General features: G+C 39.3%; 1 protein-coding gene, 1 long non-coding RNA gene and 1 other non-coding gene across 3 annotated transcripts; all 3 read right to left on the bottom strand.

Moving 5' to 3' along the window:
• Positions 1-14,208: 14,208 nt before the first annotated feature.
• LOC146003933 (histidine decarboxylase-like) lies at positions 14,209-142,849 on the bottom strand. Its single transcript, XM_083142439.1, has 14 exons — positions 142,682-142,849; positions 105,200-105,313; positions 96,168-96,290; positions 92,198-92,332; positions 85,651-85,794; positions 44,276-44,342; positions 40,129-40,291; positions 39,583-39,653; positions 37,396-37,415; positions 35,687-35,785; positions 32,799-33,132; positions 26,249-26,416; positions 19,074-19,253; positions 14,209-15,447 (listed from the first exon to the last, which is right to left on the bottom strand). The coding sequence occupies exons 1-14, from the start codon at positions 142,844-142,846 to the stop codon at positions 15,239-15,241; spliced, it is 1,992 nt and encodes a 663-aa protein (XP_082998565.1). The 5' UTR covers positions 142,847-142,849; the 3' UTR covers positions 14,209-15,238.
• Positions 142,850-177,798: 34,949 nt separating this feature from the next.
• Positions 177,799-177,869, bottom strand: TRNAS-GGA (transfer RNA serine (anticodon GGA)). Its single transcript has one exon. It is a non-coding gene; the product is annotated as a tRNA-Ser (tRNA).
• A 4,406-nt stretch (positions 177,870-182,275) lies between these two features.
• LOC146004223 (uncharacterized) lies at positions 182,276-190,876 on the bottom strand. The gene is made up of 5 exons (XR_014443901.1): positions 190,412-190,876; positions 187,339-187,511; positions 187,007-187,179; positions 184,755-184,870; positions 182,276-183,537 (listed from the first exon to the last, which is right to left on the bottom strand). It is a non-coding gene; the product is annotated as an uncharacterized LOC146004223 (long non-coding RNA).
• Positions 190,877-209,318: the final 18,442 nt, after the last annotated feature.

Here is a 209,318-nt window from a genome sequence, read left to right as displayed (position 1 = left end):
GGTTGACTCATGGGTAGGGGAAGGGGGGAGGGTTTCAGAGGGGGATGAACCAGCACTGTGGAGGGGTGAATGGTCCGTGGTGGATGTAACCCAGGCTGAGAGGGACTTAGGCACTAGCGGGTTGCTGAAAAAGCAGTCGTTGGTGAAAACTCCATACTTCCACCCTTTAACGAGCCCTGTCTGAATGGGCTCCTTAGGGCTCCTGGTCTCGGTATCGGGGTGGTGTGATGGCGTAGGGGGCGTGGGTGAATGCTCGCCTCTGTCGGTGTTCGTGAGAGGCAGGGGAAGCCGTCCCTTTTCCCTCCTTAGTTGTGTAGGGGAAGGGTTGCAGGGGATGTAGTGGTTGCATGGAAACTCACACGACTCGCTCCTCTACACTCCACACAGCTCGGTCCTCTGTCGCCTGGAAGCAGTTCGATCTCCTTTCCATTTTTCCTGATTTTTTCCAGTATTCTTCCAGTGACTCATGGTCCACAAGCAGAACAGCCAGCTAAAGTTGGCAACATGATTTCGCTACATTGCATTTTGGTTATTTAGCATCCTCTTTTTACTTCCTGAGGCTAATTGCTACATCAAAAATGAATGATAATATAGAGGGGACAAACACAATGACACATTCATGCCTTATCCAGAATTCGAACCTAGGACCAATAACTTCAAAGTGCTTTAGGCTGACCACTCCATCATCACAGTCACTGACACACAGAACATATGTGATAGTGCAGGAATTCACTCAATCTCTGACACATTATATCTCTCATGTATACAAATGTGTACACAACAGTTTTTATTAAGATACAGATCATTTTCAAAATAAGGCCTCCCCGATTGCGCAGTGGTAGCATCGTCGCCTTGTAATGAAGCGACCCGGTGGAGACACAAGTAGTTCGGATCCCACTTTAAACTGTAGGTTCATTCCCGATTAGCCTTACATAAAGTGGACTTAAAACACCAACTCAAATCATTGTCAAAATTTAAAATAATCTGCAGACATGAATAATCTTTCCTTGCCAGCACCTGTTTTCAAAGTGATGACCGTTCTGATTCACTGCTCCTTATTTGGGCACATTCTCGTTCAATCGCTGCCTTCAGTTCATCCACTCTTCTTGTCTGGTTTGTACCATAAACTTTATCTTTTATATATTCCCAAACATAAAGTCTAGTGGCATGATGTCTGGTGAATGCGGAGGGCATTCTCCTCAACCTCTTCGTCCAGTCCATCTCTTTGGTGCATCTTGTAAAGTACCACTCACAAAACTACTCTCTCCGGTCAGGATCATCTGCACTGAGAGCATGGCCTCTTCTTGTAATGCAAACTCTTCCAATAACAGTGCTTTAAAATCGCTCAATTTTGAAGTTCCTATCTTACGACCACTGTGCACACATATTCAACTCACATCTTGAACTTGGGCAATATGTTACCATCAAGTTTTCTTCCTTTCTGCAGCTTGTCGATGTTCACTGTCTTAGAACATTTCTTGTCGAAATTCTGAACAGTTCCACCTGTTTCAAATCAAGTGATGGAAAGTCAAGTCTTAGGGTTAGAGAAATAGGACATACTGTCCCCAAATGTAGAACACAAATCATTCGCACCACATTTCTAAAACATGTTAGCAAGTAATGTAAAATTAACACATTTTCTTCAGTACTAAACAGTAAACTTCTTACTACACGTGTTTTCAATCACACTTCTAAGAGGAGACACTGCTTATCAAAATTTGAGTTTTAGTCAAGATATTCTTATGCAATCCAAACAGTCAAACTATTTGAAATTATACTGAACCAGTAACAAACCTTTTACAGACTCTATGAGAAATTTATTTCTCTCATCAGTTAATTGTGCTGACATTATTGAAAATACTCTCTCAACATTTGCCTTATGACCTGGAATGGCAAACAAATATTCAGCAATTACCATAACTTGAAATAGTTTCAGAAGTCCCATTTGGGATGGTTTTGAGCTCAATAAAATCAAAATATTGAATAAGAATGGGAAACACCTCATAGGATCCATTAGTACTTCCATTGGTACAGAAACACTGCTCAGGCATTGAACAGTGACGTCAACAAAATGTGATCCCAAACTATGTCATTAATATATTCAGTCTTTGTTCTAGCAATACCACACTATTTTTTGCAATGTCCGAATCAAAATAGTACATTTCACTATTGAGTTTGGGAGTGCAATCCACAGACTTCTAAGTCGCATGATTTCTCTTTGATCAACTGAAGCACGTATTTTCATAATTCAAATTATGTGATGTTCAAAATGTAGGACATTTATGATTTCTTTCCAAAATTCCTACCGGATGCCGTACATAAGGTTAAAATGTAGATGTCCTGGAAAAGGAGGACTCCTGGCAACCCAACCCTTTCTGCCTATTAAGCCACCCACTCCCTCACTCTTTCTGTTTCTTTCCACATTGCCATACATTGACGTCTTCAGTATTCCTTCCCCCTTTCACACGACAGTGCTCCCTGTCACAGCTTATTGATCCACTTAACATTCCATTCTCCGCCAAAGCCACATCTTGAAAGCTTCTAGTCTATCCCATTTCTCTTCATCATTGTCCACATTTCAACCACGCAAGGCACTATATGTAAGGCACTTCATAAGCCTCTTTCTTAATTCCTGGTCCACTTTAACACATAACAGACTCCTATTACTTTTGCAGTATATGTGACAACGTTTCACATCAGTAAAAATTCTGATAGCTTCCTTGCATAATGTATCTCTACAAAGCTTATAAATTTATATTAAGCCAATACTTCTTCTTCTCAACCTCCTCTTCTTCTCTTGCACTACAGCCCTTGGTTGGCTCTGGCATCCCAAACAATCTTCCTCCACCTCGTTCTGTCTTCAACTACATTCTTCAATTACTTACATTCATCCGTTTCAAATCATCCTCAACTCCATCGATCCATCTGCCCTTTGTCTTCCTTTAGGCCTTGTTCCCCAGAGTTTCTGGTTTAATACCAAGCGTGGTAACCTGTCTTGCTCCATTCTCATAAGATGTCCTGCCATCTTAAATGATGTGATTTGATGTATCTCACCACGTGTTCATGTCGGATCAACTCTCTTCTTCTCAGCAACATTTAGAAAAAACACAAGCACACACATTTAGGGTCAGATAACATGATTAGGTAAGGTGAACTACTGACATATATACTGAAGGTTACTTCCTAAGTACACACATTTAGGGTCAGATAACATGATTAGGTAAGGTGAACTACTGACATATATACTGAAGGCTACTTCCTAATAAGGATATTGCATCATATCATTCATAGTTACAGACAGGGATAAATGGGGATTCTATACTAGCTTTGATGTAGAACAAACTACATAGTTTCATTCTTATCTCGCTTTTTACTTCCCTAAGGTAATTGCGACGATGAGGATGAAGAGTTAATTTATGAAATAGATAGGAACACAAACTCAACATGCATGCCTTATTCGGGATTCACACTTAGAGTAGGCAAATGATGTAGGCATCCAAAAGCAATTGAATCCTGGATATGATCATGAGTCACTGGACCACCAACACTAATTTAGTCCTATTTCTTTTCTTTCATTTTGTCCATTTGCTTTACCTCGTTCATTTTAATATAAGTTGCTATTTATCAAATGTATATGTATGTGTGTATAATGTTATGTTCAGTCAGGCTTTGCTCATAATCTTATTTTGTGGTTATTTTACGTCACATGTTTATCTCTCTCTATACTAATCGAGACAATGAGTGATGAAATATATTATCAGGACAAACATAACGACATATCCATACCTTCAGTAAGATTCGAGCCAAGGAGTCCTGATTTGGTAGTGCATCATGCTTGCCACTTTTCACAAAGACCAATTTCGAAGTTCTAAGTTTTTTCATGTGTGTGTGTGTGTGTTCCATTAACCATATTGCATTGGTAAATTTGTCCACTAGGAGTTCTCCTCTAGCTTTATATATTAGCATATCATTTATTACATCCATAGCCCTCTTGCCTATAGTTCTTGTTTGGCATCTTACCAGTAGCAGCATTTCGGAGCCAATACTTTGGACAAGGGCAGTTTACTTTTTCTTGGTTAGTATTAAGCATTAAGATTAGTATTAAGAGGCTATAGTGTAGGGGTAAACAGTGGGACCAACTGCTCCCCCCCCCCTCTGATCACCGTCATTGTATCACACCCTCATCTATTTGAATTCCTACCATCCTGGTGTTTTTCTGTCTTTTTCATAGGCCCTACATGCTACCCTTTTTTAATATTTATTTCGATTACTTTCCGTTGCTTTTGATCTTTTCTAGCGTAATTGCAATTAATAGGATGGATCATGAATAGGGACTTTGATTTTTTTGCATTTAAAATATGGAAAAATCGGTGTTGTTTTTATTGCTTTTCATTTTATTTTCCTCAGAATTCGCGTTTTCAACAATCAAACTGCACTCAGTATTAAAATGACAAATAAAACATTTAACGTTATTAATGCTTAATCTTACCCCAAAATTAATCGAATATGAACTACTTTTGATACTAAACAAATTTCTTTCAACACAAAAGATTGTCAAAAGAGCGTCGGTTCTACTGAAGAACCTGATGTATGGTTGTATATTACATATGTACTTATGTAACGAGAAACGTGACATTCCTTTCCTCCATTCATGTCTATACATCTTCTACATAAGATTTACAATAACCTATTTTTCTTTTAATGTGAACCAGCGTGGGGCATCATGGGATTTCCTAAATGTTGCTGTTCACCCAGCATCATAAAGATAATACGTAGGGACTTCGAAGTTCCAGTCTTATATTTTTCCTTTTTTTTAAATTTTTTTTTTTTTTTTTAACTTTCTCGCCCTACATTTTCTAAAATTCGTGTTTTTATTTTATCACACTTCTCTGCCAAACATTACCTAAAAGTACACCTTCATTGTGCTTTTAAACAAGTATATCTCCGTCAGAACCACGCCATTGTGGTCGGTGAAATAAAAAGTTTCTCACGCGATAAATGACGATGTTACGGCTCCCGTGTGACGGTAGGTGATCACTTGAGCTCCTGCCAGAACCCAGCAACTTTGCTCGGTGATTCACAACTTTCGCACAAAATCGTGGAAAACTTCGCCTTACACATTGTTTCGTGCAGCTCTCGGAATTAATCCATGTATAACATGCACCATAATTTCTTGGGAGTGTACTAAAATTTTGGAAAGCATGCACGATATACGCTCATAATTCATAAATATCGTAGGTATATTTTATTTTTTTTGCCTAAAACACAAGAATGTTCTTATTTTGCGATATTTTTCGTTTTTAAGCCCACAATATGTTGAAATTCGAGAAAAGACCACAATTCGCATTTTGTCCCAAATTCGCGTTATTTCGCTGTATTGAATGTATGAAAAATGTGTTTAGAACATGTCACTGTACATACACAAACACATTTGGGCAACAATTAACATTTTTTGGTAATATCGCGTTTGCGAAAAATCAAGGTCCCTAATCATGAATTGATGAAACATCCATGTTTTATCCAAGATTTCAACCTACAGCCTCTGACTTCGTAGCGCTAACCACTCTGCAAGGAGACAGGCGTTACCATCAGTTTTAAACCCGTTCAAGAGGAGATCGGACTGCTTCTACGTTCCTTTCTTTCTTTCTTTTGTCTTCTTCTTCGTTATCCATATTTGGGTCGTTCATGTTTCTTCTATTTGCACACAAGTCATGTTTAACTGTGGAAATATCCTTACCATAATAAATTTCCACTATTCCTATTCTTCGTTGATTGATTATTTCTTGACTATGTCCAAATTGACTCTTCAGTTACCTCTTCCGAAAAGCCTTTAGGTCATATACTTAATAACTTCATTGCTTGTGAATGCTAGATACGAAAATGTACATGAACTTGTTGATAATGTTAAGTGGATGGATTTATTGAGAATGTTAGGTTTAGAATTTAGTTTTAGGTATTATACGAAACCCATTAGAAAGATGGACAGCGAAAAGTATTCCAGAATTTACATGGATTTATTGAGAACGTCAGGTTTAGAATTTAGTTTTAAGCTTTATAGAAACCAATTAGAAAAACGGACAGCGAAAATTATTCCTGAATTTACATGGATTTATTAATAATATTAGGTTTAGAATTTAGTTTTAGGTTCTATAGAAACCTGATTAGAATGATAGGCAGCGAAAACTATTCCATAGTCTACATGGATTTATTGAGAATGTTAGGTTTAGAATCTAGTTTTAGGTTTTATAGAAACCCGGTTAGAAAGACAAAAAGTGAAAATTATTGAAGAATTTACATGAATTTATTGGGAATGTTAGGTTTAGAATTTAGTTTAAGGTTTTATAGAAACCTGATTAGAAAGATGGACAGTGAAAACTATTCCAAAATTTACATGGATTTATTGAGAATGTTGGGTTTAGAATTTAGTTTTAGGTTTTATGGGAAACCTATTAGAAAGACGGACAGCGAAAATTATTCCAGAATTTACATGGATTTATTGAGAATGTTAGGTTTAGAATTTAGTTTTAGGTTCTATAGAAATTCGATTAGAAAGATGGACAGCGAAAACTATTTCATAATTTACATGGATTTATTGAGAATGTTGGGTTTAGATTTCAGTTTTAGGTTTTATAGGAAACCGATTAGAAAAACAGACAGCAAAAATTATTCCTGAATTTACATGGATTTATTGAGAATATTAGGTTTAGAATTTAGTTTAAGGTTTTATAGAAACCTGATTAGAAAGATGGACAGTGAAAACTATTCCAAAATTTACATGGATTTATTGAGAATGTTAGGTTTAGAATTTAATTTTAGGTTCTATAGAAATTCGATTAGAAAGATGGACAGCGAAAACTATTTCATAATTTACATGGATTTATTGAGAATGTTAGGTTTAGAATTTAGTTTTAGCCTTCATGGGAAACCTTTTAAAAAGACAGCGAAAATTATTCCTGAATTTACATGGATTAATTGGTATTGTTAGGTTTAAAATTTAGTTTTAGGTTTTATAGGAAACTCCTTAGAAAGACGGACAGCAAAAATTATTCCAGAATTTACATGGATTTATTGAGAAAATTAGGTTTAGAATTTAGTTTTATAAGTGAGGTTCCAGACTGGAATCGTAGTAACATTTGATAGAGTGAAATAAGGGGAAAAGTATAGTTAGGTTCAGCTTAGGTAAATTTTAAGTTACTTTAGGTGAAGGTTTAAGATAAAAACAATGATAGTTTAAAGTATTTGTGATATCACTCAAGTAACATGTAACATGACATCCATTCTGTCGACACTACAATCACCCATCTTCACCATTATCTGAGTTTCAAGAGGCAACAAGAGACAAAGGGTAACGGCGACGAGGCTGTGCTTAAACACGCTGTTACAGAAAAACTATTTCCGCATAAAACAGGGTTTCTGTGTTACCACTATTTTCGAGGTAGTGTATGGGATTTTAAGGGTGGTCTCCGGCCGTTCGAGCGGCTAGACCACAATAGGGATTAAGAGTGATCTTTGGCTGCTGTATGGCGGCTGGGATCACTGTAGTGATTAAGTGTGGTTTCCGGCCATTCGAGCGGCTAGAGACCACAATAGTGATTAAGGGTGATCTCCGGCTGCTGTATGTCAACTGGAGTCACCATAACTAGTAGATTAGGGCCATTATAGTTAACCCCCGATTCCTTTTTTAGTTTAGCTCATAGCTTTTGGATTTATTTTTCTGTGTGTGTGTGTGTTTGTATGTATGTGAGTGTGTGTGTGCATGCGTGTGTGCGTGGGCCTCTCTCGTCCCTTTCGGCACTCACTACGGAGGGTTGATCCCTAGATCTTCTTCTGCTGCACCATCACTACGGCGTCCGGGAATGCTGGGGGGCTCATTCCCATGGGGAGGGGGGATTTGGAGGGAAGGAGGGCGGAAGGCATGGAGGTACCCCACGTTCCCCTCTGACCTGGACTCCCTCATTGTTCAGGATCTCCTCCAAAGTGTTGGCTTCCCCCCTAGGGGAAAATTGGAGGGCTCAAGGGGGTTCCGCAGGTCTATAAAGAGGCCCTAGGGAGCCCTGAAAGTCCCAAGGGGACCAGAGGGCCAAGTTGGACCTTAAAGGGTCCACAAAGCCCTCTGTGCTTAGGGTGGGAGAAAGGGTCTGTCTACCTCTTAGAGAATGGTACTCCAATCCGCGGAAGCAGTGAAAAAAAAAGAAAAAAAGCTTAGGCAGCGATCTGCTTCAAATTTGGAGCCAGCCAAGATCAAGGAAAGCATTATGTACAGGTAAGTATTGTTGTTTTGTGTAATATTTATATAAAACGAGTGTCAATTCAATAGAAGTGAATCACGTAGGAATAGAGTCTTCTCAATGATAATAATGTTAGCTAAATTTTCAAATACACGATTCATTTATGTTTTACAGTAGCATTGGCTTTCACTACAACAATCTATTAGATCATAAATAAACATTATACTTTGGAGTATTCCACTTACCGAGTACTACTTTTCTAACCTTCACTTGGCACAATTAGATGCGTATACACAAAAACCCATCCACACAAGTATGTGCATATACATATAACCAGTTGCAGCCTGTGGTCTGGCTCTATCTGTGTGCACTTCAGTTTCGTGTCCAGAAGAAATGTACCACCCCTCTCAAATACTCCCACCCATTTTTGCATACATAATGATGCTAAATGTATTGGCAACCCAAGTTTTGATCACCTTTCACTGAAAATGAGGCTATGACAGTAATATTCCATGATTTTTTTAACATGGATTTTTTACAAATTTCAAATATTACAGAAATTTTCCAGCCAATCGCGAGAAGAGCGATGTTATTGTGCAATATATAATTCAGCGTTCGATAACCTGACAAAATCACTCAAAACATAGAAATCCCGATCTACAATATCAATGCTATTGTCAATTTGCAAAATATTTTGTAAAAACTTCCTCCCCTGCTCTGCTTATAAACAAGGAGAATAACAACATTGGCGTACACCAAAGAAGCCGATCCAACTACCACATGGAGGAAATCAGTTGTAATCTATCTAGCTGTTATTTCTAATGACAGATTGATTGAACCAAGCAAATCAAGAGAATAAAAAATCTTATAAGAAAATTACAGTACTCACTCCACAATGCCCTGCTTCGTACTTCAGAATTTTTTATTCCCTTCCACTGTATCCATGTATTACTGCAGTTACTACAGGCTTTGTAGCTAACTTCCGTCAAAAAATTCAACAACATTAAGTCTCTGCGTTCGCTATGTACAGTTTCCCTATTCATCCTGAAATCAAACACTTTGCACTGAAACAGGAAGAACCGTTTGACGCCGCTAAACAATTTTGCAACGCAGTAACAGGCACACAATGCAAAACAGCTGACTGATTGATGTACGCTCCCTCTGCGCGGGTTGATAATTCGGCTACTGCACCAATGGGACCATTTATTTTGGGCAAAATGCAATAAGCATTTATTTTGGGCAAAATGCAATAAGCAAAGGCAATACAAAACATGTATAAAACACCAATTTCGCTTTCAGTCGCCCTCCTCCCCTTCCCCTTCTTTCTTGCCCCTACCATGCTTGGAACAGGATGAGAGGGACAATATACTATCGAAATTTCCCTCTTCTAAAAAAAAAATCCCTCAATTTGCAAATATGTATGGGTTCCCTCGACTCAGTCACACAATCTCCAATGGAATGGGCTTGCAACACTACATTTTCTGTTATATATTATTGTTTGGAGACAAGCCAAGTATCATATTGACACTTGGCTTGATCCCAGCTGCAAAGGGTATTGAGAGAATGGGGTCAAAAAGTAGGTGTACAGTTACATTTCTTGATATAACTCCATGAATAGAACATTTTGAAATGAGCCAATCTGGCTAGATAGAGAGAGAGAGAGAGATTCTTGTAATAGAGCTTTTAATTGGTCGCTCCTAGTATTGTAAATAATCACTGGAAATTTCTTAGAAATTAACCTTTCTTATCGGTTAATTCGTTTTTTATTTTTATAACACTATGATTGTTACAAATAATCAAAATAATTTGTATGGGTATGAGAACTTGCAGGCTTTCTCAATGTGTGCATTTCCCACAAACACATCATTAAGCATTCATTTTTCATTAAGTTCATTCAATGCACGAGTAGGTGCAGTACCTGTTGCCTTTTCAGGAAATCGCCAAGATGAGGACAAATGATGCAGTGCTAACTTTGTCCAGCTTCAAACTCTTATCCAGAACCTTCGGTAGCACAATCATGTGTTCATCACTATAAATATAGCAGATAGAGCAAAGTAACATACAAAGGTAAAAAAAAAAGGTAAAGTGCTCCCCTGTGCTTAGCACCATGCCATGAAGGCGTATAGGGGGTGTGGGTGTAACATACAGCAATGTACAACTATACCTATTTTTGCATCCCCTGTATATTAGCATAGATTATTCTATGATATTAGTTTCTGACCATAGAGGGACATGATTGTAATACCTCTGGACATTGTTCACTCTATAACCATTTTTTGTGATTAGAAGGTACTGAAAATAATTTAATGTGTATTATTGTCATTCTTTCAGTGCCAAGACAGAACACACAAAACAAAAAAAAATATGAAACTCTGGACTTTCAACTCACCAGGTGCAGAAGGTGTACACTTTGGAATATCACATCAATAAATATGTTAAAGAATATGAAAGTGTATGCTTTAGTTTCGACATTTATTGCTTTAGACCACTTGACTCTATAACACGGCGATAGCTTCTCTTAATGTTAATTGGCTTTAAAAATGTGCCATGAGTTCTCTATCATATCCAGAGAAAAGTGAAGATCGACGAGCAGAACTAAACTGCAGCTACTGTAGGACCTAGAGAAGTTTACTCACGTGTCTATTTGCTTAAAAGGCATAAATAATGTTAATTTAGCCATTAAATGCAAGCAGATCTTAAATAGTGTTTATTGGTTACCAACGATTATATCTCAGGTAACATTTGCAGAAATTTAATATATGCAAATTCCAATTCGCTGTATGGATGTATCAATCAGTAGAATAGAAATTGTTTAAATATTCAATTTTATGCATATTTAAGAAAGTATATTATTAATGTTTCCAAGTGTTAATCTTAAATTAATTAACTAAAATTTTACAATCACGCCAAACAGTAGCAGCTTATGACTTTTCAAAGATTCGTGCAATGACCTTCCCCCCCCCACAAAAAAAAACACTCACACTTGGAACCACTATTAAATACAGGACATTTTTTTCGGACTGCTTTGGAATTGTGAAAGTAGATATCACATGGTAGAGAAGGGATATACTTAAAAATATATATTTGGCAATTGCAATTTCTATCCTAAATAGAGTTTGCATTTAGCACTTTCTTTTTCCCAGAGTTCTTTATTGCTTTCATTTGCAAATTTTGATTTTCTCACAATTGCGGGAAAGAGCTGTAGCTCCATCAGCCCCTCCTCACCCCTGCATATGTCAGTGCTTGGAACAAAAAAACACAACAGGCAACGATAACTGCTTCACACATGACACGGCTAACCTAAACTCCGTACCAGCTAACTGTAGACCAGGCAAACGAGAACAAGTCTCTGCGCAGGTAGTGACGCAAGATGGCTCCACCAATGAACAGTGAGAGGAACGGAATTGTGCAATGGGCGATGGGCGTTACCCGATGTCCTATGCAGCATTGCAAACTTCTGAATTGGATAATACCGAATGCACATGGCAAACGGATCGTATTCTTGTCTCCAGATCCGTACGATTGGTTTAAGATTTTCTTAGGGAAATATTAGGGATAAAACTGCAAGAGCAAATTTTGACAAGCCGTGCATTTAACGTACGGACTAAGGTCTGGACCGTACGTCCGTACATGTAGGGTGAGAACCATATGGTTGGCAACGCTGTGCTTTCACCACTCGATTTTCCTCCTCCTCGTCTGCCGATATGCGCAGCCCTGGTCTACAGTTAGCTGGGGCAGGGTATAATGAACTGAGCAAAAAAAATCGGGTCTGAAGAAAACATGTCAGGACCAGTAATAAATGTGTGAAGACATTATCATTCACTACATATTTTTAAAGAGCACAGTAATAATTTGGTAATGCTTCACAAACTTCATGTTTGTGTCATCAGAATCAATGAAGTTGGAAAAAACGATTGTATTGTGCAGTACATAGGTTGTTGGAGTTGAGAAATGTTACCTGTTACAAAAAAAATCAATGAGTTGTTCATAAATACGTATATAGTGACTTGTATTTTCTGACACAAGGCATAAGACAGTTTCTTGTGTCAAAAAACATGTGAACACCTTGAGTCAGTAATAAACAAATGTGTGACGTAGAACATCTTTTTATTGTATCATTGTAGTGGTACATTTTCAAATATGTATTTTCATCAAATAGTTTCTTAAGGGAAGAAATACATTGTTTCTCACAATATTTAGAAACAAAAAAATATTTAAATACAGTAATATCGATGTGAGGCTGTCAGCTATCACAGAACAAAGAGTATATACAACCATTACATTCACAGGTGTGTGCATTTCACACACTAGATTTATTTCATTGTTTTTGGGAAAGAAATTAGCTATTTTTAAACATTCTTTCTTTATATGGCGAAAATTTTAACTAACTTAATCTTTCACGCTCTCATATTCACAATGCAGTATATTCTTATCATTTAAAAATTGGATTTTACATGTAAATTTTTAAAAAGTCAATTTTATGTTATTGTTACATTGAATCAGAAACCACTTTATAGCATCCAATTAAATATTGTTGTGTAAGTTCAGCATTATCTGATGGTTTTAATATTACATTATGTTAAAATACTTATTTTTTATTACAATCCCATCTGGATTATTTCCTGTGTTAACTAGTTTCCGAAGGGCCAAAATATCACGAAAGTTTCTTTCAAATTACATTTATAGAAATATAAAACTTGTAATGTGTTGATTTCACTTTGTACACATTTTGTTTGCAATTTGTATTAAGTGCCAACATCAGGTGATTTCTAATGGAAAGTTTTATTCACTGCATTTTTTTACTGAACTGATATTTTTATTATTCACAAGTTAATTTTATTTGGTATTTTTTTAATTGATAAAAAGTTTGAATTTAAGCATTACTTAATCGAGTGGTTCCCAAAGTGTGCACCATGGCACCCTGGCTCGCTTACAGGGGCACCGCGAAATGTTCCAATATTTTCACTGAAACGACACTTACTTTAGTCTACACATGGTTTTAGAATCAGACCAATGATTATTCCAAATATGTGCTTATTTAGTATTTTTACATATAAAATGTTTCCAGGAATTATGCATGAATTATTGGCTCTGGGAATTTTTCACGAATTCTGTGTGAATTTTTGTCCATAGACGTGAAAAATTGCAACTCTTATTAATCCAAATCCCATTGAATTTATACATATTTATGAATGCCCTAATGAAAGTTTTTCACGAAAAGAAAGCTGCGTGAAAAATAGAACAGAATTCTCTCAATCCGTTTACTTTGTTAGTGTCCTTTACAGAAAAATCTTTCTGACAGACAGAAGATTATTGCAAGAAAGATATCTTGAAGTTGATTAGGTAAATGTGAGTTTGAATTTCTCATACAATTAATAATTTTTCATAGAATAATATATCCCTGTAACATTTGTGACTTGTGTTTGTAGATGTATTTCAAGTCTGAGTATGTGAAATGGCAAATGTAAACTCCGCATCTTAAATTAAATATTTTAAATATATAAATAGTGTTTAATTGAATTTAATTAGAATTTTGGATACTCAGGCCTTTTATCTTGTTAATATATTTGCGTTTGTATGTGTGTGGGTAGTGAGAGGCTGTAATACGTAAGGTTGAATAAGAGAAAACATCTGCTTGTATCTTTGAGTTTTAAGAAAGTTTGCTTTGAAAACTGGGAATTATACTTGAATTTTATCGTGGTCCTAGACTGGTCACTCTGTGAACATTGCAAGTGCAGCAGAAATATCTTGAATCACTAAGGGCGCCATGAAACGAAAAAGTTTTGGAACCCATGGCTTAATCTATTGAGTATTTGATAAATAAAAGGCAGTGAATAAAACAGTAAAATGGCTTAGAAGTATTATTAACATATTATTATTACATATACACAGTGCTTTTTTCTGGAATGAAAGGTTTCAGTACCCTTCAAGTTGATTTCTAACTATTGAAAATATTGTGGCATGTTCATAAAGTTTTATCCTCACCTATAAAAAGGAACTAGGCCAGTATGGTAGAGTATTGAGTACTGTCAGAAAAAAAGGCATTGCATATACATATAATTTGAATTATCTTGACAAAGTATAAATTGTGCATTGTGCATTATATTTGTGAATTTTCTTGAATCGTTTGTCCAATATAAAAGCTGTAGTGAAACTAATTCATTAGTTGCCAATTACATAATAGATGATTTATAAGAAAGATTTGCAAATTTTCTCATACGAGCAAACTTTCATGCACTTGACATAGTAAAAATGTAATTCCATTTTTGAACTAAATATATGAAATGTTCAATGCACCAACATTAATTTTAGCTTGTGTTTTTGACTTTAATGGTACTGAGAAACTCTTTCATATTTCTAAGTTATAGCTTGATTTGACGTTTATACTGAAATTAATTAACCAAGACAATACCAATCCAAAGATGCAGTTATGAAATACATAGAGCCGAATACTCTTTCTGAAAATATTTCAAGGTTTTATGTTTCAAAAATATTAATGCACTTACATTATCCTTATGTATTTATGGGTATTCTATTCATTTAAGTAGCCATTACTACTAATTCCATTGTAAATAGCAATGGAACCAATACATGGGTATGGTAATTATGTGTTTAACATGCATTTAAAATATGTTAGAAAGTTTTTCTTGTTTGTGTTTGTGAATGTTTTATAGCTGTATCCTTCTGACAGGCACAATTATGATATATCTAGCGATTACATGGTATTTAAGAGACCATAATATGTAGGTCAATTGTTATGGGAAAACTGTAACATTTTCACAACCCACACTCATACCTGCACTCATGGCAGACCCATCAAATTTTCAAGAATGTATTGTTTTCTGTCACAGCAGGATAAATTTGAACCAAAGAATCCAGTTCACAAACAACAGTTAATATTTTTAACAGCTCTTGAAACAGAAGGAAGTAAAACACAGATGAACTACTTCATGCATATTTTTTTTCTCTTTTTGCAATGCATATCTTGGTAATAACAAACATGAGAATTTTTATTTAATCATAATGGCATGTCCACATTTCAAACATGTTACTGCAGACGTTTTCCCTTCAAATGCTTCAGGTGAAGCCTCACCATCTTCTTCTATTGGATTTTCGTCATCAAATTTCAAGGTCATCTTAAAGTTGGGGTCAGGTGTTGGAGGGTCATCCACAGATCTTGATCGATGTCTGCTCGATGTTCCATTCTCTGTTTGAACAGCTAATGAGCAGAAAACAAACAAATATTTGTATGCAACATTTGATGTACAAACAATAACCGTTGTTTTCCTGAACAACGTAAAAAATCGAACTTATCTCTCAAGATTATATTATTAAAATTTACATCCACTAATAAATGCCATAAAGTATGCCAAGAAATGTGAATGATGGATATTTGGTATATTTTACTTGATTGATTTGCTTTATGTTACTTCGCTTTTGTGTCACTTTTGGTTAATTGCGAAGATGGGGATGAGTGATGATATGATGAAATTGATGAATGGACACTCACAAACATCCATGCCCAGGCCAGGATTCAAATCAGGCACCCCTGGCTTCGTAACGCCATGCGTTAACCACTCTGCCATGGGTAGGGTTACCAGACGTCCGTTTCTTCCCGGACATGTCTTACTTTTTAGCCTTATGTTCGGCATCCAGGAGGAATTTGAAAAATATCATAAATGTCATATATTTTGAATGTAACATAATATTGATTAGGAAAAAAAGTACGTGTTTCATTGAACAAAGGGAAACCATTCGTGTTACAAATCCATTGCCCAAAATGAAAATAAAAGTTTGTCCTGTTAGAAAACAAACAGGAAAACGGAAGCAACTAATGAACAAAGTTTTGGGTTCACATTCTGATGTCACTGTTCAGTGCCTGAGCGGAATTTCTTGCCTTGGGGTTTATACTAATGGAACAAGGTGTTTCCCATTCTTATTCAATATTTTTGATTGTAAAGCAGGAGGTATAGAGAACAGAGTTACTCAGGGTAGACACCAGTCAAGAAAGTCATGAAAGTCAAGAAGAAGTAAATAAATCAACAAGCAGGTCAAGAAGTCAATAAAAATCAGGAAATTATACTTGTGGTCAAGAATTTTTGCTTTCACAATTACTGATTGGTTTATTTAGTTTATTTTACTTAACTTTTCTGCTCCTTTGGCTAATTGTGAAGATGAGGATGAATGGTGGTAAGATAAGATAGATGAAGAAACAATCACATACGTATAGGGACGACAACACAATCCCCACATAAGATTATACTGGCTGTGAATCCAGACCCTAGAACCTTGCTAGTCTGCCAAATGCAGTCCAGGATGCATTAATAGATGAAGCAAGTCTAATTCTCTTTTAAAATACAGATTCAGTTTTCATCTTAACTGCCCATTTGGTCTTTCATTAAATATCATAGATATGTATTTTCTTATTTGCTATTTTCTAACTTTAGCTAAGTAGAGATCTAATAAATAAAGGTTAACAAAAACGAAAAAAAAAGGTCAAGAAAGGTCTTGAAAAAGCCAAGAATTTTAGATTTGATATTTTGGTAGAAATCCTGTAATTATACTAAAAATACCCAAGATTTAAACTTCTGTAACTATTTCAAACTACAGTAATTGCTGAATATTTGTTAGTCATTACAGGTCATAATGCAAATGTTGATAGACTATTTTCACTACCATCAGCACAATGGATTTAACGAGAGAATTTTTTTTCATGAAGTTTGTAAAAAGTTTGACGCTGATTCCTATAATTTCGAAGATTGACTGTCCAGTCTCTCATCAATATATTTTGACTAAACCTGCAATTTTGAGAAAATTCTCTCTTCTGAGAAGTACCAGTTAAAATGTGTAGAAGTGCATTGTTTAGTATATTACAGTACATTTAAGAATTCGTTAAGAATTCATTTTTTAAAACTGAAAGAGTGTCATTTTTAAATTACTTTTTAACGTGTTCTGTAGAAATATGTATTATTTATTGCGAATGTTTTGTGTCCTACATTTTGGGACAACATGTCCTACAGTTCCCTTATAGCGATCTGGTAACCCTACCCATGGGAACCGACATATATTTGATTTGAAACCAATGGATAATCTATATATTTTGTGACAGATAAATACTTATCTGATTAGGGATGCGATAAATAAATTGGCAAAAGTACATAGGCATATTGGTTTATTGGTAAGATTACCAACCGATCAGATATACCTAAAAGTACCCTGAAATTTTGTTCATAATTCTGCCATTGTGTTAATATTTTTATGGATATAAACATATAATTTATATGCTCTGGTTTTGTATATTAAAAGTCTACACATGCAGTTAATTTTTATAGGTAAAAACCCCCTTTGCAGACACCCATTACAAACATTCATTAAGAAGGTGAATACACAATTCATGTTTTCCATGGAACATTTGCAATTTTGTATCACATCAGTAAAATAGCAATATGTTAAATTTTACATGAGCACATCATGGTTATTGGCAAAATTTTATATCGGTACATCCCATTATCTGATAGTGAAATACAATAAAAATTATTAAAAATCACTTGAGAGACAGTTTTGGTACATAGAGTGGTCATAGATTTGGTTTTTCTTCACTTGATTTTCTTTTCCCTTCATTTCATATTATTTTGTATTATATTTGAACATCTTGAGTTGTAATCATGCCTATTATATTTACTTTCTCAACTGTGATTTTCGCTAACTATAATTGTGATCCTTGACGTAATGGTGCTGCGTGTTTGTTTTTGATTTACTTTTGTTAATGAAATGTTGAAAGATTTTTTTACATTCTATTATGTATTTCCTTTTGCACTTTTTATGGAACTTAGTTTTCTCTATTATATGTTGTGAGAGTCCTAGCTCCCCTCTCCACAAATATATCACAATTATGCTATTTTATATCTAGAATATACACAGAGGGAAGAATATATTCACGAGTTGCTTGTTTTTTTATAAATTATATTTAATTAGTAACTTTCTTAATTTATATGTTGTTTTATTTCAGTTGTAGAGTGTTTTGTTAATTTCTTCTTTACTGTGATAGGTCTTAAAGGTACTTTTTATATGTATTTTTAATTGTCGTAGATAAATGATATCTGAGAATTACATGGATTATTAGTTACTCTTTTATTTGCTTAGATTACAGTCAACTATCATGAGGCCAATCTTTCACTTTATTTTTAATATAATTTAATATATTTTCTTTTGTTAGTAATTTTATCATTTTGGTTTGATACCTATTTTCCTTTATAAAATTCCTCTAAATTATAATTTCACATTATTTCCTTTGTCACATTGAATGAAAAAAGTTTTTATTCAACCAATTGTACTTTTTGTCTTTTCTATGCTGTTCTTATTATCGATTTTATTTGATTTAACTTAATTTCTGAGATGCAAGTAAAAAATCCAATATTTAGATACAGTTTTATTCTGCTTTGGTTGTCTTCTGTATGTCTTGATACATTTTTAATAACTTCCTAATTTTTTATATTTATGAACCAAGAAATTGTTCATATTTTTTTAATTTCATAATTTTCTAAACCCCGTCCTTCCTTGAATCATCAGTGAGAATGAAACAGCCTGCCTCTGTAACAGAGTACCAGGCATTTGATTAATTGTGTTTGTGTCATCATTCATTTAATCTATTATTTGTCCTCATTGTTGAAATTAGCCCAAGACGTAGAAAAACACTAAAAAAAATAGCAGTAGAAAGTAGAGAATATACCATATCAAAACTCGATTGAAGAAAATGGCTGTAAGTAAGGAGACTCCTTTATTTCGAGATAAAGAAAAATCATCAATGCTATGAACTGTTGGGAAATTTCTTCAGTCAACACTTACCTGCCTCAAGCACCCTCTGCTCTGTTTCTCCTTCTAAGGATACTTCTCGCATGAGTGGGAGGTTGGAACAAGCTGAATGGGGCCGTGCACTTGAGACAATAGTTTGTACAAGGTCCATTCTAGAGTCCAGTGAATATTGTTTGCCAGACATGAGCATTTCACGTATTCTACGCCTTATTGCTGAGGGAGAAATTAATCAAAACTATATTAGGGTGGCCACTTTAGGACCATCAAAAAAATTCAAGTATACAGTAAAACCTCGTTAATCCGGACTAATTGGGAGGTAAGTTGACGGGTTTTACGAAAGTCCGGATTAACTGAAATAACCTAAAATATCAGTAGAAAGTGCATTAAAACTCCATTTATAGCAACAAAACACATTTATTATGGTGTATTTAAAAGGCATATGCCTAAATACACTATACAATACAGTAAAATGTAAAGCAATACTGTACATACAATGCAGTACGTACATAAGCGATTCCCATATTATGATGAAAACCTTGCATTCTGCTTTTTTCTCCACCTTTGCCTGTCCGGATTAAGCAAAATCCGGCTTATTGGGGTCTGGATTAATGAGGTTTTACTCTAATTCCCGGTTTTCAATGCGAACTTTCCAAAAAATCAAGGGTACAAGCAGATTTTCTCCATTTCAACCTTACATATTACAGCCTCTCACCACAGGCACATACAAATACAGTATATTACCAGAACATTATTACAGTTTATATGAAGGGTCTGCGCGATTCCAACGTATCCAAAATTTCTAATTCAATTCAATTGAACAGTATATATATATTAAAGATTTAATTTAATGTGCAGAGTTCACATTTGGCATTTCACATATTCAGTCTGGAAATACTTCTTCAAGCACAAGTCATAAATGTTAAGGGATATACTGATCTAAGAAAAATTGTTAATTGTATAAGAATTTCAGACTCAAATATACCTAATCTACTTCAAGATATTTTATCATACACTAATCTTCCGCTTGTCAGGAAAGATTGTTCTGCAAAGGACAGTACCAAAGTAAATGGATTGAGCGAATTCTGTCTTATTTTCCACGCAGCTTTCTTTTCTTTGATAAAAATAAAGCTAAACTGTGAAACACTTACCTCAGGAATTTATAAATATGTGTAAATTGAATAAGATTTGGATTAATAAAAGTTGTAATTTTTCACGTCTATGAAGAAAAATTCACGCTGAGTAGCCACTCAGTATAGTATTTTGACATTGAAATAGTAGAAATTAATTCTGACAATATTCTATGAATAGAATATCCAATTCGGAAAGATTGAAAAGAAATAACATTGCAGATATGTAGGTGTAGCAAGGAGCTTGGTTAATATATTCATTAAGCATCATCATTAAGTAGTTAATTAATTTTTCTATAACAGATTAGTAAATGTAGTATATCAGGATGCTCACAGTGTGTCTACTAAGTTCTTAGACTGGCAACATTGTTAAAAGATAAATGCTGCAATGTGGCATTTTGTACATGTATTACGTAGTGTCACATGTAGAGAAATTGGTGTCTGATTCAGTGCTATATTGAGTGAGTTACAGCTTTTAAACTAGTGCAGTGTTCTGTACCCTCGTCATGCATTTGAAAACATAACAAAGAATGGTGATTACGTTTTGTGTAAAACTCAGTAAAACCCCTTCAGAAATCGTTGAGATGCTGAAAACTGCTTACAGCAATGAAGCCTTTTGTCATTCCAATGTTTTAATTTGACATCGTCTATTTCCTGATGGTCAGGAAGATCCCAGTGAGGGTCGTCCCTCCATCAGTCGAACTGGCGGTAATGTTGAAAACGTTTGACAGAAACTGAATGAAAACCGGGCACAGTCACTGAGGATGATTGATGCAGCTGTGTGTAGATTCATTTTAGGGTGCTGCACTTGCAACATGCAGTGAATATGTATGGGGGAGAGGATATAGAGGATTGGAGCCCTGCCCTCCCCTGCCTAGGTACCATTTATTAGAACCTTTGTGGAACTTCAGAGCCACCCTATGCAAAGAGACTGCTGGAAAATTTCACCCTGAAACAACCTGGGAATTGATATTGGTCTCCAGCATGGCAGTCAGATGCCCCACCAACTGCCCACCATGGCCTATGAACAGTAGCGGCGATTGGGTTCGAAAACTGGGGGGGACAAGGACAATTTACTTTTGCTTGGTAGATAAGGTTTAGCATAGTGAAGAAGCAAAAGTGGCAAAAATTAGGGGGGGCAACATTATACTGAAGAACTTATCTGAATTGCATTTGCATATTGTCTCTAAGTAGTCCAGATTAGCCTTCCTGTGCATAATGAGAACTTGAAGCAAAAACTCAACAACAAACTCAAGGTCTATGCAGAGAACATATAAAACAATGATAATGTTTGCAAGTAGAGCAGGGCATATATAAATTGCGTTCACTTACCGACCTGCCGAAAATTACACTATTAGAAGAATTCAAACTTTCGTTGCACCAGTGGTGCAGCCACAGAAGGGAGAAAGGGGAGCATTGCCCCCCCCCAGCTTGGGCAGAAACCAATTCTAGGGGGGGGACATTGGAGTAAAGAAAAGCAAGGGTAGCAGAAAGTTTTCTTTAGTCCACCTCAATGCTTGAAATACGAATCAGATTGCTGGGAACGATTCGAAATTCCCAACAGAAATGTTTTCAGCTTCAAACTTTGTACAGTGTCCATTCATAAGTTTCATCTAATTATAATTTATCCTCAGCGTTGTTGTTAGCTAAAAATTGTCAGAAAAGTATCATCAAATAAGAAAAAGGTAAAATACAAAAAGTGCTTCAAGCATGTAATGTTCTTTTGGATGCTGGTAGAAAGATGATAGAAGCTGCCACAGAAATATTAAGGAGCATCGTCAGGATGATGTGTATGAAGATAATGCTCCAGTTTTTGGTAAAGCTATTTTCAAACGTACGTTTGAATTTACTGATTCTCACTTGATCTTCTATTTTATATTTATGCTCCTTGGCCATGAGTCGATACTTGGGACAGTAAACAGTGGAGATCAAACGTTGCTCGCTGCCACCTCGGAGTGCCTTTTACTCTCATCTGCCTCAGAGGGTGACTATGAGCATGCTTGCTGTGTCTGGCCTGCTTTCTAATGTCGGAGCATGGCTGACTTCTTTAGGTACCATAATAAGCACATACCCTTGGAAGTATGCGGGTGGAGGTGGGAATCTTCTGGGGGTTCCTCCCCCTCTTTAAAATACTGGTTGTAAGCTGAAATGCACTTTCTGTTAAGTCTGAAGACATTCTGGGCAAAGTGAGTCATCCACTCAACACTACTTGGCCATCAATCTATATGCTTCTACATGTGTGATTGTAATTCTCAAGACCATATGGAATACTGAAAATGTGTCGAATGCTACTTACAGAATCGTGCCTTAGGCGTCTGTGGATTTTTTTTTTTCACTTGGCTCGCTCTCTCCTGCATTGTTAACAGCACAAATACGGAATTGATACTGGTTTCCTTCTTCAAGTTTATTTACAACTAGAGTGGTTAGCACAGTGTGCTACGATGGCAGGGGGTCTTAGGTTTGATTTCCAATGGAGGTACATTGTGTGATAATTCATAGCTCATTTTAAACCATATGTCCAGCCACGATTAGCCTAATCAAAACATAAAACAAACTACTTCTGATCTATTCAGATTTAAAAGTCATTGTGTTCTCTGAAAATTCTATGCAAAAAGGACACAATAAAGAATGGTATGTTAGATAATCCCATCTTGTCGAAATTATTGCATGTTATAATTTTTTTTTCAATTTCTCTGTTTCCTGTTTTTCTCTGTCTAAGGCAATATATTCATTGTTTTTTTTTATTGAGGGGCTGGGATAAACAACCAGATTAGGTTAACTATGATATAAAATATAACATAATTTAATAACATATATATTAATTATAGTGTTACGAAGTAATGTTAATAGTATTATGGTATTCACAGGTATTAACCCATAACCACGTTATATATGCACCTTATTGGTGGTGAGCACGTGATCCACGCTTTGGATTCTTTTCTCCGCTCACAGTGTTGAGACACCATGTGTTGAGACACTCGATGTAATTCTGCAACTTGAGCTTGTTCTCCATTGTTCTTCTATCCATACCCTTGGCCTTCTTGATAATGCTACCCTCTGCACGAATCGCATATATGTTCGATCGTAATCCAGCAAATTCGACAATAATGTTGCCATTTTTCTCATCTTTCAATTTGCCAGACCCTTTTTGTTGCAGGTCAGGATGTCACCCCCCTTGCCCCCCTTAATCGCCTCCACTGCCTATGAATATTAATAACAACTTATGGTGTAACAGCCCCTCAGGGCTGCCAACCGACTGCCGGCCTCATTCCCACCAGAGAGGTAGGAGATCATGCAACAAGTTACAGGATGATGTGAGATCAGCAGGACGAACCCCCAGTCATTGTTGTAGATTATCTATATAACCAGCTTACACTACTCTTTCATAGCTTCCCAATTTTCTCATGATGGTCCCATACACAGGTCGAAGTCTCAGGAAAAGTTGTTTCACTTCCACCAGGATACTTGAAGCTGTACAAGTCCTGTAGCCAGAACCCAAAGTCTGCACCTTAGACTACATGACGATAGTGCGAGACATGAATATTAATAGTAGTACATAAAAAATGTGTAAAGTTATTGCCTGTGGACGGCATCATACAATGAAGGCACATAATGGGTATGAAGGTACCGACTTGGAAATATTAATGGGTTGGGGGCAAGAATGTAGCCATGCATGTTGCAAGTTCTTGGCTTGGCACAGAAGGTGCAATAAGTTGTTAAAGTTGCTGTTTCGTTAGTATGCCCTCGTATTACAAGCCCCTACACTGCTAAGTAATGGATGGAGGATATGATTTTTAGTAAGCAAGCATGGCTTTCTTTCATTTGTTTCAGTTTTTTTCCCTCAGTATTTTAACATTAGAATTAATAATTGAGGACTAAAAGTGGTAAACGTTGTAAGTGCCCAAAGCGAAAGTGTTGGGAAATCGCATCGTTCATCACATCAGCCCGTACGAACGTTCACACTAGTGCCTTTTTACAAGCCCTTTGAACTACTTAGGAGACTACCAGCCACTCTTCACGTTTACAACATTATCAAGCATGGCACATTTCACAGTTTAACGTGAAAACGGGGTTTGAATTCTTGTTGCACTTACAGCGTTTACCAATTTTAGTCTTCAATTTATGTTTCATTTCAGTACAGCTTCCTTGTGGCAGCCTGAACTTTCATTCACTTTGAACTTTACTCCCCCCTTTTTCCAGTTCAGAAAACCTGTTTCAATAAAAGCCATTTCCATTTTGTGCGATTTTCTTCACATATTTGTTCGCAAATTGTGCAAAAAAAATTGCATCTTTTACCTTATTGTAATTGACCCATGGAGATTGTTGGCTCCAAGAGGGGTGATAACTTCGACCTTTCTTTCCCTGCAACAGTTTGCTGATTCTGCCACAACATCCTGTGGGTTCACTTTCACGAATGACACCACTAAGACTAGGTACAGGTTCACCATCACTAGGACTTGGTGCCTTAACACTTTTCTTCCTAATTACAAACTTATCCATTTTTTTAATCTGGCCAGTAAGGAACTAGCAATTTAGCAAGCATGAAGTTTGCAATGCTATCATCCCACTCTGTGTGTTACCTTTTCAGATCATTGTAAGACTAAAGCCTCCTAGCTCCTATTGCAATTAAATTTAAAATGGAAACCTATTGTTGTAAGAATACAAGCTGAGTAAACATGCAGTATTGTTTACTGTTTTACATTACCCATCAGAATGGCTTTTATTGTTGATAGAAAAGGGTTAATGCTCCTTTATTGTTGCCGCACCAAAAATAGGAGAATATTTTATAACAGCTTCAACACAGTATTCCAATATCTTGTATTGTTTTAATATTAATACATGTGCTCAAGTGGGGTGAAATAAAAATATTTGCAACATGTTAACCAAGTGGTTCCCAAGTGTGCACTGCGGCACCCTACTTCGCTGTGACTGGCTTACAGGGGCACCACGAAATGTTCCAATATTTTCATTGAAATGATATGATTGTTCCAAATATGAGTTTATTTTGTACTTTTTACAAATAAAATGTTTCTGAATTTGAAATATACATTTATTTCTCAACTTAAGGCAAGCAACCTGACCACACTAACTGAGCATTGCAAGTTTTAGATAGGCCTACATTTTGACTTGGGTGCCATGGAAAAATCTTGAAACACTAAGGGTGCCTTGAAACAAAAAAGTTTGGGAACCCCTGTGTGAACCTATTCATTGTATGTGTGATTTGGAAGGGGGGAGTATAGTATGGGTAGATTGGATGTTAGTGGCAGTAAACACATTCAGAACAAATGAGACAAGAGGGTAGAACAGTGACTGGTTGTTGTTATTTATCCAAGGGGGTAGACTATACTACTGTGCTGATAAAGCCTGCAAGTTTTTAGCAGAGGACTCATGACATAGATGCAATTCTACATTATCTTATCTATCAACAACCAGAAACAAAGGGAGAGTCAAATCAAAACTTTAATTTGTCTTTATTTGGGTTATATATATATATATTTAGATATATTAATATTAATATAAATTATTTTATTTGATATATTAGAATGGTGTTTGCTTTTTTATCTACGTAGTATATTTCTTTATGTATGGTTGCACAATTTTGCTGCATTTTAACATAGACCAATTGCTCATCTAGACACAATTTTTCGTGATACTTAGTGCTCATATACCTCATGAAGAAGAACCTTTTGAGATGGACGTGCAGTCTCAGATGAGCCACCTTGAAGGTCTTTCCACCCATCTGGCTTGCAAACTGAAGCCATTGTCGAATTTCTTCCCACCATCCCTAAACTTGATGGTGTGGTAAGCATGCATAGATATGTTGAATTTTCATTTCCCATAGAATTTCTATTCGTTCTATCCTTCCAGAGGGCAACAAACCACTACCCTTCAATGGTGTGAAGGAGGTGCAATCTTTAAAATGACAAAAATGGCTTTATGAAGTTCAGTTGATCGGTGTTGCAACCTGAGGTTGTTCCGTTAATTATAGTTGATACCTTGTATAAATTTGAACTATGCACAGTCTATCATAATATCACCATTTTATAAGTAAAGCTGAAAGAAAAATGTACTAAAACTTACCAGGGCTGTCCTTGGCATCATGGAGCTGTGAAAATTTCCGAGCAAACTCGAAGAGGACATCATTATTTTCAAATATGGCAGCAAAACTACCATTCACAATCTTTGGCGACGTGGGTGAATTTGCAAGGAGCTGACTTGTGCCAAAGTTTTCACTTCTCTCACGAGTTTCTGAAAAAGAAGGAAGAAAATTTGTAAGAGTATGTATTACTTTTCATGCATTTGATTTCACAGAGACCATCTGTTCTTTAAAAAGAACTGTAATTTTCACTATTTTCATATGGAAAGAAAATTAACCCTGAAAAGAAGTGCTGTTTTGGGCAACGTGATGAAAGTACCATAGGAAGTGTTCACACAAAATAGTCGGACCGCAAACAAAAGAACCTGAATCTTGAGTCCTGTGCATTGCACTCAGTTGGAGGAGTAGTGAGTAGTCCGTGAGCTGGATGGATGGAGGGGAATATGCATGAATGCTTTTTGCTGAATGTTCTTTTATTTGTGATCCCTTTATACCAGAGAGAGAATGTAGTGCTTGTTTGAGTGTAATCTGAGATTATTATTATTATTATTAATAATAATCAGTGTTTCACATATCTGTGGTTTAGATGTAGAAGGGTTAGTTTCAAATGTTGATAAAAATGCATTCATACAGAGAGGGCCAGAAGGTCTAACCTGGTTTGGCTCCGGCAAGAACTTCCCTCTTGACAACAGAGAAGTATTGGCGGGACCTTCTGGCTTGGGCATATTTGCCACCTGTCCCCCTCCAATTTGCCAAATTACGCTATTCTGCAGTGAAATTTGTAAAGAAACAAAAGTGGCCATTTTGTACACACATTTTTAAGGAGCTGAATTCATAAAATGATATTAACTATTCTTGATTATATTTTGCTTGCTTTCATGAGGTGCGCCCTCCCTCAATGATTTTTTGTCTTCCTATATGTTGGAAGCTTATTTTTCAGGATAATGAGAACACTAAAAATGTTGATTGAATGAATGAATGAAACTAGATGTAAGTGCATAAATTAGCATACTAAACACATTTTTCATTCACACTAAGTTGAAAAATAATGCAAAATTAACACTTTACACGGCTTTGGTGTTTTGCATGAATTTTACATTTTCCTTGTATTTTGTGATGAACGTCACATGAGTTCCATCTGTTTGCTAATATTTGGTCGAAAGTAATATTTTATGAATCGAGAAGCCACAATAGTAATGGATATATTGCAGGTTGTTATTTATGTACTATTTTCACTCTAACAAACTTCCAAAACACTTTATCGAAGATTGAGCCTCTCTCAAAAACGTTTCCTGGCTATGCCCCTGTGAAAGTAAGATTTCAGTTGAATTCAACCCATCAGGTGCTAATTTTGTTATTTAAGACCAAATTCTAGGAATTGACGATATGAAATTTTGCTGATACTGATAAAGTACCAATATGAAATTTACTGATACTTATAAAACAATATTTCACCGATCTGATCCTATTAACCTGCTTAATAAATGCATGTTACAAGATGACTGCAATGCAAAAGAAGCTGCAAATTTAGAATGTCTATACAGTATTTCTATATGTCTATTTACTTTCTCATCCTTCGGAAAATCTTAAATTTTAATACTCCTCATGAGTGGCAAACTGGCAGACCATCTATTCCTGCATAAAATAGCCAATGGCATCATCAGAAGTGATCACATCCTTCAAGAAATTCGCTTTAGAGTGCCATCTCACACAACAAGCTCTCAACTTTTCGCTCGTCAGAAGAAATATTTTACAAGGCTGTTGTGTAAAAATGTGTAAGTCACTTTATTGCATGCAGTTTTAGTTTATATTGCTATTTTTTGTTGCTATTTTCTGTTGTTAGTGCATTCCAATGTAAAATGGTTAATGTTGTATTTGTAATGTTGTCCTTTGTTAAATAAAGAAAATAAATTACAAGGAAATACCAGATTGCAGCTCTAAATTATAAGATATTTATAGATATATCACACCCATAAAATTATCAGTAATGTTACCGATACACCATGCATGTAGTGGCCAACGCTTTATTGACAAGTCTTTTTTTTGTAAGTATCGGGCAGTGATGTGCGTCTACGCGTAAACAACGATAGTCTACATTCTACACGTAGACTATTTTATACACGTAGATTACGTAATCTATGTAAACAACATGGCGAAAGGTGATAACTTAGCAAAGGGCAACGTGGAATTAAAAGGAAATTATACTGCGTATCAGTTGCTGATGTGTGAAGAGAACCTTTCATACTCTTTCTTCCAAATTCGAACAATTTCTCATCTAGAAAGAAACCTAATATAGGAAATATTCTAGTGTTTATGGGGAAAAGACCACTCTTGCCTCACGACTGACATCTGTTGTCTTTTTTGTATACTATTTATCTTCTTCCATAGTTGGTAATAGAAGAGAAGATACATTTTGTTGTAAATAGGGTTCTTTTCATTTCGTTAGCAACCAATATAGTTCAAAATGTCACTTTCCTTTCATGAAACCGTTGAAAATTAATTTTAATGGACTTTTAATTGTCTACGTAGTCTATGTAAACTACAACCCAATGTAATCTACGCGTAGATTACGTGTAGACAACGCATGTAGACGTAAACTTATAGTCTACGGCACATCACTGGTATCGGGACTATTGGGCCCTGGCTTACTATCATGTTCTTACAGAGTAATGTATGTGCAGCACTGCTCTTGCTATAACCTGGGTCGACTGTGAGCTGGAATTTGGACAATAGTTTCAAATTATTTAGTTCCTTGTTATCGTTTTACATTGACGGAGGTGGAAAATATCACTATTTTTCAAGGCAATATTAGTTTGGTGCACTGATGAAATGTTCTATTCACAATAGGTATTACTTTGCACATCACTTTAAAGACATCTTAAACACAAAGTAACCACAAAGAATAATAATAATAACAATAATATGTAAAGTACGTACAAAATTGCAACTTGTGCTTACATAGCTGCACTATTAATTCACACTAATCTGCCCATTCAAAACGGTACCTTGGAATTGGGAGTATAAGTCACACATAGCGTAACAATACAGTAAGATTTTCTTGAATTTAGTTTTGCTCAAAATTTCTGGACATGGAGTGGGGCATCCAGGCCTGTGGTCGAGTCGCAATCAGGCACGGCTCGTGCATTATTTACCTAGGGGTTCACTGAAGTCATGTGACACATATTCAGTTTCCGCAAATAGACTTCCTTAGCCAAACAAAAGAATGGGGGCAGAGCTTAAAAGGTTTGTCCAGAATTTTTTTCATCTGCGATTATAAGGTTTCGTAGTAGGGGTGCGCGAATAAATTTAGGGCTGAAACTACAATAAATTGTGCATTTATGACAAATGGAAAATCATGGACGTTAGATATTGGCAAGGAAGATTTTTTTTCCAGGAGGGGCAAAAAACACTCCTTCAGTCTGAAGTTACTACAACGCTTTTTTAATAATTACCAAAAATTACTGTGACTGAATTTAAATTATATGCATGTATATTTAATGGAAGGGGGTGCTATGGTTCCCCTTTTCCCCTTCCAGACGTCCATGCTGACAAATCAGAACTGGTAGCACATTTATTAAAGGGAAATGGCAACTAATAGCATGTGCATAATAGACATAGAATCTGAGACCCTTTCATTTATACGCGACAGCTATGTTCAAATTTGGGGCTGGTCGACCAGCACAGCGCAAGGTCAGCGGACAAGGAAGTTTGTTTACAATAATTATGTGCATTTCTAGCGGTCATTTATTACCTGCGCTGACAGCAATGCATATACTGCATCAAATGACGTAACCTACTGTAGGTGAAGTCCATCCCTCGCCTCACTCACAGCATCATTTAATACTTTCCAACAAGTATCCAAGCACTTCAAAAACTAACACACTTGAGACATTGACACTGAGCGACAGTGAGTCACATCTTCACGCCATTCTTTCTCTTTCGTGAACCCGAAGTGTTTCCACCTTTAAGGAAAAGCCTCTGAATGCATGCACGAGCTATTTTGGTACTGTATCTCTTTTATTTTAATTCATCGCATCTAATTCCAGCTTTTATTTGTTTCTACTCATCCATCTCTGCCACAATCTTGCATTTATTCCAAGAAGTTCAGTGCAATAATGATAGAAAGAGAAAACTGAATAGGAAATGTGTGAGCTTCAAACTTGAACCCCACAGGGCAACACTGGAAGGTAGGATGCGGCGAGAACGGAGCCTTGTGCTGTGGCTTCTGCGAGAGAATGAACTGCGCATGACCATTTGTTAGAGATAAGTGTTCGGCATTATCCTCTTCCGTGTATTTTGCCCTATTTCCTCCTCGAGCTTCTATTCCCACACGAAGCTTTCACAATGGCATGAGCTGTCTTGTGGAGGTTCAACTGAGGGTCTGCACTAGGGCAGCTGACTCGCGGTTTCTCCTTCTCACCAAAAGAGTTCGCCGTGTTACGGATACATTACATGACTTATTGTGTAAAAAAAACATTAGCGAAATAATGTGTTTATTGTTCATTCTCGAGGTGATTATCGTATATTATTGGGGGTTCACTGATCCTGTGGGCTATATGGTCAACTGCGCCTGGTTGCAATGCCCCAAACCCCTGGATTTGGATGGTGTATCTGAGCCCAGAAGTTGTAACACATGGCATATATAGCAGGTGGAACAAAATCCAGTTCAAGGTTCTTATGTATTTATGTGAGACAAGTATCTTGGCTATATCCAGTGATAAGCCGGGTGACAATATTCTTTATAATCTGTAATATACATATGATCAAAGGTCGGGTTTAACCCTAGCTGATGCCACATGTAGGAGTGTGGGACGTACCATCACCTCTTACACATGCAAGTGAGTCTTCAGTCCCACGGTGGGATATCAGGAAACTGGATTTAGATGTCCAACCCAGCCTTGTGATTTTGATGTCACAGTTGCTGGGTGTTGGTGAAAATTTAGTCTTCAGTCCGAAACTACTTCTAGATATGTTGTAGAAGACTTATCAGGAATAGAAGATCCCTGTACTCATAGACTCTTTGGTGGTTATCTGTGCCGACGTGTGAACAAAACCACCACACTCTTTAGTGAATTATATATACTTCATGTGCCAGCGAGTAGACCAATCTTCCATCTCTAATAGTTGTTGTCTCATCCTTCTGTAGCATAAATCTTGTAAAGGGATATTTGTAAAGAGGGCAATGTCATCTGCATATGTGGCTAACATGCATTTATGAGTGACAGGTATATTACTGGTATAAAAAGCAAATTGAAGTGGAGATGGAACTGCTCCCTGAGGAACACCAACACTTATGAGCTTAACATTAGATCGATCTGTTAAGAATTGCACCTGAAATTGTCTATTTTGGAGATACCGATCTAATAATTGCACCAAGTGAATGGGAACTCCCAATTCAGCTAGTTTTGCAAATAATCCAGAGTTGAAATTCAATCAAAAGCTTTGTCGGAGTCCATAAATACTTCTAGTGTATGCTGACTAAGATTAAAGTTGCGTGTAACACATTTCACTACTTAAACCAGTTGCATAGTACTATGCTGTTTGCAAAATCCGAAGTGGTGAGGCAGTAACAAACCTTTTTCATCCACCACAGCTTGTAATCATCTAAGTAGTAAATGTTCAAAGATTTTACTAACAAGACTCAGGAGGCTTATAAGGTGATAATTCTGTAGTAGAAGAGCATTCTTTCCTTGTTTTGGCAAAAGGATTATTTTTACCAGTTTCCAACTTGATGGATAATAACCAGTAAGGAATATAGCATGGTAGACTTTTGCTAGGAAAGCTAGCAATTTTCGAGGGCCATTCTTCAGTTGTAACATGGTAATAGCATCAAAGTCAGGTGCCTTACTGGGTTGGAGAAGATTGACCTTTGATCCTGGGGAGTTGTGAGTAGCGGATATGCTGAGTGTGCTTCAAGGCATAGTTGTTCTAGTCCATGTTGAACACTTTGGATATATGTAATTGTCGTCATGAAGCTGATCTGGTGTGTGCAATTGCTCCTCTAAATGTGTGGAGAATGCTTCAGCCTTCTCCTCTGGTGTGTCGACCATGCCATTTGGATCTTGTAGAGAGTAGACAGCAGATTGTGGATTCTTTCACAGACAATGTCTTAATAGTTGCCAGAATCTACTATCCTGCATGGATATCTCGGAGAACTCAGTATCCCAGTCTGCCTGTTGCTGTCGGATAAGGTATCTGTGAAAACGTTCATAAAATTGATCTATAGCAGCCGATACCAACAGAATAAAAATTAATCTGTCTCATCCCTATAAAATTCAGTGTTGAAACTAGTATTATCCACCCAATTTTACCTTTTTATGCCAGAAAATTGGTGTCTGAGGAGTTGAATTGCAATGTAATCTTATTTTCATCAAAATGAGACATTGACCCTTTCAGATCCAAGCCACTGATTACATTAATTTTGAATGCTGACACAGCATACAGACTACTACTTACCACATTCGCTTTCTCTCCTACAAGATTTCTCTAAACTGCAAAATGTAAAAATTTTAATAACAATGGGATTGTACAAACCTGCCAAGGGTACTCTAGCCCTGGTAGTATGATCAATCCCAAGTTCTTGAAGCAACTGGGCTGCTGTGCTCTGAACAATTGCCCAATCACGCGTGATGTCTGCTCCGGTGGTATGGGTTGATGTTACTGCAAAGCGGATCACATACTGGCCTTTTAATGAAGCCGGGACACAGTGCAGCTTTCCAGAAGCATTGAGCTTTTTGTGGAGTTTCTCGGTGAGCTCGTTCTCCCCCCTCAGCCGGAACACAACCAATCCTAAATACCTCGGGGCAGGGATTTCGAATCTGGAGTCAGCCAACACAAGAGCTTCAAACTTCTGTGCTAACCTTACACCCTGAAAGGAGATAAGTTGAATAAGAGCTACACGATTTATGAAAGAAAATACAGTTTTACAGAGCAAGAATTGCACATTGCTTGCCAAAATATTCACTCATCCTCTCTCAACATTTACCGTCCGTTGCTTGCAGGGCGATCAACCATCCTGCATTGTCTGGGACACTTTTAATTCACATCATGATTCTTCAGATTGAAAAATATATTATGAAGACAGATGTTCTTTCATTAACAGAGTTCTTATGTAAGAAATTATAACTCTTAAGGATTGCAATGATGACTAAAAAATGATTTACTTGGGGCATGTAACACCAAAAATTTTCAGTTGAAATTCAGAGTTTCTGAGAAAGACATGGGGTTTGGTGAGGTTATTGTGAGTTATACATTACACTGTATACCTTGAAAGTTGTATCATTAAGTTCAGCAAATCAAACAGTTTCGAAGGTAATGAAACAAATAATTTAGTGACTGAAACCAATTTTGCATGAGCTGAATCACATCACACAGTTGAGAAAGCCCCCAATTGTTGACTACAGCATGGCACCAATTTATGTGCACTCTGAACGCAGGACTTCATGATTCTTTCCACTGTTTTACCGGGTGTTTCATAAATAATTGAGGGGTTACAAAAATTATTGCAAGTATTGAACTTGAGAGAGAGAGAGAGAGAAAGAGAGAGAGAGAAATGAAACTTTAAGTTCAGGCCCGTAGCCTGGCAGGGGTGACACCCCCCCCCCTGGGACTACCATCAGCCCCCCCTGGCACTGAGGTCAGCCCCCTTGACATTAGGTAAAACTATTTTGTGTAATTTGTTTGCAGTGAAGAGTGAAAATGTAGACAGCAGATATCATTTTGCTCACAACTCTGGTGAAGGATAAATTTAGGGCGCATGAACAGAAGCTATTACATTCGTTCATCCTATTTATAAGAAGTCTAAGTAGCGGCAAGAATTTAGGAGATTCTCTTCTCTAGACTTTAAAAAGTTTATTCACAGGGGAGCTTCTTTATCTGTACCTTCGTTGCCCCTGTTACGATTTCCATTTATATTGTAATCTGTGACTTTGATGTCATTATGCAAATTTCCTCTGCATCTGCATCAAAGGTGAACAGCTCCCAAGTTTTGCGAATGACGGGGAGATTTATTGTTTCGGGCAGGGAGTGGAATGGAAGCTAGGCATTATGATTGAATATTGTCCATCTTTTCTTGTGTGGTATAAATCTCTGTATCATCAAACGTAGTATGGAGTGTATAGTAATGGGTGATTTTAGTACCAACCAATTAACACTTCAAGCGCTATTTTAAAAAATGTAGAAATAATGTAGTATTTGTGATATTTCTAAACTTATTGTAACTTAATGACCCCCTCACACATAATTTACGTTCATATAACACTGTTAAACTTTTAAAAAATGGACTTGATAACCCGTGAGCTCGTCCTGGAGCTCAATTCTGGCTACGGGCCTGATTAAGTTAAGAACTTAATGAAACCTCTCATGAAACATTGTTAATTAAACCAGTCTAGAATGAACAACGAACTCATACAGTTTTTTTCTACACCTACAAATGTTCAATGTGTGTACCACAGGTGACACGGCATGCATTGATATGATAATCTACTTCTTGCAACAACTGCATCAACATGGGCCTATCGATAGTATCTATCGCTGCAATGATATGCTCCCTTAGGGCTACGATATCACGTGGCATTCGGTGAGATGAATACCCTGTCTTTGATGAAACCCCACAAAAAGAAGTCACATAGTTTAAGGTCCGTTGATCTTGGAAACCAAAACATTGCACAAAACACTGTGAATGATTTGAGTGTCACCTAGTGACAGGGATATGAACTCTTAGCTTAACAAAACATACACGCACAAAGTGTTAGCATTCCTCGATCGTTCTGGACTAGTTTCATTAACGTAAGTTCAATAGTTTACTTGTAATACAATTTTGTAACCCCTCAATTATTTATGAAACATCCAGTATTTGATATCCTCAGTCTATTTGATGATTTTCTTTTCTCCATAGGACCTGACCCTCAGAAATGAGTTTTCTATTGTGTGATTGATCTTTTTGATGCTGGTGTCTAAATTGCTTTTGCACCAGAATCATAGATTTGTGTTCAGTCAAGCATAGGACACAAGCATATTTCTCTTGTATGGTGTGCATTACACTAATTCACACTCCAACTTCCATATGCAGTTTATCATACATGTAACATTACATTGACAAGGGTTAGGTGGTAAAGCAGCCTATAGGCTGAACCTCACCCCCTTAATAAAGAAGTATTATTATTATTATTATTATTATTATTACGTGATAGTGAACAATGAATGCTGAAAACAGTTCTTCTTCTTTGTTCTTCATTCCCTACCATATGTCGGTGACTTCAAACTGTGCAGAAACTGTTTGAATTGCTGAATCTTAAAAACAACTTTCAGTGTGTACCTTTCACTATAACCTCACCAAATCCTACCATTCACTCTTGGAAACCCTGTATTTAATTTAGTTTTACATCTTACATATTGTACGGAGATATTTTTCAAGAACTTACCTCCCTAATATGCTTTTGCAGACCTTTGATTCCAAAGTTTCTGATGACAAACCACAGCTTCAATGCTCTGAATCTCTTGCATAATGGAATTTGCCAGTGCTAGAATCAAGATGGTGGTCAATTTAGTGATAATAAAGCATACAAATTGATATAAAATGATACAAACTTTAAAAACAGGCAACCAATATTCAGTTTGAAGAAGAAATTAGTTTTGAATTATGTTACTTTCCTAGCACACAAGTGTGATATGGGATGGGTATTCAAAATAGAAGAAAAATGAAACAACAAGTAGGTTTCTAGTGCTACATTTAATTAAACTTTTCTTTATAGCTCACATAAACTGTTGTTACTCACTCGTAAATACTGTAGAGTGAAGTGGCAATGTACAAGTTTGATTGTCACAATTAGTTAACCTAAGGAGGTATAAAAGCAACAGTAAATAACCAAGTGCAAAAGCAAATAAGTTGAATAAACAAATAATCAATCTGTAGAGGAATTTCCAGTTATTGTAATTTATTATTATTTTGATATGTAAAGAAAGAGGTTATCTGTGTGTACATTGCATTGTGTCATAAAGACAAATAGGAGTTGTGGAGGTAAACCCCACATATTCTCATTCTTTTCCACGGTGAAGATAATGTAACCAACACCAAGGTCCAACTGTCTTAACCCTGGATTATCTCAGATACCCATTATTTAGAGTCTGGGTGAGCCCCACAGTTACTCTATGCAGTAGCATCGTTGGAAATTTACACTGGAGATTTCTTACCCTGGGAATGAAATCTGAGTCTCATGCACATCAGAAACATATCCTTCTGAGCGTGGCTCTTATTGATTTGTTATATATTTCATCTCACTGCCATTTCACATCAAAAACTACCAAAATATTGTGTAAGACATAATCTTGTAAATAATCTTTTTAAATTAATACCTAACACAACCTCAATGATAATTAAATAGTATTGAATAAGCTTCTAAAAATATTGCCTGATTACAGATGAGATTAAAGGATGAATCGACACCTGACAGGAAAATAACACTATAAGTTTCAGATCAGTATTCCGTTTGTCTTGTTTATTATTCTTTGTTTTGTTGCGTTTGCAATGGCTGTTACAAAAAGCTATGTCCTCTTAATCTATTTTGCCGGCTATGTGTGAAACTTCTATGTTCTTTCAGCAGCAGATTATTTTCATGGACAGACATACTGAAACACACCCAAGGAAACAACCAAAAAATTAGTATCATATTAACAAACTTTACAAACTGGGCTTGTTCTAGACTACCAGATCCTGCAGATTACATTGCAACTTGCAGGATTAGATCTATATGTATTTTTTTAACCAAATAAAGTTATAAGGAAAAGAAAACTGAGGATCTGATATTTCGTGGAAAAGACATTCTGGTCTTTTTAGGCACCAGAACGTAAGTGCATACCCTCGAATGTATGTGGGTGGAGGTGGGCATCTTCAGGATGTCCCCCACCTTTTTATTATTTTCATGGACCCTGTCTCTGTTTCCCTTATCCATTCCACCCCTATTTTGCCACTGAACTCCCCCAATCAGAACATGTGCATTTGCATCAATGGTTGTCACTAATGCAGATGGATATTCATATGTATGTATATATGTCTCTGTACTGTACTGAAACAGCAAATTGATGTTGGATATGTGATCATATATTGTTTATTCATTTATAGGAGCTCACTTACCATGTAATCAATGGCCAGACCTATAAGCAGAAAACGAGATAGTGAAAGGTATATTAACATACAATCTCGAATGTTTCTTTCTTACTTTATGCGAAGAGCATTAGAAAAGTTTAATATTTTGAGACATGTTTTGTTTGATGACTAGGGGTGACATGAAAGTCCATAAAAATTACTTTACCATTTAAAAAAAAATACCTAACAATTTGTAAGATTCAATTTTTCATAAATGAGAAAAGAGTCACATTCTTGTGACAAATTAGACAAATTCAGATTTCTGCTGGTTAAAACTACTGAAACTAAAGGGGAAAATAATTAAGTGGTACTGTTGTAGTTTTTATTTACAAATTCCTTGCAATCTTAAGTATTCAATTCCTTCTTATGTCTCCAAGATACCTGATATTGCTACTAACTCTACTTGCATTTGGACTGAAGTAAAAATCTTATTAATAGTAGTAGAATTTTAGGGCAAGCAAATAGGAGTAGAACACAAGAAATGACCATGCAGGAGCAACACACATTAAGACAGAGTATTATACTGGCAGAGTATTGAGAAATTACCAATAACCCCACCTCCGCCAAAAGGTCAAAAATTGTAAAATAGAGACGTTGTGTTCTGGTTCTAACTGAACCACTATTATGACTGTCACTTCCTCATAGGACAATTTGAGAGAATCTGCATGAGTCTTTTTTTAATGTGACAATGCCAGGTGTACACACACACACACACACACACAATGGAAAAATGGGTCAAGAGATAATGATGATTATATTATTATTATTATTATTATTATTATTATTATTATTATTGTACTACACTAATTACACTAGAGTACATTAGAGTATCATTCCATCAATTTCTTTTGATTAATGAGTGCACAGAAAAAATTAAAAAGCTGGTAAACTGATGGCATTTGAGCATTATTTTCTTGACACCAAATAAGACATTTTTGTGGATTTTTTACACCCAAAACATCTGAAAGTTGAGGATAGTTTTCTTAAAGTTTTGTGTTCTCCCAGAACAAGATTTTCTACTAAAAACTTCTACAAACAGCTGAACTATGTAGGAAACTGGAAGTCTTTGATTTCAAACTACTGCTCAAGTAGAATTGTGTTCTATAACATGCTAGTCTAGTTTTGGAGCAGCCAGTCAGAACTATCTTTCATTCGTGAGAGTATGATTTACCCAGGCCTGGATTTAGGGGTGTCTGCAGCCCTGGACCACCTCTGCATCCCTGGGGAAGAATACTTTGAAAAGGACCAAAAAGAAAAAAAGATGTGGTATTTGAAATATGGTAAAATATGAAATGTCTACAAGTTTACAAATGTTCTCTTCAGTATTACATATAATATTGTATGTAGTGTGTCTAGCTCAACATGTTGACTGTAAATGTAGCTTTTCATTCCTTCTGACTTACAATTTGTTTTTATATCTATTTAAAAATCTAAACACAGTAGATGTTTCAAAACACCTATTGATATACTGAAAACAGTACAGTAAAGCAACTACAAGTGAAAATAACTTATTCAGGATTATATTTAATATACATGGTGTGTGTTTAGCTGTAAATATAACTTTTCATTCGTCCTTATTAACAAATTTTATTTATATCTGAACACAGTAGATATTTCAAAACAGCTATAGATTTACTGAAAACAGTAGACAAAATTTTCAGCAGGGAATTGATGTAACTTGCTCTAAAAGTTATAACTGAAATTATAGGGCTGCCTTACAATGTTCTTATCTTTTAAGTCTCACATATATATAGATCTGGGCCTGGTTTATCCTGTGGGAGCATATCGATTCTAATCTCTAGTTTGACCAGGCCTAGATTTACATATGTGGAAACTCAGAGCTAACAACATCATAGTAACACTATATATAATTTTAGTTGTAACTTTCAGACCAGGTTATGACAAATAGGTAGCTAAATGTTTCATATTTTTACCATATAACTTTGAGGACAAGTTATGTCAGAGGATTATATTTTTCCATTTAAAGTATGCCATTTTCAATTTTGTACCCCTTTTCACAGCAGTTTCCAATAGAGGCTCAAGTTTGTAACCTCCCTCCTTTCCCTTTTATCTGTATCTGGGTTTCACTATAATCACTGTTTCAGTATTTGGAGCAGGTCTTTTATGATACCGCAGTTATTTAAACACAATATATATTAACATGAACATACATACCTGAATTTTCATGTTGCAGGTAGAGTGGTTCAACATTAAATGTTCTATGTAAAGACCCTCTGTTTCTAACCCTGCAAAGAAATTAAAAGTTGCATTAAAACATTGCAATTATTTCCCTATATTCTCACAGTAAATAAGTAATTAAAAGTATAAAAGTTAATAATAAATTAAGCTTCTTTCAATGATTTCTCTCAAATTCCCTTTGATGAGAAATAATATTAAATACAATTTAACGAATGCCTCTGAAACTGAAAATTAATTACTGAGGAAACAGTTGTATTAAATTTTGATTTTATCATGGAAATTCAATGTTGCACAGAGTATGTACAGTTTAGAAACAATACAAAGCATACTTAATTCAGGATTTATAAAACTGTTCTGACAAGAACTATAACGATTTTTGATGGAAAGTTAATGAAAAGGTTTGCTTCAACAAAGATTGAACGTGCATCTCTGTACAAGTGCATCAACTATCAGAAGTGTCAAGTTTACATACAGCAAAAACAGTCCAGCTTTATATATAAACAAACATTAATAGGAACTTACCACAAGGCAATGCACTCGAAATGCACCATCATCCATTTTGATGGACTGAATGTAATAGAGTCCACATATTCAATTCCTGCCAACCATTTTCTAAACTCAGGACAGATGAAGGCTGTTCCTGCATAAGCAGCATCCACGTGGAGCCACAGAAGCTCACTTTTACCTTGGATAAAATATACATATCTTAAAATCTTGAAACTAATAATACTAATAGTCATTAAAATACTAATATTAGTGCCAGAAAAATTTACTGAGGAAATATTTTCTTGGGACAGTCACAATTATTTTATCACTAAAAACATACAAAAATGCATATTTCACATGAAGGAGCATTTATTTATCAACTTTTACTTGCTTTCTAGCTAAGCCTCATACATGGTTTTTCTCTTGTACTTGATTACCACATGAGAAAAATTTTAAATTTCATCCAGGGCTTGGAATGGTTACTTTCATGAAATGGAACACTTTACATTCGTTAACATTGTGTCTTTGTCTCCGACTACAGGAATGAGATTAACGACTAGTGAAATGACAAGCTATATTACAGTTAATAATAGAAAATATCAAAAGATTTACATAAACATCAAATAATGCAAAATATATTGGAAGAGACTTCAGGGATTTTAATTATTTTTAAAAATTTAAACAGACGAAATGCTGAATGGTAGTCAGCTCACCCAGAGTTTTTCTTAATTAAATGTGTGGCGGAGTGTTTAGCACATGATGCCAGGGGTCCCGGGTTCAAATCCTCGCCTGGGCATGGATGTTTGTGAGTGTCCACTCATACCCATCTTCGCAAGTTAGCCAAAGGTGGCACAAAAAGCGAAATAAAATAAAGCAAATCAATAACAATAACAAGTGGAAGATAGTTCAATATTGTTATTTTTGCATGTAATAAAAGATTGAATATATTGTTTGACTGACTTGGACTTTTACTATTGGTACAGCGCCTTGAATAACGTAGTGTGGAAAACGACCCAAGAAACTGGTTCCCCAAGACGATGACAAGTAGATGGCAGTGCGATCGACCCAGGTGCTAATTTTGTTATGAAAATTAATGCGGCTTAGTTAGTTTTTGGAATATATTGTGTAGATTTGTTTCTCTAGAAAGGCGGTAAGTGAATTGATGGAAACAGTTATATTTGTGGAGTGATTTGCAGTCACGAAATGGCATTAATTTACACAGAAAAGTAACATAAATACGTTTTATGTGCAACGCAACACGAGCATCAACATATCGCATGTGAGGCTGGACGTCAAATGTTGGATTGTGTACATAAGTTTATTTTTGTATACTAATATAATTGAAATAGTGTCATGAAGGAGAAAAAATGTTTCGTGGCGTACATATTATGAAGTCATTTTCCCGAAATGCAGATATTCTAAATAATTTAATTTCATATTCCAAGGATGTACCTTGCCATCTCTATCAACAAATTGCTTTACATTCGTGTCGATTGGTAAGTAGAGCATTGTTGTTAAGGACTGTGAATAATCTCTGATAATGTATTGTTCATCGAAATGCAATTCACAAACACCAGCTGTGTCATAGTGTTCCTTGTCAGCTCTGAGAATTGCACGATTCCACTCGGCTAATTTATCTTTTTGTTTGGGAACATTAAATATACAAATACCCTTTTCTTTACTTGAACGATATCCACTAAAACAACCAGGCACAAAACAGTGGCGACAGTTTCCAGACATGGTGTGTCATAGAGTTCCTTGTCAGCTCTGGGAATTGCACGATTCCACTCGGCTAATTTATATTTTTGTTTGGGAACACTTAATATACAAATACCCTTTTCTTTACTTGAACGATATCCACTAAAACAACCAGGCACAAAACAGTGGCGACAGTTTCCAGACATGGTGCGTCATAGAGTTCCTTGTCAGCTCTGGGAATTGCACGATTCCACTCGGCTAATTTATATTTTTGTTTGGGAACACTAAATATACGAATACCCTTTTCTTTACTTGAACGATATCCACTAAAACAACCAGGCACAAAACAGTGGCGACAGTTTCCAGACATGGTGTGTCATAGAGTTCCTTGTCAGCTCTGGGAATTGCACGATTCCACTCGGCTAATTTATATTTTTGTTTGGGAACACTAAATATACAAATACCCTTTTCTTTACTTGAACGATATCCACTAAAACAACCAGGCACAAAACAGTGGCGACAGTTTCCAGACATGGTGTGTCATAGAGTTCCTTGTCAGCTCTGGGAATTGCACGATTCCACTCGGCTAATTTATATTTTTGTTTGGGAACACTAAATATACGAATACCCTTTTCTTTACTTGAACGATATCCACTAAAACAACCAGGCACAAAACAGTGGCGACAGTTTCCAGACATGGTGTGTCATAGAGTTCCTTGTCAGCTCTGGGAATTGCACGATTCCACTCGGCTAATTTATATTTTTGTTTGGGAACACTAAATATACAAATACCCTTTTCTTTACTTGAACGATATCCACTAAAACAACCAGGCACAAAACAGTGGCGACAGTTTCCAGACATGGTGTGTCATAGAGTTCCTTGTCAGCTCTGGGAATTGCACGATTCCACTCGGCTAATTTATATTTTTGTTTGGGAACACTAAATATACAAATACCCTTTTCTTTACTTGAACGATATCCACTAAAACAACCAGGCACAAAACAGTGGCGACAGTTTCCAGACATGGTGTGTCATAGAGTTCCTTGTCAGCTCTGGGAATTGCACGATTCCACTCGGCTAATTTATATTTTTGTTTGGGAACACTAAATATACAAATACCCTTTTCTTTACTTGAACGATATCCACTAAAACAACCAGGCACAAAACAGTGGCGACAGTTTCCAGACATGGTGCGTCATAGAGTTCCTTGTCAGCTCTGGGAATTGCACGATTCCACTCGGCTAATTTATATTTTTGTTTGGGAACACTAAATATACAAATACCCTTTTCTTTACTTGAACGATATCCACTAAAACAACCAGGCACAAAACAGTGGCGACAGTTTCCAGACATGGTGAAAATATAACTCAACCAACGCGTTGTTTACATTTTTCCAGTAAGCGAGAAACGAAAAGTGTCATATTTCACGCTTGCGAGTTTTTTGGCGGTAAGTTGGACAACACGCGAGTGGATGTAAAACAATCTTTGAAAAATAAACGAGTATTGTCTGTGTGAATTTCCATAAAAATAATATTTGTGACAATGACAATATTAATGAACCTTTCAGGATAATGCATACACAATACTAATTCTCGCAGTAATTGTCATGTTACGTGTTACAATCCATACCTATGTTTTCTTCCGTATTGTTAATAAAAAACTCAAGGACAGGTCATGATCGACGGTTCAGAATGTTCTTTAATATTTTCGCGACTACTGTACCAAATATCATAAAATTTTCTGATACAAAGAAATGTTACAAGGAAAAGAATCAGACGTTGCAGCAAAAACCCCATTTACTTCCATTATAAGAAGTCGAACACCAAGCACCGGGGTCAACACCAGCGCCTCTAGCGGATCATTTTCGAGTGGAACCAGCCAGAGTGCGCAGAACCATGCCGTTTTCCACACTACGTTATTCTAGGCGCTGTACTATTGGGTAAATCTGGGAAGAGAAGAAAGGACGACAGAAAAGCATTGAAAAGGGGAAATTTTAAAAAAAGGAAATACTGCAGATAAGGATATTTTATCGTCAATTTCCAATGAAAAATTGAGTATTATCATTGTTTCTATAAATAAATAAATGTTTTCAGATCTTTAGCAAATGAATTCACAAGACTGATATAAAGAATGATAGATTAAAAATGCTTTGGAATTAATATATGCAACAAAACACTTAAGTGCAAAAAGAAAATACAGTAAAGTTTAATTCAAGTACAAAAAATATTCTTGATACAGTTTAACGAATCGTTTGTAGCTGATACATTAAAGGATTAATTGTATCAGACGTCTATAGCCTACAGTTGTATAAGTTGATATCTTTGAAGTGAAAAAAGAAATGATAATTTTAATTTCTGTGCATATTTGTATTTGCTTGTTGGTACACTTGGAACAAAGTAGAAATATAATCATGCGTCGCTCTCAAATATTTATTGCATGGATTGATAATAAAATTTACGTAAAGTTAAGCAAAATTGTACTTACATATAGGTCCTAGTTCTTCTAAATTATCAAAAGCACAAGCTCCAGTCGTGCCAAGAGTTGCACATAGCTGTGAAAAGGAACAATTATAATATTTGTTATAATTTTAGTATTGTTTCCAATGATGAGAGTCAGTGATTTATCCACACACATAAATAACACTCCCCATAATTGTCTTTACAAAGGTTCAATTTGTGGTTATTTTGGCTCTAAAGTTAACCGTAACCCCTCCCCGAAAAAAGTACAAGTTACACACCTCCAGATGGAAAATTTTGGATAAACCCTTGCTGTTCTGAAGTTCGAGAAGTTCTTGTTTGCTGGCGAATATTTTTTAAAAGGAGAGTAAACAAAAAAATATAGCTATTAAACTTTGCCCCAAGCAGGGCAAAGGCAAGGCGGGGGGGGGGGGGGGTGGAGTAAAATTCTATTCTCTCCCTGGAAGTAAAAACCTGTAGCTGTGACACCGGATTCCGTTCTGTATCATTGAAAACCCGAATGTACAGACAAGTCGAGTTGCGTCGGTCATAGTTGGTAGTCTTTTCTATCCACCAAATTTTACCTTTGTAGGTCTAGCAGATGCTAAGTTATTGATTGTTGAACAATGTACACATTTTGCATGGCTAAAATAGACCATTACCGTTACTCAAATTATTCTAATGAACTTTTTACCTAAAGTCGGACCTGGATTCCCCTACAGCAAGGGACATTTCCCTTCATGTAGCAACATTACCTCTGCCAAGGGAAAGCAGAAAGGATCGAGCAGATTTCTCCCGCCAACGGTAGAACTGAATAAATAGCCAGTCGCCCACTTTCTCTTCGGCTCCCTCTCCCTCCACACGTACAATCTGGGAGAAGGGTGCATTGGACACGATCAGTGGTGTCTAATAATTTACTTACATTCTGGTTTAGAAGCTTGTTTTAAATTTTTCTATTTGATTTTTGGTTTTAAATCCACTTTATGCACAGGAAGGATAATCGGGACTGGACCTACAGTTTAAAGTGGGATCCGAACAACTTTTGCCTCCACCGGGTATCGAACCCGGGACACCTTGATTACAAAGCGACGACGTTACCACTACGCCATCGGGGAGGCCATATTTTTTATTAGAATTGATTTACTTTACTTCGCTTTTATGCCACTTTTTGGCTAATTGCGAAGATGAGGATGAGTGATGATATGATGAAATTAATGAGACAATCACAAATAACACCTATGTCCAGGCTGGGACCTCTGGCGTCGTCAGGGTTAGCAAAATTTGTGTTTTTATAAAAGAAACAAAACAAACCGAGCATTTTTGTTTTAAACATCTTTTAAATGTTTTAAACAGTGTTTTAAACAGGAACCGAAAAAACATGTTTTAAACCAATAAAACGTTTAAAACATAATGCCAAGAAGACTTATTTTCTAAGAACAAGGATTAAAAGGAATCTCTTAATCATCCAAGGATGGACTGTGTTCTTATTATAAAGTAAACGCTTGCCTAACTTCCTAAAATACATGTTTATATTAGTCTTAAATCTCGCATGTTAGTTGTTCGAGAACTCGTCAATTAATCCACAGTTGCCAGACCCCACTCAGACCACGTGGTAGCTACTCTGCTTTTTAAATATGTTTTATCGTGAATGCAACTAAATATTGACATTAACAACTATGTGCAGTGTGTTAAGTGAGGAACAAAACTGTTTCATCCACTATTCAATTTTAAAATGTTTTAAACACTTGTAAAAAAAACATAGTCAGGTGTTTTAAACGTGGCCCACGAGTACCTATTCATCATGATATGTTTATTTGTTAATCGATGTACATTTTCAGTCACTGAACAAATTTCTATTCACAATAAACAAAATGACACGGATTGAATGAAAAGGCAAAGTTACAAAACTCGCTAATAACCACAAACAATCAAACATCAAGTGTCAAAATGTGTTTTAAACAAGGCTGAGAAAAACATGTTTAAAACATTTTGTTTTAAACTTTTTAAACATTTGTGAAAAAACAAAGCCGTGTTTAAAACGTTTAGAACAAGTTGTTTAAAAACTTTTGTTGCCCATATATTAAAGCTCTATATAAACATTTGAAAAAAAGCTGGTTTACTTGCAGTAAACGCGATCTCACGGAGAATTTGCCACTGGTGGACATCGGACACCAATATAACGATATGTTCCAAAAACTCCCCACTATAATTCCCGAAACCAGGGAATTCTTTTTTAATGACCCTGTGTGTTGGTGCTACAGTACGTTGCTTATTTCCCACCACTACTGGAAACGGGAGGTGGGGAATGAAGACGAGGAAAACAATATACGAATTTATACTGTCATCGCAATTCGAAGCTATATTCGAGAAAGCACTCCTTTCTGCAAGCAGTTGCCTGTTAAGAATTCTCCAGAGGAACTCCAAACACGGCAGTAAATCATTTCGCAGCTCCACCAACCACCTGATCTCTATCGTTTTGTCTGCGTCTTTCGACGAGCTACGACGCACGGCATTAGATTGCTCTGGTACTCGAGAGAATTCCGTACGGAAAGAAGAAAATCGTTTGCGCTTAATTGAACATTTCGCTTAGTCTCATTTCGATGCGGATTTTCGTCGAAGGTTTCTCCACGCAGGTGAGTCGATTCGGACATTGTCGGCAATACTCGTTTTCAGCGTAAATTGGCGTTACCTTTCGTTTCTGGGAAACAATGTCCTTGTAGTTTTCCAAAGCATTATTTAAAGTAAGCTAACGCATGTGTGGAACGTTCTGGTCTTGTAATTACAGGATGGCCAGGAATCAATGAACGAACATGTGGATGAATGGTGAATGCAACGCGAGCCCCAGGGAGGATTATGCTGGCTGTGGGTCCTGGTGCTAGAGCCTAGTTAACCTGCAAAAAATGCCACTCAGGCTGCGTGGCAGGGGTGGTCCCCCCCAAAAGGAAGAACATTCTCCCCCCCCTTTATGCCGAATTAATTTACTCAAATTATTTTGGTCAGACAAAATTTGCGGAACAATATAATACAGAGATGCCAACAATCTAAAGGCACATGTCTTTCCAAACCTTTCACTGCAGTTGAAATTAAAACACTAAAAAAGGAAAACATGGCTCACTTTCATGTTTGCTAACATAAAACGTACAATACTGCCATTGTTAGTGTACTGGAACTAATTCTTAACAGTTTATCTACTTGACTAACCTTGTATTAATGCGAACAGCACGACCCCCCCTCTTTCCAAACAGATTCTAAAGTCATAAGAGGTGGTGTTTCATTTCAAACCCACCGCCGCGATCATCCACAGGTATGTAGAAAAACTGTACATAATACCTGTAACTAAAAATCAATAGTAAGTCAAAACGAAATGGTCCCGCCCATTTTTGTGTGAAGATATAAAGAATTGGTAGCTAAACTATAAATTTCCCCCCACCCCAAAAGAATTCCCATGACGCAGGCACGTCATGAATCCAACCTGTGGGCACCCCTACTGCGTGGAAGAGATATTTACATTTGAGTGTCACCCCTTACACCACTGAACATATTGTTTTCTTGCTTTTGGGGGGAATGTCCACCCACTGGCGTATTTCTGGTTTCATTTTGGGAGGTAGGGTTTTGAGTATGTAAATTAATTTGTAGTTACCAATCAGCAAACTAAACTTTGCCTTGCGGTTCTATGTGCCTTAGAATATTGGTTCTAATCCAGGTCAATAAATTCTTATGATAACCCACAACATTTAGAAACACTTGCAAGACAGCCAAAACGCACAATTACACCGAAAACTTGACTAAATGTCTATTTCCAAGTTCAAACTTCCCGTCCATCTAATCCACCTACAAGTTTCTTGTGGACACTTTAATACATGTAAAATATCACTATATCAGTACTATCCAATGAAAACTTAGGTGGAAAACAGCCTTTTGTTGTGTCGGCTCGGTGAGGTTGGCCAGTTGCAGAATGGTGTCCTCTTGGCTGGTATAGTATATGCTTTACATTCCATTTTCTTTGAGGGGGATAAAAAATCCCTGAAAGGGATAAAAAAAATCCCATTAATTCGCACAGTGCCTTTACAGCCGTCAGATTACATGTGTGCTAGTAGTTATGGGACCGCGTTTGGACCGATAAATCAATTGATTGGAAAAGATCGATCAAAGATCAATTGATGATGTAGGTGTGTGGGCAAGCAAGGGTGGGGATTTTGAGCGTTTTGATTGGTTGTTGTGGAAAAAGTGGGCGGGGCTTAATGATATGGATTTCCTGTTGTGAATGAGAAGATTGTGGGGGGCGTTTTCGGGACTTTGATAAGATTGCGGGTTTCCTGTTGTTATTGAGGACTTGATAAGGGTTTCCGGTTGTTGATGAGATGGGTGTCTATTTTTGGGGGGCGTTTCCCGTTTGAGACCGTTGATGAGTCTGATATTCCTGGAAATGTGTGTAACGTTTTTTCTGTCTGAATAGAACATGCCCGAACATGTTTTGGGCGTAGGTTTGGATGAATTTGCAATTTCTGAGAGTCACGTGACTGTGACGTCACAAATGGAAGTCACGTGACCATAATTGGAGTACGTGTTTCCTGTGTCTGAGGAAAGATGGCGTTGATGAATTTGAAATTCTGGGAATCGTGATACGTGTTTCTGTTGTTTGATGAGAGATGGCGTCTAAAACTGTACTAGGAGTTGAAGTAATAAAACCGTTTGTACATACAAGTAAATGTTATTATTGTATCGAAATAAATAGATGTAATATACGTACAAAATTCTCTCCCTCCACCAATGCAACACTGTACCAGTCGAGGCGTTACGGCAGAATGAAAAATCTGCAGTGATGGTCACAACACATGCATATCAGTTCTGTGTAGGGTTTGGTCATTAGCGGAACGGATGCAACGTTTTTGCTGATTATGCATGCCAGAGATAACCAACCACAACTTCCGCGTTGAGTCTGCGGCGGGGCTTGATGATATGGGTTTGCTGTTGTTAATGAGGAGAGTGATAAGTGTTTCCGGGGGGCGTTTTCGGGACTTTGATAAGATTGCGGGTTTCTGTCGGTTGGGGAATTGATAAGATGGTTTGCTGTTGTTAATGATGAGGTGACGGTTTTCTGGGAATGTTGATATGGGTTGAGGTTTCCTGTTGTTAATCAGGAGGTGACTACGGTTAGTTTTCTGGGAATGGTGATATGGGTTTCCGTTGGGGGGCGTAAATGACTGTTGAAGTTGATAAGAGTCGACGGTTGAGAAGATAAAGGAGTTGGAAAGGAAATGTGTTGGGATGTTGAAGCGATATGGAGAGATTGTGGAACACGTGTTGGAACATGTCGGGTGTTTCTTGGAATGAGTATGTAGAAGTTCGTGGGAACGTTGATAAGGTATGACTGTGTGCAGGATACGTTAGTAGGCGGTGGAATGGAGAGCGGGCAAAAAGGAAAAAAAGTTTCCGAGAGGCAGCATGTGAATAGAATAAAAAAAAGTTGTGTTCTCGGAGGAGGTGGAGATTCATAGTATACCAGGAAAAGAGGAGGACCGACGAGGCACGTGGGCGTTGGATGCCTTGCGCGAGAGAATGCGCAGAGAATATCAGGGAATTTGAGGAGGGGTAGGTAGGTATATAAAAGGTTTTGCCGTGTTTCACTTACACAGTTCGGCAGACTGTACGCTATCAGGTAGTAATCATCTGCGATTTTGCTGACACTTGTTCCTGGACACCCTTGCTGACATTTGTTCCTGGACGAGCTAGGTATAAAATCAGTATTCCGAGGTGAGTACTATAGGTTTCGTACGCCTATATGTGAGTAAAATGTAAATAGAACCAATGTTCGGAAATCCAAAATGGCGACCGGAAGTGGGGTTATCTTGGAAACGGTAAGACTTAGGAAAAATCTGTTTGCGGATTCATCACGTACGCCTATATATGAGTAAAATGTAAATAGAACCTATGCTCGGAAATCCAAAATGGCGACCGGAAGTGGGGTTATCTTGGAAACGGTAAGACTTAGCAAAAATCTGTTTGCGGATTCATCACGTACGCCTATATGTGAGTAAAATGTAAATAGAACCTATGTTCGGAAATCCAAAATGGCAACCGGAAGTGGGGTTATCTTGGAAACGGTAAGATTTATGAAAAATCTGTTTGCGGATTCATCATGTACACCTATACGTGAGTAAAATGTAAATAGAACCTATGCTCGGAAATCCAAAATGGCGACCGGAAGTGGGGTTATTTTGGAAACGGTAAGACTTAGGAAAAATCTGTTTGCGGATTCATCACGTACGCCTATATGTGAGTAAAATGTAAATAGAACCTATGCTCGGAAATCCAAAATGGCGACCGGAAGTGGGGTTATCTTGGAAACGGTAAGACTTAGCAAAAATCTGTTTGCGGATTCATCACGTACGCCTATATGTGAGTAAAATGTAAATAGAACCTATGTTCGGAAATCCAAAATGGCAACCGGAAGTGGGGTTATCTTGGAAACGGCAAGATTTATGAAAAATCTGTTTGCGGATTCATCATGTACACCTATACGTGAGTAAAATGTAAATAGAACCTATGCTCGGAAATCCAAAATGGCGACCGGAAGTGGGGTTATTTTGGAAACGGTAAGACTTAGGAAAAATCTGTTTGCGGATTCATCATGTACGCTTATATGTGAGTAAAATGTAAATAGAACCTATGTTCGGAAATCCAAAATGGCAACCGGAAGTGGGGTTATATTGGAAACGGTAAGACTTATGAAAAATCTGTTTGCGGATTCATCATGTACGCCTATACGTGAGTAAAATGTAAATAGAACCTATGCTCGGAAATCCAAAATGGCGACCGGAAGTGGGGTTATTTTGGAAACGGTAAGACTTAGGAAAAATCTGTTTGCGGATTCATCATGTACGCCTATATGTGAGTAAAATGTAAATAGAACCTATGCTCGGAAATCCAAAATGGCGACCGGAAGTGGGGTTATCTTGGAAACGGTAAGACTTAGGAAAAATCTGTTTGCGGATTCATCACGTATGCCTATATGTGAGTAAAATGTAAATAGAACCTATGCTCGGAAATCCAAAATGGCGACCGGAAGTGGGGTTATCTTGGAAACGGTAAGACTTAGGAAAAATCTGTTTGCGGATTCATCACGTACGCCTATATGTGAGTAAAATGTAAATAGAACCTATGTTCGGAAATCCAAAATGGCAACCGGAAGTGGGGTTATCTTGGAAACGGTAAAACTTAGAAAAACTCTGTTTGCGGATTCATCACGTACGCCTATATGTGAGTAAAATGTAAATAGAACCTATGTTCGGAAATCCAAAATGGCAACCGGAAGTGGGGTTATCTTGGAAACGGTAAAACTTAGAAAAAATCTGTTTGCGGATTCATCACGTACGCCTATATGTGAGTAAAATGTGAATAGAACCTATGCTTATAATACTGACGTGTGCATAAATAACAGTTTTTCTTTTATTTTCAGATGGCATTGTTACCTTTTGATTTCGACCTTTTGTATGCTGACCTTAAGAACGAGAATCAGAAGGGAGAAAGAAGAAACCTATGGAATAAGAACCAGGCTAAACATGCGGAGAAACATATTGCGTGTTACGTCGACTTTTGCGAAGAAAACAACTTAGCGGAAGATCTGTTAAAAAATCTGGAAGAAGTGTGCAAAGATATGGAAGTGAGAATCGACAATCTGATAAAAATGTTTTCATGTATAATCGGGAAAAAAGAAAAATCTGCGGTATTCGGGGATTTCGTCGAAAATATAAAACGTGGGCAGTATGTACCTTCCCATCTATCTCTTCGAGTGTGCTTTGAATTGATGGAGTTATTTAAAGGTGTCAGACAGCAGAAAGAAGAGGAGAAAATGGGGGACGAGGAGAAAGGAATGGAGAAGAGAATGGTGGAGCTTTTGAAAAAGAGAAAATTGAACAGCTAGAACTAACATTACTAATACACTAACACACTGTTCAATTTTCTGCGGTTGCATTCGAAGAGATAGATGGGAAGTTTATTGATTTGTTGCAATACAATTATTCACCTGTAGAGTTTCATTATGTGTAACAATTTCTGTGTATATATTTTGTAAACTGATGATCGGCACTATTGATTTGTTACAACACTGATATTATATAATTACTCACCTGTAGAGTTTCATTACGTGTAAAAATTTCTGTGTATATATTTTGTAAACTGATGATCGACACCAATAAAGATTGCGATGTGTAAATATGAACTTATTATTTGACAAAATGAAATTAATATAAGGTACTTACATCGTCCCCGTTCTCCATTCTGATCCTTCGTTAACAATTTCAAAGTGTGAAATGATCGTAGAGAAACATATGCAGCTGCCGCAAACACAGATTCCAGTATCATATCGTCTTTCAAGATAGTAAGTTGATTGCTGAATCTGGCTAATTGGTATATCCGGTAAACTCTGATTGCAGTATCATATCAAATCCGGTCTAGCTCAATTAGGAGCCGAGCTATTTTCTTATCTACGTCCTTCTTCCTTTGTCGATAGATAAACATTTCGGACGTTCCTTCGTTAAGAATTTATCTACATCCTGTGTTTACAGATAAACATGAAAACCCTTACATAGCGATATCTACGAGGAAAACATGTGATGAAGACGGTTAACCATTTCCGGAAAATTACATAGGCTTCATATTAGTTATAGATAAACATCAGAAGACTGTTACAAATTTCCGGGAAGTTTACAGATTAGATGGTAGAACCGTTAGGAACGGAAATAACTGCTTCGGCATGCTTGCGTATATAAAGAAAGGAGTTGTCTCCACAAGACAGTCTTCGTGAAATAGTCATCCTACTATCATGGACGTACAGTTATCCGCTGACGATCTGTTAGTGCTATATCGTGATGGATATTACACAACACCTAGACAGTTGCGGGAAGTGTTGGTGAACATTGCACAGAAAATCATCGCGGGAGAAATTATCTCCTTGGTCGAGGAGTATGACCACTTACTACGGACAGTGACAACATCCGTACCCGATCTTTCCGGAGAAGGATGGGCAGGTATTTCCGAGCAGTCCCCAGGCACGTCGTCGGCACCCGATCCTGCGTCACCAGTCACCAAGGAGAAGCAGATAGCTGTCGCATCCGACTACGTTACATCATCAGGAACTTCTACGAACGCTGCATCAGGATCACACCCGGAGCCTTTGCCAGGACCGTCATGGAGACCGGACCTCTTACCACCAGCAGAACAGCCATCCCAGAATGTTTCTGTATCAGATGGGAAAGGTAAGAAAAGAAAACGTGCTTCAGTGTCTCGTGAACAGATAGGGAATATAACATTACACAACATTCAAGAACGTGAATATCCTAAATTCCGTTCCAAGGGAAAACGTGTTGAATTCAGTTTCTCACACCCTCCAGAGAATGTCGATCCTCACACTTGGATCCGTGAAGGTGTTGAAAATCTTCTCACCTATGTTAAAAAAGACATCAAGAATGAAGACAAAATAGGTTTAACTCTGTCTAACATATCTGATCCAACTGTGAAAGATATTTATATTGGATGGCATAGATGTGATCAGTTACACAGTGATATGGTGTGGAACATTATGTATAAAATATTGCAGAGTGCGAAAACATTCACAGCTACAGATAATTTAATTTTGCGAGCAGACCATGTCAATATACCTCTTGGAGGTGGTGGGGGTAGTCGAGCATATTGTTTACCTAATTATATGTTAAGCACGCAGAAAAAAAGTATCGTGGGTGTGCCAAATAGAAAAAAACCCTCTGTTTAGCTGAAGCTTTGGTCATAGGGAAAGCCAATGCTGATAACGACCCGTCCTATACTCAATATAGAAAAAATAGAAACCTTCTTTAATCAGTTTTCGAACTGATGCGAAAAGCAGATGTAGATCTGACAGACAATACGTGTGCCGGAAGTGGAATTCCGGAACTCAGAAAATTTCAGCAAGTTCTCCCAGAATATAAAATTATTGTATACAACAATCTTCGTGATGTTAAAGATGTTTTGTTTGAAGGACAGGTTGAAAATGCTTCAAAATTTATATACCTTCTCTATGATAATACCAGACAGCATTATGATGTGATAGTGAACCGTGTTGGAGCATTTGCGGCAAAACAAGAATGTCGTGGATGTAACAAACTCATATTTCGTAGACCTCATAACCATCTGTGTAAACAATTGTGTTCTATGTGCCGTTCAATTCCCCCGTGTGTACCTGAACAGGGGGTTCGCAGAATATGCCAGACATGTCACAGAATTTTCAAAAATGAAAACTGCTTCACGAATCACGTTTCTACACCATTCCGAAACGGTACAGTCTGTAGTGAAATACAACAGTGTCCCCGATGTTTCAGAATTATTCTAACTCACAATACATATGAAAAAGTGCATAAATGTAACATGAAGTACTGTACTGTATGTAACTGTGTGAAGCCTATCAATCATTTCTGTCACATGGCTATACCGAAACCTAAACTGAATTCAAAATTTCTATATATATTTTACGATTTTGAATGTTATACAGATATTCCTTACTTTGAGAAAGAAAAAACTTTTCTGCATGTTCCGAATCTTATTGTAGTGCAGACAGCCTGTCACACATGTTACAAAAAAGAGGATTTAACGGTTCCATGTTCTGTCTGTGGAACAAGAGAGTTTGTATTCTGGGATGATCCTGTAGACACATTTCTGTCCTATCTCGAATTGCAACATAAGTTTACCAACATAACAATCTGTGCACACAATGCACGAGGTTATGATTGCACATTTCTATTAAGGAGAATGTTGGAAAGAGAAATGAAACCTCGTGTCATCTTAGATGGAACCAAAATTATTAGTATGACATACCAAAATCTTCATTTTGTGGATAGTCTCAACTACGTTCAGACAAATCTTGCAGGATTTTCAAAACTTTTTGGTTTGCCCGTGCAGAAAGGATATTATCCACATTTGTGGAACACCTACAAGAACAGAAATTACATAGGGCCCATGCCTCCTCCTTCTGCATACGGATATGAATATATGAAAACAGTTGAAGATCAACACCGTTTTATGTCTTGGTATGACATTGAATGCAATAAGAATATACCTTTCAACAACAAAAACCAACTTCTCCAATACTGCATCAAGGATGTTGTCTTGTTGAGACAAGGATGTTTGAAGTTAAGACAGAATTTTCTAGACATATGCAAAATAGATATTTTCAAGGAATGCATCACAATAGCATCTGCCTGTTCCCTGATTTACAGAGGGAAATTTATGCCTGCTAATACTATAGGGATAATTCCTAAAGGAGGTTACCATCATGGAGATCAGATGTCCAAGTTTGCATTGAAATGGTTAACCTATGTTGAAGAACAGAATCATGTAATACTTCTTCACGGTGGACGTACTCGTGAAAAATATGTCATAGGAGGACGTTACAGAGTGGACGGATATTATGAGGAGACGCAGACAGTGTATGAGGCGCTTGGATGCTACTGGCATGGTTGTCAACGCTGCATATCAATTAACAGGGATATGTATCCGAAAAATGACGATGAAGATGAAACCGATCAGGATAGTAGCAGTCAGAAACATAGTGACATGTTGAACACTGCAGCCTTCAGATACGAAACAACATGCCGTAAACTTGCTGCTTTACGTTCGGAAGGATACCATGTCGTCACAATGTGGGAATGCGATTTCAACAAAATATTGAAAGCAGATCCTGAACTCGATAGATATCTATCGACACATCCTATTGTTTGCTGCATTCCTTTAAATCCACGAGACGCCTTATATGGAGGAAGAGTTGAAAGTGTCAGGACTTACTACAAGATCAAAGAGAATGAGAAATTGCAGTACAATGATTTCACAAGTTTGTACCCTTATGTGAACAAATATTGTGCTTATCCTGTCGGACATCCTACCATATTTCTAGGAAATTCTATTCCGTCGGTAAATGAGGTTCTGAACATGGAGGGCCTCATCAAATGTACTATTCTGCCGCCAAAAACTCTTTTACATCCTGTCTTGCCTACAAAAATGCATGGAAAACTCATGTTTGTATTGTGTAAGGAGTGTGCTATCAAATTGAAATGTGAAGGTACATGCCAGCATTCCGATGAACAACGCGCACTTTCGGGAACTTGGGTCATTGCCGAGGTACGTAAAGCCTGCAGTTTAGGTTACGAAGTGTTGTCGATGTCGGAAGTGTGGAAATATGAAACATCCATGTACAACCCTGTCACAAAAACTGGAGGACTTTTTGCAGGATATGTCAACACCTTCTTGAAAATAAAACAGGAAGCGAGCGGTTGGCCTTCATGGTGTCAGAACGATGAGGATAAGAAGAAGTACATACAGGAATATTTTGATAGGGAGGGTATTCTATTGGAAGAAAACAGTATAGAAGTTAATCCTGGAAAACGTACTCTGGCTAAACTCTGCCTTAATTCTTTATGGGGCAAATTCTGTCAACGGGACAATCTTTCCCAAACAACCATCATCAAGGAATCGAAAGATTTTCTCGATAAAATGACTGACCCAAATATAATAATCGGAGGAGTTGTGTTCATCAATCAGGATACTGTTTTAGTGAACTGGAAGTATGTTGAAGAGGCTGTCAGTCTGAACAGGAAAGTAAATGTTCCTATTGCAGCCTTCACAACATGCCATGCTCGCCTCAAATTGTATGAACTTCTCGAAAAGTTGGGTGACAGAATATGTTATTGTGATACAGATTCTGTCATTTACATAGATAGCCCTGAAATGGAATATCACCCCCAGACAGGTGACGCATTAGGAGAACTCACCAATGAATTGGCCGATTTCGGCCCCGATGCAGTTTGTGAATAGTTTGTTTCAACGGGACCGAAAAGTTACAGCATGAAAATAACTAAACCATTCTCCGAATCACGGTATATCTGTAAAGTGAAAGGGATTACATTGAATACCACCACATCGGAATTGGTTAATTTTGATACTATGTGCGACATGATAAATAATGAGAAATCTGAAGTTATAGTGGAAAATATTTTCAGAATTAGAAGAACAAAACAGTTCCAGGTTATCAGTACAAATGAACGAAAGCTGTTTCAACCAGTATTGCTGAAACGACGATTCGACCATGAACATTTATCGTTTCCTTTCGGATACTGCACAGACTAAAATATGTATGTAGTGGTCCAGAGTTCGAACCCTTCTTCGGACGGTCAATATATAAAATGTGTTTACAGACTGGCAGATCTTCATTTTTCTTCAGAACCTGTAAGACGTTTCTTCAGCATAAAACATGTTTCCTAAACTTTCCCATCCTTTCACCATGATGGTTTGCGGAGCATCAGGAAGTGGAAAAACTACTTTTGTGACAAACATAGTCGACTCCATTGTTCATCTTGTCGAAGGATCTGTGAAGAAAATCATATGGTGTTACGATCAGGAAAACAGTCTTCCGCAAAATCTTCGAGATGTGCAATATCATAAAGGTATCGTCGATTGGCAGTCGTGGAACGGAAAAAAACCCACTCTCATAATCCTGGACGATCTTATGATGGCTGCTCAGGGAGAAAAAGTCGCCGACCTTTTCACAAAAGGTAGCCATCACAAAAACATTTCGGTGGTGTTCATAACACAGAATCTTTTTCATCAAGGAAAAAATTGCAGGGATATTTCGTTGAACGTGAAGCATTTTGTTATTTTTAAAAATCCACGAGATATGAACCAATTTACTGTTTTTGCACGACAACTTCATCCTCACCGCATGAAGGAACTCGAAAAAGTATATATAGATGCTACGACGCAACCTTACAGTTATTTGTATATTGATCTCTCACAGTCAACACCGGATCCTTTACGTTATCAGACAGACGTTTTTAACCAGAATTACTCAACTGTATATCTTCCCCAGGAATGTTTAAAACATCGAGATGAGGAAAACGAGGAAGATACGTACCAACTCACGTTCTAACAGGAATAGGCATTCGACTTCTTTCAAGAAACATTCACCTTTTTTGCACGTGTTGAAAAATTCACCTACCAAAATCCGTAAATCATTATTGAAAAGTGCTCCGAAAAAGACAATACGTTTCATCAGCGAATGCTGCTTGAACGTTTTAAAAGGAAACGTGAAAATTAAACCATCTGCAAAACGCCGTCTGACACCTTACAAGTCGGTCATACGCAATCTTGTGAAACCGAAAGTGAACATCGAGAAACGCAGAAAACTTCTTGTTCAGAAAGGAGGATTTCTACCATTACTTCTAGGCTCCTTGTTATCGGGTCTTCTCGGTACTCTCATTCCTCATTGAGAAATGACATCTTCTTACAAAAAAATGATCGTCCTTTCACCGGAACAGTTAGCACGTATTCGTGGTTCCGAATTGTCTGTAACTCAAAAATTATCCGTTCTAGATAAGAAGATGAATGATATTCTAAAAATGAAAAATATATCAGACGATCAAAAATGGCGTCTTTACAGAAAAGAACTGGACGAGTATTTATGGCTGAGTCGAAAATCCAAAGAACCATTACAGATTCCCATTGTTCAAGATAACGACGGTTCTTCTACTATTTCACCAGAATCGACGTATTTTCCTCAGAACCTGGCAGAGACGTTACCCCGTAATACACGTCATCAGTTACAGAATATCATAGATGAGTACCAATCTACGGCACAACATTTGATAGACGAACGTCAGGAAAAAACACTTCCGGATCCGAAAACGTTGAACTTCTCATCGTCGCCAACGGAAAGCCCTGGACCGTCTCATCGACAGAAGAAGAAGAAGAAGAAAGTGACCGTCCGTGTTTCCAGGAAAACTACACCTTTTCTGAGAACGCCTGACGCTTACAAACTGGTTCCTCTGAGAAAAAGCCGTAGACAGAGAGATCGGTCATGGGAGTCCCTAAGTTGAAACACGATAAAATTCTCACCAAAATATATTACGATCCCCGACACCATGCTTCATTCTCATCTGTAGATCGTCTGTGGAAAGCGGTACGGGATAAAAATATATCCCGCGATACGGTGAAAAAATGGTTGATGCATCAGGAAACCTACACTCTCCACAAACCTGCGAGAAAAAGGTTTCCTCGAAATCATTACAATGTATGGAACATAGACATGCTTTGGGAAGCCGATCTCAACGACATGACATCGATACAAAAACATAACGACGGATACAAATATCTTCTGACAGTGATCGATGTATTTTCAAAATATGCCTTTGCATTACCGCTAAAAAATAAAACAAGCAATTCTGTAACCGAAGCTTTCAAAACTATTTTCGAACAAAACAAACGGAAACCTGTTACACTACAGACCGACCAAGGAACGGAATTTACAAATTCTACATTCCAGAAATTTTTAAAAAATGAACATGTACAGTTCTCGACAGCAACAAATTATCCTGTGAAAGCGAGTGTAGTGGAACGTTTCAACAGAACATTAAAAGAACGGATGTGGAAATATTTCACCTCAAAACAGACAAGACGTTATGTAGATATTTTACCGCAACTTCTCGAAGGTTACAATACAGCGATCCACAGTTCCATAGGAATGGCCCCTCGAGATGTCAACGAAACAAACGTTTACATTGTGTGGAAACGTCTCAACAAACCTGACAAACATGTTTCACAACCGTCTTCAGATCTTAATGTAGGTGATATTGTACGAATTTCTGTCGTCAAAGGACATTTTGAGAAAGGATACGAACAAACGTGGTCACGAGAACTTTTCAAAATCCATTCCCTTGTTCAGCGAACACCTGTACCTGTATACATATTAGACGACTTAAATGAAGAACCTGTAAAAGGTACATTTTACAAACATGAACTGCAGAAAGTTTATTCTGATCCTGAAGAAGAGTATAAAATTGATAAAATTTTGAACACCCGGGGAAAAGGAAAAAAATTGGAATACCTGGTTCGTTGGCTCGGATATCCGCCTAGTTTCGATTCATGGATCAAGGCATCTTCCGTAAAACAGTTATCGGGAAAATAATTTCCAAAACATATTTATATCAAAATATGACGTTACTGCGATCCAGTGAGTCTTCTGTGTTCGGCGAGAATGGATGATAATTTCTACGTTTACCTCCTATCATCTGCATCGGAGGAATATTTTCCAAACAACACACTCACCCATTTCACCGTAAAACTTGCTAAACGGATCGATCTGTCTCCGGAATTGTGGGAAGTCGGATTGGCAGAACTACATTATTCAACTCTATACGACAATGTTTTGGAAACTGATTCTGGAATGTTAACTCTTCCTGTTCGGACATATGCAAGTGCTGAGGACCTAGTCTCTACCATCATCGAATCTCTCCCCGACGACCTGGAAATAAGGAGATCCGTTCTCGAGAAATTCTGGCATTTTTTGACGGAACCGCAATGGGGAACATTTGGATCTACTAGCTGTACGGATAACACACTCTATATTAACGAACAACCATTTTATTTTCCTGCAGCAACATATACGATAGAGGATCTGGTTTATTTCCTGAAAACAGACCCTGCTAATGTAGCTGTTCCTACTCATCTCAGGTTTTTCTTCAAGCAGGCCGTGTACAAACATCTATCCGTGATAGGGGTTCCGAAGCCTGAACCTGACGATGCTCCAACAAATAGCGTTACACCCATAGACGAAACTGATGACTATGCTAAATTTCGATATGACATATTGAAATCTATTTATTCTACGCACGCAATGTCCAATAGTGTTGTGGATAAAAACCCATATATATTTATTTACTCTGATCTGGTGAAACAACAATTGGTCGGGGGAGAAATGGTACGTCTCTTGCGTCTTACCCGAAAACAGTGTTCGGACACAAATACGTCTTGCACAGTACCCGTAGCCCATCAAACATTCGACCCGATTCATTACGTTCCTCTGGATAAAGCCTCTTTCGAAACAATAGAAATTGCGTTGTACGATAGAAAAGGAGATTTCTTACCTTTGAGAACTGGATCCGTACCCACAATCGCTGTTTTACATTTTCGTAGAAAAGCAAAGTCCTTTTAAAAAACAGTAGACCGCTATTTCTCTCAGTCTTTGTCGAAAAGCGAATGAATCACCATGAATTCGCAGACCGAATATTACAGTAACCAAATCCGTGGAGGAATTGGGCCCATCTACCGTTCAACTAGAAATCAAAAAGGGAGAGGATTGGGGTCACTTTTCGCAGGACTGTTTAGAATAGTGAAACCCCTACTCTGGAGCGCTGCAAAGACGATCGGAAGAGAAGCTTTAAAAACAGGAGCTAACATTATCACCGACATTGCAACAAGCCAACAAACTCCGAAAACTATTGTTCGTCAACGGGTACGTGAAGCAGGTCAAAATCTTCAAAGTAAAGCACAACGGAAAATCGACTCTCTGGTAGGTTCCGGTATAAGAACGAAACCTGCAACAAAAATTGCTCAGTTGATGTTAAAACGTTCAGCCACCCGTATTGGAACATCTACGATCCGTAAAAAACAAGCATCCAAAAAACGAAGGAAAACATCTGCAAAATCTAGGAGAACACGTAAAAGAAAAATCAAACAGAAGGTCTCAAGGAAAGATATTTTTGGATAATGATGGCGGATAACATGTGCATGATCTCGCAGTTCGACCTCTTCCGGAAAAAACCTATTCAGCAAAATGTGGAAAAAACGTACACAGCCACCTACAAACCTATCGCTTCCATCGATAATCAGAATATAATTCAGTTTGTCATACCGGCGGCAGGAACTGATTTTCTCGATCTTTCATCTGCCTATCTCCGTCTGCAAACGCAAATGGTTAAACAGGATGGAAGTCCCATGAGTGCTTCCGAAACAGAAAATGCCCTCACAAAAAACTGCGAGGTCGTGAATTATCTTCTCCATTCACTCTTTTCCCAATGTACAGTGACTCTCAACGGCATTGCTGTAACAACCGCCGATAACAATTACGCATATAAAGCGATCTTCGAAGCAGCTATCAATTACGGAAGCGATGCCGCAAACACGCATCTCACGAATGCCCTATGGTATTTGGACACACCTGAACATCAAGATGAAATCACTGCCGACAACACAGGTTTCACCACAAGGAAAAAATTTTTCCAGTATGTTCCGACGACCGGAAATCCTACGGAAGTGACAGCCGTGGTCGACCTTATGGGAAAACTTCACATAGATTTCTTCCACCAGTCTAAATACCTGCTCAACGGTGTTGAAGTACGCATCGATCTAGCTAGATCACGTGACGCTTTTTACATCTGGGGAGACCAGACATCACCTACAGTCAGAATAAAAATTTTAAAGGCTGTTCTCGAAATAAATCACATCATTCCTACTCCTACCACCAGTTTGGCCATAGACAGAGCACTCACTTACGCTCCTGCTCATTATCCGTTCACCAGAAGCGTCATCAAAGCTTATTCTTACGTCGCCGGAACGCAACAGATTTCGATCGATAATGCTTTTCAAGGTCCTTTTCCGAATGTTGTTCTTTTTGCTATGGTATCCACCGCCAGCTTTCTCGGAGACAGTAAGAAAAATCCGTTCGACTTTAGAAGTTTTAACCTATCTTCTTTCCATCTTGTGAAAAATGGAGAACTCGTACCTTCCGAACCTTTACAAATCACCACAGGAGGAAACAGCGGATTGATAACACGTGCCTATCAAACTCTATTTTCCGGTACAGGCATTCACCACGCCAATTACGGACACCAGATCACACGGAAAATGTTCGAGAACGGATTATTTTTCCTGATTTACGACATAACGCCAGACTCTTCAGGAAACGACACGCACACCAGTCTCCAGGAACAAGGCATCATCGGAGCCGAGATGCAGTTTTCTCCTCAGCTGTCGGAAAATATAACATGCCTTTTGTATGCTGAATTTGAATCTGCAGTAGATATACCTAAAGATAGAAGTGTCATCCTCCATCAGTGAGACCGAATTTTCCATAAATATGTGTGCCTGTGTTTCTGACTCCCAGTGTTACCGAAATAGCTCTTACGTAAACATTATACTGCTTGTGATGGAAAAACCCACCAAAGTGATAACCCGTACTATTAAGCATAGTAGTGTTTCTTCGAAAGTGACAACTTCAAAACCTGTGAACATACAAGTGTTTCCCGAACTACTTGACAACAGCCCTGGAAACATAGAAATGACCAAAGACAGACACATTATTATACATTATTGAAAACATAAGCAGCATGAACACATCGCAGATCAGACAGATTCTATCTCGTAACTGTTCCACCAGAAACATTTTTTACGGTGTTTACCCGAGAGATCTTTTACCTCGGACGTTTCCTAAGCCAGCCTTGATCATCGCAAACACTGACAAGTCCGACTCCCGGGGTACACACTGGGTGGCCTTCTATTTCGACAAAAACAATGTGGCGGAGTATTTCGATTCATACGGATTTCATCCTTTCTATCAAGAATTCGTAACTTTCCTGAACAGTCATTCCTCGGTCTGGACTTACAACAGCATTCCCTTACAGGGAGTATTGGCCACAACATGCGGTTATTACTGTTGCGTGTATGCTTATTACAAAGCACGTCACGTTACAACCAAGGATTTCATCCAGACATTTCCACCAGGTATCAGTAAAGATGGATATATCCTGCACCGTTTTCGTCAGATCTTCAAATGTTTACCACATTCCAAGTGTCCCAGAGGGGAACAAACGTGTTGTTCTATCCACACGATCCAGGCTCGCGTCATGAAAAAATCTATTTAAAATGTCTGCTGCCGTATCTTTCTCTCAGTGCCATCGAGACCGTTCTAGTGAACACACCATGGAACCTACTGCGGCTTCTATAATGGAGAAACACGACAAACTTGTGACGCGTATGACCCTTAAGGATGATGTTTCCAAACGTAAACCTCGCAAACGTGTGCAACCTATTAAATTAGAAACCGTTACTATCAAGAACGAGACGGCTGACGAGGGAATGGATGTGACTACGGACTGTGATTTCATAAAGAGACGTAGGGAAATTGGTTTTTCCACAGACAAAATCGAGTGTCCTAAACTACATGACGTAGATGCATGTTTAGATCTCTATCTTGCAAACACATATTTTCTGAACAAGGAAAAAAACAAGTACGTAGCCATAGGATTCGAAAAGGAATCCCCTTTCAATTTGGTGTGGGAGTTTTCGCAACAGGGGAGATCACCCGTACGCATCGATTCTAAACAGATTAGAGAACTGTGTGCTTTAAAATCTGACTTAGTGAATTACGTCGACACTGGTCGACGATTCAATTATTTGGTTACTGGAAATATCACCGTTAGTGGTGTAAATTTTTTCGGGAAACGTTGCATCTCAATGTATCAACATCATTCACCGGATGCTTTCATTTTCACAGCCTCTGAACTACATTTATTTATGTGTAATCTTTTCAGACCTCTGCAAAAATTAATGAACGAACGTTATCATAAATTACAACCCGAAATGGAGGCTTTTGTATATTGTATAAAAAAGAATATGGTTTCAGAAAAAAAAGAAGTACCCGATGTATTGAACTATTTTTATGTACTTTGGTACAACGAACTGATGATTGAAATATATCTTCAGAACAATCTTGGACACACATTGATATTGTAAATAACTTACGTTATGTATCTGATGCTGTAAAGTATCCATTGTAAATCTATTCCATATTGTAAATGAACCATTGTTATTTTTATGTATTGTAATTCAGTCTTTGTTATTTTATGTATTGTAATATAACCCTTCAGGTATTGTAAACCTTCTATACCATCAATTGTAAATAAAACATGTGTGTTATTCTATATCCATACTATCAATTATAAATAAAACATTTGTATATTTTGAACATTTCTTTTATTTATTACAATAAAAAATGTACATTTTCCAGACATTTTCAACTGCACAGGTTTTTTCACCTTTACCATGTTCTTTACATTTTAAACTTTCTGAACTGTTTTTGACACTGCTTAACTTTGGACATTCAATTTCTTCGATATTGCATACAGTCATCTTACCCTCACCTTTTTTCCCCACTAATGTTTTCACCCATTCCATTTTCTCCGTACCTTTAACATAAACTTGCTGATTCATAAGCACTAAATACAGAAGATCTTCTAATTTCTCGTACGGTAGCCATCCATCATTCCAATCGAGACCATGTTTGTTGGTACGGAGCCAGTAATTCACTCGGCGATACTTTTCACTCAACAAGTGTAAACCATATGGAGGTTTCACTAAACAGTCAAATGCACTGTCGAAAGGAAATTTTAAAATTCCTACTTCTTTACACACAAATTTTCCTTCGACTCCTCGAAAACCTTGAATGTCCAAAAAACAGGCATCCATTTTGTTCAACAGGTGAACACTGTCAATGTATCATCAATACTGCCCCGACATATCGCACACTTGTCCAATTGAGAGGCACAGAGACCACAGGCTACAAAATGTCGACACGGAAGAATTACCACACTGCAAGAGTTTTCAAAACATATTTTACAGAGTAGCACAGAATCCACACTCTGATTATCGGATGTTTTTTCAGTAGTTTCCACACTGTCGCAATATTTGCAACTTTTCGAATCACTGTGTAACGCTGCAACACTCTGTATGTAACTACAGGCTGGTATTGCCTGGTAATGTTCTAGAATCGGGCAATCTTCGGATGTCCAATCACACACTCCGTACCCACAATGGAAACATATTACCCTATCACTGAATCCTGAATAATAAAAAGTGACTAATTCTTCAGCAGTCTGACGTAATCCTATTGGCCACTTTCTGTAAGTCTTGTATCTCGCATTCACTGACATATAATCGGTGGTAAAAGGACCGCCTGCTATCAGACGAGTATGGTAAGTATACACTCTCATATGTCGAACAAAGAAAACTCGTATGATACTGTAGGTATCGGGTATGAAGGTTCAGCCAGAATATTCTCAAAATCAGATACTATAGGTGACGGGGTCCTCGGCATCGGCGATAAAGGTTCAGCCAGAATATCCTCAGGATCGTCGGGGAACAGCCGTCTGCGAAAATCGAAACCTTCGGGAGGAACCACAGGGAAACAAGGATGACCTTCTAAGTTAAGTAACAATGGACGATCACAGCCAGAACACCACACGGAATTTCTGTCTGCCAACAAAGAAAGCCACTCTTTCACTCTCTTCTTCAAAGCTTCGCCCAACTCTTCCTTCCTGCGACGTAGTTCGCAGATACACCCGTGACTCGGAAATCCTGTTATCTCGTCACCTCTTCTTTTCCTCTCTTCTATCTCCTTCAAAGTCTCGCAGCGACGGTGAATTCTTTTTCCTGAGCCGTTGACCACGTGACATCCACACCAGGGAGATTCAGGTATCGCTACATACATAAACGGGAAATAACTCAGCAACCGATCCAGGGCCGTTCGATCGCTGTCCAGATCGCCGCAAGACCGAACAAGTTCCCAGAACTCTTCGTAGCTGATCTCGTAGAAATTCACACCATTATCAGACAAACGTGTACCACTTACATCCATCCTCACATGATACTAAGATCCTCCATCCTTTCTATTTATACCCTTTTCCCTCCTACGTCACCATTTCCGTTAAACAAACTTAAAACTACAAGGCTACGCCCAAAACATGTTCGGGCATGTTCACACAGAACCGTTACACCACCCTGAAATTGCAAATTCATCCAAACCTACGCCCAAAACATGTTCGGGCATGTTCTATTCAGACAGAAAACCGTTACACCCGTTTCCAGGAATATCAGACTCATCAACGGTCTCAAACGGGAAACGCCCCCCAAAAATAGCCACCCATCTCATCAACAACCGGAAACTCACATCAATCACTCATTAACAACACATCAACGCCATCTGTTTTCAAACACCGGAAACACGTACTCCAATTTATATATGACGTCACACGCCAAAATAGCGTAACAAAAACAAAATGGCGTCACAGAAATTAAAACAATTCATAATAATAATATAATAATATTTAAATTAATAATAATTTAATAATATAATCTGGTCACGTGACTTCCATTTGTGACGTCACAGTCACGTGACTCCCTGAAATTGCAAATTCATCCAAACCTACGCCCAAAACATGTTCGGGCATGTTCTATTCAGACAGAAAACCGTTACACACATTTCCAGGAATATCAGACTCATCAACGGTCTCAAACGGGAAACGCCCCCCAAAAATAGCCACCTATCTCATCAACACCGGAAACCCTTATCAAGTCCTCATTAACAACAGAAAACACTTCCCGCAATCTCAAACTTATCAAACCCTCCAAACCGAAAACGCCCCCTTTATCAACTCCTGACCGGAAACACTTATCAAGCTCCTCATTAACAACAGGAAACCCATATCATCAAGCCCCGCCCACTTTTTCCCAACAACCAATCAAAACGCTCAAAATCCCCACCCTTGCTTGCCCACACACCTACATCATCAATTGATCTTTGATCGATCTTTTCCAATCAATTGATTTATCGGTCCAAACGCGGTCCCATAACTACTGTGCTCGATCAGGCACTGTATTGGAACAGATGAACAATTAACTAACGCTGTGGTTTCCAAATATTTCGTTTCACGGGTCCCTTAGTGTTTCGAGATTTCACCCAAGTCTGAATGTAGGCCTAAGGCCCGGTTTAGACGAAAGCATTTTTCTTAATATTTATGTCATGACCAAAATGCTACCGTGTAAAATGAAAATCGTATGGCATTTCAGCTGCCATGGCATATTCCATGGCATTTCTCCAGGATAGGATCCGTCCTATTTGCGTAAAATTTTTCATAGCATAACCAATCAGTAGCGACCTTTATGCAGTGATGTGCGTCTACGCGTAAACAACGATTGTCTACATTCTACGTGTAGACAATGTAAACTATGTAAACTATGTAATCTACGTAATCAACGTTGACAACATGGCGTTCGGCGTTCTCCGTGCAAGGCACGCGCATCGTTCTAGAAGCAGCATCAGCAGGTGGACATAGAGAGCGTGAAGTTCCACTGTCCAGAAATAAGTGTTTTTAGTAGTTATTTACGTTCAACCAATTCACTAGGTATTAATTGAACACAGAATAAACTTGTCGCGACATACCAAAATAAATAAATGCAATGTTTGTAGAATGACGAGATTTTGTTTAACTTCTATTTCCACCATTTCATAAGTGGAAAAATCTGCTTTAAAGACACATGAACTTTCCTATGCAGTAATAAGACCAAAAAAATAGCCTTTCCTTTTTTCAATGTAAAAAATAATGTCAGTTTTCAATATGGCTGTGATTTGTTTCTCTTTCGGTAGTACCTTCCCCCTCATTACGTCAGATGGTCTAAGTTGGCTATAGACCCAGATTATACAACATGTTGAAGAAAAAAATACTTTCTCTTTCATAGACCACTGGGATTTATTTCTTCACTGATGTTTGCATTGTCTACAGTAGACTATGTAAACTATAAGTCAATGTAATCTTCGTGTAGATTACGCGTAGACAACGCACGTAGACGTAAACTTATAGTCTACGGCACATTACTGCCTCTAGGTCACGAGTGCAGGTATAATGGCGCCCGCGTGAGATGCAAACAATGTATCACTTCACATTTTTAAAAGCCAATAACTATTCAAGCGAGAGGAATAACGTTTCCAACAAAACGGTATTATGTACAAATCAATGGCGCTGCTTAAATACATACTTTATAATGTTTACAGTAGCTATATGCATGGAAGAATACTTGAGTTGTTTCAATTGTGAACACCGTGCACTCATCACAGATGGTGTAACTCGACGTGCCTTTCGTGCTGTATATATTATACATTGTAATTGCTAAAGCTAACCGAAAAGTTACATGAAATGCTTCCGTGTAAAGAACTATCTGCTATAAGTTTTTTGAAAGCATTTACATAGCATTTATGCTAGAAAAATGTTAAAGAAAATGCTTCCGTCTAAAGTGGGCCTAAACCTTTCATCGGTCAGGCACTGTATTGGAAGAGAAGAACAATTGACTAACGTAATGAAAACGGGCGAGTTTACTCTCTTACTTACTTCTTCTTTCCCTTCGTGCTGTTAGGCGTCGGGGTCCTTCAGCCATCTGCTAAAACTCTTCCTATCTTGTGCCATTCTCTTAACTTCCATTAGTGCCTTTCCTCTTTTAGTAACCATCTCCGACAGGTATTGTTCCCATTCTATGCGAGGTCTTCCTCTAATTCCTTCTGGTCTCTCTTCCATTACTTGTTTCGGTTTTCTTTCTTCTCCCATTCTCATGACATGGCCATACCAGCCCAGTGTTCTTCTCTCTATTATCTCTTCAATTGATTCTACTTGTAGCTGTTCCCTGATTTTAGTGTTCCTGATTCTATCTCCTCTGGTTTTTCCTACGACTCTTCTGAGGTATTTCATCTCTGTTGCTCTTAATCTACTTTTATGCTTATTCTGGAGCTTTAAGCTTTCTATGCCATATAGCATTGTTGGTATAATTATGGTTTTGTAAATCCTTAATTTAGTATTTTCTTGTATCTCCTATTTCCCTACTATTGTATTACTTATTTGGTAATATACAAGGTGTTCAACTTTGCTTCCGCCGTTATCCGACAGGTGGCAACAACAGGAAGTAGCGGTCGAAAGAAGCAGATCGCAGACGTCACGCAGTTAGCTTGGACCTCTTTCAAGATAACCCCATTCAAACATTAGTCGAGTGGTGTGTGCATCGTGAAGTTGTTCGCGATTGAAAATGTCAGTGTACGAGCCAAATTCTCGCCATTTGCGGGAGGTTCTACTTTTTTGTTTCAATATGAAGAAAACTGCGGCTGAGGCTCATCGAATGCTCTCCACTACGTATGGTGAGGACGCTATAAGTGAGAGAACCTGTCGTGAGTGGTTTCAACGCTTCAAGAACGGTGACTTTAACGTTGAAGACCGGCATAGTAGTGGAAGACAGAAAGTTTTCGAAGATGCAGAATTGGAGACATTGCTGAGTGAAGACTCGCGTCAAACTCAAGAAGAATTGGCACGATCATTGGGAGTGACACAGCAAGCCATTTCAAAACGTCCGAAAGCCATGGGTATGATTCAGCATGACAACGCACGACCCCACGTTGCCAAAGTGGTGAAAACGTACTTGGAAACATTAAGATGGGACGTCCTACCCCACCCACCTTATTCTCCAGACATCGCGCCCTCTGATTATCACCTGTTTAGATCAATGGCTCATGAACTGGCTGACCAACACTTCCGATCTTATGAAGAAGTCAAAAAGTGGATCGATTCGTGGATCGCCTCCAAAGATGAACAATTTTTTAGACACGGCATTCGTACGCTGCCCGAAAGATGGGAGAAAGTAGTGGCCAGCGATGGCAATACTTTGAATAATGCCTGGGTAAGCAATGTTTTTTTTTCATTCCAGCGTCATATTTTTGGGGAAAAACGGCGGAAGCAAAGTTGTACACCTTGTATTTTATTTGTTTTTTTGAACCCTGTTATTTATTTCTTCTTCTACTTTTCCGTCGGCTGATATTATTGTTCCCAAATATTCATATCTATTCACTTGTTCTAGCTGTTCTCCTTGCCATTTTATTTCCAATCTCTCTTCATTTCCATGCTTTGATATATGCATTACTTTACTCTTCTTTGGGTTCACTATCATTTCTCTATCTTGTATTGAGCTGGCCCATTCTATTACTGTATTTTGTAGTTCCAGTTTTGTGGATGTTATTAATGCTATGTCATCAGCATACAGAAGTGATTGTACATAAACTGGTTTCAGTTTCCTATTTCCAATCTTACATTTTCGTGTTCTTCTTCTACTTTGTTTATGTATTTGATCCATCAGTATTATAAATAGTAAGGGGCTGAGGCTATCTCCTTGTTTAACGCCTTTGTTCATGTTAAATTCTTTTGAATTCTCCCCTCCTATTCTCACTATTCCTTTAACTGTCTTGTAGACACTTTGTATTCTTCTTACTAATTTTTCCCCCTCCATGTAGGACTGCCTTGACGGGGCGAGGGGGCTTAGTAGGGAGGTCAATTTCATCTCATCATTTCACCCATTCTTCATATCCATATCTCACGTTTTTCACCATTCCATCACGTCATTCATCTCCATATCTTTGACCTCCCTCTAAGAAACTTATGTAGGGAGGTCATTTTCATCTCATCATTTCACTCATTCTTCACATCCATATCTCACGTTTTCACCATTCCATCACGTCATTCATCTCCATATCTTTGACCTCCCTATAACTAAGGGTCCTGCTAGAGGAGACAGCCTCGATAAAAAAAAACTATCCCAAGGTGTGAGTTTCACGTGCCGATGGGACAGTGTTGGCTGCAGGGGTAGGTGCAGTCGCGAACGTGGCCTCGGGGATTTCGGTTTGGTCCTCGAGTAGCCTCCATTTTTGGGGGTAGGCCTTCCTCGGCATAGAGGGCATGTCGAGGCGACAATTTATGGACCCTCCACAATAAATCTTTTTGTATATGGGTACAAAAAACAAATCAAACGGGGGGGAAACCCCCAAAACGAGCGCGGCCTTCGAGCCCGCTTCAAATATTGGAAAATACAAGTAACGTGCCACGTTATCTTGTGATTAGTATTGTGCAGAAGACCGAGAGTAACGATGAATCTGCAACAACAAAGAAACATGGAGCTGCTACATTAAAGGACTTGTCACCGTTTCTGATCAAGAAACAGCTAGACTACGCCGCTGGTTCAGACGTACCAGAAATAAAGAAGCTGCGAAACGGGAGTCTACTTATCCAGACCAGCACAGATCGCCAGACAAACAACCTTTTAAAGTTAAGATCTTTGGGCGACTTCCCTGTTAATGTTGAACCTCACCGTCAACTTAACAGTAGTAGAGGTGTGATTCGCCACTGGGATCTGTTAAATGCTGAGGAGGAAGAGATTCTTGAAGCACTCTCAGACCAACATGTCACCGCAGTGCAGCGAATAAAGACGCGGAAGTCCGGAGAACTAGTACCAACTGCTTCACTTATACTGACTTTTCAAACGACCACTCTCCCAGACAGGGTACGGGCTGGATATTTGAGACTCAAAGTCCGTCCGTACATCCCTAACCCGATGCGTTGTTTCAAATGCCAGCACTTTGGGCACACTCAGCCTTCCTGCAAGGCCACTACCGCCCTTTGTGGTAAGTGTAGTCTGCCTGAGCATGGGACCGAACCTTGTTCTTCTGGTCCCAAATGCATTAACTGCCAAGGCGAGCACCCAGTGACTGCCCTTCTTTCCAACAAGAGAAGAGAATCAGAGAGTTTGTCGTCACAGAGAAAATCTCAGCTGGTGAAGCAAAACAACGTCTCCGTGAAAGTATACGCACCACTTTACCTGTGCCATTCGCTACAGTTGCTGCAGCTGCTCTGACCCGTCGCAGTGTGGGTGTACAAACCAGCGACGTTGCAACTCAAACAACAACGCTTCCCGTAGTAGCTCGTCCTGCTTCGAGGAAACCAGCAACCACTCCTCGCTCCACAGAGAAGAAGTTCAAGCAGGTGCACACTAAAGAATATTTTCTAAAGTCCAGTAGCTCTCCAGTCAGGGCGGCATCGACCACCCTGAAACTTAAAGCGCAGCTGAAAGCTGCCCGGCGGGCGCTGAAAGCACCCGCCCCCACTGCCCCTTCTTCATCCCCTTCGCCCTCTGTGTCCTTACCCGAGGACATGATACAGGACGAAGCCGCGGATGAAGAATTTATCAAGGTGACAGGGCCTAGAAACAGAGTACGCCTTAAAAGGTAACTACAATACCTCCAGCTATGGCTTATTGTCTCCAATGGAACCTTAACGGTTTCCGTACACATCTCGAGGAACTGCAAATCTTAATATCTGAATTTGACCCTGCCATCATATGTCTCCAAGAGACACATTTTCGTCCAAATGAATCATTGATTCTAAACGGATACACGCTTTACCGCACCGACAAGCTTCCTGAGGGTCGTCGTGCACACGGTGGTGTTGCAATCGGTGTTCGAGATACCATCCACTTGTAACGGTATATTTTGTGCTTTTAAGCTGATTCTCAGGAACATACACAATATACACTACCATACATTTTTGAATCCTTGTCCCGAGGTTCAAAACTTGCAGTACCTGAAGTTCTGTGGATGCTAGTTTAGGCAATAGACACGTACCTCTTCAAATTACAACTTAACGCCCATTTCCTTTTAGATATATATAGGTTTATTCATATTATATTTACAGAAGTTAATTCTTGGCCGTTATTCACAAAATTACATTCCGGCGTACCCTGTCCCCCCTTCCCGAAGAGAGTGTGTAGACTCGCGTAGCCACTGGCTCCACGAGTAAAAAAAAATATAATCCTCAGTACCAAAAAAGGTGGCTGAAGGTATGTGTGTTGTGTACCCGGTTTCCCACATGAAATAAACTATTGGAATAATGTGAAAAGAGCAAGTGTGTGTATTAAAAGAAAGAAGGTTAACATCCCCGCCGTCGGTTCACATAATAAGGAAAGAAAGCTCGCCCAGCCGCTCCCCTCAGAGAAAAAGATACCTCTTACATTGCTGTACTCCGCCAAACATCTGAGGCCGACTGCTGCCTTCCCTTCCTTTTATAGGCCCCGCTAATGACCTAAACCGTTACTGGAAACTTACCGCTCCCCAACGGCCAAGAACTCAAACGTACAGGACATAGACATAGGCATACACAATTTATAACATAAAAAAGGATCCAGTAATGATCGCTTCATTACACACTCTACACCAATCTTTCTCACCACCCCCCTCCAAGCTGTCGCCGTCCGGGTCCATCTACCACAGCCAATATCTGTGTGCTGTGTCTACATCACAAGGGAGGAGCGATTCTCTCTTGAGGACCTCCTTTGTATATTCGAACAACTTCCGTCTCCTGTAGTTCTTTTGGGCGATTTTAATTCCTACCATCGTTTGTGGGGCTCCGTTCGTACAGAGCCCCGGGGTCAAATTGTAGATCAATTCCGTGAGGCATCAGGTTTAACGTTGCTGAATGATGGAACTCCCACATATTTCAGTCCTTCCTCTGGCACATATTCTGCGTTGGACTTGTCCTTCTGCAGTCCCAGCCTTGCTCCTACCACATCTTGGAGCGTTCATCCTGATCTCTGTGGGAGTGATCACTTCCCTCTCATTCTTACCTTCGAACATCTTCAGCAATCACGTGAACACCACCCTCACTGGAATCTCAGTCGGGCCGACTGGGAAGCCTTCGAGCGTGCAGTGGACCTTGAAATCGATCTTGCGTGGACTTTACCACAATCGACGCCTTAGATGTCTTTGTGTCAGGAGTGCATGATGCTGCACGCACCTCCATTCCACATCCCAGTGGACCTGCGAGGCGACGCCCAGTCCCCTGGTGGACTGCGGAGATCGGTGCAGCCATCAAGGACCGCAATCATGCTCTCGATCGATTTAATAGGAACCACACTGCCGCAAACCTCGAGCAGTTCCGCATTAAACGTGCCCGTGCCCGTCAGCTCATTCGAGCCAGTAACAAGGCGTGCTGGGTCCAATACGTGTCTTCCCTGACGAAGCAGGATTCGTCGAAAGCCGTTTGGACCAAAGTACGTCGCATCCAGGGGGGTGCATCTACTCCTCTGAGCGCTCTGGAGCTCGATGGGACGTTGTACACAGATTCCGGAGACATAGCTAATATCTTGGCCACGCAGTTTTCTGGTGCGTCTAGCTCTGTAATTTATGAACCACGTTTCCGCCGTGAGAAGGACCGTGAGGAACGACGACCTCTCGTTTTTCGAAGTCATAACACCGAGCCATACAACTCTCCATTCACTGAACGGGAGTTCGATCAGGCACTTCGAGATTCTAAGAACACAGCTCCTGGAGTGGACAAGATCCACTATGAGATGCTTCGTCATCTGCCCATTGGAGCAAGAAATTTCCTTTTGGCGGTATTCAACAGGCTTTGGTTGGAGGACTCTTTCCCCACTTCCTGGAAAGAAGCTATTATTGTTCCCATCCTGAAACCAGGTAAACAACGCACCGCAGCCTCGAGTTACAGGCCTATTGCCTTAACTAGCTGTGTGTGCAAGTTGATGGAACGCATGATCAACAAGCGTCTCACCTGGTTTTTGGAGGAAAACTGCTTGATAAGTAATTTTCAATGTGGTTTTCGCTCCAACCGTTCCACACTGGACCATCTGGTTCAGCTGGAAACACACATTCAGGATGCATTCCTCAACAAGAAACATTTAGTTGCAGTTTTCTTTGACCTCCAAAAAGCATATGACACAACGTGGCGTTTTGGCATCCTAAAGCAGCTCCATTCTTGGGGCGTGCGTGGCCATATGGCGTACTTTATTAAAAACTTTTTATCTGATCGTTTTTTCCACGTACGTGTTGGGAACTCCTTTTCGGATCTTCACGAACAAGAGAACGGTGTCCCGCAGGGCAGCGTATTAAGTGTGACTCTGTTTGCCATAGCAGTGAACAGTGTTATGGCAAGCATTGTTGCCCCTGTACATGGTCTTCTGTATGTAGACGACCTCACGATCTTTTGTCGCTCACGGAATCTCGCGTCAGCTTCTCGTCAACTCCAACTGACGATAAACCGTTTGGTTGAGTGGTCCTCCCAAACAGGTTTCACCTTCTCATCCGAGAAATCCGTGTGTGTTCACTTTTGTCGCCAACGTACATGTCATTTCGATCCTGACCTGTACATGGGGAAATCTCCCCTGTGCTTCGTGAATGAGGTCCGTTTCCTGGGCCTCATTTTCGATAAGAAATTAACATGGCTACCTCACCTTCGCCAGTTAAAGTTCTCTTGTCTTCGAGTTCTCAACCTTCTATGTGTTTTATCGCATACTTCTTGGGGTGCTGACAGGACGGTACTGCTTCGCCTGTACCGTGCACTCATCAGGTCGAAGCTTGATTATGGATGTGTTGTGTATTCTTCTGCCCGCCCATCTAGACTTCGCATCCTAGACACCGTCCACCATGCTGGTATACGTTTGTGCTCTGGTGCGTTTCGTACGAGTCCAGTCGCTAGTTTGTACGTAGAGGCATCTGAGCCGTCGCTGTCTCTGCGAAGACAGCGGCTGGTAGTGAACTACTTCCTCCATCTTCGCTCGATGCCTTCACATCCTTCATTTGACACCATCTCCGACGAGAGTAGGCTGGCAAGGTATCGGCTCCACCCTAGTGCCACTAGACCATTTGGTGTTCGTGCAGACGAGATCCTGTCAGCACTTGGTGTTGACAGTGATCTTCCTGGCGTCTCTCCACTCATTCCGCCTCTCCCTACCTGGGAGTTTCTTGCACCTTCTATCGATTTTTCCCTGACTGCCCTTCCAAAGGCAGAAACACCAATGGTTGTATACCAGCAACGGTTTTCAGAACTTCGTGCGAAGCACCCCAATTTTAATGTGTTTTACACGGATGGGTCCAAGACAGTCGAATCAGTTGGTTGCGCCTTCGTTCTACACTCTCAAAGTTCCAGTTTCGCGCTACATCCTGCCTGTTCCATCTTTACGGCAGAGTTGTACGCCATTCTAAAGGCACTGGACTTTGCAGACGTGAATGGGCTGAATAAAGTCCTTGTGTGCTGCGATTCGACCAGCGTTTTGCAATCTCTGGATTCGCCGTATTCCCGGCATCCGGTAGCGCAACGCATATTCAGACGGCTTGTGTCCTTATCTGCCAGCACAGATGTACACTTCTGTTGGGTCCCTAGCCACGTGGGCATCCAGGGGAACGAAGCAGCTGATGCTGCCGCCAAGTCTGCTGATGCAGATGGCGACGTTCTCGTCCACCTTTTGCCAGCTAGCGACCTGCAAAATGTGTTCCGTTGTCGCCTTCTTGACACTTGGCAGACCGAGTGGGATATGGAAACGGGGAACAAGCTTCACTCTGTTAAGACCACCATAGGTGCTTGGCGTTCCTCGTCTCGTCCCTCTCGGCGAGAAGACGTTATTCTTACCCGCATGCGTATAGGACACAGCCGTCTCACGCATGGTCACCTACTGCAAGGGCTGGACCCTCCGTTGTGTCGTGCTTGTAATGTTATTTTAAGCATCCGACACATTCTCGTTGAATGTGTCGATCTTGCTTACCTCCGGCAGACTTTTAACCTTTCCGGCTGTTTGTCATCCCTCTTGGGTGATGACAGCAGTATTTTATCACGTGTTTTTAGTTTTTTGCGAAGAGCTGGACTCTTCCACCGTCTGTAAGGAGGTTTTTAGTTTGTTCTGACTTTTTAATGTGTCGTGTTTGTCTCGTGCAGGTCTCTTTACAACCTTGCACTTTTAGTTTTTCCCAAGGGGCTATCTACACCCCCTTTTTTTAATCTCAGTCAGAATTTTAGATAAGGGGACATTTCCCCGTATACACAGAAGGGTGCGAAATGGCCTTAAGTGCCGACGCACCCATAAATTTTAACTCAATCAATCAATCAATCTTACTAATTTTTCTGAGGCTCCTATTTTCTGTAACGCTGACCATAGTTGCTGTCGTGGTACTGTATCAAAGGCTGCCTTTAAATCCAGAAAGGCTACAAACAGTTCTTTTTCTCTGCTAAGAAATTTATCTATGGCTTGTCGTATCGTAAAAATGGGATCTTGCGTTTGTCTTCCTCTTCTGAAAGCTGTTTGTCCTTCTTCTAACTCCTCCTCTACTTCATCTCTTAGCCTTCTTTCTAAGATTCTTGTGTATATTTTTAGAGCTACTGAAGATAGACAGATTGCTCTATAGTTTTCACATTTTACAGTGCTACCCTTTTTGTGGATTGGTATGATCATGTTTCTTTCCCAATCTTTGGGTATTTTAATTCTCTTCCATGCTTCATTACAAATCTTCCACAACCATTGTACAACTTTCTTTCCTCCCATCTTTATTAGTAGTTCTGGGTATAGTCAGTCTACTCCCGCAGCTTTTCCTAATTTCACTCTCTTTATTGGTCGAGGGGCGACCCAGGGGAAGGTGAAGTGAACATATAACCTCTCCCTTGCCAAGACCGCAGTGCGTGTTCGATGAACACATCCTTCTCGAGGTGACCCTGATTTCGCTTAACACTGTGGATCTAGGCTGGGAAGTCGATAAAAATCCCTGAAGAGGGGCAGCAGCCTCTTCAGTACTGGCCTAGAGTCGATGAGGACATTAGTCCAAAAGAGCCTAGAACCAGACAGTCACAGGCGGAGTTGGGGCAAAGGGGGAGTTTTTGCTGTCATTTTCGATAAGCTCTGTCTAAACAGCCGTATTGGAATGTTCTCGCCTTTAAAACAGGCGGAGGGAACAAAAAATATCTTCTTTGAAGGAGAAGAAGTACGAAGGGGAGGAAAAGAAGAACACGGATTTTGTGAAATGGATTTTAAAGGCGACGAAGTTTCGTTCCAGAAATCGCCGTCGGATGTATAAGCTTGCGAAGGTATTCGAATCTTAATTAAATCCCATGAGAGTGCAGATCCGCTTGCCCAATTTATCTTTGCTTCCAGTCCTTCCACCCCTTCCGTCTTCCTCCCTTCGTCCAATCTCCGTCTTCGATTGTTTCTTTTATAGTTGTCGCTGATGATGTTTCGTCTTCCGGCAAATCCCGTTGGCGGTCAACTCTGTCTGCAGCCTGAAAATCTTTCCCACATTTTCAATGTGCATGTTGCTGTTTGTTGACGTCCCACGTCTACTTCTAATAGGTCATTTTGAGCACGAAATATGTTACTATGTTCCATAATCTATATCGGTGTTCAAAGGTTTCATTAGAAAGGGTCCGATCCCCCTCCTCCAAAAGAGTTGACAAGAACAATAATGAATAAGAAAAATATTTGTATGCCGTTTACTGTGCAATATGAACTTTATTCATTTTCGTAGAGCTTGCAGGAAGATAATAATTTCTCGAATAAATGAGTGCAAGTCGCTGTGGCGGAGTGGTTAGCACATCGAGCTACGACGCCAGGGGTCCCAGGTTCGAATCCCGGCCTCGGAATTGACGTTTGTGAGTGTCCATTCTTCATGTCATCAATCATCCCAGTCTTCGTAAATTAGCCAAAAGTCGCACGAAAAGGGAAGTAAAATAAAGCAAATCAATCAATCGAATGATTGAGTTTTGTGTTGACAGTGCCTACGGAATGAATGCTTAATAATAGCAGTAATAAAAATAATAACAACAATAGTTTATTTTAAGTGCTGAACACAGTATATAACCTAATACAGCACTAAGTGTAATAAAATGTTACAGCGATAAAATAGGTACGATGTAGAATAATGCATTGATAGTAACATTAAATTTCAAATTTTTTGGAACAATTTATTCTACGATACCTCTAAAAATTAATAATTCAATAATGCAATGGCCAGATACATCATCACGTCCAATTTCTACAATTTATAACATATTATTATTTAAATTATCTATTAGTGTTTTTATTAATTCACTACCATTCTTACTATTTACTGAAATAAAGGAATATTTTTCTAGTGCTGTATTTCGGAACTTTGTAAACTATAGCTCTTATGAAATGGACACTGTCGATCTTTGATGATAGCATATTATGCACAAATACACTAATTTTGTTACTTATTGCAATTTAAGTGATTCCAACCACTCCTTATATTTAAATGTTACACAGGATGTTTTTGTTTTCACGTACAATAATCTGATACATAATTTCTTAACTGATTATATTTCAATTTCACGTGTGACGTGCCGTAGTCCTACTTAGTAAAAATACCAGAATTAATTGATTCATTTCGCCAGACATTACTGTTGCTTTTATTGGCAATGAATATTGTACTGTACTGTATGTTACATGTTCGGCAGTATTCAGTTTAATAAAAAGCAACCCATGTTTACTGAGACCTTTTTGCTTCTACTATCGTGTACTTTTCACCGTTTAAGTTTGCGCTATCACTTATGATACACCCTGTATACATGACATTGTCTATATTGTAGCGTGACGTCGGGTAAGGTACGGGATCGAGTCACGCCGGGACGTAGCTCAGATAAATACGATAGGTCTTAAGTTTGACTTGGCTAACCACCTCTACCCTTAAGGGAGCTGATGAAGGATTGTTGGGAGCCTGTGTTGTTGAACGCTACTCACCCCTTGCTGTAGGTCTGGCCCTCGGCTTCTGGCATCGGCGACGGTGACAGGTGCCCGCTGGAGAGATCGAAGATGACGATAAGAGACGGCAGGCAATTCGGCGACTTGTTTTATGGCTTGCAGATTCTTCGGCTGGCTTAATCCGGACTGCTTATGGACTTCTCGCTTGTTGCCGCCTCGCAGTGTCGCGATCTTTCAGCAGGCCGTCGTCCTCTTCTCGTCGATCAGTTTGGTGGTGATATTGGAGCGAAGTGAGAGATCGATTTACCGTCTCCAGCGGTTTTATACATTGGATTTGAGTCATAAGTTGGTGGACTTTGCACCTCCACTGTGCACCTGGGGTATCCCTGGATGCAGATGGAAATTTACAGTGGAGGTGCACTCACCGCTGGCGAGGGCCGTTGCCTTGCTGACTGTGCAGAGCCAAGTGGAAAGTTCTTGTTGCTCGGCTCTGCATTCGGTGGAATGTGGGGTGAATGAGCGTTCAACTTGCGAGCTTCTGAGCGATGTTTGAGGCAAATTAGTGTTTCTACCTTTATGCTCCCAATTCCTTCATCAATATATACCCTGTTCCAGCTCACTGTAGACCAAGCGAACGACAACAAGTCTCTGCGCAAGTAGTGACGCGAGACGGCTCCACCAATGAACAGGAACGGGATTGCGTAATGGACGACTGGAGTTACCCGCTTTTACTGGCTTTCACCACTCTATTTCCCTCCTCCTTCTCTGCCGCTATGCGAGGCCCTGCTCCACAGTTAGCTGGGACAGAGTATAGATCGTACCATCTGGCAAGAGGTGGTGGCACTACGATTCCGTGGCAGAGCTGCAGCAAATAAGCCAATGAATATTACCCGGAATGCGGCACTTCGATTACAGTGGGTGCAAAGAATGTCGCCATTGGTCCCTAGAACAATGGAAAGACATCGTGTGGACTGACGAATTACGCTACACATTGTGTCGATCTGATCGACGTTTGCGGACTTGGCGAATGCCCGGGAAACGGTTCTTACTGGAATGTATTGTCCCCATTTATTTATTGCATTATTTATTTATTTATTTTAGAAATTTCCAGTACAGCAGAAGCCATTTTAAACCAGAAAGAAACATGGTAAAAAAACCGGTAAAACTAGTGCTCAAAATGACATCAACAAGAGAACAAGACAAAACAAAACATAGCATTCCAGAAATCAGTTTCCCAAATTTCTAAAATAAATAAATAATGCAATAAATAAATGGGGGACAATACATTCCAGTAAGAACCGTTTCCCGGGCATTCGCCAAGTACGCAAACGTCGATCAGATCGACACAACGTGTAGCGCAATTCGTCAGTCCACACGATGTTTTTCCATTGTTCTAAGGACCATTGGCGACATTCTTTGCACCCACTGTAATCGAAGTGCCGCATTCCGGGTAGTAATCATTGACTTACACAATTTTTGTGTAAGTTGATGATAAAAGACGAATAACTGCTGAAAATATCTGTTTGGTTTGAGATGTGAAACTGGTTAGGAAGCCTATGGAATAATTAACGTTGTATGTGTGAGAGTTTGGGAGTTGTAGTGTGGAAAGTTTCCTTGCTCCGTGTTTTATGTCCACACATTCTGAGGGAGAGTTCGTGGAGTGGGATGCTACATCTCATGTTTCCATTTATGACCTAATCTAGAAATTTCATATCTGCAATGTATCTACGTGATTCTGGGGTATTAATATGCAAATTTTTGAGCTTATCTCTCTTGGATAGTGTCTTGGTGCCACTACTCTAAATCGAATAATGGAGAGGAGAAAGCTGAGAACATTGTCGATCTTGGACATATGAGAATGAACATCTACGTATATTCCAGATGGTGGACAGTATTCTAAAATGGGGGACACAAATGTTTTGAAGCTTATGGACAGTGCTCTTGGGTTATTGATTTTGGTGAATCTGTGCAGTGGGCCTAGCATACGTGTTGCTTTCTTTGTGATGGTTGAGATGTGATCTTCAAAAGTGAGTTTTCAATCTATAAGGATACAAAGATCTCGGTGTTCTGCTTCCGTCGGTAGAGGGAGCTCATTAAGTGTATAATTACTTTCAAGAATGTTGTTTCAGAGAAATTGTTCTGTGGGAGCATTTAGATGTGTTTATGGACAGTTTCCATCGTTGGAACCATTCAATTAATCTATTTATGTCATTTTGGAGAAGGTGCGTGTCTGATGTCTGTTTTACTTCCATAATAATCTTGAAATCGTCAGCGAACATTAGAATAGTGCTTGAGATGGGGGTATTGAAGAGGTCTGTGAGATCATCCAGATATAATGCAAATAAAGGCCAAGAACGCTTCCTTGCGGCACATCAGACATAACAGGAAGCCAGTTAGAATGAGTACGAGGAAGTATAACGCGTTGTTGTCTGTATCATAGATCGTCTTTCACTATTATTAACGTGTTTCCAGTGATGTTAAATCTGTCAGCTAATTTATGCAGTAAATAATGGTGATCCACTGAATCAAAAGCTTGGACAGATCAAAGTACACGACATCCAACTGATTACGATTAGTGATGACGCTTATGGCATAAGATTGTATAGAAGATAAATTGGTAAGGCATGAAGAATTTGGAAGAATGCCGTATTGTGCTGGGTTAATGTAAGTGGATGTGAATTTAAGAAGTCTATTTTATACAATTCTTCACAGACAATAGCAAGGTACGAGAGAAATGGACCTTTAACATGTAGTATCTTTCGCAACGCCAGATTTAAAAATAGGAATGATGTTTGATTTCTTCCATTGAGTGAGAAAGCAGCCTTCAGAAAAGCACCTATTGTAAAACATTTCAAGAGGAGTAGCTAGTGAGTGAAGGAATGTAGTAGGAATATTGTCTGGTCCAGATGCTTGGTTAGAAGAAAAGAAGGCAAGGAAGTGTAAGACTTCGCCTAGTTCTGTGAAGATGGTACAAAGAGAGTGAGAGCAGTCATATTTGATAGGTGGATGATCTAAAACATCATTCGAAACGTTTTTTTAAAAAGGTTTGATTGAACAGTTCAGCTCTATCATTACCAACAGCTGAAATGCCATTGTGTCTTAATTCCAAAGGGATGCGTTTGGATTGTTTCCGTGAATTTATCAATGTCCAAAACCTCTTTGGATTAGTAAAGAGTTCATTTCAAACTGTTTACACATGCGATGTATTTCTGATTCAATTTTTTTGTTGTGAAATTCGGCGGAGGTATGATGATAGTATGGGGCTGTTTTTCGAGGTGCGGTGTTGGTTCCCTGGTCTTGTTGCGTGGATCCCTGAATGCCGATGCCTATAGCGCATACGTATTCGACAACTCCGTGCACCCCACCTTGTGGCAACAGTTGGGAAGTGGCCCTTTTCATTTCCAGCATGACAACGCGCTCGTCCAAAAAGCGAGGGCCAGAAGAGAGTGGTTTGACGACATGGCAGTGAATGTACTCGACTGGCCACCTCAGAGCCCTGATCTGAACCCCATGATCATGTGGGATGAGTTGGAGCGTCAGTTCCGATCCAGGTCAAACCGCCCAACACCACCACCGTGCTGATCGCCATTTTGCAGGGGGAATGGAAGCGACCAGCTCCAGGTAAGCACATTCTTGCGGGTGCCCGTTCACATTATCGACAATATAGGTATGTTCTATGTCTACGTTTCGAGAGAGGACCTCTCCTCTCCTCTCGTAATTGGACGAGGAAATTTATTTTTGCTGGTGGTGGGAATCCAACTTACGATTGACCTGCGAGTTTACTAGTAACCTGGTGCATTAACCCACGCGGGAACCAGATGTAAGACAGCTACGTTAAACCGAAAGTTCCCTTAATACTGTTACACCTTGTGTGCTTGCCAATTGTTCGTTAGTGGTTATTTCATCAACAAAACTTCAATCAATAGAATGGCATCATCCACTTTCTGTCAACAAACCGAAGAAAGGCAAGCAAACTTTCTCCATCCACAAGACATTGACCACTGTGTTCTGGGACATACATGGTTCATTCTTTACTGAGTTCATGCGGCATGGTCAAACCTTCATTGCGATTATACACATATTGTGCGGCAATGAAGAGACTGAGAAGAGTCATTCAAAATCGCAGGAGAGGCCTCTTGATCATTATCCATGACAACGTGCGATCGCATATCGCCACAGATGTTTCGGTAGAAAATTTGGGAACACCGAGCCTACAGCTCTGATCCCGTCCCTAGCGAATATCATATTTTTACAAAATTTAAGGAGTTTTGGGGAGTAAAGCTTTGATGACTACAAAGAGGTCCTGCGAACGATATCTACATTACTCAATGGTTTGGCGGCAGAAGTTTATGACGATGGTGTACGAAAACTTGTACTGTCACTGTCATGAGTGCCTGTGTAGAAAAATAGCTAACGTTATGTACACTCACCGGCAATAAAAATGGGACACCTAGATCCTGAAATATTAGGTTTCCTGCATGGCGTTAGGGGTGTTGTCTAACTCAACGGCGATAATTTGATTTTAGTAGCAAATTTTCAATGGCAACTTCTACCAACGCCGTAGAGATAGGCAACAAACATAACGAATTGCAAGGAAACTAGTATTTCAGGATCTAGATGTCTCATTTTTATTGCTGGTGACTGTACATTCAGAGTAATTGGGTTTAGTTAAACTAACTTCTTTCGTTCTTTTTCTATTACCGAAACGGTAATACAGTAAACCTCGTTAATACGGACTAATTGGGGGGATAAGTTGACCGCTTTAACGAAAGTCAGGATTAACTTAAATAACCTAAAAGAATAGTAGAAAGTGTATTACAACTCCGTTTATAGCAACAAAACACGTTTATTATGGTGTATTTAAAGGGCATAGGTTTATACGGCCACGTATTATAATGACCAGAAGTTTACGAGAATATGCCGACGGTATTCCTGTGTCAATAAATCTGTGGGAAACACAATTTCGTCAGTGGTTGACTGCCTTTTCTTTCGGAAGTTCTCCCATGGACGTTGGATGTACTTATTCTTTGCCGTTACGGAGCAATATGACGAATGCGATTGTTGACTTCTAGAGACATTTAACACCTTGCATTCTGCTTTTTTTTCTGTCCGGATTAAGCGAAGTCCGGCTGATCGGGGTCCGGATTTACGAGGTTTTACTGTACCACTTTCTGGACGAGCCTCGTAGTATGAAGAAACTGATGATGCAATACACTGTCATAGACATATCCTTACATCTCAATAGACACCTGGAGATCAAAAATGTAAATAGAATACTAGAAGCATACCACATATCGTGCAATCCTCAGCCCGAATTCCATTCTCCATAAATTTTTTCCTAATTGCAGTAATCTTTCTGGCTTAAATCTCCTTAATTATTAAATTTCACATATGTATTTATTAAAGAGCTTAAATTATACTTACGAAGAATGGAACGAGTCCCTTCTCCCTGTCTTTGTGGATGGCTTCGATGAGCTTGTCTCCTCGAAGACTCAAGGAATCGTCGCTTTCGATGTATCGCATCTTCACCAAGCTTATCAGCCCGGCCTTTTCCAGAGAGGAATGAGCCTGTGAGAAAAAATAAATTGGATTATTTCCTGAACTCAAGGGAATCTACTGCTCTACCAAGAAGAGAAAACCCTCTTGCGCTGTCATCGAATTTTCAATCCTATGCGAGGGAACGGAGGCATGCTTGCCATGTATGTCATCTAGTTCTGCCCCTGCGTTGCCAAAATGTGTGGCGTTTTTCAACGCATCGTCGTCGCCTTTACTCGGAGCCAAGTGTTTGAGTATGCCCAAATGAAAAGGAGACCTTTGCTGTAGCGGCATTGTATCTAATCGAAGAAGGTAAATATGTTTGCCGATAGATGGTGCGGTGTTTGTCCCAGATTGCTGGTGTAGCGAAGGGCTTTGCCTGTTGTTTCCTCAGTTGGCGAGAGTTGTTTTGTGCAGACGGGTACATTATGGATTCCTCCAGATCAGCGCAGAGGTGATAGTGCTGCTCCAGGACAACGTTAGGCCACATGTGGCCAAGACGATCCTCGACCTGCTGAGATCATTTCAATGGGAAGTCCTCACACATCCACCATACAGCCTCGATATTTCCTCATGTGACTTCCATATCTTCGGTCCCTTAAAACAATCACTGAAAGGTCAACGATTCACCTGTAACAAGGAAGTGCAGAACATCGTGGAAAACTGGATCCGTAAGCAACCCAGGAGTTTCTACACTGAAGCCATCCACTCCCTTCCTACGCGCTGGGATCAGTGCATCAATATCAATGGCAATTATGTGTAGGTATCATGTTACACGCTATGTATTGAAAATATTCTGTAATATAATATTCTTTAGATAAAACCGTTGTCTCCTTTTCATTTGGGCATATCTTATATTATCACGAAGGAGAGACCGTCCATAGGGAAAGCAGAGACGTAATATTTAACGCTGTTGATTTTTTTTACAAAGAAAAGTTATACATATATATGGCAATACGGGGACACTAGTGTAACTGTTGACTGCAGGAGCAGTTAACAAATGACTGTCCATTTTAGTTCACGAGTTGGCCGCAGTGTTTCTCTTATTTGTAAGACTGTAGTTTTATGCTATTATTCGTTGCCCAGAACAATTTTGACTCGATGCTGAATACATACACGAGTAAGCCTAATTCTTTAGTCCCACGTAATTATAAAAAAGGGTCATTTGCAGACAGTCTTCTCATTTGGAACCGATTTCTGATGAAACCCTTGAATGTAATCTGGTTGAAGAGGAATATGACGTTTTCCTGACGTCAGATTTATTAAGCACTCGTGTTCGAGCTTTCTTGGATTGCGTTTGATACTTAATTCAAGTAATGGACCTCACCGATGGTATACTGGCTAACGTTGTCGCCTCCTTGTAGTCGAAAGGTCATGAGTTCGGTTTCTGGTAGATGCAGGATGCAAAATGCTTTCGATCATTCTTTAAACTTTTACGCCCAGTTGTTATTAGACAGACTGAGCATAAAACTGAGAAATCAGTCAATTATTCATGGACAGCCGATGGCGTGGAGGTAACGTCGTCGCCTTGTAATCAAGAGGTCCTGGGTTCGATACTGGCTAACGTTGTCGCCTCCTTGTAGTCGAAAGTTCATGAGTTCGGTTTCTGGTAGATGCAGGATGCAAAATGCTTTCGATCATTCTTTAAACTTTTACGCCCAGTTGTTATTAGACAGACTGAGCATAAAACTGAGAAATCAGTCAATTATTCATGGACAGCCGATGGCGTGGAGGTAACGTCGTCGCCTTGTAATCAAGAGGTCCTGGGTGCGATACCCGGCAGAGGCACATAGTGGTTCGTATCCCACTTTAAACTGTAGGCCCAGTCACGATTAGCTTATCTGTGCATTAAGTTGGGTTCAAACAAAAACTCAAAAGAAACCCTCAGTCACTTATTCTCATAGACATGATTAGGGCTAGGATGTTCATTACTAAGCATGTTTTTTTTTTTTGTAACGGTGATGTGGTCCTCAATATATAGAAATTCATATTATGAAGAAATTAATTAATTAAGGTGCATTTTAATGGCATATTTGGCCATTTCTACGTGATATAGCATATTTTGATTGATTATCGGCATATTCAGCATATTTTCGCTTTTTCAAGTAATATACAACCATTTTTGACGTGGGTTCGTTCTTACTCATATGTTCACTCAAGTTTTTCAATTTTTTACAATTATACATCCCAGTTTATTTTCTCAAATATGGTGAAAAAAATTTGAATATCTTCCTGCTGCTATGGACGAATCAGGAGTACCACTAGTGCACCAAATAGAAGTCGTGAATGAAATTGTCAATAACTTACATGGTGCTTATGGTGAAGTGGGACAACAAGTGTCAACGAAGATAAAGAAAGTTTTGGAAAAAAAAGAAAAAACAAATTGTACCATACATTGTGCTCTATTGAAAAAATTTCATTGGAAGAGAAATGTTCTTTCGATATTACAGAACTTGAACCGAATGCCATTGTTCACTTTAAATATGCTCGTCTTGTGTCAGCCGAAGTAGAAAGAAGCTTTCCTCAGTACATAAGGCTTTGTTGGTTGACAATAGGCAATCATTTTTATTTGAAAATTCACAGCAAGTATTCATTGTACATACATTGCAACTCAGGGCTCATAAAGTGAACTAAAAATAGTATGTGAAAATATCTCAGCATATGTTAAATATTGATGTTTGAGCAGGACCACGTAGAGGAGTGGTTAGCACATCGTGCTACGTGAGAGTGGCCACGAATTTCATCACATCATTACCCATCCCCATCTTCGCAAATTAGCCAAAAGTGGTATAAAAATCGAAAGCAATTCAATCAATCAATATTGATGTTTGAAACAGTTGAGTTTTCTTATTTTAGTGTTCTTCTTTTAAATAAATTAGGTCATAAGAGCATTTTTTTCATATTTTGATGATTTTTAGGTCATGAAAATTCTAGCCCTAGACATGATTAACAAAACGAAATTCACACGACGTTAAACAGCCTAACAACGAAGCCGCTCCTGTGACTGGAGCCACAATCTCTACCCGAAGCGTGTCAGTTCAAGCCCTGATCAGAGCACGAGCGTTTTATTGTGCTTTTTCTTTCACCTGCTTAATGCAAAAACCATTCTCATCGTGGCGATTATCCTACAGCAGCCATTCATAAACTGTGGTCCGCGCATAGGCGTCTCCTGAACGCATGCGGTGCATGCTGCGCATGCGTCAATTCTGGGAAAAAGGACAGCTTGCTCTGCTACGACATTAATGAGCATTTCTACATTCTAATTTCTTCATATAGGTAGGAGAAGTATTTATTTTACACGAGAGCGCTGAACTAAGCTTAGGGTAAGGACGGGGCAAACGGACATTCTAAGGATATATTGCAAGATAACTATCTAACTGTTTATTGAAATATTACAATTATGGTCGATATAGAAAGTGTGAACATTGAGCTAACAAATAGTACAATGTATAATTCAAAATAATGAACGTTGTCCTCTAAATTGTTAAATGAATCAGTGTGTGTAGCAGTGTCCGTTTGCCCCACCATGGCGGGGCAAACGGACATGTGAGAAGGGCAAATGGACACTAGCTCATTTATGGACTGTCATGTCTCTCACAAGAAGAACACACAAAGTATGGGTAATTTCCATTTGCAACGCACTTTACGTGGAACCAGACAGAACACACTAAGCACTGCACCCAGTGTTGACCCTGCTTGTACACAACGTTGCATACACGGCACACATCTTTTGCGGTGCGTTTAACATGCTTTCCCAGTCTTGTTGTTTGATTAGCTGCAGTCAGTTTTTCTCTTTGAAGCGAGCGACGAAAGAAGGATCCGTTAATAGGTGCGATTCCCCCGTTTTTCGTTTCCTGCTCGAGGTCCCAGAAGTTGATGGCAAGGGGTTGAGTTCTTGAAATCTTCCTTGGGATGAGGCATCGTCTGTCGCTAAAGGTTCTGGTGATCGCTGATCTTGACCATTCACTTCATGGACAGTTCCAGGAATAAATGCGTGCTCAGGCAGGCGTTTTGGATTAAATGGATGAATCCCACACGCATGAAACCCATTTAGTGCATTCCCCACTGTGACCGCACGATTCCAAGCCTCTGCAAAAATGCCACCAAAGGCACTTTATTGATACCTTTCCCCGGATTTCTTCGAACGTAAACTCTACAGCCGTCGTTGTAAAATGTTTTAAGTGGCCCAAAGAACGAAACGTCGAGCGGCTGAAGTTTGTGTGTGCTGTGTGGAGGTAAACACAGAAGGTACACGTTATTGGCTAATGCCTTCTCCAGAGTTGGTGGATCTGAACAATGCGATCCGTGTCCATCAAGAATGAGCACTACAGGAGCAGGGGGTTTGATACTAATAAAATGAGCAAACTATTCCCATTGCATGTAGCCACTATTCGAAAGAACTATTTTCGTCCCAGGAGGCATGCCAATTTCATAGTTCTCATTATATCTTTAACCCTTCATGCTAACAAAAGGAGGCACATAGTGGCCAGTTGCAGATACACATGCCACAACACTGATTGTTTCTCTCCTTTCACAATTCGTTTGGCTCACGACTTCTCTTGCCCCGCATTGATATGAATCGTTTTGGTTTGTAGATCAGTTACATGCCTGTCACGTCACAGTTGTATATGTTGGCAGGTTTGTCCCACATATTGTGTTCGTCTAGCAACTTTGATAAATTATTGTAAAAGATGTTAACACTTGCCTTAGATAATCCTTTAGCGCGAGCATATGACAGAGCCTCTGCAACATGCAAGCTGAGTTACTTGTGACGAGCTAAAAATCATTGTATCCAGTCCTTCCCTGCCATTTGTAGATCATTAAAGGAATGTGGCACACCATTTGTAAATGCATACCGATATATCAAACTGCGGAGTTCCTTATAGGTCAGACCATATCCTATAGAATCAAGTTTCAGAAGGTGCCCCACCAGTTGTACCTCCACTGCATTTGAAAGCGTAGTGTGCTGGCCAAATTTCGGAATTTGCACGTTGCTACTCACCCGTCTCTGTAAAGTGATCCGCGGAACAGACAATGTTCTTTCGGCTGTAGCTAGAGGCATGCCATCTTGTACTGCATTAACAGCCCTCTGCATATTGTCATCTGTCCAGGAACAGCGGTCTGTGGATCGTTCACGATGTCGCACTATCCTGTAACAAGGACACATTATTTTAGAAAGACATACATCTGAAGGGTAAAACATGCATTACATACAATTCACACATGCCCTTTCGACTTTGAGTTAAATGTAGATTAGTTGCTGAATTACATAATAACTTATAGTATTCAAATGATATGCACTTTAGGCATGTCCGTTTGCCCCAACACAAGCCTGTCCGTTCGTCCCGCCTGTAGCCTTGGGCTTTACATTTTCGAAAAAGCTCACCAGATGGCAGCAGCATGTTGCCACAGGCTGTGTATGTCGAGGAGGCAATGACATATCGACACTACAAAGCGCAACTTTGGCGGGACCATCATAATCCAAGCAATCCTTATGTTCCGCACACAGATTTTTGCTGTTTAGGTTTTTGCTAGTACAAATATCCTTACCTGGTCAGGTTTTACGCTGGATTGGCGTTCTTCTTCAAGATTTCAACCGATGTTCAACACACCTTCTCGCCAACGTTCTGCTTCAAATCACAACGCCAACCGATGGACTGTTGCAAACTTCAAAGCCAAATTATTCGTATTTTTCTTAGGGACTGTCCGTTTGCCCCGGTGTCCGTTTGCCCCGTCCTTACCCTATATTACATTTCTTGGATCTGAAGTGACGCATGCGTCAATTCTGGGAAAAGAAGTATTACTTTCTTTCACTTCAGATCCAAGAAATGAAATATAAACTTAGTTGAGCGCTCTCGTGTAAAATAAATTCTTCTCCTACCTATATGAAGAAATTAGAATGTAGAAATGTTCATTAATGTCGTCGCAGAGCAAGCTGTCATTTTTCCCACAATTGACGCAGGCACAGCATGCACCGCATGCGTTCAGCAGACGCCTCTGGGTCCGCGGTTTCCAGATCCAGACTGTTGTAATTTTTAGCCAAGTGTCAAATTGTTTTATAATTTTTAGGCGTTACCCCCACACCCCCTATAGGCCTTCATGGCGTGGTGATAAGCACAGGGGAGCACTTTATTATTTTTTTATGCATTAGGGAAGTATGTTTATGTAAATGAAGTTTAATTAAACTTTGAAAAGTTTAAAGGAAAGTAAATATTAGGCCTATATTATACCAATAAAATCATGGTAACATTACAAACTTCTGTAATTTGTTTACTGAATTAAGTATTATGTTGTGTGGCTAGTGCGTCCTTCAACATGCATGCGATATGCTGAGGGAGCCTCAGACACAAAAAAAGTTTGGGAAACCCTGTTCTACAGAGATTTTTAAAAAGAGGCGTTAACGTATCAGAAATAGTGAATGAAGGAAGTGTCTTACCTGGTCAGAGCAGTAGGCCACCAATCGACTGTTGATCTCTGCATCTTCAAGGTCAGGATCCTGCTGCTTGTAGCGCCGAATGGCTTCTGTTCGGCCAGCCAGCAGACTCACGAACGTTGCTTCGCTTGCAGTCGTCTGCAAGATAGAGAAGAATAGTCATCTTACAAACTAAAATGAACCAACCTTCGTGGTGGAGTAGTTAGCATAGCGCGCTATCATATCATGACTCATGCTCATCGTCGCGATGAGCCGAATTGGCAGAAAAGCAAACTAAATACCTGGACATCGGTCCCAGATATCTGGATATATGTATCCTAATTCGGATTCGGATATCCGAATTATCCCAATATCAGGGTGGTTTGCAAGATTCACACTGCCCATATATCCAGTGTGCGAAATCCCGGGGGGACAGTGGGGAATTCCCCCCACCAACGATCTTGTCCGGAAATTTCCTTTCAACCAAACTTTTCCGGAGGGAGTTTTTTTTCTTTCTAAGAACGAACATAAACAATTAGTTTGAGAGTCGAATATACTTTGCTGGAATAATATCGAAAACATACACAAAAAACGGACAATAAAGAGCCTCTTCTCTAAGGACACTGAATTGAACCCAGCAATCCGCAGAACACAGAAATTAGACCGACTTGTTATTTCTTTTCCATTTCTCATCGCCTTTCGCCAGCTTCCGCAAAGTATACAAATATTTATGAAACACCCAATAGAATTTAGTTGTGGATTTTATATAGGAAGCTATTATCTTCTTAATGCCTCTTAACTTTTGCCCCTCCTCCATAGTGACCCAAATTACTGTTCATATCATTGGTAGTACATTAAAATCTTCAATTAGCAATCGAATTTTAAATGAAGGACAGTCGATATAATATATTGTATACTTTATAATATAATTTTATTATTAAATAATTGACACATATTTAATTAAATATATATACCGCATTGTTGTGTGTGTGTGTCTTCTCCTCCCCCCCCCCAGCAATCTGCGGTGATTTCGCACCCTGCATATATCCAAGGTACGGATTACTCATCCTCATCTTTGCGATTATCCACAAGTGGCAGAAAAGCGAAGTAAAATAAACCAAATCAATCAATCAAGATACGGATTATCAACAAGTCATCGAAACTGTCCCTTTTATTATATCTATATTTACTTTATTTGAGTGTTTTTTTTTTTAAAGGATTTGTTTAAAATTGCTTAGAACATCTGCATCCTTGATGTCCATGTCTCTGGGTTACAAACATCTCCACACAACGTCTGTGGAATGTGTGGAGCAAGGCCGCACGTAACGGTGGAGAAGGGGAGAAAGCGAATGGGTGAAGCAAAGCAGGGCTAAAGCTGGTAGCTACAGCCACATTTCCGCTCCAAGCACTCACTTCCCCCCGCACAAAACATTGGTGGATCCCTCTCGAGTCACTACTTGCGCAGAGACTTGTTTTCGTTCGTTTGCTCCAGACATTCCCTGTCCACAGTGTAGAATAACCTTAAGAGAGGGTTGCATAACATTAAGGGTGGGTGATCCATTGTTTTGTGGCTGTACTAACGACTAGAACTGAGAAAAGGACAATTACGTGATTACACCTCCTTTGGCATGTTATGTCAGCTGTAGATATCTCGGGAACTTGCAGAGCTAGAGACACTGTAGACCGAAAGACTGACAAAATGCATGCTTTATCCAGGATTTCAACCAGTGTCCAACCAAAGCTTAAAGGTTAAATAAAGGTTTGATAAACATTTTGCATTAATTTAATAATTACATCAACATTTCATCAAATCACTATAATATTTGAAATCATGTTAAAAGTATAACTTATAATTTGGAGGTGGTCCACAGACATAATTAATGTTTTATATTCTTTCACATACAATAATCTTATTCCCATCTTCAGAATAACTGTAGGTCTATCAGAATTCATTACGTTAAAAGTAATTGGCAATAACTCGCATAAATTTTCAAAACATGAAAGCGAACAGATATATTTGATACATGATTTGAAAATTCTGAAAGTTAAAATCTAAATATACTTAGTGAAATATAATATTGTAATCGTTAACATAAATAGTGCACGCCGAATAAATGGTTAGATAATTAGGTAATTTAGGAAGTACCATTATTTGGGAATTTTTATAAAGACAATAATGTAATTATTTACCAGTTTACCAATAGTTACTATTAATATTAAAGGTAATACAATTTTACAATCCTTGGTCTACTAAAAGTTGAACCTCTCTTATAATTTCCCTATAACTACGGCTGTGATCTTCAGACTTTGTCCGCTTTCTCTCTGTCGAAAAATACATATAATTATGAATTTGAGAATCACACCGCCCTCTTGTGTCCACCTTCAATGCAAAGTAATTATAAAAGATTGGAACAGTTGTACGTGCTCATTAAAAAAATATTTGTGATAGAAGTAGTACTAAAACCATAGTCATCCTAAAAATGTATACAATTGGGCAAAGTTTAACCTTGGATCAAGATTTCATTTACAGTATTATGTCCAATTAGCTACAATCCGGTTGCAGCTTCTCTCGATAAAATAGTGCACTAGAGTCATTATTCATTGATGTGGTTGTTGCACAACGAAATGGAATGGAAATTAAAAATAAGCGACTGATTGATAGGTTTTCCTCGTGAAACAATATCAGGCGTTTGGGTGTTGAAATACTCTAAAGCCATTTCTCACTTTCAATAATATAATTCGCTCTTGGGGTTATTTGTCGTGAAATAATCGAGCGGTGGTAAACTCACCTGTTCATGTCGGTACCCATTAATACTAGACGTATTGGTATCAGATAGTAAGTTACTTTTCTGGACTTTGTGTACTTCGCGGTTCTGAGAAAAATCCGCGCGTTACTTTCGTGGTCTAATTATCTTGAAGAATTTGCAAAATTTGACATTTTCATTAATTTTGCACCAGTATTGTGCAAAAAAATTGATTTTGCGATTAAGTAATTTTAAAATATTTGGGTGTAATTCTTGAATATTTGAAATCAAAGCTATGGTAAATGTTGCATATAATTACAAAGGAATACATATTACAATGAAAAACACTGGTATTAAAGGGACATAGATAGTGGTTCCCAGTAGGTCCACACAACATATTGGCCAACGTTTAATCTCGTGTTAAAATGGTGTTGATTACAATTTGTCTGTGTTATTTAAATTCACATAGCTAGATAATTTGTAGCCACAGGCAAAATTGTGGTTTGGCACCCGCCTCACATACGCAGAGAGGGCAATATAGAAATTTTTTCATTGAAGTCCACTTTATCCTTACGATAGGCCGATCGGAATTTAACCTTGAGTTTTAATTTGTATCCGTTCCACGGTGCAATATGCCACAAAAGGCAGAGAACCTGCGAGCTACGACCCTTTGAGAGAATATGTTTTTGGTTGCTTTGTTTACTTAATTTACTTCTGATCTGATCGTTCGGTTACTATGGAAATGGGAAGAATTATGACACACAATAATCAATAATTACCATCTATTGCCACTTTATCACTATTTTTTTAAAATAATAATCTCTAGAACATTGAAGTAAGCTTAGTTCCTGTTTGCTGTTTATAATAGCCTATCCCTCGCTACGGGTCTGTTATTTTAATACCACTGAGGTTAAATGTTGACCAAATTGTCTTGTTTATTAACTGCTACCACAGCCTGTGTCGTTTTAACAGCAATGTAATATTAATAAGTATTCTGAACAACTTTTAATTGTTACTACAGTTTTCAAGCATGGGTATTGGTGAAAATTGGAAAGAGTACTGGCAATCTTATTGGCATCAGTTCTAAAAAATACATATTTAATTTTGACTAAGATAAATAGTCATTCTCTCTCAGAGGCACTTGTGTCAGATTAACATCCGACTTAAACAGATTCATGTTTTACTTGGAAGTGCAAGCATTTACTTGTAACTACACCATGATCACACACATTCGATCGAACGAAACTTACCTGAATGACACCTCCTCCTTGACTATCTTTAGTTGTATGAAGGAATTCGTCCGGTAAACCGATCATCTTTCCTAGCCAATTCATAACAATGGTTTCGAGTTCGGTGCAAGCTGGACTTGATGCCTAAAATATAAATCACGCACGACATAACCAAATGAAGTAATTAATATTGATTTCAATTGAATCTATTGTTAGATGAGATTAGGTTAGCTGTTGAACTTTACCTTCAAAGTAAAAAAAAATGAAACAAACGCCATTGCAAATATTTGATCCACAAGGAAGAGGCAGTGACATAATGCAAGAAAAACTACAACATTTGTAAGATAGCAAGACACGAACTACCTGATTTTGTCGTATATAGAATTTATCTTGTCTCTTATCACTAATTTCTGATTCATATTATGAAAAATGGTACGTTTTTACATTCTTGGATTGCCAGCTGTAGAATAGATAGATGAGATTAAATATCTAACGCAATTTGAGACCTGTAAATGTTCGAATATAATTTACATGTGCTCTGTTCCTATGGGACACATTTTCGAGCAGATAGTTAACTATATTTATAATATAATAAATTTATGTGGCATAAGCTAACCTCCGTATTTCCATACTAAGTACAGTGGGATCTATAAATATTACCAAGCAAATTGTCCATCACCACGTTTACGCCCTTTGTTTTATGCAACGGGAGCTTCAAGTGACACAAAACACCAAACAATCTACTTACAACCTCTGAACCAGCATACCTAGAAATACGGTCCTTACAAATATATAGCAAGAAGATGAAAACCAACGAAAATAGTCATCGATAATTTGCTGAGCAATACTTATGATTCCCACTGTACAAGTTTCATAGCTATCACTAAGCCATGGTTGAAAGTTTCAAATTTTGGTACATAGAATCAGGCATCTCGTGACAAGATGTAAAGTGTTAATGATGAACGTTAATGGATGATATTCAGCGAATAACTTCCCCCACAATTCATTGCGCGAAATCACGCTCCCGGCGCCATATTTCGGGCAAACAGATCAGATCCCGCGTTTAAACTATGTCGGGTAAGCATTGTGCTTAAAGTCTTTGCCGAATTGATTCAAGGTGATTATCACGTTGATATGAGGAATGTATATACAGGGTGTTGCAAAAAACCTGTAACAACGCTTGGGAGGTGATTTGACAAGTAAAAACAAGGAAAAAATGCCATGTGAAAAAATGTCGAAATCGGCACCATTTGTGAGTGACAGGCGTGCGAAAATCGCCTCACACCATGTGTAAAGTGCAATAACTCAAGAAGGAAGAAAGATATCAATGTCGGATTAAAAGAATACAAAGAAAGTCGTGTCTGACGAATACAATGGTGCAGCAATTGAGGCCCAGTGTAAATTGCGCAAGGGGACTCTCAAAGAAAGTCGGCAATCACCTGATGGAAAATATGGGAAATTTACTACAATTTTCTACATAATGTTGAGATCGGAATATAGGCATTAAAAAATGACGACGTATGCCCACATGTCCCACCACTGCTGGGACACCGTCCCACACTCGAGAAATAGGAAAATAACTGCAAATCTCCTGTTGTACACGGTTCACATTGCGGTATGAAGAAGAAAAGAAACAAATTCGTCGCATGTCCCACTACTGCTGGGACACCATCCTAAATGGAAAAGAGTACGGGAAAACCATAAAAAAACGTTTTCAATCCCTTAATGGTGACACACAACTTTGCAGTACGAAAAACAAAAGTTAAACAATGGCCACATGTCGTCAGGCTGTACATATTACAAGATAGCTCCCCAAAGAAAGTGGGTAATCCTCGAAGGAATAAAGACGGAGAATGGCGAGAAAACGCACACAATGGCATGTAACATTTCCAGCCACAGCACATCTTGAAGGGATTCCACTGAGAAGCAAACAACCTCCGCACATGCAGATCGACGGTATGAACTACAGCGATCTCCACAATCTTCACTCGCACCTTTCGCTAAAGGACACTATGCTGTGCTTATAGGGGCTCACAAGCACGGATATACTCAGAGAGGTTGTTGAAAATGTCCGCCATTGACTTCAAGACAAAGATGGTATCGGCGAAGCACTGATAGTCTGGTACGCGCAAATACCTCTGGCATGTCACAAATTGTCCCAGCAGCGGCACTAACACGAGCAACGAGGTCCTCAGCACTTTCCACAGGAGTTTCATACACGAGCCTTTTCATTTCTCCCCACACAAGGAAATCCAATGGTGTGAGGTCGGGGGAACAAGGTGCCCACGGTAAAGGTCCACCCCTGCCAATGCAACGATCGCCGAAAATATCGTTGAGTAAGGCCCTGGCTCCCCGGTCGAAATGTGCGTGGGCACCGTCATGTTGAAACCAGATACGTTGTCTACCTGCCAGTGGCACGTTTTCCAAAAGTTCAGGTAATACGTCATGTGGAAACACCCGATAATTCCTACCACACAAAGCAGAGGGCAAAATGTACGGGCCTATCAAGTGGTCACCTACTACGCCACACCACACATTCACTGCGAACCTATGTTGATGATGGCGCACAATGATTGCATGCGGATTGTCCATATCCCAGACGTGGCTGTTGTGGCTATTGAACATGCCGTCCCTGGTGAACATTGCCTCATCGGTCCACAAAACTATTGTTGGGAATCTGGAATGGCAAGAGTTCGTTGCACGTACCATTGGCAGAAATCCATGCGTAGGGGAAAGTCCGTGGGCAGTTTGTAGTGCACCTTATGCAATTTGAATTGGGGCAATCCCTCCTCCTGAAGAACGCGGAACACATTGCTATGGTGAGTTTGTCGCGTACGAGTAATGACACGTGTTCTGGTGCCAGGACGGTCTCGTAACGCGTCCAACACGTCCTCTTCCAATTGCACAGTGCGCACAGTGCGGGGTCTTCCACAGTCCCACCTAGGGGGTAGTAGAGATCCAGTTTCACTCAGTCGAGCATCAAGTCTTTGAAAGAGTGCATGTGCTGCTAACCGCCTATTGAGAAGACGTTCGTGATACGAATGCAGTGCTTCACGGCTGTTTCGGTTTGCCTCTCCATAAACGAGATGCATATCAGCAAGCTCGTGGGTAGAATACTGCACCATTGTCCTGTTCGAGAACTGCCCAGCAACAGGGGCACTTTCCATCCGAGTGACGGATCACAACTACCGTGATTAGCACCCACGTAATGTCACACAGTTGTTGCAAACCGAGAAAGAACACTGGAAAATGTACTCTACGTACAACACTCCTTGGCCCAATTCAACCACACACACACACGCCACGCTGCGACACGCAGGACAGACAGGAAGGACAACGGTCGACTACACTCTGTACGTAGTATCCACCAACACTAATACGTAACAGGTGACCTACACTCCCAACGCCTCTAATGGGGCTTTCTGTATCACTTAGCTGAAGTCAATCTCAGTGTAATCTGACGGCATAACTTCATTTTCTGGTGAATTTCCTATTTCCCGAGTGTGGGACGGTGTCCCAGCAATGGTGGGACATGTGAACATACGTCGTCATTTTTTACTGCCTATATTCCGATCTCAACATTATGTAGAAAATAGTAGTAAATTTCCTATATTTTCCATCAGGTGATTGCCCACTTTCTTTGAGAGTCCCCTTGCCCAATTTACACTGGGCCTCAATTGCTGCAGCATTGTATTCGTCAGGCACGACTTTCTTGTATTCTTTTAATCAGACATTGATATATTTCTTCCTTCTTGAGTTATTGTACTTTACACATGGTGTGAGGCGATTTTCGCACGCCAGTCACTCGCAAACGGTGCCGATTTCGACATTTTTTCACATGGCATTTTTTCCTTGTTTTTACTTGTCGAATCACCTCCCAAGCGTTGTAACAGGTATTTTGCAACACCTATATATAAAATATCGCAAATTTCTCGCTGTTCCGTGCGAATATATTTATTTACCCGAATTCATGTTCTTTCTTCCCAAATTGCACTCTGTGATGACGTCAAGTTAAGTATCGTCCCTTTAAAACATCTCGTATTATTAATAAGTTTCTAATTCACCTACACTTTTAGTAGTTACTGTAGAAAATGCACCGTTAATATTTAACTGTCTGCCTGTTCATTTTCCAAAAAGCTGGACACAACCGCTAGTTACTTAAATTTGAATATTTTATCATGCATAAAGATTATTTTAAAAATTGAGCCATTAAAATTACACCAGTAGGGTTAACTATGTTATGGCGGTTATTACTTTTAAAACGATCATGGACATTTTACTTCAGTTGGATGGCAGCGGACTGGCATTTCTCCTGTCAACTTCTTTTTACAGAGTACATGTAGAATTTAATGTTAAAATGCTGTACAATTGTATATTTCTTCTGTCTAAAAATGATATTATGGGTTAGGAGTAGATAGCTGAAAATCCGTTTAGGTATTTATCCCCCTCTTCCCCCCGTAAAGATTTAAACTGGAAGTTGAACTGTAATGGTCTTTACCTTCATTCTTTCCTAACTTTTCCCTCTCATTTTTTCCGAAACTCATTATTTCGCTCCCCGCAGTGCCAGAACCAATATTTGTTCTTTCTATCGACTGGGGCGCCACGGTGTGTTTGAGAGTGGCGTCTTTTCTCTTGCCCCATCCCACCAGCCTTGTCCCTTAAATCCACGAAGGGAGAACGGAAGGAAGCGTAATCTAAGCATCAGGAATAGTAGGTTGACAATGTTTGATTTCCAAAGCAAGAAGGTTCTGTGTCTGGATTGGGATATTATGTTGGTAAAGTTGCATTTCTTTGATTTTGATTTGATTCGATTTGCATTATTTTACTTCGCTTTTGTGCCACTTTTGGCTAATTTGCGAAGATGGGGATGAGTGATGATATGATGAAAGTAATGAATAGACAGTAACAAACATCCATGCCCAGGCCAGGATTCGAACCCAGGACCCCTGGCGTCGTAGCGCGATGTGCTAACCACTCTGCCACGGGAACAGGCTGCATTTCTTTGATTGGTTGATTTGGTGTTTTAAGTCCACTTTGTGCAAAGTAAGGCTAATCGGGACTGGACCTACAGTTTTAAAGTGGGATCCGAACCACTATGTGCCTCCACCGGGTTTCGAACCGGGACCCCTTGATTAAAAGGCAACGACCCTATCACTGTGCCATCGGGGAGGCTGCATTTCTTTGATTCTTCATTGTTGACGAATATAAAATTATCGAATGTTATGTGACAGTCAGATTTACCGTCGTCATTATTATTATTATTACTCTAACAATTAGCCGTAAAAAATGTGTTGAATCAGAGTGTTGAGTGTTTTAATTTGTAAGAATATATATTTGATTTGCCAAGCCGACGGGAGGAAGGAGACGTTCGCGTGTCTTAAGGGCGAGCACCTGAAAGGTCACGTTATGCGTCTAAAGCTTAGGAAATTCGACCGTAATGACAACCATTTAAATATCTCGGTTTCCAGCGGCCAGATTTATGTGAAACTTTTACCAGGGCAGCATCATGTGTGCAAGGACGGATGTGTGGAGTTTCGTCGCGATCAAGCAACAATTACGGATGCCAGATCAAATTGGTTGTAATTGATCAGTTTATGGGCACTGATTGCAGTTAAGCTATGTGCGACAGCAAGGCGGAAGCTTAATCCGCAGAAACCAAACTTCGAGCACGACACGTCCAGGTTGGGAGACAATAGAGCGAAGTGGAATGACCTCTCCGGAAGCGTCCCTTCAACGAGCGCCGAGCGTCCTTTTTCAAAATCCAAATAAAACGAAGGACATGGTTTTTCGACACACACTCTTACCGCGATTCTTGTAGCGAGAGCACCTCCGTGCCACCTCTCCGTATACAGTTTTGCCGCTATTCTCGTAGCGAGAGCACCTCCGTGTTACCTCTCCGTATACAGTGGACTTTGTTGTGTTTCGCGAACACCAGTGTGTGATAGGCAGTAAGTCTATACGAGTGCGCTTACTTCAACCGCTGCAGGAAGTTGAAGCGAGACTGTGTTTCCGTGATAATCTTACGCCATTTATAATTTTTGTGAAACGAGGAACGTCGAAAATTATGGCGGGCTAGAGGAAGAAGAGAGATGAGGGCGTTGGCTCGATTCGCCCGATGTCAGACAAGACTACGACCCATGCCTACAACATGCCAAGAAACGACGAGCTACGCCGCCTGATGCCTACCAGCCGCCACGGAGAGAGAGAGAGAGATGTCGAACGCTGCCCTGTTGACGTCCCGACGCGCCGACGATGCCTACCAGCCGCCACGGAGAGAGAGAGAGAGAGATGCGAACGCTGCCATGTTGACGTCCCGACGCGCCGACGATGCCTATCAGCCGCCACGGAGAGAGAGAGAGATGCCGAACGCTGCCATGTTGACGTCCCGACGCGTGAGATCGTCCGACGGTGATGGAGAAGACAACGACGAGCCAAGAACGACCGCCCAGATGCGACGTCCGAACCACGCCAGACCACGGAGATGTTCACCGATCCGAGAGGGAGAGAAGCCGAGGAACCAGATGTATGAACGCTCTTCGCATCTTCATCTTCGCGACCAAGGAAGGATAGGAAAACCTTTCGTGTGAATACTATGTGTTTTCAATCGCCCATAAAGAAGCCAGGATGCACCTCGGAAGCTGAGAGATGGTAATGTATTCATCTGTGTGAATGTCAACACGTAACGGCCCGATTGATTTAGAGAACGCCCTTGAAATTCGTCAACATTTTGAAAACGCCCACACAACTCGAAAATTCATACCAAACTCCCGTCCCGCTTGTCATTTGTAATTTATCTGTCTCAGGTCAATTTTACTTATTTCTTGTGATTTTTTTTAATGATCTTAAATTCATTGTTGTTTGTGCTCCTTTGTATTTGTTTAAAGTGCGTACTATTAGAGTAAAGCGCCGCCCGCTTAATTGTTTAATCTACTTGAGGTTTGTTCATTTTTATGTGCCAGCGCTGTGTCGCTGCTAGCTACGTCAGGTCGCGTATGTGATTGTTTGTTAAAGTATTTGCCTGGTAATATGAATTGCTTGTCGCGGCGAAGTGTTTAAGTCCCGCCTGCTTGAGAGTATATGTTGCGTCACTCAACGGAGGTTATTGTTATGTTTAAAACCACGTGAGGTCATGTAAAAGGAAAACGTCCGCCCACGTGAGCGTAATTGCCGTTGAGACGCCTTTGTTTATGCTGGACAAATAATGTATTGTCACCGCGCCGACCTAGTTTTTTTAAAAAAGGTGAACTTAAGTAAGGGCTGGCTAGGATTTGAGTAGCACTGGAGCAAAATCACAAATGACCTGATTACACAAAAATTCGAGGTAAAATTAATTGAGAATGCAATAATTAGGGCTCGTCGTCATAAAACCTGTACATGTCAAGTATCATTTTTTGTGTTGATGACCCCGAAAGGATTGAATCTGAGAGAGAATGTGTGAGTGAAAGAGGGGCAGATGTAAATTGATTTTTGTTGGTTATGACTAGAATATACTTTTTATTTTCATGTTAATTTTGGGCTACATCATTTCGTACGCATGTCGCTACCCGTGATTTTCGGGTATGGAGCTAGCCGCTTCCCGGCTACACGTAAAGAGGTGGTAATTTGAAAGTATATATGTTTTTGTTTTCTATTCGATATGGCTAATCACTATGCACTGTTGGTCACCGGTTCCTACACACGAACTCAACCTGGACCGTAACGCTATCTCACTTGTCCGAGGGAGATTTTGCCGCCTCTATCTAGGTAGTGGTAGCATTTGTTTTCCCGGGCAAGGGAGGGTGTTTCACAGTTATGCCATTTATCCTATTCCAATAAACACTAAAATAGAAGTTATGAACTTAAGGAAGGAAAAAAATGTTTCTTTCTAACCGTTGGTTCTGTGTTTTGTGAAGGTGACACCCAGTGGCGGCGATTTGGTTCCAAAACTAGAGGGGGCATGGTGTCAAAACTGGGGAGGTGGCAAGGACAGTTCACTTTCCCTTGGTAGATAAATTTAGCACAGTGCGAGGGCAAAAGTGGCAAAAAGTGGGAGAGGGGCAACTGCCCCCCCGCCTCGCCTCCCCCTAAATGCCTTATTACTCAAATATGTATACATACACACAGAGTCAACTCCGGATATATTGAACTCGTTTATAGTCAGTGCCAGCCCTAGGGAGGGGGCAGCTGGGGCACTCATTTGACCAAAGTCGCGGCGCTCCAGGGAACCCATAGCGCCAGAAAAAAAAATACGATTTACGAGCTTTAGGGAGCTGCTGATTCCAATTAACCAACTAATCTGATTTTTCTTGACTTGATTGATAGTTTGGACATACTTGGAAATAGGCTATCCAAAATTACTGAAATCAGTACTACACAAAAATGTGATCAAATATATCAATAAAAACAAATACACATATAAAATAAATTATTGAACTTATACAAATTTGGAATGAAATGACGTAATAAACTCAGTGCTTATCAGGACTTTGTCAAAAATTTTCAACAGTTCATACTTCTGATTTGTCCCTTGGGTTCTAAATACTCTTTATCTCTAGTTTGACGTGTAGGTATCCTGAAACCGGTTATTCACAAAATGTATACAATGTCAACAAGACAATTCAACTGAATGTTATTACTGACAAACTAATCTAAGTACCATAGGCACCAGCGAAAAATAAGACATTCAATAATACTTTTATATATTATTTCCTTCCTATATTATTCACAATTAAGAGTTAATTAAGCAATCCCCATGTTAATAATAGTAGACGAGGTGAGAATTTGTATCGGGTTTTGGGATAATAATGATAATTGTATTTTCACCTGACTGTTATTATTAAGAAGCTTATCTACAATGGGTAGATAAGCGCACGAATAAGACATTCAATAATAATAATAATGGAAAACGAATAGATAAGACAAAGTAGGGTGAAACTAGAATAATAGCCAATTGCTTCCGTTGTACACAACCTCGAAACAATAGCACAAACTGGATTGCATATCCTCACTGTATGTTTTAACGATTAAAGAATTAATGTCAAAACAAGTCTGGTTATTTGTTGATCTATACTTACCCAGGTGAAACCAGAACAGTTGATGGCGTCTGCCAGCATGTCTCCTAGAAGCGACGGAAAGGAATTCAAGGCTGGGAAGTACGCGTGCATGTAGGGACTTTGCCAGTGTGTAACCTGGGAAGAAATTAAACAAAATTAAATATCTCGTACATCAAAGGTGTAAAGCCACATGCAATTATATTCAGTATTATATTTGAAACAGGATTTGAAAAATGTACCAAAAACTGTAATGGAGAATGTAGTTGCATGCAAGCAGGCTTAAGGTGTTCCAGACAAGGGGCACGAATTCCATTCTTGTTTTCACGAGCTTCCAGTGAAGACAATGGTGAAAACGTCGATGACCAAACACAACAACGAAGGAAGCGACGAACTCTTTGATTCAGATATGTCTTTTGGGTGTCGTGCGATGAGCGCACGTACATTGAGCGCAAAAGGAAATTTCGTAAATCGACCGTGAATGACCTTTAAACGACCGTACAACGAGCGCACACATATTTGTCTACCTTTATGATTAAATATCAACCTTCCCTCACACTTTTTCCAGACTTGGGACTGGACAATCTAATACACAATGGTGGTTTAAAGTGGTCTTTGTACTCCTTTTCTAAGCCTACATAGTTGCTGTATCTGCCTCCACAGACACTGGTTAAAATTATAATTACAACCGGACACGAAAGTCTGTGGGAACACATATCTGATCACCTGTATCACCGCTATCTCAAAGTCCAATTTAACAGTTTTTGGAGACCAATCCCAACGTTTTAACGATGCAAAAAGTTGCACTTCGGTCGATTTCTTCTTATCCTCCAGTAAGATGTACACCGCTGGAAAAATATTTGTATCTTTTTCTGAACTTCCACAATCAGCATGGATTGCATAAATCTGTTGAAACTGTTTAGAACAGCTTTTGAATGTCCCATCTAAGAAGAAAGAGTATCTGGATTGTAGTAACTTTCTGCCACGGTCACTTCCAAACAGCATGTATTTCTTTCCAATATCCAGAGTTATGTCGAGCATTAGGAAGCTCGTCCCGTCGGAAAGTCGCTGCATCTCCTCATTTAAATAAATTTCGGAACTGTCGGCAGGATTTTGCGCAGTTCCCAGGGCTTTTGTGCGTTCCTGGCACAGATTGTCTTTCACGTTCTCATATCTGGGCATTTCGGTCACCAATTCGTATCCCTTGTTGAAGAGTTTACCAAACTCTTGCTTGTAGATGGCGTTGACTGGCGTCGAAAGGTCCTCTATGGCTCTTTTCCTGAACTTGCACTTTCCTTTTTCTACTTCCGACTCAGCAACGTTTGGCACAGATTGATGAGGTGTCGATTTCAAAACATCGTTGTTCGATCATGTTTTCACTGAACCCTTGCACTTGAGTTGCCGTTCCTTCCCACACCGCCAGTGGATAATGTTCTCGGTTTGACGGCCAACACGGTACCGATATCCGTCGAGAAGAAGACTAGGTTTACTCTTGTAAGTGGTGATTACTTCCAATTGAAAATAATATACAAAAAGAAAGCGCTCTGAACTACGACTTTCTTACTACAAATACTGGGACCTCCCCGATGGCGCAGTGGTATCGCCGTCGCCTTGTAATCAAAGGGTCCCGGGTTCGATACCCGGTGGAGGCGAATAGTGGTTCTGATCACACTTTAAACTGTAGGTCCAGTCCTGATTAGCCTTACTGTGTATAATGTGGACTTTACACAACAATCAATCACTAGAAATACTGTGCAAAGAATGAACCAACTTTACAAATTTTAATCTCCTCCTTGCCTGCACCTTGGATATGCTAGGGTAACTCAGTTAGAAGTGACCTTCACGTGCGCTGGATAAATGGCTTCTCTTCTGTGTGCGCTCCAAATACCGTACGCTCCACGCACGTAATCGTCTTTTGTGTTGTGTTACCTTCAGGTGTACATTACGAGAATGACAATATGATGTAGTTTGTGAACAGAACGAAACACGCGAAAACAATAGCCCGCCTGATGAAACCGCAACTGTTATAGAATGTTGTCATACCTTACATACCAAACGCATTTGCCAAATTCAATTCTGTTATAAGTCAAATTGCATCCTGGTACGAAATATTGAAATTATCCGTCGTTCTTTCAATACGGCGGCGTCATCTACCGTGTCAATGATCTGCAGAACTCTTCGTATGTTGTAATTGATGTTACTAGTGTTATGGGAAAGATTATGGGTAAGACCAAGCTATTGTCAATTAGTTCCTTTATTTCGTGGAAACGTGAATTTGTCCGCCATTTTTCACTATGGCAAACTTAGCGTACTGGTGATCGTCGTGGACTTTTGTTATTAATGTTACTAAGTTTTTGTAAAACAAATTTTAGCTTGTTATGAATTATGGTTCCCTTATTTCGTGAAAACTTTCATTGTCCGCCATTTTTCAATATGACTTAGCGTACGGCTGATCGTCGGAGACATTTATTATTACTGTTACTGAGATTTTATATACCAAATTTCAGCGTGTTATGATAGTTCCTTTATTTTGAAAAAAATCGTCGAAAGTGACTGCACTAAATGTGAACTTGCAGGATTGACAGTAATATGTATGAACAAAATATAGTTGGGTTTTGAAGATTCTAAGCTAAGAATACATTATAAAATGTGCTATAATATAGTATGACCCATATCTTGTGATATTTAAAGTTTTATTATGCCAAAGACTTACAAACCAATCTCTGCATGTAGGATAACTGATTACAGTCGGCAATAAAAAGCCACAAATTCCAAATATAATTATCGTTGGCAACTCTGCATCAATCACTTACTGCTCTAACAAGAAGAAAAAACCTGTTTTCGCTGCCGTCGAATTTTCAACTCTAAGTGAGCGTTGGTGATGCAATTGTCCAATAGTGTGACGTCACAGCAGACGACGCGCTGGGACTGAGTCTAAACAAATCAAAACGTGCTTCTCTTCCTATCAAATCAATGCTATTTTCGTTCGGAAGGGGTAGCTTTAATTATTGTGACAGCAGTTACGAAACAAAATTGTGATGTGCATCGTACATCAATGTAAAGATGAGATTTCAGAGAATACGTCTATATACAACATGTACCTTACAGATGAGAATGTAAATAATAAATGGAGTAGAGAATCGAGTAAATCGAAAGCTCTAAAATAAATTTTAGCCAATGGGCGTCGTCGGTTCAATCGCCTGAGGCTGCTGGTTTCCCACGGTTTCCCATCATCCATAGCGGCAGCGTGGCCGACTTGAGATCGGGTGAGCTTCGGGTGGGCTTCGGCTGTGCTCGGAAGTGCAATGTTTTGAAAATACATGATTTTCTTACTCCGGCTATTCTTTACCTTATCCTCTGTAAGGTATGTGTGATATATAGTGGTATTCTCCGAAATCTCATCTTTTCATCGATGTATGATACGCACCATAATTTTGTTTCATAACTTATGACGCAATAATTAAAGCTACCCCTTCCGAAGGAAAATAGCATTGAATTGGATAGGAAGAAAACACGTTTTCTCGTTGTGTAGACTCAAATCCTGGTTTGTCGTCTGCTGTGATGTCACCACTAACGGAGTCCATCAGCTGCTTATCATATAATTTTGCACCTGCGTTGCCAAAATGTTACCCCAAAACGTTCTTCAACACATCGTCGTCGCATTTATTCAATGCCAAGTGTTCGTATCGCCATGAAGAGTACATCCTAGGCTAACGAAATCAGATACGTAATAATTAACGTTGCTGAATATCTTGACAACAAAGCAAGGGAGGGAAGTCCTAATTAATGGAAACACGGGACACAAGTGAAGACGAACATTTTCGTATGAGGTGACTGAGTAGGGAGAAATACAGAGTTCACCAACAGAAAGTGGTGCTTTTTTTGCAACCTTAACGGAAAATATCGTAAGGCAAACGCGAAAGTGGTGCGCTCGTGTATTTTTCTTAATCTAACTTAACCTAAAGCAAAGAGCTGGCAACCTTGCTTTAGGCGTGCTTTATGTAGTTCCAGTGCATAAAGCAAGGTTGCCAACCTACTGGGCTCTCGCCATAGCCTTTTACGATGGGGGTTCACCAACATCAAGAGTAGATGTGACTGGCCGCTTCTAAGCCCTTAAGTGAGCCGCAGTGTTGCCAGCCCACCCCAAGAAAATATCACCATATGATCTTTTACAGGCGAAGCTAACCTACAAATAGGAGTTGGCAACACTCATTAGTTGCTTCTCAGCGTTTTGGAAAACGTCTTAAGACAAATATCTTAATCTTTAAGAAATTCGACTTCCGGTTTGTCAATTCCGGCATGTCAAGAAAATTTTCTAGAGACAAATATCTTAAGACGTTTTTCCAAGACATTGATTTTCTTGGCTCCTAATTGAGCTAGGATGATGATTTTAGGTTTGTTGGATAGGATTCGACGAGAACTATTCGACTGGCAAATAAAATCGATTCTACCTCCCCCTCTATTTTTTCTAACATACTGATCTATTGCGTGCTAACCAAACCTCTTGGGAGGCAGGGGGCTCTTGTAACGCCACGTATGTATGTAATGTGATTTGTGAGGGGGGAGAGGGGGCCAAAATTTTAATCTTACAGCTAGAAAATATTTCTATAAAATAACAATGCCTCTGAACCTGTTTGGCTTCAGGAAGCAAGCTATGGAAGTGGCCGTCCAGCCCACGTCGTCGTCGAGCTTCAACGAACTTCTGCCTTCCATGCTATCTAAACTTAACCGTCTGTTAATTATACACTTGAATAGCATTTTGACCCAGTACGACGAAGATGTGGGCAAAACTTTCTATGTATTCAACAACAACTTAAATTATTACCAGTTCCCCATCTCCGGCAAACTTAAGTTCGACATGAATCCCGAGAACAAAGGGGAAGCCAAGGTTTCCTCAGGCAAGAACATCTATCGCATCAAGCATGATAGGATGGATGCGACTACAACGTACGATGTGTCTGCTGGCGATCGCCAGTACGTGGAGCTCTTGGACGACTACGATAAACTCATCCCTCTTTTCATAGAAATGAAAATCACCTACCCTATAATAAATAACCACAGTGGCAACAATGCCTAACGATATTTTTAGTCACACCAAACGCGATGATCAAAAGCGACGAGCTTCTCATGCTCGACGTCAGGATCAAGAAGTTGCGAAGCAACCTGCAGGCCCTGCAATCCACGCTCAACTCCAGCCTCCAGGCAGAGTTCGCTAGAGGCGAATGCTTTTAATATTGTGTTTTCTAATTTGTTAAAATTACGTAATGTGATGACTCATATCTTCCGATTGCACAACACTGTGGCAAGTTATTACGTTATGTGATGACTCATATCTTCTGATTGCGCAACAAATTATGACGTAATATGATGACTCATATCTAACATGGTCTCTTTTGGTTGGTGGAAAAATAAGTCATACTTACCTTGGTATCTTCTGATTGGAGGAAAAATACTTCATAAATAATAAGAGGTTATATAAGGGGGGCCAGAGCAGTCAGTCACAGTCTGCGAAAGCAGCTTGAAGACGTCCTGTCGCAGTGTTCCTCGTAGATTTGCCTTACATGTTGAGTAGCAATTATTTTCTGTTTGATTTTTAAAAATTGTATACATAGTGCAGTGTAGTTGAGTTTTTGTGAGACTGATTGAAGAGTAGTTATTTTTCTTGTAGTGCTTTTTTTAGGGTATCTATTTGTGCAACACTCAGTACCTAATTGTACAATACTCTGTACCTAATTGTACTGCACTTTATACCTAATTGTACAACACTTTGTACCTAATTGTACAATATTTTGTACCTAATTGTACAACATTTTGTACCTAATTGTACAACAGTACGTGTGGATTCGACATATAAAAAAATCATACATCAGTATATCTACATATATAAATAAACACCCCCCAAAAAATATGCGTCCTACGAAGATTTTATATTACATGTAAGAAAAATATTTCCAGTGCTCATTATGCACGACATAGTCGTACCTGTGTGCCTAGCAAGCATTTAACTGCAACCGAATTGTGTCCTAAGTGTAACAAACACTTTACAATTGGACATGTCAAAAAGCATATGCCTAATTGCAAGGGTACTGGAGACCCTGTGCTGCAACCATCGACCTCGGTCAAAAGGAAGGCTGAAGCAGATGTTTTTAACATATTACCATCTGCCAAACGCGTCAAGTCGGCAACAAAAGCAAGCCGGTTTGCTTTTGATCATATATTAGAGGATTTTGATTTTACCTCAGATAGCTTATGCGATGTACGTAGCTTCCTAGAGAGTGTGCGACCCAAGATAATTTCTATGTTAAGTGATGTACTGGCTTTAAACTCTACTAAATTTTATGCATCGCTGGGATGCCAATACAAAAAAACCATCTGATGAGGAATACAGCTTTCACCATAATACCAAGGCAAAAATATTGCACTTGGCAGATGTTGCCAACCTCGAGAGTATCTACGACAAATTCTTGGAGGAGCTGGTTGCCAAACAGGAAGAACATCAGGCTGAAGGCTCGGGTGGTTCGTTGTGTGGTACTACGCATAAACTTAAATTGAGTCTTAACAAGTTTGTTCCACTGTCTGGGTCTAGTTATGTTCCACTGCCGCCAATAATTGCAGTCAAGAAGGCTGTTCTAAACATCCAGAATAGCGATTCAAAATGTTTTGTTTGGTCGGTGCTGGCAGAGCTGCATCGTATCCACTGGAAAGATCAACCGCATCGTGTTACTTACTACATACCCTACGAATCAAAATTAGAAAATGCGATGGCTGGGATTACCTACCCAATTCAGTTGTCGGACATAAACAAATTCGAGACCCGTGCACACAACTTACTAAACCTGCAACTAGCTATCAATGTTTACGGCCTTACTAAGAACACAAATATTGTATACCCTTTTCGAGTAAGCAACATGGAAGGTGAAGCTGTACAAGAAATCAATTTGTTACTTATCAAGAACGAGACTTGCTACCATTACACGCTTATTCGCTCTCTCTCCCGGTTAGTTTCAGGTGAAAAAAGCAAGCATCATGGTTGCATAGAAGTCTGTCGCAGGTGCTTGTCCACGTTCGATAATCAAAAACCACAAGATTACCAACACATTCAAGGTCCCGACATTGCTGCCCAGAAGCTTGCACACCACATGCGCTATTGTAACGACAGCAGGCCTGGGGTTGCAGTCTTATCCGAGCCTGGTACTGTGGAGCAATTTCGGGCGCATAGTGCTATGGGAGAGCACCCTGCTATTATCATTGCAGATTTAGAGGCCTTCCTTGAACCGCTGTCCACTTGTAAACCCAACCCAGAAGTTTCATCTACCACGCCTTGTCAAATTCACAAGGTCTCCAGTTTTGCCTATGTTGTGGTGCGACGAAATCAAATAATTGCCCGTGAGCCATATGTATATCGCGGTCCCGATGCAGTCAAACATTTTCTGGAGAGGATGATTGTAGAAGTGTACGAGATACGAGAAGTGTTGTTAGATCCTGTAGCTATGCGAGACTTAACTCCCGAAGAAAAGCGTAAACACGATGAGGCTACACACTGTCCAATTTGTAACGAAAAATTTATTGATAGTAGGAAAAAAAAGAAAGTTCGACACCACGATCACTTCACCGGAAACTATATTGATTCTTGGTGTAACGGGTGCAACCTGAAGGCTAAGGACCCGCGCTTCGACCCCGTATTCTTCCATAACGGCTCCGGGTACGATTTTCACCACCTTATCAGGCATCTCGGATACGACGATGCGCGCATTAATATTGTAGCACAAAATGAGGAGCGATACATTGCCATCTCTAAATGGGTGCAAGGCATAGAACTTCGGTTTCTCGATTCTGTGAGGTTTCTCCAGGCAGGCCTCGATGCTCTTGCTGGGATGCTCAACAACAATCAACTAATTATTACTTCAGCCAATTTCCCGAACTTGGATGCTAGTCTCTCCAGGTGTAAGGGGGTCTACCCCTACGAGTATGTTAGCGACCCTTCCAAGTTCGAGGAGGAGTCGTTGCCTCCCCAGGCTAAGTTTCGCAGCCGGCTGCGAGGTTCGGGCATCAGCGATGAAGAATATCAGCATGCTCAGTCCATGTGGTTCAAGCTGGGTTGTCGAAATTTTGGAGAATACCACGATGCCTACTTAAAACTTGATGTAACACTCCGCGCAGACGTCTTTCAAGCGTTTCGCGCAAATGCAATGCAAATCTACAGGCTGGACCCTGCATACGTCTACGGCCTCCCCGGACTGGCATGGTCGGCCATGCTCCTTCTAACAAAAGTCAAGCTCGAGCTTATTTCCAATGTGGACATAATGCTTTTTGTGGAAAAGCTTGTTCGGGGTGGCATGGTCCAGATGTCACAACAGTACGCTCGCGCCAACAACCAACACATGTCGACCGGGTACGACCCTTCTCAACCATCCAGCTACATCATGTACACGGATGCTAATAATCTTTACGGGCACTCCATGGTGCAAAAACTTCCATTTGGAGGATTTGAGTGGGCTGATCCTTCCAAATTCGACGTAGAAGGTTTCAACGACTCGGAACGAGGCTTCTTTGTCGAGGTGGACCTCGAGTTTTCCGAGAAGCTGCAGGATGTGTTCTGCGACCTCCCACCAGCATTGGAATTCAAGTGTCCACCTGCGTCGAAGCAGAAAAAACTCATCATGGATTTCGAACCCAAAAAGCGTTACGGGTTGCACTACCGAAATCTTCGGTGGTTGATGCAACGAGGGGTCACGATTACAGCAATTCACCGAGTCCTCACTTTCAACCATTCAAATTGGTTGAAGCCATACATCGACCTCAATACTAAACATCTTACTGCTGCTACCTCGGAACTTCATAGCAAATTTTTTGAGGACATGAATAATATAATATTTGGTAAAACAATGGAAAACACGTGAAATCGTGAAGACATAAGGTTGCTTACTAGCGTCGACCGTTGTCGCAAACTTGTTGCAAGCCCACTGTTTAAATCTCGAACAATCTACAACGAACAGCTTGCTTTGGTACACATGAATCGTGGTGAGGTAAAGCTCAACAAACCAGTCTATGTTGGTGCCACAGTGTTAGAGTTAAGCAAGCTGCAAATGTTCGAGATATATTATGATATACTACACTTGCACTATGGTAACAACATCAATCTTCTCTACACAGATACGGACAGTCTGGTATATCACGCCCACACTGCTAACGCATATAAAGATATCGCTACGATTCCAGCTCTCTTTAACTTGTTTGACACGTCGAGCTATCCCCAACCAAATCGATATGGAATCCTGGCTCGAAACAAAAAAGTACCTGGCAAACTAAAGGATGAAAAAGATGGGGATATTATATTAGAGTTTGCTGGTCTTCGTGCCAAAGCATATGCAATTCAAGCTGAGAGTTCTGTGACCAAAAAAGCTAAAGGCATAGGCAAGCAGGTGGTTCAGAGAAAACTCAAGTTTGAAGACTACGTCGAGTGCCTCGAAACCAAAAAGGCGATTCTGCGAAAAGAGTATCGCATCCAGAGTATTAAACATATACTTACAACCAACACCGTCAGGAAAATTGCTCTGGATGCACGAGACGATAAGAGATGTGTTCCCGAATGTGGGATTCATACCCTGCCGTGGGGCAACTATCGCCTGAAAACAGGTAAAACTTGCTCTGTGTGCTCAAAATAATAAAAAATAAATTTGATTTACTAGTGGTTTTTTTTGCCCTCGAATGCAAAAACGAGAGGGTGAAGGTGGGATATTTTTTCAAAATATTAATTTCACAGTATTTTTTTGTAATACATGCTATATATTCAATCAACAGAATTTTTTGTTAACCTACACAAAAGAATACAAAAAATTAACAATATCTGTAAATATATAGTATGTATATTTTTTTTACGGAACTAACTCCCGCCGTGTCCTACGGGACGAAAAATTTGGGGGCATGTGCAGGGCCAAAGGGGAAGTTCCTTTGTGCGCTCAAGCATGGTTTTTTTTATTTGTTGTTATTTCCTATGCATATTTAAAACTGCTCTGTTACTCGCTCGTTCCTGACATCATAGACAAAAGTTTTCTCTGCAATAAGGATGACGCTGCACAGAGTATCGGCAGACAAGGCATTGTGGAACTCACAGACAATCTTGATGTTGGTGCGATCGTTAACAACCACCTGCTTTCTCTTAGATGTGTTGATGACGAAGATGGGTCTGCGGGCTATGAACTCATTGGGGTTGTAGTACACGTCCACGTTGCCGGAGGTCACCCTCCCTCTTGTAAACTGTGTATGCCTCGTAGAATTTCAGATAGTCGCCGTTTGCAATGTTCAGGTTGTAGTTCTCACGCGGGAATATCTCGTTCCTAGCATTTTTGAGGTAGATGTTTTTGATCTTGCAATTGTCGAATTGGCTCGAATCTTTTTCTTGGTTCTTGTCCTCCCCCGTCTGGAAGAGCACGACCACAAACTCTGGCATATCGTACCGGATGCTGTTAAACTGTGTGGTCACGTCAAATTCAAAATGGTTGCCGGAATTAGGTTTCTGCACGCACTGGTAACCGTAAAATTGGATGGGTACTTGGGGATTCTTCAAAATGTCTGCTTTGTACTTGAGAGCGTAGTTAGTTTCGTATTCCACTACGGGCATGCGCAGCTCCATGGACTGGATGATGTACTTGGCAGGATCAGGTAGTGTATTGGGAACTGCCGAACCGTCTGCACTCAAGGTGCTGTAACGCATCAGCGCATTATTGTCGTTTGCGCTTCTGCGAAAAGTGACGCGCAAACCACCCTTCCACATAATCTCTGTGTAGTCGGAGAAGAAGCCAGGAAGCAGGCGCATGGGAAACAGTACTGTGTGACTTTGAGTTTTGATTTTTGTACCTGCTTCGAATCCCCCTGCCTGGTAGTATGTTGCATCGGTCTTCGAGAATTTCAATGTTCCCACAGCTGTAGAGGTAATCCCGGGGTAGTCAACCCTATCGATTACGGTGCCATGCTTTCTAACTTCCGCCTGCGAGAATAAGTACGGCACAAAATTATCTACGAGTCTTAGGTTTGCGATGGTGGGGAATGCTTCGCTGTTGTCTCTCTTCACAACATCAAACTTGATATACAAATCGGCTCTGTGAGGGTGAATGAATCCATCCCCGACGTCCACGTCGTATTCTATCTCTCTATTCGCTTCGTTGAGGTTGGCAAACGTGCGACGATTGGGAGGGAAGGACTGCAACTCGTAACTTTCGATTTGCTCCATGATGGTTATTTATTATATGTTAATCTCCACGACGGCAGTGGTCGTGGCTCCTGCAAAATCAACCACCTCCCCCTTCTCGTTGGTAATTGCCAATTCTATGTTGTCTATGCGATTACGAGATACAGGAAAGTATATCGGTGGGGACTGGGGAGGGTGTGTAGATAATTGGCTCCATGAACTCAGAGTTTGGTTTGAACGTAGCGATAATACCTGTTTGCTTGTAACTCCCTGGGATGCCGTCCGAGGATTTGGTGATCATACCTTCTGCCACATTGCAATGTATATTCAGAGTCTCGATGGCTAAAAATTTAGGAATGTTAGCACCAATGTGCTTGATGCCAGGTTCGAGATTTGTGTTGTTCTCGAATCCCAAAAGCTCTCCGATGGTACCCAGGTCTACGGTTTCCGTAGCAGACACCAGTTCCACCCTGTGAGTTACAGAATTTTGCGACAGCAGTACACTTCTTGGTAATTGAGCCTGCAAGGTAGACAGGTTGTAATGGCCAGGGGTGATGGTAATTTTCTCGCTGCCAATTTTGATGGTATTGTTGTGTACCGTCACGTTAGGTATCAGGTACATGCTGTAGAATGCGCGAAGAGCAATAGATTTAGGATAGATGATATCGTCATGCAATGTGAGTTTCAGAAGCGAAGTCTCGCTTGTGAGATGGAATACTCCAATAGTGCTTTAGGTGCCACAATGCTTTCTGGAAATCCTCGATTGTAGGGTTATTTAATTGCGAGAGGAAGACAAGCATGGAAACGCAGAGATGGCCACAGTTCACATCGCTGAAACCCTGAATGCGTTCGACATTGTAGTAGAGGTTGGCAACACTGAGATACTTTACCAACCCAGCAGGTGGCGTGCCTCCGAATGTATCGAATACAAATGCTTTGTTGTTGTTGTTGGCTTTGAGGTAGCATATCCAATGTGTACCTGGATTTTCGTAACTGTCTAGGTTAACCACGCCACACTCTTGTTTCTTCACAACAGAAGGTAGAGAATCAGACATGAAAACGCCCCTGAAGTGCTTGACCCGCAACGATTCGATCAAAGATTCAATATCGAAGTTGGACAGGGGCTCTTCTTTTTTTTGAAACTTTTTCAAAGCTTCGAGGTTGTTTTTTCGCTTTTTGGTCACACCTTTCCCCTTTTTCTCCATAGCCAGGTTATGGCGTTTCTGCTCTTCCAACTCGGCTTTATTCTTTCTTGCATCGATGACGGTCTTGGCAATGGCGGCACTGCCTCCTGCCAAGCTGCCTACAGTGCCCAATGCTGCCAAGATAGCCGGGATGCTGAATATGAAACCTCCAGTCTTCTGCTGCTGCTTTCGCGAACCTTGTAACCTCCTCAACTGAGGAATGCTAAGCAGCAATTTCATTCCATGACCGTTTGCCAAGCAGGAATGTTTCTTCTCGCGCTGCTTTTTGGTGAGCAATCCGTCAAGAGCTCCGAGAGATTTGAGGTTTGCGTAGGGTATTTGGTAAACGGCACCTTTGGGCTTCATGGTGATAGTATGTTATTTATATATATCGTGAAAAAGGTAAGGCTTTGCCCCTTAATAGGTTGGTTATACAAACTTGCTTTTTTTTCACAGGGTGTTATTTATTTACAGCCCTCACCCCAATTTTTGTTTTGTGTTCATGGCGATGGTCGTATCTAATGCAGCAACCCGTTCACCTAGCGAGGCATCTCTGCTGACGAGTCTCCCGAAAGCAGCATGCTCCAACTTCCTGTCGGCATCGTGACGTGCGTCGAGATCTGTGTGAGTATTGTAAGCAATGTCATGATCCTTGCATGCTGCGTCCAGTGGATTCACTCCCTTGTCTCCTTTTTCCAGTCGCTGTTCGAGTTTGGTACCCGGACCGCAGTACTGGTAACTCAGTAGGTGCATCTCGAAGGGTAGCTGGTTGATAATATCGTTCACGAGACCTCGACCCTCGGATACATTCCAGAATTTCGGAGGCAGGGTATTGATGATTTTGATGAGGTAACCTATACCTTTGCTGTCGTTGACAATGAAGTTGCTAAGCTTGGTGCTAATCATGTCCATGACGCCCACCTTCTCGTTGTGGAAGTTGCGATTGCCTGCATTTTCTTCGCCTGCGATAACCAGCAATCGATCTACAAGCTTCCTTACGTCGTCTACCCAAACAAACTCTTTAGGTAGGGTATTGTAGAGTTTGACACCGCGCGCTGCCAGTCTTTAGCTGGGTCCATATGGGCTTGATGAGGTTCCTGTACTTTTCTCCACTGCTAGATTTCACGCGATTCTGTGTCGCGTCGTTGTTTTGGTACAGGGCGTCCGTCATGATCAAAATTTCTGTGTAACTTTGGTAATCCTCGTCTGTATAATCTTTAGGTTGCTTTTTGGTGATGAGTTCCCACCGTCCCACGGTGCCAGGATACCTGGTCCAGCTGTTCTTCTCGCCCAAATTAACTTTCACGTCGTCACCCTCGAACGTGACTTTTGACTTTTCAATCTTCCAAATCACACCCTCGTTGGGTTCCATGGTTGGGTACAATCCGAATACCTCGTCTTTTTCGAATTTCCCGGTGCTTAGGTAATCCCTCGCCAACGGACCCAGCTCGACTAGCTTGTCCGAAGAGGTACTGCCTAGGGCCTGACGTCTCGGAGCCGGAGCAAGTTCGAACGGAGTAGTGTGAATGCTGGATATCGGTGTGGGTATGGTATAATTTTGAGCAGTAAGTGGCACAAGCTAGTTGATTAACTCTTTGTTTTGCTCGGTCACATCTTTGATTTCTTTGTCAAGTCCACTGATGGCATCGATGATAGGCTGGTCCTGACGCTTTTTCTCTTCTTAAATCCGCGATTCTCGGATTTCCACCCCTTAAACCGTTTTGCCAGGTAGCTACGCAGCTTCAGGTTGTCGTCTGCAATTTGCGTTTCATTTTTTTTGTATGTAGTTATTTATAATAGATCAAGACGTTTCTTGTAACGTTGCAACGTTTAGAAAATTATTAATTTTGTTTCTGTATTTTCCGTTATTGGGTTTGCTCGTCATGTCTATTGTGACAAATCCGAAATCATCTTGGTTCCAGCATGAAGAGCAAAAGTTGGAAAACTGATTGTAGTTTATGTCCCCACCTACATAATGATCGTAAGCGTGTTTTAAATTGGTGTAGTCTTGACGAAACAAACAAATGAAATTAGCATTGTCTCGGAGTAGCTTCCTGGGGATTTTGGAAAAACTCTGAGCAAGGTAGAAGCAGTCCATGCCTCTGTGCCGACCCTGAGTAAAAAATTGCGAATTTCGTTCTGGTTCTCCAGGATCACATCGTCAAAAACCACCACCGAATTTTCGAGACAGCAGTCTAGTGGTATCACTTCAGATGCAAATATAGCTATGCCTAGTCCCTCGTACAGTTTCGACAGCTGGCGATACTTCGATTGCTCCAAACTTTTAAGAAAACATACAGGTGCCTGTTCTTCCAGTTTAACCAGTTGGGTGCAAGAAGAAAATTATCAATAAGCAACGTTGCTTTTCCACATCCAGAAGGTCCAACAATAAGACTGCGAATGTTGTCGGGTAGAAGCTCGCCATTTTTCCTATCCTGACTTTCCGATGGAAAATCTGGCAGTCGCCTCACCACATCCCAAGCACCCGTTACACAATCACCTCTTTTGCGTCTATCCAACTTTTTTCCTCGAGTCCCAGCCATTTCACCAACAGTTTTTCACCTTTTCTACGTAATACTTTTTCAATAAGATACGTGTCGGGGTATTTGGTTTAGAAAGTTCCTCTTCGTAAAATCTTCCTTTCAGAATTTCGTCGCGATTATCTTTTATTATTTACGTGTGACGGTTTGCAGGTAAGACTCGAACTACGGTGAAAAGTTCCGTACTCCAATTTTTTGTGAAGCCTTTTTCGAACGCACGCTTAACTTTACTGATTCTCACCTGATCTCCAATTTTGTATTTCGGTTTCTTGCTTGTAAATTTGTACATTGGACAATAAACCGTAGAAATTAAACGCCGATCGTCAGATTTGTTGACGTCAGCCGGTTTCATGTTTATCGTGTGATGCAAACTGTGATTATAGCTGTTAACGAGTTCCGGAAGCATGTCGAGCCACTTGTAATTCCCCTGAAGCGTGAACTGTTTCCACATCCGTGTTTTGAGAGTTCGGTTGAAACGTTCCACTATGCTGGCTTTGATGTGACTAAAAGTGGAGTAATGTTGAATATTTCGTTTTTGAATAAATTGTCGAAAGACAGAGTTGTAGAATTCTTTTCCGTTGTCTGTGTGAAGAAATCGAGGTCGCCTGCCACTTTCATGGAAAATAGTTTTGAATGCTTCCACTTGCCTTGAGGGGTAAAGCCCACGCAAATTTTGAAAATGTGTCTATAACAGTGAGAAGATACTTGTATCCTTTGTTGATTTTATGTAAATTTTTTAGATTGCCACTACTCATTTCCACAAGGTCAGCTCCCCACAAGTAGTCTATGCCTTTGGTCACTACCGCCAGTAGTTTGTAGTTTCGCCGTGCAGGTTTGTGCAGCTCGTTCACAATAGCCTGCCTAGACATTGCGCGAAAATAAGAATATAGCTTGGATGGGATTTCTGGCCGCAGACAATGCCGGGTTTTCTATGTACAGCTTATCACCTATTTCTATTTCGATAATTTGAGTTGCATCTTCGGCATAGGCAGTCTCGCGACTTTCGGGGTGGGTGAAATCTACCAACTCCACTCCTCTTATTTTAGGCTCGTCCCCAATGTTCGTTACGGTCATGGTTGGGTAGTGGGTTGCATGAGGCAAAGCCCAATAAGAAACCTTGACGAACTGAAGTGTGCCAACAAGGAAAAACTGGTGATAGGCTTTGGCAGGGGTCAGCATGTAGAGTTTGGCGCCCGGATGGAAGAGCGAGGAAAATTCCCTGTTTGGAATGCTGTACAGTTCGATGACAACAGTGGATTTGAGATTGTCAATGCTGGCGTTCAAGGTGCTTACGTTGGCTCGAACTTCGCTCTCCACATCCTCCAATATACCGTTTACCAATTCCAGGTATTCCTCGATAGCACGAACAACAGTGTCGTTATCGGGCTTGATCTTCACGTCGACAACAAGTCTCTTGAATTTTTCGTTTATCTCGCGCAGCTGGGTACTGAAATTAGCTATGGCAGATTCCTGGCCTGCTTCCATGCTACCAATTTGCTCTTTTACGTTGGCGATAATTTTCTGCAGGCTCTCCACAAGTGTCAACTTGGAGTTAAGAGCTGCAAGGTTGTGGACCTGAGTCCTAATTTCCGCAAACAAAGCATGTAGCTCGCCGACATTCTGGTTGGTAGGCAGGGTGGCAACAGCATCCCGAAGCGTCGCAATTTCGGTTTGGATGTTTTTGATGTCGTCCGATTTGAGTATTCGGTTCAGAGCCCGCTTCACACTTTTCAGTTCCTGCGAGGTATGCATGGTAGCAACTGTGTTCTGAAGTAATTCCAGAGATTTTTTCACAGCATCCAACTCCGAGGCAGCAGCAGCAGCACGTATGCCTTCTTGTAATTGTGTCATGTCCTGGGTGGGGGTGGATTGTTGCAAAGTTTCCAACTTTGCCTGTATGTTGTCGATCAAGTGATGAAAATGCGACAACTCTGATTCGGTGTTTAGATTTTCCAAATTGGTGATCTGCTGTTGGACGCTGGCCAGAGTATCCCTGATGCCAGGCAGTTTGGATTCCAATGCTTCATGTACGTTTTCCAGATCATTTTTGATACAAAGAATTTTATTTCCTAAACAGTATACAAGATATGGTTACATAGAACGATTATTATTTTTTTTTTTATGTATACGGATAAAAGTAGTCAAGCTACTTTCGGAGGTATGTGCTTATGCCCTGGTACCTGAAAATTAACCCAGGGCGTCAGTTCCGTGAATTTTTTACGGATTCCCCCGCTTTTCTTTGATTCATCCTTGATTTCCATTATTTTTTTAATTACAATAATTCACTGTGACATTGGCAAGAATGTCCCAGTGTGAAGAACCAAATTTGTTCGGTTTTCCTGAACAAAGTTGGTTTCACATCATTCTACAAGGTAAGAAGATTAAGATAAAGGTTAGAAATAGTAGGAAGTAAATAAGTGTTAGTGTTTAACATTAATATTATTTATGATCACAGATACGAAATTACATAAGTGTGTAATTGGGTGGGTAATGTTTTCTTAGGATAAGTTTTATTGTGTGTCGTGTGCATTAGTGTTGATGGATGAGATGAGGAATGGAGATTAACACGATTCTATGAATGTTAAGCAAGGTCTATGTTCTAGTATGTTATGTTTGAGATAGTGAGAGTATTATTGGCTTTGAGATGTACGTATTAATAGTAGGAAGAGATATGAAAGAACGAGTGGTACCTGATGCAAGGAGACTTGCGGGAGACCAGCAAGAGTTGGTCGGACTGGGATGAACATCGGTACGACGGTTGGTACCCGGGACATCATCAGGAAGGGAAGAAGTAGGGAGGGATTTCCTGGGAAGTATCGGGTACATTAGTACGTTCGGTAGTGGAAATATAGAGAATTGTCAAGAATCAGTGAGAGAAGTTTGCAGTGTGTTTAGTAACGAGAATAAAGAAGGGGTGTAAGATTACAATTTAAGAAAGAAACGAAAAAGAAGAATCTTGGTTAAATTCGGTTGGTTCCTAGGTCGAGTCCTTGGAGTGTTATCCTTTGCCTTTCTCCGGGGAGACGTAACCTTTTTTCGTTTTGGCATATCACTGTCTTCTGTATTAGTGTCTCCTTCTTGATGTTCCTGTGGGAGGTTCTGCTTCATTACCCTCTTGGTGATCTTAGTCCTAAGGAGGGATGTCCTGTTGTTGAGTTTGTCGAAGGTGGATTCATTGTGATCTTCTGGGGGGTATATTTCATTCCGGAGGTAGGGTTTGAATGGGGAGGTGAGTGATGCCGGATTTGAAGAGGGAATGTTCCTCTTTCGACACCAGGTTTGTTAAGTCGTTTAGTGACGTAAAGTGCTCGGGATTTCTTATTAACTGGTACGTGTTGAAGTTTGGTAGCTTTTGTCTTAAATCTTCGATTTGTTTGTTTGATGTCTGGCAAAAGAAGGCTTTATGTTCCGGTGTGTCCGTCTCGGTTTTACATTTCAGGCATTTATCAGTCTGTCTGAGGTTGTGCTTATTTAGGTGTTGACCGTAGGGACCGTGTCCCGTTAGGAAATGTATGAGACCTCTCGTGGGATGGAAATGGTCCATCGAAAGTCGTTCTTTTATGTTTGGAAGGAAGCTGTGAAGTCTCCTTCCTTGCGTAGCTTGTGTCCATTCCTGTTGCCAGACGCTAAACAAGTGGTTGTAAATTTCTGGTACTGTGGCAGGGCGTATTCCAATTAGTTTATAGATTTCGTCCTCTTGTTCATTTCTAAAGTAATACTTTGATGCTCTAGTTTTAATAACGATTTCAATAGGCTGTAGGCCCGCAATCATGAGAAGAGCCAGGGTTGAGGTTGTTCTGAATGCACCCGTTAGGCGAAGTATCACTTTGCGTTGTGAAGATCTCAATCTGTTTTTAATGTACTGTTTACTGGTTTCCATGGACCACAGGGGCGAGCCATAGGAAATAATAGAATTATATATGGTAATGAGATATGTTTTTATGTTTGATAGTGGAAGGTTGTAGTTTGCTGAACTCAATGTGGCTAGACTGTTTATAGTTGTTTCGGCCTGGGTTGTTGCCAGGGCTATGTGTCTGTTAAAAAACATCTTCTCTTGAAGAGTAATGCCAAGGTATTTAGCTTCTCTTACTCTATTTAAATTTCTTTCTCTGAGTTTGATTTGAGGGTTTCTTTGTAACTTCCCCTTAAGGATAATATAATGAGTCTTTTCCGAAGCTATTTTGAGTTTAGCATGATCACACCAATTGGATAGCATATTGATTGCAGTGGATGCTTTATCTTCGATTTCCCTTCTTGAGTTACCGGAAGTGAGCATGATAATGTCATCCGCATAAGCTATGATCTGGTCTATGTCTGGATGGTCTTGTAGTTTCATAAGCGCAGGCTCCAAGTTAGTATTCCAAAGCTCGGGTCCCAGAATGGAACCCTGAGGACAACCTTTTGACGTGATCTTACTCATTTGTAGATCCGGATATTTGATGCTAATTTTTCTGTTAGAGAAATAACTTTTCAGAAGTAGGAAGAGTGTATCTGGGCAGTTCATATTTTTAAGTGTTTGAAAAAGGCTGGGCCACCACAAGTTGTCAAATGCCCCGGCGATGTCCACCATGATTCCAACCATGTACTTGTTTGGAGTGTTTTGTGTTGTAGACGATAGCAGGCGTAATGCATCGTCAGTGCATTTACCTTTCGTGAACCCAAATTGTATCCCTGATATGGGTTTGAGCAGGCGAAATTCTTTGAGTCTTTTTAGGATAAGTTTCTCGAAGAGTTTTCCCAAAACGTTGAGAAGGCATATTGGTCTGTATGAATTGACCCTGGTTTCATCTTTATTTGGATGTTTCTTGATGATTATTAAGTTTGCTTCCTTCCAGGTTTCTGGGAATATCTTCTGAACAAGGCACCCATTAAATAGTTGAGTAATGTAAGGCGTAAGTACTGGGGTGATTTCTTGTATTATTTCCACAGGAATTCCGTCTGGTCCCGGGGACTTCTTCATTTTCATGCTGCTTATTTCGTTTTCTACTTCCTGGGTAGTGAAAGGTAATATTGGTGATTCTGGATATAGCTGGTGATAGATTTTTCTTGTATCCTTATTTTCCTCGCTGTCGTTTTCAGGTTTGTCGTCTGGTATGAGATTCTTCATTAAGATGTTGATGGTTTCTTCCAAGTCCTTTGTCATATTCGTGTTGTTCTCGTCATTAATTAAGGTGGAAATGGTTTGCGGTTTTTTTATTTTGCCGGTAGCGATTTTATACGGGGTGCCCCATTTATTTAATTCCAGACGTTTTTCGATGAAGATATTCCATTGTTGTGTCTTATAATTTAGTAGCTCGGTTTCGTATTGCTTTTTCTTTGGCACGGTAAATCTGGAGGTTGGCATTTCTGTATTGTGCGATGATGGATTTTTGATATAGTTTCCTGGCTTTTTGCATTTGTTTCTTAAGGTTGGTTAATTTCTTTGGCCATGGCTTCCTCTTCATTTTCCTTTGGTTATTTCTGGGTGATGAATTTTCAATTGCTTGTCTGATGTTTGCAGAGAGTTCCTCTGCGAGCGTGTTGAGTGATTTTTGTTGGTCCAATTGGTCAGGGATAATGAGTTTTTCTAGGAATTTTTGATGATCGATTTTTCTCCAGTTCAATATGTTCTCCTGGTTTGTCTGTTCAAGCTGATGTTGCCTGTAGATTAAGTCGAATAGTATTAAGTTGTGGTCGCATGTTGTGGCGAGATCTATAACTTTCCAGTTTTGGACATCGCCCAAGGCCCTTGCATTCGTGAGTGTTAGATCAATGTTGCTTGAGGCGCCCGCCCTTCCCTGTAGGTGGGGGGATTATCTGGCTGATTTTCGACTTGAAGGTTGTGCTCAGAAATGAATTCCTCCATGGCTACCCCCTTGGTGTCGGTTTCTTGGCTCGGTTTCATTTTTGATGACGGCGAGAGCATCCTCAATATGGGCTATGGTGCCTTGCAGCTTCCCGAAATCCTCGTAGGTCTCGAGCTGGAGCTTGATGTTGGCCACGCTACGGGCAATAGCATTGAGCTCGCTGGACGAAGGTAGATTGTCGATAAAGTCCTGTAGCGTTTGAAGTTTTGTTTTGACTTCGTTGATGGCTGCATGCAAAGCGTCCGTTTGAAGCTCAGCCTTGATACTTTCCAACGTAAGAATTTCGAACGATTGAAACTGTTCGTGCAATTTGGCAATACTGGCATTCACGCGATCGTAGTCATCTTGAGTCTTGATGCTCTGGATAATGTTTTGCAGTTCAGTCTGGATGGTGCTCGTTTGATCCTGCAAGTGTCGCTTCAGCTGTTCCACGTCGGAGGTCTGCATTTGCTGCAGCTTCACAAGTTCGTTTTGGAGCTTGCCTACACTCAGTGCCAAGTTGTCGAAGTTGTCTATTGACGCGAGGTCGGTGTACTTTTGCAACAGCGATTTAAGCTCGGCGTCAATTTTGAGTACGGGGTCCAGGCACTGAGACTGCAGGCTGGCTATCTCTGACTGGAGGCTGGAGTTGAGCGTGGACTGCAGGGCCTGCAGGTCGCTTCGCAGCTTCTTGACCCTGACGTCGAGCATGAGAAGCTCGTCGCTTTTGATCATCGCGCTTGGTGTGACCGAAAATATCGTTAGGCATTGTTGCCACTGTGGTTATTTATTATAGAGTAGGTGATTCGCATTTCTATGAAAAGAGGGATGAGTTTGTCGTAGTCGTCCAAGAGCTCCACGTACAGGCGATCGCCAGCAGACACGTCGTACGTTGTAGTCGCATCCATCCTATCGTGCTTGATGCGATAGATGTTCTTGCCAGAGGAAACCTTGGCCTCCCCTTCGTTCTCGGGATTCATGTCGAACTTAAGTTTGCCGGAAATGGGGAACCGGTAATAATTTAAGTTGTTGTTGAATACATAGAAAGTTTTGGCCACATCCTCGTTGTACTGGGTCAGGATGCTATTCAAGTGTATAATTAACAGACCGTTAAGTTTAGATAGCATGGAAGGCAGGAGTTCGTCGAAGCTCGACGACGACGACGTGGGCTGGACGGACACTTCCATAGCTTGCTTCCTGAAGCCAAACAGGTTCATAGGCATTGTTATTTTATAGAAACATTTTCCAACCGTAAGTTCAAAATTTTGGCTCCCTCACAAATCACATTACATACATACGTGGCGTTACAAGAGCCCCCTGCCTCCCAAGAGGTTTGGTCAGCACGCAATAGATCAGTATGCTAGAAAAAAAATAGAGGGGGAGATAGAATCGATTTTATTTGCCAGTCGAATAGTTCTCGTCGAATCCTATCCAACAAACCTAAAATCGTCATCCTAGCTCAATTAGGAGCCGAGAAAATCAATGTCTTGGAAAAACGTCTTAAGATATTTGTCTCAAGAAAATTTTCTTGACAGACTGGAATTGACACACCGGAAGTCGACTTTCTTAAAGATTAAGATATTTGTCTTAAGACGTTTTTCCAAGACGCTAATAGTCAGTGTTGCCAACTCCTATTGGTAGGTTAGCTTCGCCTGTAAAATATCACATGGGGAAATTTTCTTATGGAGGGTTGGCAACACTGAACCCCACTTAAGGTTGGCGAGCCTCACCGAGCCGCACTTTCGGGCGCAGAACTCTCTATTTGGCCCTACTACAAAATGGACTTAAAACGCTAAATCAACAAGTATTCCTCCTCTTCTTCTCCTCTGGTCTTTTTTTTTTTAGAATACTGATCTATAGCATGCTTCCTTGGTGACCCCCCATCGTAAAAGGCTATGCCAAGAGCCCAGTAGGTTGGCAACCTTGAGCCGCCACTTTCGCGTTTGCCTTACGATATTTTCCGTTAAGGCTGCAAAAAAAGCGCCACTTTCTGTTGCAGAACTCTCTTTTTACCCCTACTTGACTGCGAGAGGAACAAACAAGAGACTGTCCACTTTGGTTCGCGAGTTGGCCGCGGCGTATCTCTTCTTGGTACGACTGCAGTAAATATTCAACAGATTTTGCAGAGTTGCACCCACAGCTGTGGTAAAGATTGATTGATTGATTTACTTTATTTTATTTCGCTTTTATGCTACTTTCGGGTAATTTGCTAAGATGGGATGAATGATGAAATTGATGAATGGACACTCACAAACATCCATGCTCAGGCTGGAATTCGAACCCGGGACCCCTGACGTCGTAGCGCGATGTGTTAACCACTCCGACATAGGGCCTGCTAGCTGCGGTAAAGGCTTGTTTCTTCTACCATAACCCGATACGATTCTTCCAGCCTCGTCACTCGACCAGTTTGCATGTTATTCCAAGAACTTACAATTTTTGCTACTCACCCAATGACGCTGATATCCGACTGGTCTGCTTCTACCAAGACGCTTCTTAAAGGAGGTGAACTTTACGATTAATTGATTGATTGAGTTGGTGATTTAAGTCAAATTTGTGCACAGTAAGGCTAATCGGGACTGGACCTACAGTTTAAAGTGGGATCCGAACCACTATCTGCCTCCACCGGGATCGAACCCGGGAATCTTTGATTACAAGGCAACGACGCTACTACTGCGCCATCGGGGGAACTTTACGATTGAGAGGCTTGAGATTTAAGAAATAAATCCTAGGTTAACAGGACTATTCTTTCCTGATAATAGCATGGATGCACTTTGCATCGTTTCGCCACTACTTTAGAACTACTGTTTATAATAGCTTATATTTATGGATGTTCTTGTTTTAACATGTATTAATAGAGGTTTAACTTTGTCACTTTGTAACAATATTAAGCGTAACTTCGAAAATACATTAAGACAACAATTAAACATTCACTCACTACCAGCATAAATGCACACAGGTGCACGCAAAGTCAGTTCAGCACCAGCGCCTCTAGCGAAGAAATGAGGAGTTTCAGCCAGCACAGAAAATCGTATTTGTGAGGGCGAAAGTGCCGAGGCTAGAAGGATCGTAGTGGGATATCGTTCTACGGAAGTCATATCCTTAAATCGTATGCAATCATACACATTAACGTATTGCAGGTTGCCTGTCCATAAGGATGAAAAGCATAGAGAAAGACAGAAGCAAATGAAGAAATGGAAGAGCATAGTATATTGTATAGTACAACTTCCACACCTCCTTTCTAGAAATACGAAGGCACTCGACATTTTTTTCCTTTAAGTCCACCTTATGCACAGATAGGCTAATCGGAACTGGACCTAGTTTAAAGTGGTATACTGTTAAGTGTAAATTATCGTTATGTTTTTGTTTATGTTTTGTTGAAAAATGGCGGTGTTCATTATGGAAGTTGTAAGTTGAGATGTTTGATAGTAAATTTATTATCATATGTTAATTAGTGGTCTGTTCATGTTTCAAGTAATGATATGTGTAAAACACGTGCATATTAGCCTGTGTGCATTCACAGCAGCTTCCAATGTTGCATTCCTTTCCCGGGAATAAGCAAATCATCTTGATAAGGTAGTAACAGAAGATCGAACATCCTAAGTCAATCACCTATGAGGAGAATGTGTGAACTGTACAACAGATGTTCCGAAAGGGAACCAAAATTAGATATATTTCACATGGCTATTGGGACATTCAAAAAAGCTATTCAAACGATGGAAGAATAAATGTCAACCATGTAAATATGCACGTATCTTTTATAAATCTATATTTCTTTCGTAGTTTATAAATAAAATAAATAAATATTACTGTAAATTGTTGCTGTTAGATTTATAAATTAATAAAAAGGGATTGTAAAATTATGCTAATATTAATTAATAATTTATCGAATGTTTTGTTTTAAATATCAACTCATTCAAATACTCAGAACGAATGAGGACCTCAGTTCTAAAATTAGTTTTTATTTTAATTCACTGTAGTTCAAAATGTAATAAAGACAAGCCCCTAGATTATGTTATATCTTCCATCCTTGAATTTTACTGTGTTTATATCAATTTCATATTTCATGTAAATTTTAATGCATTATGTAAGTATCTCTTTATATTTTGTATTGTTCGTGGTGGTTCAGCTCTGAAACATAGAGTGTAAAAATATTATTTGTACATTGTAATATTTGAAATTTTGTGTTCATGTAGGCAATTCTTGTGTTGGATAGTTACGTCAGAAATTTTATGTTTCTCATTCAATCATACTTGTATTATTATTTTAATGTATTTGTTTTTAGTAACTATAATTTCTTTTGTGTACATTTACAATGTACTTTACGTTTGGCATACTTCATGTTTATCAGAAAATATGGAACACTATAATTGGGCGTTCGCCTGTTGTGTTGAAATTAATAAATGATATAATTTAAACAGTGAAGGATATCCTCAATTGTCTTTTGAAATATTTGGGAAGATACTCTAACTCCAGATGGTAATCTCGCATGTCTTACCAAGCCCCATGGTGTATTCATAACGAGCAATTGCTTAGCCTGATTGTCTAATGCTATTTGTGCATACACGACAGATACGACAGGGGCCTCCCCCATGGCGCAGTGGTAGCGTCATTGTCTTGTAATTAAGGGGTCCCGGGTTCGATACCCGGTGGAGGCACAAGTGGTTCGGATCCCACTTTAAACTGTAGGTCCAGTCCCGAATAGCCTTACTGTGCATAAAGTTGGACAAAACAGCAAACCAAACGACAGATACGAACCACTCTGTGCCTCCACCTGGTATCGAACCCGGGACCCCTTGATTAAAAGGCAACGACGTTACCACCACGCCATCGGGGAGGCCGGGTAAATGTTTGAAATGGTAAAATGAACTTGATCAAACCAACATCAGTTTTGAATACTTAAAGAAAAACTTTTCTTATGTTGTTTCGCATTTCTGACGCTTTTGGTTCATCTCGATGATGGGATGAAAGGTGATAGAATGAAGGGATGATCACAAATACAGAGGTTGTTCGCTTTATATCCGACCATTTTCGATTCGGTGCTGCAACCTGGCGTATCATGCTGGAACTATGGGTCTGCTGGCGGGAGCAGTGTTGTGTCTGACCTTGTAGGTGCATGAGAGTTGGTAGTGAATGTTATCAAATGGCGCCGAAAACACTGATGAACAAATTCAAACTTTTTTTTGCTCCTTTGAACGAAAATAGGTGATTATTTATAATTTGACCCCGCTGAATCCAAATCTGAAAGTAGAAATGCTGTATCACCTATCGTTTTCCCTGGATTTTCATTTTTTATTTTTAATAAAAATTTAATTCCCTTTGTAATAATACATCGAAATTTGAAATTATTTTTGTTTGTTTGCTCATGAAATAAGATTTAAATATTGAAGTGAATAACTATGAAAGATAAAAAAATTAATATATTGTTGTAAGCCCGTTTTACCTGGGCTCTGAGAGGTCACAGGGAAGTTTCATTTAAACATTTAGGTAGAGCTTAATAATATCTGATGGCTGAACCTGCTCCGTAGGAGGGTAGAGATATGGAAAGTTGGTGTAAAAGGTTATTCACGCTTGTTCATACCTGGTAGATGTGTGTGATGTCTTGTCCTAATGCTTCTCGCAGACCGAATCGTGACAGTTCCAAGGTTCTATCCAGCGACCCTCAGTTCACCAAGCCAAGCGATCCCTTGCGCCTTGTAGCATGCTAAGCAGCGGTAACTCCGTGTTCCATCGTCGTAGTTAGCAGTGTAACGTGTTGTAAAGTAATCGGACTAGCTATCCATGTAGCGTCGATGAGTGTCAGAATCAAAAGAGAGCGAGCTCCGGGTAGGAGCTTGCTTTTATCATTCTCGGCGTCGAAAGGTTGTTAAACCTTTCAAACGCGGTAGATCCTGTTTAGATCCACGCGTTTGCCTTTCTAGTTCCTTGTTTTACGGAAGTTACAAGTTAGCGCATTCTTGGGATCACTCGCTGGTCGGACAAGTTCAGGAAATAAACAAGTGTGAATATTAACATGACGAGGTTTTCTCGGTTTAATGGTCTCCATATCTCTACATTCCCCTTGTTGAAATAATCGAACCACTCTGTGATGGTCGACTACCTCGTCCGGAGTAGGTTATATTTAAAAATTATGATTTATTAACATATCAAACTCGTAGAAAACCAATACAGTAAACCAATCAGTAGAAGAATCACATCACCGTAAAAAAAAAAATTGAAATCACCAGAAGAGTCATATCATATCGTGGCACCAAACACCGTTGAGAAAAAAAATATATAAAACACGTAGAAAGAAAAAAAAATAAAATTGTAGGTCATAGCCTCTTATAAACTCAAAAAGTACGAGCACAAATAACTAAGTTCTGAGGCATGGAGAAAAATAATTACATAAGTGTGACACTGAACTAGTTTTGGTGCAGTGATGACAGCACAATAATAATAATAAAAAAAAACACATGTCAGCACAGTGTGAAGAAACGCCGGGAACCGCAAGCGGTTGTATTTACTGTTTGCTGAGTTCAAAGTACACTCGGCATAACATACACGATGCTGGGCGGAGCCTTGAGGTATGTTACGTATGGCAACTCTGTAAACTGCATGCCGCCATAGGTTGGACGTTCTGTGCAGCTGTCGATAATAAAAAAAAACACCAAAGAAAGAGACGTATCTCTAATCCAGTATGGGTAGCACCCATGGGCACAAACTTTGGCACTGTAATGGACATGCGTGTGCCTTACGGTAGTGGAAGTAGCTGAGCACCGGAACACTTTTAGCCGATGAAAAATAACACATGCATCATATGACGTCAGGAAACAAGAGCAGAATGCAGTCAATGGGAGGAGCCTTGGCGATGTAGATCGCCGTGACGTCATGGGAGGGCAGTCGGGAAGTCAAATTTGCGATGGCGCTTCGGGGCAAGAAACGTCCTGGGTAAAGCGCTCCACATCTGGGTCGCGGCGTGGGAGATGGAAAAATCAGCCATGGGGTCCAGACGGGAACGGGTCCTTTGGTGCTGGAATTCCACAAAATCGTTGTCGGTCTCTGCGATGAGCCTAGGTCTGTCGCTCGATGGTACAAGCCGTTGGTCGTCATGGGTCCGGTAGCATCCCTGGCGATGAGAAAATGAAACAAGCGCAAAAAAAAAGGGAAAAATTAGGAAAAAGCAAAAGGTAGTGGAGCAGATTTACAATAAATGATGACGGGTTATAAAATCGATTGAAAAGGGACTTTCAGTTAAAACTGGTGAATTATTTTTGGGGGGAGGGGAGGTAATATCTAATTTGAATGACGGCGAAGGGGCGTTATTACTTATATGATGTAGAGTTTTTAAGGGGGCCTGTTTATGATTAACAGGTTTACCTGAAGAAAAGTTCGCCGGGGCAACGGGGGGGGGGGAGTAGGTGGAATAATTCCATGTTGTGAGGAAAGTTCGCCGGGGGGGAATGGGGGGGGGAAGTTGAATAGTCGGCTTAGCCGGGAATGAAATGAGAAAAGAAAGGAGAATTCAGCGATAATAGAACGAACTAAGTGATTACGAGACATTTCCTTCTGTAATATGTGTAAATGTCGTTTATAAAAACAATTGCAAGAATTTTACGTGTCTTGTGGACAAAGGTTTAAGCGCCTTCGATTCGCTGCTAATAAAAAAAAATTGAAAAAGAAGTGAGAAAGAGTAAGTAATATATTTGTGTAATAGTTCATTGAAAAATAGAGTAGGTTGTAATTTCATGGGATGTGAGCTATACCATGTTGTATGCTATCAATATTTGAACTATAAAATTAAAGAAGAGATTGGGAACATTTGCCTATTTTATTATATGCTTTATTAACATATTTAGTGCATTGCAGCTTTCAAAGAAGCAGTTTGCGTTACACCTGAGCGTAAATAAAAATTGCTATGGCCAAAAAGCCAATTGTTCAAGCAAGTTCTACGCAGTTCATTTGTTCTTTAAATCATTGATCTTGTTCTATCTTAGTTCATTCGTTCTTTATTTCTGTGTACTTTTTTCTTCATTTGAGCGTATATGTACCAGCAAATGGGGAAAAAAAATATTTGCTAGTTAGAATCATAAACACACTAAGTACTTATTAGTCAAATCAGCTAAGTGATATGTTCTGACTATTACTATGCGTTTAAACGCAAATTATAAAATAACATTAAAATATCTGTAAAAATAAAAAAATAAATTATTAGGCAAGAGATGTATTATAAATGTTCCGACGATTGAGATAGCATTCTGTAATCCTGGTCTTGTTAAAAATAAAAATGACCATGTTGTATTAAAAATAAAAATGAGTTCGTTCTAACGCAGAAATGAAGTGCGAGGACGGGAAGTGGAAAGACGGGGGGGGGGGGGGTCGATGAGCGTGAGAAAATGCTGGATCATGATGCTAGCATGTGCAATGTACGCAACGAGGAGCGAGGAGGCTAAAGCGAGTGACAACGGAATGGCGTGTTAATGAATGTTAGTGGGGTTATCATGGCACTAGTCGTAGCGGGCTTTAAGTCTAGAAATAGTAATAGTGTCAGTCTTTTGTTTATTCCTGCCGGCGATGTAAGTTACTTCGTAGGAATTCTCATTAACTTTGCGAAGAATAGTTCCTTTATACTTATAAGAGGACGCAAAAGCTTTGGACACGCCTGGAGTTGGAGTGGCATCTAGAATCCATACATGTTGTCCTGGTGAGTACTGTATTTGCCTAGAAGTGCTGTCTGCGTACTTTTTCTGCTGTTCGTAACGCTTATGCAGGTTGTCATGTGCTGTCTTACGTATGGAGGTCAGGAGTTCAAGTCTCTGTGCGTTCGTCTGGGAAACATTGTCGGGGTTCGAAGGAAGGACTGCGTCAGCTAAGATCCTTGGGTTGTAGCCAAACAAAGTAAAATACGGGCTCTGGAGGGATCCAGAATGGATTGTAACGTTGTGGCTGAACGCTGCGCTAGCTAAATAGTCGCACCATGAAGCTTTTTTCTCTAATACAAAAACTCTCATAACTTTCTTTAAGTAACTAAATGAACTTTCAACTAATCCATTCGTGAAATGGGCACAAGTATCTACATATTTTAGTTGTACGCCTGTAATATTGGCTAACTCTCGTAAGAGTAAACTTGAATTGGGTGTTGAACGATCTAAATAGATCGTTTCCGGGATGCCATGAACTAAAAAGACTTTCTCAACTAGGGCTGTTGCTATGTTTTGTGCATCGTGATTAGCCAAAGGAGCTGTAATTACATACCTTGTACAGCTATCGACTACTGATAGGAAATATTTGTATTTGTGCGTTTTTGAAGAGACTAAAGGACCACATACGTCAATATGAATTCGTTGGAAAGGAATTTGGGCTGGTTGAAATGTTTGCAGCGTATGCGGTTTAGAACCTTGTGGTTTCTTTGAAATCTGACAAGGGATGCAATGTCGAACCTTATCGTACACAAATTTTTTCATATTGGGGAAAAAGTAACGCATAAGCATTAAATTATATGTCTTTTGTGCACCTTGGTGACTTCCATTCATTTTGTGTGCATGAATAAGGTCGAAAACTTGATTTCTTAATGCATGAGGAATACAAAGTCTATCCCTATTACCAGTTTTGATTTTATTAGTCCTGTATAAGACTCCATTTTTGAGTACATAAGAATACGAAAGCTTTTCTAGTTTTGGATTACTAGGTTTGTCTTTGTTTTCTAATAAGTCAATAATGTCTCTGAAATAGGGGTCTTTACGTTGTTCTGAACTAATATCAAAATCTGCTGCTTGTGCATGAAATACTTGATGAAAGAATAGATCATCATCATCATCATCTTTCTTGTCATGATTAGTCTTGTCAAGCGGTAAACTTGCACGGGAGAGTGCATCCGCAAGTTCATTTTTACTAGCGCTGATATGCCTTATTTCGAAATCAAAATTCTGAAAATAAAGGGCTCTTCTTCCTAGAATAGAACTATGGTGTTTAGTTGAACGAAGATAGGATAAGGCCTTGTTGTCCGTGAGAACCACAAAATGTTGATTCATAAGAAAAAATTTGAAAGTTTTCAATACATAATATGCACCTGCAATTTCAAGTGAAAATGTGTCAGCTCTTTTCTCTGTGTCTGTTAAGGCTCGTGAACAATAGGCACATGGATGTAAATTCCCTTCTTCATCAGGCTGTAACAGCGATCCTCCGATGCCAATTCCACTCGCATCAATGTATACATATGAGGGGCGCTTAGGGTCATAAGGGCGGAGGATAGGGGCGGAAGTGATCATTTTTTTCAGTGTTTCGAAGCTTTTCTGGTGTTCATTAGTCCATTGAAACTTAACATTCTTTTTAAGAAGCTCAAATAAACATTCTGTTGGTCCTGCAAAACCTTGCACAAATCGTCGAATGAAATTGACAAGTCCTAGAAAACTACGAATCTTGCGTTTGGTGGTAGGGGTGGGATATTCCAAAATAGCTTTAAGAATATGCTCTGAAATCTTAACTCCCTTTTGAGATACCAAGTTACCGAGGACTTTTACTTCGGTAAAAGCTAGCCTACACTTAGAGGGTGAAAATTTAAGGGATGCTGTTCGTAACTTTTAACATGACGAGGTTTTCTCGGTTTAATGGTCTCCATATCTCTACAATATATATATATATAGGACCAATTTTGACTGTCCAATGAAGAAATTTCATGCAAAAAAAGGGAAAAAAACACATTTTTATTCACATTTTCAAAGTTTCTTTCTTGAACTCTGCCGTTTGTAACTGCCACCAGAAACCTCTTCCTTGAGGTTCCAACAGTAGTCTGCTAACATGTTATGTACCGATTTTCCTGCATATCGTTTCTCCATGACAGAAATATCCTGGTGAAATCTCTCGTCGCATTTGTCACTAACCACACCCAAGTTAGGGGGGGGAGTCCAAATGCGAATGTAAAAAGTGAATTTTCAAGGACATATTGCACTCCATGCGCTGATAACACTTCAACAAGTTCTTAACAAGTTCCTTGTAGTTGTCAGTTTTCACATTTCCAAGAACATTACAGCATACTTGTCTGAAAGCTAACCATGCGCATTTCTCTTTTTCTGTTAGCAATTCCACAAAGTTGTCATCATGAATGATCTCACGGATTTGCGGCCCAATAAATATGCCTTCTTTTAACTTACAATCACTGAGTTTAGGGAATGTTTTTTTCAAGTACCCAAAACCCTCACCATCTTTATCCAAAACCTTAACAAAATTTTTCATCAGCCCTAACTTTATATGCAACGGTGGTAACGAAATCTTGTCTTTCTCAAGTAGAGGGTGATTCCTAACATTCTTCTCTCCAGGAATTATGTTTTTCCGTATGGGCCAATCCACAATGTTGTAATGTTTATCTTTTGCCCGGCTGTCCCATTCGCAAAGAAAGCAACAAAATTTTGTAAACCCAGACTGCATGCCTAACAGTATACCAATCATTTTGAGGTCTCCGCATATCTACCAACCATATTTTTCATAATTTATCACTTTTAATATTGTATCCATATTTTCATATGTTTCCTTCATGGTGGAAGAATAGGCAAGGGGTACTGATGGGTATATATTCCCATTATGCAACAATACTACTTTTAAACTATTCTTAGATGAATCTAAAAATAGTCTCCACTTGTATGGGTTGTGACTCCTTCCAAGTTCTTGCAGAAGGCCTTCTACATCATTGCAGTAAGTTAACTCATTCCTAACAGAAAAAAAAATGTGTCAGTGATTGTTGGCGTTTCCGATATGACACCTTAACAACATCTTGTAATAAATTCCACCCTCGGAGACGAGAACCTAATAATTCCGCTTGAACTTTAGAAAGGTTTAGGTCTCTAACTAGATCATTTAGTTCGGATTGGGAAATAAAGTGAGGTATATTTGGATCAGGAAAATTTGGATCGGTGTTTGAATATGAGGGTCCACGTTCGTCATCTGGAGAAGCACTGCTTGGTTCTGTTTCATCCACTGTCCATTCTTTAGGAGGCTTAGGAATTGGTATAAAATCATGACTCATAGGTTTCTTGGCTTAAGGAACATCAGGATAAAATATAGAATGTTTTGATTTTGAACTATATCCCACTATGTTTGTTAAACAGAAGTAACAATCCGTAGTATGGTCTTTCTGTTCTGTCCATATTACAGGGTTTCCCAAGGGCATTGATTTGTGAGTGCCATTAAGCCAACCACGTAAAGTTTGCGAACAACTACAACAAATTTTACCTGGTGCCCAGCTTTTCCCTCGTCTGCTTTACTTCCAAAATAAAACTCATATGTTTTTTTCACTATAGGAGTGATAGTATTTCTCTGTGACTTCGGAATAAATTCCCCGCAAACATAACAAAACAAGTTCGGGTTATTCACACATTTACGTGACATGGCGAACTCGTTAATTGAGTTATAATATATTTCTTTAAAAAGCAATTATGAATGCTCTTATCATTTTGTTAAAATACAACTTACACTTCACTTCACTATACACAATATTACATTCACAATTTCACGAACATACACAAACATAAAATATGGCTAATCGCGAAGTTATCGGAAAGGAAATTTAGACTCGACTAACCCACAAAAGAACAAATTTTAACAGAGAAACAGGAAATTACTCTACTGCCAGATGTTTCCTCCACGAAATATTAATTGCCAGTCATAAACACACAAGGTCGCCAAAAGGTTCTTATCCATTTGCTAGGAACCAAACGTTAAGCTGGGTGCGGAGCAGGGTGCGGAGACCTGAAAGCATAAAACTATAAAATGTGGGTGTTCTGCAAAAAATTTAGGTGATACAGGAAAACGGATGTGATATTCGTTATCAGCATATCTGAATACATAAAGATCACTTAGTTTTATTTAAAGGAGTATTTCATTGTTTATCAGTGAAATCAACCGGTATTGGGAGGCTTACGTAATGACCCTTTTCCAGGCTAAGTTTGCATACGTACGCATTGTGAAACAGTGTCGGGAGAATGGGTTAACACTCGGGGTGACTACTGCGAAAGCTATTGTGGCCCGTTACACACAACAGGCTCTGCTTGTGAAACATTCACCCACGAAAACCACCAGGAGAAGGGCTGCAAGCAAAGTGTCACCCGTAGTGCTAAGGGGGATCCGTCGATTGGTGTGCCAAGAAAATCCCCCCAACTCAACGTGATATGGCCCACAGATTTCACCTCGCACCGTCAACTGTGAACAAAACAATTCGTAAGCACCTCAGGTTGAAGTGTGTGCGAAAGGCCGTGTACACCACCTCCTACCACGTCACATTGCCGAACGTAAGACGAACTGCAGGAAACTGTATGAAAAGTACCTGGCGGGTTCCAAATGGAAGAAAGTTGTCACAATGGATGAATCATATGTCCATCTCACTGCTGGTGGTCACATTCGGGCGATCACATACCGTGACATTGACGGCAAGGGGCGCAGCAACTTTGTTCGTCAGTGCAGGGAACGTTTCCCTCGTGGCTTTATGGTTGTGACGGGATTCGGATATGAGGGTAAGTTGATGATACGCAAGGTGGACAAAAACGTGAAGGTGAATGCCAGATACTTCCAAGACTCCATTCTGACACCTATCTATCGGAGAGACATCCCACAATTGTATGGAATGGACGCGAACCAGGTGATGATCCATATGGACAAGGCTTCGAGTCGTACCGCCAGAACATCACTACGTTTTTATCAGGAAATGGCAGAGGAATTAGGAATTCGTGTCATTCCGTTTGAAGACATTCCTGTGAAAAGCCCAGATGACAGTCCAATGGATTTTTGGCATTTGGACTGTTGAAACGACGTCTTCAACATCGCCGCCCGCGCACCTTGGATGGTCTATGGAATGCTTGCAGGGATGTGTGGGACAGAACTCCCATGCCTGTCCTGCGCCGGAGCTTGCTGCAATGGAAACTGCGATGCCGGGCTATAGTCCACAATCCTGGGGGTCCAATAGAACATGATCGGTGTTGGCGACGCTGTATCTCTTAAGGTGAGTTGGATATAAAGCGAACAACCTTACTGTACATAACGACGACACAACTAAAGTCCACAGAGGATTTTCTTGACATTGGGTTGATAGTGGAGCGTATTTGCTTACTTATTTATTATTTTTATTTATTATGACCTTCAACAGAGGTATATCCTCCAATGACAGAAGGCGTACGTAATTATAATATTAATAATAATGAATAGCAATTACAAAATTACAATACAACTACAATTACAATAGATACGAGGGGCGATGAGGTTGCTCTGACCCTAACATAGAAAGAGCAGCTATAGGGTTTCAATTTCTTTATTATTTTTCAACATACTCCCCTGCAACTCCAATGTACTTTACCCATCGGTGCTCCAATGCCTGGATAACTTGCAAAAAAATTCTTCCGGCTGGTCCTCCAACCATGAGTCCACAGTCCTTATCACCTCAGAATCATTATAAATTTTTGGCCCATGAATGACATTCTTCAAATGTTTGAACAAATGTAAATCACTGGGGACCAAATCTGGGGAATAGGATGGATGGGGCAACAATTCGAGCAATGCATCTGTGATAGCGGCCCTCGCAATGCGTTAGGTGTGGACAGGTGCATTGTCCTGGTGAAGGAACACACCGCGAGTCAACATCCCACGCTCTTTTTCTTGATGGAATCACGTAATTTCTTGATTAGGTCACTGTAGTATGTGCCAGTGATGGTTTGGTCTCTTTGTAGATAGCCCACAAAAAGGACACCCTTGCAGTCTCAGAAAATTGAGGCAATCACTTTCTTGGCTGATGTTTGCACCTTGAACTTCTTCGTTGGTGGAGAATGTGGGTGTTTCCACTCCATACTTTGTAAAATGAAGGAAATCAATCCATAAATTTGCTTGTTCTTCTCGAAATCTTTTATTGGCTTGTTTCTTTGAGTAGAGGTGTATGTATGCACTCGAAACGTTAGACGCTAACACCGACTTAACCTGGCTGAAAACCAGAGAACATTTGTTCGAATCAAAGACAGTGTTCTTCTTCATCGGCAGCATTTCCGCAGTCTTCCTGAATTTTGCCCCCTCGTGTTATGGACGCCATCACAGGAAATATACCTTTTTCCTCATAATCTATGAATGCGCTGACTGGTTACCTTAGCTAGTGTAATTTCCCGTTTACAATGTTCTCTTTATCATATTGACAAACCGTGTATTCCACGCCTACGTGTTGAACATATCTGTGTTAAAACAATTGTCCGAAAACTGGATAGCATATAGAAGATCACTTTGTGGTTAAGTCTTTGGGCTCGATGCTAACGGGACTCGTCCTGGTTTGAGCCTCCTGGGGGAAACGTAAAAACTTTTCTCCTGAGATGTCAACCCGTGTATGGGACCGGTGGTCACCCACCATCGTGAGGATATTTGGAAGCTCATAGCGTAACCCAGTCATGGAAATCTACGACGACGACTGGGAGTTCGTCGTGCTGACTACACATCACCCCGTAACTGGCTGGACGATCATCCACCTCTGCTGAGGCACGTGGGAGTGAGGCTGGCAGTCGGTAGGTAGGTCCTGGACCTCAAGGGCTGCTGCGCCACGAGTTATTGTTATTATTATTATTATTAGATATGTAGAAGGTTCTAAATGCTAATTTATCCATCAGATCATTGATTGCCAGAGCTTATTGTATTTTCAGGCTTGAAAACTTTCACCCAGGCTGCTGAATTACCGGGGGAAGTAGGTGATGTGATTGATTACTTGCGGGATTGTCTTTCCTACGCGTAACAGCAGGCGCTCGAAACAGCCAATGAGACCAATATGCTCTGGAAGTCTTGCCGTGCTCTTGTGCTATTGGTCGCCGCAATAACGCGGACTATATTTCAGGTACGACTTACGGTTTTTCAGATCGTGCTGGCAACACTGGACTTGATGTCCACTCTTGTACACTTCAGATGGAAGTTAAAGAGTGGACATAAAGTCTTGCAAAAAAAAAAAAAAAGTCTGTTGTCGACGAATTCTTCATCTTTTCCTTTGCTTCTAATGTCCATCTTTCCTAAACTATTCCCTGCACGTCTCCATTTCACAAGCTTCAACGATTCTCTCTATCTGTAATGCGTAAAGTCGAAAGAGAATTCCGTTTCCTTTGTCCACATGAGTGGACATTAGCTTTTGATCCGATTTCGACGCCGTGTGGTGAGTCGTGAACAGACAACTCGAAGCGCTAGGAGTTCTCTTCCACCAAACCAAGCAACACTCCTTTTCCTTGAATATGAGCTCATTTTACTTAATATTGTTTCAGTTTTGCATTTGCCATGAGTGAGTTTTTGCTTGGCTGTACAGCTAAGAAATTTGTAAACGATGATGGTCGTTTGCGGTGACGAATCCTCAAGGGAAACAAAGAAGGCACTGTCTACCAACATATTATTTCCTTGTAGAGCCTTGAGTAGATTTGCTGTTTTTAGGAGTTGTTGAAAAACAGGCTGAAAGTTCTACAACTTACATCTTGAAAAATACTTGTCGCTTTGTGTATTGTCGCCTTACCTGACTTGTCTGCGAAAATATGAAAATAATAATAATAATAATAATAAAAATAATAATAATAATATTTTTTGGGTGATTTAGTGATTCCATAACGGAGTTTCTTCTCACTGCAACTCGTTGGAAATGTAAGAACAGCACAGTTTGCAACACTGGCGCTGCTTTTAAGAAGTAGTTCTAGCTGGGGTACCCTTTTAAAACCAATATGGTCACTTTTTCCATGAATAAGTGTAGCCTACTTTTAAAGAAACGTTCGTAGGGGTAATATTCTGGTAATATTTATCTTTGCACTTACCCCTGGCATTATGACTCTCTCGACGTCAACAAATATGTCTTCCCAAGGTTCGGGGTCCACGGGGGCTGAATCCGGTATCAGCTGTCTAAGGTAGCCTGGCTTTACAGCAGGATACACCCTTCGCTGCCTGATGTTCTGTAGGTAGTCGGCGATGTAGTCCACCATCTCTTTACCTGTAAAAGATAGCATTGTTTAAAGACAAGCGTACAAGAGATTAAGCCTTTCTTAGCAATACAAGAACTATACGCACGGCCATGAAATTAGGCGGGTGGCAGAAGTTGCCACGTCGGAGCACAACCACGTTTAAGAGAATGAAAGATCTCCTTATAGAGTTAGTCCTTGTTTTGATTTCTGATTTGATTTGCTGTTTTAAGTCCACTTTAAGCACAGTAACGCTAATCGGGGCTGGACCTACAGTTTTTAAAGTGGGATCCGAACCACTATGTGTCTCCACCGGGTATTGAACGTCTTGATTACAAGGCGAGGCCCGAGTTAGTCCTTGTAATCCACGTGATACAACTGACAGTATTTGCTCGAAAGGTCAGGGATGACACAAAACTGTCCCGGAGAGAGGTTGGTCTGACGCTCGAATTACACCCTGTCCCAGCTAACTGTGGAGCAGGGCCGCGCATAGCGGTAGAGACGGAGGAAGGAAACCGAGTGGTGAAAGCGCAGTGTTGCCAACAGTACGGCCATTAACGTACTTGTACGGGAATTTCATGCCATGTAGGAGCGTACGGTCAAGACCTTGGTCCGTACGCTAAATGTTCGGCTTGTCAAAATTTGCACTTACTGCTTTATCTCCCCTACATTCAAATGTTGACTGTCAACGCGTTTTCAACGAAACAAATCTGATAAAATTGAAGAACAGGAATCTCTTTTCTACATCTACCATTAATTGGTGTATGCTTGTTACTCAGTGGCTGTACATGCGTGAACTCTGATTTGTTGTTTTAAGTTCAATTTATACACAGAAAGGCTAATCGGGACCGGGCTTACAGTTCGAACCAATGTGCCATGTGCCTCCACCGGGTATCGAAACTCGGACCCCTCGATTACAAGGTGACGATGTTACCTCTACATATCGGGGAGGCCCGCATCTGTCTTCTTCTTCTACCTTAATATATATAAATGGATGTATGTCTGTATGCATTTTTGTTTCAGCATAACTCTCGAACGCCTGGAGGGATTTCAACCAAACTATGTACACGTATCACTTGCAATATGGAAAGAAATACTGTGGGGCTAAGACTCCCCTGGCACCCCTAGGGGTGTGGGTGGGAAGGTGATGACATGTAAAACGACCGATATTAGTGTGGAATCCATAGTTTTCGGGGCCGCTGAGATGCATAGTGACACCCCCAATGTCGTTCAACTCCAAATTAATTTTACACTATAATTAGGATTCATTATTTTCCTGCCTAATAGAAGATTGGGATAAATAAATTCCCGGGCAACGCCGGGCAATCAGCTAGTGAACTATATAAACCAACAGGAAAAATGAATAAGTATGAGTCAAAGACATCATTATATCGTCCTAACCCTGGACCTAATTCTTCAGATACAATATCCCAAGACGATCAAGAGAACTGCATTAGCTTTGATTGCTAATGTTTGGTAAGTGGATCTTATTCATTTTGTGTTGTTGTTTACAGAGGCAGTGGCAGATATGTTTGGTGCCAAAACTGGGGGCGCAAGGACGGTTTATTTTTTCTTGCCATTTCACTTGAGTGCTCATTAATTGTATTTTTTTAAATGTTGTTCAGATACAATTGTTTGCAGATGTGCCTCATTCATTACGTAAGGACAGTACGTGGCAAATTAGAAATTTTAAGTCAAGTGATTACTACCACAAATTACTCAATTCGAAGACATTTAGGTGATCTCAACTTCCATTCCTCCCATTCAAAATACGCCACTAGTCTGTTACGTTATTCGGATGCAGTTTGTCGACATTTTTAACTATATAGTGTGTCCGAGAAAAAATATACCAATAAAGAATTTAAATAACTCAACAATCGTTAAAGATAGAAATGACAAATAAAGTTTATTTGGAAGTGGGAAGAAAGGAATTTTTTTACCACCAGAAGGGAAAAAATCGTAACATAATTAAACGCATGCGCGGCTTTGTTCGTGAGTAGTCTGTACAATGGCGCCGTTTCTGTTCGTCAGAAAGTTGAGTGCTGCTTTTGGTTTGCAGAATTGAAGTCTCCTGTAAGAAGATTACGGCAACAATATGGACAGGAAGCACCAGAACGTCATTACATTCTTAAATGGCATAAACAATTGCTGGAAACAGGGTCTTTGTTGAGGAAGAAAGGTAGTGGTCGGAAGCGTGTGAGCGAGGGTAAAGTGGTTGCAGTTCAGGAAGCTTTCCATAGAAGTCCGCGTAAATCTGTGAGACGTGCTAGTTCTCAACTTCAAATTCCACGTTCTACTGTGCATGATATCGTACATAAAAGGTTAAGGCTTAGAGCCTACAAGTTACAGCTTGTTCAGACACTAAAGTGCAGTGATAAACCCGCTAGGTTTGATTATGCTAGTGAAGTGCTATCACGCATTGATGATGACAATGAATTCCTGACACGCGTAACATTTTCAGATGAGGCTACCTTCCACATTTCCGGAAAAGTGCATAGGCATAACTGTAGAATATGGGGTGAGCAGAATCCCCATGCAGTTGTTGAACATTAACGCGACAGCCTCAAGTTGAATGTGTGGTGTGGTTTGACACGAGATTCCGTAATTGGGCCATTTTTCTTTCAGAAAGCTACAGTTACAGGTGCAAGTTACCTGCAAATGTTGCAATAGTATGCTGTACCTCGTATACCTCATGGGTACATGTTTCAGCAGGATGCCCCCCCATATTATGCCCGTTGTGTTACTAACTTCCTTAATAACAATTTCACTGGTAATTGGATTGGGAGGGGTGGACCCATTAAATGGCCCCCACGGTCACCAGACTTGACTCCTTTGGACTTTTTCCTTTGAGGTTATGTGAAGACTATGGTTTACCAAACACCTGTGCAAGACCTCAATGATCTCCTTGAAAGAATTATCGATGCAAGTGGCTCCGTCACTCATCAAATGTTGAAAAACACGTGGATGGAGATTGAGTACCGCCTTGATGTTTGTCGCGCCAGCAAAGGAGCACACATTGAGATCTACTAAGGTCAATTTTTTTTCTTGTTGTTTGGTTTGGTTAAAAAAATTCTATGATTTTCTCTTCCAAATTAACGTTATTTGACATTCCTGTCGTTAACGATTGTTGAGTTATTTAAATTCTTTATTGGTATATTTTTTCTTGGACATCATGTTCCCTTCGAGATTAACTAGCATATAATGTTATAGAAGCCATTAATTTAATGCTAAATTATATAATCAACCTTGAAAAACAGGCGCTTGTGTGTGAGTGTGCGTGTATATGTATATATGTGTGTGCGTGCGAAGAGGTGTTGGTAAATATTTCCCTGAGCAATTCTTAAACCAAGCGTACGGACCTGGAGACAAAAATATGGTCCTTTCGTTATATGCGCACGGTATTATCGTTTTCAAAAGTTGGCAACGCTGCCAGGGCGAAGCAAGAAAAGCGGTAACTCCATTCGCCCATTACGCAATCCCGTTCCTCTCACTGTTCATTGGTGGAGCTGTCTCGCGTCAGTACTTGCGCAGAGACTTGTTGTCGTTCGCCTGGTCTACAGTTAGCTGGTACATAGGCTCCTAGTATTAGTGCGTTTAGTCAGCGCCCCTATAAAGCTTTAAACCATGGACAACTCGTGAACCAAAGTGGACAGTCAATTGTTTTCTTATTTAACAGTCACAGTCACACGAGCGCCCCCACGTTGCCACATTTATAACTTCCCTCCAGTGACGGCGATTAGGGGGGGGAAGTTGCCCAACTCCACTTTTTGCCACTTTTGCTCCCGAACTATGCTAAACCTTATGTATCAAGGGAATAAGCTGTTGTTGCCCCCTCCAGTTTAGGAACCCAATCGCCGCCACTGCTTCCCTCCCTTGCTTCGTTCTCAAACAATTGAGCAACGTTACTTCTATTATTTTGCTATGTACGGTTTTCCTCTTCGTGAGGGTATTAAACATTTGACAATGAATAAAGGTGACGACAATGTGTTGAAGAACGCCACACATTGTACCAACGTTGGGCAGGATTGCATCGCTCACTCTCGCTTAGAGTTGAAAATTCGGCAACAGCGCCAGTAGATTGAGAACGTATGCGCCTGAGCTACAAGTAGCGCCGTGAAGACGGATCTTTGTCTACTACGTCAGAAAGTAGACTCACTTCTAGTATGTGCATAAAGTATGAGTACGGATGTAGTGCAAGTCGTCCAGATATACCGACAACTATTTCTATATTTTCAGTAGCCTCACTACTGCAGATATACAGTTCTGCCATATAAGTTGAATCCGAAGATATCGCAAACTAAGAGAAGAAAAGCATCTTTTACGTATTTCCAAACAAGCAGGACAAGGAAATGTATATGTTCAAGCTGCTTTAGATGCTAGTGCAGGAGTTCCCAAAGTGTGCGCCGTGGCTGGCTTACAGGAGCGACACGAAACGTTTCAATATTTTCAGTGAAATGATATAATTGTTCCAAATATGTGCTTATTTAGTACTTTTTAGTTTTTACAAAAAAATGTTAATAAATTTGATTTTTTTTAAACTTACGGCAAGCAACCTATCATCACTAACAGGTTGGTTGATTTGGTATTTTAAGTCCACTTTATGCACAGTAAGGGTAATCGGGACTGGACCTTCAGTTTAAAGTGGGATCCGAACCACCATGTGCTTCCACCGGGTATCGAACCCGGGACCCGTTGATTACAAGGCGACGACGCTACCACTGCGCCATCGGGGATATTCTATCATCACTAACTGAGCGTTGCAAGTGTTAGATAGACCTACATTCTGATTTGGGCGGCGCGGAAATGTCTTGAAACACTGAGGGCGCCGTGAAACGTAAAAGTTTGGAAACCCCTGTGCTAGTGTATTAACATATAATCATGACGTACTTAGCGGGGGTTCCAGGGGGTCCGGACCTCTTCTCCCCAAAGATTTGCCTAGTACTTTAATTAGATAATGAAAAAATACTTGTTTAGTATTTGTTGCATAATCGAGAGTTATTTATTTCCGTCGAACTTATTGGAAGGCAAAGATTTTATTGGGATCATACAGCTTTGAGTGGCAGTACCAAAGAACATTTATTTATAATAATATAATATGCACAAAATATTAATCAGGAATTTTACCTTTCGTCAACTGGTTCTAACATCCTTTTTTTGTTATTCAAAAAATATTGAATTCTTTATCTATTTGGCATTTATTTCCTTGCCGGGGCAGCTGTTTTAGACAAATTACACATGACTACAATTAAGCTAGATAATGAATACGTGCTGTTATATCTCTATTCGTATACCGTTAGTTACCTATTCATTTAATTATATCAATACAGTACAGTAAAACCTTGTTAATCCGGATGGGGGGATAAGTTGGCCGGTTTAACGAAAGTCCGGATTAACTTAAATAAACTACAAGAACAGTAGAAAGTGCATTAAAACTCCATTTATAGCAAGAAAACACGTTTATTATGGTGTATTTAGAGGGCATGGGCCTAAATAGTACACTATACAGTTCAGTAAAATGTAAAGCAATACTGTACATACAATGCAGTACGAGGGTATTCTTGTGTCAATGCGGCTTCTTCCGAAAGCATTCTGTTTTTTTCCTGTCCGCAATAAGCGAAGTCAGGCTTATCGGGGTCCGGATTAACAAAGTTTTACTGTATTAATTAATTTACACATTTTAATTAATATTACTATTTTATTTTAATTTTATGTAATTTCAGTAATTTGAACATTTATATGTGATTGATATTATTATTATTTAGACACTTGGAGCAAACCCTCCCAGAAATACTAGAATTAGGATTACAATAAGTCCGGTTCTTTTAGGTTTTTTTTTGTTTTTTTTTAGGACACGTCCTTTTTCTTGCGATCTAAAATATCTATCCTCGCGTCAGTCAGACGCCCAATACAAAACAGCGGCTCTTCAAAATTATTAAAGAAAGTGAAATAAGTTGCTGTTGGATTTGTACTGATAGATGCATGGTATAGTTTAGTATTGTTTAAATCTATATATCAGCACATAATTTTTAAAATGTTGGGTACATTTATAATTGTAACACTTACACCTTATGTCCTTATGTGGTGGGATATTTAAGCAAGAGACGTCACTACAATTAGCGGTTCGATCATTTAACCTTTACGCTCTAAACCCACTCCGGGTGGGAAGGACCTCTATAAAATTTACTTTTACAGGATTATATCGTATTCATTAGACCTTCAATTGTTATAAACAAAAGCAACTAACATGTTTAATCTATTACATCAAAATTTACTGAAGTGAGCATATGCTATTCTGCAGAGTGGAACATGAATTCATTGAATCATGTTACATATCTTACGTCAAAATGCGTTTTCGTTGCTTCTGTCTACAAACGCTCCAATCGCTCGAACTCTTGGAGCGATTTGGTGAATTCACTTCGTAAACTGTGTTGTCATTGTTGCCAGGTCGGCGGAAAGTTAGACACAAAAAAAGAAGGAAGCTCCTTGCAGGATTTCGATTTGTCTCTGCAAACATTGTGGCTACATGTCCTTTCTCTAGCAGATAAAACACGATTTCAACATCAAATGGAGCCTCTTGTGTAAGAATCTGCTCAACAGGTGGCATTGGTAACGAGTTAGCGCATGGCCACTCGAAACTTTCAATTTTAGGGTAGAAATAATTACTAATCACGTACGAAGCTTTTTCAGAAAGCACTCAATTTTATTTAAGTAGCACGCCACTGAGGGTGCGCAACACTATTGCACAAATGGTACAACTGGGTGATGACTCTCGTAGGTAATTTTTAGGTAAAATTAGTATTCATCTGTTATTAATGAGAATAACAAGTAAATATAAAAGATGATCGAGGGCTGTAAACAGATATAATCAAAATAAACTTCATTTAATCAAAAAAGCTCACAAAGAATATACTACAACTTCACATAATTTAGAAGGTTGTAATTGCTGCTACAACTGTTTTAAGCTGGCTAGTAGTTTTCTGGAGTTCGTGGAATGCGTTCGTTGTTACGTTAGGCTGGTTGGGTTCGGTTCTCTTAGAAGAAGAAGAAAATAGTTGTAGCAGCAACACTGACCAATTTAGAAACTACATTCCACATTGTTTGCACAGGCTATTGCATATCAACAGCCGTTTGACTCTTCTTCCTCAAGGAGGCAGCACTTCTTATGTGCTACATGATGTTAAAAATCCACCATTTTCCGGTAATTTTTAAATTTCTTGCATCTTGTGTGATAATAAGGAGCCAACATAATTGTTTGAACCGATTTTTTTAATTGTTGTTTTAAGTATTATTTACGCACAAATAGGATAATCGGGACTGGACCTACAGTATAAAGTGTGCTCCTAACCACCGTGCAATGTGCCTACATCGAGTATTGAACCCGGGAATCCCTTGATTACAATGAGGCAACGAAATGTGTGCATACTGAGCCTACATCAGGGTTACTAGAAAAATTAAGGCCACCTTCCTTGGTGGATGACAGTCGTAAATTCAGGCACACAAAATATACATATTTTGACATGTAAGACTTACAGGGTATAATTTGGATCTTTTCATTTGCCAAAGTAAACAAGCCAGCAGCAGCGCCAGGATTATTCATCTAGGGGTGCTGAGGGGGTGCGAAAAGGAATTTAGGGGGTGCGGTGCTGAAAATAAAGAAAACATGAAACACGCATGCAACCTTTCAAAACTGGTGGGGGGGGCCTCAAAGACAGTTTACTTTCCCTTGGTAGATAAGGTTTAGCATAGTGCAGGGGCAAAAGTAGCAAAAAAAAAAGTACCTGCACCCCTAATCACCATAAATTACTGACTGAAATTAAATTATATGTGTGAAATATATAACTTTAGATTGGCATTCATTTTCCAGGGAGGCTGTGCCCCCTTGCCCTCCCCCTCGACGACCATGATGATATGTATTAATGGCCGCGTGCACCAGGGCCGATTATTTCGAAGTTCAGATGAACGAGATCAATTTTAATCCACTCTAAATGAACTTGGTTTAAAGATTTGCATTGCACCAACGAAAAATGACGTTCACGAGATTCCGTTCGCCTGATCCGAGATTAATTGAAGACTAAGGGCCGGTTGTATAAACCAGCCCTGGCCCAAAACCATGGTAACGGTTGAAGTTTTTTCTTGCGATGACGTGTGACCGGCCAAGTGAATCCATCACTTCAATGTAAAGTCACGTGAAATGACAAAACGACAGTGTTGCAGTATGCAGATATTAAACACCAGAACAAGAACAATGTCTAGATGAGGATGTGTACTACAGGCTGTGGAAAAGGAGATGTGATAGCCACTAACGCCGTCAAACGGTTGGGCGGGAACTTTACGTCACATACCATGAAGATGTAATAGGATCTGAGCTGATTATGTCCTTTGCGATTAGTCACTTCATTAAATGATTTACTAAATCTCATCAATTTACAATGTCGAGTTCATTATTTGTGTTATTTTTGGTTTAGGTTCAACATCTTCTCCGAAGAGAAAATTATGCTAATTTCTTTGTTTTCCTTGACCCTGTACATCCAGGGCCAAGGAAGTCAGTGATAAGGTGTGTTACGTATATACAGTGTACACCATGGCCAGCGCTAGTAATTTTGCCGCCCTGGGAGGTAGCGGCAGATGCCGCTCCCTCTCGAAACCCCAATTACGTAGCAACGGTAAATTGAAAATTATATTCCTAAGTAAAACATCAAACTATACAGTAAAATAAATAATTTTATTATACTATTAACCAAAAAAGGATATCTCGCTCGACCACAGTTAAACACTAATTTTATATTAGACTCATTATTATACTTTATGAAAACTCTCTCTTTCTTTTAAATGTATCTTAAATGTAACAAGTATTAGGAAAGAAATGAAGGCTTGACTTCATATGTTTAACGTTGTAGGTCTGTGATACATGATTGGATTTTTAAAATGTGGGTGATCTAAGGTCTTAATTCTTTCCTGCGTTTTCCCCGCATAAAGCGACTCTGGGGTTCACCCAGCCTCAAATGAATGGGTGTACCATGGGGGAAACCCTGGGAGGTAAAGGCGGCCGGAGAGTGGTGCTGATCACATCATCTCTAAAATGGCTGAGATCGAGAATGTGTGTGGGCCTACTCCCACATCCCCTAAACGTGCCTTCATGACAGTGTCATGTGCACAGGGAACTTTACCTTTGCATTTAATATTCTTCTTCGTATAAAGCTATCTTGCATAAAATAGAAACAAGGGTGTTTCAGACATGATTGATAGGAGATAGTATTTTTATTAGCCTTAATTTCCAAGAAGAACTTTGTTCGCCACTTGCCACGTTTACCGACAAAGTTAATAAATCCGAAGTTCTACACTCACATTAGGTGCAAAATCATGACTCTTTATCAGTTTAAGGTCTCCTTTCGTGTAATTGTTTTCTTATATCCAAAAACGCTTTTCGTTCATCTTTTAATTCACTAGCTTTCATGTGTTAACATTCCGGGAGTTTTCTACAATTTTCAAATAAAGATAAGATTGCATGTCTTTAAGCTTACTAATATCATAAAAGAAATGGAAAATTCACTACGATGTTTAAGCTGCTCAAATCTTTCTCTTAGAGCTAAAATAATCGTCTACGGCCTGGTAATAAATATCAACTTTGTACCGCTTTAGTGGATCTTCAACAGTTTCATCATACTGAAACTGCTTCTCCTTTCCATTTCGGCCCTGTACAATGTTGCCTATCTTTGGATCATCTATATCTAAATTCGATGCCAATTCTTTCTCATCAACCTGGACTCAAAGGTCCCCCCCCCCCCCCCGAAGCCTCCGCGAGTGGAGGGAGGGAAGTCCTACCAGGCTGCCAAGTGGCGTCTAAGAAACTTTGAAATTTTCATCACTCCTGCTTTTTTCAAAACGCCGATATGCTTGCAAGAAATCATCAAACACATCGTAGATTAATATTTTGAAGGCATTTGCTCATTACATTACGTGGAATAAGAAGTCATACGTACCATATAACTAGTGAGCAAAGAAACGTAAAGCCACACAACTAGTTTGCAATACACCGAGCCTCATGTGCGACCATTTGGACAGTTTTATTGTCGCCAATTATTTGAAGCAGCGCATCATAGACCTCTCCCATTTGACATCTCAACAAAGTTAAGGCATATAGTGCTGATTAAAAAATATAAAAAAGTCAAGACAGCGTTTGTAATTCTTCTCCTTCGTGACCCTCACCGCCGGATATGTGGCAGTCTTGGTCAAGAAGGTGAATTGTGGAGGAGTACCATAGAATTGAATTCGTAGTAGTAGCTGTGGTCATATAGATATCGCAATACTATACTTCACTTCACTGACCTGTAACACTGATCACAAACTTGCATATACACAAAAATTTTAAAATTAAATACCAATCTGGCGGGCAAAACTATATAGTATCCACATTGTACGAGGGGGGTGGGGAGACGATAACAGGGAGTGTATGATACAGGAAATGGTATCTTGGCTCTGTGTAGTCTGTTAAAAAAGGGCGTGTCTGTGTTTGTTCCTTAACGTGCAATGGAAGAATAGATAATTTGGCGTTTGTTTGATTACTCTGCAATCACATGCAGAAGATTCATAACGTGATGTTCTTTTAATTGTATGAAAAAAATATTGGTGACATTTTGAAGGATTCTATAGAGCAGAAGTTTAAAATGTATTATACAAATTAGTAATAGTATTTTAAATATTTGTGGCAACGTGTTTAATTCACTGAAGTATTCTTAAAAATGTATACTACTATGTAAGACCATTACAGACACATTAACATTTATTTCATAGAACGTATAAGCGATATTAAAAAATACAATACTTCTGCAACTCAATTCTGCTTTATGGCCAAGTTACAAAGCAAAAATTAAACCATTAAGCTAAACTCCTACAGCTGATCAAAATCTAATTACGGCTTTGTAGTAACGCAACTTAGCTTTGAACAAAACTTCGAGTATATTTTGTGCTTATAAAATACCGACACGAAAGTTGTCGTATTAATCATTTTACATATCGGTAAGAAGCCACACTTGGTTTCTACTGCAGAAATTAAAGACTACACATCGAAAGGTGGAAAAAATCTGCCCTTGCCTGTTGACCTGAGACTGCAGTGGCGTGCCCAGGATTTTCGAAAGGGAGGGGTTACGTACACTATTTTTGGTAGTCATCCCTCATTTTCCTATCTTTTCCTACATTTGACGTTCTTTCTTTTTAGGAATACTGGGCCAACGGGAAGGGTTATAACCCCCACCAACTCCCCGTTGGGCACGCCACTGCCTGTGAGAATGAAATATTACTTTATGCCAAGTTTGCGTGAAAGCAAAGTTGTACAATATTACATTTCATGTTAGGCAGACTTTGATATATTCGCGGAAACATGTTGTGCACTGAAGAAAAAAATACAAGTGCATAGCCTAGTGTAAATATAGCGTACATAAATGCTGATTTGAACTTTTCTTTTCTGGTATACACAGTACATTATGTTCAACGTACTTGGAAGATGTATCTTGTAATAAATAATAATAACAAGTGGTGTGCGGTATCTAGAAAAGTCGGGACCGGGATCCGAAAGAAAAATTCCGTCCCGATCCCGACTTCAGCAAATAACTTCCCTACTTTTCTGGATCCCGAGCAGTCGGAAAATACCGAATGGTAATTTCGAAACGGTATTAATTATTTTATTTTCTACATTGCAAGTGCCTGGAACTTATCGGAAATTGTTAGTTTTCATTCCAGAAATACAAAGACAATCACTTAAGGTGAAAATGACGTGTAGAATTTGAAATTTCCAGAGCGTCGGAAAATTTCCCGACTAGTCGAGAAATTGCGAATATTTCCCGTCCCGAATGACGGGATTTAAAAAAAAAATCCGTTCCATTCAATAATATTCTGTCCCGCATAACAATAAGTACCTATCGATATTTATTTTCAATTTGTCTAAAGCCACAAAATGTAAATGGGTGGAAATGCTCATTTGTGTACTCGATTTCGTGTGTTCAGTTTCTGGTATGGTTTTCCTATCTGCATAGTGCAACACTAGCGCATAGATTTGGAATTCATTTCATTGATAAATTCACTTCTTACCGTCGTTTCGTCATCACGAGTAAACAACGGATTGGCCCAACCTATGCTTCTAATAACCTTGGTATAAACATCACTAATGGAGATCAGATTTGACCTACGATCCGGTAGTGAACTAAGTTCAAGCTTATATCATGTTGTATAAAGCTAACTGTCGATTTGTTGATCTTAGATCAAATCCTGATCTTGGTTCAAAGAAATACGTTTGGCAACGTGGCAAATCCAGACATGTCGCTAGTGTGCCTGTGATGATGCCAATTGTCCAACACTGAATAGCAAACATTTTAAAGTCGGTTTCGGAAAATGCATGTATTTAATATTTGAATAAAGAATAAATCTGAGATGCTGGATGTAGTAAGTATTCGAACATGTAGCAAATTTAGTAACATCACGTAAATTGGATACTGAAACGCCCATTCAGTGCTTGTGCACGTTCCACGTGGATGATTTGTCCTTGACAACGAAAGCAACTATCGGTTCTCGGTTGCAAAGGGGAGAAAATATGCTTGCATAACTACATTTTTTTTAAAAGAAATATGTTTTTCTTTATAATTCTAAAAAGAGATATAACAACTTTCTTATACTCGGATTTGGAGGTATTGTTCATGTAAGGAGATGTTTATTATATTTATTTTGTGATTACACGACAACATGTTAAAGGTGTACCATTAGTTCCTGTAAGTAATATAAGCATTTTCCTTGCACTTAATAGCCTACGTTGTGAAATGTAAAATGTGTTTACGTTTTCCCGAATGGAAATAAATAATGAAACAACAGTGGCTCTTGTCCTCTCGGATGTAAATTATGCACAAAACAAATAATATTCGAAAAAAAATATGTGTCATTTATATATCAGGACGAGAGAAAGCTTCACCAACTAAAATGCAACGTGCTCGGTTCATAAAGCAGTAGATATATATACACTACAACCAAAGTTACATGATCTGTTCCATTCTGCGGACAACATTGAATTGCAATAGCACTTCCCTGGATGCAGTAAAGCGAAATGGTAATATTTATATACACCCTCTTCATCCCAACGCAAGTTTTACAATGATATCATATCAACAAGAAAAGGTAAGCAGGTCTATTTTCGGTTTGTATCAACATTCGATTGTTCTCAAGTTACTTTTCTCTGACCGTACAATTAAACAATGTTACATTTGATTTGATTTAGTTTATTTTACTTCGTGTTTTGTGCCTCTTGGCTAATTTGCGAAGATGGAGATGAGTGATGAAATGATGAAATTGATGAATGGACATTCACAAACAACCAAACCCGACCGGGATTCGAACCCGGGACCCTTGGCGTCGCAGCGCGATGTGCTAACCACTCGGCCACAGGGTCGGGCTAAACAATGTTACAATATGCTCTTGCAGTCATTTAAGGCAAATTTCAAGAAAAAAAATTGCATGGTATTTCAAACAGTAAATAACAATGATATATGGGGAAAGAAAGAAAAATGGAAGAAATATTTATCATTGTTCACCTCGTTAAGCTGACAGGGACGGCGATAGGGGTGGGCACGGGTGGGCAAGCGCCCACCCAAAAATTCCTGTGCCCACCCGATTGCCCACCCAATCAAATTCAATAAGTACATATACTTGGAGATAGCTATATGAATGATTCGATTCTGGTGTTCATATCATGTATATTTTACTTGTGAATATTATCTGTGCTAGAAATGTTCACATATTATCAACTCATAAAATGCCAATTTTGTCATTAGAAAGTGAAAGTAAGTACTAGAGCTATTGAAACAAAAACTGTGATCAAATGAATACTTCCATGATTAAAAGCAGCTAGTAGGCTTTGGAGGCTCAAATTATGCAGGGTATGATCAAGATTAGATCAGAATTTAGGGTGAACTTGAGGACAGCAGCTCCGGGCCTCCACATACGTATATAAATCCGGGCCTGGGTATGGTTGAAATAATCTCCAAATAAACAAATAAAAACATCATCTTATCGTTACTTCCTCCGGCAACACAATACATTATTTCGACTTTTTAATTATTATTATAATAATTTAATCAAGAAGACTTAGATGGGCAGACCAGGTGACAAGAATGGCAGAGGAAATAATAGTTTACAGGATTCTTGTTGGGAAACCTGATGGTAAGAGACCAGTACGAAGACCAAGACGAAGATAGAGGAATAATGTTGAGATGGACCTAAAAGAAATCGGCAACGATGGGAAAGATTGAATTGATCTTGCCCCGAATAGGGACAGATGGAAGACTTGTGTTGCTGCAGCCATAAACCTTCGGGTTAAAGTATGCTAAAGAGTATAATATAGTTTTTATTAGCTCTGCATTGAAATTCCAGAAATGTCCCTTTTTATTTCATTACAGTTTTTATATACCTGTTATCTTCAAATATCAATGTGGTATGAGAAATATCAACTTTATATTCATTCTACTAATAAGAAGGAATCACAATAATCACTACAATACTGAAGTGAATAAATTTTAATAAACCAGTTATGTATGAAAGTCCTCCTCCGTGACCGTGCGGTCTAAGGCACCTTGCTTAGGACGGCGGCTGCGGGACGGCAAGTGTTCGATCCTGATTTCAGTTTCCGGGAATTTTCGGCCTGTGTATAGGGCCGGTGGCAACCCACCATTGTGAGGAAATTGGGGAGCTCCTAGTGAGTGAGCGTAATCCGGTCGCAAAGTCCTACAACGGCTGGTGGTTGGTCGGGCCGACCACCCGTCCCCCTAGTCTGGCTGCAGACCTCCACGCCCCCCTGGTGCCCTGCGTGGGAGAGAGGCCAGCAGTCGGTAGGTAAGCAAGGGCCCAATATTGGGCTGTAGCGGTATAGGGTTACTAGTTATGCATGAAAAAAGCTACAGAATTATTCAGTTACTAATGAGTGGCTTATCCTATTTAAAAATCCTCGTCCCACACATAAATTTTGCCACATTAATCAACCGAAAATATCAACATAATCTGTAGATGCAGTTGAAGTAAAGAAAAAAAAGAAGTTATGTCACGAAGTATCCAGAAGACGATTTTCTGCTTAAAGGATTAGTTCGAGATACAAAATATATTTGGTTCCACAAAATTTCGTACGGTCAAACAAGGTTTTGTTTCACCTACAGAGTGACTGTTCACATAAACCATTTGGTTGAGTTCTCTTAACAAACATATGAGTTTGACGTTAGTTTTGTCCATTGAAACATTGTCCATTACATCGAAAGAAATATTTTGTTCCGTGAACAAAAACAACGTGATACTCGTACCACAGAGTAAGTAATTTTATATCCAGAGCAATCCCGCTTATGGCCGTCACCCTTCACCACGCTTGACTGAGCACCGGTAGTTTTCTGAGCACTCTTGGTAGTTCTGATACTCCTCGTTAGGGAGAGCGCACAGCGCCTTACCTTCAGTTTCTCTCCAGGAGGTCCGCAAGTCCCCACCAGGAGATGGCGTTGAAAAATTTTAAGGGTTTTCTTCGAATTAACGCGAGCTAAGATCACAGCAGATGGCTAATAAAGAAAATTAAAATAAAATAACCAAAAATACAAGACAAATGGGGACTCGAGTTTAACTAGAATGTAGGGTGTCTAACTTATTTTATGGTTTAACAAGGTTGCATCGTATGGTGCAGTGGTTGCATCGTAACCTTGTAATCAAGGGGTCCCGGGTTCGATACCCGGTGATATTCTCTATGCCATTGATAAACATCAAGTCACTATTTTAGTACTTCTGGATCTCAGTAAGGCTTTTGACACTGTGCAGCATGATTTATTATTAGCCAAACTTAAATATTACAAGTTTTCTCCTTCAACATTAAACTGGTTTGAAACATATCTATTTAACAGACGTCAAAGGGTCGTATTACATAATTCACCATCTCACGTGTCTCAATCTATAACGCTGAAAGCAGGCGTGCCGCAAGGATCGATATTAGGCCCCCTCCTCTTTACCCTTTACACTGCAGATTTGCAGCAAGTCATAAGATTTTTCACTCCACATTTTTACGCAGACGATACCCAGTTATATTTCTCAGATCATTACGCTTCATTGGAACATAATCTTCAGTCACTAAATTCTGACTTGAACATCGTCAGTAACTGGTGTGTATCTAACGGTCTTAAAATAAATCCAGAAAAATCCACTTTCATGATCATTGGTTCTAATTATTCAAGGTCGTTAATTAAAAATATTAAGATCGAGCTCAAAATAAACAATTTGCCCATTGTCAGGAATAACACTGCTAAAAATTTTGGTCTGATTTTTGACGAAATTTTTGATTTGACAGAACATGTAAAGACGCAATGTAGGAAAGCTTATGGAACACTTAGGAATCTGAATCGTTTCCGTGACTTCCTCCCTGCGGAATGCAAGCTAAGACTCATCCAAGCATTAATCTACCCATTGTTCGACTATTGTGATAATGTTTACGGCCCTCAACTCTCGCAAAAACTCAGTAAAAAAATACAAATGGTGCAAAATGCGTTCTTCCGATACATTTTTCAAGCCAAAAGATCCGATCATATTCTTCCATTCTTAAATAGTAATCATGTTCTTACCATGGCAAACAGAAGGAAGTTGCACTATCTCTGTTTCATACGCCGCATACTGACAGAAGGTAAACCGCAGTACCTGTTTGAGAAGATGCATTCCCGTAGGGAAATCCATCAGTATGCTACCCGTAAGCGGAACAACTTCGATTTACCCCATCACTCTACCACGGCCTACAAATCATCTTTCTCCTTTTTGGCTCCCAAAGCATGGAATGCATTGCCTGCAAATATCGCTAGTGTAAACAACCAATTACATTTCAAAGGTAAAATAAAAGATCTGCTGTTAATGGAACAATGGCAGAGTCGGGGCACATACTGAAGGTATCATGTCACTCACTATAAGGAATTGTATTATTATTACTATTGTCTTTTGTATTTCTATTTACACACATTTTTTTTGTATGCAACTAATTCCTATGTATTTTTTTCTCTTTCTTCATTTTTTAATTTATTATTATTATTATTTTTACGTTTAACTTACTGCTCCATAAGTTATATCATCTCATATGTATTCTCATATTGACAAGGGTTAGGTGGCAGAGCAGCCCTTGGCTGAACCTCGCCCGCTTAATAAAGAAAATTTATTATTAATAATATTATTATTATAGTGGTTCGGATCCCACTTTAAACTCTAGGTCCAGTCCCGATTAGCCTTACTCTGCATAAAGTGGACTTGTAACAGCAAATAAATCAATCAACCATCCTTTATCTCGGCTCTTATTTGAATATGAAAGGGAAAGGGACTTTCTTGGCGTCGGCTTTCTGTAAAAAGTTCATAAAAGGCTTTCTCATCCTATTGATTGGCAATTTGCCAAAGCCTGCTTATTATTGAATACGTCGTCTTGACATGTCACTGGGAAATCACTCTAGCACCTCCTACATAATAAAATAATAGTAATCAACACCGAGTCGGGAATTTATTTTCGGTATTCTTAACTCACACACCACAGTACACATTTCTAGTCTGTGCCCTGGACTATATTTGGCAGACAAACGAGGCTCTGGAATCTGAACCTGTGGCCGTATAATCCTTGTAGGGCTGTGTGTGTGTGTAGTCCTTGTGTGTTCTGATAGCCCCTTTACAGACTCAGGTTTTAACCCAAGTAAAAATATTTTAGTCGTTCGACATTACAATTATGTCTATAGATATGGTAAGCCGCTGGATCCCGAATAATGTGACGGTTGCAAGATAGCTAATTGCTGGCGCACCCAAAATTTCAACTCGTTTGTACATTCATTCACAGCTCATCGACATTAAAAAAAAATTAAGAGTGTTTTCTTAATTCAGAGCTCGTGTCAAAGAGTTTCCAGTTTGAATTTTTTCAATGTTGGTACACATCTCTTGATTTTTAATCCGTATAAACAACGCTATATGAATACTGGTTTCACACAAAATTTCAGGATACCGGAGAGAACATTGTTGAGCCCTTACATACACCTCCAATTGCATTGAGGGGGCATCCTCTACACCCAGTGGCGTACCCAAGGAGGGGGGTTATATACTCCCGTTAGCCAAATATTCCTAAAGAAAAGATCGTCAAATGGAAAATATGGCAAAATGAGAGCTGACTACCAGAAAGAGTGTACGTAACACCTCCCTTTTGAAAATCCTGGGCACGCCACTGATGTGATGATTAGGCTGAGACGAAAGAAGTAAGTCACAAATTAATGAGATATCGAATATATGGTGATAATATAATAAATGTAACTAATCGTCAGACATAACTTAAAAGTTGCAATGGAGATTGTAAATTAGGGAACCAGATTGGTGGCCAAGCTATTCAGTGGTTGACTTTCGATCTCCTCACCAATGTTCCCGGGTTTGAGTCTCGATCTGGGAATTATTTTTCTTTGGTTCATCTATTTTGAACTCATCTCCAATCATCCCCACCATTACAATTAGCCAAAATGAGCAGAAATTGACACTAAATGGCAAACTTGTAAATGCAGTACGTGAAGATGGATAAAAGATATTGTGCGCCCCAGGCTTTCACATACATTGTTTTGGGAGGGTTAAATGGGTTTATACAAAAAAGGATTTCCTGCTTCCTTTGAGTTGTGAGAAATTCCCCTTCCCTCTCCGGACTGACTCCCAAGATACAAAACAATCTGCCCTGTCCTTGTAGACCGAAGTCCCTTGACCAGCTTGCCACCCTCGGGGTAAAATAGCTGTCGGCGGATATTGGGGATGGAAGACTTGCAGAGAAAGCTTGGCGGTGCCTGCGTGTGTCCGACTGCGGGCCATCCATTTGCAAGCAAACATGTGCTCTTTTCTGCCGCTCAAGGTTGTTGGCCCTCGCACAGAGCATGAAAACGGTTCATTGCTGCCCCAACCAGATGTGAAAGTGGATGGGGGTGGGGTCAGGTTCCAAAAGAATTTCGTTCGTCATCTGGCTGCCCTAAGCTTTGCATTGGAGAGCGATAGGATGGCAATTCAAACGTTTTTTTTTCAGCGATGGTAAGAATTTCTCGTGAAAATCGATATCAAAAATGCGCTTAACAAACCTTTAACATTGTTTTCCGAAAATTACATTTTCCTGAACCTAAGAATTAATATATTAAAGCGCCACGCAGGGTAGCTCAGACGGGCCTAAAAATGGTATGTTTATCACAAAGAGCACTAAACTTGACGTAATTTTGGTAGTCCCTAGCTGCCATGGGTCTATAATACAAAATTTTAAAATTTTTACACTACGCTTTTATGTTTCCTCTTCTTGCGACTTGCGAATATGTAAAATTCAACAGAGAAACTCACCATATTACAAAGAAAAATGTATTAAGTGAGAAAGCGCATGGTATTTATTATAATACACTATGCCCTTTCCGATAACTTATTAACATGTGCTTTCTTTGTATTGAGCAAACATTTTCCTCTCGTATTTTCGTGGTTGAGTGAAATTGTTATGCATTATTCTTTACCAGATTCACAAGAATGAAGCACGTAAATTATGAAAATTGCAAATGACGTAAACAAATGCTGCGCAAATTTTAAGGCTTTTTCGAGTTCCGATATATTTTCTGTTGTTGACGATCGTCTTATTTAAATTGTTAGTTTCACAGCACTGATTATTTATCTGTCATGCTCCGACATAATTTCGGAGATTAAGATTAAATAAAACTTGCAATAACAGCACCTTCGACATGAAATTCCTCATGTATTTAAATGGGAGAACAATTGCCCATCAAAAGCGTGAGGACACAACAGGGGTACTGCCACCTACAATAGTTTGCTCTGACCAGGCCCATTCAGGCATTCCAAATATTTGGAAGTTTTGCACCAGACTGGCCAAATCGCGTGTTTATTTACCTGGTTGAAAATGAGACGTATTTGCCTATGCCTTGTCTGTGGAAGGTCAAAAGCGATGAATACAGTGACAGACATAAGCGTACTCAGTGCTATGAACAAACAGCTCATTGATATGTGGCATGTTAACAGCCATTTTTAATAAATGATAGTGTTACTGAACGCGTTTATTTAATACCGACATAATGACATGAAAATAACAATAATCTCATAAATTACTTCATTATTTTGCAATATACTTATTATGTTATGTACTGGCATACGCAGAAGGCTTAAGAGGTTACAGCCACCCCCCCCCGGATATTTTCAGAAAAAATTAAATATCAAATGACAAAGTGGCAAGTGCAGAGGGGGTAATAGATATCCCTCCTATCCCCCAACCCTTCAAATTCCACCCTGCATTAAAAGATATATGTTTATTCGCTACTTCCACATGACAAGACTTCAGATTTTTCGTTCCATTACTTTCGAATTAAACCCAGAACGAGATCTAGAGCATTATATATAGCACATGCAGCCATTATTTGTATTGACTTACTTGATTTAAGTTCAGTTCATGCCCAGAAATTCTAATCGGGACTGAACCTACAGTTTAAAAGTGGGATCCAAACCACTATGTGCCTCCACCGGGAATCGAACCCGGGACTCCTTGATTAAAAGGCCACAACACTCTTACCAATGCAACTTGGGGTTTGTCCATTATTTGCATTAGATAAGATATTGTATGGATTTATTGCAACCTTATTAATACAATTGTAATAATAATAGTAATAACAATAATATATATTTCGGAAGTATTCCAAATCCTCGTAAATTCTCCCCGTCGCAAGGAAACGTGAAGTGGAGAGGGACCATAACATGAGAGAGGAGAGAGCACCACAGAGGATTATTATGGCCGTGGTCCCAGTCGCCTGAACGTCGTAAGCATTCAAAACTTATTGAACATCTTTACGAAATTACAAGCATCAAAAATTCCGAGAGACTTGCAATCACAACAGTACATTTGAGGGACCATAACATGAGAGAGGAGAGAGCACCACAGAGGATTATTATGGCCGTGGTCTCAGTCGCCTGAACGTCGTAAGCATTCAAAACTTATAGAACATCTTTACGAAATTACAAGGATCAAAAATTCCGAGAGACTTGCAATCACAACAGTACATTTGAGGGACCATAACATGAGAGAGGAGAGAGCACCACAGAGGATTATTATGGCCGTGGTCCCAGTCGCCTGAACGTCGTAAGCATTCAAAACTTATTGAACATCTTTACGAAATTACAAGGATCAAAAATTCCGAGAGACTTGCAATCACAACAGTACATTTGAGGGACCATAACATGAGAGAGGAGAGAGCACCACAGAGGATTATTATGGCCGTGGTCCCAGTCGCCTGAACGTCGTAAACATTCAAAACTTATTGAACATCTTTACGAAATTACAAGCATCAAAAATTCCGAGAGACTTGCAATCACAACAGTACATTTGAGGGACCATAACATGAGAGAGGAGAGAGCACCACAGAGGATTATTATGGCCGTGGTCTCAGTCGCCTGAACGTCGTAAGCATTCAAAACTTATAGAACATCTTTACGAAATTACAAGGATCAAAAATTCCGAGAGACTTGCAATCACAACAGTACATTTGAGGGACCATAACATGAGAGAGGAGAGAGCACCACAGAGGATTATTATGGCCGTGGTCCCAGTCGCCTGAACGTCGTAAGCATTCAAAACTTATTGAACATCTTTACGAAATTACAAGCATCAAAAATTCCGAGAGACTTGCAATCACAACAGTACATTTGAGGGACCATAACATGAGAGAGGAGAGAGCACCACAGAGGATTATTATGGCCGTGGTCTCAGTCGCCTGAACGTCGTAAGCATTCAAAACTTATAGAACATCTTTACGAAATTACAAGGATCAAAAATTCCGAGAGACTTGCAATCACAACAGTACATTTGAGGGACCATAACATGAGAGAGGAGAGAGCACCACAGAGGATTATTATGGCCGTGGTCCCAGTCGCCTGAACGTCGTAAGCATTCAAAACTTATTGAACATCTTTACGAAATTACAAGCATCAAAAATTCCGAGAGACTTGCAATCACAACAGTACATTTGAGGGACCATAACATGAGAGAGGAGAGAGCACCACAGAGGATTATTATGGCCGTGGTCTCAGTCGCCTGAACGTCGTAAGCATTCAAAACTTATAGAACATCTTTACGAAATTACAAGGATCAAAAATTCCGAGAGACTTGCAATCACAACAGTACATTTGAGGGACCATAACATGAGAGAGGAGAGAGCACCACAGAGGATTATTATGGCCGTGGTCCCAGTCGCCTGAACGTCGTAAGCATTCAAAACTTATTGAACATCTTTACGAAATTACAAGGATCAAAAATTCCGAGAGACTTGCAATCACAACAGTACATTTGAGGGACCATAACATGAGAGAGGAGAGAGCACCACAGAGGATTATTATGGCCGTGGTCCCAGTCGCCTGAACGTCGTAAGCATTCAAAACTTATTGAACATCTTTACGAAATTACAAGGATCAAAAATTCCGAGAGACTTGCAATCACAACAGTACATTTGAGGGACCATAACATGAGAGAGGAGAGAGCACCACAGAGGATTATTATGGCCGTGGTCCCAGTCGCCTGAACGTCGTAAGCATTCAAAACTTATTGAACATCTTTACGAAATTACAAGGATCAAAAATTCCGAGAGACTTGCAATCACAACAGTACATTTGAGGGACCATAACATGAGAGATGAGAGAGCACCACAGAGGATTATTATGGCCGTGGTCCCAGTCGCCTGAACGTCGTAAGCATTCAAAACTTATTGAACATCTTTACAAAATTACAAGGATCAAAAATTCCGAGAGACTTGCAATCACAACAGTACATTTGAGGGACCATAACATGAGAGAGGAGAGAGCACCACAGAGGATTATTATGGCCGTGGTCCCAGTCGCCTGAACGTCGTAAGCATTCAAAACTTATTGAACATCTTTACGAAATTACAAGGATCAAAAATTCCGAGAGACTTGCAATCACAACAGTACATTTGAGGGACCATAACATGAGAGAGGAGAGAGCACCACAGAGGATTATTATGGCCGTGGTCCCAGTCGCCTGAACGTCGTAAGCATTCAAAACTTATTGAACATCTTTACGAAATTACAAGGATCAAAAATTCCGAGAGACTTGCAATCACAACAGTACATTTGAGGGACCATAACATGAGAGAGGAGAGAGCACCACAGAGGATTATTATGACCGTGCTCCCAGTCGCCTGAACGTCGTAAGCATTCAAAACTTATTGAACATCTTTACGAAATTACAAGGATCAAAAATTCCGAGAGACTTGCAATCACAACAGTACATTTGAGGGACCATAACATGAGAGAGGAGAGAGCACCACAGAGGATTATTATGACCGTGCTCCCAGTCGCCTGAACGTCGTAAGCATTCAAAACTTATTGAACATCTTTACGAAATTACAAGGATCAAAAATTCCGAGAGACTTGCAATCACAACAGTACATTTGAGGGACCATAACATGAGAGAGGAGAGAGCACCACAGAGGATTATTATGACCGTGCTCCCAGTCGCCTGAACGTCGTAAGCATTCAAAACTTATTGAACATCTTTACGAAATTACAAGGATCAAAAATTCCGAGAGACTTGCAATCACAACAGTACATTTGAGGGACCATAACATGAGAGAGGAGAGAGCACCACAGAGGATTATTATGCCCGTGGTCTCAGTCGCCTGAACGTCGTAAGCATTCAAAACTTATTGAACATCTTTACGAAATTACAAGGATCAAAAATTTCGAGAGCCTCGCATTTATAACAGTACATTTGAGATACCATAACATGAGAGAAGAGAGAGCACCACAGAGGATTATTATGGCCGTGGTCCCAGTCGCCTGAACGTCGTAAGCATTCAAAACTTATTGAACATCTTTACGAAATTACAAGGATCAAAAATTCCGAGAGACTTGCAATCACAACAGTACATTTGAGGGACCATAACATGAGAGAGGAGAGAGCACCACAGAGGATTATTATGACCGTGCTCCCAGTCGCCTGAACGTCGTAAGCATTCAAAACTTATTGAACATCTTTACGAAATTACAAGGATCAAAAATTCCGAGAGACTTGCAATCACAACAGTACATTTGAGGGACCATAACATGAGAGAGGAGAGAGCACCACAGAGGATTATTATGGCCGTGGTCTCAGTCGCCTGAACGTCGTAAGCATTCAAAACTTATTGAACATCTTTACGAAATTACAAAAATCAAAAATTTCGAGAGCCTCGCATTTATAACAGTACATTTGAGATACCATAACATGAGAGAAGAGAGAGCACCACAGAGGATTATTATGGCCGTGGTCCCAGTCGCCTGAACGTCGTAAGCATTCAAAACTTATTGAACATCTTTACGAAATTACAAGGATCAAAAATTCCGAGAGACTTGCAATCACAACAGTACATTTGAGGGACCATAACATGAGAGAGGAGAGAGCACCACAGAGGATTATTATGACCGTGCTCCCAGTCGCCTGAACGTCGTAAGCATTCAAAACTTATTGAACATCTTTACGAAATTACAAGGATCAAAAATTCCGAGAGACTTGCAATCACAACAGTACATTTGAGGGACCATAACATGAGAGAGGAGAGAGCACCACAGAGGATTATTATGGCCGTGGTCTCAGTCGCCTGAACGTCGTAAGCATTCAAAACTTATTGAACATCTTTACGAAATTACAAGGATCAAAAATTTCGAGAGCCTCGCATTTATAACAGTACATTTGAGATACCATAACATGAGAGAAGAGAGAGCACCACAGAGGATTATTATGGCCGTGGTCCCAGTCGCCTGAACGTCGTAAGCATTCAAAACTTATTGAACATCTTTACGAAATTACAAGGATCAAAAATTCCGAGAGACTTGCAATCACAACAGTACATTTGAGGGACCATAACATGAGAGAGGAGAGAGCACCACAGAGGATTATTATGACCGTGCTCCCAGTCGCCTGAACGTCGTAAGCATTCAAAACTTATTGAACATCTTTACGAAATTACAAGGATCAAAAATTCCGAGAGACTTGCAATCACAACAGTACATTTGAGGGACCATAACATGAGAGAGGAGAGAGCACCACAGAGGATTATTATGGCCGTGGTCTCAGTCGCCTGAACGTCGTAAGCATTCAAAACTTATTGAACATCTTTACGAAATTACAAGGATCAAAAATTTCGAGAGCCTCGCATTTATAACAGTACATTTGAGATACCATAACATGAGAGAAGAGAGAGCACCACAGAGGATTATTATGGCCGTGGTCCCAGTCGCCTGAACGTCGTAAGCATTCAAAACTTATTGAACATCTTTACGAAATTACAAGGATCAAAAATTCCGAGAGACTTGCAATCACAACAGTACATTTGAGGGACCATAACATGAGAGAGGAGAGAGCACCACAGAGGATTATTATGACCGTGCTCCCAGTCGCCTGAACGTCGTAAGCATTCAAAACTTATTGAACATCTTTACGAAATTACAAGGATCAAAAATTCCGAGAGACTTGCAATCACAACAGTACATTTGAGGGACCATAACATGAGAGAGGAGAGAGCACCACAGAGGATTATTATGACCGTGCTCCCAGTCGCCTGAACGTCGTAAGCATTCAAAACTTATTGAACATCTTTACGAAATTACAAGGATCAAAAATTCCGAGAGACTTGCAATCACAACAGTACATTTGAGGGACCATAACATGAGAGAGGAGAGAGCACCACAGAGGATTATTATGGCCGTGGTCTCAGTCGCCTGAACGTCGTAAGCATTCAAAACTTATTGAACATCTTTACGAAATTACAAGGATCAAAAATTTCGAGAGCCTCGCATTTATAACAGTACATTTGAGATACCATAACATGAGAGAAGAGAGAGCACCACAGAGGATTATTATGGCCGTGGTCCCAGTCGCCTGAACGTCGTAAGCATTCAAAACTTATTGAACATCTTTACGAAATTACAAGGATCAAAAATTCCGAGAGACTTGCAATCACAACAGTACATTTGAGGGACCATAACATGAGAGAGGAGAGAGCACCACAGAGGATTATTATGGCCGTGGTCTCAGTCGCCTGAACGTCGTAAGCATTCAAAACTTATTGAACATCTTTACGAAATTACAAGGATCAAAAATTCCGAGAGACTTGCAATCACAACAGTACATTTGAGGGACCATAACATGAGAGAGGAGAGAGCACCACAGAGGATTATTATGGCCGTGGTCTCAGTCGCCTGAACGTCGTAAGCATTCAAAACTTATAGAACATCTTTACGAAATTACAAGGATCAAAAATTCCGAGAGACTTGCAATCACAACAGTACATTTGAGGGACCATAACATGAGAGAGGAGAGAGCACCACAGAGGATTATTATGGCCGTGGTCCCAGTCGCCTGAACGTCGTAAGCATTCAAAACTTATTGAACATCTTTACGAAATTACAAGGATCAAAAATTCCGAGAGACTTGCAATCACAACAGTACATTTGAGGGACCATAACATGAGAGAGGAGAGAGCACCACAGAGGATTATTATGGCCGTGGTCTCAGTCGCCTGAACGTCGTAAGCATTCAAAACTTATAGAACATCTTTACGAAATTACAAGGATCAAAAATTCCGAGAGACTTGCAATCACAACAGTACATTTGAGGGACCATAACATGAGAGAGGAGAGAGCACCACAGAGGATTATTATGGCCGTGGTCCCAGTCGCCTGAACGTCGTAAGCATTCAAAACTTATTGAACATCTTTACGAAATTACAAGGATCAAAAATTTCGAGAGCCTCGCATTTATAACAGTACATTTGAGATACCATAACATGAGAGAAGAGAGAGCACCACAGAGGATTATTATGGCCGTGGTCCCAGTCGCCTGAACGTCGTAAGCATTCAAAACTTATTGAACATCTTTACGAAATTACAAGGATCAAAAATTCCGAGAGACTTGCAATCACAACAGTACATTTGAGGGACCATAACATGAGAGAGCACCACAGAGGATTATTATGGCCGTGGTCTCAGTCGCCTGAACGTCGTAAGCATTCAAAACTTATTGAACATCTTTACGAAATTACAAGGATCAAAAATTCCGAGAGACTTGCAATCACAACAGTACATTTGAGGGACCATAACATGAGAGAGGAGAGAGCACCACAGAGGATTATTATGGCCGTGGTCCCAGTCGCCTGAACGTCGTAAGCATTCAAAACTTATTGAACATCTTTACGAAATTACAAGGATCAAAAATTCCGAGAGACTTGCAATCACAACAGTACATTTGAGGGACCATAACATGAGAGAGGAGAGAGCACCACAGAGGATTATTATGGCCGTGGTCTCAGTCGCCTGAACGTCGTAAGCATTCAAAACTTATTGAACATCTTTACGAAATTACAAGGATCAAAAATTCCGAGAGACTTGCAATCACAACAGTACATTTGAGGGACCATAACATGAGAGAGGAGAGAGCACCACAGAGGATTATTATGGCCGTGGTCTCAGTCGCCTGAACGTCGTAAGCATTCAAAACTTATTGAACATCTTTACGAAATTACAAGGATCAAAAATTCCGAGAGACTTGCAATCACAACAGTACATTTGAGGGACCATAACATGAGAGAGGAGAGAGCACCACAGAGGATTATTATGGCCGTGGTCTCAGTCGCCTGAACGTCGTAAGCATTCAAAACTTATAGAACATCTTTACGAAATTACAAGGATCAAAAATTCCGAGAGACTTGCAATCACAACAGTACATTTGAGGGACCATAACATGAGAGAAGAGAGAGCACCACAGAGGATTATTATGGCCGTGGTCTCAGTCGCCTGAACGTCGTAAGCATTCAAAACTTATTGAACATCTTTACGAAATTACAAGGATCAAAAATTTCGAGAGCCTCGCATTTATAACAGTACATTTGAGATACCATAACATGAGAGAAGAGAGAGCACCACAGAGGATTATTATGGCCGTGGTCCCAGTCGCCTGAACGTCGTAAGCATTCAAAACTTATTGAACATCTTTACGAAATTACAAGGATCAAAAATTCCGAGAGACTTGCAATCACAACAGTACATTTGAGGGACCATAACATGAGAGAGGAGAGAGCACCACAGAGGATTATTATGACCGTGCTCCCAGTCGCCTGAACGTCGTAAGCATTCAAAACTTATTGAACATCTTTACGAAATTACAAGGATCAAAAATTCCGAGAGACTTGCAATCACAACAGTACATTTGAGGGACCATAACATGAGAGAGGAGAGAGCACCACAGAGGATTATTATGACCGTGCTCCCAGTCGCCTGAACGTCGTAAGCATTCAAAACTTATTGAACATCTTTACGAAATTACAAGGATCAAAAATTCCGAGAGACTTGCAATCACAACAGTACATTTGAGGGACCATAACATGAGAGAGGAGAGAGCACCACAGAGGATTATTATGGCCGTGGTCTCAGTCGCCTGAACGTCGTAAGCATTCAAAACTTATTGAACATCTTTACGAAATTACAAGGATCAAAAATTTCGAGAGCCTCGCATTTATAACAGTACATTTGAGATACCATAACATGAGAGAAGAGAGAGCACCACAGAGGATTATTATGGCCGTGGTCCCAGTCGCCTGAACGTCGTAAGCATTCAAAACTTATTGAACATCTTTACGAAATTACAAGGATCAAAAATTCCGAGAGACTTGCAATCACAACATTACATTTGAGGGACCATAACATGAGAGAGGAGAGAGCACCACAGAGGATTATTATGGCCGTGGTCTCAGTCGCCTGAACGTCGTAAGCATTCAAAACTTATTGAACATCTTTACGAAATTACAAGGATCAAAAATTCCGAGAGACTTGCAATCACAACAGTACATTTGAGGGACCATAACATGAGAGAGGAGAGAGCACCACAGAGGATTATTATGGCCGTGGTCTCAGTCGCCTGAACGTCGTAAGCATTCAAAACTTATAGAACATCTTTACGAAATTACAAGGATCAAAAATTCCGAGAGACTTGCAATCACAACAGTACATTTGAGGGACCATAACATGAGAGAGGAGAGAGCACCACAGAGGATTATTATGGCCGTGGTCCCAGTCGCCTGAACGTCGTAAGCATTCAAAACTTATTGAACATCTTTACGAAATTACAAGGATCAAAAATTCCGAGAGACTTGCAATCACAACAGTACATTTGAGGGACCATAACATGAGAGAGGAGAGAGCACCACAGAGGATTATTATGGCCGTGGTCTCAGTCGCCTGAACGTCGTAAGCATTCAAAACTTATAGAACATCTTTACGAAATTACAAGGATCAAAAATTCCGAGAGACTTGCAATCACAACAGTACATTTGAGGGACCATAACATGAGAGAGGAGAGAGCACCACAGAGGATTATTATGGCCGTGGTCCCAGTCGCCTGAACGTCGTAAGCATTCAAAACTTATTGAACATCTTTACGAAATTACAAGGATCAAAAATTTCGAGAGCCTCGCATTTATAACAGTACATTTGAGATACCATAACATGAGAGAAGAGAGAGCACCACAGAGGATTATTATGGCCGTGGTCCCAGTCGCCTGAACGTCGTAAGCATTCAAAACTTATTGAACATCTTTACGAAATTACAAGGATCAAAAATTCCGAGAGACTTGCAATCACAACAGTACATTTGAGGGACCATAACATGAGAGAGCACCACAGAGGATTATTATGGCCGTGGTCTCAGTCGCCTGAACGTCGTAAGCATTCAAAACTTATTGAACATCTTTACGAAATTACAAGGATCAAAAATTCCGAGAGACTTGCAATCACAACAGTACATTTGAGGGACCATAACATGAGAGAGGAGAGAGCACCACAGAGGATTATTATGGCCGTGGTCCCAGTCGCCTGAACGTCGTAAGCATTCAAAACTTATTGAACATCTTTACGAAATTACAAGGATCAAAAATTCCGAGAGACTTGCAATCACAACAGTACATTTGAGGGACCATAACATGAGAGAGGAGAGAGCACCACAGAGGATTATTATGGCCGTGGTCTCAGTCGCCTGAACGTCGTAAGCATTCAAAACTTATTGAACATCTTTACGAAATTACAAGGATCAAAAATTCCGAGAGACTTGCAATCACAACAGTACATTTGAGGGACCATAACATGAGAGAGGAGAGAGCACCACAGAGGATTATTATGGCCGTGGTCTCAGTCGCCTGAACGTCGTAAGCATTCAAAACTTATTGAACATCTTTACGAAATTACAAGGATCAAAAATTCCGAGAGACTTGCAATCACAACAGTACATTTGAGGGACCATAACATGAGAGAGGAGAGAGCACCACAGAGGATTATTATGGCCGTGGTCTCAGTCGCCTGAACGTCGTAAGCATTCAAAACTTATAGAACATCTTTACGAAATTACAAGGATCAAAAATTCCGAGAGACTTGCAATCACAACAGTACATTTGAGGGACCATAACATGAGAGAAGAGAGAGCACCACAGAGGATTATTATGGCCGTGGTCTCAGTCGCCTGAACGTCGTAAGCATTCAAAACTTATTGAACATCTTTACGAAATTACAAGGATCAAAAATTTCGAGAGCCTCGCATTTATAACAGTACATTTGAGATACCATAACATGAGAGAAGAGAGTGCACCACAGAGGATTATTATGGCCGTGGTCCCAGTCGCCTGAACGTCGTAAGCATTCAAAACTTATTGAACATCTTTACGAAATTACAAGGATCAAAAATTCCGAGAGACTTGCAATCACAACAGTACATTTGAGGGACCATAACATGAGAGAGGAGAGAGCACCACAGAGGATTATTATGACCGTGCTCCCAGTCGCCTGAACGTCGTAAGCATTCAAAACTTATTGAACATCTTTACGAAATTACAAGGATCAAAAATTCCGAGAGACTTGCAATCACAACAGTACATTTGAGGGACCATAACATGAGAGAGGAGAGAGCACCACAGAGGATTATTATGGCCGTGGTCTCAGTCGCCTGAACGTCGTAAGCATTCAAAACTTATTGAACATCTTTACGAAATTACAAGGATCAAAAATTTCGAGAGCCTCGCATTTATAACAGTACATTTGAGATACCATAACATGAGAGAAGAGAGAGCACCACAGAGGATTATTATGTCCGTGGTCCCAGTCGCCTGAACGTCGTAAGCATTCAAAACTTATTGAACATCTTTACGAAATTACAAGGATCAAAAATTCCGAGAGACTTGCAATCACAACAGTACATTTGATGGACCATAACATGAGAGAGGAGAGAGCACCACAGAGGATTATTATGGCCGTGGTCCCAGTCGCCTGAACGTCGTAAGCATTCAAAACTTATTGAACATCTTTACGAAATTACAAGGATCAAAAATTCCGAGAGACTTGCAATCACAACAGTACATTTGATGGACCATAACATGAGAGAGGAGAGAGCACCACAGAGGATTATTATGGCCGTGGTCTCAGTCGCCTGAACGTCGTAAGCATTCAAAACTTATAGAACATCTTTACGAAATTACAAGGATCAAAAATTCCGAGAGACTTGCAATCACAACAGTACATTTGAGGGACCATAACATGAGAGAGGAGAGAGCACCACAGAGGATTATTATGGCCGTGGTCCCAGTCGCCTGAACGTCGTAAGCATTCAAAACTTATTGAACATCTTTACGAAATTACAAGGATCAAAAATTCCGAGAGACTTGCAATCACAACAGTACATTTGAGGGACCATAACATGAGAGAGGAGAGAGCACCACAGAGGATTATTATGGCCGTGGTCCCAGTCGCCTGAACGTCGTAAGCATTCAAAACTTATTGAACATCTTTACGAAATTACAAGGATCAAAAATTCCGAGAGACTTGCAATCACAACAGTACATTTGAGGGACCATAACATGAGAGAGGAGAGAGCACCACAGAGGATTATTATGGCCGTGGTCTCAGTCGCCTGAAACACTCTCAAAGAACACCCATGCCCGGATTGGAAGCCGGTGCACCTGGGCGCCGCGGTAGTGCACAAATTGACAAATAGATGTATACTGCGCCAAGAACGCAATTGTTTTGTCCAATTATTTTTCTCAGACAATGGATCAACCCTTCCCCAGACGCTAATGGGGGAAAGAAGGAAGAGATGAATGAAAAGAGTTAAGACCTCTGAGTGGACCTACAGTTTAAGGTGGGATCCGAACCACTATCTGTCTCAACCGAGAATCGAACTAACAATGAATGGCATACGGAGAACGGGATGTTCGACATGTCAGCCGTCTTCTGCTTTCTCCAATGTTGGCTTCCAAAGAAGTATGCGTTTTGTATCATATCTCATCAATTTTGGTTACACACAGCGGTAGCAGCAAGTGTGGTGAAAGAAATAAATGAATTCTTCCCCACGGAATTATAACAAAAACCCTGGCCCGTATCAAAACCTTAATATTCCCATGCAGAATGAAAGTTGGCATGTTTTGTGGTGTGGTTGACGAATTTTGATTAGCATTCGTAAGCATCAGCATATAATAAAATGTGCCTCCACTATGAGGTAGTGTTTACGCCGTTGCCTTGTCGCCAAAGGGTTCCGTTTTCGATACCGGGTGGAGGCACAAAACCGTTAGGATCTCACTTTAAACTGTAGGTCCAGTCCCGATTAGCCCTTCTGTACATAGAGAGGACTTACAAATTCAACTGAACATCAACATTAAGAAATTGTGCTTTTTCACGGCGTTCCACTACGATTTTTTGCGAACACCGGGTGTGGTTTGCGTGAATTTGTGTTATTTATAAGTCCATTGTAGGCACAGATAGGCTAATCGGGAATGGATCTGCATTCTAAAGTGGGGCCAGAAACAATGCGCAATGTGCATCCACGGCAATCGACCCCACGAGCCCTTCCTTCATTACAAGGCGTTGACGTTACCACCACGCCACCGGGAGGCGCTACACATTAAATAGTCGACTTTCAATGTCGGTTCCCGGTCATGTAATCACCGCTCGTTCTCAACTACGCGATTAGCCAAATTTGGCAGAAAATCTACGAGATTCGGGATAAGGAAATAAAGAGCGAATTCGGGATAAGGAAATAAGTTCACACTAAACGTTTTATGAAAACATAAATGAAGCCAAAAGGAGAAGAAAAGAAAAAAAGAGCCTGCCTTTTCCTGGAATACTTCAAATGGAAATTTAGGTAAACAACAGTGTCGAGTAAAATGGAGCAGTTCAAGAATGAAAAGAAAGAAAAGAAATCGTCGGATACCTTGATGGTCAGATGTCACGTGGTGATAAAAACGCACAATACTTTTATCAGAACTTCTGACGAAACGAGTTTCTGCTGTAGTTCGCAAACAGCAATTACGTACAGAATGAGAATCCGAGCTCTTCCCCAGGTCTATATACGAGGGCCACTATTTATATTTTGAGCCTTGGCAACACTGATTGAAGTTAGGCGCGATTTGACGTTTGCACGGAATCGTCTGGCATTATTGACCATAACGTACTTCAAATGTTTTGTCAATAGCTTCATTTGTGATGTTTATGTTGCCTTGGAGATTGCGCGACAACAATAAAATGGAATTAACTCGTGAACATTTTCGTGCGATGATTTTTTACGATTTTCGACGTGGATTATCAAGACAAGAGTGCATCGATCAACTTACTTCCACATTTGGCGATGAAGCCCCATCCTTTGCCACTGTGAAACGCTGGTATAACGAATTTAATCGTGGCCGCCATTCGCTCACCGACGAGATTCGCGAAGGTCGTCCAAAATCAATTGTTGTTCAAGAAAACATTGATGCTGTGCAAAACCTAATACTGCAAGATCGTCATGTGACATACTGTGAGATTGAGGCAACCATAGGCATTAGTTCCACCAGCATATATAAAATATTACATGATCATTTAGCTGTGAGAAAGGTATGTTCTCGTTGGATCCCACACAATTTGACAAAAACTGAAAAAGACGCTCGCGTCAATTGGTGCAAACAAATGCTCAATAAATACAATCGTGGTGCTTCAAAAGACGTATATAAGATTGTAACAGGTGACGAATCATGGATATATGCATACACAGAGAAAAATGTTTGTTTGGATTAACCAAAAAAATGGTAGTGGCAAACAAATAGTTTGTTTAAATAGGCGCCAACCAAACAATTGTTCACCAGTACCAAAAGATTTGGTCAAGTTCTATTTGTTTGTCATAAACAATTTTTTGGTTACCAATACCAAATATTATTTTGGTAAATCTAACCAAATCTAGCCCATTTGTTTAGAAAAACCAAATAATTTAGTCAAAATTACCAAATTTGCTTCTTTTACCAAATGTATTTACTTAAGGGTACCAAATGATTTGTTTTGGGTAACAAAATAATTTAATCAAATTTACCAAACCTGGTTAATTGTTGTTTATCATTACCAAATATTTTGCTACAGGAACAAAATAATTTAGTAAAATCTACTAAATTTGCCTGATGTTATCAAGCAGTTATATTTATGTTTACCAAATGATTTGTTTAGAATAACACAATGATTTATTCAGAATTACTAAATGTGGCTAATTTTACCATGCAATATTTTTATCATTTCCAAATTATTTGTCTAGAGGAAACAAATTCTCAATTACCAAATTTGGTAAATATGTTAAACATGACTACATAGTTTACTAGCTGGAATGTGAGCATCCTTGGTGCTAAAAAAACAAATTCATGAAGAAACCATAAACAAGAAAACTGTGGCGTATGCTGAAAATTTGGCCCAATTTTACACAATTCTTATTTATTGTATGTATGTATTATATATTAATTAGATACAAATGAATTTAAAAAAAACAAGGCAGGCATGCAAGTAAAAAAAAAAAACCAGATGATCGATAATTTCAAATTTTCCAACAATTTCTATACATGTAGATTTTCAGCGAAAAATGCAGGCTCGACCAGGACTCGAACCCGGGTCTCTGGCAATCCGTGCCATTGCTCTACCACTGAGCTACCGAGCCGGCCTGGCTTCCCCTGCATTTTCGCTGGCGCTGTTTTACCTGTGTGAAAATTGTCTCTGCAAGTGTTACTGCAACGGGATCTGTTGCCTTTGAAACACTATAGACGTCGACGTTGCCTGGTTCCTCCCAGCGTAGAGATGTCAATCCATTAAATTAGGCACACACAGGAGATGTACTATGTAGATTTTCAGCGAAAATACATAGTACATCTCCTGTGTGTGCCTAATTTAATGAATTTCTATACAGTATAACAAGTTTGTTTACCGATGGTATACCAGATAACGTAGGAGAATAAGCCTCTGCAAAAGAATGCAGATTTCCCCATTTCAGGGCAGACCTTGAACATAAAAACTAGTAAAAGTTTTTAAGTTGGCCACTTCACACATGATCACGGATCAAGCTGCGCAAGGGAAATCAAATGAGACCATTCGATGGATCTCTTAATTACAGACTTTTTCAGTTATAAACTTTTTTTTAAATTTTCTCATAACATAAAATGTACATCCATGTAAAACAAATATTTTCAAATGTTTCAATGTAATTTCCTTACAGAAATAATAAAGTCATGAGAAAAAATTAACAATAAGATGCATGTTACACCTTATTCAGAGAATATGAAAATAGGAAAAATACTTCATATCATAAAATTCATATACAATTAGGACCAATTTATATCTCAATTCTTCATTGCATGAGCATGCAATGCTTAAAAAAACACAAAAATATCATATGAGAAGAAATAACATCAGGATAAAATAAAATGCACAAGTTGCAGCATTTTCAAATAATATAATTTAAAAAAAATACTTCAGAGCATAAACTGTACATCAAATACAATTAGAACAGTCACATTTTAATCTCTGTACTTAGTCTTCTTACTTGCACTGAGTACAATGTGTAAATACAAATATGCCTCAGAGAAGAAAATAAAATTACCCAAATGGTTACAAAATGAACATATCATTAGAAATACCTCACAACATGTTTAAGAATGATCATGTACCATACTGTGGCAGGAATTATGAAACTTCTCAAAACTTTATATGACTCAATATCAATCATTGTAAAGATCAGTTATTTATTGAAAAATTAAAACAATGAAAAATAAAAATGTTGGTACAGGAAACAAAGTTATCGCTAAATGGAAACAAGTCATCTAGTAAGGGATTCATACATAATACATACATAATGAAAGTGGAAATATGAACAAAGGCGAAGAATGAAAAGATTCTCTTGGGCTTTCGATCAGGTGAGTTGTGGAAAAGATTCCAAGCTTTTACCCTGAAGATGAGAGTGACGTTAGCTCTCAAAAGCTTGGAATCTTTTCCACAACTCACCTGGTCAATAGCCAGAGAGAATATTTTCAATCATTCGTCGCCAGGAAAGCTTCAAGACTTACTTAAAGGTGAAGAATTTTGCTACATGGCATTCCTTGAACATACATGTCATCCTTTACATTTACAAAACATGTTGGATTGTGTTCAATGAGAGCACTGTGTGCAACACAAGTATATCTTTGTGTTATACATACTTTATATGCATGAATATGCTTATTTCAACTGTTTTTTTTTTTTCAATTCGCTGCATACAAAATAAACAGAAGAGTCCTGGTCAGCTAAAATATCACTTATTTCACCAAATTGTGGGAAATCATCTGTTATGACAGTAACTAATATAATTCCTTGTTTGTATAATGTTCCCTTTGCAGATACATGATTAAGCCTATTCACAGCTTTGTAAGCAAGAAATCAGAAATTTCTGCAAAATAGGCAAGAGATGCTGTTTCTATTTCAGCACCTGGTCCAAAATAAATCAAGGGAGTATTAAAACCTCTTTGGATACATATAGTTCTACCTGCTGCAACTGATGCTTGAAACTTAGCGTAAAAGGAATTATTTATTGGTGGTCTGTTGCTTTGTTCATTAAAAACAACATCTAGAGCTTGAATATGAGAATTCAACAAGCGTAAAGAGCCTCATAGTTATAACGTAATGTCATGACATTTAGGAGATCTCTCTCTCTCTCTCTCTCTCTCTCTCTCTCTCTCTCTCTCTCTCACACACACACACACACACACCCACCCACCCACCCTCAAGACAAATCATGCATTATATCAACTGAATATTTTTCTGTCACATGGAAAGATGAAATTTCATTAAATACACACTCTTCTTTAATACCAGTTGAAGATTAATTTTTGATAGCAATATCTTCACTATAATTACATCTACTTCTTAAAAACCTCATTACCTATGTCAATGCTGCGTTGCAGCCGGTCTTTGAAAATTTTACAGAATCTACATGAATGCAAAGAAGAGAAACTTTCAACATAACAATACCATGGAGTCCCCCGAAGTTGTCTCCACATACAAGTCCAATACTAAAAAAAATATTTCTTCCCCTTGTTCTGTGTTTATTGATATGCCTTCATTTTCAAGATATATCAACTCCTGAATCAAGACCCTGAATGTAGCATTATTTCCAAATTGTACTCTGTCCGATGAATGGAAGAGCGAAACTAAAAAAAAATATTTTCCAGTAGAGAACTGAATTCGGGATGCAAACATGGAATGCTTGCATATACTGCCTCTAATTTATTAATCCATGCATTTGATTCTAGTGCATTGCTAGTCTCAAATTCATCAAGATAGGTTAACAAAGGCAATAATTTTTTGGTTTCAAACAGCTCTAACTTTTTTGCCATAATTTGGCTTCGATGAAATTTGACAATATATCTGATTGCAACAACTGTGCAACATAATCGACAACTCTTTCAAATACAAAAGAGACAGAGAAAAAGCACTGAGAATATTATGTAGGGGAATGAAATGTCCTTTGGATTGCACTGAAGTAAGGATACGCTTGCCAGAAAAGGTTCTGTTTCCTAATCTTGTCCCTAAGATAATGTATATTCAACAGGCTTAACCAAATATTTGTTGCTTTCTAAATACTTTATTCTTAAATATTTCCATGACATGCCATCAAAAACATTCTCCAGAGAACCAAGTTTTCTTACCACAGATTCTTACTTTGGGTTTGGTCACTGAAATGCTGCCTTAACTTCTGTTTGTAGGGATGACAATAGAGGCCCATAGAAGTTGGTTACCACTGATATAATGTGTTGGATCTGTGACCTAGTTAAATCTGCCCTTTCATACAGCTGTGAAATGAATGTTACACATTCCAGCTCAATGTTTTCCCCAAATAAGTCATCATCAGTTAATTGAAGATGTGTATCTATATCCTGATCATTACTTTCTTCGCTGCTTTCAAATTCAACAGGCACATCAGAACTTGCAGTATTTTCAATATCACAAGCTGCATGATGTGTTCTCCTGTGGTGGTTTATGAATTATTTTATGCCAATAAAGTCTCAAAAATCCATCATCACGACATTTTAATACACCATTTGAATATACCATGTGCTTAAATTTTAAGTGCAATATAAGTGATGAAAAACTTGGATAATGGTTGTTACAAATATAACACCACCATTTCGTGCTCTATGGTAAAATGCACAGATCTGAATTTGTTACGTATCACAAGTCTACACTTACATCTAGGTTAAGAATTAATATATTTCACAATATTACTAGCACTGCAAATAGTTTTCATTAAAAAGAAAGAGCATTCATCACAAGAAATCACAATCCAATTAGGTCAATCAAAGTATTATAAGACGTAAGTGAGTTACTAAAGATATATCCGCGAAACTTGCTTGTAAATCTTCTATTAATTTCGGTGGCCTCTGCCACCATCCACTTGGGAACTCGATGCTTCACTGTTAGGTTGACTTCCGGTTTCTGTTGTTGTTTCCTCGACTACCACTAGGGGTGCTGGTGTAGCCATTTTGTCTGCTGTGTGCAATGGGTGTAAGCTGTTGTAATAATGGGAGCCAAACATGATGAGCCTGACCGCTGTTCATATTCAGCTCGTGCGGAAAGTGCATAATGGCATGCGTCTCTTTGATTTTGGTGTCGAGTAGGGTGTGTGATGTATGCCTAACTGAAACTTTTTGGATCCTGGGTTGGTTGAACTTTAGGTGCCTTGCTAGTCCAGTAGTGGGTTGGGATTTTTTTGCTTCCGCTAAGTGCTGTTGTATACGCTCGTTGACAGATCTGATGGATCTGCCAATGTAGTTGCACTGACACTGGGCATCATATACACCTGGATTGTCTAGTGGGGAAAGGAATGATCTCTTGTGTTTGCTTAGGGCAATGGCTATTTTGTTTATTGGTTTGTGTGCGAGTTTGATGTCACATTGTTCCAAGGTCTTGGCTAGGCTGTTGGATGTAGTCTGGTGGTAAGGGAAGGCAATCCATTTAGCTTTATCACTACTGGCTGGGTGGAGTAAGTTAGGTTGTCGTACTTGTATTTCTGCTTTGCTGCACCATGTGGAGGGTTGATGTACTGTGTATCCATTTGGAAGTCCTATGTCCGCCATTATGGTAACTTCTTCCTTCAAATCTTCTTCACTTGAACAGTGCGAGAAAGCTCCTCTGTAGAATTTAAGCCATACATAGAAAAACTGGGGCAGGAATCCAGTATATTCACTCCCTTTCCAACCACCCTCCCCAACATAAAGCCAATTTATGGCTTAACTTCTACAGAAGAGCTTTCTCGCACTGTTCAATTGAAGAAGATTTGAAGGAAGAAGTTAACATAGTGACGGACATACGAGTTCAAAATGGATACACAGTACATCAACTCTCCACATGGTGCAGCAAAGCAGAAATACAAGTACGACAACCTAACTTACTCCACCCAGCCAGTAGTGATAAAGCTAAATGGATTGCCTTCCCTTACCACCAGACTACATCCTACAGCCTAGCCAAGACCTTGGAACAATGTGACATCAAACTCGCACACAAACCAATAAACAAAATAGCCATTGCCCTAAGCAAACACAAGAGATCATTCCTTTCCCCACTAGACAATCCAGGTGTATATGATGCCCAGTGTCAGTGCAACTACATTGGCAGATCCATCAGATCTGTCAACGAGCGTATACAACAGCACTTAGCAGAAGCAAAAAAATCCCAACCCACTACTGGACTAGCAAGGCACCTAAAGTTCAACCAACCCAGGATCCAAAAAGTTTCAGTTAGGCATACATCACACACCCTACTCGACACCAAAATCAAAGAGACGCATGCCATTATGCACTTTCCGCACAAGCTGAATATGAACAGCGATCAGGCTCATCATGTTTGGCTCCCGTTATTACAACAGCTCAAACCCATTGCACGCAGCAGACGAAATGGCTACACCAGCACCCCTAGTGGTAGTCGAGGAAACAACAGAAACCGGAAGTCAACCTAACAGTGAAGCATCGAGTTCCCAAGTGGATGGTGGCAGAGGCCACCGAAATTAATAGAATTTTTACAAGTAAGTTTCACTGATATATCTTTAGTAACTCGCTTACGTCTTATATTATCAACCGCATTGTTTATTCCCCTCCACATGAATAAAGTATTCACAGACATAATGTGCATGTCACATTTTGTAGAAATATTGTACACAGATTTTTGAAGAAGAAGCCACAAGCACTCTCATGGGTAATGTTTCTCAAAGAAGGTCCCACCAATATCACAAGAGGTCTTGTGAGACCATATGATGCCAATTTTCTGTTCTTGTTTTCAATGAATTGCTCAACATCTCCAATTCCCTACAAATTAAATTTTTTGTCAAATTAATACAGCTGGAAGGACCAACACAAGTAAAAGAAAACATAATTATTGCTTATACATAAAATTATCAGGCTTTCAAGTTATGAAATGAATTATTGAAAATATTAGTTATGCAATTTAACAACAAATACACTCTGCATATCTAATAAGCTACCTAAAATACTACCTTCACTCTGTTTCCGTAAGCATACGACGTATAAACTTGTAAGGAATAATATGAGACATTTGCATTAAACAGCTTGGTACGTTGACCATCCTAAAACTTTTTGGCAAGCCTCAATATGTGAAAAATATTCCCACGCCCACCCCTTTAATGTTCTCCAAACCAGAATTACATTCCATTACTTGAGTACCATAACATAATGTAGTATCCAATACTTTGCACAATTTTCCTTACTGGTTTTATATTGAAAGTAAATGCATTGCAAATCTTTAAGTAACACATTTATTATTCAGTTCTGCACATGGAGTTCCCATGAGGCAAAATTACAATGACTAGAGTTGGTAATACCTTACTTTTAAGATGATCTTGTTGGTATTACATTTCTGAAATTATATGCAATCCACCTAGAATTTTATCAATGGGTGCATGGGGGCAAACCTGAGGTGTAAATGCCACTGAGATGTGATGCTGATCACATCACTTCAACTGTAGCAAATATAGACAATGTGTGGAGATTTACCCCCCTTACTTTACATGTGTATGCATGGCATGGTGTGATGCTAAGGGGAAGTACTGTAGTCCAAACATTTTCAGAGGGTATATGCTAAGTTTCATGAAACATTAAGTGGATGAAATCAATTAACTTCTTTATAGAATCATGGAAGAATACTGATAAAGATACACCAACAAATAGCGTAAAAGAGACATACAGGAGACCTCCCCGATGATGCAGTGGTAGCGTCGTGGCCTTTTAATCAAGGGGTTCCAGGTTCGAGACCCGGTGGAGGCACATGGCACAGTGGTTCGGATCCCACTTTAAAACTGTAGGTCCAGTCTTGATTAGCCTTACTGTGCATAAAGTGGACTTAAAACACTAACTCAAACCAAAACCAAGAGGTATGTGAAACTCCTATTTTTGTAGGATTGTATTGTATTTGTATTTGTACTTGATGTCACATTTGCTTAATATATCTGCAATTCAAACATCACCCAAAATAATTAATTTATAAGTTATTAAGCTTTAATGGTTACCTTTATGTGACAAAGCTATCCTGAGACGCCTTCACAGTGGGTAGTTTTTTTATGCCTTATCTGGGTACTTGAGCAGCACAACTGACAGCAAGTCAGTATTATAGCTGCTTTAGTATCTGAAAAAAATATTGTTAACATTACAATTAAGCCTATTGACAGAGGTTATTTTTCTCATTCATTGCTGTATGTGGCAAATCTTTTTTTTTTAAATAGAAAACAATATTAAAACTTGGGAAGAAAAAATCTGCAGTGCAAATTCAGTGCAAATTATTTAATTCTTGGTGTTTTCAAGTGACAATCAACTATTAATATGTACAATGAAAAAAGTTCACAATATGTCCACATATTTCACACTATTTCTATATCTTCCAGATGATAAAATGACCATGAATGAAGGGAAATTGTAAGTATTTGATTCAAGTTAATATTTAAGCCTAAAATACATTTTAAAAATCTAAAAAAAGGTAGGTATCCTCTGAAAGAAAGTTTTTATGTCACCACATGTCTTTTTGAGTTTTTCACATTCTTACCTTAGTCCTTCACATACCATCAAGTGCGTATGCTTTCTGAAAATGCCCCAAGAAATTTTGCATTGATTTTATTTATTTTATTTCGGCTTCTTTGTGCCACTTTTTGGCTAATCTGCAGAGACAGGAATGAGTGATGATATGATGAATGGACACTCACAAACATTCATACTCAGGCCAGGATTCGAACCCAGAACCCCTAGCATTGTAGCGCTATGTGCTAACCACTCTGCCACGGACCCCATGAAATGAATGACGTATAAGTGCACTTCAGAAATGTGACTGAGACAAATCTGTCAACCCCCCCCCCTTTAAAAACGTAAGGAATATGATCTCTGCAGCTTAGACATAGTTGCTCAGTTGGTAACTCCTCTGACTACCATGCGATGGATCCAGGCTCGACTCCCGGATGGGAAAACGTGGGAATTTTTCCCCAACTATCAAAGTGGATCCAGCGAATAACATGTATACCTGGGAAAAACAATGGGGAGTGAAGGTGGTCAGGGGCATGGTGCTGATCACAACACCCCACTTTCGACGAGATCAAGAAATTGTGGGGTGTGTTACCCTCACACTCCCTATACACCATCATGGCTGGTCCTAAGCATGGGGAAGACAAGATTTTTTACAGCTTGGCGAATAATCAACTTCTGGTATTATTTTCTTCAGTTGCCACATGATTTTTTTAAAAAACGATATACCCTGTTTATTATATCCATGACTTATAAATAAATTGTTTGTCATGGCCACTTCCACTACATACAAAAAAAAAGTAGTCACTAAGCAAAATGGTGGTCTTCATACAAACTTTTAAACAGTGGGTACAATACTGATTTGCCCATGTGCACTTGAAACAAATTTTATATTGTATACAGTTGAGGACTAAAAGTGGTAAATGTATTAAGTGCCAAAAACGAAAGTGTTGGGAAATCGCATCATTCCACACATCAGCCCGTAAGAACATGCACACTAGTGACCTCTTTATACGCCCTTTGAACTACTTAGAGGGCTACCAGCCACTTTTCACGTTTACCAATTTTAGTCTTCAGTTATTTCATTTCATATGTAGTTCATTCACAACATTGAAAATGAATGGTGATTTGATTAAGTAAATGTTGGAACACAACATGGGCATCCAGGAGGTCAATCAATGTTTCAACCATGTATGAGGGGAACAGAACCTTCTTGGGGGACTCACCTCCCACCCCTCTGTGTCCTACCTACACCATCTAGAAAAGCCCTCTGTGCATCCTTACCTAGGATTCAGTTAAAATTACAACCACACACACATGATATTAGACAAAAAAATATTACAAGACACTTACGCAACAATTGAAGCATTACACCGAATAACGATGTATGATACTTTTGGGAATGTGCTGAGTTACCAGGCTTGCATAACGTTTTATGTTTTTTTTCTATTGTAGTACAGTAACATACTACAGGTTTTACCCGTTGTTCTCGCAATCACTGAAATGTACCATACAGCTTTTTTTCAGTGGTATGCTTCAATTGAGTGCTTTATTTATAATGTGCCATTGGTGATGCTAAATTAGGGAAGGAACAAAAAATAAAATGCATGGGTTGCAGAAGTGTTGGATAAATTGGGATAAATATGACAACCAGGGTTTGTCTTTCGCTTTGTTTTCAGGGCTACAAGTTCACTTTGAATCAGCAACCAGCATTCAACTAATGAAAGAACAATCATGTCTGAGATATGCTTACCAGTGTTGTTGGGATTGTTTCAATGCTGGCCACAATGATAACATTTCCTGTATAGTTTTACTCTTGCCTCGAAGGCAATTCAAATGTCTTCTTGCAGTGTTCAGTCACATAATTCCATGGCTCAACATTGTAATCAAACCAAGCTATGCTGTCAGTGTTGTTTTTATCATAATCTGGAAGGTAATAGAAAAATACATTCAAGAAAAGAAATATTATGTGCTTCACAATATTGAGGTTAACAATGAACTATACAAGTTACTATAATAGTGCAGAAGAATAAACCTACATTAAAAACTTCTACAGTACCATTTATATTCAATTATCCAGCTTACCTGTCAAACCATCTACAGAACTGGTGTAAGATTCATGCTGGTTACGCTGTCTCACAGCACCAAAAACGCCACTTCTACGTAGTGTTTTCCTGGTATTTTGGTATCGATCCACAAGTTTTCATTTCATTTTTTTTATTTGGTCCTTGAGCCTTTAGATCTATGTAATAAATTTCCTGCAAAACATTTAAGTTGTGTCAAACACACAAGTTAACTAGAATCAAATCAATAAATATGAACATTGAATGTCGAAAACAATTTTGTGAAAATATATGAAGATATATAATGTCTTCTAATAGACATTAGTTCTGCTCAAGTTCCGACAAACTAGTTATCTAATGCTAGTTCAATTAGACATACATATACACTGACTAAGTACATTTTTTTCATTTAAAAAAAATTAAGAATACTTTTAACAGCACTGTAATGGTTAAGCTTCAGATTGAGATTATACTTGAATAAACAGACAACATATATTTGTACCTTACTCACTCAAAATCAGCCTTTACTTACAATTCAGTAGCATTTCATACACAAAAAAAGTAATCTTATTTAACCTAGCAACGTAAAAATTTAACTTTATCCTGTGCCTTATCATAAGTGCCTTGTGAGACTGGTATTAACGTTATTACCACTAGCACAAAAATAATTCCCACATACAGAAAAATGGTGAAAACATGGTTACTCATCCCGTGACACTCTCCATAATTTTACACAAAGTTATTTAGTAAATTAACATGTAAGTTGAACTTGAATATGCAATCACAGTTGAATTGTGGTTATATTTTGTCACCAGGAATTCCACAATCATATTTGCAAAAGGTTTTGAATCTAGATGCCTTTGTTTTCGGAATTTTTAAATCATGCTGTTCTGGAACCATATTATGATTCATGTTAAAGAATACTGGGTTCTGCACAATACTCTTTGCATGAGATGCAGTTTTGTTAAGAATCAAATAAGATAATTTGTACTGCTACTGCAAGTGTCGCATGACTTACGTTGAAGGGGTACATTCCTAAATCTGGTTTAGAGCTGTTAGCATTAAAATTACTTCAGTAAATACGTACTTCCAACATGTGACCATGTGATTTCTGGTTTTTAGCACTGTTTGCTCTTCTCACCAATATTAACAAAGAAATAAATATCTCATACAAGGCAATCTCATCTAAAAAGGAACGCTTACTTTCACCAGGTGGCGAGAAGAACAGAACGCAGTGTTGTCGTCAAAATAATGTACTCAGGTTCTTAAACAAAAAATTCACTCATTCTCAAAAACTTTCATTAAATCACTCAAAAGGGACAATAAAATTTGAATAAAATAATAAAAAAAATGAAGGTCAATATAATTATTAACACAGAATGACATGCTTCATCAGGTGGTGAAGTTAGTTTGGTAACACTTTACTATACCGGAGATGGATTTCTTCAAATTTACAGGAGAAAGTACTTAGGCAAATCATTTTCTGTAGCGTTGTTGATGTTCGGGAATGTAGTTTTGATCCATTTTAATGCGAATGCATGTGGTTTTCTACGAAAATCTATTTCCGACGCGCTATTGCTGGTGCTGCCATTTGCTTTCTGCACGAGAGCACAATACGCACTATTGCTGCTGCTACAACATGATGTGTCGAGGATGCGTCGTGAAGTTGTTGCCGGGTGTAGAAGATGCCGTGGAATTTGTAATTCCGATGTCCGTATATGCTAAATTGAACGAAAGGAGTGCTAATGGAACCTAACCTAACAGGCCTAACCTACTAGGCACACCTCTTCCCAGTGATGGTTCGTGGGGCTATCGTATGTAAGAAATAAGACATTATTTTCGTTAGAAATCCATTATTTCACCTAAAGAAATGTTCTACAACGCAGAATAGTATGTTATCAATGTAAAAAATTGCAAAATAAATCAGATAGGTGTCTCCGGTATAGTAAAGTAGTACCGTTAGTTTTTGTTCTAGATTCAGAAAGTCACATTACTTTTCATCTCTACATCGTACGAAATTTCTCCATTAGTACCTCTGAAGAAAAAAATCCAATCCATTAGTACCTCTCTAAAAAAATAATCAGAGGGAAATTTCTCTGGTGAGTATGTTAGGCAGGTTTCAATGGCTCTCTCATATTAATCTTCATTTTTACGTTTTCCTGCAAGTTATTTAACTTGTAAATCAATGACTGAATGAAATATTATCTATCATTTAGTAATAGTTTTTTAGTTTACATAATATTTTGCCGAAATGCTCTTTTGTACTTACAGGCTGCATTACCGTAACATGACCAACAATTTCATTCACTAATAGCTATTTTGAATGGTAAATTATCATACACATTTAAGTATATTTTTCACCACATACAGTTTCAACTAAGGATGTGTTCATTGAAACTTGCTGTGCAATCATCATTTCTGATAACAATGAAGAGTACAAAAAAAAATTTAAGGCACATGCTACATGCAGTATCCCCTCATCGTGAAATAAGATCTCGTGAAAGTTACACATTATCTTCAAATAAAGGGTTATAATTTTCTGTAATTTGCATTTGGATGGAAGTTGCAGAAAACTTTAATTACAGAGATAGAAGTTTGGACCTAGGGACACTTTAAAACATGTGGCAACTAACTTGCAATACTACAAACACTCATTCTGCACACACACACAATATTTAATATAAGCTACCTTAGACGCACCTCGAAATTTTATGCCAGATGCATATTGGTGTAATTGCTTGAGAATATTAACCTTAAATAAGTTTCCATCTTCATAAATATTCGAAGATGTTAATTTGGTGAGGATCGCCAAATGAAGAAATTTCCAGGTATAGGTGTACAGTACATAATGGCAATGAACCTCCCTTCACAAGGTTATGTGAATACAAAAAAGTGCTACTTTCATTAGGTGGATGAAAATTACAAGTAATCCATTCTAAACTGTGCATATATACACGAATATATATATTCATATCACTCTACTATAATGAACGTAGTTAATACTGAGAAGTATCCTTCGGGCCAACAACTTCACTAACACCACGTTTCAACGATGAGACTGCATGAAAATAAAATAAATATAATTATTCACTTACCTCGGAAAATGTCGGCAAGTGATTCCAAGTAACATCATCCATCTCATCTTGGGATAACAAACATTTCTTCTGTTGCGTGCTGTCCGTGTTTTCAGTCCGACGAGTCGACGACAAAGTTTTCAGAAAGGAACGGCTTAGCCTAGATAGACAAAGACTGTATTTGCAGATTTAATCACTCGCATTCGTGCTTTGCACATGCGTTGAGAACAGGCCACAGACAAACTACCAACCGGGGGAAGCAGACGGCTTTTGCAACCTATTTCTAATCTGTGCAAACTACTGTCTTGCTTGAAGACGGACACAAAATTCACTGGAGTTCACCGTGCGATCATTCAAAGATACAGCATTTTGGTTTTCGAACGTGCGGACGCCATGACACATCTAGTTATTGTAAATTTAACCAAACGTTTTATTGTAAATTTAACCAAACGTTTTGTTTCTCTTCACTTAAATGTGTATAATTTTGTTTACGAGTACCATATTTCGTCTAACCAATTTTTTTTGTATTCTTAAACAAAATGCTTTAGTAATTACAAGTAACATTTGGTTATCGGAAACAAAAAGCATAACCAAACAACTCAACCAAACTTTTTTGGTAATTCCAAACAAACCAGTTTTTTCTGTGTATGAGCCGGAACGTAAACAGCAGTCAACTGTATGGGTGTTTCAAGATGAACCCAATCCAACAAAAGTTGTTCGCGTTCGAAGCACATCGAAACAAATGGTCGCCTGTTTTTTCGGGAAAACTGGTCATGTGGCAACTGTGCCTTTAGAGGAACGTAGAACGGTCAACTCTGAATGGTACACAACAATTTGTTTGCCAGAGGTCTTAGGTCAAATACGGAAAACAAACAAACGCCGTCGGATCATTCTTCATCAAGACAATGCCAGCTGTCACACATCTCGTCTAACAACCGACTTTATGAACAGTCAAAAAATCGAATTGATGGGTCATCCGCCGTACAGTCCTGATTTGGCACCCAATGACTTCTTCTTGTTCCCGAATGTCGAGAATAAATTGCGTGGACAACGATTTTCGTCGGCGGAAGACGCCGTTGATGCGTTCAAAAACCATATTATGGAGGTGTCTCAAGAAGATTGGAAAAACTGCTTTGACAAATGATTCGAACGAATGCAAAAGTGTATTGACCATAAAGGAGAATACTTCGAAAAACAATAAAGCAGTTTTCAATGCCAAATTTCTGTTTTTTCATTGTTAGGCTCAAAATATAAATAATGACCCTCGTACAAGAGATGCGCACGCCCATTCCACATTCCAAATTACTATCGTCACTGTGACGTAGGCACGCCAAACAAACCAGCCCCCTCCTCTAGCCCTCGCTACGATGTGTTAATCGTGAAAGATGCGTGTGAGAGGAAATTTCCAATGCCTATGGAGGACTAGGACGAACTGCAGTAAATTGGTTCGATTTCAATTTTTATTTAACGTTGCTCCTATGTTGATTTGATTAATGAGGACGATGAGGATGGGTGAAAATTTGATTAAAAAAAAAAAATAACACTCGCAAAGAACACCCATGCCCGGATTGGAAGCCGTTGCACCTGGCGCCGCGGTGGTGCATAAATTAACAAATAGATGTATACTGCGCCAAAAACTACTTCTGTTGCTGTTTCAGTGTAAAATGGTCATTCAGTACTGGATCTGAAACTTTAGGTAAAATAAATAAATAAATAAAACCAGTTTTTTCCCTTCTGTCCTTCAATGAACGCTACATTTCAATGGAACCATAATGAGACCATACCGCCAGAAACATTAAGAAATTCTAATTAAAATTTGAAATACAGTGCAATTAATGTTAGATACTAATGTTAATAATAAATTATTAATTGAAAGTCACTTACCATTCGTATGTTGAGTTGTGAACCTTTTCTCTTCGTTTATGCCTACAAAACTAACCGTAATTGTGTTCTATTTTGTTCGTTGGGCTATAAATTCCTCAGCTAGCAAATGTTGTTGCTGATGTATTCCATTAGCTCTATTCCTGAATGCTCTCTCTTCTTGGTTCTTGACATTTTCATCATGATTTTCCCGAAGTTGAAACACACGTGATACTTACTTTGAATTTGATTTTCAATATAAAATTTAGGTTGTGTTAGCTCAGCGCTAAGGCTATTTTACATGTCACATGTTATACGCGGTCCAGCTCCAACATTCTGACTTCGGTTAAAAGATGAAGCTGTAAACGGGCACTCATCTCCCATAGCGACAAAACACAGGACTACACAAATAATTATATTGGCCATAATTCCAGACGCCAGAGCCTCGTTAGCCTGCAAAATGTCGTCCAGGGTGTACTAAGTGAAAGTGAGGTTGACAATTGGAGTACTACGTGGAAGTTCATCCCTTACAAACCACGTGATACGTAATTTAAATGTAAAACTTTGCTATAGCATATATGAACAAGAAAGGAAATTCATGATTGAATATCGCATAGTTTCGTTCAAGAGGAACAGGGACCTGCAGAAGATAATCTGCATGTTAAAATAGCTCTGAAATAGCTCCTCGAAAATACGGGCCAATCTGGCACTGGGGAAAAGCTTGTTACTTTCCCCAATTAAGTACAAACTCTGATTTGTGTAGTCTTCTATGTTACTTATCAGGGAGCCCATAATATTTTGATCCAAAAAACAGGACATCTCAAGGAAGTCATTTACCCCTCGTGAATAATCGGTAATCATAAATTATTAATATTGTTATTATATCTTAAAGAATGGATAACATAAATGATGCTTTATAATTAGGGCCCGGGACTTTATGTTTTAACATATTTTGTATTTGGCATCACATCGAATACTGGGGTTAGGTCTTTCCATATCTGATGAATACTCTGAATTAGACAAACTTGATACACCATATTTTGACATATGTGACCAATTTGGCGTTTTTACAACACATTTCTCCAATTTCCCTGTAAAAGGACATATTTCGTAATTGTCTTGCATATAATCTGTTATTTTATAATTTATTATTCGTATAGCGCATCTGATAGTTAATATTATTAGTATTTGAAGAGATCTTTAGTATTGCAGAATTTAGACACGCCGAAACATCAAATTCTGCCTAAAAAAGTTGTGATTGTGAATGGATTGTATAGATTTACCAGAGATGTAGCGAGCTGCCAATCATGATTTAGTTTCCACGACAATGTAAATCTGAGATAATAGAGATTGAAACTTAGGATACATGCAGTGAACCTCATAATATATTCAGCATTTTCCCACTATATTCTTTGTAAAGGGATTCTGCCTTAATTTAAAACCTCACCCCCATTTCACCCTAGTAGATCTTCCCTGGAAGATGCTGACATACCGTATGGTGAGAAATTTGAAAGTACTGTTGTGCAAATTTGTGGCTTGTTATTAGACGAAAATAATAGTGAACACTCAGCAAGAAAACTCATGCCCAAATCAGGATTCCCTTCCCGTCACTCTTTTGATGGCCTTTTTATTTCCAAACCCCTCAGCAAGTTATTTAAAGCGTCTTGATGATCGAATGTGATCTTGGATATTCGAAGAAATTCCAACTTCAAGAAATACGTAGATTTCTTCAAGAATCACTAACTTGGGCCTCTCGTCCATTAAGAATCACACCGAAATTTGTTTGGAAAAACATTTCTAAAATTGAAATTACACCCATTGATATCCATATTATATAACAGTTTGCCTGTCACTTCGACGATGTTGTCTGTGTGGGCACCTGCCTTCATCCGTAAGTAGAAATATAAAATGAAGAGATAACTTTAGTAACTTCTTCCTATGTTAATAGAAAATAATAATATGTTGCGCACTATTGCGTTTTCCGTTCCACGTTTAACTTTGATGTAATGCACACGTTACTTTCTATGGCAGGAGTAACATTTACAACACAGAGTATGAGGTGGCCAAACGCCCCAAATTTTCCTCGACATCTGCTTCACAATTTCCACACAGGTTCAATTCAGGGTCTACTTTGGCTCATCCTCCCTCCTCCCCGCTTCCGACGAAAAAAAATTGGGCAAATCCCAAGGTTGTGGGAAATACGACGTAACAGGTAGACATGAAGGGTGAGGGCCTGGGAGAGAAATAAAGCGAATGAAATAAAGAGATGGAAGTATGGAGATATGAGAAAGCGATAGAAATAGTGATGGAAGGGAGAAAGGTAGTAAGGAAGAAAAAGGGAACAATACGAATCCACATAAGAAACAGAAGAAAAAGAGAGAAAGTAAGCGATAGCTTTAAAGAAAATGGAGCGTGGAAACAGAGACAGATAGAAAAGGGGAAAACAAGAGAGCAAAATCTACTACGGACAGGGAATGCTGAGTTTTCGGCGAGTCCATTTCAGAGTTTCTTGTGCGTGCACACCAATGGATGGTTTCTCTGGCAGAAGGATTCGGATTCCTTCCTCTACAAAGCAGGTGGGATAGTTGTCCTCCGGCAGTGACAATTATGGACTCGCTGGAACGTGGAAGCCGGGCCACGACCCAAAGGGAAGGGGGTAGCTTTTAAAATGCTTCCTGCCCGTTGATGCGTGAAGGACCTAATCTTCAGTATCTCTAAACTGTGTGTGGCTGGAAAGTGGCCGGTGAAGTAAGAACAGGAATCTGTCAATGTAATCAAAACGTAAGGGAATAGAAAATAAATTAACAGCAATTACGTTACATATTGGTTCCAACTTTTGTAACTTTTTTGTAAGGTAACAAACAGACGTAAAAGTGCCGAAAATTTCTTCCACCCAAACACAAAAAAATTTAGGAAACGATGTATAATTAATTCCCCTTACGATGTTTACAGTTCTCCACGTTAAATACACGAAAACGATGATAACCGAAAAGTATTTTGGCGGTGCATTTCGTAGTGCATACATAGTAGGAAACAGAAGCTGGAGTGAAAGAACAGGCACTAATATTAATTACAATGTCGTGTACACCCAGGTATTATGAAGCAGCATACATCAGTTTCCCCATTCTTAAAACACATAACTCCCAAGGATGTATTGAGGACACTCCCCGAAAGACTTACCAAGCACATATATTAAATAATGAAAATATGCGTTGTTTGACATTTGTTGTGTAATCGAGGATTTTTTATTTCAACTAATTTGAAGGCAGTAAATATTGAGTTTTTCTATAATTGCTTTATTTAACGTTAAATTGATGTGTGTGTGTATCTAAGTAAAAGCTAACGTACAATGACTCCATTGTTGCATAACAAAAACAAAATGATTTTATTGGGAGAAGCTTGAGACTAAACTATCCTACCTCACTGTAAAGAACGTATGTAGGGGTGAGGCCAAAGGATCTTTACCCCCTCCTCCCCGATAGACTTTAAAAGTACTACATTAAAGAATGAAAATGTATAGTTGTTTAGCATTTGCTGTATAATCGATAGTTATTTATTCCATCTAACCTTGAGTGACACTACCAAAGACATTAATCTCAAACTTTAATTTTCCTGAACTGGATCTAACATTTTTTCTTGACATTTAATAAATATTCAATTCTTGATATATTTGGCACTGATTTCCTTGCCAGGGCAGTTGATTTCATACAAGTTTCAGTGATCTTAACTGTACACTAGATAATGAATTCATGCTTTTATTATACGTATTCTTATATTGTTTTACCTAGTAATGTGTTTTAATATTTATTGATATTATTTTAATTGAATATTAGTATAATATAATTAATTTAAGTGTTTATATTATTATTATTATTATTTCTGAGAAACTTGGTTTTGACCCCCCTAAATTAATTTCTAAACACGTGCCTAAATTAGCTCCTACTAAATTTATAACTTAAGTTTTCTTCCTGTCTTCTTTTTTCTTATGAAAAGAGGAATAGGTAAGAGCAGACCCTAGCCCCAAATTTTACTTGTCCATCTCTACTTAGTCACAGCGCTCCCTGCCTACCTCCGTAGCAGGGGAAGTGGTTAACGTCAAAGGTCCCGGGTTTGAATCCCTACCTGGTATATGTACTCCTTCTGAGAGTCTCTAAGTTAATTTCATCACATAATGACTCATCCTCATCTTCGCAAATTTGCCAAAAGCTGAAAAAATGCGACGCTAAATACCAAATCACCACATCTCCCCAAACACTTACATAAACAGAAGAATAAAGATGTGGAGAAATAATTAATTAGTGATGTATACAAAACTTACTTTTCTCATAAGATGATCTGATTTATCTTGAGATCTTTCGTCTTCTATTTCGACGACGATAAGTTAGAACCAAACCAGCGAGCTCTCTCACATGTGTAACCATTTCATTACGAGCTTACATATCAATAATGCACATTCTTATAAGACGCAGAAAATGAGACTGTGTTGCTGCAAATTGCGAGCTCATAGTTTGCAACCACTAAATAAAGTACGCATCAATTAAACAATACCACTCTTAAACAGGAGCCTGTTGTTATTGATTCATTATTCTCTGCTAAGATGAAGTATCTTCCTTGCCTTCTTCAGCGACTGGAATTAAGGTATTTTGGCTAGAAAATGGGGAGGATCCAACCGTCCCATACAGTAGCATTTATGAAGAAAGGAGGAGGTGACATCCAAAGAAGAAGCATATTTTCACTAGAAAGACACTTCCGCTATAGAAGATAAATACATTGACTATATGTCAGCAATGAACACAATTGTAACTCTCGTACTGGTATGTAATTAGTGAAAATATCTGGCTGAAGATTATATGTTTTATTACAACAAAATAAATGCATTTCGAAAGCGAACATGTGTAATTGTCCTCTTTATGGAAGTAGTAATATTTTTTTAAAAAAGTAGAAGGAAACAAATAGCAATTGGGGTTTATCTTCCTATGTGAGGTTTAAGGCTAAAACGCAAAGAAAAAAACTGTAATAAATAACAATCTACCACCCCCAACGTACAATGTAGTTCTACCACAGATAAAGATATATATATCTCTGTGGATCTACCTGATGAAGGGAAGCAGTCAGTGGTCTGCCATTGCCAAGGATTTTCCAAAAGGGACGGGGGTTCCTTCCGTCACTTTGCCATCTTTTCTTGCCTTTGATGTTCTTTTCTATAGGATTACTGGATCAAAAGGGGGAGGGATAACCCCCTACAATCCCCTTGAGCCCACAACTGGAAAAAGAATTTTGTTTCTGAGTTCTAAGGTAGTGAGTTACTACGCTATTGAATGCAATGACAGTTTCTCCTTCGCGTTTGCAGTTTCATCATAACTATATCAGTTTTTTTTTATTTTATAGAAATTAATATTCCTCATTTGATTTATCACAAAATACGAATGTAATTTGTTTCACAGTAGTAACGAATATATCTCCCACATTTTTTAGTAAAACACAATTGTTCTTGTTTGTATGCAATATTTTTTTTAACTTTGTGCATTTCAAATAATTTGTTCTATAATTTATTTCATCTATACAATCTTCGTCCCGATTATCTGAAAGTTAGAAAAGTGACCTTATAGAACAAAAAAAAATTAAAGAAATATTAAGTGTACTAATATTTTCGTAATAACTACAATATTAATAACAATTCAAGTCGCTTGCTTAATGAGTATTAGCTTTTGTTTAGTTAGTCTTTAAGTCCACTTTCTTCACATGAAGGCTAATCGGGACTGGACGTACAGTTTAAAGTAAGACCCGAACAACTATGTGCCTCCACCTTATGTCGAACTACACCCAACTGGTCGTCTTTTCACCAAGAGGCCAGTCAATCTACAGGAAACTTAATGCATTTGTGTTTCCAAATACACTCTTCCCAAGAATGAATTAATATCATTTGTGTACTTCAATAAAAATGAAGATGCAGAACCACTTTTCTCGGACACCTTTTACAAAGGTGACCTCAAACCGTTGTCCTAAAGATCTTGGCAATTGGGTTCATACCCGCTACCTTTCTTTGCAAGCTCTTCACCCTTCAGTCGAAGGTCACACCAGGGGAGGTATTTCTGACAACTTTCACTTTTCCTTTCCCTTCACCAACGAGCAGGAAATCCTTCTTGCATTCTGTTTTGCAAAGGTAAATGTGCTTCGCATACAAAACAGATTCATATTATACGTTAAGGCCTAGGGCAACAATATCTTGTAAACCCCTTCATATATGTGGAGCATTTATATTTTTGTCGGTCGGGTCTCGAACGGAGGAACGTTGTTAAGGAAATTAAATGTCACCCACTGAATGGCTCAGCCATCGATCCAGTCACACCTATTTAAAATTTCCTTTGCAACTTTTAGGCTAAATTATGTCTGACGGTTAGTTGCATTTATTATATTATCATCATATTATCGTTATCTCATACATTTGTGACCTACCCTCAGAACAAATAATCGGATTGATCAAAGGTAGCCAAGTGGCACTAGCAACATTTCTACGTTGTAACAATTCCATGGAAAGTTAATGGGATTGTTACAATCTAGAAGTGTCCGCGACTGTACCTTTATACACCATTCGTTATAAACTGGTAAAGTGTAAATTGCATAGAGTTAGGAATATTCTGTTGTTGAGCCGGTCTGTCTCGTATTGCCACACGATAATCAAACTTGATAATTTATGAACTTTTTACAGAACAGCCGACGCCAAGAAGGCCAACATTGTGCACATCTGTTATGCATTACACGTGATTCTCAACTCTTACCTGTACTGTGTTAAGGTAGCTGATTATTCTTTTAAGTGTTAAATACTTGAAAGGGGCTCCAAAACTCAAGTAGGAGATGAAGCCCAATGCCCTAGAAACCAATAATTAGTTGTATGCCCCCCTTCTGTCTTGCAGGTTGGTCAATTGGTTGATTTGGTGTTTTAAATCCACTTTATGCAGAGTAAGGCTAATCGGGACTGGACCTAGAGTTTAAAGTGGGATCCGAACCACTATGTGCCTCCACCGGGTATCGAACCCGGGACACCTTAATTACACAGTGATATATGGGGGAAAAAATATCATCGTTAAAATTATGTTTAAGAGTATCGACGTGCACCAACATAATTCCGCGCTCCTGTGACAACTTTCGAGGTTCAGGTCTTTCCAATAGACTTCCTTGTTGGGTGACACGTGAACAGCGAATCGAGTCCCATCGCCGTTCTATTTCCTTCTGTAGATTATAATTGACGTTGTGATGCTGAGACAGCACGGGCAATCCAATCTGAAGCATTGAAGTCACAAGATTGCTGTCGTATATTTGTTACTATTAGTATTAGTTGACGAATGTGGCTTCTTCTTTGAATATTTGACTTTCTAAGCGATGGGAAGGTTTTTGGTGCTGAATCGCTTCGCACCTCGAAGCTCAAAATAGTAGTCTTTAATATCTTTTAAATAATCCTCCAAAATTGTATTTTTTTTCAATGCATGAATGTGTAGGCTAATTGTTTTTGTTTAGAATTGTATGAAGCACAAAAATACAAAAGATCGTGAAAAACTAAATATGCTGACCAAGGCAGTAATTTATTATAAAACATAAACTAACGTAACGTTAGTTTATGTACTTGATACAGAGTCTGAAGAAGACCTTGCTAGAAGGTTGAAACGTTACGTTAGTTTATGTTTTATAATAAAATAAATTACTGCCTTGGTCAGCATATTTAGTTTTTCATAATCATGGAAACAAGGCTTAATGGAGTTATAAAAGATCCTGTATTATATATTTTTCCGCATGAAGAATCCTCCCTTCCCCAAGAAAGAACCATGACTTCGCCACTGCGTGAAGCAAAATAAAATATCCCGAATGTCCTCATACAGTTATTTCGATATGTATTTTAATTCTTGTGCAAGTTTGTGTGTGTTGGGGTCGGAGTCTAACTATTGTGCGTCCGTTTGTCCTATCTACTATCAACAATGATATGTACAATATGGGACTCTCAATAAATTTCTTCTTTTCTCTAAGGGGCTTCACAATATTTTACTTGCGCGGAAAGGGGGGGGGGGAGTGGGACACAGAAACTTACTATAAGCACAGAGCTGTGTGCTATAAGTCACTGAAGCATGATTCATCCGATTGATAACGGTAGCGATACCGGGAATTTTCGTCTAATCATATCCTGATTCTAGTCTGACGAGATGGCTAAATTATTCTCATCTGTCGAGGGAAATTATTAACTGAAATTATCTGAGATTAGAATTTCCTGTGAGTTAGACAGCAAATGATGCCTGTGAATGGAACCAACAACTATATATAAACCATGCTTGATTTATTGAATTGTTTTAAGTCCACTTTATGCAGAGTAAGGCTAATCGGGACTGGACCTAGAGTTTAAAGTGGGATCTGAACCACTATTTGCGTCCACCGGGTATCGAACCCGGGACCCCTTGATTACAAGGTTACGATGCAACCTTGTTAAACCATAAAATCAGTTAGACACCCTACATTCTAGTTAAACTCGAGTCCCCATTTGTCTTGTATTTTTGGTTATTTTATTTTAATTTTCTTTACATTAGCCATCTGCTGTGATCTTAGCTCTCGTTAATTCGAAGAAAACCCTTAAAATTTTTCAACGCCATCTCCTGGTGGGGACTTGTGGACCTCCTGGAGAGAAACTGAAGGTAAGGCGCTGTGCGCTCTCCCTAACGAGGAGTATCAGAACTACCAAGAGTGCTCAGAAAACTACCGGTGCTCAGTCAAGCGTGGTGAAGGGTGACGGCCATAAGCGGGATTGCTCTGGATATAAAATTACTTAGGCCGTGTCCGGATTGGCAAGCGCTCCCTCCCGTTCTCTCCCGTTGCTCTCGCGTGCCGTCGAAGTGACGTCCAAGTCGTCCGAATCTACATGTCCCCTTGTAGTACGGTTGTCACTTTTCCCGCTAGGTGTCAGTCCGAACTTCACCCACCGCGCTCTGGCGCGCAGGCGCATCGCACGGAAGCAGAAGGCAGACGCCAAACAAACATGACAATGATTTCCACCTATTTACTACTCATATTAAAAATGTAACACGCTATTTCATCATTTACAATTTTTCTACATTTAGTATTATTGATAAAATGTTAAAGTATAACTGAGTTTTACATCCTCTAATCAGTATATGTTGCCTGTACAAAGTGAAAGTTAGAATATGGCTGCCAAGCGCAGCGTCACAGCGAGTTCAAGCGTGCATCTGTCGCGCCTCTCTGCTCTTCCCTCCGACTCCACGTCTGTCGCGAATTCGGACAACGGAGTTTGGCTGAGTCCCCGGATGGAACGGTGCTCTAGGTGACATCTGCTGCCGATTCGGACGCGGCCTTACTCTGTGGTCAAGCAGTAAGCCAGTCGGCCATGATTGCTACCTAGAAAGTTAAGCCCCTATCACACGGAACTGGATTTCTAGTTGGAATGATCTAGTTGACGCTGGACTGGCTACCCATTTGCTAGTTTTCGCCTCACACGGTACTTGTTATACCGTACTTGTCGATAGTCTTTCGTTCCCATAATGGCGGCCGCGCGAGATGTAAACAACGTATCACTTCACACTTTTAAAATACGATAACTATCCAACCGAGAGGAATATTGCATCGCATGAAATGGTTTTAGGTAGAGAAGAACGGCGCTGATAAAGTACGTACTTTACAACGTTTACTATACACGTATGGAAGAATATTTTAGCTTTTTCAATTGTAAACATGCCTTTCGTGTTGTATGCACTCGGATGCCACAGACAAAAAAAAAGGCTACTTTACAAACTCACAGAATATCTTCACATGGCCAAACTTTGCTCTGATTGGCTGTTCCACAGAATCTAGTCGAAGAAGTTAGTAGCAATTAGAACATGTCCTATTCCTCAAAACCAGTCAAGCAGTCAGCCAGGCGGCCATGATTACTACCCATAAAGTCAGTTCATCGCCAACTAGGGCATTCCAACTAGAAATCCAGTTCCGTGTGATAGGGGCTTTAGTTCAGCGGCAACTAGGACATTCCAACTAGAAATCCAGTTCCGTGTGATAGGGGCTTAACATCAATATATAGTTTGACTAAACCTGAAATTTTGATAAAAATTGTCTCCTCTGAGAAGTACCACTAAAATCAAGTAGTAAGAGGTGCATTGATTAGTATGATTGCAAGTTTTGAAATTTTGCATTTAAACATTCACTGGGAAATATTTTTTTTAAAACTGAAAAGTGTCATTTTTCAACTACTTCCTAACGTGTTCTATAGAAATATGTATTATTTATTGAGAATGTGTTGCGTCCTACATTTTGGGACAGCATGTCCTACATTTCCCTTACAGCGATCTGGTAACCCTACGAAGAATGCACTAGTCTGCTTACTTTATTTATCGAGAGATAAATATATATTTCCATGAAAGTAAAGTTTTAAATTGTACTTTATAAATAAAGCTTTTTTTTTTCGAAAAATCATGAAGCGTCTTAACCAATGCCATAGAGGAGGCCTCTATGCCAATGCGTCCATGTATTACCGGTGTTACGTATGTGTGAAATTTGGAACAGGTGCAAGTCGATTAAGAGGGAAGATGAAAATAGTTTGAGAATGAATTAATGTGAAATGTAACCAGAAAAAAAGTGGATATGCTAATGTTACTGTTTCATTCAGTACGATGTCCTTTTTCAGTGAGTATAGCCTGGTCATGAAATCGTGAATATAATTATTAAACCAGCCTTTCTCTTTCGAGAAAGAACTGCAACGATTTGTTCGCAATTTTCTCCTGTCCCAGCTTTTCAAGTACAGGTCAATTTCAATTCCTTTATTTTCAAATAATTTCCGAGAACCCCAGTTACATGACGTGCAGATGATACAGCACTGCTTTGGACAACCAGTGCGTATACATAGTTTCGTCTGCATTTTCCGTGTTATTTTTGTCTATCATAATTAAATGCTTCGTTCTCAGTACAGCTTCACGTTTGTTAGAGTACCTGGAATTCACATCGCATTCGCAATATTTAAAAATAATGCGTAATTTAAACGTTTTCTACCATACCAGTCATGACAACACGCTGCTCTTTTGTACTACTGCTGAATGTAAACAAAGATCTATCCTACTTAGAGCGGCCATATTGGAAGCGACACTAGCGATATGCCATCTGCCGGGATTTTCAGGAAGTACTCTAAGTAGGATACGTTGTGTTGTGTTGAAGTCGTTTAAAGCATGGTGAATATGCGAGAAAGTAAGGTCTACTGTTCAGGTTTTTCTTTGTTTTTTTTTTGCTCTAAATAGTTTTATGGGTCAGAACAAATTAAAAGTTTTCATGTGTTTCCACCCCGTGGAATCAACAAAATGAAATTTGTTAATAAATCAGGGAAAACGTAATTGACAGAAGATTGGTATGGGGGATATAACACTGTAATTCGGCAAGGAAATTACGAAGAATGCACTAGTCTGCTTACTTTATTTATCGAGAGATAAATATATATTTCCATGAAAGTAAAATTTTAAATTGTACTTTATAAATAAAGCTTTTTTTTCCGAAAAATCATGAAGCGTCTTAACCAATGCCATAGAGGAGGCCTCTATGCCAATGCGTCCATGTATTACCGGTGTTACGTATGTGTGAAATTTGGAACAGGTGCAAGTCGATTAAGAGGGAAGATGAAAATAGTTTGAGAATGAATTAATGTCAAATGTAACCAGAAAAAAAGTGGATATGCTAATGTTACTGTTTCATTCAGTACGATGTCCTTTTTCAGTGAGTATAGCCTGGTCATGAAATCGTGAATATAATTATTAAACCAGCCTTTCTCTTTCGAGAAAGAACTGCAACGATTTGTTCGCAATTTTCTCCTGTCCCAGCTTTTCAAGTACAGGTCAATTTCAATTCCTTTATTTTCAAATAATTTCCGAGAACCCCAGTTACATGACGTGCAGACAGGGTTGGCATGTTTAAAACAAAAGTGTTTAAAACACTTTGTTTTAAACGTTTAAAACACACGGCTTTGTTTTTTTTACAAATGTTTTAAACGTTTAAAACAATGTGTTTTAAACATGTTTTTCTTACAAGTGTTTAAAACACATTTTGGTGGTAGATATTTTATAGTCTGTGATATTTTTTGTTTGGCAACCCTGTTTTTTCGTCCGTGATTTACAGTCTCACTTATCGCACAACACTTGAGCAACCTTCGTGTTCTGACGTCATGGGAGAAAGCCTTTTAATTTTAGGCTAAGGGCCGGTTGCACCATCGCCACTTAATCTGCCACTTTACAAAGTGCTGGATAACGACAGGCGGGAGATTTAGGCGGCAGTGGGTTGCACCAAGCATTTTTATCCTCGGCCTTGTAAGGTGGAACTTTCTCCTGCTTGCCGTACGACCTGGCAACAGAAACTGGAGAAAGTTGTGTTTTCGATTTGTGTTTTGTTTGTTTATGACGTGCTAATATCTGCTTGTCAATTCCAAATGCATGCTTTTTCAACTGAAATATGTTTAAAAAACTAAATATTTATTGCAATAAAATGAAACAGCTGATAGAAGTAGGTAATGCATGTGTCGTACTCTCATATAATATCAAATGTATGTTATATGATACAATATAACCCGTAATCTTTCGAAGTAGTGGGAAGCTTACAAAATTTTCAATTTATTTTTCACGTACTCCAATTAACATAATGCAAAAAAGAATATTCCTCGTCTTATCTTTCAGTAAGACATACGGTCACTTTTTAAAAAATATTAAACACTACTAAACAGTGACCAAAATTTTACGAAGTCGTAACAAATGCAAGTTACAGTTATTCAATTTTTAGTGCAAGGCTGACATATCTGAGTTTGTGTAAATATACGGAATGAGAAGAGCAATCTTCTATTCTGCTCTTACTAATTTATCATTCGTTTCTGTTAATAATTTATCAATCCGTAACTCCTTCTTTAGCGAATAGCGAGTATTAGTATTATCAACGTTGACCATCTTATAGGTTTCTTCTTTATTTATAATGCAGCTTTTGTGAAAGTTGGTTAACGATACAGATGAAAATTAATTTTTTGTATTCAAAACAAATTCGAATAGCACAAAAAAAAACGTTAATCAACGGTTCCATTTACAAGGTACATTTTGGGAATTACTATCATCTTAGCACAAAAGGAAGAATCAAATAGTAATGTAAAGTACCGTAGTACTGTATGTACGCATGTTTTATTCTTATTAAGAAAAAAGCAGAAACTCCAGGCTGTATATACTTTCAGATAGGTAGTTTCGTGCAACGTTATATGCTAGTGCAATGCAAGAACGTATATATTTCTTTACAAAAAAACAGTAATATTCACCAGGAAAATATACATTGTACATACGTACAAGCTGTGGTCCTTTTTAGACTAGCGGATAGGGACAGTATTAGCACCTTGGGTAATACATGCTAACAACACCAAACATGGCCTGCCTAACCTATCCACGTATGTATATAATAGCTTAAATAAACAAATTATAATTTGCCAAACCTATTTACATGCTTATTTATGTTATTATATGCCTACGTGGATAGGTTAGGCAGGCCAGGTTTGGTGTTGTTAGCATGTATTTCCCAAGGTGCTAATGCTGCCCCTAGCCGCTCGTCTTTTTAGGCCAGTTATTTTGAAAAATCAAATACAAGATCATGTGTATTGCATATGAATGTTAAAAAAAAAGAAAAAACTTGAGTGCACGTTTTATGCATCTTCAGGCATGTAGATTCGTGCAAGGTTTATTACAATGGTGCATTTTCTTTGTATCTACGAAACGTAACACCATTCGGAAATTGTTCCTTGTATATACGTATCAACGCCGTAAAGATACTGCTGTACCTGTCTCTATTATTATTATTCTTTGCCAGTTTTAAAGTTAAAGTACAAAATCTTGCACAATGTAATTAAAAATATGTCACTTCGCATAAAACCTTTCCTCTAAGTAGTAAATACCGAAAAAAACTTTGGCATTTACGTCTTATGCTCTCCCATGAATATTAGGGTAGGGTTGGTTAGGTTAGGTACAAAACCAGTAGGAAATTGTTCCTTGTACATGCATGTCAACATCGTAAGGATGCTTGTTAACAGTAAACTTTTTTTTTTGCCAATTTTGGAAGTTAACATACAAAATCACACATATACAATGTATACGTTTCTTAAAAGATTGGTATTACGTCTTATGTACTACTAGGTATGTAGTTTCTTGCAAGGTGTTTGTAAAAAACACACCACCATTCGGAAATTGTTCCTTGTACGTACATATGTATGAACTGGACGGTAAGAGTAGCTACTGTTAAATATTATACGTGCATTCTTTGCCAGTTGTTATTCGGAAACAACACATTACTTATTTATTTGCAATGTTACATTCACACCAATGGCGACGGAAGTGACTCTAATAATATTACACGTGTTTTAATCTTAAAGATTACAAATTACCAGGATTGCGAAAAAGCAACTGATGCATGGTGTACATTTCGTGTATTGCGTTTGGTTGAAAAAAATTGTTACAGCAAACACACATTCATTTATTTGGAACGGCATTTTAATACAATTTTGCAAGCATCAAACGCATTACTTTATTTTCTGTACCCGCATGCACTCAAATCCTACATACGAAATTACAGTGAAACTACTAATGCTAATATCAATATACAACATTTTCGGAACACACACGAAAATGACCATCTAATATTCATTTCTACACATATATTTACAAACGTTGCTTTATTTATTGCCGTTCCTGGGATAATTAACAAATCAGCCTTTTTTTGCTGTTATTTGGTAATGCAAAACATGCAGCAAACTTTCGCAATTTGCAACAGCTTATCGAGACTTTGCCATTTTATCAACTATAAAAGTGTAAACACAGATTATACTAGGTGCAGCACGTATCTGATGGCTGCACAGTGTACTGCTTTTCCATGTTTACCTGGCACTTAACGCGTTAGGCGGAACCCCGACAGCCACTTACGTTACACGGGACTTTAAGTGCTAGGTAACGTTAGGCGGACATTGAACAACCGCAAAATGGTGTTAAGTGGGGGATAAGACGTTAAGCGGAGATGGTGCAACCGGCCCTAAATGCCTATGTTGTTAGGTTAGGCAGGCTAGCTACGTATGCACAAGGTAGCAAAATTGTTGTGCGACAAGAAAGACCCGTGCTTTACTGTAGAAATTGAAACCTCTCAGTTACTTGTTTCCTATCGTCCTGTAAGTTTGAGACTGATGGAAGCTGGAAATGGAATCTAATATCTAAATACACAATGCGTGATTTTGATCATGACGTGATTTTTTTTCTTTTGCGATACGATTCATTGGTCTGTATAACTGAATGAAGCGCAGATGCTTACTTTTGGTAACATAATTTTGTACTTTGAAAGATAAATTCATCTGGAGAATCTATTATGACACTGCAGGTTGTTTTCTGCTATATAAACAGTTCAGGTAGCAGGAGATATTTCACCCTGATTTTTTCAGGACGAGGATAGTAATTCTGTAATATTTAGTTTCTTGAAATTTAGATGTATATAAATCCTAACCTACTCTACTAGTGGCGGAAAAAGGGGGGCTATTACCCACAACTTTTGTCCCTGCAGTCACGGGCGTCGACTTGTCAAAATTATTGGGGGGCTCTGATCACTGAAATAAATTAATGAATGACTCACTCTCTCCCTTTTTTAAGTTTCGGCCTCAGTGTTCGGAATCTCATAAAAGTTAGGGGTGTGCGGGATCCCGAAAAGTCTGGACCGGGATCAGGGAAAAAAAATTCCCGTTCCGATCCAGACTTCGGGAAATGATTTCCCAAATTTTCGGGATCCTGTGCAATCGGGAAATACCGAATTGTCATTTGAAAATGTCGTTATTCCTCGACGTTTTCTGCATTGTCAATTTCTGGAACTTACAGGAAATTGTTAGTTTTTAATCCAGAAATCACTTAAAGTGAAAATGACGTGAATAATTTGAGATTTTCAGAGCTTCAGGAAATATTGAACATTTCCCGACTCAGTAGGGAAATTGAAAATTTTTCCCGTCCCGATCCTGTCCCGCACACCCCTAATAAAAGCCCATGAATTCCTCAAAAATATCATTTTTTTATTCACAGTTCGAATGCAGAATAATAATTGTCCACGGATGGATATGTCACAAGTTTCGTCAACCATAATAGCAAAATATTCTCGACTTTTATTATCTGCTACCACGGAGCGCGAAACAGATCTCCCTAATATATCAATGATCTCGTTCTGAATGTCATGCGAGAGCCATTTGTAGCCCGAACGTCCCATCCACTACCCTAGTTTTAACAATACTCATAATTACATACGTAGTATATACTAGTAATAAATCATGCGTTTTGCTGTCTCTGGTCATAGCCTCCCCAAAGTTGATGGTTTAGCGGTTTCAGTCCCCCAAAGTTGATGGTCTAGAAAATTTTAAATGTGTATTAAAAGTTAAGTTCATGTGGCACAATGCAGAGTAAACTTTACAAGAGAAGCAAAATAATACATTAGATCCTCTTAAGCAAAATTATTTGGGGGGCTCTGCCCCCAGATTGTTAATATTGGGGGGGCTCGATCCCCCAAGCCCCATGGAGTCGGCGCCTATGCCTGCAGTAGAGGTGTGCGGGATCCCGAAAAGCCGGGACCGGAATCGGGAAAGAAAATTTCCGTCCCGATCCCGACTTCCGGAAATGACTTCCCGACTTTTTGGGATCCCAAGTAGTCTGAAAATTCCGAATGGTCATTTTAAAACGTCGTCAATTCTAGACGTTCTCTGCATTGTGGTTTTATACCAGAAGTGCAAAAACAAGCACTTAAGATGGAAATTACGGGTAGAATTCGAGATTTCAAGAGGTTTGAGAAATTTCGAACACATCCCGTCCCGAAAATTTTCCGACTTTTTCGGGAAATTGAGAATTTTCCCCGTCCCGAATGTCGGGATTTAAAGAATTTCCCATTCCGACCCAAACAATTCTGTCCCGCACACCCCTACCCTGCAGTATGGTAAATCTTAACTCCAAAGGTAAATAAACTGTCCTTGTCGCCAATGTACTCATAAAAATGACTATTTTTTTCTCTT

The sequence above is a fragment of the Lepisma saccharinum genome, chromosome 21 (assembly GCF_977018435.1).
Source record: "Lepisma saccharinum chromosome 21, izLepSacc3.1, whole genome shotgun sequence".
NCBI lineage: Eukaryota > Metazoa > Arthropoda > Insecta > Zygentoma > Lepismatidae > Lepisma > Lepisma saccharinum.
This window is presented reverse-complemented; position numbering and strand designations above follow the sequence as displayed.

What these genes read in the sequence shown, in the direction of transcription:
- LOC146003933 (XM_083142439.1), bottom strand. Translation starts at nt 142,846, where the DNA reads ATGGTGGACTACATCGCCGACTACCTACAGAACATCAGGCAGCGAAGG. An exon ending in ACTGTTCTGGTTTCACCTGG is followed by an intron (nt 96,291 to 105,199) that starts GTAAGTATAGAT and finishes TTTATATTTTAG; the next exon opens with GCATCAAGTCCAGCTTGCAC. An exon ending in AGGGACTCGTTCCATTCTTC is followed by an intron (nt 44,343 to 85,650) that starts GTAAGTATAATT and finishes TCCTTTTCACAG; the next exon opens with CTATGTGCAACTCTTGGCAC.